Below are 288,358 nucleotides of genomic sequence, written 5' to 3' on the forward strand. Positions count from 1 at the left end.
CGACACTTCTAGAGGGAGGGTGAAATTGAAATCAGTGCTTTTCATGATAGTACCTTTTAGAGCAGAATGTTATATAAACCAAACCTTAGGTAGAGATGTAAACCAATAAAATGCACCAAACCCAGAAGTATTATTATTGAAGCCGGGGGGGAGGGGGTGCTCCCATCTCACTCTCCCCATCTTAGGTTGCTACCTTTAAAAAATTAGAAGCAAGTTATTTAGATGATCAAGCACCCATTCTAACATTCCAAGTCTATACCTTTCTTATTGAGGTATAATGAACATCCGGTGTTTATGTTAGTTTCAGGTGTACAATATAGTGACTCAATGCTTGTATACATTTCTCAGTGCTCAATACAGTAAGCGTACTCTTAATCCCCTTCACCTGTTTCACCCATCCTCCCCCAGCTTCCCCTCCGACAACCCCTTGTTTGTTCTCTATATTTAAGAGTCTGCTGTTTGAGTTTGTCTCTCTTTTTTTTCTTTATTTGTTTTGTTCCTTCAGTTCTACCTGTGAGTGAAATTATTTATTGGTTTTAATACTCACAATGTAGATCTGGGTGAGCTGTATTTCTATTGCCAGATTTTTCTTCATTTTTTTTCCTGATCCAGACCAATCCAGTAAAAGTAAGACCTTTTTTGACCGAGTTAAATTCTGTAAAAAATCAGAACCCATAAGATTATAAGCATCAAGCTTGGAATGGTTTACTATCTTTGCATCTCTGGAACCTAACATCAATGGGCCACAGCAGATGTTCAGTTTTAGTTTTCACATTTTTGACTCATGGCTGAATTGATAATTGATTAATATGTGTGGCAGATTGTTATAATGTGACCTCTAAATTATATCTTCTTGTATCCATTTCCTTGTGTTGTCCCCTTCCATTTTTAATATGAACTGACCTTGTTAGTTGCTTTGACCAATCGAATGTGGTAGACAAGATGTTTCTCAAGGTCTCTAACCAAACTCTTAAGAGGCCCGGATTTTTTTCTCTCTTGTGAAGAACTGCGTTGCCACGTGAAGCAATCTGGGCTATCATGTTGGCAAGCCCACATGGTGAGAGTGGTTATGGAAGATGAATGACCGTGAAGGGAAAGAAGTCTTTGAGAATAAAGACCAAGGAGAGATAGGCCTCAGCTTTGCAGTCATCCTACGTGAAGGGCAAGACATGATTAACGCCATCATGGAGGCTTCCCTCCCTCCTAATAGCAGGTCCATGAATGAGCCCCGCCAACATCATATAAAACATACAGAACAGAGAGAAGGGCAATCCCAGCTGGGACCTGCCCAGTCAACCCACAGGAACATGAGAAACAAAATATGTGTTGCTCTAAGTCATTAAATTTTGGTGTGGTTTTGCACACAGCAATAGATAACAGAAAGAGTATGAGACAAGCAAGAAGGTTCAAAGGCTCTCACAAAGAAAAAGAGAATTTACCTACTTCAAATCTTTGCATTGTTTCATTCCACTGTTTTCTCTAAGAGTTGTATGTTCTTTCATTCCTTCACATATATCATTTTTTTAAGTTTATTTCTTTATTTTGAGAGACAAGGAGAGACAGAGAGAGAGCGAGCGATTTGGGGAGGGACAGGGAGAGAGGGAGAGAGAATCCCAAGCAGGCTCCACACCGTCAGTGCAGAGCCCGATGCAGGACTTGAACCCATGGAACTCGAGATCATGATCTGAGCCGAAATCAAGAGCCAGATGCTTACCCAATGGAGCCACCCAGGTGCCTCTCCTTTGCATATAGCACTCTTACCTATGTTACCTAAACCATTTCAAAGAGCTCTATCACCTTTCATCTAGTCAGGAAACTTGAGTTTTATTTCTATTTTAATTAAAATGTTAATTTTAGGACATCCTTAGTTTTCAGTCAAATCACACATATAAAAATATATTCAAAAAGTAGCCTTATTAAATTGTACGTGAAACCTAGTGAAACGTTAAATTTGAAACAAAGATTATGGAGAAGTCATTATTTGGAATTGCTAACAGATCTGATTCATTAATCACAGGTTTTCTTTAACTTATCTTCATATCTAAAATGTCTTCTTGATTATTAATATCTGTCCCCTTTAGTCCTGTCTTTAGTATTTTCTTTGTCCTGTGTGATGTTTCATTTTCATACGATCACTATCATATACATATTTTCTTCCTTTTGTTTACAATTTTATTCTGTTCTATCTCCCTTTATTTTATTTTTTACAATCCGATAAATTTTCTCTAAATTTCAATAGCAGATCGACTACTTGTTTAAAACTATATGAAAAATTAATGATTAGAAAAAGCATAGGTTAAAATTGGTTATGTTTAAAATGGCAGCAGTTTTCTAAAAATAACATTTGACATCCATTTTTCTTGGAAATGGAAAAGTAAAAGATGAATTTGGATGATTTTAAATTGTAATTTTTGTTTCTTTCCATCCCCTCCTTTCACTGTTTTCAGACTTCATTAAAATTAAAAGATAATTGAATGACACAAGATAATGTATCACAACAGCTTGCATGGGCAATATGTACATGTTTTAATAGAAGAATAGAAACACTTATGATAACATGCGAGTTCTGACTAGAGAAACTATAGTTTGAGATAAAAGATTATTCTTCCCACATGATCTGTGTGTCAGTTTATAATTAATGAATCCAAGCTGTTTTTTCTTTCTTCTTAAATTAGATACACTAATTACAGGTAAAATTCTGGATTCAAACTACTCATTGAATTGGATTGGCCTAAGCCAACACAGCCAATAGAACAGCGTGAATAACACAGGTTCACAGGCTTAGCCTTGGAATATGAAAGATCCAGATTCAAAGCTAAGCTCTATCACTTCCTAGCTTGGTGAGTTAAATAAATAGCAACTACTCAGCCAGAATTTCACAATTTCTAAAATTACGATGTTCAACTTACTGGTTTGGGGATGAATAAATAAAATGATGAGTGTAAATTACAACATACAGAATAATTATGCCGAACTACAGAAGATAGATGGTATCTTATGATTACTATTAATAGATGAAAAGGACAAGATAAATGCAGATATCATACAGAATATAAAATAGAAAGACCACTAATTCCTCCGTTCCATTGCAGAATGTGGAGTTCTGTAGATTGCTGTTATCACAAGATTTCTGCCTATCAGATAAAGAGTAGAGGTCTTCCCCCTGCATGCTGGTCATTTCCCTTTCTGCAACCGTCAACGGTCGTCTGGAAAACAAACCATTCTGGAGTCATTCAAAGGGGATGTCATGTTGGATTTATGCTCACTGCTGTGAATACCATTTGTCATAACATATCTTGAAGTTGCAAGAAATACTGACAATAGAGAGGACACTAAACTATATGTAGGAAAAAAAAAAAAGCAAGATTCTGAGCTGGTTCAGAGTCAGACAAGGAGGATTCAGAACGGGAGCCAGAGAATGAGAATCAAGGAGAAGGAGGAGGAGGAAAGCACGCTTTGTTTTTGTCACTGTAGCTGTTGTCTAGATTTGGAATCAGTCTTTTTTCTGGACACAAGAGAAGTAATAAGGAAACTCAAGGACCAGGATAGGAGTATAGTATCTCCTACTTTTTTTGATTGAAAAGTGGCCCATTGATGTGGTTTGATTTTTGCTGTTATTAATATTTCCTCTAAATGGATTTAAAATTTGTTAAAATAAATGTTTATTTATAAAATAATAATGTCCATAACAAAAGTATAAATAATGCTTAGAAGTACTAAAAAACTGGGGCGCCTGGGTGGCCCAATCTGTTGGGCGTCCAACTTTGGCTCGGGTCATGATCTCACAGTCCGTGAGTTCAAGCTCCGTGTCGGTCTCTGTGCTGACAGCTCAGAGCCTGGAACCTGCTTCGGATTCTGTGTCTCCCTCTCTCTCTGCTACTCCCCTGCTCATGCTCTGTCTCAAAAATGAATAAAAACCTTTAAAAAAATTTTTTTAAGTACTAAAAAACTGAAACAAGCTAGAACAAAAGTATTCTGATAATTTCCTGATAATAACCTTCCTGTGGAGACTCATACGATGTTACAGTTTATTACTGATGATAGTTGGAGTTTGACAATATTCTATCAGTTTTCTATAGCTTCCAGAGTTGTGTAATAACTTGAAGACAGTGAAAGGCATATACATATTTTTAAATATTAAAATTATATTTATTTATGCTCTCATAATTTACCTTTATCTCATCTTCATTATCTTATCCTATCTTACCTTATCCATATACTATAGATTTGTTCTAAACTATACGGCATATATAGATGTTTTTAAAAATAAATATATTATGCTAACAAATGTGTTTATTTTTGTCACTTTAAAATAAAAAATGGATAAGTATGACCGTATAAAGTTGTGTTATACGTGTTCATGATCTCAACTGAAACTAATATATTATATATGCTTCAATAATAAAAATTTGAAGAAAAAGAAAATCCAATTTTTCTGAATACAATATAGATTAATAGCTGGTTTATTCTATAAACATCACCTCCAAAAACAAAAGTTTTGCTGGTAGAGGGAAGAAATAACATCCAAGTGGCACTACCAATTACTACAGTAGTATTTTTAGCAGTCTGGAGGTCAGTACATGTTACTGAAAGAAGGAAAGTCAAAAATCCAAGTATTTGACTGCAAAAGAGGGAGGCAGTCTGACTTATAGTCACATCACATTCAATGTATCAGCCATGACACATTTGATGTACTGTGTAGAAAATAAAATTGATGATATAAAATAAAATAAAATAAAATAAAATAATAAAATAAAAAATAAAATAAAATAAAATAAAATAAAATAAAATAAAATAAAAACACCAACAAACACTACGTGCCATGCACCCTTCTAAGTACTTTGTAAATAACTCATTTGATAACTGTATTGATCTCAGACATATTTTTCCATTCCCTCAGTAGCTCTTTGATCTAACTTCAAACTTGTGTCCTATCCTGCATTATCCATTGTAGTCTCTCCTGGGATTTTAATCATCTATAAAAACCCGTGAGGTTTATTATATGAACAGAACTGTACATAAACAGTTATGGCAGGCCTAGGACCTAAAACATACAAAAAGACAAATTATTTTCAATTAAGAAACCGCTATAGCTTCTTCTGTGTGACAGATTGTTAAATTCTGTTCATACAGTTCTAAGTATGCAGAAAAGGGGGTGAGGGAGGGAAGTTCACATGCATATTATTGAACTCTGACTCTAAAATAGTGCCTGCCTTGTCCCAGAAACAATGACATGAGAGCAGGGACTGTATCTGTTTTGGTCAATTCTGTATCTACAGGTCCCAGAATTATGCCTAAGCCACAGCAGATCTCTTTTAAGTTTATTTTATTTATTTGTTTGTTTGTTTATTATTTATTTTGAGTGAGTGAGAGAGAGAGAACATGCAGAAGGGGTACAGAGAGAGAGAGAGAGAGAGAGAATTCCAAGCAGGCTCCCTCAGCATGGAGCCCGACGCAGGGCTCAAACTCAGGAACCGTGAGATCATGACCTGAGCCAAAGTCTGCCGCTTAACTGACTGAGCCACCCAGGAACCCATCACAGCAGACTTTTTAAAAGTAACTATCTGTTTAATAAACAAGTGTATGAATACAGAAATAGAATCAGGTGATAAGTAAATGTAGAAAAATTGCATGACATTTAACAATCAACTGAGGTCTGAATCAACAGAATCGTCTCAGCATGGAAATTATGGCATCAGTGGAAGAATCTAATGTGAACAAGGGACCCAGAGAATCTGGAAAAATAACGCACAGCTAAATGAGGCGACAATACAAAGGTAGGATATTTAGCATTCAAAACCAATCTCTCATTGATCCCAGTCAGACGATCCTTTTCTTCCCTTCCTCAACCTGCTAAATGTTAAGGTGTCAAAAGTTAGTAGTTTCAAGTGTCTGGTTTTTTTTTTTTTTGTTGTTACACCTGTAAACTCGAATGGGTTATAGAACCCCTTTAATATTCATTTTCATCATCTGCAAAGGCAAAACGCAATGAAATCATTTATTAAAAATGTATTGTAAGAATGGCTTAGTGTATAAACATAAAAATACTTTTCACATCTAATAAGGGCTCAAAACTAGGATATACTTATATAATATATTATAATATATAATATATGTAATATACAATATGTGTGTATATATAATGTATAATGTGTGTATATATATTTATACATATACATATACATATAATGGACAGCGACCATTAATTAGATTAAGTTTGGAGATCAAAGTTTATTGAGAAGGATGTCTGAATTCAGATATGACCCTGGCTCTTTTGGTCAGACTTCATCATCAGCTCAGTGTATTTACGGTGCAGAATATTTCCAACCGCAGACTTGCTGCTGCTTGAAATAACATTTAACGTCTACACTAGCCTCGATATGACCGTACAACCTTGGGGATGGTGAATGGATATTGGGCAGAAGAAATAGCCTGTCTGATAAAAAGAACAAGTAGGTACTACAAAAGATACTGGGAAATGAAACAGTGCAAGCCTGGGTATGGAGATTATTATCACATTAATGTCATTATCGTTTAGTCAATCGTGGCCACAGGAAATGGCACTAAATTCAGAATTATGACAGCATTTACCCCCTAAGAAAGGAGGAAGGAAGAGGAAAGGGCCAAACACAAAGAAAAATAACATGAAGATCAGAAATCATTTATTAGACTGTAAATACTGGGGTTATATTGTACATGAAGTCTTTCTTTTTTTAAAAAAACCTAGAATTTTCTTCTGATAGAATGCTACTGGTCGCATATATTGTAGATGGAAAAGGTACATAAGTAAGGACACAAAAAACCAACACTTAAGCTGCTATGGAGAAATAATATGTTAAATAACACAGTACAAAATAAATAATAAAATTAAATAACAAAATTAGATAACACAGTACAAAAGTTATTTGGGTGGGGGGGCACCTGGGTGGCTCAGTTGGTTAAGCGTCCACCTTCAGCCTAGGTCATGATCTCGCCGTTCCAGAGTTCGAGCCCCATGTTGGGCTCTGTATTGACAACTCAGAGCTTGGAGCCTGTTTCAGATCTGTGTCTCCCTCTCTGTCTCTGTTCCTCCCCTGCTCGTACTCTTTCTCTCTTTCTCTCGCTCTCAAAAATCAATAAACATTTAAAAGAAGTCTAAAATTTGAAAAGAAGTTATTGGGGTGCCTGTTTATATAAAATTTTGTGGAAACAATTGTTTCTCTCTGAGTTCCTCCTGAACCATTATCACGACAAAACAGTGATTGGAACAGAAAGTTTCCAAACCAGACAGCCAATTTACATGAGAGGAAAAGAAAGTCCGTATATGGCAAAAAGAAGTCCAGGAGAAAAGGAAAATCTGTCATGATTTTGCTGAGTGTTTTAAGAAGAAGCAACCCATTCTTAGCAATCAGTAACAAGACATCGCACTTAAATGTCCATTTTAGCAAGGGCATGATCTAAAGGTAAATACTTATTTCATAAATGGTAGTAAAATCTTTTTGAAAATGAGCAAAGGTCATTCTAATCCAGGTTAACACACGACATCACTCTCATGGTATACCGACAACACTAAAATAGCCTAGAGAGAGAGAGAGAGAGAGAGAGAGAGAGAAATCAAGCAGAATAGATCAGGGGTTGTTCTTTTTTATACAGTAGCTTCTCACCATTTCTTTAAAGCATTAGAACTGAAAATTAAGTGATGTGTAAAATACAAATGCAGTCCCTAATTCTGTATCCAAATTCCTTGGAAAGAAATGTATTGTAAGAGCCACGGTTTTGTCTTTCACAATATAATTTGTGCATAAGCACATATAAAGTAGCAATACCAGCGGAATTTGGTGGTTCACAGCAATATTTCCACAGCAAAACATATAAAACAAAAACCATAATCAACTTAGTTCAGGTTTGTGGGGCCAAACTAATAAAAATATTTTGTTTGATAGATATTTGGTTTGTAGCCTTGTAGATAAGTGAGTGGGAACTTGGATCTCTCATGTCAGCATATGCATTAAAGGCTGCTCAGTTTTTTCCTCAAAAACTTTTTTTCTCAAATTCTTTCCCTTCTGGCGCCTGAATGGCTTAGTCGGTTGAGCATCTGACTCTCGATCTCAGCTCAGGTCATGATCTCACAGTGTGTGAGTTTGAGCCCCACATTGGACTCTGCTCTGATGGCCCGCTTAGGATCCTGTCTCTCCTTTTCTCTGCCCCTCCCCTGCTTGTGCGCACATGCTCTCTCTTCTCTCTCTCTCTCTCTCTCTCTCTCTCTCAAAATAACTAAACATAAAAAATAAAATAAAATAAATAAAATAAAATCCTTTCCCTTCTTACCAGACCCTGCCATATGCAGTTCCATATTGATAATTTATCTGAGAGATCCTACCCACATGTTACAGTAAGGAGACTGACATAGATTGGACGAGATACACTTACTGTCTTTAGAGAACATTGTGCTAACAAGTCCTACTGTTATTTGGACGTGAGAAGCCTCTGTCCCCAAATACTGTGATTCTATGCCTAGGTAGATCTGGTGCCATCCAGATCTGGGTCAATCATTTTCCTCTTTGTCCTCCTTGGCCTTTCCTTGCTGTGCTCATATCTCAGGGTGCTGATTCCTGAAGAATGCATGTCACAGTTCCATGGCTAACTCGGTTGCAGTTAGGTTCAGTCAATGGAAGAAACTGGCTTGATGTTGGGAAGGTAGGAAGGGGGGGGGGTGGGAAGAAGCCTGGTGTTTTCTTTCTTTTCTCTCAGGCTTTATCTCTTGCCATGGCTTCACTACATGTGCTATGTGGTTTTAACTTCTGCCAAACAACAATTGTCTCCTCTCCCCGGCTCCCACCAGGCACCGTCCACTGATGGAAGATCGGAAGCCACCAACCATGATGGCTTCCAGTTGTCCTCATGTGCCTCTGGGGAACCCTCCTCTTCTTTTGGTCCCTCCAGCTCTAGGAACAGTACCAGCTTTTTTGTTTTGATCATCTCTGTGTTGTCTTCTTTCTCCTGTTATCTTTTAGGCTCTCCGACTGCTGTGTAAATATTTGCCCTTATTAAATTCCCTCCATTTAACGATCTGGCCTAGGTTTCATTCACCTCCTGGACCATCACCAGTGCACTGCCCAACTTCAAGTAAGATCCAAATGGGTTGCCGCACCTTCGCTTCCTGGACTGTTCCTCGGCTTTCCTTTCCTGCCTCATTCATTGGCTGCTCCAGTCACAGTGCCTTTTCTCTCTCCCTCAACGCATGCAATCTCACATCTCAGAGCCTCTACATTGTTTGTATGGTTCCTCACCCAAATATTTCAGAGATGCGCCCCTTGGTTTCCTTCGGGCCTACTCAAATGTCACCCCTGTAGGGTATGACCGCCTCTCTGACCACGCTTTCTAAATTTGTGCCTACATCATTCCATATGATCTACAATATTTTTGCAGCAGCTAAATTAGCCAAAGTTCCTTCATTGGACCAACAACTGAAATTCAAAATCGAACGCCGCTCACGGTTTTAAGTGCGTTCTTAGAGGTAAATTTTATGTTAAGTGTATTTTTATTGAATGTCTCTACCTCTGTAGACACTTTAGAGACAGGTAGTTCCTTGATTATGTAATACTGACATTTATGAAGATTATAGACAATGTTAGAGCAAATAGTTTGATTTTAATAAGCGGAATAAACAAAATGGGGACATAAAACCATCAGAGGAGTTGATTCTCGAATTGACAGGAACGTGGGAAGATTAGAATCATAAGAGATTATAGATTGTTAATATTTTTAAAAATTGTTTAATGTCTATTTATTCTGGAGAGAGAGACAGGGACAGACAGAGCATGAGCAGGGGAGGGACAGAGAGAGAGAGAGGGAGATACAGAATCTGAAGCAAGATCCAGGCTCCGAGCTGTCAGCACAGAGCCTGACGCAGGCTCAAACTCACAAACATAAAGATCATGACCCGAGCCAAAGTCAGACGCTTAACTGACTGAGCCACCCAGGCGCCCCTAGATTAGTAATATTTTTATAGCTAAAAAAGGCCCATATTTATGTGCTAATCAGTGTCACTCAGGGTTCCAAAATCCTGTTTATACAAGCAAAATAAGTAAAATAATTCGGATGCTGCCTGTGTAAATTTAGGATCAAAGTTGCTCTCAATTTCCTTTAAACTTGATATGTAGTTTTGTTCTTTACCTGCTCCTTTGGCGTCTCCAATAATGTGAGAAATTCTCAGCTAATTGCATCTTGCAGTTATCGTCAGTCACCAGAACATGCTATCTCAGCAATTCAAATTTTCATTTCTGTACAATAACAAAATTACGGAGGGGCGCCTGGGTGGGTCCGTCGGTGAAGCGTCTGACTCTTGATCTTAGCTCAGGTCATGATCTCACGGTTCGTGAGTTCGAGCCCCACATAGGGCTTTGCCCTGACAGCACGAAGCCTGCTTGGGATTTGCTCTCTCCCTCTCTCCCTGCTTCTCCTCCTCCACTTGTTATCTCTCTGTCTCTTTCTCTCTCTCTCTCTCTAAAATAAACAAATTCAAAAAAAAACTTTAATAACAAAATTATGGGATAGAATGCGAATTTAAAATTCCTCTCCTTACAGCTTCCACTAAACTCCGACTGGAAAATCAGCACAGAATAAATGGTGTGTCTGACTTCTCTCTTCGTCTCTAGCGCAGTCTCAGGGAGTTCCCAAAGAAACCCCCATGAAGCCCTGTATTTGCGGCTCCTATGACATGGGCCATTAGCCTCCACCGCGTTGTGGTCCCGTTCTGACTCTTCCCTGCAACTGAAGACACGGCTAGACATCCAAAGGAGTTTTATGGGGTTAATATCAAGGTTGCAGCAGGGATGAATGTATCTTGCCTCATGAAGCGTCTCAAGTCTACTGGCATTTACAGCCTACAGCTGCACCCCTCCAATTTCTGCTTCCCTGATCACCTCGCCTTCCCTCCTGTACTCAAAACCCCCTCTGCCTCCCTCTTCTACAAATACTTGTGATTACATTTCACGCCCACCTCGAAAATCCAACGTAGTCTCTCCATCTCAAGATTCTTACCTGCATCACCTCTGCACGGTCCTTTTGCCGTAGAAGGTGCTATTGATAGTTGGCAGTGATTGGGACCTGGAGATTTGGGGGGCCGTTATTCAGACTACCACCAAACCCAAGATGCCCCCCGGTTGCCTCCTGCCCCTCCCTGGGGTCTTTTAGCTCACAGAAAACACTCAGTTTGTCCCAGTATTGCAGACATGCCCCGTGTCCTCAATGGATCTGAAACATAGGCTACTCTATGTCACATAAGCTACTTCAGTGACATGATGCTAATATCTTTTATTCAAAACCTCACACCCACATCCATTCTCCATGGGTTTTTTTGGGGGGGGGTTGTTTTTGCTTTTGTTTTTGTTTTTTGCTGCAGTCTATGTTCCTAGGAGCTGAACCCTAACAACTACATCACTCAGGCATCCTTGCCCTGGCTTCTGGCCAGTTTCAGTCACTGGAGACATTGGCAGGAGATCTGAAGGTGAGAGGAAACAGTAGACAAATTATTTACTTCTTCAGTTTCCTCCTTGGCTACTCAGGTCCTGGTTAATGGCTGACATCGGTTCTTCTGAACTCCTGGCATCCCTCTGACCCTCAAAAGTGAAGCCCCATGTGATCATTATCTGATGCCTACACAGTATTGCCTAGGATATGCATAGGTAAAGAATCTATGTATTGTATTCATTGAGGAAGCAAAACTGAGTCCTGATAAAGTGCTCTGTGGTAGTTTTCTAGAATATTGGCGGCGAAAAAACATTTTCCATATAATTACTACATAAATAAACAATCTGTCTTCTGATATGGCATATGTGGTGTTTCTTTTCTTCAGAAAGCATACCAGATCTTCTTTAGCGTTTAACCCAGTGGGTATTTTTAGTTTATGCACCATGCATCTGGTCAATACGCTGTAAACACTAAAGCTGTTGATGACACATCTACTCACTGTCCACTCCTGCATATGGAACATTTCCAACCACAGTGTTGCTAGCACTTGACAGGGTATTAACACCTAAACCACGGCTGATGTTTTTGTAATGACTTATGGGTATTTAGCACCTAAACCACAGTTGGTGTTTTTGTAATGACTCTTGGGGATCTTAAGGGAGATTATGGGAAAGAATAATAAAATTTCTGTTGACAAATAAGATTCTGTGTAAAACCTGTGTAACTAGCCAAGAAGCAGTAGATTTAGCTTCAAGGAAGAGAAGGAAATCAAGACTGGGAGTTACAAGTTTCGATGTGGGGATCACTACCACTGTAACTGTCACGTTAGCATCATTTTTTTAAAGTTTTTTTAATGTTTATTTATTTTTCAGAGAGAGAGAGAGAGAGCGAGTGGGGGAGGGACAGAGAGAGAGGGAGACACAGAATCTGAAACAGGCTCCAGGCTCATCAGCACAGAGCCCGACACGGGACTCGAACTCACAAACTGTGAGATCATGACCTGAGCCAAAGCCGGACGCTTAACTGACTGAGCCACCCAGGCGCCCCTCACGTTAGCATCATTCTGAGTGAGACGTGCATCATCACATCTAACAACATTATCCTCAGAATCATGGCATGATTTTTCTCTGAAAGAGACTGGAGGGAGGAATGAAGAGACACCAAAGTGAAATAACATGAGGCTAGAAAAATCTTTGATCTAATGAGAATGAGATGTAACATGAAGATGAGAGAAATCTGTGATGCAAATCCTACATACGACTATGTAAATGTCAGGGTCATGGTCCAAATGTGTATTTCTTGGAAATCTCTTCTCACTTGGGGCTATTTAGGTAACATAGTTTGGAAACAGAAATAGCAAGCGAGAAAATGCATGTAAGAACCCGTCACACTCTCAATTTATATAAAGCCCTATCTTTTATCTTGAACTTTCTAAAAGAAAATAAATTGTGACGGATGAGAAAGTTTTCGGAAAATGAATTCAGGCTTTCATATTAGAGAAACAGGAAGCTAAGCTAGACGGTGATAAAAATAATTTCTGAAATAATAAGTAAACTAGCCATGGTTTGTTTCATATGTTGAAAGAAGCGATTCATTTTTAGCAATCAGTAACAATGGCAGTTTTAGGAAAAACATAATTTAAAACCAAAGACTTGCTTTGCCAATAGTGCTGAGAGGTTATAAACCCATGGTTGTCCTGAATGAAACACAGCCTGAATGGGATGCACAAGAGAAGCAACAATGTCAGAAAATAAAGAAGAATTAAAGCATCACCATTTCAGGCATTGTTCTTAAATGCTTATCATGTGGACCAAGAGGAGGTGAGAAAGATAGACTCAGGCATTTCCTTTGTGTATGTTTGAGGAGGACGTACCAACGTTTAATGGTACAGGATACCTGTGGAAGGTAGATAGCACAGAGATCCATCAAATACTTCAAATAGTAGTCATTCTGAATGACTTTACGATCAAGTGTGCACCGTGGTCAAATCGCAAATGGTCTGGAAAGCTAAAACCTTGACACAGATTATTTTCAAATTTTAGGCCAAAACGGTGTGGCCAGAGTTGGCCAATCAGGCTGCAACAGTAACACTGTTGTCTAGAAAAGTGATGACAGCAACGAGGTACTACTGGTAAGTCCAACTGGAGGTCAGATACCCGAAGTAAGTTAATCTCCCAGGAGTGGGTGGGGCAATGCCCTTTGTGTTGCCGCGTCCTCCAACAGAAAGCAATAGGATCGATTTCGCCCCACGGGTTACCAGTCTGGCATAGCAAGAGTTGTCCCTGCTTCGGAAACAGAGTCCTACACTTCGCACCGGTCTGTGATGTCCCTATGTTGTATCCAGTATGAAGATGGATCGAGGCAGCAATGGCAGCAATCAGCACAGATTTAATCAACAGCTTGATTTTGATCATTCTTATCAGAAAATATGTGCATCTGCATGAGAGACCCAGACAACTAAATCAGTGGCTGTAGATTCTTTCTAGTTTATGGCCCGAAAGGAGGAATGACTTAAGGGTCCCCCAGGGGTATGTTTACAAATCTAGACCATACATATAGGCCACTGGCAACAATCCATCCATGAGTCAATAGAAAACAAAATAAAATTTGTCCAGAGGAATAGTAGCTAGTACAAAGAGAATGACTTTGAATTCTGCCAACTGAGTGTAACGACCATGTCATTGAGTGTAATGACCATGTCAGCTTTCAGTTCTGTGTAGACCACACCGTGCCAATATAGGCACGTCAGTATCAGATTTCAAATAGCTAAGGCATCAGTGAGCGAGATCTAGTGTTTGGGGAACCTCTTGAGTGTGACTCAAGAGACACACTGAGTTCATCGCTTGTCTTCAGGTGATGAAGTTGGGAATAAATTTTCCACCAAAAGGCTGGGTGTAACTTTTTCAATTAAAGAGAAGACACTGGGGCGCCTGGGTGGCTCAGTCAGTTGAGCGTGCGACTTCGTGGGTTGAAGCCCCGCGGGGGGCTCTGTGATGACAGCTGGGAGCCTGGAGCCGGCTTCGGATTCTGTGTCTCTGTCTCTCTCTGCCCCTCCCCCGCTCACGCTCTGCCTTTCTATCTCTCGAAATAAACATTAAAAAAGAAAAGAAGAGAAGAGAAGAGGAGAGAAGAGAAGAGGGAAGAAAAGAAAAGGAAAGAAAAGAACAGAAAAGAAAAGAAAAGAAAAGAAAAGAAAACGAAAGAAGAAAAGGAAAGAAAAGAAAAGAAAAGAAAAGAAGAAAAGAAAGGAAGAAAAGGAAAGAAAGGAAAAGGAAAGAAAAGAAAAGGAAAGAAAAGAACGAGAAGAGAAGAGAAGGAAAGAAAAGAAAAGGAAAGAAAAAGAAAAGAGAAGAGAAGGAAAGAAAAGAAAAGAAAAGGAAAGGAAAGAAGAAAAGGAAAGAAAAGGAAAGAAAAGTAAGAAAAGAAAAGAAGAAAAGGAAAGAAAGGAAAAGGAAAGAAAAGAAAAGGAAAGAGAAGAGAACAGAAGAGAAGGAAAGGAAAGAAAAGAAAAGAAAAGAAAAAAAAAGAAAAGAAAAGAAAAGAAAAAAAAGAAACGAATAAAGAGAAGACACTGCTGGAACCAGGCTATCTGTGTTCTTGAATATAACATTTCCATTTGAGAAGGAAGGCTTGTTGTGCTCTTCTCACACTGCTAGTGTTGAGTCACCCCAAAATAGTACTGTCAAGCCAAGGAGTCACAAGACCCCATGAATCAAATGTCCAATTTCCACGAGAAAAATTTATTTGAAGCAAATTAATAGCTGTTTTTCCAAAGGAATGCAAAGGGTAGCTATGCTAGGGAGACGATCACTCTACATTCACAAAGGACACCTTCAGATGGAGGCTTCCTCCTTTTGCTAAAAGGTTCCGTTCAGCAAAACCATGAAAGTCGTTCTTCTACATTAAGGTCATGAGGCCACGAAGGCAGCATCCTACACCTGGCTGGATTGCTTCCGGCAAGCACTCAAAGCACGTTGAGATGCAGGGTAACCCATCAAGTAGAATGCCCAATACTTTCTCCAACCCAGTAAGATGTCAGGCCTTGTTATTGGAGGGGGAAGCAGAGATGAAGAGACGGCAGCGTTTCTTTGACTTCTAGACAAATTAAGTATTGTGAACCAACCCACGTTGCCCCAAGAAACTTTGCTGAGCCAATTTTTGAATTTTCTGGGGGTTTATCGGTACCCCTTTCACTCCCCCAACGCTGGCAGAGGTATGAGAACACTGTAGCCAGGACTCTTTATGCCCAGTCTTCTGACTTCACACCGCAAGAGCATCATCTATGTGGTGGATGCTTTGGATGTTGATGGGTAAAGACATTCCTTATAGATCTTGATTTATACCTCGCCCCCATACTCACTGATGCATACGCTAGGTGCCAGGGAGTCTGTCCCTCTAGGACATCTCTACAGCGGTCTCTTCCGCTCACAGGGATCCTTCTGGCAGTGATGGGATGGAGAAGTATAAGCGTAAAATACATCAATTCCCACTACGCCTTCACAAGGAGAAGCGACAAAAACAGTATATTGAATTGGCCCCAACGTCCCCACCTCCAAGATCTCGTTAACCTTGCTTTCCCACTGGGAATCCTGCCAAACTCCACCAGCTGCCTCTAGGCTCTAGCCTTTCTAAGATCTGGTGTAATCGCATCTTTGAATATTTAATTTTTTCATACATACAGGAATCCATAATGATTAGTGTTTGCTGCGGTTATGCATAGATATGTGACGTTTTATTTTACTTACATATTTTTAAATTTTTTTCTTTTTACTTAGCTTACTGACTCTGTGCTTGTGCCTTCAACACTGTCACAATGATTTTTCTGCTCCTCCAAAAGCAAAGCCCACTTGATCCTGTCATGAACACTTTTAGCACAGCACATATGGAATCATCCAAGGCCATGCTGACATGTTTCTTTTTGCTGGGTTTTTTTGTTGTTTTTTTTTTTTTTTTTTTTTTTTTGGTCTTGGTTTTGGTTTTTGAGAGAGAGGGAAAGCATGAGCTGGGAGGGGCAGAGAGAGAAGGGGAGAGATAGAGAATCCCGAGAAGGCTCTATGCTCTCAGGCTGTCAGCACAGAGCCCAACATGGGGCTCAAACCCACAAACCATGAGATCATGGCCTGAGCCAAAACCAAGAGTCAGATGCTTAAGCAACTGAGCCACCCAGGTGTCCCGACATGTTTTTTTCATTCTGGACCACCCCATACGAACTTTAGGTCCCACAGCACAAAATCTTCAAAGTCAGCCTTGGCACATGCCACAGGGGAATTTGGTGTTTTCCCAACCTTCTTGGTATAAAGGTAAATGACTCTATTCCCAGGGGTTTGGGACAGCCTAGTTTTGTTAGAGGCTGTATAGTCAGACAACCTCCTACGGTATGTCAAACGCTGGACCATTCTGAATGCCTGTAGGTGCTGTCCCCTTTAATTTGTCTTCTTATTTGCTTTTAGTTTTGGTGTTTGTCTTCCTCTGACAGGTTTATTTCGCTTAGCATTATACTCTCTAGACCCATCCACGTTGCTGCAAATGGCAAGATTTTACTTTCCTACAGCTGAATAATATTCTATTTTATGTATAAACCACATCCTCTTTATATTGCAAATGGCAATGTTTCATTCTTTTCATTCTTTTTATGGCTAAAGAATAGTCCATTATATATATATATATATATATATATATATATATATATGGTCATTATAAGTGAAGGTCACCTGTTCTTTATCCATTCATCTAATGATGGATACTTGGGCTCTTTCCATAGTTTGGTTATTGTTGATCATGCTGCTATAAACATAAGGATGCCTATATCCTCTCATATTAGTGTTTTTGGCTTCCTTGGGTAAATACCCAGTATTATAATTACTGGATCCTAGGGCAATTCTATTTTTAATTTTTTAAGGGATCTCCATACTGTTTTCCACAGTGGCTGCACCAGTGCATTCCCACCAACAGTGCAAGAGGGTTCCTTGTTCTCCACTTCCTCACCAACACCTGTTTCTTCTTGTTTTGGGGGGATTTTTTTATTTATTTGTTATTTTTTTGTTTATTTACTTATTTTTATTTTAGCCATTCTGGCAGGTGTGAGGTGATATCTCATTGTGGTTTTGATCTGCATTTCCCTGATGATGAGTGATGTTTAGGATCTTTTCATGCCTCTGTTGCCCATCTGTCTTCCTTGGAGAAATGTCTGTTCATGTCTCTGCCTGTCTTTTAATCAGATTATTTGTGTTTTGGGTGTTGAGGTTTAGAAGTTCTTTGCATATTTGGGACAAGAACCCTTTATCAGAGATGCCATTTGCATATATCTTCTCCCATTCAGTAGACTGTGTTTTAGGTTTGTTGTTTCTTTTGCTGTGCAGGAGCTTTTTACTTCGATGTAGTCCCAATAGTTTATTTCTGCTTTTTTTCCTTGCCTCGAGAGACATATCTGAAAAGCTGTTGCTACAGCCGATGTCAAAGAAATTACTACCAGTGTCCTCTTTCAGGATTTTTATGGTGTTTTTTGTTTGTTTGTTTGTTTGTTTGTTGTTTGTTTTTAGAAAGAGATAGAGAGAGTGCATGTGAGTAGGGGAGAAGGGCAGAGGGAGAGAGAGAATCTCAAGCAGGCTCCACACTGAGAATGGAGCCCAATGCACGGCTCAATCTCACGACCCTGGGATCATGACCTGAGCAGAAATCAAGAATCAGATGCACAACCGACTCAGCTACCCACGTGCTTCTAGAGTTCTCTGTGTGTAGTATGTCATCTGCAAATAGTGAAAGTTTTACTTCTTTCTTACCAGTTTGGAGACCTTTTACTTCTTTTTGTTGTCTGATTGCTGTGGCTATGACTTCCAGTACCATGTTGAATAAAAGTGGTGAGAGTAAACACCCTTGTCTCATTCCTGACCTTAGGGGAAAAGCCCCCCTTTTTTTTCCTGTTGAGTATGATGTTCACTGTGCATTTTTCATAAAAGGTCTTTATTATATTGAGGTATATTTCCTCTAGACCCACTTTGTTGAGGGATTTACATCATGAATGGATGCTGCTCTTTGTCAAATGCTTTTTCTGCATCTATTGAAATGATCACATGGTTTTCATACTTTATATTATTGATGTGATGTATCACATCGATTGATTTGCAAAGATTGAACCACCTTGCACCCCAGGAAGAAATCTCACTTGATTGTGCTAAATGATTTTTTAAATGTATTGTGGGATACAGTTTTCTAAAATTTTATTGTGGATTTTTTCATCTATGCTCATCAGAGATATTGGCCTGTAGTCTTCTTTTCTTGTGGGGTCCTCATCTGGTTTTGGTATCAGGGTAATGTTGATTTCATAGAACAAATTTAGAACTTTTCTTTCCTCTTCTATTTTTTGGAAAAGTTTGAGAAGAATAGGTAGTAAGTCTTCTTTAAATGTTTGCTATGGGGGCGCCTGGGTGGCGCAGTCGGTTAAGCGTCCGACTTCAGCCAGGTCACGATCTCGCGGTCCGTGAGTTCGAGCCCCGCGTCAGGCTCTGGGCGGATGGCTCAGAGCCTGGAGCCTGTTTCCGATTCTGTGTCTCCCTCTCTCTCTGCCCCTCCCCCGTTCATGCTCTGTCTCTCTCTGTCCCAAAAATAAATAAACGTTGAAAAAAAAAATTTTTTTTTAAAAAAATAAATGTTTGCTAGGATTTACCTGTAAAGTCATTTGTTTCTGGAATTTTGTTTGTTGGCAGTTTTTTTTCATTACTGACTCAGTTTCGTTGCTGGCAATAAGTCTGTTCAAGTTTTCTATTTTTTCCTGTTTCTGTTTTGGTAGGTTTCTAGGAAGTTATCTGTTTCTTTTACGTTGCTCAGTTTGTTGGCATATGATTTTTCATATGTTCTTACAAGCCTTTGTATTTCTGTGATGTTGATTGTTATTTCTCCTCTTTCAAGTCTCATTTTGTTTATTTCAGTTCTCTCTGTCTCTCTCTCTCTCTGACTCTCTGTGTTTGTTTCTGTGTGCTAGGAAAGTCAGCTATGTCTGTTTGCTCTTGAAAGCAGTGGGCAGGGGGCCTGGGTGGCTCCGTCGGTTAAGCGTCCAACTTCGGCTCAGGTCATGATCTCACAGTCCGCGAGTTCAAGCCCCACGTCGGGCTCTGTGCTGACAGCTCAGAGCCTGGAGCCTGCTTCAGATTCTGTGTCTCCCTCTCTCTCTCTGCCCCTCCCCTGCTCACGCTCTGTCTCTCTCTGTCTCAAAATTAAATAAACGTTAAAAAAAACAAAATTTTAAAAGTAGCGGGCAGTACGCACTTTTAACAAGTTGGTGCCACTCCTTTGACAGAAGGAATGTGCCTCCACCTTCAATGCCAAGCTGGCGGGGGCACTCAACAAAGCGCTTAGCAACGCAGTGCAGATCGAGCCCAGTTTTAACAAGGTGCACACATCCTCTGCAGGAGGGAACCAGCCACCCTCAGTGCCAAGACAAGGCCTCGCAAAGCGCGTGGTGGGAGAGGAGGTGTTGGCAAGATCCGAGATCTTCTGAGGGAGGGGATTCACATAACCAACCACACAGCAAACTTGTTTGGCTGGGGCGGGTTTGGGTGCAAGCAAATCAGGTAGAGGGTTCATCGCCCTGCTGGTTCCCCGCAGGTGGCTGTGGGCATACACTGGGGAGCAGGGGAAGGAAATGGCACTTACCAGCTCCTTTGTTCCCGGAGAAGTCTCCCAGCAAAATCTTTCCCTCTGGGACATGCTCTGTGATTGTACATATCTCTCCCTCCCATATCCCCGGGCTTTTATGCTCTTTCTCTGCTGACTGTTACGCTCTCTCTAAGGGTGAAGATTCACTTTCCTGTCCCCTTTTGGGCTCTCCCAGAGCACACTTGCTGGTCTTTAAAGTTCCAGGCTCTAAGTCCCGTCTGTTGTAAGAACTCGTGGAATTCAGCTCTGGTTTTCAGAGCCAAACACTATGGAGAGTGTTTTGCCCGCGCAGACTCCCCAGTGTGCGGATCTGTTTTTCTTCCTTCTCTATGCCCATGAGCTCATTTAGCTTCTCGCCTGGTCCCCATCCTTCCCACCCTCTTTGATGTGGCCTCTTCTCTACATTTAGTTGTGGAGTTTGTTTTGCTGGGCTTCTGCTCCTTTTCTGGGTTATTTACACTGAGGTGAGTGTTATCTAGTCGTATTCATGGGAAGATGTGAGCTTAGGGTCCTCCTACTCTACTGTCTTCCCCAGAAGTTCTGTTGGGTTCTGATAAAAGCAAATGAGTCAGACATTAACAGACAATATTCCACTCTAAGTATAACTGTAAAAGATCATTTTAACAACTCCAATATATTTGTTTATCTACATTAGATTCTCAATTTAAATCCAATCCTTTTAAATCTAGTTTATCATTTAAAAAAAAAATCTTTAAGTCTCTTTCTTTAGAAGCTACAAATGATACATACTTCAGAGTGGTTATCAAAATTCATTGTATATTACAAAATATTGTAATTTGTACAATACAGAACAATTGCAAAAATTGTAATTAAGCAATGGACCTCAGCCTCTTGAAAAATGCAAACTAACGTTAGTGCTGGAGAGTTGACTAGGTAACACCTTGCAATCCAGAAGACATAGTTTTTGTTAAACAAATTCTGGATCCAGAATTATTCTTAGGAGGTGCCTAGGTGGCTCAATCGGTTAAGCGACCGACTTCTCCTCAGGTCATGATCTCATGGTTCATCGGTTCAAGCCTCAGGTCATGATCTCATGGTTCATTGGTTCAAGCCCCACATTGGGCTCTGTGCTGACAGCTCAGAGCCTGAAACCTGCTTTGGATTCTGTGTCTCCCTCTCTCTCTGCCCTTGCCCCACTCACACTCTGTCTCTGTCTCTCAAAAAATTTAAAAAAAAAAAAAATTTTTTTTTAAAGAATTATGCTTAGCTTGTGAAAAATGCTTCATGTCTGTTACTTCTCAGCCTGCTACCTTTAGTGAAAACATATTTTAAAAATAACCAATAGTCACATCAATGATAGCTTTGAGATTTTTGGCAAACTCGTGATTTACATTATAGTGAAGTTGTCAAAGTAACATTATATCAAAAAAATTTTTTTTCTTTAAAAAAATGTTTTTTAATGTTTATTTATTTTTGAGAGAGACAGAGACAGAATGCGAGTGGGTTAGGGGCAGAGAGAGAGGGAGACACAGAATCCGAAGCAGGCTCCAGGCTCCAAGCTGTCAGCACCGAGCTCGATGTGAGGCTCGAACTCACTGAACTGTGAGATCATGACCTGAGCCAAAGTCAGACGCTCAACCGACTGAACCACCCAGCCGCCCTTATTTTTTTCAATTAAAAGCACGATTCTAGCTCTGCTTTGGATTCCATGTACCTGATGTATTTATTGTCTGTTATTGCCATGGAGGTTAACTAATTCTCTGAACCTCTAGTTGGTTGTCAGGAAAAATGATGTTTTAATATGCTGTGGCTTTTGGAAGGGAATTAAATTAGTGAATTTAGTAAGAGATCATATTTAGGAATCTAGTCGATGGGAATTAAGGATCTTCACTGTTTTGAAATGGGCATTTGTTTGCTAAATCTGGCAACTATAACTATGGTCTTAGGATAAGAGTGAACTTAAACTAAATCAGCTTCCCCCAGATCACCAAAAAGAAAACATCCTTTAAAAAAAAAACCAAAAAAAACGTTTATTTATTTTTGAGAGACAGAGAACGAGCAGAGGAGGGGCAGAGAGAGAGGGAGACACAGAATCTGAAGCAGGCTCCAGGCTCTGAGCCGTCAGCACAGAACCCGACAGGGGCTTGAACCAGCAAAGCACGAGATCATGACCTGAGCCGAAGTTGGACTCCCACGTGCCCCAGAAAATTTCCTTCTTGAAATAGTTTCCCTGAAGCCAGGCTTCAGCACTTCTCTGGTCAAAAGGATCAGCAGGCCAAGACTTTCTCTTGTGTGTTTCTTTTTCTTTCTTTCTTTCTTTTTTTTTTTTTTTTTCAGTTTATGAGATATAATTTATATATAACATCATATAAGTTTAAGATTTACAACATAATAATCATAGTAATTTGTTGTATATATATTATGAAGTGACTACAGTAAGTTCAGCCAACATCAATCACTTCACACAGTTACAATTTTTTTGTCTTAGAATGAGAACTTTTAACATCTACTCTCCAGCAACTGACAAATATATAATAGAGCACTGTTAACTATAGTCATAATGGTATGCATTATATCCCCAGAATTTGTCTTATAACTGGAAGTTTATATATTTTGACCACTTTACCCATGATCCTACTCACAGCACCTCACTTTTGGCAACAGCAAACCTGACCTCTGTTTTCACGAATCTGCTTTTTGTGGTGTTGGTTGGTTGGTTTGTTAGATTTCACATATAAGTGAGATCACACAGTATTTGCCTTACACTCTTTGACTCATTTCACTCAGCATAACCCCTCCAGTTCCGTTCATGTTATCTCAGTTGGTGAGATTTTCTTCTTTCAAGTAGCTGAACAGTATTAGATTACAGATATATGCCACATTTTACTTATTGATGGATGTTGTTGTTCTATGTCTTAGTTATTGTAAATAAGGCTGCAATGAACGGGGAGATATCTCTTTAGGACAGTGATTTCATTCCCGTTAGAGAGATACCCAGAAGAAGAATTGCTAGATGATATGGTAGTTCTTTTTAATTTTTTGAAAAGCTTCCATACTGTTTTCCATAATGACTCTACCAATTTACATTACCAACAACAATGCAGAGGAGCTTTGTTTTCTCCACATTCTCAATTCTCCTCAGCATTTCTTATGTCTTATGGTTTTGATTATAGCCATTCTTATAGGTGTGAGGTGATATCTTGTGGTTTTGATTTGCCTTTCCCTAATAATGAATAATGGGGATCACTTTTTCACTTGCCTATTGTCCATTTGAATATTTGGGGGGGGGAAATGTTCATTCAAGTCCTTTGTCCATTATTTAATTGAATTATTTGGGTTTGTTTGCTATTGAGTTCTATGAGTTCCTTACATATTTTGGGTAGTCACCCCTAATGAAGATATGTTTTGTTAATATTTTCTCCCATTCAATAGATTCTTTTTTCATTTGGGGGATTATTTCTTTTGCTGTGCAAAATCTTTATGGTTTGATGTAATCCCACTTATTTCCTTTTGCTTTTATTGATTCTGCTTTGTCGTCCTATCCAATCTTTGCCAAAATCCATGTAAAGTGTATTTTATCAGATATTAAGAGCCATAATTCCTTTAATTCGATTGCATGTATCATACATACATTTTTTCATATTTAATTTTCAACCATTTCATCTTTATCTATTAAATGGGGCTTTTGTAAATACCACATATTTATTTATTTATTTTTAATTTTTCAGTGTTTATTTATTTTTGAGAGGGAGAGAGTGTGTGAGCAGGGGAGGGGCAGAGAGAGAGGGGGACACAGAATCTGAAGCAGGTTCCAGGCTCTGAGCTGTCAGCACAGACAACACGGTCAGCATGGGGCTTAAAGTCTCCAGCAGGGAGATCATGACCTGAGCCAAAGTCCGAAGCTCAACCTACTGAGCCACCCAGGCGCCCCTAGTGTTTTGTTTTGTTTTTTTAAAGCCATGTGATAATCTTTATCTTTTTACTGGAGCATCTAGAACATTCACATTTATTGATGATATATTTTATTTTTATCAGTATCATAATTTTGTGCTTTCTATTTGTCCTATTTATTCCTGGGCTTCCCCCCTTCCCTTCTAGCTTATTTTGTATTTATTCATTTTTCTCAATCCATGTTTTATTCCCTAATTTCTGAAGTTATTTTTTCCATCCTGTCAGCATTTACTCTAGAACTTAATGCATGCATACTCAGATTATCAATGTCTGAAACTGATCATTATCTTTATACTCTTCCAAAACAATGTAAGACCCAAGAACAGTCTATGGTCTCCCAAATTATATGCTTTAGCTATGAAGTTTAGATCTATTTATCACAGATGAGGGCAGGGACCCTGTGGTTACTGTGGTATGAATATATCAGAACATACATTAGCTGAAAATAAAATTTCACGTATGCACACTATGTTTTTTTTTCCAATGACCAAAATAAAATATGTTCAACAGTAACACAAAAATGGAAAACCACATACGTAAACCAAAAATCTATCAAGTTAGTCACTTAAATATTATTATATTACAATCTTAAATTACCAGGTTAAGCACTTATTATTGTATTAGAAACACATGCATAACATTTATTTTCTATAAAATATAATATAGAATCATATTATGAAATATTTTGTGCCTCTTCCCCACTTAACTATATTATGGAATATTGTCCATATCAGTTAGTGCAGAATTCTCTCATTTATATTTAATGACTACAAGCTTTACTGTAAAAATACATTATAATTTATTTAATTATTTAATTTATTGATAGTCAAGTTATTCCTTTTACTTTTTTAAACAAACCTACGTTGGTCACTTGAATAATTAGAGAGCTATGAATAATTATGTTAACAGTAGTTATATTGCGGAAACAGGGTTGTGTATTATTTTGTTTTTTTTAATTTCTTAAACATTTTTTCAATGTTTATTTATTTGTTTTGAGAGAGAGCGAGAGAGAGCCAGCATGAGTGGGGGAGGGGAAGAGAGAGTGGAGAGGGAAAACTCCAGGCAGGCTCCACACTGTTCAGTGCAGAGCCCCATGCTGGTCTCAAACTCACGAACCATGAGATCATGACCTGAGGTCAAAGTCAGACACTTAACCCACTGAGCCAGTCCAGGCGTCCCTCATTTTCATTTTCTAGGGGATATGTTCTAATATCTTTTTCAATTATTTACAATGAGAATGGATACGTATAACCATAAAAAAGGTATTTCTAAAAATCAGTGTCTGTTACAATTGTATTCAAATACAATATATCACTTACTCACATAAATGTTTTAGTCTTTATTGTTTATCCATTGTTTTTGAAAAATAAGGCAGAGAAGAAATTATTATGGTTGATAGAATTTTAAACATTATCTTTGGGAATAAAGAAGTGCTTCACAATACAAATAATAATAAAATAATTTAAAAGAATAAAATTACAAGGAAGTGCTTCATTATGCATAGAAGAATAACAAATTTAATCCATGGGGACTGGATTACACTGCCTTTATTTTCTCAAGTGGAGAAAGTAGTTTACATATTAAGCTTTGAGTAAACATCCTGTTTGATGATGCAATATTAAGAGATCTGTTTTCTGGATTCTGTCTCATTCTAACCCTCTGCTCATCATCTGACCCATGCAATCTAATCTAAACTATGGAACCAGAGACATCGGCACAGTCCAGCCCCTGTCTTGGTGAAGATCATCCTTGGCCACAGGACTTTGATGAAATAAATACAGGTAAAATCAGATATGGCTGTTATTGCTAAGTAATCCCTTTATTTAATGAGAAAGTAATACTATAAACAACAAAGTTCCTAGCCGGAGACTTTCAGATGAAGAGTTGAAAATCTTTCTCTATACGAATCAACTTCAGATTTTCTAATTGGAGATGATTTAAATTTCAGACAATCATCATTTAGTAAGTCAATATTTGCTAGGGGGTGAGAGGTAGAAAAATGTTACTGACTTGGTGGCTGGTGCACTGAAGGAGTACACGCAATATACTGCTAAGAGAATTCATCTCCTTAATGAGAATTAGATGAGTTTTTTTTCATGCTCTTTTCATTAAGATTAAACGCAAGTATAGAAAGGGGCAAGATAGACATTTCAATTAAGTTTTATATTTCTACCGTAGCTTCTGCAACCAGTGTTACTCCTGATGCTACTGCCCATTATATTCTTACTATTACGACTTCTACAATAAGACCTATTAAATGATTATTGTTCTAGACACTATGCTATTGACTTTATATACACTAACTTAATCTCTGCAATATACCTGTGAATGAATACTGCTGTTAGCCTTATTTTATAAAGAAACTAAGGCATAACAAAGGAAAAAGAACTTGTCATAGCTCACAAAGCAGTTACATGATTGAGCCAATTTTAAAACTTTCTACTAAGCATAAAACAGGGCAAATTTTGTTAATAATTTTTGGCATATTTTCAGCTATATGTTTACATACAAACAGTCTTTATGCATTTTTCTTGCATATTTTCTAGGGTTTTGTGACCAAAGTGTAATTTACTCAGATGTCAAAGCTCATAGACCTTCACATGTTGAGAAGAGAAAAACAACTAGGAATTTGAAGACAAATGGTAAAAACCAAACCAAAAAAAAAAAAAAACCATTTAAAATTCTAGATTTTCCTTTTTGCTTGAATATTTTAATGAATCAATCATAAAACAAATCATCCTGGACAAACCTCTGAATCAGAATTCATCTCTCACATCAACACCTTTTAAATGGTCCTAGTGACCAGAAGTGTTACATTAAGACCAAACAATAAAGGACCGATGATGACCACAAAGGCTTAGAATGATGTACCATAGCCATAGAATATATATCTTCCCGATTTTCTTGCAGTGTCCCTTTTATAGTATTTCTATAAACAAAATAGAGCTTGTGAGATATCTCCGTCCAGGCCAATAGCTAACGTAGGAGTTTTATTCTTAACTTCGTTCTACTACAAAGGGAAAGAAGTCATTTTTTAAAAACTTTGGGTAGGGAGGCGCCTGGATTTCTCACTCGGTTAAGTGCCAGACTCTTGATCTCAGCTCATGTCTTGATCTCGGATCCTAAGTTCAAGACTTACATTGGGGCAAAAATAAATTTAAAATATAAAATATAAATAAATATAAAAAATAAAATTGGGGTGGGTGATGAATAAAATCCCTAGTAGGATTTGTGAAGTACTCTTCTGTAGTCTTTAAAAGACTTCTTTAATAGTGCAACTTGTTAGTCCATAACTCGTTCTTACATAAATATAAATACATACATACATACATACATACATACATAAATTCCTTGCTGTACCCAAATCTGCAAAATAATTTGGGGAGTTCCCCTCTCAGGCTGGGAAATAGTTTTCCACAATGCGGTGCTCTTATAAACTTCAATTTCAGTCCAAGTCAAGTGAATTGAATATTCCTGACCAAAATTCTTTCTGGTTCCAGAATCTTGTTTCCATTGATCATCATAGTAGCTTACTTCTCTCTCTTTGGACAGAGACTACATGGTGCCTTGTTGCAATGTTATTTGTCTTCATTTATTTAATTTTTCTGGTATTAGCTGCGGTGATGACAGCTAAGGGTAAGTATGTTTCAGAATCATTTTTATTAATTTGTTTGAAATTACTAGAATATAATTTTTAAAGGCCTTTAAACTGATGGCAAGAATTTCCTGAAGGTATTTTACTATGTTGTATATTTTAATTTATAAGAGTATTTTATCAATTCAGTAATTTATTGAATTATCAATAGCAAAGGCCCAAGTGATCTTATCAAAGATGTCAGTGGATAGCTGGGTATTTTAATAAGAATGGGAAATAATAGCATCATTCTGCTAATGTTTAGATTATTATAGTCTTCATATTGTTATTGACATTAGATTCACCAACTGTGAGATGTAATAAAAAGTGAAAATAGCTATAGAATTTATCTGTCAAGGCAATTAAAAATGAACTGTAAGGGCATCAGGTCAAGTAATTTGAAAGAGAATTTAACATAGGAAAGAAACAATGGTGTGTAGGTATTCATCAAAAAATAAAGCAAAATGATCAGGATATTGGGCTGAGCTTACACATTTTTTGAAGTCAATGTCATTACATTATAATATATATATATATATATAGCTTTTAAATATATATATATTATATATGTATCTTTTAAAAGAGTAAATCTATACAACAGTACTGCTAGCAGACCAGAAATGTGAAAATTTTAATCAAATTAGGAAATAAAATAAATTAGATTTAAGTTAGAGAAAACAACAACTCAAAATGCCTATCAAATACATTTATTCAAAAACCATAATTACATCAAAAGCAATTATAATCTCAAAGTGAATTGTTTCAGAATAGAGCAGAATGTATACTTTTTAATAATAAACATTTAAAAACTTGTCTAAATGTACCATTTGCTGCAAAAACACATGGTGATAAAAAGACTCAAGACAATGTAGAGGAACTGAATAAAATAACTATATTCTAGAACTATATTCTATGTTCTATGGGTAAATAAATTAATCAAAGATGTACCTCCAAATAGATACCTGACTGATAATTTTCTAAGGATGAACTTGAAAATAATCTTAGTAACTAATCTAACTTCTAAACAAAGTGCTTGTAAACTAGCAAAAAAGAAAATTTTCACCCAAATTAGGAAGAGAAGCATAGCACATTCAGGAAGATATTTTAGGACAGTACCCTTTACAAACATAGAAGGAAAATCCTACATACAACAGCTAACATAGTACATTATTATACTAAAAGGATGCTACGCAGTGACCAAATTCTGGTTAAAATCAGGGATGGGTTTGTACATTTATCAAAAGATTTGTCATATTGAGGAGAAAAAGAAATAACTACAAGTAGAAGGGATTATATTTAACTTGGTTTATAAGGATCTTTAGCAAATAACATTTTTCAGAACAAGAAATTAGACTTATTTGCAATAGAATCGGGAAGACAAGCATGACTGATAGAACTACTATTGCTCAACATTTCTCTGGATGTCCTGGCAAAAGAAGACCAATCATGCAGAAACACCTATTTAGGTATAATGTAAATGTTACCAATTAAATACCAAAATTATCTGCAGATGATGTGTTTTCTTGCCCCGATACTACAAGAAAATCTATTGACAAAAATCACAATAAAAGAACACTTCAATGAGGAAACTTGATACAACGTTAACGTAGTGTTACCGTGTATACCAGCAAGAGTTAACATCCACTGTCTTGGTCCTTATTTAAATCTCTTTCTATCATTTCTTCTGAGGTATGTTTTTTAAAATAGCCTACCATGGGGCACCTGGGTGGCTCAGTCCATTAAGCGTCCAACTTCGGCTCAGGTCATGATCTCACAGTTCGTGAGTTCAAGCCCTGCGTCGGGCTCTGTGCTGACAGCTCAGAGCCTGGAGCCTGCTTCACATTCTGTGTCTCCCTCTCTCTCTGCCCCTTCCCTGCTCATGCTGTGTCTCTCTCTGTCTCAAAAATAAATAAATATTAAAAAAAAAAACTTTTTAATAAAATAAATAAATAAATAAAATAGCCTACCACACTATATTTCCAAACAGGCTCTATCTTCCCAGCCTTGGTTCTTACCAACGTCAAGGAAAAAGTCAGATGCTTTAATATTGTTGGCCTTTCTCAGCACTCAATGTTAATTATCTCAACTTAGTGAATTACACACTTGTCTACAATGGCATCACTACCTATCTCACCCAAAACTACCTCTGTCTCCCTCACTCCCTCTCCCTCCTCTCTTTCTACATTACTAGCCCCCAAGCCATCTAACCACATTCACTCATGACTTCTTCTAATTTCCAGAGTAACTTCCTCAAAATGTAAGTTTTATAAACTCATCCTATTTTTACTGTTAGCTTCTTAAAACCTTAAGTGCAATATAATTGAAAAACCCTTAACCTGGTTTATAAAGTCCTTTCTTACTCTATCCGTGGATCTCTACCCCAGCGAGTACCACATACTTTCTCACTCTCTAGGCTCCACAGTTCACTAAATGACTCCTGATTGAAGTTATCATCATACAGATAGGGATAATTTTAAGAATGGGAGCAGATGCTGTTAATAATTATTCTGGGACAACAAACATGAATCAGGACTTCTCTGGGCAAATTGATATGAATTGTAACTTTATCCAAGATCCCTCCGATTACAGAGGATATGCATAAACGATTCCATTTTATCTTAAGCCCCCTTACTGCTACAGGTTGTTTTTTTGGGGGGGAGGGGGGCAGGCGGGGAGGGGGTAATCCAAGAGTAACCAATTATCTCAGAATAATAAATTTTCTTTTATAATTAAGCCAACTTTATTACAGTGTCTTAAATACCACTCATTTGTAGCATCTTTCATAGTCTTACCTGTATATCTGTGTGGTTATTTATTCAACGTCTCTTTCCTACTAGATTGTTAGCTTCAGTAGAACAGAGCTCATGTCTGTATTTTCTCTACATTTTATCCTTTGCTTTTGAGTACTATGTTAACACATTATAGGTACTTAGTGAATATTTCTGATTAAATAAATCCATACACCTAAAAATGTATATGGCTTATATGAAAGAGATTATACCACTTCATTAAAAAGCATAAAGAAAAGCATTAGTAAATGTACCTTTGTAGGAAGACTAATACTGTGAAGATGATAATACTCTCCTAAATTCATCTAAGATTTATGTGATTCCAATGCAAGTATATTTTCATGATAAATAAATTAATTATAATTATATGTAGAAGCAAAAATGTATGAGGTTAACACAATACATACTGAAATATATTGGCAAGAGAAGCATGTATCTAGCCTTGTCAGGTGTCAAACGAGCCTATAAAGCTATAAAGTCTAAGTAACATTATAGTACTAGTAAAAAAAAAAAATAAATATATCAAAATAAGAAAAAACAACCTAATAATAAAATCATATGCATGATAGTATCTATGGTATATATCCATGGAATATAGTAGGCTCTTCAAATGACAGATGTTAAATAACAATAGGTTTGGGTTAATATATGGACAGCGAACACTATCATACCCATTTGATGTATCAAATTATCAAGTTTCTTTAAAAAACTAAGGATGGGGGCGCCTGGGTGGCGCAGTCGGTTAGGCGTCCGACTTCAGCCAGGTCACGATCTCACGGTCCGTGAGTTCGAGCCCCGCGTCAGGCTCTGGGCTGATGGCTCGGGGCCTGGAGCCTGTTTCCGATTCTGTGTCTCCCTCTCTCTCTGCCCCTCCCCCGTTCATGCTCTGTCTCTCTCTGTCCCAAAAATAAATAAAAACGTTGAAAAAAAAATTAAAAAAAAATAAAAATAAAAAATAAAAAACTAAGGATGAATTATATGTATATACATACAAATACACACACATATATAAATTCACATAAGAAGCCAGAAATATAATCATCTGTTAATATGGAAACAATTGTTACTATAAAAGTGAGCAATAACCTGTTAATATGGAAGATGGTAACATAAAGAGTATTTAGACATGAAAATAATTTGAAAACAACCAGAAGGATATATATATAAAGCTATTTACAGCAATTCTCTTTGCTGAAGTAAGTGGCATTGGAGGCACTACGAAAGGGAATCTGCTCTACTTTTTACAGTGTATACACCCTTTTTTTGTCAAATAAATAAATTCACGTGTTATTTGTGTAAAAGAGAAAATAATTTTAAAAAAGCATTATATTCTAGAAATAAAGAAGCTGTATTTGTATATGGTAGACCTAGTAGTAAATATCAAAATAAAGTATAACCTACGATTCTGATGGGTACTCCTGTATGAGACTGTACTGTTACAGCCTATTTTAAAATTATCACTAAGTACAGAAGACTAGTTTATTGCGAGGACCAAGCTGTGCTTTGTATCAATTACACATAGAATTTTGATTACCATACCCTGGAAAAGTCATGAGAACACCAATATAATTTACGTATAGAATACTTGTGAATGAAATAAATAAAATAAATTGGTGAAATCTCCTAGAAATCACAAGCTTTTTCTTCTGTTTTACTATTAGCAAACTTTGTCTTAATAAGAGAGAAGAGAGAAGCAGTTGAACCAGTAAAAGCGTTTTCTTATGTCAAATAGCTAATCTTATCCGTGAATTACCCATCAGAAGGAAGATCTTCCTGGGTATTAAGGCTTTAGTATAAATGAACAAGGCAGGAATAAACATACGACAGAAATAGAGGGGAAGCTTTGCAAACAAACAAGAAGGTGCTTGGCAGAAAATTTAGTTAAGCATGGTTTGCTTATTCAATGATATGTTAAAATTTAGCTTAATCATGTGACTTCTCATTTTAAACAAGATAGAAAAGCTGTAGGTCTGTATTCAACTAACATCAAATCAGTGATTAGCAGCATCCTTCACAGGAGAATATGTTTAAAATATGGAATAATCCAGTTCAGGAAACAAACATGGAAGACGGAAGTTTGAGGGAATGGAAAGCTGATGCTAATGCTTTCTTCTTTACCATTAGTACAACAAAAATACTCAACTTCAATACTCTACGTGGTATGATGACGGAATGACCCAATAATATTTATTACATTGATTCCCATGAGTCCAGCAATACCTTTGGGATTCAGGCTGGAGTGATACGGTCCAGAGAACTTAAAGTCATGGTGATATGAGTCTGCGCTGGACCAAGTCGAAATCCTATGTCCAACACGCTTCATGATTTTGTAACTGAACTGGGATCAAATCTTGGTAAAGCAGGCATGCAGAAAGATTTTCTCTACAATATGTGTGAAGTTTTCAAAATCTCTTAGAAGTAACCATAAGCCATTCAGACTAAAATGAATTTAAGCTAGGAACATTCCATTCACTCATTATTTTTTTTTAAGTTTATTTATTTATTTTGAGGGAGAGAGAGAGAGAAAGGCGGGGAGGGGCAGAGGGAGAGGAGAGAAAATCCCAAGCAGGTTCCACGCTGTCAGGGTGGACAAGGGACTCAATTTCAGAACCTTGAAATCATGACCTGAGCCAAGATCAAGAGTCAGATACTTGAGGCGGAGATAGAGACAGTGTGGAATATTATAATAGCTCAATATAAAAATAATGAAAATCTGAATAGGAAAAAAGATTATTGTACAGTAAAGAAGAGAACAGCTATATATAGAGCAATGGAGAGAGAGAATAGACAGTACTTTGTGATTGACAGGATATGTACCATGTCAAAGGTGTTTGCTTTGAACACGGCTTAGTCATTGCATCCTGACTGTCCAGGTTTGCTAACTGCTTAGAATGGCATCAATCCGACGTCCAAACTTACAATTATCAAAGCACCAGTCGTTAACTCAGAAATATCTGTTAAAAGTAAAAGTTCATACTTAAAAACAAAAAGTTTACTTACCTACTTGAGAGGGAGAGAGCAAGCCTGAGCAGGGGAGGAGCAGAAACAGAGAATTCCAAGCAGGCTCCACGCTATAAGCGAACAGCCAGACGCAAGGCTCCATCTCAGGAACTGCAAGACCGTGACGTGAGCCGACCTCAAGTCAGTTGCTTACCTAACTGAGCCACCCAGGCACCCCTAAAAGTCCATACTTTAGTATCAGTTACTTGCTGATGATAATTTACAATTCATTCCTCAGCTGGCCATAAAAAATGAATAGAGAAGTTGTATTGAAGACATTTTAGGTTTCTCGTGTATTCGCGACCCTTTTTGAAAATGATAATAGTCTTAAAATATATTTTCCTTTGCCAATTTTATGAATTTCAGCTCGTTGTCTGGAAGAGGTTCTGATATCATATGAAAACGAAACTGCACATTGCAAAGTCATATAGCAAAGCAGAGGTATGTATGTATCGGATTGCAATGGGAATCTTGGCATCACATAGAGCTGTTTAAATCTAGATGTACGTGCACAATTAATAAATATCAGATCAAAGTTAGATCGCTATGGCGTACTTATCAGAAAAAAAAATCTCCACTAACTCTTGAAATTAAGGAAGATAATTGAAAACAATAATGCAAAAATTACAATCCATTCAGCGAGCATGGGTGATAATGTTATCTTCGTGCGTGTATTTTTTGCTTGTCAAGGTAACTGGTCTTTCTCTGAATACAACTGGTATTTTACTTCTGCTGAAAATACCATCTTGGCAGCAGGGAAATTGTTCTGGAACATTGAGCGCCAATCTTATCGAGACAAATAGCAAGGGAGAGGCGGAAATGTATGGCATGATATTCATTCCCATGTTTTCTTAAGCAGAAGATAACTATAAATAGACTTTTTAATATCTTTTGTTCTTTCAAGCATGCCAGACTCAACATAGTATAAGCAGAGATCTCAATCAAACTGAAAACATTAAAAAATGGACTGAAGATGATTCTGTGATTTTAAAACTTTAAATATATTTGCATATCAAACTATGTACTGATGTACAAAAATTATTTAGTAAATAAAGGGGTGGAGGGGATCACATAAGACATACAAACTAAAGGGAGTCTGCTCAGAAATAGCTCATATTTATTGATTGCTCCTACTATTCCTGGTAATAGTTGAGTGATTACATATATTAAAGCATATACTGCCCCAATAATCCTATGAGACAGTGCTATCATTGATGTTGTCATATTAATGAGGCCCAGAGAGGATGAGAAAAATTTCCAAGATTATGTAGCAAGTAAGAATTAGAAGCAAGATGTAAGCCATGAAAGTTTTGCTCTGGAGATCATGAGCATTATCATTAGGCGATGCTAACCCCGGAACGGTAAATCATATTGAAGCAAGTTGGAAGACTATCACTTTTGTTGGCAACAGGCAGAGTCGCTCAAACAAGCAGATTTACATTTTTCTCCCCTGTATGTTATCTTTCAGAAAGGAACAAATAAGAAGAAGAACTTTCAAGAATAAAATATCATAACAGCTGCTCATGAGGAGTGACATCTTCAGGCTAATTATTCTTTGGAATGTTGAAGACAAAAGGCCTCGTAGAAGAGATTCTCCCTCTAGTAGACTCTAGCGAACCTAAAGAATACAGGTCTCCTTCATTTTTTATTCTCCTCTAATACGCTGTTGTTGCCTTTACATCATGTCTCCTTTTGCCCTGCCTTCAAGTTGTTACTGCCTTTAATAAAGACTTCAATCGATATCTGTGGTGGTAAATTTGTGGCCTACACGCGGACAGTTTCTTTTTTAATTTTTTTTCCTAATGTTTATTTATTTTTGAGACAGAGAGAGACAGACCATGAACGGGGGAGGGTCAGAGAGAGAGGGAGACACAGACTCTGAAGCGGGCTCCAGGCTCTGAGCTGTCAGCACAGAGCCTGACGCGGGGCTCGAACTCATGGACCGTGAGATCATGACCTGAGCCGAAGTCGGAAGCTTAACTGACTGAGCCACCCAGGCACCCCCACGCTGACAGTTTCTATACGGTGCTCTTGGAAGGCACTCTCAGAATTGCAACACCCTTCCCTCCTGAGGCTGAACTCGACTTTGAGTGATTTTGGACAAGGCACACCTGGAAGCCTTCCCCAAGGGCATGGCTCTCCCCTCCTCCACACACCATGCTTTACACCAAACGTGTATATGCAGATCATCAGCGCATCTTTTAGGAAAAGCATGTAAAACCAAACGTATGTAGATTAATGAGTTTGCTAAGGTAATGTCTCCTAATGGTCTATTGCCTCACAGTTTGCTTTTTGTGAATCACAGTTTACCCACTCTTAGCGTGGAAGAGATCGCGTCTGGGAATGTTCCAGAACTGACAGAGGCCATCAAGTGACATACGGACAAAGCCTAATGAACCTCAGGAGGGTGAACAAAGTGAAAACCGAGTTATGTGTATCATGTGAATTCCTGAAAACCAAAACCAGGGAAAAGAAGTTGAAAGGCAGCCAGAGAAGAACAGAATTTACCTTCAAACGAGCAATTGATCACTAACCTATAAAAAGACAAAGAAAACATGAAAGCCATATATTTACTAAAAGACAATTGTCATACTAAAATTATATTCCCAGAGAAAATATGTTAAATATATAAGAATCATACGAGTGTTGGTGTGCCTGGGTGTCTCAGTTGGTTAAGCGTCTGACTTCAGCTCAGGTCATGATCTCACAGTCCGTGAGTTCAAGCCCCGTGTCAGGCTCTGTGCTGACAGCTCAGAGCCTGAAGCCTGCTTCAGATTCTGTGACTCCTTCTCTCTCTGCCCCTCCCCTGCCATGCTCTCTCTCTCTCTCTCTCAAAAATAAATAAACATTAAAAAAAAAGAATCATATGAGCGCATAATCATTTCATAGGTGAAAAGAAGATAATTAAAGATACATAGAGAAAAAAAGAATTTATTACCCTAGGTCTGCACTAAGGATATAAACTATAATGTTCGTTAGGTGTAAGAAAATTATTCTAAACGGAACCTCAAAGATTCAAGATAAAGGCCAATGAAATAGGTTCATGTGGGTATAGGTCAAAACAGTGATTATATAAAACCATAATATTAAAGTCTATGGTTTAAAATTGTGTAAAATTACAGTACACTGTATGTGTAGCAATTAAACCAAAAGGGGGATAAAAAGAGTTGAAAGGCCCTAAGTTTATTACAATGTCCAGGAAGAGGTAAAGCAACTATTTATATTGGACATTAATAAGCCAAGGACGCATGTTGGGATTTTCAGGATAACCACTAAAACAACAAAATGTTATGTAACTATGAATATAGTGAAAGAATATATCTCAATTAATGGAATAATAATTTAATGGAATAACTTCATTAGAATTATATTCAGTGAAGTCAGTAAAGGAAGAGATTTTTCATATGATTAATATCAGATTCATATCAGATTAATGTTTCTGATACATTTTTAGACAAAGATGCAGGAGTTCAAACAAGAATTTCAGCCTTATTTCTTGGCTCCTTTCAAGGTATCCAAGGGCCCATAGAGTACTGAGGGTGGATATTGGAGAATGAGAATGAATGATGCCAAATGTTAAACTGAAAGCATCTTCAAGGGCCTCTGAGTCACAATTTTCTTATGTTTCCCTTTTGTTGTCAACTAGTCTGGCTCACAGACTGTTTATTTACCTCTGTTCATGGGGCCTTTTCCTGAAAACTATTTAGGTTTCCTTGACTTCTTTATAGTTCTTACTGAATCACTTATCCCAGGGCACTCTGAGATATTTTATATATATATATAAATATATATAAATATATATATATATATATATATATATATATATATATATATGGTTTGGTAACCCATGACATTCTTTTCAATCTCTTTTTCTAGAAAAATAGTCATGTGGTTTTGTGAGGAAACCATATTAAGAAGCTTCATCTTTATGCTATTCAGTCTCAACTGAAGGCTTAAAATAAATTTCAAAGGTCTCTTTTGCCCTGTTGCCTCCCCTTGAGACATATCTGTTTCTGCAAAGTCTAGTTTGTCTCCATGTGGAAGGTAGTACAGTAAAACCTTGGATTGCGAGGAACCTGTGCTGTGAATGTTCTGCAAGACGAGCAAACATTTCTAATCAATTTTACTTGATCAACAAGCAATGTCTTGCAATGCAAGTAGCATGTAATGCCAAATGTCACATGATCACAACTGAGCCAATGGTTCTTGAAATTGGCTTTGCTATACAAGGCTTTGAATCACAAGCATGTTTCTGGAACGAATTAGGCTCGCAAACCAAGGTCTTACTGTAATTGATTCTTCCAACCGTTTCAATAGCTGATATTTCAAGCGTATTTATTACCTCACTTTCTATTTTCAATAAATCCACTGCACCAGGATTCTGTAGTCCCCAGAGATAATCCCCATTATCACTTTATCATCAACTGTCTTATTTAGGCTGAATCTTCCCGCCATTGTTCCCTCATAAGAAGATGCTTCTCACCCCAAAGTGGCTGGACACAATTTGCTCCGCTTTCAAAAGGTTATTATCTTGGGAAAGAGTAGTTTATGTCCAGTAATGGGGACAAACTGTCTAGTGATAGGACAAATATCACAAATGACACATGAAACCAGGCACAAGAAAACCAAGGGTAACACATGGTACCACAGACTTTGGCCAGACCAAAGAAAGATGAGCTTGGGCTGAGCATAACTGAACACACTATTGACTGCATAGCAGGGAAGGACTCCTGATTTCCTCAGGATTCATATGTTTATAGAGGCAATGAGCATGTCAGGGACCATCTACCTGAGCTAAATTCACTAAGTCATCCAGCAAGTTAATAAGTTTGTCTCTCTACAGCCATAAAAATACTTGTAATGTAAGGTAGAGGAAGTGAAGATTTAAAAAGTATTTTGCTGACAGATACAAAACATATACCTCATAAAAAGTGGGAAAGAGTTGGAGTGATGTCAACAAAATAGCAAGCTAGAAAGTTCCAGGCTCTTGTTTTCCCCATAAAAATAAATGAAAAAGAATGGTTACAGACTGGCTAAAATAACTTTGTAGGTGCTCTGGGAAACAGCCAAAGATCCACAGCCACCAACAGAATGTCCAATCAAGGAAAAGCCACATTCAAACCAGTAGGAAATTTTGTCCCCCAGTCTCCCTGACATGGCACAGCCTTGGTCTGGTGGAGATGGCAACCGAGATGTCGAGCTCAAAATTTGAACCCTTGGACTGCACAGTGGTTCAGTCAGTTGAGCATCTGACACTTGATTTCAGCTTAGGTCATAATCCCAGGATCATAGGATCGAGCCCCTCATTGGGCTCCATTTTGTGTGTGGAGTCTGCTTGGGATTCTCTCTCTCTCCCTCTCTGCCTCTTCCCCACTCATGTTCTCTCTCTCTCTCTCTCTCTTTCTTTCTCAAAATAAATAAATAAATATTGAAAAGGCAAAAGAAATAAGAAAGAAAGAAAGAAAGAAAGAAAGAAAGAAAGAAAGAAAGGTGAGAGGAAGGAAGGAAGAAAGAGAGAGGAAGGAAGGAAGGAAGGAAGAAAGGAAGGAAGGAAGAGAGGGAGGGAGGGAGATGGACAAGAGATAGCAAGCATTGGCAAAGATATGGAGGACTTTGTTGGTGCACTGTTGGTGGGAATATAAATTGGTGCAGCCATTGTGGAAAACACTATGGAGTTTACTTTAAAAATTAAACATAAAACTATCAGGTGATCTATCAATTCCACTTCTGAGTATATATGTGAAGGAAATGAAATCACTACCTCAAAGAGATATATACATACAATGTGTGTGTGTGTGTGTGTGTGTGTGTGTGTGTGTGTGTGTATATACACACACACATACATGGTATATACCATACAATGAAATATTGTTCAGCCTTTAAAATTTTGTTAATGTTTACTTATTTGGGGGGGGCGGGGGGAGATGGTCAGATAGAGAGGGAGATACAGAATCCGAAGCAGGCTCCAGACTCTGAGCTGTCAGCACAGAGCCTGACTTGGAGCTCAAATTCATGAACCACGAAATCATGATCTGAGCTGAAGTCAGATGCTTAACTGACTGAGCCACCCAGGCACCCTCACTGTTCAGCCTTTAAAAAAGGAGGAAATCTTGCCATACGCAAAAGCATGGATGAACCTGGAAGACATTGTGCTAAGGGAAGTAAGCCAGACACAAAAGGACAAATACCGCATGATTCCACTGATATAAGGCACATAAGAGTCAAGCTCATAGAAGCAGAGAATAGAATGGTAGTCACCAAGGGCTGCACGGAGGGACAGATGGCGGGTTGCTATTCAACAGGTATGAGGTTTTAGTCACGCAATAAGAATAAGATCCAGAGATCTGCTGCACGACATTGTGCTATAGCTTAAACTTTGTCCAGAGGGTAGATATCATACTAAGTGTTCTTACCACAATAAAAAATATGAAGTAAAATAAAAATTTCCAGAGCAATTAAAAAAAGAATTGTGGAGGGGCGTCTGGGTGGCTCACTCAGTTAAGTGTCTGACTTCCATTCAGGTCATGATCTCGCACTCCGTGAGTTCGAGCCCCACGTCGGGCTCTGTGCTGACAGCTCAGAGCGTGGATCCTGCTTCAGATTGTGTGTCTCCTCTCTCTGCTCCTTCACCTCTCATGCTCTGTCTCTCTCTCTCTCTCAAAAATAAATAGACATTAAAAAAAATAATTTAAAAAAAGGATTGTGGCATTGTGGGTAAGGAATGAGCGGACTTGTAGCTCTCATTCAGCATACGGAATAAAGTATTCTTAATTCTTTCTTTATAATACATGAAAAGTAAAAGTGGCTACACTATATATATATATATATATATATATATATACACTATATATACTACTATATACTATATATATATACTATATACTATATATATACTATATATATATACTATATACTATATATATATACTATATATATATATATACACTACTATATACTATATATATATATATATATATACTATATATACTACACTATATATAATATATATATATGGTAACACAACAATAATGGCATTCTAGTAGAGCTTGTGTTTCAAATAAAAGAAATTTGCCATCTTCAATAAGAAAATATATTTAAATATCATAATTCATTTCATACAATAAAATATACATACACAAAATAAAATCTTAAAATAGTTTGTTGCATCAGTAAAGTAAATGTCATCAGAATTGTTCTCAACACAATAGTGTCCTCTGTGCTGCTAAGAACAAAAGTCTTGCAGCATTTCTTAAAAGGGTGCCATCTACTGTCTCTAAAGATTTTCTTCCTAGCTTCTGATGCTCATTATGCAGGCTTTATGCCAATAATTCCTTGATCTGTGAAAATTTTGTCAAAACTGTCTGTAAAAATTATACAGAAAGAAAGAAGTCTTACATTCCATTCTTGAATGATGCCTAAGCAGTCTGTTGACTAAAATATGCAGGGCACACAATGTACTTAAGTCCTCTGAAGGAAGGACACAATCACCAGCAATGATGAAGGTCAGGTGTATGCACATAAACAAAGACAGGGCACCTGTCTTCTGACCCACAGTGATTATTAGACTCTGTATATTTTAAGAAGCATCCTGAAATGAGAGATGGTATCTTAGACTTACTGATACAGATTAATGAGAGGAAAATATGAACATGAAGCAAAATACATTATAAAAATAAATAAGTACAATAAATTTTAAAGAAGCAAAATACTATGTCAAGTCTCACATGTAAATCAATTATCTAATAAAATTACACACAAATTGTGTTTTTGATGACAAGTGTGAGAAAGAGTAAACTTCGGTTTTTGAATTAATTGAACCATGAAATAGGGCAAAAGGAAGTGGGCACACCCACTTGGATAAAAAGTTTTAAAAAAAATGTGAACATTAGCTAGCTAACTGGCATTTCAATAAGTTGTTCTGATTCCTTAAATGACATTAGAAATATAAAAATCTCAGGAAGATAAGAGCTAAACAAATTTCAAATGCAGTTGCTATCAAGTGCAACAGAAATATGTAGAAAATTATTATGGAAGATATTGACATAAAGAGATGATAATTCTCAACTTAATGAGCTATTGAAGATACATTTCAATCCAAGTCCCTGTTCCAATTCAGAGGCATACATATGTGAAATACAGTTAGATGCAGAAAGAAGAAACAAAGAAAAACTTTCATCAAGATTTTCTCTTTTTTTGTTTAATGTGTATTTATTTTTGAGAGGCAGAGTGCGTGTGGGTGAGGGGCAGAGAGAGAGGGAGACAGAATTTGAAGCAGATTCCAGGATCTGAGCCCAAGAGCAGAGCCCAACATGGGGCTCAAACTCACAAGCTGTTAGATCCTGACCTGAGCCGAAGTTGGACGCTTAACTGACTGAGCCACCCAGGTACCCCATATCAACATTTTCTTTAAAAAAAATTTTGTACATTCTATGAATGATTTGATAAATGACATGCTCTTTCTGTGTTCCATTTGGTGAGTAGTTTTATTACACACACTTGCAGAATAAAAGGAAATATAACTTTTTGATTTGTCTACTGAATAATATTGCACGCCAATATATATTCCTATGCCTATTGATAAATATTTTCGTATGACCCCTTCATACTTGCAAGAAAGCATACACAACAAAGGCCCAATAAATTCCCAAAAGACAGAGAAGGCCTTAGTATTGTAGCCACTGTATGAAATCTAAACATGAAAGAAATAATAGCAGGGGTAACTGGTCTACTGGTCAAGCTGGATGACTGTTTGCATAATAGAGTTGGTTCCATAAGTGAATCCGCTGTATTTAAAGGGCCAAGGACAGCGTATATAGTATACAGATAGATAATTTCCAATTTTTCTTTCCTCTGTCCTTTTCTTTCTGTGTTTTTCTGTACTTTTACACGTTCTGTCATGAGACTATGTTCATATTAACTTCACAAACTGTAATCTTCATTAAATACCACCAAATGTACTTTTTGGATATCTAAAACCTTTAGTGCAAATTCAACTTAGTACATGGCATGAAAGGCTTTTCTCAACAGGCCACAGATTGTTTCTACATTATTTTTGAAGCAGTCAGGGACAAGTTCAAGATGGTGGCATAGGAAGATCCTGAACTCACCTCCTCCCACAGACACACCAAATCTACAGCTACATATGGAACATTTCCCCCTGAAAAAGAACTAAAACTTAGCTGAGGGTCTGGCTTCCAATCAGCCAGAAACTAGGTACTAACTGAGATCCCTCCCCGGGGAACACTGACAGGTCTTAGCACCATCCTCAACAACAGGAACCTATCAAGAATAAATCAGGCTGGGGAAGCCTGGGTGGCTCAATCAGTTAATCGTCGGACTTCGGCTCAGATCATGATGTCACAGTTTGTGAGTTCGAGCCCCACATCGGGCCCTGTGCTGACAGCTCGGAGCCTGGAGCCTCCTTTAGATTCTGTGTCTCCTTCTCTCTCTGCCCCTTCCCAACTTGTGTTCTGTCTCTCTATGTCTCTTAAAAAATAAATAAACATAAAAAAATTTTTTTTTAAAAAAAAGAATAGGGGCGCCGGGGTGGCGCAGTCATTAAGCGTCCGACTTCAGCCAGGTCACGATCTCGCGGTCCGTGAGTTCGAGCCCCGCGTCGGGCTCTGGGCTGATGGCTCGGAACCTGGAGCCTGTTTCCGATTCTGTGTCTCCGTCTCTCTCTGCCCCTCCCCCGTTCATGCTCTGTCTCTCTCTGTCCCAAAAATAAATAAAACGTTGAAAAAAAATTAAAAAAAAAAAAAAAGAATAAATCAGGTTCTTAGAGAATCACAAAGTTTCGAGAGACAATCAAGAGCTAGGGTAAGGTTGAACAATAAGGTTCACTTCCTACTCAAGACCACTCCTTCCAGACTGGGAGAGTCTCGACTGGAGAGTGAAGACTGGGAAAGTTTCACCTAATATATGGAAACAAACACAGGGAATCAAACAAAATGAGGAAATGGGAATATGCCCCAAACAAAAGAACAAGACAAAACTTCGGAAAAGACCTTAGTGGAACAGAGATAAGTAATCTACATGATAAAGAATTCAAGGTTACAGTCATAAAGATGCTCACTGAACTTGGGAAAGAATGGAGAAGTGAGAACTTCTACAAAGAGATAGAAAATATAAGAAAGCACCAAACAGAAGTCACGGAGCTAAAGAATATAATAACTGGGGCGCCTGGGTGGCTCAGTCGATTGGGCATCCGACTTCAGCTCAGGTCATGACCTCGCAGTCTGTGAGTTCGAGCCCCACGTCGGGCTCTGTGCTGACAGCTCAGAGCCTGGAGCCTGCTTTGGATTCTGTGTCCCCCTTGCTCGCTCTCCCTCCCCTGCTCACACTCTGTGTCTCCCTCTCTCTCTTTCTCAAAAATAAATTAACATAAATTAAAAAAATTTAAAAAAAATTTTAAAGACTATAATAACTGAATTGAAAAAAACTGCACTACAGGGTTTCAACAGCAGACTAGATGAAGCAGGTCAGTATGAGGACGCAAGAGGGATGGTTTGAACACTCTAATAACTGCATGTTGTACACACCCCATCTGTATCGTTTCACTGCAGTGCATTCTGATTGATGTGTGTTCATTAGTCTTTCCACTGTACCGAGCTCTTCAAAGAGACAGACGATACGGTTTTATAATTTTACCCCCAGCTAAATTTTAGGTTTACCGGAACAACATAAGCATAAAGCTCATCTATATTGAGTGGGAAAATCCCTTACAGTTTCTTCATTCAGACTAAAGCGACAACTTTGCAGTTACAGCTTTCCTGTCACAGCTTCCTCCTCACACACTCATACACGCACAGAAGGAGAACTAAAAAAGGAGGGGGCCACGTACACTGCGGGCAAAAGAAACAAAGAAGTTAACTTCAAGTCAATTCTAAGGACACCACAAAGTTGGCCCACTCAAGGGCAATATGATGATCAGGTGGAATGTGTTATGTCAAAAAGGATCACAAAATTCTACTATAGACAAAGGGAGAGTTGGTGATTTTTTTAAATAGATATATGCTCCTCAAACACATGGAACACATGGAAAGAAAGGAACTGGGAAATGAGGCACACGATGAAAGCATGTCAACACTCCTGAAACCACTTTGATTATAGCAGAAGTTTCATCATATGCCAAAATTTATATTTTTGGCCCAATGAGAAGGTGGACAGGTATCTGTATAGCAACTGATGATTAAATCATCAATCTCCACATAATACGTGCGTGTTTGTTTACACAGCTAAATTCAACCAGAGCACTACCAAATCCCTGGGATAACTGGGGTGAAAAATTGGATTTTCATGTAATTATGCATCTTGTCTTTCTGTGTGCTGATCAATCTGGAGTGACACAAACCTTTCTTAGATGATGAACGCTTGCCATTTACTAGCCTGGTGAACTTGAGCACACTAATTTTTTACGTTTATTTATTTTGAAAGAGAGAGAGAGAGAAAGAGTGAGCATGAGCAGGTGAGCAGACCAGGGGCAGAGAGAGAGGAAGAGAGAAAGAGAATCCCAGGCAGGCTCCACGCTGTCGGTGCAGAGCCAGACATGGGACTCAAGCTCACAGACTGTGAGATCGTGACCTGAGCCGAAATCCAGAATCGATACTTAATTGACTGAGCCACCCAGGTGCCCCAAACCCACTGATTTTTAATCCTCAGTGTCTTCATCTGTAAAATAGAGCAATGCGATCTAGCTCATTGTGTTACGACAAAGATCCCATGAACTAATGCATGCAAACGCTTACTATGAAGCCAGGCATGCAGTGACCATCAATTAAACATTATCGCTGGAGGTTATATTTGAATTAAATCAATAGTAGATTAACACGTTGTTGGAAGAGCATGGGTTCCTTCAATGCAATTGAGTTTCTTGGTAATCAGTCCTTTTTCATCGTCTTTATTACTGGCTTTGTTTATTTCTGGTTTCTGGGGCTGGAAACCTCATCAACTAATAATGAGTAAATAGGTGTATTGGTTACAAATGCTGGCTTGTCAGTTGTTGAGCCTGATGGGTATTTAGTAACTGAATAATTAATTTCTGGTTTTCAGTCCTGAAGCCCTTCCTTGGCCTTTATTTTTCAAGCATTTGTATGTCTTTTTTGTCTTGTTTTTAGGCTTAGGTTTTAACAGTGACATTGTAGATTACGAAGCTTTATGACACATAAATTTGCCCCTCAGTCCCCTGGTTAGGGGAGTTCAGAACCATTTCACTGATCCTTTAGAAAATTGCCCAAGCTTTTGGCCACCAAGAAGCGACTTATTTGCCACTGTTGTTTGTCTATTTCAGGGTGAGAAACCTGAAACCCACTGACAGTTCACACAGAACAATGGTTTTCTACCGCCCTGATGCAGGGAGCGAAGGTGGCAGTCAAGCTCTTTGAAGCTCTTGCAGGAGCTATTAACACCTTATTTTAGTCCCACATGCTTGCTGTAATGTATTAGTTAATCATAGGTTTATCGAAATAAACATGGAAACGTTGTATTTTGAAATCACGTTCTTCTCAACTCTGGTTTATAAAACCTCTTGCAATGAGAGTTCCTAACAAGATCAATGTTCCGGGCCATAGCGTCTGTATCGGCACATCTCTTTCCCTAGGGAGATGTCTCACTCCACAACATTGTCATAGACAGTGTCAAGCACGGATCAGGAAAATAACAGCACCCAGATCTTACACAGTGGTCCAATATCCTTCATTTTCAGGTGAATAAACCATTCATTTTCCACTAGATAGTGGAGCGGATAATGTCTCGGTTGTTTTGTGAGAGGAGGGAATTGAAAGTGTTTTCTTGTTCATGTCCAAACTCGAGGTTGGGGCATGTGAAGACGGCTCTGTGTAATGTGTTTTAGTTAATGTTTATGGATGATTTTATTAATGTCACCATAAAACATAAAAGCATATACTTATTCTACACTAGTAAAAGGTGGTCAGCACAGTGCTGACAATCGAAGCGCCACTGCAAAGATCATGGTCAACACTTTCGAGAGCATAACAAACTGGAGACTTGAGGAAGGAATTAACATCATCACTTGTCTCCCATTTTCTCATTACTTCCCTTTGACTAGACGTTGCGAGACGGTCACCCTGCCCGACTACAGGCTTCTGACCTCCCCATTTTCTTACAGCATTTATTTTAGAAAATGTGCAATTGTAGGGTCTTTCTCTGCTCCTTTGAGATATAATTCTTCTCCTAGTCTCTTGCTACGTCCTAATTGACTTAGGAGGCATCCCTTTGAAATGTAATCGTCAAAAAGATTGCAGTCTACTGCCCTACGTCCAGTCTCTGAGAGAGTAGGAGCCTAATTTAGTAAAGCCAATGAACAAACCCAGATAACCTAATCACAGTGATCAACCCCCCCCCCCCCCATCCCCAATGTTCTCCGGTACTTTTGCTGTAGCTCACCTCAGCACTTAAAAACTCTTCCACTTTCTATTTCTCTGGGACTGAATTTAATCACTTTCTCCTATTGCAATAGCTTTGAGTAAAGTCTTCCTGGCCCATTTGAGTCTGCTCAGTTAACGTTTGAGGAATCCGTGTTAAGGCTCCCCCACTAATTCTTTGCATCATTCTTGCAACTTTTTCCGTAAGTCCGAATTTTCTTTTTTGATTATATAAAAGTAAAAAAAACCCTCCACCCCGAGCTTACTCATTAGCTAAAAAGACTGGTAAAGAAATGATCAAGTATTTCTCCAGCAATCTGTTTCCTATATCAACCATGACATAAATTAACCTCATAACTGATGAGCCAAAATTACTATTTATAGAAATATTTAAGCCAATAAATGGAGAACGATGAAATTAAGATATCATTTTGTGATGTGTGATGAGTTCATGGACGGAGGAAACGCTCATCAGTTGTTGCTAACATTATAAAAATGAAACACTGGATATTAAATACCTCTGGGTGCAAGTGCGCAACTTTTATAATAAAGTGGTAGGGCTTTTTTCTCCCAAAATAAGTCCAATCTGAGTCTAATCAAGTATTTATCTATCGACATATGAGAAATAGAGAAAACAGAAGAGAACACGTCCTACAACCATACAGAAGTGCCATCAGCCAAGCTAGGATTGGAGAAAACCCAATCCAGTCTCCCCAGCAACAGTAAGGATTGTTAAATTAAGAATAATAAAGTTATAATTATAATAAAGAATAATAAACAAAATTTAGAGACATATCAACCAGTCTCACAAATGAATCCCAATTTAATTTGCTTAAAAATATAAAACACAGGAGAATGTAAAACATAGGAGAATACACTAATATAAAAGCTGACATTAAGAACTTATTGTTGAATAGAGATTATGATATAATAAAAGCATTTGCTTTTAGAGATTCATACTGAAATTTTACAGATGGAATCATATGATATCTGGGACTTTAAACTCATCTGGACTAAAGAATTAATATCTGTTGAACCTGAGTGATGAGAGAACAAGGCAATTTACCAAACTATTGTCTCTGCACAACTTAACCTTTAAATTGTTTTCCACAACAGAAAGTTAAAGAATACAAAAACACGTTCCTCTCCATTGGTCACTGTGTACAGAGAACATGTCTGAAGGACTGATCTACTGAGCAAATCATAGTAAATAATAGGATCATGACGTGAATCTGACCAATACACGTGGTGGGTGGGAAAGACATTCAGAAAGCAGAGGTGAGTGTCCTAAAACATCTTGAAGGGTCACCCTTGATCATTTTCTTCTAAAGCAAATTACAGCGGTGAACCTACGCAAAGAAATTTAGCATTAGGCAGAACAGTTTACGAAAGAGAAGACATAGCAAAAGGGTCCAATTAAAAGTGGGCTCCATTAAAATATATTTAGTGGGGCGCCTGGGTGGCTCAGTTAGTTAGGCGACCGATTTCGGCTCAGGTCATGATCTCACAGTTTGTGAGTTCAAGCCCCGCGTCGGGTTCTGTGCTGACAGCTCAGAGCCTGGAGCCTGCTTCAGATTCTGTTCTCCCCTCTGTCTACCCCTCCCCTGCTCACTCTGTCTCTCAATAATAATAAATAAACGTTATAAATAATAAAAATAAATTTAAATAATAAATAAATAATAAAAAAGACTCTCTGTCTCTCAATAATAATAAATAAACGTTAAAAATTTTTTTTAAATATATTTATTGTGTATTTTCCAAGTGCCACTTTTCATGTAGTAAAACATTTAACACCCACAACTGCTCTATGAAGTAGATACTGTAGTTATCCCCATTTGTCAAATGGCACCCTAAATGCAGGGAGCATGTTTATTTTGCCCAAAGTTTTACAGCCAGCAGGTGTAGGAGCTGGGATTTGAACACAAGCAGCCTGCCTTTGGAACCTATCTACGTAACCTCAACTCTACCGGTCAGTGGCCATCACAGTAGAGGGTGGGTCCAGCTGGCAGATCCTTCGATACTTAAACACTCCTCTCTGACTATGTGATTACTATTCCAGAGCCTTGGATCAGGGTGGCTAATTGCACGTACATACTTTTTTTTCTCAAAATTTTTTTTAATGTTTATTTATTTTTGAGAGAGGAGAGAGAGAGAGAAAGAGCACGAGCAAGGGAGGGGCAGAGAAGGAGACACAGAATCCGAAGCAGGCTCCAGGCTCCAAGCTGTCAGCACAGAGCCCGACGCCGGGGCTCGAACCCACGAACTAGGAGATCATGACCTGAGGCGAAGTCTGACACTCAACTGACTGAGCCACTCAGGTGCCCCGCATGTACATACTTGATGTTAAATCACAGAGCCTCCATGGTCACTTTCCGGGATGGGTAAATGATGCACAAGAAACACCTCCAGCATATTGCATACATGACTGTGATTTCATAATTTTAGAGGAAGCAAATTAATTCACTTAAAACTGACAAAATTAAAATACAAGTTTTACAGAGAAGGAGGGAGGCAAACCACAAGAGACTCTTAGATACAGAGAACAAACTGGGGCTAGATGGAGGGGGGGTGGGGGAGAGGGGAAAGTGGGTGATGGGCATTGAGGAGGGCAGTTGTTGGGATGAGCACTGGGTGTTGTATGGAAGCCAATTCGACAATAAATTATATTCATTAAAAAAATAAAACAGGGGCGCCTGGGTGGCTGAGTCGGTTAGGCGTCCGACTTCGGCTCAGGTCATGATCTCACTGTTTGTGAGTTCAAGCCCCGCATCAGGCTCTGTGCTGACAGCTCAGAGCCTGGAGCCTGCTTCGGATTCTGTGTCTCTCCATCTCTCGGCCCCTCCCCTGCTCCTGCTCTGTGTCTCTCTGTCTCTCGATAATGAATAAAAAAAACGTTTAAAAAATCTATTAAAAATTAAATAAAATAGTCATTAGAAATAAAAATAAATAAATAAAAAGTAAATAAAATAGAAGTTTTATTACAGAAGCTGCATTACAATAATGCTAGAAGGATGGAGAGACAGCGGGTCAGCTGTGAAGGTCAGAATCCATGATCACACTACCAAATAGACCAGAAATGGTGGAGCTGAACTGGTATCACCCCCAGAGAGCGGGTTATACCTTTAGAATCTTTTGCCTCTACAGAGAAAGCCATTTTCCCATTATGTTCATAGTCCCTGGGGTTCTTAGAACTCATACGCCTAGAGATTAGTTATATAGGTGCCTCTGTTTAGTCCCAAGCTTGCCTGCTATATAATAGATGCTCTTTGAATAGTTAGCTGTCCTGTATTCCCCTGCCTATCTTTGGCCATTGGCCCGGTAGGAGTCTACTTTAGGCGCATGATACTGACTACACATCTTTGGATCTTGTTAAATTATGCTAAAATAGTCAGGTGACTAGCTATGGCAGAAACAACAGGAGTAAGGTAACAGGAAAGGCTCTGGCAGAGGCTAGTCTCCCTAGTTAGGCGTTCCAGAAGTCCTGAGCTTCTTAGACAACTCAGCAATACTTAGGTGAGGACCCAAGACTCGCTTTCAAAGTTTTGAAGGCCTACGCAGGTGAATGAACCGGAAAAATCGTAGGCCCAGAGACCACAAATGTGATTTTCAAACTGCTCATTGTTATACTTTTGTCAGATCAGATTCTCGCCACTGTAATGACAGGAAAGGTCACTATAATCACATGTTCAGATTGGAAAATCCCCCTAATTTAGATCCCAGATGGACTGACTGTCTCATCTCACCAAATTTCAATTCATCACTGCATTTGTTAAACTAACATTGTATGCTAGATTATTTCGGTTCTAGGCTAGGATGTTTCCAGTTCTGTGGTATTTGCTCCACAAACATAAATCATTAGGTCAATTAATTGTTCTCTTTTTTTTTTTCATATATACTGCTTATTTAATAGGCATATCTATCAAATTTTAGATTTTTCTTTTTTTAATAGAATCTTTTTAAGTTTATTTATACTTGAGAGAGCATGCACAGTGAGGGAGGGGCAGAGAAAGAGAGGGAGACAGAATCTGAAGCAGGCCCCAGGCTCTGAGCTGTCAGCACAGAGCCCGATGTGGGGCTTGAACCGGTGAACTGTGGAGATCTTGACCGGAGTGGAAGTCGGATGCTTAACTGACTGAGCCACCAGGCACCCCTCAAATTTCTTTCTCATTGAGCTTCAAGAGAAATTCTCTGCTTAGGTTAAATTCAAGAGTGTCAACTCTTTTTTTTTTTTTTTAATTTTTTTTTTTTAATGTTTATTTTTGAGACAGAGAGAGACAGAGCATGAACGGGGGAGGGTCAGAGAAAGAAGGAGACACAGAATCCGAAACAGGCTCCAGGCTCTGAGCTGTCAGAACAGAGCCCGATGCAGGGCTCAAACCCATGAACCGTGAGATAATGACCTGAGCCAAGCACCCCAAGAGTGTCAACTCTTACTATTTACTTCTCAATTCATACATAGAAAATTTTACAAGAGGGAATTCCTTCTAAAGAGATGCTGTTACTTTTTAATAAATATTTACTGCTTGGTTAGTGGCATAATAAGCAACACTTCATACGTAAAAATTAACTAGTCAAGTGGCAAAATGTATGAATGAAAGACAGACGTGATCTCTGTCTTCATGGAGACTATATTCTTCCTAACAAAAGAAATTACAAAATTTAAGTAAAAAGGCAAATTAAAGAAAAAATACAAGTTCCAAATAGTGTCATAAATGAAATAAAAAAAAGGGCTTGGGATTCAGAGCAGCAGGGGAGGGAACAATCACTAATTGGGTGATCAGAGATTGCAGCATTTAAGCTAAGACAAAAGTGTAAGAATGAGCAGGACGTACAGAGAGCTGAGGGGCAATTTAGCAAACCATACCAGCATGTGAAGAGCCCTGAGGCGGGAAATTGCTTAGCATAGTTCCAGAAACAGACACAAGACCAGTGTGGTTCAAGATGAATTAGTGAGAGGCAATTGACGTACCATGCGTGTGGTTAGAGAGATAAGCAGACGGCTACTCTTGTATATATGCAATCTCTTTAGATCTGGACATTACAAACATTACTTAGGTATATATTTTATGGCTTCAGAGGATTTTTTTTTTATTAAAAAAATTTTTTTTACATTTATTTATTTTTTGAGAGACATAGAGAGACAGAGCACAAGTTGGGGAGGAGCAGAGAGAGAAGGAGACACAGACTCAGCAGCAGGCTCCAGGCTCTGAGCCGGCAGCTCAGAGCCCGATGCGGAGCTCGAACTCACAAACTGTGAGATCATGACCTGAGCCGAAGTCGGACGCCCAACCGACTGAGCCACCCAGGCGCCCCTTTATGTTTTAATTTTTATTTTGCTTCCCTTTTTTCTTTCTTTCTTTCTTTTTTTTTTTTTTTTACAAAAACACTGGATATATTTTAATTACTGAGAGCTCTTTGACAGGTTTCTTTTTTTAAAAAATATAATTTATTGTCAAATTGGCTAACATACAGTGTGTAAAGTGTGCTCTTGGTTTCGGGGGTAGATTCCCATGGTTCGTCACTTACATACAACACCCAGTGTTCCCATTCCCCCCCCCCCCCCCACAAACCCTCAGTTTGTTATCGGTATTTAAGAGTCTTTTAGGGTTTGCCTCTCTCTCTCTCTGTTTGTAACTATTTTTTTTACCCTTCCCTTCCCCCCATGGTCTTCTGGTAAGTTTCTTAAGCTCCACATAGGAGTGAAAACATATGTTATCTGTCTTTCTCTTGACTAGGGAAAGAGCCTTTTATTTTATTTTTTTTTTTTTTTCTATTTTAAGGCAATACCAAGATGTGGTTTTGGTCCTCGTATCCTTATACAAAAGCTTAATCTCTAAACAAAGGAGTAGAGCACATTTGGGAAAAAGATGCTGAAAATGCTCATTTCTTTTTCTTTTCCCTTACTTCTCTGTCTCACCCTCTGCTAGCCACCTTAGCCTAAGGGTGTTCTTCATTATTTTTTTTTAATTTTTTTTTTCAATGTTTATTTATTTTTGGGACAGAGAGAGACAGAGCATGAACGGGGGAGGGGCAGAGAGAGAGGGAGACACAGAATCGGAAACAGGCTCCAGGCTCCGAGCCATCAGCCCAGAGCCTGACGCGGGGCTCGAACTCTCGGACCGCGAGATCGTGACCTGGCTGAAGTCGGACGCTTAACCGACTGCGCCACCCAGGCGCCCCTGGTGTTCTTCATTATTAACCTCTAAGCCTGCATAGGTGGAAGAAATGAGAGCAAAACCAGTTTGGGAAACATTTCCGAGAATTTATCGCCGGTACCTGCTTTTTGAATTGCCACAATAGGCCACGAATAAAAACTTCGCTTCTTACAGAGGGAAATATTTTCAGAGGTGCAAAAGTCAGAGAGGAAACAAAGCATTTTAATTTTTATAAATCTTTGGTCTTCCGCTTTTTTTCCCTACCTTTTAAGAGCTTAAACAAAACAAATGAGGGAACAGATTTATGTTACATTGTTTCCTCTTATCTAGACCTCTATTTCTTTCAGCAACTGAGTTCTTAGATATACATCACTGTTAATTTTTTCCAGAAGAAACGTTTCCATGCGTTTGAGATAAGAATGTCAGAATCTTATCTAGATTCTGAAAGAGACACCAGAATTGGAATAGCAATTAAAAATGTGTAGTGCATCTCCCCTTTGGGAAAAGATTTTTTTTTAAAAAAGAAAGTTGACAGTAAATAAACAAGATGATCTCTCATATTTCTTACAAGGCTCATATAAGATTATGTGGTCTTTGGTTACAGATAGGCGACACACTCTTTTATTAGTGACAAATGGGAAAATGATAGCTACAACCTTTGGCGATTGACTGACGGCCCTGAGTTACTAAGTGGATCTGGCCCGCCACCTTGTGGCCACAAGTGTAATAAACATAATTGTTTCAGAAACGTGGCCCCCTTAGCTGTGACAGAGCTGGGCACCGGGATGCCTTGCAGCTTAGTCCCTCAGTCTTCCAGTCAGATGAAAATAGCATCAAAGGCACTGCTGACAGAAGAGGGGTGGCTTATTTCCTTAAAGATTTGCAAGAAGCGTCAGGCTATATACTCCCTACTTGTCTGTAGCAGAAATCGAATTCACGGACTAGGGTAGTCTTAGGGTCTGCAGTGCAGTAAGACTTGATGGAGAAGGAAATGTGGATCTGGCAAGAATTGTCCCATGTCTGCCACATAGAAGGAAAAATTAAGCAAATTCAAGAGAGACGATCCTCTTTCCAGAACTGATACGGATGTGTTGTTCAACAACAGCAGCCAAATGAATTGTTCACAACCCTGGTTACACACAGATCCCTTGAAGGGATGGTAAAAAGTAAAGATGCTTAGGCCCTTCCCCTGTCCTTCCCAGGAGTGACACTGAAGTGGGACCCGGGTATTATTGGTTTTTAAAAACTCCTCATTTATGCGCAGCCAGGAATGAACATACCGTATCCCTTCACCCCATTCGGTAGGATGGATGGTGATTTTACTTCAACGTGGTAACAAAGCCCCAGGTTATTTTGCTCAGTGATGTACAAACGAATCCCCCTACGTGACGGCAGATTACAACACTCCAATAGTATCTAAGTTTTAAAAGATGATTAGGAGGGGTGCCTGGGTGGCTAGGTCGGTTGAGCACCCGACTCTTGATTTTGGCTCAGGTCATGATCTCATGGTTTGGGAGATCGAGCTCCGTGTTGGGATTCTCCCTCTCTGCTCCTCCCCCCCTCTCAACACAAAGATATAAAAAATAATATTAAAAGACTAGGAGAAACCTAAAATAGAAGTTTTAAAAATTCCCTTGGACAGGCTCCAATAAATCTGATCTAAAAAAAAATAAAAAATAAAAAAATAACAAAAAAACAAAAAAACATCCCAAATGAGTCTCCTGGTCTTCATTTTCCTCTTAGGGCCTAGATACATTACTACACTAATTATGAATTCCTCTCATACTCTGTCAAGGATGACACTTTACCTAGAGTTTCTCGAGATTCCAGCTGCATACATAAAACCTGGCTTAAAATGCAGTTTTCGGTATTTGCCTCGCAGAAAGTCACACTGCTAAGTTTGGAGTAATGAGTAGTAATCTCCCAAATTCAACACGTAACCCAGACAAATCTGATGCAGGTAGTTTCACACATCTCAGAGAAGCATTGTTTAGCCATAGTGCAACTTGCTAATTCACGGAGGATTGGGCGTGTGCTTTACCTAAGGGATGGTCTCATATTTGATTTCTGCTACAGTAGTTTCCCAAGTGCGGCCCTTGGACCGGTTGCATCAACATCCTCTGAGAACTTCTTACAGAAATGCAAATTCTAGCCCCTCTCTAGACTTACAGAATCAGAAACTCGTGATGGGGCCCCCAAGAGTATTTTAACGAGCCTTCTAGGTGATTCTGATGCACTCTTAAACTTGAGAACCACTAGTCAAACCATTCCATCCTCCTTGATGACTTTTTGGTGTAGCTTCTCCTTAGAATTTTTTTCTCATCCTCCTAACACATCTTTAGGAAGGAAGCATGCCCTATGCCTATATATCAATAAAAGGGAAAATGCACGGTATTTGAAAATACAAGCTCTGGATGGGAATCCCTCCTCTTGTCAATTACTAGGACTAAAACCATGCATAAATCGTTTTACTCTCTTGAGATGGCCCCATTAGACATTAGAAACTAAGTGGATCCGTCCTGCCACCTTGTGGTCGGAAGTGTAATTAACATCGCTTGAAGCTGTACCTCTGGATCACCCACAGCTGCAGCCGACGCGACTCCTAATTGATAGATGACAAAACAGAGACACAGAAGATTCAGAAAGGTGAGCATGCTTGCCTGTCCCAGACCCATGGGACACAAACCCTTTGACAGTGTTTCCTTATCTGCAAAATGTGGAATGCGGACTCCGTGACTTTGTTGCAAGGGTTAAATAAGGCCCCGGGATTGTAAAAGATTCGTCAAAGGCGAACATTATGTGTGTGTTTATTATCAGCGGAGAAAAATCAATAGCTAAATAAAGAGAGGGTGAAGCCAGAGACTCCATCCAGGTGAGTCGGTTATTTGATGGCTCAGGACTCGGGCGTCGCAGGGGGCCCGGAGTGGAACAGGTGCAGCTCTGCCAGTCAAAGGGGGAGGGTAGAGACCCTGCCCGGACAGGAGCACAGAGACGTTCCTGTCTTTTGCTGGGAAGGGCCTAGAACAACCGATAGTTACAAAGAACGGCCTTCGATTTTCAGATGAGCCTTGCTCACGAGAATCTTGCAGCTATTTTCAGGAGCTTTGCAAAAAAAAAAAAAAAAAAAAAAAAAAAAAAAAAAAAATCTCTGCCTGCTGCTCTCTCTGCTGAATGTCATGCTCTACCAAAGCAGAGGAGTGCTAAGACAGTAGACAGGCCGGCCCTGCCTGCGGGACGTGTGACATCTGTGTCCCCCAGGGCTGCGGTTGAGTGGATTGGATCGGGCGAGACATGCTTGCAGATGTGGCTCAGCAGAAAACGCCAAGCGTCTTCTCTAAGAGGAAATGCAGATCAGCACAAACTTCTGCTTTCGCTACTGCAGACGCTACTTTTTTTTTTTTTCCTTTTTCCTCCTGTTGGGTGTTCCCTGATATACCTCTCTTGCCAAATAACTGCATTTTTAATGTTAGGCTTCAAGCAGAAGACGATGCATAAAAACTGAAGATAGAACCCCGGTTACTATTTCGAATGTTCACGTTTGTTCCAGGGACAGGGTATGAAGAACAAGAGGGATCAGGGTAGCTACTTCTGTATCCTGTAAGGAAACATTGTCTCTCTCTCGATAATCCAACTAGGTCCGCTTCTCTGGGGAACCTTGGCTACTATACAGGGACACATACTCTAGATAAATCTTCAGAAGGTCTTGACGTCGTGGGACCCTTGGTGAGTTTGAGGAACTAAAGCCACGGAAGCTACAGCATAGGCTGCGAGGGGCAGAGTGACATGAGCTGGAGCTGGAGTGGAAAGCAAGGAGGAAGTAAGGAGGAAGTAACTTACCGAGGTACCCTTGGTTCTGGTTGGCTTTGAAGATGTAATTTTGCTTCCAAGGAAGCCTCACCCGCTAGCTGGAGAATTCTGCGATGTGTATTTAATATTGAGGATATGAAAAAAGCCCAATCTGCTTCAGCCTGTATTGCTGAAGTGTGCCACCATTCCAGATACAACAAAAAGTCACTCCGAACCAGGTACTGAGATCCAAAGATGAATTCAACCTAATCCGGGTCTTAAGGAGGGAGAGGAACCATTAAAGAAAAAGTGATGGGATTCGGGGAACGTTAGTTATAGAATTGTGTGATTCTGAGAGGCAGGTATCATTAGTTCTGATTTTCCAATGAGGAAATTGAAATTCACAGAGGTTAAAGTCACTAGCATATTTCTGCAGATTTGCAGGTAGGACAGGAAAATCGAATCTTTATTTTGCATGGCCGTGTTCCCAAGACACCTGTCACTAGGGAAGAGGAAATGGATTCTGGGGGACCACAGCTGTCTCGACCACATCTCTCAAAACTCAACTCTTGGGGCACCTGGGTGGCTCAGTGGGTTAAGCGTCTGATTCCTGGTTTCGGTTCAGGTCATGATCTCGAACCCCTGCGTAGAGCTCAGCGCCAACAATGTAGGGCTACTTTGGATCCTGTCTCCCTCTCCCTTGGCCTTTCTCTCTCTCTCTCTCTCTCTCTCTCTCTCTCTCTCTCAAAATAAATAAACACTATTAAAAAAAAATCAACTCTTAAGATTATATATACTTTTAAAATTCTTTCAAACTTAAGATTCTTTCTAACACTTTACTCTTTAGTTACTTGTGCTAGTCCCTGTGGTAGGTTTAAATATATAGTTGCATTTAAAAAAAAAATTACACAGGGGCACCTGGGTGACAGTCGGTTGAGCGTCCAACTTTGGCTCAGGTCATGATCTCGGGGTCCGTGAGTTCCATCCAGCCCCGTGTGGGGCTCTGTGCTGGCAGCTCAGAGCCTGGAGCCTGTTTCAGATTCTGTGTCTTCCTCTCTCTCTGACCCTCCCCCGTTCATGCTCTGTCTCTCTCTGTCTCAAAAATAAATAAACATTAAAAAGGAATTTTTTTAAATAAAAAAAATTATACAAATATGCACACAAAGTATAAATGACTTTCCAAAACAGGTTGGAAATTATTAACACAGGGAACACTGAAATCACTTCACCTCTGTCTCAAATTCCTTATAAACAAAAGAAAGGATCAAGACAAAGATTCAAAGTACTAATCTCGAGGCGCCTGGGTGGCTCGGTCAGTTAAGCGTCTGATTTCGGCTCAGGTCATGATCTCATGGTCCATGAGTTCGAGCCCCGCGTCGGGCTCTGTGCTGACAGCTCAGAGCCTGGCCAGATTCTGTGTCTCCCTCTCTCTGACCCTCCCCTGTTCATGCTCTGTCTCTCTCTGTCTCAACAATAAATAAATGTTAAAAAAAAATTTTTTTAAAAACAAATTACTAATCTTAATACCTACCCACCACTAAGTCCATGGCTTTTTTAGTCAAGGTGGAGAAAAAGAAAGTGGGGTATTAACTTTATGTTCATGAAAATAACTCAATCTTTATTATGCTACTAATAAAATGGACTCTGGGAATTTAAGAATGTTAATGCTTTTTTATTACTATGTAGTTATTAAACACATTCATTAATTCTTAATTACATCACAATGATACATTTTAAATTTATCTTATAGTATGTCTCCCATATAATTTTACTGAAAATCATGTCATTAATGAGATAAAAGGATTCCTAGTTGCTTGGTTAAGCAATTAATGCCAGAAGTGTCTACATTAAATGGAACAGCTCAGATGGGTATGCTTTAAGAGTTAATAGGTAAATCTTCATTTTCTTGGTATAAGCATCCATATGCTTATGTATTCATTCCTTCATTTAACAATCATTAACTCCTAGTCGGTTGTTGGTTACCAGGTACAAAAGCCAAGTACAAAGGTATGATTCCAGCCCTTGAGGGACTAAAAATACAATCTGGGAAGCAAGATATGTTTAAAACAAAATACACGCAAAACTAATACAATAAAATGTATGGATGTTTTAACAAGAGTACAGCAATAAAGGATACAGTAACTGCACCAAGAATCACAGTGGAGGACACCCGGGTGGCTTAGCCCGTTGAGGGTCTGACTTCGGCTCAGGTCACGATCTCAGAGTTCTTTGAGTTCGAGTCCCGCATCAGGCTCGCTACTGTCTGCCCAGAGCCTGCTTTGGATCGTTTGTGCCCCACGCTCTCTGCCCCTCCCCCACTTGGTGGGTGCTCTCTCTCAAAAATATACAAACCTTTAAAAAAAATAATTATGTTGCCAAATTTTCCAAGAGAATGTTGAAGGTATTACTAGGAGCTGGTTCAGAGAGGAGTATACATTGTGTTTTCTCCAATAGTAATGAAATTTTGAGCCAGGCAGATGGTCACCTAGGATAAAGACTGAATTTTCCAATTCCATTTGCAAGTAGGTGTGACCGGGCTGCTAAGCTACTGGGCTCTAGCCAGTAGAATTTAGTGCATCTTCCTTAATATCTTCAGGGAACCTTCCTTGATAAGCTGACCTGTATGTTACGGCCTCTTCTGGATATTAACTTCCACCCGATTGCAGAGATGTTGCCTCTGACTTTAATGATGAGTAGCACACCCAACTGATAAGGAACAGAGGGTTTAGGAAAGCCTGGGCCTCAGGAGACAGCACCAGTATCCCAAACCTGGACTTTTTTCACACGAGAATGGAAGGAATATCTTGTTTACGCCACTGTTAGTTTAGTTTTAGGATTACTTGTCCTTGTACCTAATCTAATCTTCACATAGGTACTACTCCTGGACAGAGCTCAGGAGGCAGATAGGACAGGAGGAATGAAAGGAGAGAGCCTGAGGTGTAAAATTACCTGGTGTGTTTGTAAAAATGCAAGCAGAAACAATTCAGTTATAGGACAGGGGACCATCACATCACAGACAGAAACTGAAATGCTTTATAGCTTCAGTCTTTAATCTGATCAAACTTCACATGAAATTACTAATAGGCTCTAATCTCCTTTGACCATGGTGAGAACCCGTACATGAGATTTGCAATTAGACCTGAGTTTGAATCTAGCTATATAGCTCCACATTAGCTATTGGATCTTGGAAAAATTAACCTTTCTTCTTCCTGTCGGGCAGTCCAGTTGAATTAAAATATTCACCCTAGAGTTTTCTTTCCAAGATTCAGTGGGAAAACGTGAAGTATGTGGCACTGTGATTCATGCATAATTACTGGCTGCTAAAGGTTTGTTCTCTTTCCCTCCTCCTCTCCTTCAACTCTCCTTCTTGGTCACTTACATTTAAGAAGTGTGGGTGCTGCAGGGACGTTCCATTTGGGGATTATAAAGTTAACTAAAAGAAAACCAAGACAGGGGCGCCTGGGTGGCTCAGTCGGTTGGGCATCCGACTTCGGCTCAGGTCATGATCTCGCAGTCCGTGAGTTCAAGCCCCGCATCGGGCTCTGTGCTCAGAGCCTGCAGCCTGTTTTGGATTCTGTCTCCCTCTCTCTCTGACCCTCCTCCATTCATGCTCTGTCTCTCTCCGTCTCAAAAATAAATAAACGTAAAGAAAAAAAACTAAAAAAAAAAAGAAAAAAAAAAAAGAAAACCAAGACAAAAGACACGTCACATGCCATCCCCCAGAACTAGTTGTGCGGGGCAGTGGGTCGCACTCGGAAGGGAGGAAGCGCTTCTGGTGCACCCCACAGCACTTCCGGCTGCCAGACCCGGGAGCCGAGGGCCTCCTTGGAAGACCGAAGTTTGAAATTCTGCGTTGGGCGGCCCAAAAACTAATGAATGGGAGTTTGTTAACTTGTGTAGACCGTGATGGATTTTTGTCTGGACATTTCATAATTGTGTAGCAAAAAAATAAATAAATCTTCATACACACACACACACACACACACACACACACACACACACACACACGATATTGGTTCCAGCCTGATAAAGCTGAAAAATGGTCTAGCTATTCTGTCCCACGTCTCGATTTTAGTGGCTACCGAGGAGGAGGAGACCAACATTACTGAGGATAAATGGTCAGTATTACCAACAAATAAAACAATGAAAACGTACACTGTTCTCCCAGCTAGCCTGCTATTGTCACTTTCAATGAAACTTACTCCTCATAGGCAATAATGCCACTGAATGGTTTGCCAAGGATTGAGCAGTCACCACAACCTAAGATGCAATTGTTACTCTGAGAGGAAAGGGAATCAGAATTTCATTTGAACAGGAGACAAACTGGCCTGTGTCACAGAGCTAGTGAAGTGACAGCAGGGAGACTGGAGCCCTATTTCCTGCCTCGAGATCCAGTAAGCTCCAAGGGGTTCCCAGAGTTCCCCGAGGGGCCCTTTTCTAATCTGCGCTTTTGGGGATAATTCAGTTCTTAATAGAATTACCTAGTCCTTGAACCGAAACCCTCTGTCCTATCAGAGCCTTTCGCTATTTTTGAGCACAAACTATGTCAGGCACGGTTCTGACCGGTCTGTGTAAATCAGCGAACGACACGAAGTTTCTGCCTTTGTGGAACTTACTCTCTGGTGAGAAGACTCGAGAAGGCGTGAGAAGGTGATCCGTGGTAAGCGGAAAAGACAAGTGTGGTAGGAACGAGTGGGAAAGCAGTGAGCGGGTGCAGGTTGTTGAAACACCGAAGAGGGTGTGCAGGGTGGTTCTGAGATGCAGCAAAGCAACGACTTGGGAGGGCCGTAGCCAAGCCGGCACCTAAAATAGGGCTTCTTGTTACTCTCGGTCTTTAAATACCAAGCAAGAGGCAATCAGCGCGCTTTCTCTGAACGATGTGAGGGAACTTTGAACCTACTCGGAAGTGCAAAAATAAGCAAATGCATTTCATCCCTCCGCCCAAGAGCTCAACATCACTTTATGCAAGTTTTAGGTGCTTACGTACCTCTCTACCAAAATCCTAAAGGTCCAAAACGAACAGCCTTACCATGTCAAAAAGAGAACTGTCAAAACAAACGGTCCAACACATCGCTGGACATACACCAGAACGACTGAGGCCTTTCGTTAGCCACTGTTGAAATATATGCACACCTACACGATGGCATATTGAAAATGTCACCTACTGCTAGCAGGGATCACCTCCTGCTACTTCGAACTATGAAAAGAATCTGCACGTCTATATTTATAAAGTACCCGAGGGCCTGTAGTGTAAGAATAATCATTTTAAAAGGTGGGCAAAAAAAAAAAAAAAAAATGGTCCTGGGACCTAACAGGGTAATTAGGCTGACGGGAACCACAGTCTCTCACAGCTTTTGAGACAGGTACGCCTATGTTTGTGTTTCTGGGGTTTGGGTTTTTTGTTTTGTTTTGTTTTGGAGCATGTATCCAAAGAGCTGAGAAAGTTCCAGAGCGCAGAGTCAGCAGCAAGGGAGCGTGCCACAGGCTACAGGTGACCAAACTGCAGACCTAACACAGTAATCTCCAGGTAAAACAGCAAGGCGGGTGAGGAGGTGGGTAGCACACAAGGGCCAGGCACAGCTGAGTTACTCAGGGTTACACTGAAGTGACAACCCGGGGCTCAGCCACCCGAGGCCAGTTTCAGAAAACAATTTGTGGTTTTATGCAGGAGAAGGGGGAAAAAAAAAAAAGAGGAAGGCTTGGAGCCTGCGCAGAACTGTCAGAGTAATAAATATTCAAAAGAAAACACGAATAGTGTATTAAGTTTCGTAGCGTCGAGGTGCCTGGGTGGCTCAGTCGGTTGAGCGTCGGGTTCCGGCTCAGGTCCTGATCTCGCGGTTCGCGTGTTCGAGCCCCACCCTGGGCTCTCTGCTGTTAGCTCCAAGCCCACTTCAGATCCTCTGTCTCCCTCTCTCTCTGCCCCTCCCCCACTCGCACTCTCTCTCCCGCTCTCAAGAATAAACACTAAAAAAATAATAAATTTTATTGAAAAACAAAAACAAGTTTCGCGAACACTGGATGGAATCAACTGCTCGGCTGGTTTATTTTCCAGAAGTGAAGAATCTGTTCACTACAGCAAAGGGAAAAAAAAACAATTCTGCCCTACGGGGGGAAAAAAAATGCTATGAACCAGTGCAGTCTGCCACTCAGAAGTGGTGTTTTTTGTTTTTTGTTTTTCTAGTTGCTACCCACACAGGGTAAGAGCCGTACTGGGTCATGCTGTACCTGGATGGCACAGGCATTATTTGGTGATGGGGGGAATAAACCTCCATTTTTTTTTCTTTTCTTTCTTTTTTTTTTTTACTTTGTATAAGGAGAATTGACTGTAAATTTTGTCCACTGGGAAACCTGCAACAGTGAAGTAAGAAACCATTAATAAATCAGGACGATGCACGTAAATCAGGGCTATCCTTGAGAAACCCATGGCGCGGCTCACCGGACATGCTAGGATTTGAGATCTTCCAAAACACAGGGCAAAAGCAAAGGACTCCCTCATCTCTGATGCTAATGCCATCCTGGTCTCCAAGGGAAGAATGGGCTTTTTGACACACCATTCAACCTTGGTCTCCAGAAAAAAAGCATCAGGGTAAGTCAATCTTACCTGGGACAGGAGGCCAAGGGAATGAGAAGACATTTCCTGAACTATTTTCAGTTCAAGACCGACAGGACAGCCTGAGGGCCCAGAGCAGCTTTAAAGCTTTGCTGGCAGGGAAACACTGGAGGCACGCTTGAGAGATACTCTTCGGGAAACAGCATCACACCCAATCACGGCACTGCAACGCCTCTGAACCTAGCTACGATTCAACTTTACGGAACTATAAAATCAGAGGGTTGGTCTAAAATGGTATGTAACGGGGGCGCCTGGGTGGCTCAGTCAGTTAAGCGTCTGATTTCAGCTCAGGTCACGATCTCGCGGTTCAGGAGTTCGAGCCCCGCGTCGGTCTCTGTGCTGACAGCTCGGAGCCTGGAGCCTGTTTCGGATTTTGTGTCTCCCTCTCTCTCTGACCCTCGCCTGCTTGCACTCTGTGTCTCTCAAAAATAAAAAAAAAAAAAATGTTTTTTTAATGGTATGTAATGTCCCAAATTTCTTCCACCAGGCATATCCAGGTAAACAGACTGAACTAAAAGGCCACCTCCGGAAGAACCTCCAAACTTAACTACTACTTTAGTTTAGCAATGGCCGAGTCTCCTGCAGTACAGGAACTATTCCCAATGGACTATTCCCAATGCGTATGGGGAACTGGGGTCTGACACGTATTTCCTTGCTTTTAAGCATTCACCATAGGGGCGCCTGGGTGGCTCAGTCGGTTATGCATCCGACTTCGGCTCAGGTCACGATCTCACGGTTTGTGAGTTCAAGCCCCGCGTCGGGCTGTGTGCTGACAGCTCAGAGCCTAGAGCCTGCTTGATTCTGGGTTTCCCCCTCTCTCTCTCTCTGCCCCTCTCCCACTCGGTCGCTGTCTGAAAAATAAATAAACATTAAAAAAAATTTTTTTTTTAAAGTCAACAGAGGTAGACACGACTTGGAGACAGAGAGAGAATGGGTTTGGTTGGGGCTCAGAACAAAACGAGGTACAGAGAGCAAGCCTCTCCATCGGTGTGCCGCAGAATCACGAGGGGCTGATTAACAACACAGACGCCTACGCGGAGCTTCTGAGTCAGCGAAATCTGGGACAAGGCCTAGACATCTGCATTTTTAATAAGCACACCCCGACCGCCTCTCTTCTCACGCAGGCGGCGTGCCGGCATCAGCTTTGGGAGACACGTAAAGCACTAACACCGCAGTGATCTGCAGGGGAGAAAATCATGCACACGGTCACCGATGCAGCCCGCATCGCTGCCCCACCACAACTGCCGTGGAACAGTAACTCACGGTCCCTGGAAAGCTGAGCAAACCTGTCTATGCGTGGCCCTGTGTGAGCACTCATTTTTTTTTTTTTTTTATGTTTTTAACGTTTATTCATTTTGAGAGAGACAGAAAGAGAGAAAGCGAGTGGAGGAGGGGCAGAGAGAGAGCGAAACCCAGAATCTGCAGCAGGCTCCAGGCTCTGAGCTGTCAGCGCAGAGCGTGATGTGGGGCTCGAACCCACGAACCGGGTGATCATGAGCTGAGCGGAAGTCAGAAGCTCAACCGACGGACCCACGCAGGCGCCCCTGGGAGCATTCATTTCCAGCAGCCGCCCTCACTCAGACTTTCCTGCTCACAGACCACACGCCATCTATTCTAATACACACTTGTCTAATAAAAGCAACACTTCTGAACTCGTGGTTGGTTTTCAAGGTATGCAGTTATTTTATTTCCTTGGCCTGACAGCATAAACTTCATTACACAAGAATCTGCAGCTGACAGAACTGATACAGATTTCACCCACAGGAAGGACCCTTTGCATTAGCAGAGATGAACTGAAATGTCATGACTGGGTGCCACTCCTGCTCCCCACCCCCACCCATATAATCCCCGAAGTGAAAATACTCAGAATCAATAGAATCCCCATGAATTACTAAATCATCCCCTCAAACTTTCCTAACTAGCAGCTGCAGTCAACGAAAACCAAAGTAAGGAAGCAGCTGGCCATCACTTAGCGTTTCGGTGTGCATGGGACTAAAGGGACAGCAACAAGGGAGCAAGAATCCTGGCTGAGTGGGAGGTGTGGCCCATCGGTCTCACCTCATACCTGCCCCTTCTATCCTAAAGACAACTCTGTCCCCTAAACGTGGAGCCAAGTTTGGGAGACGCTGAAGGAGTGGTTCTAGCCCGTAACTGGAAATGGTTGTGGCTCATTAATGTCCAAGGTAGGTATGGGATAAGGGGCACCAGAGAGAGAGCAGGTTAGACAGAGATGCCCAACTTCGTCAATTCCAGTTTAATGCTATCGAAACCATATTCATAACCATAACGTCCCTCATGGCTGGCCCCCGTTTTCCAGTGGTGAGAACGTGCCATCTAAATGTCTGCCCCATGTCTATCAGCACCCTGTGGGATAACGACTGGGATGGGGGAGGTGTGGAGACGGGAGATCAGGGTCACAATGTTTTAACTACAATGGGTCTCTTTTGGTCCCTAGGAATGACCTACTACCAGAAGTCCTAAAACATCCGCAGCCCCTTTCTCTACCTATCTTGTGCAAGTGTCAAAAATAGAACCTCTGCCCAAAGAGGAGGGAGAGCAGGAAGTCACTGGTGGTCCCCAATCATCTCTGGCCCCAACTTGCCCGCCTCCTGCCTCTTCTGCGAGGTGACACGAAAGCTTATTCCGAAATGTGAAAATTAAATCATCTCCGTTCTTCTATCCAAGCCAAGCCAACAGCTCTGTCCTGACATGCTTTCCCCCTGGGCCGAGGAAGCAGCGAAAAAATATCAATTGGGCATGTGAAAATACGATGACGGTGTGCGTGGTGTAGTGTTTCCAGAGGTCTTCCCCTTCTGTCTCCTCCACCGTGGGAGCCCTCCCTCTCCTGCCCCAAGTCCCACACACGCCCCTCCCCCTACCCCCGAGTCCGCGTGCTCCCATCTGCCGGCTTCCGCCACTCACTTCCCATAGACACTCTCGTCACTGTAGGCCACGTACAGAAAATAGTCTTCCTCGTGGTTGTCCTGAGGGAAGAGACAAGAGGACTGTTGGAAAACATCACATTCGTTACTTAGGATTCTGAGCCTCACATACCCTGGTAAGGGAGGTACGGGAGGCGTCGTCAGACTCCACGAAAAGAAGAATAAAGAACAAACAAAAGTGACTGGAATTCGGCGTCTGAGTTCACAAAAAGCCTTCAGGGAGAGCATCGACACGTAGAAGTATCGGGATAAGAACACGACCCTTAAGAGAGCTTACTCTAGCCAGGGAAACACAGATACAAAAATATACATACACCAGAATATACGCTAACAGGGAATATATGCTCCGGGATAAAAATGAGATTAAGAGATTGTTGGAGTTTACACAACTCGCTAACCGAGCACAGAAAGGAGGCAGTACCATATGAAATCATTTAGGGAATACAGGTACATAACTGGGTGATACAGCAGGACAAAGTGTTTTTCTACAGGTTTCTCATTAGATTCTGACACTTTACCAATTCAAGCAAACGGAATCACGTAAATTGTTCCCTCCAACCGAGTTTATCTGTTAAGACGAATGAATGATTTAAAGGCTTTGCCTTAGAATTTTGAATTTCACTTGGAATTTGCAATCAGAAGCCACTGCTTGCGGTTTCAATAGAGACGATCCAAGACGACCACACCAGAATCAGGCAAAACTGAGAATTCAACGACAATGAATCTAGTAGGCTGCTCAATCCCTAAAGGACAAGGGACATCGAATCTCCCAGTGCCTTACACCGCTGTGTGTAAGGCGATACAGGTAAGTAACACCTCTTGCCCCACTTCCCGGGTGTGTTATCAGCGGACACTGGAACAAAGGCTAGAAAGCAGCAGACTGCACAGTATTGTTGTGACCGGGACGCTTACCTCATACAGCTGGCCCATGGTGGCGCTGGTGGGAGGGATAGTGTTGTTGACAAAGAAGAATAAGGCGTCCTCAGGCCTCAGGTGGATCCTCTTCCGGATTAAGAAGTAGAACTGGCCAACTAGATAAAGGAAGAAGGAAAGAAGGCAATTAGGGGAAATAAGGGATTACGAGAAGGGTAATTCCCAGGAAAAAAAAAAAAAATTCTGCATCGGTTCCCTTTAAGTACCAGCTTTAGATCAAATCTCAGCAGAACCAAATACTGTCCTACAGTTTTAGAAATAGAAAATGCAACTCGAAGGAGCCTCCATATTCCCCGACAGGTCACAGAGAAGCTTATTCAACCCTTCCCCTCTTTACTCAATTCCAGATGCTTTACTTGATTTCAGACGTAATGTCAGCATCTTCCTTCAAAGCCGGAGGACGACTTTCAGGGAATGCTATGTACATCTAGACTGAAATAGTCTATCATTGTCTAAACGGAATCTGGAACACACTTCCATCCCAGTTGCACCCTGTGACAAACCAGTGCTGGGGGAGAGGTCTACTGGACTCCAGTAATCTCAGTATGATCACTCAGCCCAAAGTTGGGGTAACAAGTGGGGTTCAATGCTGTACCTTCTATTAAACATACCGAAAAAGTTCTAGAAGGCTGGCAAACGCACCTACAAAATGTTCCCAGTGTTTCCTGGATTCACTGGTTCTTCCATTAAGGATCATTAGGGTGAAGAATTAATACATTCTTTGTAATCCCAGGGTCTACAAAACGTATTACCAAAAACCGTAGCTGGAAGAGACCAAGTCTTCAGCTGAGACTCTCTAAAATGTGATCTTCCCTCTGATTTTCCTTTTGGAATAAATGGAATAGCACAAGAACAAAGCTGACTATAAGTGGTTTAAGTGAGAGGCATCTGGTCTTTGCTTTCAATGTCATGCCTTCTGCTGTGTCTAAATCACACAAGACACGTGACGGGACATGTGTAAGGGAACCAGCAACGACTCCTGTTTGAGTTCCCCAACTATCTGGAGAATCCCACCCGCCTTCTTCAACTCTACCCTCTCTCAACCCCACAATCTCAGGCATGCAGGCGGGACCAAAAAGGCCATAGGAAAGGAGCATGTGGAGAGGGAAAAGGCATTACCGGTGAGGTCAGAGGGCACTAGGTACTTCCTCTTGTCCAGATCGGGCACCCTGGCCTTAGGAGCCTTCTCCACAATCACCTGGTGGGGAGGAGAGAATAAAGAACAGAATCTAGTCTTTTTTCTTCCACATCCTACAGTTCTCCTATTTGAAGTGAGTTTGTCTAGACCCATTAAAACGTTCCCATTTCTTATTCCCCCTTACCTCTTACAAAAACCTATGGGGGCGTGGGCTTCCTCAGTGAGGTTATAGTTCATTTTACTACAGTAAGAAGAGAACAGAGGCACGTGATGGAAAGTAAAGAGGACCTTGATTTGAAGTGATTACACGTTACCTGTCAGGCACAGGATCTATACTTCCTGGTATTTATTTACTTATTTATTTATTTTTTTTTCAACATTTACTTATTTTTGGGACAGAGAGAGACAGAGCATGAATGGGGGAGGGGCAGAGAGAGAGGGAGACACAGAATCGGAAACAGGCTCCAGGCTCCGAGCCATCAGCCCAGAGCCCGACGCGGGGCTCGAACTCACGGACCGCGAGATCGTGACCTGGCTGAAGTCGGACGCTTAACCGACTGCGCCACCCAGGCGCCCCTACTTCCTGGTATTTAATAAGAGCAGTGAGAGGACTGCTCATTCTTCAGATGGCCCTGAGTAACTATTAGTTTTATTCTTTCCTATGAATGCCATTTATTCAAGGTATAGGTAATGTGCTTTAAGTGTTATACTCTGTCAAAATTTTCAAGAAGGACTGCCAAAAAACACGTTCGAGGCATGGTTTTATTCTACCAAAGAAGTACTAAATAGTTCTTATAGTAAGATATCCTGTAATAGGAAGTCACTACAATAACCCATTTATCAATGTTGATTGTTAGTATTTTACGGGATTTTTCAACGTCCACATCAAATATTTCTAGAGTACTTCAAATTTTATAAAGATCACATGGTCCTGTAATGAAGAGAAAAAAAATGAAGATATATAAAAATTAAAGACTCTATGCATAAAATTTTAAATAGCAATTTAAATAATATATTTAAGTTTATGTAATTACAAGAATATATTTACAATTTTTTAATGCTTATTTATTTATTTTGAGAGAGAGAGAGAGAGAGAGAGAGCACACACACGCAGGCTCATGAGCAGGTGAGGGGCAGAGAGAGAGGGAGAGAATCCCACGGCAGAACCCAACACGGCCCAATCTCCACGACCTCAAGATCACGACCTGAGCCGCTATCAAGAGTTGGACACCTAACCGACTAAGCCACCCAGGCGCCCCTATTTAGTATTTACATCTGTTGTATGATTTAATTGAAATTACAAATATTTAAAATCTATTGTAGAGCCGTCGCTTTAGATTTTTACTTTAAAAAATACAATCATTCCTGACTAATGATATGGCAAGTACAGAAAAGTTCTAGAAGTAGAAGTAACAGAATCCCTAGGAGCTGTGTGATCAAAGGTCACTCCTCTCAGCCACAGTATTCCAGTGACTTTTAAAGGAAGAGAACTTTCCAACACCCCTTTTACAGTCGTGGTACTGATACAATAAATGAGTAATCCATCAAATATGTGAAGATTTGTTTCTAAATACAAGGACTGACTTAAAGGGAGGGACTTGGTGCCTGAAGCTATTAAATGAAAAGGAACACATTAAAGTAGTGAAAAACACCTGGGTGGCTCAGTCAGTTGAGTCTCTGACTCTTGGTTTTGGCTTGGGTCATGATCTCAAGGCTCATGGGTTCGAGCCCCACATGGGCCTCTGCACTGATGGGGAGGAGCCTACTTGGGATTTTCTCTCTCTCTCTCTCTCTCTCTCTCTCTCTCTCTCTCTCTGTCTGTCCTTCCACTGCTGGTACTCTCTCAAAATTAATAAATAAACTTTTAAAAAAATAGTGAAAAACGGGCATCTGGGTGGCTCGGTCGGTTAAGCTTCCAACTTCCGCTCGGGTCATGATCTCACTGCTCGTGAGTTCAAGCCCTGTGTCCGGTTCTGTGCTGACAGCTTAGAGCTTGGAGCCTGCTTTGGATTCTGTGACTCCCTCTCTCTCTCTGCCCCTCCCCTGCTCATGCTTTCTGTCTCTCAAAAACTGAATAAACGTTAAAAAAAAAAATAGTGAAAAACATCATTCTGTGTTTCTGGAGAAAAAGAATCTGGTAGTACCAGGAAGACCAGAAGGATACAGTTCCACTAAAAAATTTAAAAATAAAAACCAGAGGAAAGAAAAATACATGAATCAGAAATTTAAAAAAAAATTTTTTTTTCAACGTTTTTATTTATTTTTGGGACAGAGAGAGACAGAGCATGAACGGGGGAGGGGCAGAGAGAGAGGGAGACACAGAATTGGAAACAGGCTCCAGGCTCCGAGCCATCAGCCCAGAGCCTGACGCGGGGCTCGAACTCACAGACCGCGAGATCGTGACCTGGCTGAAGTCGGACGCTTAACCGACTGCGCCACCCAGGCGCCCCATGAATCAGAAATTTTAAAGAAAAAGTAGCAAGAGGTTCAGGGAGAGACCGGTGAAGGCCCAACAATGAGGACAGACAGGAGGCAAGACAAGGCTAAGGAAATCAAAGGGAAAGAGAGGGAGCCTAGCACTGTCTCTCCATGGAACCCTGAGACCTGTCAGCTCCCATCAGTAAGAAGTGATGGAAAGCACCAGAGCAGAAAAAGAGGACAATAAAATAGACTGCAAATAAGACATCGGGACAGGAGGCTGGGATCTGGAGAGGAAAAAGAGGGGTAATCGCTAAGGCCAGGGCTTACCAGAAAAGATTCTAGGTTTCCAAGAATCTCAACCCTACTCATGGGCCCTGGGCTAGATGCTTTTCCTCTCTTGGTTGTCAGTTTCTTTTTTTCTTCTTCTGTGCAACCTGCCTGATATTCCACAGGGCCCTTCACAAATTTTTAAAAACCAGACCATCTGTTCCCCAAGATTTCCTACAATGTTGCAGGTTTTCGATACACTGTAGCTATGAAGATAATTTAAGATCTCCAGAAACCCTGCCCTCTCAAGGCATGAGCACATCTATTCTTTTGGATGGTAGCTAAGAAATCAGGCCGGGCCTTATTTGAGTTATGTGAGCAGTCAGGGTACATGATTGCTTTGGTAACACCAACGGTTCCGCAAGAAGGGGCTTTAGAAATCACTTACCCTAACCCTCTTTTCTGTAAACAGCAAGATTAAGGCTTCTGCCCAGAACCAGAATCGAATCTCACAACTCAGAAAGCAGAGCTTGTCTTCCTGCATCACAACCGCAAAGACAGTCACAGCCTGGGCACCTAAGGAGCAGCCGGGAGGCCTATAAACTGGTGAAAACCCAACTGCAGGAGCCATGAGATCTGAGTAATGGTTCTAAGAGCTTACAAATTATCACAGAGGTGAAACATTTCACACCAAACAATGAGCCGGAGAAGAACAGGGGGGATTAGTCGAAATATTCTGGGTGAATGCACGTAAATGATTGAAATGGGAAGTGCTCAGTTTGGAAGAAATACATGGGAATTTTAACTAGCGGTAGGAACAGGGCCATTTCAGAGTCTGTCCCTGTCCCTCTTAGGCAGAGCTACTGGAACAGAGCTTCGTAAGAGAGTTCTGAATAAAACGGTAGTCATTTTGCTCTGCGGGTTACCTTTCTGGCATCACTAGGACTCTGACTGTGAGGGCCACAATGTTTTTTTTCTTGTTTTCCAACACCTAACAGTGCGAGGCACACAGGGCATGCTTGCTTAATTCTGTTGAATAGAACTGTACGAGAAGTTGAGAAACCAGAGATAGAATCTCAGCTTTGCCACACACCAGCCACAGGAAACCTTCGGGAATACTTAATCTCTGGGTGCTTCAGATCTTTCCTCTGTAGAATGCGATCGCAACCGTGTGAGGATTAAGAGAATAAAGTCAGAGCGTGTAACACATTGCCAGGTACAGAGTACATGACCAGTCAATGAGAGTCAGTTGTCATTTGAAAATATTATAAGAGAGTAGGATCGCTATGACCACAAAATTGGGGGAAACTTTTAAAGCAGTCATCCAAGGTCCAGGGAGCATAACAAATAATTTGTGAAGGATCCTTTACTGGGTGGGTGATAGGGCTAGCTTCCCCTTTGAGCCAAAAACTCTTGTGTGCAATTCCTGGGGGAATGGAACAGCCCTAATGTCTTGCTTCCTCGTAAGAAAAGGACCGTAAGGGGTTTTTACTGCTGACATAAGGCCCAAGTTGCTTCCAGAAGCTGTAACGCGACGAAAGTTAGGGAAGGTTTGGAGAAGAGTCCCAAAGAGCACCTGCAGGTCAAGAAGGCATATCAGATTATCACAATCACTTTACCTGTACATAGCATGTAATATTTATCCCGATGTCCCTGCCTGAAATTAAAAAGTACAATGCGCCTCCATCTCCCAAACCCAACGGGGGTTGCTCTATCACACTACAAAGTCTTCTGCCTTGCAATCAGGCTGCGCAGCCCACATTGGAGAAAAACCAGGCAAGTGGCGGGGGAGGGGATGATAGAAAAAACGCCCGGATGCAGAAAGCTACCTCAATGTTTCTTCTTTTCCTCCTCATTGCCTGCGCTAATTTTAGCCACATAAATCAGCTTCCAAAACCGAAAAAAAAAAAAGCCAAACAAACAAAAAAACCAGCCTCAGTCCTTCCGCATTGTGTCCAGGTACAATCTGTTCGAATAAGCACCCGGGGGGGGGGGGGGGGGGTAGGCTGGCTGCCCCCACACATGCCCCTGGAGCCAAGAACTATGAGGCAATCGGGCCGTGGCGCAGAGAACGTGACCTTGTTTTCTGGGCCAGGCCTGTCTTGTGGTGCGCACCCCACCCCCCCGCCGCTTTCTAATTCTTATGGAATAAAAGGAAGAATCCACTGGCTTCCGAACCTTTCCCTCCCAAACCCAATGTTATGAGGGCCAAAGCCAATTTAGGGAGAAGCATCTAAGGCCAGAAATCGAGGGGCGCAGACCTCGCTGCATCAAATGATTTCCAGAACGACTTCCCTGCGATCTCAAAGGGAGATGTGTGGTCCCAACCCGATCCTCCTCTCACAAAAGGGCCGCATTTTGAACACATCCCAATCTGAACATCTCCGAATCCTGCTGAGTCACTCAAACGTAGGCTCCGCTCTAAAGATGCGGTCAGCTCTAAAGATGACGGGCCCCGGGGAGATGGGTTTCAAAAGCTCCGCAACCAGGTCCATTCCACCGGCCCTCCTTGCAGTGAAGGGCGTCCAGGGCTCAGTAACCGTAGGGGCCACCCTTCTTCTGTGCCTGAGGGCTGCCGTCACACTCCCTCGTCCCCACGATCCCCGCTAATCGCCTTCCCCTCCCCCTCCCCGTTCCCATTACACTCACAGGGACCCTGTCCGGATATTTCTTCCGGATCTTTTCTCCTTCCTTTTTCCGATACTCAAAGGGATGGTCCTCCTTATATTGGAACTTCATGATGGACCGCAGTGTTTCCAAGATCCCCGGACGGGGCCTGCCGCCGTCGCTGATGGCTGCGTCCCTCCGGTCGCGCTTCCCTCTGCCCAACTCCGATAGGTATCAGAACTGCCTCAGAAATGTCAGCTCCCGTCGCTGCGCAGCTTGGCAGAGCTTTCGGAAGGGATGTCGGGTCCCCTCGGACGCAGGTAGGGGCCGGCCAGGTAGAGAAATCCCAGCGGCTTTTCCCGAGAGCTGGGAACACAAAAACAACTCGGCAGCGCTTTGGTATTGTGACGTCATGACGTCCCGCCTCCCCGCCCCGCCCCCCGGCGTTCGGACCGCGCGGGGAAGGGGGGGTGGAGGGAGAAACGCGGCAGATTGCCGGGCGTTCTTTTCAAGCCAGACTCTCCTGAGCAGTTGTTTGCAACCATGAAAATCCTGTACTTCGAATTTTATTGGGATTGTGACATTAAGAATGGCTTGAAGGGGGAGAAAATGTTCTAGAGATCCCGTTCTTCCCTCTTTGTCGCTGTTTCTTGGTTTGGTCCAAAAACAAACACAGAGGGCAAAAATCCAGCTTTTTCCACCTGATCGGGGATCTGGAGTCTAGGGAAAGGAAGAACGGGGCTCCTGGGTTCCTTTGGCCACTGCAGAAGTGCGCGATCTTGCATGTTGCCCTTTGCGCCTTCAGCTGCTCCGCGGGCTCCGCGATGGCTAGGCTGGCTCCCTCCGACCGTGACCCCTCCTTCACCACGCTGGCGTCATTCATTTTGTTTGGGTCCTTGCCGCAATTTGCTCCTAGAGCAGCGGCATAAACAGAGCATGACTCAGGAATTTGAGGAGATGTATAAGGTGAAGGGCATGAGATGTAATCAAGGTCCAGAGAAGTGATGTCAGTCATGACTGCTAAGGGGCTTCACTCATGTTCCAATATAGAAATGATTCGCTTTCTCCTATTAACTCAGAAGTTGGGCCTGACTTCTGGAAAAGAAAATACGGAGCAAGTCAGGTGATTAACTCAGTATTTCTCAAACATTTCTTTTTTTACTCGGCAAAAATTCACCAGAGGATACTGCCGCTTGTTAAGCGTCCCTAAGGTGAAAAGAAAGTGCCACCCGAATAGGCAGGTGGAAGACTGGTGGACCAGGTGCCATTGTCGCGCCCCTGTGCCCCTGCCCTTTCCCCACTAAGAATCAAAGGACGGGGGGGGGGGGGGGGGGGGGGGGGGGGGGGGGAGCCTTTCCAACCATCTCTAAGGGCAATGATTCCAGGGACCTGTATGGGGAGGGCAGCGAAAATGGTGAAAGATGCAGAAGAGACAGGAAGGGCTGCTTTGCTGTGACCAAGCCCAGGGAGCTCTGAAATATACAAGGGCAGTCCCTGTCGCCTATCTTTTATTAAGGCCTCAGTGTCTTTGGTTTAAAAAACCCCACAAAATAAAAGAAATTAAGTTTCATTGTTGAAAAAAGGAAAATGAAGAGCATAGTCTTACTTCTTGGTATTAATTATTTTTCTCCATGGCATCCTTCAGTCCTTTGTATAAAGATCCAGGAATTATATTATCACATTACATGTTTATAATTTTCAGTCTTTATTTTGAAAATGAAATTTTTAGCTCATTTTAGCTTTGACCCAATATCGCTAAGATCTCTGAAAGGAAGTACTTTACAACAGTTGAGAAAAGTGATCATGATAGAGATTAATATTTTAAGAGGGTTGTTGCCTGACCACATCATAGCTACTTAAAATGCTGATTTTAACCTTTATTTTAAAAATACCTAAGCATAGTGGCAATTTATATATGAAAAATAATCTGAAGATAAAATCTCAGGTTAATATTTCTACCTCAAGCCTTTTATAAAATCCACAATCTGTCATGTTCCAAAATTTGCTCTCTACCTTTATTCTCAGCATAACATTTAAAATATTATGCAGAGGGTAATTTTGTAAATTAATACATTTAATCAGATAAAATATCCAAAAAAAATTTTTTTCAATGTTTGCTTATTTGTGTGTGTGTGTGTGTGTGTGTGTGTGTGTGTGCGAGAGAGAGAGAGAGAGAGAGAGAGAGAGAGAGGAAATGCAGGTGGGAGAAGGGCAGAGACAGGGAGACAGAGAATCCCAAGCAGACTCCACAATGTCAGTACAGAGCCCAGCATGGGGTTGGAACCCATGTACCACGAGATCATGACCTGAGCTGAAAGCAAGAGTTGGACTCTTAACCAACTGAGCCACCCAGGTGCCCCCAAAATTCATTTTGTTGCCAAAGACAAAATACTATATTAAAAAGCTCACATTTCAGGAATTCTCATGCATTACTTAGGGGAATGGAAATTGGCCTAGCCACGTTGGAAGACAGATTGGTGGTTTCTTAGAAAACTAAACATATTCTTACAATATGATCCAACAATCATCCTCCTTAGTATTTACCCAAAGAATCTTTGAAAGTCTGTCCACATAAAAACCTGCACATGGATGTTTATAGCAGCTTTATTCGTAATTGCCAAAACTTGGAAGCAATCAAGATGTCTTTTGGTAGGCCAATGGATAAACTGTGGTTCATCCAGACAATAGAATATGGTCAGCGCTAAAAGGAAATGAGCTGTCAAGCCATAAAAATACCTTAAATGCATATTAGTAAGTGACAGAAGCCAATCTAAAAGGCTAAACACCATATGATCCCAACTGTATAGGATATGACAAAAAAAAAGGCAAAACTATGGAGACAGTAAAAATTCGGTGGTTGCCAGGGTTTGGGGGTGGGGGGGAATAACTAGGTGGAGGATAGTGAAAATTCTCTGTATGATAGTATAATGATGGATACATACCAGTAAACATTTGTCCACACCAGTAAATTGTATCACACCAAAACCTGAACCCTAACGTAAACTATGGATTCCTGATGATTATGATGTGTCAGTATAAGGTTCCCCAGTTGTCACAAGTGTACCACTCTGGTGGGGAATACTGATAATGGTGGAGGCTATGCATATGTGGAGGGCAGTAGGTATATGGGAAATCTCTGTACCTAAAACTGCCCCCAAAATAATGTCTTAAGAAAAAAAAAGAAAAAGGCTTACGTTTTCTAAAATATACATTTCAGGGGCGCCTGGGTGGCTCAGTCGGTTGAGCGGCTGACTTCGGCTCAGGTCATGATCTCACGGTCCGTGAGTTCGAGCCCCGCGTTGGGCTCTGTGCTGACAGCTCAGAGCCTAGAGCCTGTTTCAGATTCTGTGTCTCCCTCTCTCTGACCCTACCCCGTTCATGATCTGTCTCTCTCTGTCTCAAAAATAAACGTTAAAAAAAAAAATTAAAAAAAAATAAAATAAAATATACATTTCAAAATTTTCTTGTAATCTTCTAATTTTTTGTTATGTTCTCAAGGGTTAGAATGTTTTCAATCTGTTGTGAACATTTTCAAAAATGTAAAAAATTTCAAAAAATAATATGATGAACATGTATACATCCACCACCTGGATTTCTTTCATTTGGAAGTAAATACAGGGGTGTCTGGGTGGCTAGATCTCTCTGCCCCTCCCCAGTTCACGCTCTCCCCCTCGAAATAAATAAATAAACATTAAAAAAGGAAAGTAAATACAAACATCATGACACTTCACTCCCAAATACCCCATATACCCCTGCTGAGAATAACAACATGCTCCTACATAATCATGATACTGCTATTTCACCTAAAAAATTACCCACATTTTCAACATTATCTAATATAGAGTTAATACACGTATTTTCTCAATTCCTTTTAAAGTACCTTTTATAAGATCCCCCCCTAGTCAATCATTAAAATAGGAAAACAGCTGTAATTGACCATATACACAGGTCTGGCTTCTTTTTTATTCAGGATATTTTTATATTATCACATTTGAATTAATATGTAACAACAAACACATGAAAAGATTCTCAACATCACTCATCATCAGGGAAATGCAAATCAAAACCACAGTGACATGGCATCTTACACCTGTCAGAAGGGCTAGCAACCAAAAGACAAGAAATAACAAGTGCTGGTGAGGATGTGGAGAAAAGGGACCCTCGTGCATCACTGGTGGGAATGTCAATTGGTGCAGCCACTGTGGAAAACAGTACTGAGTTTTCTCCAAAAATGAAATACAGCAATACCATATGATCCGATAATTCAACTACTGGCTATCTACCCCAAGAAAATGAAAACAATAGGGGCGCCTGGGTGGCGCAGTCGGTTAAGCATCCGACTTCAGCCAGGTCACGATCTCGCGCTCCGTGAGTTCGAGCCCCGCGTCGGGCTCTGGGCTGATGGCTCGGAGCCTGGAGCCTGTTTCCGATTCTGTGTCTCCCTCTCTCTCTGCCCCTCCCCCGTTCATGCTCTGTCTCTCTCTGTCCCAAAAATAAATAAAAAAACGTTGAAAAAAAAATTTTAAAAAAAGAAAATGAAAACAATAATTCAAAAAGATATATACACCCCACTATTTATTGCAGCATTATTTACAATAGACAAGTAATGGAAACAACTTAAGCGTTGCTTAAGTATACATACATATACACATATACATGCAATGGAATGTTACTCGGTCGTAAGAAAGAATGAGATCTTGCCATTTATGACGACATGGGTAGACCTAGAAAGTATTATGCTAAATGGATTAAGTCAGGCAGAGAAAGACAAATATCGTGTGATTTCACTTATGTATGGAATGTAAAAAATAAAACAAACAAGTAAGAACAGAAACAGAATTATAAATACAGAGAACAAACTAGCAGTTGCCAGAGGGGAAGGATCAGGGGCATGGACAAAACATGTGAAAGGGATTAAGAGGTACAAACTTCCAGTTATAAAATAACTAAGTCACAGGGATGAGAAATATAGCATAGGGAATATGCGCAAAAATACCGTAATAATGCTGTGTGGTGACAGGCGGTGACTATACTTACTGTGATGAGCATAGCGTAGTGGAAAGAATTGTCAAATCACTATGTTGGACACCTGAAACTAATAGAACATTGTATGTCAACTATAATTTAATAAAAAATAATGTGTAAAACCAGAATATCAATGTATTGATCTCCAGTGAGAAATGTATCAATGAGGTTCAGCTACTTACAGCCATTTGCTAAACTCACTTGATAAGCTTGAGATTTAAACAAAGGAGTTAGTTGATTCAAATATGCCAACTATCAGGAGGATGAGACTGACAGTCTCTAGGACCCGGAATCTTCCTTGCCCCGGGACCGTGCATTGGTAGATCTTCCTTCGTAATAGTTTGAATGTGCCCACTCTGCTCTGTCCCAACTGTCACTACCTTAGTTTAGTTTTATGAAAAAACAAAACTCAACCAAGTACATTTAAAGATCTTATTGGCTTTATTCAATGCTCTATGAATTGGGCACCTAACAGACGTAAAGGCACTCTGAAAGGCTGGACAAAATGGAAGACAGAAGGCGGAAGGGGAAGGGGCAAACAAGTTACTAGCCACCAGTGGATTGTTTGTGGCCAAGTCACTTTCCTTGAGGGGACGTGTATGAACCAGACTAAAGCTATCTTGGACAAATCTGCCATGATGATGTTCTGCCATCTGCAGCCTTCTTGAACCTGCCCCCTCCTTCTTCCTTTTTGTTTAACCACACTCTTAAGGACATCCCGGGGGCATAACATCTGCTTTATCTGCTTTGGGGATTCGCAAGGCTTTTCCTCCAGGATGGCCTCCCCGCACACACTCCCCAGCCTCTTGGGTTATAAAACAGGTTCCCTGTCACGGCATCCACTCTCTTGGGCCTGTCTAGTTTGATCTGGCTTCTTGTGGAGTGCTGCCAGGACAGGCCTCTCACTTTCCTGATAGCTGGCCATGGCTTCCACTATGCTGGCCTCTAGGTACTCTGTTAGAACCAACCTGCTTACTCTAACATTACTTACGGTTATGTCCTGAGTGCTTGGATACAAAATAATGACCAAAAAAATGCGCAGTATGTCATAGTCATAGACAAGTGCATTTGTCATAGTCAAAAGAACAAAGGGATTTTTAAACTTAAGTTGGTAGATTAAAAAAAAGATGTATTTGTTTTCCACTAAAACGACTGTGTCATAGATTGAATTGTATCCTCCCAAAAGGTATTGAATTTCTAACCCACGGTATCCGTGAATGTAACTTTGGAAATAGGGTCTTTGTGGACGACCAAATTAAGATGAGGCCATTAGGGTGGGCCTTACTCCAATATGACTGGTGTCCTAAAAAGAGAGAAATTTGAATATAGGGACAGACGTGCATCAAGGAAAAAGTATGTGAAGTCACAGAAATAATGCCACCTGCAAGCCAGAATGCAGGAAACTACCAGAAGGTAGGAGAGAGGCATGCAACATTTTCTCGCACAGCCCTCGAAAGGAACCAACTGCATCAATACCTTGATTTCAGATGTCTGGCCCCCAGAACTGAGGACAATACCTTTCTGTTGCTTAAGCCATCCAGTCTATGGGACTTAGTTATGGCAGTCTGTGATATTGTGATTTATCATGATAAGTATGTGTTTGGTCTTTTAACCAGTTCCTGGCAGAGCTCCTAAAAGCCTTGGAACTTCCTAAGTGATGAAAACAATAAAGGTATATTTTGTCGTGTTAATAAGTGACTTTTGGAATGCCCCAACGTAACCTAAGGATGGGGGCTGGTCACCAGAGGAGACAACCAAGTTGTTAGATTGGAACTTTTTGTTCCACCCTACCCTCGACTTCCAAGGAGGGGAAAGGTGCTGGAAACTGAGTTCAATCACCAGTGGCCAATGACTTCATCAGTCATGCTTATGTAATGAAGATTCCATAAAAACCTAAAACGACGGGGTTCTCAGAGCCTCTGGACTGATAGAGCTTCTGGAGGTTCTGGATGAGTGGTATGTTTGGAAAGGGCACAGAAGCTCTGCATCCCTTCCCATATATATTTTGCCCTATGCATCAATTCTACAAGTAAAATGTTTCTCTGAGCTGTAGGAGCCAGTGGAGCAAATTAACCACCCAAGGAGGTCTTCAGAACGTCTGAACTAGAGAAGCTCAAATGACAATCTGGGTTTTTTTTTTTTTTAAGTTAGTTTGTTTGCTTGTTTATAGACAGGGAGAGAGAGGGAATCCCAAGCAGGATCTGCACTATCAGCACAGAGCCCGATGTGGGGCTAGATCTCAAGAACCGTGAGATCATGACCTGAGGCGAGATCAAGAGTTGGAGGCTTAATCAACAGAGCCACCCAGGGGCACTGGTGACAATCTGGATTTGCAATTGTCATCTGAAGGAGGGGGTGGGAGAGCAATCCTGTAGAACTGAGCTCTTAACCTGTGGGATCCGACATCATCTCCGGGTAGAGAAAAGAAACTTGTATGAAACTTGGGACACGAGAGACTCCATTTTGAGAAAAGCTCCATTCCCCTCTCTAAAACAAATGGCTAATGAACTCTTGAACTGGGCAAAAAGACTCTTGAACTGGGCCAGAAGCAACAATTCTTTTACAAGCAATCTTTCTCAGAAGTCAACAGGACAAGAGGTATCTTGATCATAAGACTTGATTCTAGACTTTCTGAAGAGAAGCTACTTAGCTAATGCATACCAGGAATAATTTCATTTGTTAACACCAGTAGAATAGTCAATCGTTGTGTAACCAAAAGCAGCTCAGCCTATTAGTACAATTTGACTTTTTTTTTTCTTTTTTTACCCAAGTCATATAATTGTTCCCTGTCATCTTTCTCATAAACCCCCCTTGCTTTTGTAACCAGACTAACGTGAGTTTCCTTCTTGGTGAGCCACAGATCCGCCAGATGAGTTGTTGCATAGAGTAAGCTTTATTTGCAGCAAATAAGGAGATCCCAAGAAATAACTTCCAAAGTCATGACTCCCTAAGGAAAGGTGAATGGGTTCCTTTCATTGAAGGTTAGGATGAATATTTAGACGGGGAAGCCTTGTCACCTTTTGTAGAAGGCATAAGTTTGTGCAGGTGCCGTAAGGAAAAAATACTTATACGTACATTGTATGCTATGTACATGAGGCTGAGGCTCCTCTTTGGGTGGAGATTTCATTTTATTTTTTTCATTTTTTATCTTATGTTGTTGTTATTATTATTATTATTATTATTATTAGTGGCAGTGGTAGTAATAGTATAATCAGGTCAAGGTAATTGTCAGTCATTCCAAGGATTACTCCATCATCCATCTGCACAGGGGGGAGTCAGATTTAGCTCGAAAGGTCCAGTGGTCTGGGCTGAGAGAAGTCTTGTTGGGGTAGTTGACATCACCTGAGGGGTGGTTTCCAGTTTCATTCACCTGAGTTAGGCGATAAGCCAGAAAGAGGAGCTCAAGGAAAAATGGAAGACAAAGGTCATTGAAAGTCAGATCTTGGGATGGAGCTGGTGACACTTTCACCCCATGAGTGGGACACTATTTGGGTTTCTATCTGAATCTGTGCTCTCCAAATTGCAATTTTGAGACTCCAAATGAAGGCTTTTGTTCTTGGGGCGCCTGGGTATCTCAGTTGGTTGAGCATCCAACTTCAGCTCAGGTCATGCATGATCTCACGGTTAGTGAGTTCAAGCCCCGGGTCAGGCTCTGTGCTAACAGCTCAGAGCCTGGAGCCTGTTTCAGATTCTGTGTCTCCCTCACTCTCTGCACTCTCCCCCGTCCCCATCTCCATCCCCACCCCGCCTCTCATTCTGTCTCTCTCTCTCTCTCTCTCAAAAATAAACATTAAGAAAGAAAAAAAGCACCTTTGTTCTTTTCCCGTCTTTCCTCTCTTCTCAGATGACAATAATGTCAGAATTGAGTTGAACTGCAGGATGCCCAGTTGGTGTCAGAGAATTGCTTGGTGTGGGGAAAAAAAATCCACGTGTGAAAACAGGTGTCTGAATCCTACAGCCCAAGGAAACAAACACAGACTGTAAAAGAAAAAAAGGAAGTCAAGAAACTCACAAAGTCAAAGAAGAAGAAGAAGAAGAAGAAGAAGAAGAAGAAGAAGAAGAAGGAGACAAAACAGAAAACTGAAAAGAAGTCTGAAAAGAAGAGATGACAAATGACAAATAACTGACAGGGGAGACTTGAGAAAGAGAATCCTGAACTGACAGAAGGGAAAATCTAAAGTGGCCCATTATTCATTATAGAACTTAGAGAGAAAGTTTCAGGCATTTTTGCCCCCAGTGTACCTCCTTTGCCCCCAAACAGCCATGCGATTGTCTCTCCCCATTCCTGTACAGAGAGGAGATTTATCCCTTGTATGGGATAGACAAGGTCTATGAACTGCGGCAGATAGAGGAAGCAGGTTCAGTCAAAGACGACACATTGAGAACAGGGAGATTGAGAATTTACACACAGTCTCTTGAATCCCCAACCTTTTTCCTCCTAAATCTGTGCCCAGAATTCTGGTAGCCCAGCTGGGTTTGCATGCATACAGAATGCAAATGAGCCTTTTAGTGCTCTGTTCTTAAACAGGAGCAGACAGTAAGGAGTCAGGATTTGAAAGAAAGATCTGATATGAAACAAACAATGAACAACTACTTCAAGAAAAAAAAAAAAAGACTACTTAGGGAGATTAGAACCTCAAAAAAGTATCATTAATATCCTCAGAAACAAGAGAAAATATTGCGTCCATGAAACAAAAAGAGTTACAACCAAAGAGTATTCAGGCCCAAATACATATATTTAGACAGAGAGAGAGAGAGCAAGAGAGAGAGAGAGAGAATGAGAAAGGTAAAATTTAGAAGACAGTTGAGATTTTTTTAGAAAGTAAAGTAACAGGACAAAAAGATGAGGAAGGGGGCCAGGATAGGTAAATTAGAGGTCCAACATTCAAAACTAGGAGACTCAGAGAATACAGAAAATGTGGGAGGGAGGTCAGATTTTATTTAAAGCTAGTCATGCCTTTAAAATCCTAAGGGAGGGGTGCCTGGGTGGCTCAATTAGTTGAGTGCCATACTCTTGGTTTCAGCTCAGGTCATGATCCCAGGGTCGTGGGATGGAGCCCCGTGCCATTCTTAAGATTCTCCCTCTCTCCCTCTGCCCCTCTCCCACAGTCACACACACACACACACACACACACACACACACACACACACACACTCTTTCTCTCTCTCTCATAAATAAATGAATACAAGGGCGCCTGGGTGGCGCAGTCGGTTAAGCGTCCGACTTCAGCCAGGTCACGATCTCACGGTCCGTGAGTTCGAGCCCCGCGTCAGGCTCTGGGCTGATGGCTCGGAGCCTGGAGCCTGTTTCCGATTCTGTGTCTCCCTCTCTCTCTGCCCCTCCCCCGTTCATGCTCTGTCTCTGTCTGTCCCATAAATAAATAAAAAAAAAAAAAACGTTAAAAAAAAATTAAAAAAAAAATAAATGAATACATAAATAAATAAGTATTCCTAAGGGAAATTATTTTCTTCCTAGAATTTTATGTCAAACTACTATTTAAGTATGAGGGTAGCACAAGACATCACTTAGACACGGAAGCTCTCCAAAAAGTTACTTCTTATGTATCTGTTTTCGGAAAGCACTCCCCAAAGGAGGAAGTAAACCAAGAAAGGAAAAGACGTGGGATGTAGGAAACTGTATTTAACGTGAGAGAGATAATCTACAAGATAGTAAAAGTGCTTAATGTATAACATACGTGTTTTATATATAGGATGTACGTGTGTATTAACCCTCACAATCCTCACATAATAATATAATGTATATGTACTCAGTTTATCATCATTTTACAGGTGAGGAAATTGAAGCATAGAATGATGAAGTGACTACAACCAGATTGGTCAGGGAGTAAAGAACAGAACCGGAATTTTAACCTATGAAAGCCTGATTTCAGGCACTTAGTCATTAATAGTCTTTTTCCTGCTTCCTGATATATGCATTTAATCAAAATTATGATATAACTATATTTGGAAGATGGGGAAGGGCAACGAGAAATGTTCCAATGTGTTTTGGTAGCCAAGGTGGAGCTGGTGGTGATGAAAAACAGCTACACTTTTCCTCTTCCTTAACGGCAAGTCAGTGCGTGATACACCAAACTGAAAATAAAAGTCAAGAATAGCAACATATGCATAAGTATTTGGAGAAATGTAGGTTTCAAAAGATGAGCTACCAAGTAGGGAATAGAAAAAGTGTGCATGGTAAGGAGGTACTGTTTCTCTTCATGAGCCTTGCAGAGCCGTTTGACTTCTTAATCTGCGTGAAAGTCTACATTTGATTAAAAGGAATAAAGCTTAAATGCTAAAAATAAGAGCAAAAGGGTTTTCAGGTTGGAGTCTGAGGCCCAAAGAAGTTGAGTCCAAAGTCCAGCTCAGTCACTCACTCCCTGCAGAGTATTTCACTTCTCTGCAGTTCAGCCTCCAAAGCTGATCATTAATGGAGAATTAAATATCTACGATTGCTTATCACTTTTTTGACTCCTGAGGGACTTCTGTCCCCATTGAATTGAATTTCCATGAGCCACTTTGGTATTCATTGAGTTGTATTTATGACCCTTTTGGAAGAGGGAGAGGGCAATATTCAACTTGGCCCCCTATGGTGATTAGTATTAACATTGTGGAGTGGGGGAAAGAAGGTTCTAACTTTAGTGCAAGAAGAAAGTACAGGAGAGATCCTATATAAGGCAACTCTGACATATAAACTGGGATTAAAGAAAGGTCTAGACACTTGGAACACTGCTAACATTTGTCAAACAAGGACAGCAATAACCAAAGGGCAACAGAAACAATTAAAAAATAAGTATCGAGAAGCTGAAATATAGAAAAGAGACATTATACTTAAATTGGCTTTCTTTCATAACTTTGTTGACAAGTAAGCTTTTATGAGAGACACGGAAGAAATATTGTCTTCGGAGTAGCTCAGTACAATAATGGTCTCCTTGTGTTCCAGATCTCACCTCTTACTCATGCTCTGGTAACGGCCAAAGCATCTTCCAAGTGACATGACCTCTTTTCTCTCTTCAGAACTTCACAATGGCTTTCATAGAATGCAGGATAAAGATCAATCTGCAAAGATCGCATGCAAAGATGCTAACCTGTCTTTCCAGATTCTTTCCTATTATATCACTCTTGGAATGTTTAGCATTCTCCGTGATTCACATTCTCAGCTTTTCTCAACTCACAGACAAGAAAAAAGAATGCTCTTATACTGTGTACTTGACGTTTAAAATTCTATCATCCTTTAGAGTTCAACTCAAGTGTTACCATGTTCATGATACTCTTTCCAAACTCTTCAAATTATGAGGAATTCGGAGATGGGAAATAGTGCAATTGTAGGTTAACTAAGGTAAAGGTGCCAAGAGGGACACTGGCCAACATTATTCAGAGACAGCATGTAAAATATTTCCCATAATTGAAGTCTCGGTGTATCTTGGGCAATCCATATATCACTGTAATTGTCTTCCCAGTCAGTCTGCCAGCTCAAGGGCAAACTTCCCATCCTGGCCTCCTTATTGCCTTCCAGACAATCTGCTTACCCAAGGAAAAGAAAATAAGACTTGCCATTTTCAGACTTCGCAATTTTTCTCCTCAGCCTCCTAAATTTGTTACATAAATCCCATTTTTGCTTTATTTCCATACCCTCGTATACAAGTTTACCCTTAATGTATAAGCTAATCAGACCCTCTAATAAAGGTCTTATAGACCACACCAAAAGGCCAACTCAGTAAGATTCAATACTGTACTTCATGGTCTAGATGGGGACTGGAAGCAGGTGAAAGGTGGTAGAATTGCCACCTCAAAATATGTCTCTTTGGCTTAAGGATTGTCCGAAGCCGGTTGCTTTTAAGAGACAGCAGACACGGGATAACTCTGAAAACTGAGCAAAAGTTTTGTAAGAGACATTTACATTTATAAGGTAAACGTACAGGTGTACCAGTGTTTTTCCCTTTCCGTATCAGGAAGAGGCAGATGACTAAATCTTGAGAGATTCTCATCAGTGGAGAAGACAGTGACATAAATCTGCTTAACAACCGTACTTTTGTTTAACTGGGCTTTTCCTGGTGACTTCTCATACCCCCCCGCCCCCCAGTCTTCTTTTGTCTTTAGCTGGAGATGACATTTAAGGTGGTGGTTGGGCCATTTCAGGGAGTTACTCAATCTTCCTGGGTCTCTTTCATGTGTACAGGAGGTATACATGTTATTAGGTTTCTACCTTTGCCTTCGTTAATTTCTCTTTTTAATACTGAGGTGTGTCAGCCAAGAACCTAGAAAGGTGAAGGGACAATTGTTTGTCCTCTCCTACACAGTCATCCTGTACTGTTTTATTTGCCTCCAAACCACAGATAAAACTAGTCATCGTTGCCCAGTCAATCTTTCTCCGACCCATCTTCCCCCAAGAAGGAGAGCCTGTATGGTCCTTGTGTCCTTGTGTAAATCAATATACGTCCGCCTTTCAGGTCTCCCTCTTGGATTAAGAGCTTTGCGCTGTCGGAGACAACTCCTCCTCCCACTATGTAGGGACAGACACCTCCTCTCAGATACTGATATCCCACTAGACACTGTCCCTTGTATAAGTTTCAGCTGGGGCAAGTGAAAAGCGATGGAAAAAGTTGGGGAGGGGAGGGGTTGCGGAGTGTAATCACTCCAAGAAACCTAAAGTAAGCCGTAGAGGACGGACAGTTGCAGCTTCATTGCAGGGTGCAGAAGGTTTATAAATCTTGTGTCATTTGGGCTAAAAAGGGGGGTGGGAGAGAATCTCTACTGCTTGAAGTCAGAAGGACGATCTAGAGAAAGACCGAAAGAACCTGGAATTCTGCTGACAAGAAGATAAAACTATAGTCCCTTTCATCACCACCTCCAGTGTTCCTTTTCAGACTCTGACCACCTTTCACTGGGAGTTTTACGATACGTTCCTGGCTGAAATGAAGACCTGACTTGCTTACGTTTCAGCTAAGACCTCAAACTTTCACTGAGATACCTTTCTAAATGTTGATCACATTATGGAACTCTCCTGCTAATAAAACATTAAGTAACCCTCATTGTCTTCAAGTTCAGTATCTGAATTGCTTAGTGTAAGCCTTAACCCTGTGACATTTTTCTTCAAACCTAGGCCCTCCTCATTTGAAAATGTATGATTCATATTCAAGTATTACAAAGAAGGAAAGAAACCAGTAAAAAGTAAGACCAAGAAAGAGGAAGAAGAAGGACGATGGTAAGAAGGGGGAGTTAATTATCTCATTTATACCCATATACAGTAGACCCTTGAACAGTGTGGGGGGTAGGGGAGGGGTTAGCGGTGCTGACCCCCACGCAGTCAAAAATCCATACATAACTTTTCATTTGCCCGAAATGTAATTACTGATAGCCTACTATTGACTGGAAGCCTCATCAGTAACATAAACAGTTGATTAACACATATTTCCCATGCTACATATATATATTATATATATGCTATATATATTATATATATACTTTATTTCTACAATAAAGCACACTAGAGAAAAAAATGTTATTGAGAAAATCATAAGGAAACAAAATACATTCATTGTATTGTATTGTATTGTATTGTATTGTATTGTATTGTATTGAAACAAATCCGTGTATAAGTGGGTCCACACAACTCCAATTGGGGTTTAAGGGTCAACCATATATTATTAACTTTAAACATAGCAAAGAGAATTTTATTTAAGTAAAAAACTGAGTTTATTTGGGTACAGAGGAGGAATTGCTGTTCAGAACAGGAAGCTATGGTGAATCACAGGTAAGTCCAAAGAGACGAAAGGAAGGTCAGCTTTTATTAGATTTTAGGAGGAAACTGGGAATGGTTGTTGGAACAAAAGTTTATTGGGAGGATAAGAGTTTGAGATTGTAGCAGTTTCTCATCTGCAAGCGATGGTTAGTGGGTTTTTGTTTGTTTGTTTGTTTCTTACAGGGGTAGGCAGGGGTCTCCCTTCTTTTTCTAAAAATCAGGAGCTATAATGTCCTATTTGCTAAAATAATTCTTATCTTCCTTTTTCCTGCTGGTTATGTAGGCTACAATGAGGGTACACGCAGGAGAGCTCCCCTTCCAAGACTTCCCGATTCCATTTGGAATTATTTCCACAATATAAATAGACATTTTAACTGGATGCGTTCTGAACTTTTATCTTCCTATTCAGACCCCTCTGTCCCAGATAGGCATATCCAAAAATCCCTGCCATTTACAGTGGATTATCTTACAAATACTGCAAATTATAAAGGCCTCATATGGAATTTCTTTTTCTCTTCTTGTTTTACAAATTAAGACTTTCCTCATTCGATCTCAAGGAAAACTTTTGATTTTTCTCATTGGCACATCTGTGCTTTTTTGCTGCTTTAGTGAAGTAGGCATTGCCTTAGATTAACTTGGGATATATTTTGTCAATAAAATGCCTCTTCCCCATTTTAGAAATCAGTAACTTGAGTTTTCCCCTAAACCTGGTTTTGCCCAATCTTTCCCATCCTAATAAACAGCTACACCTTCCATGGATTGGCTCAGGTCAACGATCCAGGAATTATTTTTCACTCTTTTCCCTTACTACATTTCCCTACTCAATCCGTCAGCAAGTATGGATGATCTTATCTCCAACATGTCTTTCAAATCCCTACGTTTATCTCTATTTCCACCTCCAACATCACCATGTTAGTCCACAGTCATGGGCTGTCCACAGTCACAATCCCTAGCCACAGTCACATCTTGTCTACTCTTCTTCAATACCTCCCATCTAGTCTTCACGCTTTCATACTTGTCCTCCTCCAGTCCATTCTCCTATAGCATCAAGAGTCATTGTCTTAAAATTCAAATTGCATCAAGTGACTCACTGTTTAAAATTTTCAATGGTTTCTCAATGCATGTAAAATACAGTCTAGACTCCTTGCCCCCAAGACTCCTTTTCCCTCTCAGACTCCATTTTCTGCTTACTACAGTTACTCTTTTTTCAGTTCCTCACACGTATCCAACTTTTCACCATCTTTGAAAATGTTCTTCCCTCATTCTGCCTCTTCATGCAGGTTCTCTGCACTATTCGTGCTTGCTACCATTGTATTTTTGACTTTTTCTTAAGCTCTGTGAGCTTAAGTCAAGTCAGAGTCAAGGTCAGATTCAAGCTCCAGTCAAGGGAGGGGAAGGTGGGTGATGGGCATTGAGGAGGTCACCTGTTGGGATGAGCACTGGGTGTTGTATGGAAACCAATTTGACAACAAATTTCACATTAAAAAAATAAAAATAAAGAAATAAAATAAAGAAACTCTAGAAGAAATGGTGGATGACTCAAGTGGTGTTGGAGACCATGACCTTATCATGACCTCTCTCACTAGTGTTGAGTTTTCTGCAGCACTGCTCGGCAGTGTGGGCTTTGGGAAGAAATCCGCTCACTTCCTTGAACCAGTGTTTAAAGTTTGAAGGATAGGTGCGAGAAAAGTAAGAAGGGGTTTAAACAAAACTGAGAATTAGTGATTACACTGATCAACAGGTAGATTGAGTAGAGAAGGAAGTAGAGCCAAGCGGATGTTAATATTCTGACAAAATGGGAGGGTTACAGGAATGGAAGATTCTGCCTGTCTGAGAAGAGGGGAGAGGGGAGAGGGAGAGGGGAGAGGGAGAGGGGAGAGGTAGGGCTGAGAGATCTCTTTAGAATAAGATATTTATAGGCAGGATTTCTGCCAAGATTTTTTTCTACCGGATGACATTTTAATTTCTTCAAGACTGTGGTATCTTGAAGGACGAACAAGCCTAGAATATTTTATGGAATGTGTGATAATGAAGTGATGCCTTTGGCAGCAGCAAAACAAGGCCACCTCGGGGGTCTATTAACAATTCATGCATTTTAACAATTTCCAGAGGCAATGTGATAAATGACTCAGGATAAATTCAGATCTCCAGCAGGTTATACTCAATTAGAACAGTTTTCCCCTTGGGCTGAGTGAACATTCCAAGGGTGTATTTAATGAGGTGCTATCCTAATCATCTCTTCCCTGGTTATGACTTCCCCCCAGTGATGAAGCTAATTGCCAAATAAATGAGTTTTCTCAAACATCCCTTCCCTCTACACAGACTATTTTAAAAGGAATCACATATCATTGGTCGTTAACCTCAATCGACAGATATTTATTGACGAATAAAAGTGACTTCCAGCGTGACTTAGCGGTAACCTAACAAGCTGGGTGGCCAAAGAACAAACGAGAGCACAATTCTCAGAATCATAGTAGCCAGGTGAAAATTAGATGTCAATATCAAGAGCGACAAATCCATGTGCATAATACTTTACAAATCTTGTCATTTGTATCTAGCTTATTTGAGCCTCGCAACAATCCTTGGAGGTGTTATTATCCCCGATTTTACAGATGAGGAAACTCCTTTAAAGATTTTCAATGAAATATCTAAGGTCACTGCCAAGTAGTTTTTCCCCAATACACTTTACTTTCTCAGTTGTCCAGTAACAATACATCATATCCCCAATTGTCCAGTAGTATTTCAGGCGGACAGCTTAGCACGACACGTCAGGATGCCATCCTGGCTGAGTTCAGTTAGTTACTCCAAGAACTGGAGAGGGGTGCAGATCGGCTCAAATAGGAGACGACATTTTCTACCATGGCCACGAGGTGGCAGTGAAGGCCACTCCTAGAGACTAGTGTGGGTCACTATAGATAACCTGGCTTTAAGGGGTCAGCCAGAAAGAGAAAAGCGAAACAATGCCATTCTTTTAGAGAAAAGACTGCGAGTGTCTGTGCAGGCGTGCTCGAGCGCGCGTGTGCGTGCATGTGTTTGCAAGGCAGAAACACTGAGAAATTAATAGAAAGTGTTACTGCACTCCATGAAGTTTCTCATACTGCTAGAGATTAGGACCAGGGTGAAGGAAAGACCTTGATATTTGGCACTTGGATACCGTATGTACTCTGTTCCCTTAGCCCGTGTCTGCAATCCTACCCCTGGATCCTGAATGTCCACTTAGGTATTACGATTACCTGGGTCCACTTAGGTATTAGGTATTATGACGCCAAGAGTGTCACTGGCATTCAGTAGAAAAGTGAATGTTCTCTCAAGAGGAAGAATTCACGGCTTCAGTGCATTCATGTCTATGGCTGTGCCTACACTCTTCTCTTTCTCCTCAAATGTACCACAATCTACTCTTGTGTTACAGCTGGCAGAAAGAAAAACCACCTGCAGTATCCCATAGGCAAAGGAACTCAATAGCTATAGGCATTCAAGGTACTTTTGATGCTTTCTTGGTTCAGGAGTAGTCAGCATTGCTAGAGGTTAGTTGCAAATTCTGGCCACTGGATAAAGAATTAGAGTTCCCAGTTAGAGCGTTCCGTGTTAGAAAATACACGTGGCTGGAAACAAAGAGTGGGAAGCCATCCTTCCCACTGAATAATGTATAGTCGTCATCCTAAATCTTCCAAAAGTTAGGGGGAAAAAATGTCCCATTGTCTCTCTGTGGCTACGCTGGGGATCCCCCCACCCCATTTATAAAATCAGAATTCCCATCAGTTGGAAGAGGGTCCTGCTCGAGGAGACTCGTCCACTGGAGACAGCTGCTTTTCTTCTGGTACTGGGGGAAGGTCAGGTGTTTTTGGCCAACACCTTGCAACGGTGAAGCGACTCATGTGAAGAGCTTCTTCATACCCTGGGAGGGTGTCCAAAGAGGGAGGCAGTTGGCCCAGGGGGCTGTGGGAGTGAGCCACAGCCAGGATTCTTCGAGCTGCAGGGCCAAATACCGACTGCAAGGCTGGTGAGAAAAGAAGGAATAGAGCTAAAGAAAATGCGGCATCCTCAGAAATCAGGGACTTACAACACTCTTAATTTCCCTTCGTTTTTAGCAAGTGTCCCAACTCATTGTCACTCTCGGCCACAGATGTTATGAAAATCCCGCGAGGGCTGTTTAGAAACCAGCTTCACTCTGCTAGGAGCGCCTGTCTTCTCCGGGGTCCTCGGCTCATCTAAATTGTGTTCCCATATCTCACAGCCCTGTCCTTTCCCTTTTATAGACTTTACACCAATGCACTGATAATGCAGACTCCTTAGAAATATTTATTTCCATCTTATTTCTCTCTTCTCTAAAATGACCATAAGAAAAGCAGGAAAGGTGAACAGCAAACATATTTTTTTCCAAAATAAATATCACAATGTTGGGCCACCGGCTCTTATATAAATATAATATAAAGAAGAGAACCGAAGGAGATAAAGGAAAGTGTTTTATGATCCTCAAGGGAATGGTAAGCTACTCCTTAAGTATATCCATAGATACGCTACAGAACAAAGGGTTGAAAGCACGCGTGGCTAATTTCTCCAGAGAGATAAAATAATATAAATTAGTAATAGAAGATACAAGTTCTCACAAAATCCAAGACATTTTTGAAAAAGGGGATACACTCATGGTTTAAAAGTGTTTTATCAAAATAAGTTTATAGACTGGGTAACTCTTCCTATGAAACATTCCCAATGTTTTCTCCAACATTCTACTTCTTCACTCTATCATGAGTCCGACTACTACTGGAGAAGACAGAATCAGCATGAGCCCAGGTCACCACACCGTCAGGCTCCCTGAAATTAAAATGACCCTGAATCCTAGAATCTTCGGTACTCTTCAGGGGTGCCTGAGTGGCTCAGCCGGCTAAGCATCTGACTTTGGCTCAGGTCAGGGTCTCATGGCTGAAGTTATGATCTCGCAGTTTGTGAGTTGGAGCCCTACGTCAGGCTCTGTGCTGACAGTGCGGAGCCTGTTTCGTACTCTCTCTCTCTTTTTCTCTCTCTCTCTCTGCCCCTCCCTGGCTCATGCTCTCTCTGTCTCTCTCTCGAAAAAAAAAAAAATATATATATATATATTTTTTTTTTAATTTCAAACAGTTTCTAAAAAATACGATTCAGTCCTTGTGTCTATATCCGTTGCTCTGTCCTGATGGTTCTTTTAATCCCCGTCCAGTGTTATAATGTCACAGTACTCACAAGTGATAGTGCTCTGGAGAGTGCTGTCATGATCAAAAGCCAGGACTGTCACTTCATAGGGAGGCCGGCCCTCCTCTTCCCCGTTTTGCTGGCGACTCAGACAGCAGCGGAAGCACACAGAAGTCAGGCCACACAGAAGCAGCAGCCCGCCAATGACCACCAGCAACCTGCAAGATGACCACGGGGCAGTGACCGCCCTGGGGTCTGGTGTGTTTCCCAGCCCTGGGAAATAATCAGCCTTCAGTGTCTGCACTCTGACTTTGTTTGAATATTTTATGGAATGACCATAATACTTCTTTATACACATATACTTATTCGTCAGCAAGACTGAATCGGTTCGTTAAAACCAGAAGAGATTTAATGCGGTGTGGAGGGTCTGTTTCTACCGTAGAAAGTATTCTCCTTCCTGTAGAAATTTCTGGAGCTAACGCTGAGAAAATACACAATAACCTTTCGATGTTGGCCGAGGAGAAGGTATTGAAATAGGAAATCCTGGCATATTGTCACATAGTTAACAATGAGGTAAAGAAACTTGACTCCGTGGGATGCAAGGTTAAGTACACTGGGTGTCTCATGAGTTTTTTTTTTTTCCTGCCATCAGTATATTTAAAAACTAAAAAATAAATAGATAAAAAAAAACAAATGCCCTTGAGAAAAAGAAAGTTCCTTTGAGATGTCTTTCTGGGTATTAGAGTTGGAACTTACCATATATACCAGAGATGTACCCAATCTGTGGTCAGGCAACTATGGAGAAAGAATAAAGGTGTTTGGAGGGTTTTGTTTTTTTTTTTCTGTAATAAAAATATAGTCAATGCCTATTGTAGTTCCAGAATCAGAAATATGAGTTACAATGTGATAATGCTACCTTGTTATAATAAAAGCATCACAACATATATACGTGTGTGTGTGTGTGTGTGTGTGTATACTTTTTTTAAGTTTGTGTTTTAATTCCAGTTAGTTAACATACAAGTTATAGTGACTTCAGTATAACCAGCGGAACATATTACAAAATGGGACGCCTTAAGAAGAATTTTATACTACAGATGGCATGGTGTAAATACTTTTGTAAAGCACTATAAGACCGACTAGAGTAGTGATTATGAAAACAGCGTTTATAGAAATGGTAGTCGTGACCACTATAAACTGTTACGAGGACAATTATCAGGGAAGAGCCTGGAATGTGAGTTTACAAAGTTTGAAAATGGATATGAAAGTTGACGTTTGGATACATTAGCGATCAGTAAAATTTCAACAGAAAGAAACTTTTAGTTATAAGACGAAAGCAATGCAGTGAAGTTTGTAATTTACGTGCTGTCAATTGTCGCAAGGGCCACCAGAAAAACTCTCACCATAAAAGAAAAAAACCTGAACTTTCACATCCATGATCAAAACTGATATGCACACCCACTGAAGCCAAACGGGAAGGGATAAAACTGTCAAGCCCAACTTCGCTGTGTCGGAAGTTAATTAAATTAACTGAAGTAATAATGGCAATTATAAATTTTCTCTCTAGGGATGAAAAATATATGGATTGCGGGGGAGAAGGAATTGTGTGGTAAGCTCAGGAGTACAAAGGGGAAAGAGAGGAACTATTTATCTTTGAAGAGGAACAAATTTATTTTTTTGAAGATAAACAAATTTAATTATACTTTCTGATACACTGAGCTATTGAAACCCATTGAAATTCACTTCTACCTCCTCTTTTCAGTTGTACATTTGTAACATATAGTTTGCTTTTTCAATACATAGTGTCTCCTGTAGGTTTTCTCACATTCCCCATTTATTTAAAGCCTCTTCTTGCTCTACAATGTTACAATTCTCACTCTGTTAAAAATGATTCTTCCATGTAATACACACACACACACACACACACCCACCCACCCCTACAGTGGAGTATTACTCGGCAATCAAAAAGAATGAAATCTTGCCATTCACAGCTACGTGGATGGAATTAGAGGGTATAATGCTAAGCGAAAGTAGTCAGTCAGAGAAAGACAGATATCATATAATTTCACTCTTATGAGGACTTTAAGAGACAAAACAGATGAACATAAGGGAAGGGAAGCAAAAATCATATAAAAACAGGGAGGGGGCAAAACATAAGAGACTCTTAAATATGGAGAACAAACAGGGTTACTGGAGGGGTGGTGGGAGGGGGAATGGGCTCAATGGGTAAAGGACATTAAGGAATCTACTCCTGAAATCGTTGTTGCACTCTGTGCTAACTAACTTGGATGCAAATTTAAAAAATAAGTTAAATAAAAATGGAAAAAATAATAATAAAGAACATAACAGCTAAAAACAAAAACGGACTCTTCCTATACTGGTAGGTGTCTAAAACCTCAGACAGTGTGACAAGCAGTCAAGGCCACCACCATTTCCCCCTGGGTTTAACAGACTTAGCTATTGAGAAACCCTTCCCATGGCTAAATATGTGTTTTCCTTCACGCTGAGCAACAGTTTTGTTCCAACTGGCCCTGCTTCTTTTTTTTTTTTTTTTTTTTTTTTAAGTAATTTACCTCCAAATGAAATGAATCTCTTCCCCTTGTGTGTCCTCTGTGTCTATGTAAGACCTAATCGTGATAGTTTTAGATTAAGGGATAATGACCTCAAAGTCATAGCTAAATGACATGTGCATTAAATAGTGATATGCCCGGGGCGCCTGGGTGGTTCAGTCGGTTGAATGTCCGACTTCGGCTCAGGTCATGATCTCACGGTTCATGAGTTCGGGGCCCGCATCAGGCTCTGTGCTGACAGCTCAGAGCCTGGAGCCTGCTTCGGATTCTGTGTCTCCCTCTCTCTCTGCCCCCCTGCCCCACACACGCTCTGTCTCTCTCTGCCTCTCAAAAATAAAGAAAACTAATAAAAAAAAAATTAGAAAAAAAGAATAGTGAAATGCCCTAAAATACGGAAAATGCTTTTCATACCTCAGGTGGTGATGCTACTTTGGAATTACCCAAACTTATCTGCCCAGGACGAGATTTTTGAACCCAGTCTGTCTTGATGAGTCACGAAGAAGCATGGGCGAGAAAACCTTTTGCAAATCTCTGTGACTATATAAATGGAGGTTAATTCCGATGTTTTAAGGAGGAGATTGGCCGTGGGGGGAAAAATGCTGTCAGTGATTTTATTTTAAGTACTTAGGACGACACCCTGGTGCGTGTCTTTATTTTTGGATAACCCTGTCTGTGATTAGTGGGCTGATGGTCGTGTAAGTAAAGATAAAGGGAAGTCACAGATATCTGATGACCCTTTGACCCTGTTTTGGGTACTAATGTTTTTGTCTGTTTCTCCTGCTTCCCAGTCGGGTCTCAGATACTTACTGTTCAGGACTCACACAGTTCTCCTCACATCTTGCCCGAGGAAGCTGTAGGAAGGGAAATAGTCTCAGACAGGGAAATGTCTCATTGCTCTGCTCAGCAGCCTATCGACTGTTCCTCATGACTCTGCGTTGTTAGATTGCATGGTGACAGCCGGGAAAATATGAGGACGAGGTCAGAGGGTCAGGCATATTGAGGATTGTTGGTTTTCATTGCTCCCATGCCCGCTGATTATTAGATTTGAAATGGGAGAACCTGGAGGAACAAATGTCTTGGCTTTGGGGGGGAGGTTATGGTTTTGTTTTGTTTTTTGGAGGGGGTGAGCATTACACCTTAGGCAGCATTTAAATCAATTTGTTTGTCCTAGAAATTTCCTGATCTGTCCCTCAGGATATTGTTATTGTCTTCCTAATTCTCTCCCAGTTACAAATTGCATTCTAGACCACTCCTCTTTTTTATCCCCTTAGTGCATCAATAACACACTATATGAAAAAAGAGGAGGGGACAAAGCAAGGGAACAATTTTATTTATTCAATGGCTACGATACGCGAGTCAGCTAAGAATTTTCACTATGTCTTAACATTTCATTGCAATAATCATGTAGGTGGGTATACTTAACCTTATTTTGAAAGATTAAGTGACGGAGGCAAAGGAATTTAAGTTAACATGACCAACTGTGTGCTCCCACTGAGGTAGCCAGAATTCAGATCGGCCTTTATCCTATACACGCGTTGAATGAATTAATAGAACAAGGGATAAATCTGCTCTAACGGCTCCTCGGTATTGCTAGCAAGTCCCTTCTGCTAACAATAATGAAAGCTTCTACTCCTTTTTTTTACCTTGTATTTCAGTTGACTTTCTCCCCAAATAGAGAAACTTGCATTCAGAGACTGTATCTCTCTTCCTGTAACTTGAATGACTTAATATTTCCAGGAAATCAACAACAAAAACCACAAAGGCCCTCAACAAGGAACAGAGAGAGAGTTGTGCTCATCGCTAGTTTACGGAAGCGAGAGGGGACACACACTATCACGATACATCAGGCAAAAAGGGTTTGTAAAAGGATTAACCAGGTGTCTTCTGCAGACAACATTTGAGACTCTCTCTCTCTCTTTTTTTTTTATTTTAAAATGGTTGGTGACAAAGTGTATTTTCTCAGCCCAGCCCTGGTTCTGTTTCTTTTTCCTGACTAAAGGTAAGAAAAGTTTAACTTGCCAAACAGATAAAATACTTCGTTTGGGTATTATTGCAAGAAGGAGAAGAAGGAGAAGGAGAAGGAAGAGGAGGAGGAAGAGGAGGAGGAGGAAAAGGAGGAGAAGGAGGAGAAGGAGAAGAAGAAGGAGGAGGAGAAGGAGAAGAAGAAAGAAGGGGAAAGAAGAGGAAAGAAAAAGAAGAGAAAAAAAGCAGAGGCAAGAAGGAAAGGGAAAAGCAAGGAAATGAAGAGGAAGCAAAAGGAAAATACAAGAAGAAAGAAATGGATTTGCAGACATTATTTTAACGAGGACATAGAAATCAAAACAGACAGTCCATCCCTTGCTAGCTATGCAAACTTCCCCTTGACAGTTGTCCAGGATCATCAGTCTAATGACCCTTTTCTCAGCTAATGAGTTACTTAGGGCCTTCTGATTTTTAGTGGCGAGAAATAAAAAGTCCAAAGTATTTCGAAAGAGTTTTTCCTCTGTTAACTGATTTCTGATCCGGAGGCACCTAAGCTGTTAGAACTGTACCAGTGCTGATGTGGAAACTCCATTCAGGGAAACTGTGTCATTCTTTTTGAGAATACATTTGGGATTTTGAGGGATGGGTGATACGATGCTAAAAGAAATATCGATAAGTGGCCCTTCCGAATTACCATAGCTACTCTGCATGTATCTCCGGTTACCCTAATTTCTGCCACTACTCTCCCCCGCCCCCCCATTTCACTGATGTCATTAGCCACTCACGGACCGCATAAAACTATAACACTAAGGAAACATTCCAGTCATTCTTTCCCCATGACCCCTTTGGTCCAATATGTGTCTTTCCTCTCATCCATTTCCCCCAAGGGTCTTCTGAGAGTCGATTTATCTGAGAAACAAACAAACAAACAAACAAAGGTTTGCTTTTGTGTTTTCACACTCACCTGGATGAAATACACCAGGGCAGAGGCTGTCACGGCCTGGGCTTGCATCACCATGGGGGGCTGAACCGCTTCTCCAGGATCACGGACTGGGTGTCTGTTGCCTCCTTTCCATGCTCTGTGCTAGGTCTGACTTCCGGACCTAGAGGACTTAAGGAGACAAACTTTTCTCAGCAGTAAATCAGTTTTCTTCTTCTCGCGCGCGCGCTCTTTCTCACTCTCTTTTGTTCTGTCCTCTTATTCCTTTGGGCTTTTATTTTCTATGGTCCTTCTCTCCCCTTTCATCCTGGCTTCTTTCTCTATTTCTACTCTGTTTTTATGTTATCCACATTCGCTTCCCCCTGCCTTCCTTCCTTCCCTATTAGTAATCCTTTCTGTAGGTCTTTAACTTTCTCCCACTGTCCCCAAAAGGAAGACATTCAGGGAAGACACATCAGTCCTCAGAATTACGTATTTCTCTAGGCAGTGGTGAGAAACTTAACTTTAGGAGGCTCAAAGGCAGATTGCTGGTGATCAAACAAGTTCTCGTCTCCATCAGAAAAAGAGTAATATTCTTGGTCCTTCACCAGCACATTTCAGGGCGACTGTTGAATAATTGCCAACCTCCATTCACTCCCCTTCTCCATGTGATTAACCCTCCTCTCCTGCTCTCTGAAACCCTCCCCTTTACTATGTTGATAATCAACTCTCCTGGTTCTGGGTCATTTATTCTTAACCATTGCAGTAGGACTGAGAGGTTGACAAATGGACTGGAAAACTCTCCCATCTTTGAGGAAAGCAGGTTTGGAGATTAGAATGTTTGGGTGGTGACCACGAAATTCCCCTCTACCCTGACTTCAGTTCTCATTGAAACAGATAAGTCAGACAGACACATGCAAAAAATGTTTTAGCTGGGTTCCAAGATCTATAGGTCTTTAGGTTTCTGTCTCTGTCTCTCTCTCTTAAATAAAATCTAAAGTCGGAATAAAAATAAGCACGCATCGGGGCGTCTGGGTGGCTCAGTCGGTTAAGCATCTGACTTTAGCTCAGGTCATGATCTCGCAGTTTGTGAGTTCAAGCCCCGCGTCGGGCTCTGTGCTGCCAGCTCGGAGCCTGGAGCCTGTTTCAGATTGTGTGTCTCCTTCTCTCTCTCTGCCCCTCCACTGCTCACGCTCTATGTCTCTCTCTCTCTCTCAAAAATAAATAAACATTAAAAATTTAAAAATGTGGGCCGCCTGGGTGACGTCGGTTAGGCGTCCGGCTTCGGCTCAGGTCATGATCTCGCAGTCTGTGAGTTTGAGCCCCGCGTCGGGCTCTGGGCTGACAGCTCAGAGCCTGGAGCCTGTTTCCGATTCTGTGTCTCCCTCTCTCTGACCCTCCCCCGTTCATGCTCTGTCTTTCTCTGTCCCAAAAAATAAAATTAAAAAAAAAAAAAAAGTTAAAAAAAAAAAACTTCAATATGCAAAGTATTTCATAAGAAAATTAGACATTAGTTTACACACATATATCTGTCTCGTAAGAATTGAATAAAACCACCTTTTAGATCGTATCTAATTTTACTGAGTGATTGTTGAGGGCAACTGTGGGGTGGGATTGATTCAAAGAGTCCCCACACAGCATTAAATGAGCACAGAGAATATAACTTTTTTTTTCTCTTTCTCTCTTAGCTAAGGAAATCAAATAGTGACAGAAAAGCCTGGTGATTAGATAACATTAAGTTCCCAAACTAAATGATCATTGCGTTATTTTTTAAAAAGTAAGGAGGACGGAGCTAAGATGAAGAGTATTTGGCAAGGTGGGAAGTATTTCATAGGACCGGGAGACCAGAAAATCCCTGGCTCTCTACTAAATTATTATGTCATTTCTCCAAGCCTCAATTTTCCCTTTTACAAAACAGGAGAGGAATGCTCACTTGACTTGCCCTAGATGTTGTTTCATAGAGAAAATACCACCAAAGACATGAAGGATTTTTATTAGAATATTTCTATTTCTATTTAGAGTGCCCTGCACATGATAACATCACTAATTTTTCCCTTCTCTCTCTCTTGTCAGAGATACAACAGAGTATCATGGCTAAGAACCTAGCTAGGTTATCTGGGATTAAATACCTGCTTTCTCATTTAATAGCTGTGTGATCTTGGGCAAGTTATTATATCCCTGTTGGATCAGCTTCATTCTATCTAAAGTGGGGTAATAATAATAATGTTACTTCATAGACTTATAGAGATTCAATAAGGTAATGTGTGTGAAATGCACATAATTGTCCTGATGTAACCAGTATTTTAGAAGTGTTAACTAGGATTCTCTTGATTTCCATTCAGTTTTACCAGTGACCTTCACCTTCAATATGCTGAATAACTGATGTCCTGTCAGTGTTTTATTACCATGGCCATGTTTTAGCTTTCCTGGTATTCCAATTTTGAATATTTCCCCTTGCTGTTCTGGCCATCTCTTCCCCAATCATGCCAGCCAAACCTGAGTGAACAGGTTTGCCCATTACCATGATCTTTGCCCCCACTGCACTTTCCTGCATGTGATTGCCATCACCTTTTTGCCCTCCAGCTTTCTAACAGGTTTGAACAAAACACGATTCTTTTAATGACCTCCTTGTTAATATTCTTTCTTAGAATAACTACTGCCATTTTTTTTCCTCACTCGGTTATTCTTCAGAGAAGTAGAACTTCTTGTTTATCCTAATGAGAGTGATTATGCCTTGTGGCAATTTTAATGCCCAGTTCTGTCCCTGTCAAAACCTCTACATCACGAATGTTGAGAGAGGAGAGAGGATCCGTGTAGGAAGACTAAACAGGGTACAGACTGGAAGGGAAGGTGGCTGAGATGGAGGGGAACGACCTCATTTCAATCCTACACAATCTTGTAGTTCTATTAAGTTTGTGAATCATTAGCTTTTGACCAGGTTGTTAAAGACTTGGAGTGGAACCAATGGAGGGTACATGTACATAGAGGTCTTTCACTTATGCCTCAGGAAATTGTTATACAAAACCTGTAACAAGTGGAGCTAAAAAATTACTTGTTTCTGGCCCCTTTGATTATTCTCCTTTTGACCTTGCCTATGTCAGATGACCAACCATGAATTCCCTTCCTTTCTGTGCCTCAGTGAAATAGAGTCCAGGACTATCTTTACTGTGAGTCACCAAGCATGAGTTATAAAGTGTTGAGCAGTGAGTTGGGCCACACCCGTAGCTTCAAAAATAGATAATAAAGCAGAAGACATCAGTTTCATCTTGCAACGACTCCACCAGGAAGTGCTCTATCTTATGAATCAAGATTGCAATGTAAGCATTGAGTGACAACCTCAGAGGCATTGACACTCAGGATTCGATTTAAGGGAATTTAACAAAATAGAAGGGATTAAGTTTATCAAAGTATTATTAGTTTTATATACCATATAACACATTACCACAAATTTTATGAGCACACATTTTATACACACACACACATATATATATATATATATATATATATATATATATATATAATCTCACAGTGTCTGTGGATCAGAAGTATGAGCACAGATTGGTTGGGTCTTCTACTTAGGGTCTCACAGGCTGAGGTCAAGATGTCTTCTGGGTTGTATTCCCATCAGAAGACTCAACTGGGGAAGGATATGCTTCCAAGCTACCTCAGGCGGGAATTCATTTCTTTGTTTTTTAATGTTTCATGTATTTGTTTTGAAAAGGGGGAAGAGAAAGAATGGGAGGGGCAGAGAGAGAAGGAGAGAGAGAGAATCCCAGGCAGGCTCCTCGCTGCCAGTACAGAGGGCGCTGAGCTCGCTGTGGGGCTCAAACTCACAAACTGAGATCCTGACCTGAGCCAAAATCAAGAGTAGATGCTTAACTGACTGAGCCACCCAGGCACCCCAGGAATTCATTTCTTTGTGGTTATAGGATTTCTGTAAGCTTGCTTCTTTAAATCTGGCCAAGAGGAGGGAGAGAAACTTTAGCAAAATAAACACCATAACTTATGTAATCACAAATACATCATCATATACATTCTATCACTTTGGCACATCCAAACCATGGATACCACCCACACTGAAGGGGAGAAGATTACACAAGGGCATGAACAACATCAGGGGGCAGGAAGTGAGAACTAGTTAAAGTCTGTGAATTTCGTCCAGCTATCTGCCACAAAAGGATTGTAGAAATTATCCCACAGGTTTTGAAACCCTAACGTCCATCAATGGATGAACGGATAAACAAAATGTGGTATATACATACAATGGGATATTATTCAGCCTTAAAGAAAATTCATGGGGTGCCTGGGTTGCTCGGTCGGTAAAGCATCCAACTTCGGCTCAGGTCATGAACTCACAGCTCGTGGGTTCCAGCCCCACGTCGGGCTCTGTGCTGACAGCTCAGAGCCTGGAGCCTGCTTCGGATTCTGTGTCTCCCTCTCTCTCTGGCCCTCCTCTGCTGGTGCTCTGTGTCTCTGTCTCTCAAAAACAAATAAACATTAGAAAAAATAAAAAGAAACTTCTGAGACGTGCTACAGCACAGACAGATCGTGAAGCCCTAATCTAAGTGAAATAAGCCAGACACAAAAGGACAGATATTGTATGTTTCCACTTATATGAGGTACCTGGAGTAGTCAAGTTCATAGAAAGAGAAAATAGAATGGTGGCTTCCAGGAACGGGGAGAAGGAAGAAATGAGGAGTTATGTTAGTCACGGTTCTCTAGAGAAAGAGGACCAATAAGAGGGTGCATATTTATAGAGAAAGATGTATGGTAAGAAACTGACTCATGCAATTATGGAGACCGGCAAGCCCAAATCTGTAATGTGGAGCAGCAGGCTTGAGACCCAAGAGAGCCAAGGTGAAGTTCCAACCCAAAGGCTGGCTGCTGGAGAATATTTTCTTATTTGGAGGAAGATTACTGTCTTTGTTCTATGCAGGCCTTCAACAAATCGAACGAGGCCATGCGCATTATGGAGGGAAATCTTTACCCCACTGACTAAGATGGGAATCTCATCCAAAAACATTCTCAGGGAAGCTCAGAAAAATGTTTGACCAGATATCTTGGTACCCTGTGGCCCAGACAAGTTGACACATATTACTCACCATCACTGGAGTCACTGTTCGAAGATTACAGAATTTGGGGCACCTGGGTGGCTCAGTTGGTCAAGGGTTAAGCGTCTGACATCGGCTCTATGATCTCAGGCTCTGTGCTGACAGCTCGGAGCCTGGAGCCTGCTTCGGATTCTGTGTCTCCCTCTCTCTCTCTCTGCCCTATCCCACTCGCACTCTGTCTCTCTTTCAAAAATAAATAAACATTAAAAAAATGAAAGAAAAAAGTAAAATTACAGAGTTTCGGGGCACCTGGGTGACTCAGTCGGTTAAGTGTCTGACTTCGGCTCAGGTCATGATCTCATATAGTTCGTGAGTTCGAGCCTCGCATCTGTCAGCACACAACCTGCTTGGGATTCTCTCTCCTTCTCTCTCTGTTCCTCCCCTGCTCTCACTCTCTCTCTCTCTCTCTCTCAAAATAAATAAACTTAAACAAAATTTTTTAAAATTAAAAAAAATGAAAATTACAGAGCATTAAGTTGGAGAAGAAGAATAGTGAGCTGAGTTCTTGTCTGGCTTCAGGTAGAAAAGAGACGTTTAGTAAATCTCTTACATTTTCTGGGCATTAGCTCCACTTTCTCAAAATAAAGAACGAAGACATATTTTCCTTAAATGCCTTTGTATTTTTAAAATCCAGCTTATGCTGGTGATGTTTTAGTAGCTAAGAATCTCAAGTATTAACTGCCTACTGTTTGCAGAATATTATAACCTATATGGTATTCCAGGGCGATAGGAAAGAATAAGCTTTTCTTAATAGAAGGGGATCCAACTTTACTCGTAAAGAGCTTGTAATTTGTTGGAGAGAGGGAATAACTTTAATGGAATGGAAAATCAATAGAGTGCTCTATTAGAGTATATAAAATGGGGGGGGGGGTACTGATGATGTAGCAGGATTCTTGCACAGAGAATCGTGACACAGAGGCTTTTTTTCCAGGAAGCAATTTTATTCCTGCGGGCACCCCTCAGTTGGGTTTGCACCCGAAGAACTGAGCCCCGAACACCACGTGGTATAATTTTTAAAATGTATTTTCTACTTCCTTGTCTCCCATAAACGGTAACACACAAATATGTAGTCTGATTAAGTGTTCTTATGTTACAAGATCGTGAAGGATGTTGTCATATATAGCCCGGTTGCCTTGAGGTTTTTGTTTTTGTTTTCTTTCCTTAGGAAGGGGACTCTACCACAGTGATGGCAATCCTACCTATAGATATTAAGTGCAGAGGATTTTTTAAGAAAAAAAAAAAAAAGTATTTGAAGGGAGTACAGGATTTGTAGAGCTCATCACCAGGTCCCAGACTGCTTAGGGAGCATCTTATGAGTATTGACCCCAAGCACAATGGATGATTATTTGGTCCTTGGTTTCGTGGGTGGGGTGTGAAGGTGAATATCTGAAGTCTGAGAAATCTAGCTCAATCTTAGGCCTCCTTCAAAGAATGTTGTTCTTTCTAGTCCTGGGTGTATCTTTGGGTGTTTTAGCTACACGGTCACATATGTCTTTCCAAGACACTTCTTCGTAGGACAATCCATAAAAGGTAACTAGCTCACAAGAAAAATGTGCTATGTCCAGACGCCTGGGTGGCTTAGTTCGTTAAGTGTCCGACTTCCGTTTAGGTCATGATCTCACTATCTGTGTGTTCGAAGCCCGCATCGGGCTCTGGGCTGACAGCTCAGAGCCTGGAGCCTGCCTCAGATTCTGTGTCTCCCTCACTCTCTGCCCCTCCCCCCCTCAAAAATAAATAAACATTAAAAAAGGAAAAATGTGCCATGTCAACAAGCACACATCTGTATCTCATCTTAATCCACTAGAATATTGATGGCATACAAAATAATTGAGTCACTGTGGGGAATGATAAAGTGTCCTCTTCCTTGAGATGTAATTTCAGCATTTATTAATTCATTATCAAAAACACTTTCCTGAGATTCTATTTATGCGAAAGTCGCCATGGTGAATTCAGGCAGCAATCTTGCTTTCTGGCACTTACAGTCAAGGGACGTTGGGTAGCACTTGCGTGATAAAGGTAAGTAGCATTGGTTTGTTACAAGCTGATTTGACCAGGATATATTTGCTACATGCTGAGCTTTTCTGGTGAACTGTATCACAGAGCAAAACTTTAAGTGACAGATGAACTATGTTCAGTTTGGTCTCAGATACCTGGCACAGAAAAAAGGAAAATAAAAAATCCAGGGAGGAGGAGGGAAACGGAATCCTAATTAGGCTGTCAATATCAGTGATTTTTCTTCATAGTTTCCTAGATATTTTATTTATGTATGCATATTTTTTCAATGTTCTTTTATGTATCCCCTCCTTTTATTTTTTTCCCTGGCATAGTTTAAAGCAGATTCCAGATATCCCATCATTCTGCTCATAAATACTTCAGAAAATATCTCTAGTAAATAAGAACTTTTAAAGAAGCATGTAGAGGCGTCTGGGTGGCTCAGTCAGTTGAGCGTCCGACTTCAGCTCAGGTCATGATCTCATGAGTTCAAGCCCCGCGTCAGGCTCGCGACTGTCATCTCAGAGCCCACTTCGATCCTCTGTCCCCCGCTCTCTTTGCCCCTCCCTCATTCATGCTCTCTCTCTCTCAAAAATGAAAAATGTTTTTAAAAGTATGCATAACTTCAGTAAGACATTTCTTCTCTGGTTAGGAGGTTGTAAAGGAAAAATAGGTGAGAATTCTATCAATGAATTCATATAGTCATCCTTACGGCGAGATCAATGAAGAGTCTTGTGACTCCAATTATGTGTAAAATGTATTCTTTTCTGGGTAATTCAGCTATGCTAAATATTACTACTACTAATATTATAACTATAATTTATTGAGTTCTTATGTTTGAAGTACAGTACTTAGCATTTTCAGCCAATATTTCACATGAATCCTTATAGCAACATTATCAACATCATCCAGTGGACATTCCAATGTCCCAATTTATAGACAAAGACATAGATCCAGGGGCTCCTGGTTGGCTGAGTCACTTAAGTGTCTGACTTCGGCTCAGGTCAAGATCTCATGGTTCAAGAGTTCAAGCTTCGCCTCAGGCTCTGTGCTGACAGCTCAGAGCCTGGAGCCAGATTCAGATTCTGTGTCTCCCTCTCTCTCTGCCCTTCCCTGGCTCACGCTCTGCCTGTCTCTCTCTCCTTCGGAAAAAAATAAATAAACATTAAAAAGAAGAAGAAAAAAGACAATTCTCTAAAAAACAAAAAACAAAAACAAAAACAAAAACAAAACCACATAGGTTCAGAATGTTAAGTAATTCTCCAAGATTATAGATCAAGGGCTTAGCAAAGAAAAGATTTGAAACTAGCTCCCTCTGGCTCCAGTGTTCTCACTGGTGCGATGTTATACTGCCACTGTATGAAATAGTGCTTCGAATTAAGTTCTAAAATTATCATGGTTATCATGGCTAGAGATGAATCCTGTGATTACCTCAAAAATTTCTGATCTATTGCTGATTGAAACAGTCAGAATTAAAAGAGACTTATGAAAGTTACAATATAGAGAAAGTCTGCTACAGTGAAATAAACAGGGACACGGGAATTATGGACAGAGGAAACTGGCTCTCCTCTAATGCTCACGGAAAATACAGTTTTCCCTTTCATAAATTACCCAGTGAAACATCCTGAAATACTTAGCAGAATCGCCACTTTCCCCACTTGCAATAGACATAACCCAAGAATTTGCGTCAGCCGACTTCCCAGTGTGAAGCAAAGCCTCTTCTTCCTCCTACCAATGATTGAGTCATTCTTCAATTAGATAGATAGCAGTAGCTATTTAAACACTCCAGCAGGAGCTCACCAATTTTTACTTTATGCAGAAGTCCTTGACTGCTTCACTCTCTCATTCTTGGAGTGAATTTGGAAATGATTTTTGATGACCTTAAGAGTACGGCTATGAAAGACCAACCCGACCAGAAGCCAAATGGAGAGAAAGCTAAAGGTACTAGGGGTGGGTGAACGTACATAGGGACAGAATTCCAGGATTAGCTCAACATGTAAAGGAACTGAATAGAGGATCAGACAGCTTAAACACCAGAGTGTGGAAAAACAGTGTAGAATTAGTAACACTTGCTTAAAAGAAAGAAAAATTAGATGTGAATGAACTAACTTGCTTTGAATGATGATGTAGCAGATACTAATAATTTTTATGGAACATTTATCATAGGCTGTGTTCTCTGATATCCTCTCTACGTGCATTACTTCTCTGAATCTTTACATCTTGAAATTAGGACTATTATAATCCCCCCTTTTACAGAGGACTAATTGGGGATCAGGGGAATTAACAAAACCACTCATTTTCAGGCAGCTAGAATTGTATCACAACCTCCTCTTTATCAAGAATCCAATCCATCAGAAGGTTAAGGAGATGTTGAATTCACCCAGTGTATACAATGATACTTTTTATAACAAGTCTTCTTGAGGCATTGCAAAAACAGGATATCGTTTTATGAATTATCCAAAGCAGATGAAATGGTACTCAGTATAGTTGAGCGCAAATCACGTCTTATTGTGTACCACTGACTTGAAAATTGTAATTTTTTGATATATACGGTAAGTTAAACTCCTTAAATGTAAATTAATTCATAATCCCAATTCCACAGACAGTCTGAGTAAATTGCCTTTTATCTTATACCCATTCCCAGAGAAAGGAATAAAATACAAATAGGGGAAGTTGTATTTGTACAATACAAGTGTTGTCAGGAATTTGGATAAAGACATTCCAGGTCATGTTCCCATAAACAAGATAGAAATTTCCCTCAACAGGGAAAATAAGTTTGAACATGGAATGATTGAACATTTGAGTTGCTGAACTTAACTTGGTATGAAAACAGTGCTGTCATTTACAGGTAAACCTACAAGTCAACAATAGTCATTTGTTCATTCATTCATTCATTCATTCACTCATTCTTCATGTAGTAAATAGGCCTGAATTTTATTACCATTATGAAGCTAAATCTTCTCTCAGAACCTGATTAGATCAATCACCTACTACAAAGAATCCAATTGCTTTCTGATCAGAAAATCACTACCGGGAGCCGAGATTGGGTTAATGGTCTCTACCTACCCAGGAAATGGGACAAAGGGTGACCCGTAGAAAATGGGAGTATGTGCCTTCCCCACACGGATGTGGATCCTGTGATTTCTTCTAAAAATTCAGGAGTTTCATTGCTCAAGAGTGGTAGACATATTTGGTCTTCTATAGTATAGAATGAATACGGACCAAAGGGAAATATTGGTTGAAAGATTTACACAGATATCTACCCCCAAGCTAGGATTAGGCAATTATTTGCAAGAGACACAACTATCTCCTACTTCTCTGCCAATTTGCCATATACACTCTAGGAGCTTAACAACTTTTGAACCAGTGAATGAACTGTATTTCTTCCTGTTACACTTTCTATTGTGTCTGTCTCATCTCTGAAGTCTAACAGAAGTGCTTTTGACATAATGAGAACTCTGTGAATATATTCGACCATTAATTGATTTGGATCATTGCACATTCACACTGGAAATTTGTGATGCAGTGTTCTAAGCTGCATATCAGCTAACAGATTAAAGGCCTATGTTTGGATCTTAACATCTGTGTGATCTTGTACAATTCACTGAAACTTTGGGTTTCCTTGTCTACATATAAAGGATAACATGACCAGTGCCTTATTTGTGTATTGTACAGGGTGAGAAGTCCAGATGCGTTATGTGAGATATTTTCCTGCTGAACCAAAATATCTGGGCTTTTTTTAGTGATGGAACACATAATTAGGCATTCATATACCTGGAAGCTACATGATTTATTTTTATCTATAATAATGATGAACTTTCCTCTTGCAACTACAGGGCCACAGCTGGTGTGAGTATAGGACATGACATTAATATGAGTCAGAGTAGTATTGAAGTTGCATTCCTATTTTTGTTTGGTCAATAACCTCAGTTCCAAGATGTAATTTCAGTAGAATGAAACTTGAAAGCACAAAAACAATTCTTTGAGACAATCTGTTGATTAACTGACTAAAGCTTATTTGCTTGGTATCTGACCTTCTTTTATGGTATGCTACTTATAAAACACACTGTATGTGAAGTGTGTGTGTGTATGTGTGCGTGTACATGCGCACACACAATCTATACTAAAAATATAAAGTTGATCGAACAAAGTTGGACTGAGGGTTTCTTGGAAAGTCATTGTAGGGAGAATAGATGAGTAAGCTTTAGAATCGAATACCTAACATCACATACCTGGTATTGAATCCTGGCTCTTAAACAGCGTCAAATGTGTGACCATGGGTAAATTACTTATATTATCTGTATTTTTCATCTATAAATATGGGTAATGAACTATTGGCAGAGCCCTTGGGAGGACTAGAGGTAAGGAGTGCAAAGTACCAGGTACAGTTTCCAAAGAATTGCTTGACGTCTTGCGTCCATCGTTTATGTCCTTCTGATTCAATCCTCTATCATTCTAGGTCTTTATTTTCTTTCTTCTCGGTGGTGGTGTCCTGCCGCTGTGCTTCTAGGGGTCCTTTGCTTGGGATTACTGGTGACTCTTATCATGCTGATAATGCAAGGTAAGTACTAGCACAGGGAAATGATGGAGGACAAAGTGAGAACTTGCAAACGTGGTTAATTCATTGGTTTCATAACAACTACAAACATCCTTGATTTGGATGCGTTTTAGGCAAACTGTTTTTAGAATGAGCTGGAAGATGAGTAAGTGTATTGTGCTTATCCCTCAAGTTGACTGGGACATGGAATGAAGATTATGAATGGTGGGTTTTTGTTTTGTTTTGTTTTGTTTTTATAACTTCATGGGTAAAGTCTGTTTAAATCCTGGAATGATGAGAAAGAAAATAATTGGAAGCAATTAAGCCACGAGATCCCCTAAGAGACCCACAAGGAAAAGAAATGTCATACAGTTCACACTGAGTTTTAATAGAGGTGATTAAATACCAATTTAAAGTTAAGAATCAGAGGGGCATCTGGGTGGCTCAGTCAGTGACGCATCTGTCTCTTGATTTCGGCTCAGGTCATGATCTCATGATTGGTTTGTGAGTTTGAACTCTGTGTCGGGCTTCATGAGGATGGCACGGAGGCTGCTTGGAATTCATTCTCTCTCTTTCTCTCTCTCTCAAAAATAAATAAATAAAGTTAAAAAATAAATTTAAGAATCAGAAACACCCTCTTAATAAATGAAACACTTAAAATAAATGTAATTCGAATTTATAATATGGCCATTCAGAAAAGAGGATGTTGACAGGAAAAGAAGTGATAAGAAGAATGAGAATGCCCAAGAAGGAATGAAAATGGTACAGATCACCCGCCTCATCTGCCTGTGTATTTAAGTTGTGGATCTGGGTTATTTCATCTATCTAGAATCTAGATCATTACAGCCTTTAAGTGCTATTTGTCTCTCAGTTGTTGGTTAAGATCACAAACTATTTTTTTGATCTGTTAACACTTAAGGCCTTCCCTAATGACTAGAAGAAGTGCCCTTGACTCAGTGGTGGTGACTGGATGAGTCCTCCTGTGAGAAGAATCACTTTACAACAGAGTCAGATCTGGTCTTCAAGCCAAGGGGTCTGTTTTGTACCGAACCATCAAGCTTCCAGAACTGAGACATTTGACCCTTAATATTAGTTGGCCTGCTAGATTTCACAAACTTTATGCTCTCCTCACCCTTCCTAAAATGTGCTGAAGAAAAGGCAAAAAAAAAAAAAAAAAAATCCTAAGAAACAAAAAACATTTGAAACTGTTCTGACATAGCAACTTAAAATCTGTGTCTCCATGGGACGCCTGGGTGGTGCAGTCGGTTAAGCGTCCGACTTCAGCCAGGTCACGATCTCGCGGTCCGTGAGTTCGAGCCCCGCGTTGGGCTCTGGGCTGATGGCTCAGAGCCTGGAGCCTGTTTCTGATTCTGTGTCTCCCTCTCTCTCTGCCCCTCCCCCGTTCATGCTCTGTCTCTCTCTGTCCCAAAAAAATAAATAAACGTTAAAAAAAAAAAAATTTTAAAATCTGTGTCTCCAATAAAAGGGTGTCACAGTTTTTAAATAAAATTGGGAAGTTCAAAAGGGTAGTGAGTTAGCAGAAGAATAAAGAAACAAACAGTAGATCATTAATGACAATTGCTCTTGATAATGAGTCTGGTTAGCATCTATTTCAGACTGTCTGTATTTTATTTATGTCACTGATATACCACTTATGATTGCTTTTAAACTTGTCTGTAACCATCAATAATAAGTAAAATCCTATTTCGTTTTGTTTGATCAAAAGTGCTCGTGACAGTTCCTGATATTTAGACAAAATACTGCAGAAATACCCAATAACTTTTTAATCCATAATTTCTGAGTAAATCTGGGTCATTTTCCAGCTGTTTTTTTTGCTGTCAAAATAGATTATTTGATTGGATTCTTTGGTTTCCTCAAAATCCAGTGGAGGGATTTTTACTGGGGATTGGTAAATGGAGTTCTTATTTCAGCTCTGATTTAGTATCACAGGTGTCTGGTCTCCTAAAGCAACATCAAGCAAACCTTACCCACCAGGAAATTATACTGGAGGGACAGATTTTAGCACAGCAGCAGGCAGAAAAAGCTTCCCAGGAGTCAGAAAAGGAACTCAAGGAGATGATAAAAAACCTTACCCAGAAGCTGGATGAAAAATCGAAGAAACAGATGGAACTTCATCACCAGAACCTGAATCTCCAAGAAGCTCTGAGGAAAGCAGCAAACTTTTCAGGTATGGAGGGTGGAGAGGGATCTCTTCTTTACTTAAAAAAAAATTTGTTTTAAGTATTTATTTTTGGGAAAGCGCAAGCAGGGGAGGGGCAGAGAGAGGGTTAGAGGATCTGAAGTCGACTCTGTGCTGACAGGCTGCAACAGCGAGCCCATTGTGGGGCTCCCGCTCAGGAACCCGGGAGATCATGACCTGAGCCCAAGTCAGGTGCTCAACCGATTGAGCCACCCAGGCGCCCCGAACTCTTCTCAATTTTTAAGATTCTAGTTTTGAGACTTTTCTGGAAGAATGCTCCCACCCCTACCCTTTGCCACAGATTCTTTACTTCTTTCCATTCTAATGTATCTGAATCATTGATTTCTTTTCCTACGGGGTTTCCTTTGTCCCTGGGTAGCTCTACATGAACTTTATGCTATAACACTATTTCTTAAAATACGCTACATCTGTTTAAATTAAATCAGCGGAGGCAGGCTGACCTGAAGTGTTGGGTAGGTACTTTAGATAAGAAAAAAAAAAAAAAAAAATACGAAGAGCCCAGAAATTCAGTTTATCTAAGAAGAATTGATTTAATCTCAGAATCTAGGAGGCAGGTGGAAACAGCATCTATAAGAAGGGGATGATGATGTGAATTCTGCTGTTATTACAGAGTTATCTGTGTCATTTAGTCTTTCTACAGCATGCAATTAAATCAGGCATATGCTTTTCATCATAGGGAGATTTAAGGGATGTGAGACGGAGATCCTTTCAGAGATGCATTGCTTCCTTGAAGGTGTATGAAGGATGCCCTATTCTCAGCATTAGTAACTAACTACCACTAGTAAACAAAGATTTCTCCAGTTTCTTGCTTGTACATGTCAGTGGATCTCAACGATGTAATTTATTTGAAAAAGGATTATGTGATAACAGTTCGCAAATACCCACAGATCGCTTTGGTTTAAGGATGCGAAAAATTGATAGCCAGATAAGTTAAATGATAATAATAACGATACATAGGTTTTATAAAGTTTTGGAGTTAATAAAGCCCTTCAATATTTAGAGGGTTATTTAACTTTCCAAAAAAAGAGAGATTTTTAGATAAATTGATCTTTAGCAAGTGTCAAACATGTTATTTCATCTTTTTATTAAGTAATTTTTTTAAGTTTATTTTTATTTGAGAGAGAGCTAGAGAGCAAGCAGAGGAGGAACAGAGAGAGAGGGAGACAGAATCCCAAGCCCAATGCGGGGCTTGAACCCACGAACCGTGAGATCATGACCTGAGCTGAAGTCGAGTCAGACGTTTAACCAACTGAGCCACCCAGGCGCCCCTCAACTCTTTATTGAAGAGGGAGCTATCGAGGAAACGAAAAGACTACATCATCTCTAAAAAGGTGTAAGGAAGGAGACTAATATATCAAGGACAGGAATGTTTACATAAGCAGACATAGCCACATACCAACCAAATGATTTATTCCCCAGGTGGGGCTGTGAAACCATTTTTTTAATCAGTTGTGTGAGATTAAATCCACATCACGGCCATCCGGAACCATCTCCCAGAGATTCCAGGCATGGACAACCAATCAAAAATAATAAACAATGTGTTTTTCACTGGTGGATAGCCCAGGTAAAACATTCCATTCCTTGACCGCGTCAGATAAAGGCCAATTAGTAGAGATGGCAGATAAAGTACCGCTTTTCACCAAGCAGAAGATTCTCAAAAACATTAATAGTAAAATACTACATGCAAACAACTAACCAGCTTCTCAAGTTTGAGACAAGTTTTGAGTACGAAATTAGCGGTGGCTGTCAACCTTCGGCGTGCAACATTGCCACTCCGGTAGCTCTTAAGAAATGGCCATGTCCACGTTTACCCCAAGATTCTGTACCAAAATGTCTCGAAGGGCACCAAGAAATATTTCTTCAATTGATTCAAACTCAGGAGTTTGAGAGGTGGTGCCATGTAGCGATTCAACACGCGGTTCCTCGAGGGACCTGCCAAGGTTCCCATTCCCATACATTCCCATTTCCTCCGTGTGCCCAACGAAGAACAGGAATGAAACTTATTTGGCCATGTTGTTATGAGGATGAAACGAGTTAACATGTGGAAAGAACTGCCAACATTTTGGGGCCCATAGTGATGTTGCCTTTGTTAAATAAAACAAAAAGTTTTTTTTTAATTAAACGAGGGGTGCTTGGCTGGCTCAGGTGGTGGAGTGTGTGACTCTTGACCTTGGAGCTGTGAGCTGAAGTCCCACCTTGGAGGTAGGATTTACTTTTAAAAAAATTAAAAGAAATACAGGTGGTTCGAACGCCACATATGGCTATGTATTGAACGGCACATGTCTAGAAACAGGAAGCTCAGTAATTTTTTTCACGTTTATTTATTTTGAGGGAGAGAACACGCAGGCACGCCGTGTGCCAAGAGTTGGGGCAGGGGAAGAGAGAGAGGGCAAGAAAGAATCCCGAGCAGGCTCCATGCTGAACATGGAGGGGCTCAATCACACAAAGGTGAGATCATGACTGTGAGATCATGACCTAAGCCGTAATCAGTCGGACGCTTAACTGACTGATGCCACCCAGATGCCCCCAGTAAGCACAGTATTGAAGCCTAAATTCATTATTTGAAAAACCGAAGTTTTTAAATACATAAGCATACTTTTTTTTATAAAGATTTTATTTCTAAGTTATCTCTACGATCAGCGTGGGGTTCAAACTCACAACCTTGAGATCAGGAGTTAGGCCTTCCACCGACTGAGCCAGCGAGGTGCCCCCGGTGTATGTTTTTAATAGCAGAATTGCTATTATGTATCCATTCCCCAAACTTTTACTTCCATTACTCCAAACAGAACTTTAAAAAATAGATCAGAGGGGCGCCTGTGTGGCTCAGTCGGTTGGGAGACCGACTTCGGCTCAGGTCATGATCTCGCAGTCCGTGAGTTCAAGCCCCGCATCGGGCTCTGTGCTGACAGCTCAGAGCCTGGAGCCTGTTTCAGATTCTGTGTCTCCCTCTCTCTCTGCCCCTCCCCTGTTCATGCTCTGTCTCTCTCTGTCTCAGAAATAAATAAATGTAAAAAAAAAAAATTTTTTTTTAAATAGATCAGATTCTCAAGTTACATGTCAGTTCAATTTTTCTTTTCGACAGCCTTGCTTTTAATTTAGTGTACTAAAATCAGAATACTTTAAGAGAAATAAAGACTCTGAGTCTTTTGAGGGATTTGCAGAGTCTGGGTATAATTTTAATTAAGAAGGGATGATAGGTGGTGTGCCTGGATGGCTCAGTTGGTTAAGAATCGGACTCTTGATTTCGGCTCAGATCATGATCTCGTGGTTTGTGAGTTCGAGCCCTGTGTCAGGCTCTGTGCTGACAGTGCGAAACCTGGGTGAGATTCTCTCTCTCTGTCTCTCTCTGCCTCCCCTCCCCCTCTCTCTCTCAAAAGAAATAAGTAAAACTTAAGAGAAGAAGAAGAAGAGGAGGAGGAAATGATATACATGTGACTGTCCTGAGGGAAAACTTAAGAATTGTAGACATATTTTTACTCAGGCATCACTCACTGATTAGATATGCTATCTTCCTAGCTCCTTGTCCCCAAGACTGGCTCTGGCATGAAGCAAACTGTTACCTATACTCCTCTGGCCCATTTAATTGGGAAAAAAGCCAGAACCATTGCTTGTCTTTGGATGCCCACATGCTGAAAATTAACAGCACAGATGATCTGGTGAGTTTTTATGGTTGTATGTTGGGCTGGAGTATTGCCTTATGGGAAACAAACCTGGTTTACACCCTTGGGGGAAGAGCACTTGTTTGAGTAACAGAATACTTATTTTCTGGCCTCATCTGGCCACTAAGTACACACATGACCGGGGATAGAGAGGTTACATAGTATCTTCAGCTTCGTAAACATTCCTTACAGAAAGGATGTCAAAGATCTCTTTTGGTTCTGCAGTTTTGTGACTCTAATCTAAAACGACCACGCTGACTTTATCATCAATTTCGATCACTATCACTCCCCACAGGAATTCATCCAGCGAGCAAGCGCCCATTCCAGTTTCCCGTTCTGGATAGGGTTGTCTCTGAGGAAGCCGAGCAGCTCATGGCTCTGGGAGGATGGCTCTCCTTTGATGCCCCACTTGTAAGTTTCCTGTTCTTTGCTGACCCTGTGAGTGAAGCGGCTTCCACATTCCATATACTGTCTTCTTCTTGCCAGGGAGAAGCTGGGGGAATTTCTGAACCCCTCCTTCCCCACCTCTGTCAGACAGAGACTTGCCCATTTAATCATTCCGACCTTCTCTTGAGTTTTCCTTCCCGCATTTACTACTGATTGGAAGCTTTAAGGCAAGGTTAGGGGCACCTGGGTGGCTGAGCTGGTTACGCATCCGACTCTTGATCTCAGTTCAGGTGGTGAGTTCAAGCCCCGCATTGGGTTCTGTGCTGATAGTGTAAAGCCTGTTTGGCGTTCTCTCTCTCTCTCTCTCTCTGTCTGTCTGTCTCTCTCTCTCTCTGTCTCTCTGTCTCTCTCTCTCTCTCTCTCCCCATTCCCCGCTCATGCTCGCTCTCACTCTCTTTCAAAATAAATTAAAACAAAAAACAAAAAACAAAAAACAAGGTTAAATTTCTGACCACAAGGTGGCAGTAAATCTACTTTTTTTGTTCTTTCTTCCCCATCTGCAGGTTTCGATTCCAGGGATCTCTTTCCCAGAGGTATCCTTCAGGCACTTGTGCCTATGTACAAAGGGGAGCTGTTTTTGCTGACAACTGCATTTTAACTGCATTTACTATATGTCAGAAGAAGGCGAATCTAGTGAGAGCACGGTGAATTTGAAGGCTCTGGAAGCAAAGGAAAAGACTTTTCTTCTGGAATTGAAGCTGTACTTTATCATTTAGGTGCAAAACGAGAGAGCCCTGCGAACTGCCTGTTATTAGCTGACTGCAGAATTCCTTAGCAGAGACTAGGTCTGCAGATGCCTGGCTGGAGATATCCAAAATGTTGATTCTATGTCTCTTTCTCTCGTTTTTCGCCTGGTTTCCCCAATCCCCCTGCCAGCCTTCAAACCTTCTCCCCTTTTTATGTTTTAAAGTTTTACTCCTCTTCAAGTCTTGGCAGCCCTCTGTACTCAGTCCTCTACCTCAGTGCCATCTGCCCCCTCACCCTCCTAAACCGCATAGAAAATGGAAAATGGAGAACTTGACCCCCCTGCAAGCAGAAGGCGAAAAAGGGGAAATCTGCATGGGAACAGAGCTGGTGAAGAAACAGAAAAGAGGAAAAGCCCATAATGGAATCAAGGAACTTGAGTTCTCAACCTTAAAAGCTGCCACTTGTTCGTCTTTTAAGTTGCGATCTGTGTCCACACTCCACCATTTACACACGTGCACACCCAAAACACACACACACACACCCAACACACACACACACACACACACACACACACCCAGAACATCACATTTTGGTGTGATTGAGATGTTCCGGGAGGTAATTATAAATAGAATCATCTTTTCAGTGACCCAAATACAATTCCTTATTGGTCTCTGAATCTGTTCTGACTTCTTCATCCTTTCTCTATCAAAGGACAGCTCAATATAGCTTTACTCCTTCAGGAGAGTATATGTTAGAATCATGGTGCCGGGGGCAAAAATAGTTTTTGTGCTGTTTTTTTTTTTCTCCCTAAAGTACACACCATTTATAGATGACCTCTTCTCAACTCTGTTATGCTGTGCTAATGTGGAAACATACCGGGCCAACCAGTGAAGACACTCCGTTAAGGAGCAAACTGAGCCAGCCGCGGAAACATTGCTGAACAGAAACAGACGGAATTTGAAGTATTCCTTCTATTTTCAGTGTTTCTAGTCCCCGGCTATTTCCCCTCCCGGGTTTTCCTACTTTAAAGGAAGCCTTTCCATTTCGTTGCACACAATGTAGCACCAACTGTATCCAAAAAAGAAAAGCTGGACCATTCCTAGGAAGACAGATATTCATCTGCCTTGTTGTTTGCATCAATTTTTCCCCCTTTTAAAATAGTCAGTGTGATTCCCTTGTATGAGTATACCCCAATTTGTGGATAAATTACCTGTTGATGATCTTTTGAGTTGTTTTCGGTATTTGTCTATCACAAAATAAGGTGCTATAAACATTTGTGTACCAGCCTTGGTATGCACATAGCATTTCTCTTCTCTTGAGTAAGTGCGTAGGAGTTTAATGTCAGAACCATTCAGTAGTGTATGTTCAGCTAGCTGAGAAATTGCCAAACGTTTCGCCCCAAACTTGTACCATTTGGTATTCCCACCAGCAGTGTATGAATGTTCCAATTCCACCTCACCCTTGCTGACGCTTGGCATGGTCAGTCTTGTCACTTTACCCATTCTGATAGGCGCATGGTGGTATATTACTCTGGTTTAATTTGCATTTCCTAAATGAAAAATAATCTTGAGATCTTTTTATTTACTTATTGCGCTTATTTACTCTCTACATATTTTCTTTGATAAAGCGCTGTACCGATCTTCTGAGAAGTTTTGAGTTCTTTGTTTTTATACTGTCACATTTCGAGAGCCCTTTGTACATGCTGGGTAAAAGTCCTTTATCAGATGTCGTTTTGGTGATTTTTTTTTTTTTTTTTGAGTTTATGACTTCTCAGTCTCTGGAAAAGCAGAAAATTTTAATTTTGGATGAAGTCCATTTTCACGTTTCTACTGCTGTCTCTAAGAACTTGTTGCCAAACTCAAGGTCACAAAACTTTCTGTTGTTTTCTTCTAGACATTTTATTGTTTCAGGCTTTACACAGAAACCTGTAATTTATTTTGAGTTACTTTGTGAACCAGGTACTAAAGCACTTTGTCTTTCTGTCTTATTTTTCTTTTTTCATAAGGATGTTCGCTTGTTTTAGCAACATTTGTTGAAAAGACTGTTCTTTTTTCACTACATTGCCTTTGCACTTTTGTCCACAGTTACCCATATGTGCATGGGTCTATTTCTGGCTCTCTGTTATGTTCCCTTGGTCTGCTTGTATATTTTTACAACACCACCATGAATATTGCAGTTTCTTGAAATCTTGTAGTGGTTGTTCAATGTCGTTCTTTTCCAACGTTGTTTTGGCTAATCTATGTCTTTGTATTTTCATGTTAACTTTTGAATCGGCTTGTCAATTTCTAAAAAACCAAGCAAACCCTATTGAAATTTTGAATGTGATTGCATTGAATCTATTAGCTACATTTAGGGGCAATTGAAATTTTAAAAATACTTATGTGTTTGAATCATAAACAAGGTATATCTCTCCATTTCTTTATGTGTTCCTTAATTTCTCGAAGCAATGTTTTGTAACTTCCTCTGTATAGATGTCCCACATATTTTCTTAGACTGTCATCATATACTTCATATTTTTGATGCTACTAGAAATGGTATTGGTGTCATTTGTAATTTTAATTTCCAAATGTCTTTCGCTAGTATATAGAATTATAATAAACTTTTTTATATTAACCTTATATCCTGACCTGAAACATTTATTTTTTCTAGTAGTTTTGTTTGTGGATTCCATCGGAGTTTTACATAGATAATCATGTCGTCTGCAAATGAAAACACTTTTATTTCTACCTTTCTAGATGGTTTTTATTTCTTTCCCTTGCTAGATTTCGTAGACTAGACCTCTAGTACAGCACTGAATGAAAGTGGTGAGAATGAGCGTCCTTATTTTGTTCCTGATTTGGAAGAAATCATACAGTGTTAGTACCATTACGTATGGTGTTAACTGTATATTTTGCACAGATGTTCTTTATTCGTTTGAACACGTTCCCTTTTATTTATTTATTTATTTATTTACCTTTATTTTTGATAGAGGGAGACAGAGCACAAGTGGAGGAGGGGCAGAGAGAGAAGGAGACACAGCATCCGAAGCAGGCTCCAGGCTCCGAGAGGTCAGCACAGAGCCCGACGCGGGGCTCGAACTGGTTTCTTTTTATTTGTAGAATGCTGAGAGATTTTATCAGGAATGGGTATTGATTCACCTACATCTACTTTCTCTACATCTATAAAGATGATCATATATTTCAATTTTTTTTTCTTTTTAGTTTTTTAATATGATGACTTACATTGAATAGGTATAAAAGGTTAAACCAACCTTGGTTTGTTGGGATTTATTATCATTTTAATACGTGGCAGATTAATTCTGCTAAAATTTGGCTTAGGAATTTTGCAACTACGTGTATGAAAGATATTGTTATGTAATTTGCTTTTTGTGTAAAGGCTTTGTCTGGTTTAGTTTTGGAGAATTCCTCCCCTGTGTTAATTTTCTGGAAGGTTTTGTGTGGAATTGGTACTATTTGTTCATTACGTGTTTGGTACAGTTTATCATCACTGAGGTCATCTGGGCATGGGTTTTCTTTTTTTTTTTTTTTATAGTTTTTTAACTATAGATTCAGTTTCTTTTTTTTTTTTTTTTTTTTAACGTTTATTTATTTTTGAGACAGAGAGAGACAGAGCATGAGCAGGGGAGGGTCAGAGGGAGGGAGACACAGAATCCGAAACAGGCTCGAGGCTCTGAGCTGTCAGCACAGAGCCCGACGCGGGGCTCGAACTCACAGACCGCAAGATCATGACCTGAGCCGAAGTCGGCCGCTTAACCGACAGAGCCACCCAGGCGCCCCAGATTCAGTTTCTTTAATGGATGTAATGCCATCCAAATGATTCTTTCTTGAAGGTGGTTTGTTGGTTAGTGTCTTTCAAGGAATTTGTCCATTGTATCTAAATGTTTAATTTTTTGGTCTAACATTTTTCTTTATATTTTCTTCTTATCATTTTATTTTATTTTTTAATGTTTATTTACTTTGAGAGAGGGAGAGAGCCCGCGCACATGTGTGCCCAAGTGGGAAGGGGCAGAAAGAGAGGGGGGAAAGAGAGACTCTCAAGCAGGCTTTGTGCTGTCAGCACGAGTCCGATAGGGGCTTGATCTCACAAACTGTGAGGTCATGACCTGAGCCGAAATAAAGAGTCAAGAATCGGATGCTTAACCAACTGAGCCACCCACGCTATCCTTTTTTAATATCTCTAGAATGTATATTAATGCAATCTCATTCCTGAAATTCTTAATTTTTTGTCCATTTTTTAGAATAAGTTTGGTTTAGAAGAAAAAGTTCATTTTTCTTCTTGCTGAAAATATGTTTTTTTTTCATTGAATTTGGTTGTTTTTTTTTTAAAGTCTATTACTTTTTTGTTTTATATTTTATTAACTTCTACTTCAACTGATTTTTTTTTCCTTTCTTGTGCTTAATTACATTTTCAATTTGTCCTTCTTTTTCTAGTTGAAGATGAAATCTCGCTTCATGGATTTCGGATCTTTTTTTCTTTTTAAATATAGGCGTGTCGTGCTATGCATTTCCCCTTAAGCACTGCTCTATTGGTATGCAACAAATTCTGATCCCCCCCCCCCATTCTCTCAGTTCAAAAGGAAATTGCTTCCTAATTTCCCTTTAATTTCTGTTGTCTGGTACCCTTCTTGGGAGCCTCCTGGATGAAATCTGAAGTTGCCCCCACACCCGTCAGAGGGCAAGGGGAGACCAAAGAAAGAGGCAGGCCATTCTAGGTCAATAGGTGGCAGGTTCGATAAGCAAAGGAAACTTACATACAACCCTTGTCTCGGGTGGCAGCCAGACTGGTTAATTTCCCACCCACCCTCCCAATGTTAAAAATTTATGCAGGGGACTTAACTAGGCTCAACCATGTACGTAGTGTAGGTGTTTTCATCACCACATCACTATCTCAAGGCTATGTCCTTGGAGCAGCTCTTGGAAGCAGGAAAGCCAAGCAGAACCCACATTTGAAGGACTGGGGAAGGAATGAGGAAACTCTAATTGCCAATCCAACTCACAGGGCCAATTGGAGGTCATGTCTTTTTGATGACCTTCCCCAAAACTCCACCCTTCATGACTGGCTCTTACAATCTCATGTGCCCCCCTCTTCCACAATGCGCCCTGAGCAGCCAACAAAGAGTTTCACCAGTATGGAGGCAGCTCCTTTGGTGGCCAGCTGGCTGCATTGGAGGCAGATGCTATAGCAATAATCCAGGCACACGTAAGAGAAAACATAGATTAAGACAATGATTCCAGGGTGCTTGGGTGGCTCAGTCGGTTAGGCACCTGATTCTTGATTTCAGCTCAGGTCATGATCCCGTGGTTTGTGAGATCGAGCCCCTCTTCAGGGTCTGCATCGACAGTGTGGAGCCCGCTTGGGATTCTCTCTTTCTCTCTCTTCCCCTGCCCCACTCGCGCTCACTCCCTATCTCAAAATAAATAAAAACATTTAAAAAATCTTAAAAACAAAACAATGCTTTCAAAAATCAGTGACACATTTTTCTACCAAGAGACTCATGATCCAAACCATTGATTTATTAAGTCCCCTGAGCTGGGGGGAGAGATCACTCAGGTTATTTACTTGTGTTGTTTTGTGACTTAATAAAGATGATACATTAACAGATTTATTAGGTATGGACACATAGCATTCTGTTTGGATAATGGCGTAGGTGCCTCAGTGAGAGGCAGTAATAATGTCTAAGACCATTCTATTTTGGAAGATAGCTCTTCTCATTAGAGTCTTGTTGGGTGAGTTTAGCAAGGGCTTCTATATGTGTTATAACATCCTCTAAAACAATGCGGGAACAAAGACAGCAGCCAAACGTTGAACCAATGGAAAACAGAATGTGCCCACCTGGCCTTGAGGACAGGGAGGTTGGTGGTTTTAGGAACTTGACCTGGTTGTACATATCATGTATGTTCACTGGGGAAGGCAGTGCTGTCAGACCTGAGGAGAAGGACTGGGGACAGGACCCATATCTTCTCTCTTCCGATGGTGCACATTCCATTCCGTGTATAGTGCATTTCAACAGGTCCATCTTGCAGCAAGACAACAGAATTTCAGTGGAGGTTGAATAGTTTCCCCTCACCCAGATGGTGCAAACTAACCCACCCATCTTGGGGGAATGTCCCATTGCAAATTCCAGTAGATCATTTTTTTTTTTTCCCCAGTAACGATCAGGAGCTTTGTGCTCTCAACAGCATGGAACATTGATCCTCAGTGAGAGTCAGGTCTCGGCTGCTTCCCAAGACCTCCAGCAGGGAGGATTTGTGCCTCATCAGGGGTCCTCAGTCTGGCATGTGAGCAACGGGCCCTTGAGGTTGATCATTCAAATGTATCAAAGCCTGGGATAGTACTTTAGTCGATCCAGTCAAGATGGTTTTACCTCTTAATAATTTAATTTGCTGCTTATCCATTTATAGAGGCGATGGGACACCCAATGTCAGTTCTTTTGCCCAGTCTTATACATCATGACCTTTGACTTGTGACCCCTCACCACTGTCTATGGTACTCAGCTTCTCTCAAACCTTAATGGTGGCAGCCTGGTTTGCACAGTGACACGGGAAAGTTTGGGTGAGGTCAGACGCAGGGTCCACGCAAACCATGGCATATTTAGAACCCTCACTCAGAGAAAAGGGGCCAATATAATCAATTTGCCAATCCATTACTGGCTGGGAACTTCAGTGGATGGTCCCAGATTCTTTTGGCAGTTGTCTTGGGCATTGCTTAGAGCACACAGGACATACTATTACAGCATTTAACCAAGTCACTGTACTTCAAGGTCAGTCCAGCGTCCTTGGCGATATGCTATCCCCCCAGGCACTATGGTAGTCCCCGTTTCTACGCACCCAATCAGCTGTCATCTATTGAAAGGTCAGTAGATAGGGCTTGTAACGAAGCTAGAGCTTCACTTTCTGACTGCCAGGGAGGGTTAGGCATTATGAGCTGGAACCTAAGAGACAGTGTGTAGAAGGCAGCGAGGACTGCTTCAGGCTCTTGCAGAAGGACCCAGATGTCTATCTGCATATCCTCTCCTTGCAAGGGCTTATTTATGACCAGCGCCCCTTGGCTTCCCGTTGTCCAAGCCATAGGGGTTAATCCCTCTAGAACAGCTCAACTGTCAGAGCAAAAGGTTAATGCCCAGGACTCATGAGTGATCACTAAGACAGACTGCTTTGAACTTAGCCCACTGGCTGCTATACTGGCTGCTGTGTGAGAGGCTCCAGAGCTGGGACCAAGATCCTAGGGGCCTCTTCCCTTCTGTCGTGTCTCTTCCACAGTGCTCAACCCGTCCTTTCTGGAGTCATGCACACATGAAACTCGAATGGTAGCCCTGCTTGAGAGCTGCCCAAAGCTTTCGTTTGTTCAACTAGAACTTCTGCCTTTCATGCTGCTCTGATCCCCAGTCCCATACGCACTCTTTCTGTACCAGGAAGTATAAGGAATGGTGGCACGGTGTCGGGTGGAGAACAAAAGTCCCCCAGAATCCCATAGAAAGGCTTGTACCCTAAAAAGCACAGCTTTTGGGATAACATGGGTTTCACCCAACCAGGCAACACCCAAAACCTTACAGTAGGGCCTAGGCCTTGGATTTTCTATAGATACATTACCCATCTTCTTCTCCATTACAGATGTTCCAGCAAAGCCAGCAGGGCGCCCTGGGGCAGAGACAAGTCTCCCCATGTTGACATTGCATCATCCACGTAATGGGCCCGTAATACTGATGTGGGGAAGGAGAACAGGGACAGGTCGCAGCTACCATCCCATGACATATGGTGGGGCTATGTCGGTGACCTTGGGGAAGTATTTGAAAGGGTCATCACTGTCCCTCTTACACGTAGGCACATTTACCTTAGTTGTCAGATACCTGTGCTCATCAAAGACTTTTCCGTAAATCTCCTTGAAGATAAAACACTTTTAAGGGATTTTTTTTTTTTTTTTTTTTTTTTGGCCAAAGCATCAGAGTAAAACAATAAGCAATACCTAATAACTATCTGAGAATGACAAAAGACTTAAAAATGGCCGTGGCTCAAGATTTGATGGGAGTATAGCATAGTGAAATTGACAAGGCAATTTGGTTATTTCTATGACATACATTTTACAATTGTGATTGGTAACATTATGCCTGGACATTATCAGATATTAGGAATGTTATGTAGACATATCCTAAAGAAAGTTTAGCATCACTTCTTATTTGACGGTGTTTCTCATGAAATTTAACATAGACAAAAAGTCATATAGTTGTAAAAAAAAAAAAAACAAACAAAAACTTGTCTCTTTTAATAGAGAAGACTCAGTTTCTTAAGTAATAAAAAACCTAGTAAAGACAAAACACAGAATCTTTATTTTCTAGGCAAATTCCAATAAACATAAAGGAAAACCTTTGTTTACAATTTATTATTAAGATCAAGCTAATAATCTAAGGAAACTTTGTCCTCATAATGGAGAGAAAACTAAATTTTCATTTTATTACAGTGTACTTTTGATATCAAAACTCTCCTTTAAAAAAAAAAAACCCTCATATAAATCCTTTCCAATCTTAGCTTGACTGTAAGGAAAATTCTTTTCTCAACATTCCTCTTCCACAAACCTTTGGAACTTTCTATATCCATTCAGGTTTCATTCCAAAACTCCAGCCATGAATCGGGTACCCACTGCCATGGCTAAAGTCTTCACTGATACTTGGGATCTTTTGGAGACCGTAGACTAGATTTGGGGCAAGGTCATGTCTACAGCACGGTGTATTATTTTCTAAATTTTTTAATTTTTTAAATTAATTACTTAATGTATTAATTTATTTAATGTTTATTTCTTTTTTGAGAGAGAGACAAGGTGCGAGCAGGGGACGGGCACAGAGAGAGAGAGAGACGCAGAATCAGAAGCAGGCTTCAGGCTCTGAGCCGTCAGGTCAGAATCCAACGGCTGGGCTTGAATTCACAGACTGAGATCATGACCTGAGCCGAGGATAGACGCTTAACCGACTGAGCCACTCAGGCGCCCCATTGTGTATTATTTATTTATTTATTTATTTTGAGAGAGACAGAGACAGAGAGAGCGTGTGCAAGTCGGGGAGGGGCAGAGAGAGAGAGAGAGGGAGAGAGAGAATCCCAAGCAGGCTGCATGGGCCTGACCCCCATGAGGGGCTCCATCTCAGGACCATGAGATCATGACCTGAGCCGAAATCAAGAGTCAGAGGCTTAAAGGACTGAGCCACCAAGGTGCCCTCCAGGGATTCCACCTCTTAATCAGGCATTGCCACAAATGCCCGGATCTTCATCAGTGGCAGCTTGCACCCTCCTAGCTTTGCACCCAGCACCCTAGGGTCTCCAACGGACTACCCTGCTCTCCCGCCCTGTCTGCCAGCCTTGAAACTAGCAGACTGGTGGACACCCCCACATCCCTCTCTAACCTCAGCTCTTCTCACCTTCTAAGCCGAGCTTCGGCCTCTGGTTGGGCCTGGGGGCCAGTGAGTTGCCCACAGTAGAGGCCAGCCCACCGCGGCAACGATGTGCTTCCCTCCTCCCTCACAGTGTGCCCTGTGCGGCTTCACCAAGTGCATTATGCCAACCTGTGTTTTTGGGGTGTCCCTGGAGTCATGCGGTGGTCCACAAGCATCTAACACATGGGCCACTCCTCCCCACAGAGAGGTTAATAACCAACTCAGGATTTCCCTCAAGGATCCGCTTTTCCTAACTTAAGAGGCTTGTGTGGACCGCCCCTCCCCACATAGAAGTCAATGGCCAAGGTGGGATTTCTCCTGAGGATCCCTCTTTCCCATGGCTAGTTTGTTCAGTCTCTTAGCTGGCTTGCCAGATGTTGGTTCACAAACCTCCCGGCAGTTTCCTGGGTGTAACCAGCCCCATACTCACAGGGGAGGGCAGAGACGGATGAAGGAAAGAGGCAGGCCTTTCCAGATCTGTAGGTGGCAGGTTTAAGAAGCAAAGGGAACTTAGATGCGAAATGTGGCGTGGGTGGCCCAAAGACAGTGAATTCTCACACCCACCTATTTCGAAATGTACGTAGACGCCTTCACCGGGTTCAGTCACCTACGCTATGCAGGTGTTCTCAACACCACATCACTATCTCAAGCCTTTGTCCTTGGAGCAACCGTTGGGAGTGGGAAAGGCAGGAGGAACCCACATTCTGAAAACAGAGGAAGGGGTGAGGAGCCTCCCAGGGGTTAGCTCACAGGCCAATTGGCAGTTCCCTTTTTTTCAGTAACCTTGCCCAACAACTTCTTCCTTGATCTATTTGGTGATGTAGAAGTGTGTTATTCAGTTTGCAACTGAAACTGATTATTTGGGGATTTTGCAGAGATCATTGGGCTATAGGTTTTCAATTTAATTCCACTGTGAGCAGAGAACAGACTTTTTGTGACTTGCTCTTTTGATTTTATTGAGACTTAAATTTTTCACGAATACTTAAGGAGAATGCATATTTTTTTATTTTATTTAAGTAATCTCTACACCCAAAGTGGGGCTTGAACTCATGACCCCAAGAGCATGAGTCACATGCTCCTCTAACTGAGCCAGCCAGGCACCCCCATGGAGAATCGGTATTCTGCTGTTGTTAAATGGAAGGTTCCAAAAATGTACATCAGATGAAAGTGATCGATAAGTTGGTTCAAGCCTACTATATCCTTGATGATTTTGGGGGAGTCTATTAGGCTATCAATTATTGAAAGAGAAATATCTAAAATTCTGATGGTGACTATAGTTTTGTCTGCTTCTCTTATAGTTCTATCAGTTTCTGCTTCATATAATAGAGGCATAAAAATTGTGGATTGTTGGGGCGTCTGGGTGGCTCGGTCAGTTAAGTGTCCGACTTCGGCTCAGGTCATGATCTCACGGTCCGTGAGTTCGAGCCCCGCGTCGGGCTCTGTGCTGACAGCTCAGAGCCTGGAGCCTGTTTCAGATTCTGTGTCCCTCTCTCTCTCTGCCCTTACCCTGTTCATGCTCTGTCTCTCTCTGTCTCAGAAATAAATAAACGTTTAAAAAAAACTTAAAACAAAAATTGTGGATTGTTATTCCCTCTTGAAAAATCAACCCTACATTAGTATGAAATGCACTTTTTTATCTCTGTTAATAATGTTTGCTATGTATCCATTTGTCTGAAATTAATATAACCATATAGTCACTCCTGGTTGTCTCTGAGTAATGTTAACATATATCCTTTTCAATCCTTTCACATTTAGCATATATATTTTTCTACTTAGAATGTGTTTCTTTTATGTAACATTTAGTTGAGTCTTGCTATTTTATATGATTTGACAATTTCGGTCTTTTGGGCATTTAAACCATTTACATTTAATGTGATTTTGATATAATTAGATATAAATATTTTTGATGTTTGTTTTCGATTTGTCTCAAATTACCTTTGTTCCCTTTTTTCTTTTCCTGCCTCCTTTTGTGTTAATTAACTATCTCATTTTATCTTCCCTGTTGGCTTATCAGCTATTTCTCTTGATTTTGTTACTTTTATAGTTCTTGCAGGATTTATAATACACATAACTTATTATAGTCTACCTTGAAGTGATATTATACAACTTCATGTAAAGGAAAAGAAAGTTACTGCTATATACTTTCATTTCTCTTCTCCCAGACATCATGCTAACGTTACCATACATTTTATTTACACATATATATTGTAAACACCAAAATACATAGTCATTTTTTTAAGTTTATTTATTTATTTTGAGAGAGAGAGAGAGAGAGAGTCTTCGTGAGGGGAGGGGCAGAGAGACAGGAAGGAGAGAATCCCAAGCAGGCTCCACACTACCAGCACGAGTCCGATGTGGGGCTTGATCTCACGAACACTGTGAGATCATGACCTGAGCCAAAATCAAGAGTCAGATGCTTGGGGCGCCTGGGTGGCTTGGTCAGTTGAGTGTCTGACTTCGGCTCAGGTCATGATCTCACAGTCCGTGAGTTCGAGCCCCGCATCAGGCTCTGTGCTGACAGCTCAGAGCCTGGAGCCTGTTTCAGATTCTGTGTCTCCCTCTCTCTCTCTGCCCCTCCCCTGTTCATGCTCTGTCTCTCTCTGTCTCAAAAATAAATAAACGTTAAAAAAAAATTTTTTTAAAAAGAGTCAGATGCTTAACCGACAGAGCCACCCAGGCGCCCCACATAGTTATTCTTTTTGCTTAAAGAGTAAATTATCTTTTCAAGTCATTTAAATTCTTAAAAATCTGCATACATACCCATATACTTCCTATTTCTGATGCTCTTTCTTTTTTTCTAGGTTCACATATCATCATGTGATATTTTAATTTGCGCTGAAGGATTTCCTTTATCATTTCCTATGGAGAAGGTCTGCCTGTCAGGAATTCTTTCTGCTTTGTGACCAAGCTTGGCAAAATTTAAGCTACCTAGCTATTATTTCTTCAAATGGTTTTTTTTCTGCTTCACCTTTCCGAAATAAATAAATTTTAAAAAATAAAGTTATTTCCTCTTCATGTTTCATGTTTGATAGTTTCTATTGTCGTATCTTCAAGTCCACTAATCTCTTCTGCTGAGTTTCTGTCATTAGAATCTTTCGGTGTGGTTTTCATCGCACACTTCATAGTTTTCATTTCTAGAAGTGTGCTGTGTTGTCGTTTTAAAGAGTTTATTTTATTTTTTTTATTATATGAAATTTATTGTCAAATTGGTTTCCATACAACACCCAGTGCTCATCCCAAAAGATGCCCTCTTCAATGCCCATCACCCACCTTCCCCTCCCTCCCACCCCCCATCAACCCTCAGTTTCTTCTCAGTTTTTAAGAGTCTTTAAAGAGTTTATTTTTAAGGAACCTCTACACCCAACCCGGGACTTGAACTCACAACCCCAAGATCAAGAATCACAGGCTCTCCTGCCTGAGCCAGCCAGGCACCCCTGGTATTGTTTTTAAAAAAATGTCTTCCATGTCTTTACGCAGCTTTTAAAATATATGAATGTATTAAGAACATATTAACTGCTTTGTGTCTGCATCTTTTCATTCTAACCTCTGAGTTGGTTTTACTTATTTTTCTCCTCGTGACCTCATCTCCCATGAGGGTCACGTATTTCTGACTCCCGGCATGACTGCTAATCTTTGATTGAAAGCCAGACATCGTTAATGTCACCTAAGCCGATGCTACATATTTTTGTGTGCCTGTGAACATTCCTGCATTTTATCGCGAGATGCATTTGAGTTAGATAGAAACAGTGTGATGTTCCTGGTTGTTTTATGATTGTCAGGCCGTACCAAGGAAGTTCTCAGGCTGGCGTTAACTATTCTCCAAAAGGAAGGGAAGATTTTCTGAGTATTCTTCCCAACAGTCTCTGAACTGTGCTCTTTTCCAGGCTTGCTCTTGAAAAGAGGCATTATTGCCTGCCCTGAGTGAACCTTGGGTGTTTTTTCCCTGTCCTTCTTGGATGGCTCTTACCCCACTTCTCCGGTAGTTCCCTCACAGCCTCTGCTCTGTCCCCTGCTGACTGCCCACGGAGGACCCTCTGTGAGCAGATAGCTGGGGTTTCTCCCTGTGCGGTCCTCATCTCTTTTGCACACTTCTCTGAACTCCTGCTGCCTTTGTCTTTCTCAATTCAAGTGTTTTCCGGTCCCCTCCTCAGTTCCCTTTCCCTGTGTGTGGCCTGCAAATTGTAAACAGGACAGGCTGGGGCAATCACAGAGCTCACCTCGTTTGTTTTTTCCATCTCCCAAGGATCAGGGTGGTTGGTGGTTTGATAAACAAGGTTTTGAAAACTGCTGCTTTATGTATTTGCCAGCTTCTTGTTTGTTTCCGGTTCAAAGGTAAATCCATCTCGGTCTTCAGCAAAAGTCCAAGAGAAGGATTTTATAATTATGTACTTAAGTTTTCCTTTCTGTCTGACCTACTGATAGCCCTGAACAAAGATGGGCTGAGCTAAAAGAATCCCTAGGAAAAAAAATTCTCGTCCAAGCCTGGAAGATGAGCTTTTTGCTTCTGGGTTGGTATAGTTTCTATTTCAAAGCTGATGACAGCACTGTCTTTGTTAGCCAAGATGACGGTGCCTATGAGTCACTGTCCAGTCACACTTGTCTATTTCTGTCCCCAGTTCTTACAGACATTGGTGACTTGTCTTCCTAAACCTTAGACTCAGAGGCAATTGACCTAATCTGATCAATCTTGGGGATCTCCCTCTCTCTCTCTTAGTTTAGGTATTGTTTCTTGTTCTTATCCTTGTTATATCCTTAAATTACTTTCAGCAATAAAGTTATTGTTAAACCGCTAGAGCTTTTGGTCTACAGCCTATTTACATATACCCTGAAAGCAAAGGCTGGATTTTACATTCTTGAAGGGTTATTTAACAAAGTATGCGGCAGAGACTGTAAATGATCCACCAAGTCTCAAATATTTACTCTCATTCTTTTTTTTTTTTTAATGTTTATTCATTCTTGAGAGAGAGAGAGAGAGAGAGAGAGAGAGAGAGAGGACACAAGTCGGGGAGGGGCAGAGAGAGGGAGACACAGAATTCCCAAGCAGGCTCCAGGCTCCAAGCTGTCAGCACAGAGCCCGCTTGGGGGGCTCAAACTCACAAGCTGTGAGACCATGACCTGAGCCAAAGTCAGACACTTAAGAGCCACCCAGACACCCCTACTCTCATTCTTTGCAGGAAAAAGTTTGCTGATCCCTGATGTAAATAACTTATGGTTTATGCTATGTTTGTTTCTCATTAAAGATGGGCACAAGGACTCTGAATTTGGACTACCTGAGTTCAAATCCCAGTCTATTATTATACCTGTTGTTTAAGATACATTACTTAAGGGGTGCCTGGGTGGCTCAGTTGGTTAAGCGTCCGACTTAGGCTCAGGTCATGATCTCGCAGTCCGTGGGTTCGAGCCCCGCATCCGGCTCTGTGCTGACAGCTCAGAGCCTGGAGCCTGTTTCAGATTCTGTGTCTCCCTCTCTCTGTGACTCTCCCCCGTTCATGCTCTGTCTCTCTCTGTCTCAAAAATAAACATTAAAAAAAATTTTTTTAAATAAAAAAAAAAAATAAAAAAAAGATACATTACTTAATATCTTATTATTTTGATTTCCTTAATTGAAATTCTTCACTGGGTATCTTATTACCTCAAATTTCTTAATTGAAAGATATGAATAATACTAGTAGCTCATAGATCTTCGTTTCACATCTAATAGGTCACAGAGAATTTAATGGAATAACGTTTATATAATACTTTATATAGTGCCAAGATTTGGCAAGAGTTCAAGAAATGTTAGTTATTCATACTATTTATGTTATCATTTTCTTCCTGTCTTTACAAAGCCCCACAAGAGTTTCTGTGTTTCAGGGGCACCTGGATGGCTCAGTCAGTTAAGCGTCCCACTTCGGCTCAAGTCATGATCTCACGGTTTGTGAGTTCGAGCCCCGCGTTGGGCTCTGTGCTCACAACTCGGAGCCTGAAGCCTGCTTTGGATTCTGTGTCTCCCTCCCTCTCTGCCTCTCCCCCACTTGTGCTCTGTCTCCCTCTCTCTCTCAAAATAAATAAAATGTAAAAAAAAAAAAAAATTAAAAAAAGAGTTTCTGTGTTTCATAGTAGATTCTCAACCCGTTGCAACAAATTGACCAAGTAACTTAAAGACCTTCTTAACCGAGGTTGAATTGTGTTTGCAAACACTGCTTAGAATTTGTTGCTGCTGTCAAAATACTGTGCTGTGGAATGCACCCTGACTTGGCACTTGTTTCCTTAACCACAGCAAAATTATCGTTCAGCATTTCTTCATTTCTACTTTGTAGAGATTTTCTGAGTTAATTAGGGCTCTCTGCAAGGCAGTTGGGTCAGTTTGGGAACAGATGGTATATAAGCGGATATTATTTCAAATATTGGATTACCTTAGAGTATTTCACAGAATTAGGCTGTGCTGGTTTGAAACCATGAGCAGAATATGCACGCTGCCCTGAATTTATCATTCAAGTTTCAAGATTGTCAACCTTAGCAAGTAAAATGAGGAAATTTTAAGTATCCAATCTTCATACCTTAGTGTCTCCAAGGGCACCTTTTTCGCACCTCCGTTTACTCCCAACCTCTGCCTCATTCATGATCACCCCACAGCGTGCACCCCATAGTATTAACCTGTCAAGGATGCCATGGACCAGAAAATGGATGGGCCATTGGTTTTCTGAGAGCAAATTTTAAAAACGAGACAGAAGTGGTTCTAAGCATTTGCGCAGTTGGAAACTCAGAATTCTAGGTAGGACTGTTAGCCATTTGGCTTGTACCTGGACCATACGAAAATCCAAGTGGCTTTGAAAATTATTCAATTAGCCCTTGGTTGGAACACGTTTAAACTTAATGGTCCATGTTATATATCAGTAAACAGTTACATGTCTCAGTTCTAACTTTTTACTCCAGCCAGAGCACAGCTGACAGATAATTTATCATTCTACCATTAGAGAAGAAACAATCCAATAATCGTATTAATTATTTAAGTTCGATAAAGCACACTATAAGACTGACGGCAAAAATATACCTCAATATTGTTCATAAAGGTCAAGCGACCAGCCTTTGCTAAGGTCTTTTCTGAGATGCTCGGATAGCACCAAGTCTTTTACTCGTTTACAATAAATTCCAAACGTTAAAAAAAAAAAAATTAAATGAGCACTTTTTTCTGAATATTATGACCATCATAGTAAGCATGTGTATTACATTTTGGAAATGTATATAGGAAATAATGTAGGGTGCCTAATGTGCGATTTTAAAATAAGTGATTACATACTTCAGTAACTTAGCACCAAAATAATACTATCAGGATATTCTGCTTTCTCCACACTATTCTAATTTACTTTTACAGAGAGATGGGGATTAAATATTTTTCTCACTTACTTTTGTGTGTGTGTGTGATCATTCATTCGTTGAACAACTCTCTCTCGAGTGCCTCCTTTCTTTAATACTAAAGGGGTAAACAGTAGTGAATATACACAGAGCCTGTTCTCATGGTGTTTATAGTCTAGTGTGGAAGAAGAAAGTCAAAAATTAAATTTAAAATAGCTACGTGGGTACAATTTTATTTACTTACTTAATGTGAGCAAGTAATACTCTAGGCATTGGGAATAAGTACTTAAGACAAGATTCCTGTCTTCTGGGAACTTACGGGGGCAGAAATTAAAAGTTAAAAATTAAAGGAACATATGTGATAATACTATGGATGCCTTTAAGGATTTTTATTATGAGCCTTCAGTTTTATAGTCAGAAGTGGATTAAAATGGATTAACTTCCTCTAACTTGTCTTGAAATTCCTAATAAAAGCACCAGATGGCACCATCGCCTCGTTCACTCCTGTCTGATTTTGCCAATGTTCTTGATTAATTTTACACTGAATTCCCTCAGGTCACACAACCCAGCGAATCTGTTTTCTTGTTTTCATTATCCTGGACTTCTCTTATTCACCATCCAAGGATCCCAAGAGAGAGTAAAACCCATCATCATTGTACTGGTGAGGAAACAAACACAGGGAAAATAAAATTAAACAATACATGTAAATAATCACAACAAACAAACACAGAAAAAAAATTAAACAATATATGTAAATAATTATTCAGTCAATCAGTAACGGAATCAGGAGCAGCCAGGCAACACGATGCATCCGTCGCATAGAACATGAACTTTGAATCTAGAAGTCCCGCTGATAACTTAGAGATTGTTTTCGCCCTATGCAATTCAATTGCCCTATCTTGGGCTGTTTCCTCTCGTTAACAAAATGAATGGGATATACCAGGCGAACAGCTTCCCGCTATTTTGTTGGTTCAATTGCTTTTCTTCTAAGTGAAATTATGTATGAAATAACTACATATAAAACAAGCAGATTTAGAGACGCTCTGGTTGTTTCAGTACCAGGGCAGTCTAGAGATTTTCTCGTTTCACCTGTCCTGTATCACATTTTGCTGCATCTTTCTTTCTGTTAAAGATGGTGCTAAATTTAAGGATACAGGAGAGAAAGAAAATACAGCCAACACGCTCATGTTCGGCCAAAACGTAGAGCAACAAAAGTAACGCAATGGAGAAAGAAGAGTCGCTACGGCTGGAAGAAAGAGGGACAGTGCCACAGGTGACCTAAAACAGATACATAAACATACCAAAACCACTTCCCATTTGAAACTGACACCCTCTACCCTTTGCTTGCCTCTGCTCTCCAAAGGAAACTTAAAGACAATTCAGTTGTGATTAGGGACTAGAAATTAGAATTACCAATAGTTTGTTTCTTTCATAAGGTGTATAATTGCCTGTTTTCTCTTTTTTCCCCCCGATTAGGCACTATACCAGACAATGGATACAGAATACCTATAAAGACAGAATTCTTGTCTTTTGGGCGTTTATAAACTGAACCAGACAATAGAACTGGATAATTTTAGGCTATAATATATGTGATATATTATATATCATCTATATCTATCTATCTATGGATATATATATCTATAGATATATATATATATATCATATATATCTATAGATATAGATATATCATATATATCTATATCTATATATCATATATATCACATATATTATTACTTTTAAAGGTTTTTAATTATTTAATACATTAATTAAATTAAATACATTGACCCAATACATTGCTAATGTACAGTGAATCAGAAGCTGGGGTAGGTTCTTGGGACATATCAGTGAACAAGGCAAACAAGATTCTTGACTCCTGGAGTTTGTAAAACCTGTGCACGGGATGAGTCTAATTATAAACAGACGAGTGATATTCAAATAGTGTGAAGTGCTTGGAAGAAAACAAACAAAACTCTATGATGTGATTCAGAATGCTGGGAAAGCACCCTGGTTGTATTCGGCTTCAGATTCAGCAATCAGGGAAGACTGCCCAGAGAGAATGGTGTTTGAACTGAGAACCGATTATCAAGAAAAATCCCGCATTCAAAGTTCTGAAGGCCAAGCAGTTGGCCACAGCGTAAATGCAGAGTCTCTAAGACAGGAACAAATTGGTGTGTTTGGGTGATAAAAGAGGTCAGTGTTCAAGATCGTGAACAGTGAAGGGGAGATGGTTAGGAAATAAAATTAGGAAGACAGTCTAGCGTCTGATTATCTAAATCCTCACGGGGCCAGGAGAGAGAGCCAAGCAGGCAATATGGGGGTAGTGGATCATCTGCAGAGAACTAAAAAAAAAATTATTAAAAGTCAGTCTGAGGGGCGCCTGGGTGGCTCAGTCGGTTAAGCGTCCGACTTCGGCTCAGGTCATGATCTCGCGGTCTGAGAGTTCGAGCCCCGCGTCGGGCTCCGGGCTGACAGCTCAGAGCCTGGAGCCTTCTTCCGATGCTGTGTCTTCTTCTCTCTCTGCCCCTCCCTGCTCACGCTCTGTCTCTCTCTCAAAAGAAAAAAAACTTAAGAAAAAAAAAGTCAGTCTGCTTTTTATTATCACTAGCGACACTAAACAATGCCAATGATCAAATATTCCCTGAAAATATCTTTTGCCGCCCAAAGTTTTGAACAATTTTCGTGATTATTGTTTAGTTTTAAAACTCTGTTTAGCTACTTAGGTACGCAGTCAATTTTTAGTATTCATGGTAGTTGATGAGGGAGCATAATGCAAGCTGAGGGCAAAGTACAAACTATCACTCCCCTGCCCCCTTCCCCTCCCCCCACCCCCATTCAACGTGTGTGATATTCCTCACACACTCCTGACTACCCAAGAACAAAGGAAAGGGGTTTTAAGTGCTTGCCACGGTGATGTGGGAAACTAAGGCAAATGAAAAATTAAATTCCCTTATTGCCTACAGCCCAATGATAAATCCTTCAAACAGGTAAAGTGATCTCCCTCTAGGAGCTCAGCTGCTTTGCTAGGGGCAAAAGGGAATCTTGGCTTAACATTGTCCTCACCCTCCAGGATCTTGTAAGTGTACTTTAAAATATAAAAATTCCTTTGAAACTTCCTGTATCTCAACTCCCCCAAGATACATGCTGGCAATCTTAAGCCATGCTTATGGCCCCCGGTTATGCATCTGAAGAGTCTCATGATTGAGGTGTTACTAAATGGTAACAAAAGGCGGTTTTTAACAACACCTAGCCCCTCAAAGTCCTGGAAATCTGGCTTCCAAAATTCTTTAGAGACTTAACTGTCCCTAAACCCTTTCCAACCTGAGGGTATATAATCAGTTACCTGTCACAACCCCCGTGGAGCTCTTTCTGTCCACGGGTCATATCCCTGTGCTTTAATAAAATCACCTTTTTGCACCAACGACGTCTTCACGATTTTTTTTCTTGGCCGTCAGCTCTGAACCCCACCATCACCCCAAAATCCCATCAGTAGTTATGTTCTATGAAGTCACAGAGAACACTGACTATTGCTTCAAGAGGAAATACAGGGTTAGGCTCCTGGAAGCATCTGGTCACAACATTTTCTTGTCAACAGAAGAATACATAACTTTGTTTTATATATGTTTCTGTTAAAAGACACCTCAGCAAACATATAATGTTGATACATTAACATTGAACTCCCAGTCCGCAACACTGTAACTCATGCTTGAGTAAAGCTTATCTAATACACATAAGGCACATCACAGCCTTCTTGAGCTTAGGGACACCAGACAGAACTTCAGCGCTATGTTTGAGGACATTGCAAACCGTGGAGTAACCAACAAAAAGCGCAAAGAGAAAAAAAAAAGAAAAGAAAAAGCACTAAATGGATTGTAAAAAGGACACTCTTCTACGGCATGAGAGCCAGAACGAAAAGGCAGTGTTGCTTTGTTCAAATTCATTTGGTATCAGACATGTTGGAGGTAGGGGCTTCCCGGGCAGGCTACTCCCACACGGGCCACTTTGGCATAAAGATTATTTTCAGTTAAAAGCAATCAAAACCCAGCAGATGCAGGAAAAACTATGCCTCCCCCACAACTGCCTACATTTACATTGGAAAGAAGATCCTGAAACAGGAAGAGAAGAATTAACAGACTCCTCTTTCCAGAAGGAGCTTATGGGCATAATAAGGCAGCCTTCTTTTTCCAAACATCCCCTTTCACCTTCCTGCCAATGGCCTTCCTCCCCTTTGTACCTTCAGACCCCTCCCCCTCTCCTTAGCTCAAATAAGCTTCATATGCTGCCGCTTTTGTCTTCTGCGTCTCACGTCCGGTAGGCACACCTGTTAAATGTGATTTTCTCCTTTTAGTCTGTCTCATGTCGGTTTGATTCTAAGTCTAGAAGGACCATAGGGCCGAGGAAGTCTTCCTCCTCAACAGGGTGGATCAGATTTTTCACTGCTCTGCTCATGCCGGTGAACCATCATGAAAGAGCCATAATTATTGACTTGGAATTACAATGACATGTTAGGCACATTTGCAATTCTGGAATCCACGAATAATGAGGATCAACTATATCTGTGTATATATATCTATATTTATATCTATATGCACTTCAGATTTGCAGGTTTATACCTTTTCCTTCAGTAAATGTATTCTACATGGAAGTTAATTCACAGGATTCCTCGTTAACACTGACACATGCTGTTGTAGACCAATCTGGAATGGTTTGGAATTGCTCAAGTTCACTCAGAGTACCTCTTGGTTTACATTGCTTGCAGTTACTCATTATGGAATGTTTTTGGGTTTAAACTATAGATTTGAAATCGACATCAATTGCATTGCCCAGTGATTATAAAGTAAAAAAAAAAAAAAAAAAACCCAAAAAACAAAAACCAGAATTTGAACTACTTCTATTGTCCTTCTATGTGACAGTTTGCAATTATTATTTGTACTTATACAATTGTTCAACCTGCAGAGAAATTTGAAAGTTTCTAAAACTGATCCTGAAAAAACAAAGATACAGACAATACTACATTTTCTCGAATAATTGTGAAACAGGATTTTTATAAACCTTTGCCACACACATCTTATGTGTAAGTCTTTTTCCTATTTATATACCTGTTGCTTCGGTGAAAGAAATTTTTAAAAATTCAAATGAACAAAAAAAGATGGTCTTAAGTCAATCTTGAACAAAAATGAGTTGATTATGTCTGGGTATACAGTCCACTTAACACGAACATGCAATAACGATTAATTTTGACAATGTCATTGACAAATTTGGAGAAGATAAGGGAGCCAAAGAGAAATTATAACATTATTTATTACAGTGACATACCTATATATAGGTATAAATTCCTCTCCTTTTCCAAAAAAAAAAAAAAAGGCATTAATATAATGGAAAGGATTTTATCGATTTAATTGAGTAGTTTGTACAATATTTATTTTTATTTTCATAGACCTATTTAAACACATATTTTAATTTAGATTGGCATTATTTTATTTACAACTTCCAATGAAATATATCCACCACCTGCATTTGTTTTCTGACCATTATTATCATTCGTTCCATTTCATGATTATTACTGAAAACTATATTGTTGTATAGAGGAAAGGAAAGTAAACAAAATAAAGCAAAGGAAAAAATAACAGTCTGGGTGTTAAATATGCTGGGTACAGCATTGCTCAAGGACACAAGGATAGCGAGTAAAACTGTTATAAATATCTCACAATTAGAAAATGACACAGAAATGCATTTTTTCCTTGGGGAGACTGGGAAATTTCAAAAAAAAATTTTTTTTTTTCAACGTTTATTTATTTTTGGGACAGAGAGAGACAGAGCACGAACGGGTGAGGGGCAGAGAGAGAGGGAGACACAGAATCGGAAACAGGCTCCAGGCTCTGAGCCATCAGCCCAGAGCCTGACGCGGGGCTCGAACTCCCGGACCGCGAGATCATGACCTGGCTGAAGTTGGACGCTCAACCGACTGCGCCATATATATGCACATTATGTATACTTCTCCCTATTAAAATGGAAGAAAAGAAGGTGACTCAGTCAGTTAAGCGTCCAACTTCGGCTCAGGTCATGATCTCACAGCTTGTGGGTTCGAGCCCCGCGTGAGGCTCTGTGCTGACAGCTCAGAGCCTGGAGCCTGCTTCGAATTCTGTGTCTCATTCTCTCTCGGCCCCTCCCCTGCTCCTGCTCTGTCTCTGTCTCTCAAAATAAACATTAAAAATGGAAGAAAAGAGGGGCAAAGTAGGAGGGGTAGTAGACGTTCCATGTCGAATGTGAACAATGTAGCAAATTGAAACCATGAAGCTGTGGGAGCAATAAGGTAGCAGGAGCCTGAACAGAATCAGAAAAGAGAAGGTGGACTGGGAAAAAGTGGTGAAAGGCACATTTTAACCATGAAGGATTTGCTGATTTTAAAGAGAAGCTTTGGTTTAATTTAAAAAAATTATGCCCTCTAAGAAAGGATCCTATGTCAACTACCTCATTTGTAGTAAGCCTGAAATTAAAACTGGAAAGAGTGCTGGGAATAAAGCAAAGGAGTTTTTGTGGGCCGCCCAAACCAGAGGTGCTTGAACGATGTAAGTGATTTTTCTCCCTTTATTCTCCAAATACAATGTGAAACCAGTTGGGAAGGGGCCTCATGCCTCTTTGTATCCAGGCATGGATACAAAAGAGAATACGGTAAATGTTCAGTAGATGTTTAACTGCTTAATGGATAGAAGGGAGGGGGGGAGAAAGGGGGGGGGGGGTAAGAGGAAGGAGGAGACCCAAGCTAGCATTCAAATTAGAGATGAAATTTTCAAAGTTTTTTTTGGAAATCTGTGAAATGGGGAAGGCACTTGGGAGAGTTGCTATCTCCTGACGATTTATTTATTTATTTTTTTACAACGGTTTTAAATGAATGCTTAGTTTGTTTTAAATAATCTGGTTTTCTATTTAATTCATTTAGTCATGTATTTACCTATTTATCTATTCATATGCATTTCTTTCTATAAGTTTTCCAAAAAGTCACACTGAACACATGCTTGGGGCTTTCCTGTTTCCTTTTGCTGGCCTGACACTCATTCTAGTAAACCCAGCAAAACAGGTATTTGATTAGGAAGGATATTATTTTTCGAGCTTTCTTTTTTTTAAGTTTATTTATTTTTGAGGGACAGAGAATGCATGTGCATGGGTGTGCCCACACGAGTGGGGAAGGGACAGAGAGGACAGAGAGAGAATCCCAAGCAGGCTCTGAGATGTCAAAAGTCAGATGCTTAATAGACTGAGCTACCCAGGTACCTCTATTTTTTGAGCTTCAATTCTGGGAGTGAACACTACTGTTCACAACAGCTAAATAAATATACAGAGAAATGAAAATACAACCAGGCTAATTCAGGTATTCTGAATGCAGTGCCTTAAGCAATTAACTAATTCATTAATCGGACTCTTGATTCAACTAATTGTATTTTTGTTCGTATTTATTTACTTTTTAAAGTTTCTTTCTTTTGAGAGAGAAAGTGAGAGATGGTGTGCATGAGGGGGAATGGGAATGGCAGAGAGAGAGGGAGAGAGAGAATCCCAAGTCGGCTCTGTGCTGTCAGACCACAGCCCGATGCAGGGCTCGAACTCACAAACCGGGGGATCGTGACCTGAGCCGAAATCAAGAGCAGGACGCTCAACCGAATGAGCCACACAGGCGACCCCCTCAACTAACTGTATTTTGAGTTTACAAATTGTGTGTTTCATTTTTAAGGATGGTTTTGTTTTTCGCCTGTTGCTTACTTTAATGTGTAACCAGGTGTGTTTTTCTCTGAATACATAGATTCTTCTCCTGACCCCCTCCTGTTCCTTGAAATACTGAGGGTTTTTTTTTTTCCTTTTTTCTAGTATGTCAATGATTTGTGTAATTACCGTTCAGTTGTTTTAATCCCAGACAAGAAGAGACGACTAAAGTTTCCATTTATGGAAAAATCGCTTTGACAGCTTAGAAAGCCCAACTGTTTTTGTAGGATTGTGATTACATAGAGGAAGGAACTTCTAGAAAATAAAAGTTATTACACAAAGTTCTCCCAATGGGGGGCCTGAGCCCACAGCAGAAAGCTAGTTTTTGTTATTGCCTGGAAGGTGCTCCCCTCATTACTGTTCTGTTTAGTCAGCTGACCTTTCTTCCAGATACTCATTCTGTGAAAAACCCCCTGTTGTCCAAAGGCTGCATGATAAGACCTGGAACACTGATGGACATTGAGATTGGGATCCACACTACTACTTTGCAATGTGTCTACAAAGAGTTTTTCTCTGAGCCTTGGAAAGGAAATCTACTACCTGAAACTATTTCTTCGAGAACCTGAGAGCCATCTCTTTGAAAGGCAGACATTCAGGGAGTTAGGGAGGTAAGTCTCGCTCTCCCAGTCCCTGTGGGAGGATAAGGGTCTAGCTTCAGTGGGGGCACCACCTTGCTTTAACATGTGCCACTGCCACCTGTCATAGAGATAGGAGAAGTTTATCTCTCTTCTAGATAAGCACTAAGAAACAAACCTTCACTCGGATTAACATCCGGATTAACACAGATTAACATCCGGATTAACACAGATTAACGGTCTTTCTGTTAGCACACCTTTAAAAAGTCTTCAGTCTTTTGTTTCGGGGAAGTTGAGTTCCTTCATGCTGGTCCCTTTTTTCTATTGTAACAGTGTTACTGAATGAAATCTGTCCTCACTGCCTCAATGAGCGTCCGGCTTCATTTCTCTTTGCCGTAGTTAGATGTCTCCTTTATTCTGCTTGCCTCAAAGTCTTGTAAGTGGATTGGGTAACTGTCTAGTGTCCAGTAATGATAAGTGTTTTCCCTATCTCATTAATTTGGGTATTTTGCATAATATCTCAGTCCCAGAATTCTCCATAAGCCATTACAGTGGTTTCTTCGTATCCTGGGGGATATATATGTTCCAAGATCCCCAGTGGATGCCTGAAACCAAGGATAGTACTGAACCCTGTATATACCGTTCTTTCCCCCTATACATACATACCTATAATAGAGGCCTTGTGACGCAGGGTTAAGCTACTATTGACCTTCTGATGATGCATCAGGAGAATCATCTGCTTCCTGACCACAGTTGACCGGGGGTGACTGAAACCATGGAAAACAAAACCACAGATAAGGGGGGACTATGTCCTTGGAATATAAGTGTTGAAAAAGATCATGAGTTAGGCAGCAAGAGTAGACTTTGGTTTGACTCTGCTTCAATATTTTTATTAGCTTCTTAAAACTGAGCAAAGGGCTAACATTTCTATATGTCATTTTCTTCATTTGAAAGTAAAAAAAAAAAAAAAAAAGAAAAAAGAAAAGCATCCCATCCGGACTTGTTGGAACATTGAGACTGACAAAACATGGGCGATGGGTAGTGCCTAGTTCATAGTAATTGTTCAATAAATAATTACCACTTCGAATTATCAATCCCTAGCGAATCCTGAAGAGATTATTTTTTTCTCCTCTCTGTTGTTACAACAATTGCTCCTATGGCATCCTTTATATACCTATCTGCAGGTTTCCTCTATTAGGCAGTGAGCTGGTTCTTCTTTTTCTTCTTCTTCTTCTTCTTCTTCTTCTTCTTCTTCTTCTTCTTCTTCTTCATATGAAGGGCACTATGCTTTTTAAATTACATTTAATTAATTAATTAATTAATTTTAGAGAGAGATTGTTCTCGCACATGAGTGGGGGAGGGGTGGATGGAGAGAAAGAGACGTGGAATCCAGGGAGAAAGAATCCCAAGGAGGCTCCACTCTCTCAGCACGGAGCCCCATGTGGGGCTCAATCCCACAGCCCAGGGAGCATGCCCTGAGCCAAAATCGAGAGCAGATGCTCAGCGAGTTGAGCCACTCAGGTGCCCCAGGCAATGAGCTTCTTCACATTAATCCTCTATCCTTGTATCCCCAGCTCCTGCCAGTTGAAAAGTTGCACATTTGATAAATGTTTAGTGAATGAGCAAACACATGAATAAATGAATGCGTGTATGAATTTGCATTTCGTTTTTCTTATATTTGACCTGAAACAAAGATCTATCTATTGTGTTGCGTGGTCATTTTCTTAAGAGTCATCAAGAAACAGAAACTAAAGGTACAAATGGGAACTCAACACAGCATAGTTTTCATTCCCTGCCTTTGACTATCTGATTGGACTATTCAAGCTCAACTTGTTAAAACTCAGTAAGTGCCTATCCCACATGATTTGACTCATACATCCTCTTTTGTCTGCAGGCAGTTGTCTTAAGAAAAGAGGAAGGAGCTCTCAAATGCTGTGTCAATTCAGGGACTCAGTAGAACAATGGAATACCGTTCTGAGGTAGAAAATTTGGATGAAGATGGTTATACTCGTTTAGACTTCAGCTCTCAAGGCGTCACTGGGAGACATGCGGTCTTAGAGAAAGGTATTTTTTCTTTCTGCCTTCAACATTCTTGTTGTCATCAACTAAAACACTTACGTGGGGAAAATTTGAAAGATTTGTGATTTGTAGGAGGAAAACCTTTTAAAAGGTTCTCAGACATCACTGAGGATATTTGAAAGTGTACTAAGCCTTTCCTCATGGCAAATATTAGGTGACTAATTATTAGTATTTAAAATAATTATTATGATGACAGAAAATACCTACAATTTCTCCGTTCTGTAGAAATAGACACTTCGGCACTAAGGAACTGTACATAAGTGTGATAAATGCAAAGATGAAGAAATTTTAGTGGGAGTGTCTTGTTGCTTGATTGGCAGAAAGGCGTAAATTGTAGAATGGAGGTCATGGAAACTTCGAGAAGTATATGTCAACAACATCAGAATATTGAAGATAGGAAAGAGAAGAATAAAAAGATGGAAGATAGACAAGAAAAAAATCCAAATATGTGATTTAGTGGTAAAGGCAAGTTGGAAGTCATAGGGTTTGGAATCATGAATCTGATGTGGTTTTTTGTGACAAGAAATTGATGTGGATTTTTTTTTATCAAAAGTGGGGGGTCTTTGTATACTAGCGTTAGAAAATGCGTGTTAGATGAAAATGTGTGTTAGATGAAAATGTGTGTTAGGTGAAATGTGTGTTGGATGAAAAGATCCTATGAACAGGATATGAGTGTTAAACGTAATATAAAAAGAGTGAAAATGGTGAAAGACATTGAAAAATCTCTCTCTTCACAGAATGAACCATTTAGTGTCCTCTATGGTTCTCCTATTATACAATTCTCTGAAACACTTAGACTGCTTATTCTCAGTCAAAGGCAGAGCTATAGTCTTTGTTGCAGTGCATTAACATAAAATAAGTTTCCTGTTATCAAGAGAAGATTTTTGTCACAAGTTTTGACATGAGCATTTGCACTCCTCTGCTTTCTGGTCATTCACCTTGCTCATTTGCCCTTTACCACTTATGCAATTCTTTTCTTGCTCAACTGGTTTAAGAGGAGTGGCAAACTGGATGATGTAAGAGGTAGGGAGTCAGGTACAAGTTTCTACGTATTTGTTGACAAACAGTGAGTTATGTATAATGACCTAGTAGTCTCTGGACGAGATGCTTTTATGTGCTAGCCCGTTTAGTTCCCACAATGATCCTCTGAGGTATTATTACCCAACTTTTCACAAAGAGAAATGAATAAGCAGAGGGAGTAATTCACCGAAGGTTATTCAATGAATAACTGAAAAGAGAAGGTTGCCCTAAGGGACCCATGCTATTTCCCCACATTAGGCTGTTTTTTATAAAAATGAGTGGGATTTCAGGGGCGTCTGGTGGGGGCTCAGTCAGTTAAGCGTCCAACTTTGGCTCAGGTGAAGATCTCGCCATTGGTGGGTTCGAGCCCCGCGTCCAGCTCTGTGCTGACAGCTCAGAGCCTGGAGCCTGCTTCGGATTCTGTGTCTCCTCCTCTCTCTGACCCTCCCATGCTCATGCTCTGTCTCTCTCTCTCTGTCTCTCTCTCTCAAAAATAAATAAACATTAAAAAAAATTAAAAGAAAATGAGTGGGATTTCAAAAATCCTGATAGTGTCAGGACCTATAGACGTCAATGTGAAACTAAAATTAGGAGTGTACAGATGTCAGGGCATGTGCTGAAATTACAGTTCTGGCATCTGAAGAGGTATGATAAAGGAGAGAGAAAACTCAGATAATCCTAGATGACTAGATTATTTGCGTATAATGGTTCACATCAGAATGTGCCAGATTTTGATGAACTGTAGAACTGAAGTGCTGTGTGATTCACCCTACTTCTTCATTTAATTTCTGTTCCTTCTGGCTTCCTAGGAACTTGTGCTACGTCTCCTTATTGGCGTCCCATTGCCGTGACCTTGGGAATCCTATGCTTGGTAATACTGGTGACAGCTGTGGTCCTGGGTACCACGGGTAAGTATTTGGGGGGGGGGTAGAAATTAACAACAACGACGACAACAACAACAGACATTTGATAAGCATGTATACTGTGCCAGACACACTTTTAAGAGCTTGACATGCATAATCTAACGTAATCTGTATATTACCACGTGCTGTCTCTCTCTCAAAAATAAATAAACATTAAAAAATTTTTAAAAAGAGACTACAACTATTTTTATGAATCTTATGATTTAAGGAAATTGTTTTGTACCCGATCTTTAATCTAAGTTCCCTTGAATAATATCAGGAATTACCTGAGGCACTTACTAAACAGACATTCTGTGATGGGTGAATGAGTTCTTTTAGATTTTTATATCTCACAAATTCTATTGTCAATAACGTATTATTGTGCCTTTGGGGTTTTTTCAAGGAGCTCTCATTTTTAAATAACAGAAAAAGGATAGATTAATTACTATGTCAAATCTGTCATGCTCCAGTTGACTCTATTTCATTTGCCTCTTGCTTTCTCTTCCATACTCTTTCTTTACTTGTTTGATTTTTTTCTCGTTTTTACTACGCCTTCATGGAAGTTATTTTTTTTCTTTCCATCTATTTAATCTATCTATCATCTATTCTATTATCTATCTATCTATCATCTATTTATTTATCTATCATCTATCATCACTATCTATTATCTATTATCTATCTATCTTGACCTCTCAATCAGCAATGTGTTCTCTATTTATCATGAATCAAGAATATATCCCTTTGTGTTCCAACAAAAATATGGGTTTGGGAATCATAATTTCAAATATAGTAGAATGACTTTTTTTTTTTCTGTCACTATAATTGTTGTTGGTATATGAAGCTATTTGGAGACCCAATTCAGAGAGCAACCCATTGAAGAATGACAACTTTCCATCAAGAAATAGAGAGAACTACAGTCAACCCACACAATCATCTTTAGAAGACAGTGTGGCTCCTACCAAGGCTCTCACAACCACAGGCAAGGGCAGAGTTAAAAGATGAGTGGAATCCTTAATCCAGAAAGGTCAATTATTGGTGCTAAGACCTGGAGTAGGGTGGGTATAGAGAGCACTTTTACATGCAGGGATTGTGCATTCAGGGAAAGCACATATCAGTATTATCTCACAATAGTATGCCCCTATCATATATATAATAAAGTGATATAAATATCCCATGCTTTTGGCCAGACATTGCTAAGTTGGATTTTTTTTGAAATCAGTAACTAATTGATCACTTTCTATGTATTTCGATCTATAGATGATGGTATAACTTGATGCAAAGGAAAGAAATGTGTCCTCTCCTCTTTCAGAATTGACATTTAAAAAAATTAAAAAAAATTTTTTTTTAATGTTTATTTATTTTTGAGACAGAGAGAGACAGAGCATGAACGGGGGAGGGTCAGAGAGAGAGGGAGACACAGAATCTGAAACAGGCTCCAGGCTCTGAGCTGTCAGCACAGAGCCTGACGCGGGGCTCGAACTCACGGACCGCGAGATCATGACCTGAGCCAAAGCCGGACGCTTAACCGACTGAGCCACCCCGGCGCCCCCAGAATTGACATTTTAAAGGAATGTCATTAGAATAGGAAATAGGATGTCAGGAAGAAAGGCAGAGAAAAAGGAAAGAAGGGAAAATGTGCTAAGAATGAAGAGGCTAAATTGAGCACATGCCAAAAAGATAGACCTAATAGATATGTTCTTGAAAACTCCGGTTATATTTGTTTTTCTTTAATCATACAATTTCATTAATTTTATTACAGTTTGATATGCACTTTACCCTTATTTCTAATTGCATCATAATTGACTGTGACAATATTTTGACTTCAATTTTCCATTTCTGGACCCATATCTTCTCACTATTTGCATCACGTAGCTAATGATACAAAACAGAGATATTCTATAATATGAATCATTGCTTTTATACTTTTCTGCTTTGGAAAGCTGTATTGTTAATTGGATCTCACACCTCTAAAAGAAGTTAACGTGAAATTACTGTATATCTCAATGATTGATTTAAGTTGATTTGTTTTAAGAATTATCATGAAGAAAGGGGGGTCTGGACTGAATTTGAAAGAATAGAATACAAATCAAAAGGGAAAGGAGGACTGACTGTTTAAAACACTGTTTATAATTATTCAATTTATATTTAAAGTTTAAATGAATGGAGGATTTTATTATGGTCTCTTATATAAAAATTGTATCCCTATTGAGGTGATTGGGTGGCTCAGTTAAGCATCCAACTCTTGATCTCAACTCAGGTCATGATCTCACGGTTTATAAGATAGAACCTCTCATCAGGCCCTGTGCTGACAGTGCGGAGCCTGCTTGGGATTCTCTCTCTCTCGCTCTCTCTCTCTGCCTCTCTGTCTCTGTCTTTCAAAATAAATAAACAAACTTGCAAAACTCATAGCCCTATAGTTTGAACTGAAAATGAAATATATCACTGGCAATTCATTGATTATTAAGTGTCCACGGGATGAATGGTCGCTTGCACTGAAAGAGTAAATTGGTATGATATGAATGTCATTGTATTTACTTTTTATTTCCAGGAGTTTTTTCCAACTCTTGTCCTCCTAACTGGATCATACATGAGAACAACTGTTATCTATTTAGGACATCATTAGCTTCCTGGAATAGCAGTAAAAAACAATGCTCTCAACTGCACTCTAATCTCCTGAAGATAGACAGTGAAAAAGAACTGGTAAGTGTAGACTTCAGTTGTAATTATCTGTGGTCTCTACTGAGCAGAAAAATAAAGGTAGATTCCAGATAATGATAATTTTCCCTAAAAGAAAGTCACTTTTCATATCCTCCATAATTATAATAATAGCATGTATTAAATGGGTAAAATATATAGTATGTTTATTTATTATTTCATACATATATATATATATAGAGAGAGAGAGAGAACAAGCATGGGACAGGGACAGAGGGAGAGAGAAAATCTTTAAAAAAAGTTTTTTTAATGTTTATTTATTTTTGAGAGAGAGTCAGAGCATGAGCAGGGGAGGGGAAGAGAGAGAGGGAGACACAGAATCCGAAGCAGACTCAAGGCTCTAAGCTGCCAGCACAAAGCCCGTTGCGGGGTTCAAACCCACGAACCGTGTGATCATGACCCGAGCTGAAGTCGGACGCTCAAACAACTGAGCCACCCAGGTGCCCCGAGAGAGAAAATCTTAAACAGACTCCATGCTCAGCCCAACACGGGCTCGATCCCACAACCCTGGGATCATGACCGGAGACAAAATCAAGAGTCAGACAGACAACCAACTGAGCCACCCAAGCGCTCCTATGTGCTTTTTAAAATTAATTAATTCTAAAAGTAAATACGTTTCACTTTAAAACAAATCTGTTCAAACACACTCCAAGTTTGCCTGACTGTAATAATCAGACCACTCCTCATTTTTGTGGGTTTGGGTTTCAATTCTTCAAGTTGGTGGAGTAAAATAGAAAATTCCCTCCCTTGTCAGCATTATTATCAAGGAAAAATAGCAGTAATAATAATACACATTTATAAATCATTTACTCCTTGAAATATCCTGGGAAAGGCAAAGAGGTTTAAAAAGTAACCTTGCAAGTTCAATGCTTACATAGTTTGTAAGAAGAAAGTAACAACTCAACAGCTGCTAAAAGCTAAGTATCTCGTATTGGCAATAGATGACATAGGAATTCAGAGACATGCCAGTGTAGGTAAAGTTTTACAGAAAAAGTGGGACTTAAAATGCATCATGAATGAAGGGTAGGACTCAGTTGGGCTATGAGTAGGAATTAATAGTCAGGAAACACTCCATACATCTAAACAATCTAGAACTTCTACCTTTGCTTTCACTTCCTCTCAATTTTTGTGTCTCTGTCCCACATCACCTAACGGTTGTAGTTCACATGAAAATTAATGGAAGTAGATTATGGCAAGGAAGGAGAAGGACACTGGAAGTTGGTCGGGCTCATAGATGTTTCTCTCATTTGTCAACAATTCAAATGTCGTCATTAAAACTCAAATATCTGGGGCGCCTGGGTGGCTCAGTTGGTTGGATGTCCGACTTCGGCTCAGGTCATGATCTCGCGGTCCATGAGTTCGAGCCCCGCGTCGGGCTCTGTGCTGACAGCTCAGAGCCTGGCGCCTGCTTTGGATTCTGTGTCTCCCTCTCTCTGACCCTCCCCCGTTCATGCTCTCTCTCTGTCTCAAAAATAAACGTTAAAAAAAATTAAAAAAAAAAAAAACCTCAAATTACTTATTCATAAAACACACCATGGAACTAAATTATTTTTATAGGTTTTTTTTTAAATCTAACTCTGCAGAGCATTTCTTGACAAAAATCATATCAGTTCATATAGTCAATCTGAGGAGAAGATAGTGGCTTGTCAGCCATGAAAATTGCAGAAGGGTTCTGTCATCTTTGGATTTTGTTGGGCAAGTTGGAAGGAGGCTGTACGATTTTGACGTTACGGATCTGTTCTTCATTGGAAAATTAAACAATAATGACTCTGAAGGAGTGAAATATGCTTCTGGAAACACCCAATGGCATTCAATGGTTGGCACTTTTCTCTAGGTTGATGCCAGCCTGTGCATGCATTCTTTATCAAAGCGATTCAATCTGCTGTCTCTATTTCAACGTCTGTAAGAGTTTTTCCCCATCTATTTTGTCTATCATCTCTGTCTTTTCATTCTCTCTACCACTCTTGGACATGCGTTTGTGTTTATGTTTTCCTACAGGAATTCATAATGAAGCAAGCATCTTCTCAACCCGATAATTCATTTTGGATAGGGCTTTCTCGCCATCAAACTGAAGGACCATGGCTCTGGGAGGACGGCTCGAGATTCTCTTCTGACTTGTAAGTAACTGGAAAGACAAAGCTTCATGCCCTTTCTCAGAAAGCTAAGAGCATGCCAACCAGTTAAGAATCTGATTTGTGGGCCATTGATAAGAAAGAGAGGCAGAAAGAAAAATGATAGCGAGAGACAACCAGTGAATCAGGAAAAAGAAAAAAAAAAAGAAAAGAAGACAGTAGAGGAGGACTTTACAGTCAAAAAGAGTTGAGTGGTCATCTAGTGTTACTAACACAAATGTGCCTCAGCTTTCTTATGAGGAGGGCATTTGCACATGTCGGCAGCTGTCCAGTTAGGGGGAGCTGTCGCTGTTAGTATAAAACTCTGGCTACGAGCATGGGCTTTGGAGTTGGCTCTCAGCTTGAGCCAACGTTTGGTCCGCTCACTGTGTGAAATTAGGTAAGTTGCTTAACCCACCTGAGCCCCTTTCTCCTCATCTATAAATGAGAATGAAAATAGTACCTACCTGGTGGGCTTTTAAGGTAAAGAAAGGAGATGAAAGTAACATCACTTAGCACAGTGTCCCGTGCCTAGTAAACACGTGTGCCACGTGCTGTTATCCTTAATTGTAAAAGCAACGCATTTTACATTTTACAGAGTTCTTTGACACATAGTTTGCATTTGCTTAGTTATAAGTTCTTCCTTGTTGTGTGTGTATCAGCCAGAATTCTTTAGAAAAAGATCTATGTAGATCACCTGTTGGTTCTGAAGAACCCTGACTGATACACGTGACATTGAGGAATAATTTATCCATGGAGATTTACTATTAGGAATTGGCTCATGTGATTAGGGAGACCGACAAGTCCCACAGTCTGCCATCTGCAAGCGGGAGACCCAGGAGAGCCTGTGGTCATAAATTCCGTTCAGGTATGGAAGGCTGCTAACAAGCGGAGCTGATGGTATAAAACCCAGTACTCGGGTAGAGACGAGCTACCCTGAGATGTCTCAGTTCACACGGTGAGGCAAGAAAAGGCAAACTCTTCTTCTGTAGGCTTCTTTGTTCTATTTCAGCCCTCAGTGGATTGGATGATGCCCACCCGTATTGGGGGTCTGCGATCTGTTTTCATGTATCCACGGATTCAAACGCTAATTTCACCCAGAACCACTTCCACAGATATAATTAGAAATAATGTTAATTTGGGTGTGGCCAGTCAAGTTAATGCAAAAAATTAACTATCACAAAGTGCTGAGGTCTTCTTCATTGTAATTGTCAGTTAGTTTCTTTGTCATATCTGAAGAATATGGAATTATATTTTCCTTTTCAGTTTCTATGATTAGTATGTGTGTGTGTGTGTATGTGTGTGTGTGTGTGTGTGTGTGTGAGTGTGTGTATAAGAGAGAGAGAGAGAGCGAGCCTGTTTGTTTTCCCATTATTTTCAGGTGTCTTTTCCAATTCAATTTCTCTTTTCAAAGAAAGAAATTTCGGCTTTGTTGATTCCTCTGTGCCTTTAAAAAAATTTCTTTTTAAAAATTAAAAAAAAATTTTTTTTAATGTTTATTTATTTTTGAGACAGACAGAGACAGAGCATGAACAGGGGAGGGTCAGAGAGAGGGAGACACAGAATCTGAAGCAGGCTCCAGGCTCTGAGCTGTCAGCACAGAGCCCGACACGGGGCTCGAACCCACAAACCACGAGATCATGACCTGAGCCGAAGTCGACCGCTTAACCGACTGAGCCACCCAGGCGCCCCTAAAAAAATTTCTTTTATTAATTTCAGTTCTCATCTTTACCACTTCTTTCCATTCAGTTTCTTTGTGTTGAATTTCTCTTCTGTCTCTAATTTCTCATATGAATGCTTGACTTATGACATTCCTCTTTCTTTTTCTCAAATATGTGCATTTAAGGCTATAATTTAATGTATTTTATTGTCATTTAGTTCAAATACTTTCTAATTTCCATGCCGAGTCCATAGGTCCATAGGTCCGTAGACTTAGAAATGCATTTCTTAATTTATAAATACCTGTGTGTTTCTATAATTATCCCTTTGCTTTGGGTTGCAGCTTAATTCCATTATGGTCAGAGAACATACTCTGTGTGATTGCAATTCTCTGGTTTTTATCTTTTATCTTCTTTCCCTACAGAGAGAAGTATATTAAAGTCTCCCATTGTGATTCTACTTACCATTCTGTAACCATTTTAGTTGATGCGCTGAAGCTGTATTATTAGGCACATTTAAATTTAGAATTTTTATACTGTACAGGTGTATGGTCCATCCTATGAATTTTTTCTTTTCTTTCTCTCCTCTTTTTGAATTGTTTAATATTATTATTACTCCATTTTTCTTTGATTTTTTAAAAATGTTTATTTGTTTTTGAGAGAGCGAGAGAGAGAGAGAGAGAGACCATGAGCAGGGGAGGTCAGTGAGAGGAGGGGGCCAGAGGATCCAAAACAGCTCTGTGCTGACACAAGCAAGCCCGATGTAGGGTTCAGACTCATGCATGGTGAGATCATGACCATGGATCCAAAGTCAGGGCCTAAGTCAGAGGCTCAACCACTAAGCCAGCCAGGCATACCCTACCCCATTTTTTCTTATAATAATTTAGAATTTACTCTGTCACTAATTTTTTAGTAGTTGTTCTAAAGATTACAACAAATATCCTTCACTCATCAAAGTCTGATATTAATTGTTTGGTTTATTTTAAATGTTTGTGTGTGTGTGTGTGAGAGAGAGAGAGAGAGAGAGAGAGAGAGAGAGAGAGATTGAGAGTAAGCAGGGGTGAGGGGCAGAGAGAAAGAGAGAATTCCAAGCAGGTTCCATGCCATCAGCACAGACCCTGACACGGGGCTCTATCCCATGACCCTGAGATCATGACCCGAGCCAAAATCAAGAGTCAGAAGCTCAACCGACTTGAGCCACCCAGGTGCCCCAAATCTTAATTGTTTTTTAATGTTATTCCCTGGCTATATAAAAAATATTAGAATATTACTTTACTCTGTGTACTCTCTCCTCAATTTACATGCTATTATTTTTGTGGAGTTTATTTAATGCTCTCACATCTTTTTCCACATTTTAATATCTCAGCAATTGGCACCTGTCTTACAAATGCTGTCCTTTTATAATCACTGTAGGTCTCAGCTGAAGTTAAAGTCTGTCAAGGATTAGCATTTGTTTCTGCCAGTCAGAGAGAGGCACCACAAACGTGAGATTACTCAAACACTCTACTTGGTTTTTCGTTTTGTTTTGTTTTGTTTTTTTAAACTACACTGGTATTACGGATTCAGATAGAACTATGTAAGTGCCAGTTACTTCTGGGGCAACTTCTTGGGGAATATAATTTTTTCTTCCCATCTTCCACCTGGTGGCGAGACTGAGACATGCACTTCTGACAGTCTTTTCTGTGCAGTATTTTAATTTTCATGGACTTCTGCACCGAATGAGTCCTTTGTTTTCCAGTTTCTGCAGGGTTTTCTATTAAATTCCCATCTTGGATGGATTTATTTCACAGTATTAGGTCAATAAATGGCCTATCAACAATTGATGACCCTCTTGGATTCAATAAAAAAATATAGCCCTAACAAACAGTAGATTTATATAGTCATCTCCTCTAGATTTTTCCACATATTTATGGTTTGTAATGCTTTTTATTTTCTTCTGCCTCTCCTACCAACCATTTTTCTTACCCTGAAGAATACTCCCTGATTCCTTTTAGAGTGGAAATTTGAGAGTTTAATTCTCTGTGTTTGTCTAAACCCGTTTCTATTTCAATTTTTCCAAAAAATATTTTCTTTGAGCATAACATTGAAAATTTGTTGTTTGTTTCTCTTGGCCATTCAAAGATATTGCCATGTTTTTCTTTTTTCTTTTTTTTTTTTTTTTTTTTGGTTTGGTGTTTTGAAAGGTCATCTAGTTGAAGGTTAACGTATGTTTAAAAATTTTTTTTTCTCTTTTTTTTTTTTCAACGTTTATTTTTTTCTTTTTGGGACAGAGAGAGACAGAGCATGAACGGGGGAGGGGCAGAGAGAGAGGGAGACACAGAATCGGAAACAGGCTCCAGGCTCTGAGCCATCAGCCCAGAGCCCGACGCGGGGCTCGAACTCACGGACCGTGAGATCGTGACCTGGCTGAAGTCGGACGCTTAGACGCAGGGCTCGAACTCACGGACCGCGAGATCGTGACCTGGCTGAAGTCGGACGCTTAACCGACTGCGCCACCCAGGCGTCCCGGTTAACGTATGTTTAATATCTGATGTCTTCTCAGCTTTGGAAAATTCTCAGCCATACTTGCTTGAAATGTTGCTTCTTCCCTTTCTCTGGGATTCCAGTTATATACATTATAGACCCATTCTCAATATTCTGTATGTCTTCTCTGCTTCTTCCTGGATCTTTCAGCCTTTTTTTTTTTTCTTTAGATATTTACTTCTCATGTATCTTTGAGTTCACTAGTTTTTTTTCCCCCCATCTATGGCTAATCTGGTGTTAAAAACCTCCATTAATTTTTTAATTTTGTGTCGTGAATTTCTCAGTTCTATGATTTCAGTTTGGCTCTTTCTCAAATCTAGTCTGTCACTATTTATAATTCCTGGCTTTCTTCCACGAGGCCTAAATCAAGGCTGTTTCCTGCTTTAGCCTAGTCATTTCTACAAAAGAATTCTCTCAATCCTCCAGCCTCAGGGCCAAGAAGAGATAGATACACAAGATGAAGAGTACCAGTCTGTAGCTGTTATGGTGAGGCTCAGTGAGGCCCTTCAAGCTTGACTGATAAACGCCGCCCTTTCAGGAGAACTCTTCTATTTCAGCAAAGAGAACAGGGCCATACACCGACTTACCATGATAATTATCATAATTGTCTATCATGGTATTGTAATACAACTCTGTCTTCAGAATGAATTAAAATATATAATGCTGTTTTCCCTGCCTTTAAATGGGCTCGATATCTATGATTCTTCATTAGTGCTAGGTATTTCTCAATAATAGCTCCTCTGATTGGTCTGTTCACTAAATACACCCAAAGATAATTTCACTAGCCTGTTGTTTCATTTGATAAATATATTTCTAGGTGCGAGGTTGAAAGATCAACAAAGAACTTTCTATGGAATACTGAGTGATTTTTCTTATTTGTCAGGAGCTTTATTTCATTTTATGTAACAGTGTTTTTCTTAAAAAATTTTTTGAGTCATTTTTATGCGTTAATAATGAAGCCTATCCTGTTACCATTTGAAAACTAATGCAATCTAAATTCAAATTTCCTTTTGCAATAACATGGACACTTCAGAAACTCTTTTCACAAGATCCTTGCCAATTTCGTTCAGCGTTGTATAGACAGTAGACAGTGTTTCTTATGTTCTTTCTAATCACCTCTTTGTATTTTAACAGGTTTCAGATCAGAAGCACAGAAATTCAAGAAAACTCATCTCACGATTGCGTGTGGATTCACCTATCAATAATTTATGACCAACTTTGTAGTTTGCCTTCATACAGTATTTGTGAGAAGAAGTTGTCAATAAAATGACGAGGCTGTTGATGTAAAGAACAGAGAGAAGTATGTAGCAGCCAGAAGGGCTAAAAACAAAACGGGAAAGAAAGATACTGGAGGTCAGAATAAATGCTAAAAATAATCAAGAGAGCTTAGCCAACTTCAGTCTTAGCTGAGAAACGGTATGGAGAGTCTGTGATGCTGTACTTTCAATTCAACTGTTTTGGCAGACCAGCCTTACGTTCTAGTTAACAGAGCCCTACATGTGGAGTAGGGACAGCTGAACTTCTAGCTCCATTCTACCATTGACTTAGTATTAACCTGGAGTTAGCCACATATCCGTGGTGTTTCAAAAGGCTCTTTATTTCTGGGCCGACCAGACTCATTTTTTTTGTCCTTAAAATGTGCCCCTGGAGTACATGTGGTGTGTTCCCATGATGCTTTCCTCCACTTCTAGCAGTTTACCAGACACAGGTGGAAGGCAAAATGTATTTCTGAACAGCTGAATGAAGAAATGAGAAAGAACGTCTTCACTACAATCAGAGCTATTCCATCATTTTGTTCATCAATATGGTCACGGTTATGATCAAAAGCATCATGAGGGGCACCTGGGTGGATCAGTCGGTTGAGCGACCAGCTGCAGCTCAGGTCATGATCTCACAGTTGGTGGGTTCAAGCTCCATGTCAGGCTTTGTGCTGACAGCTCAGAGCCTAAAGCCTGCTTCGGATCCTGTGTCTCCCTTTCTATCGGCGCCTCTCCTACTAGCGCTATGTCTCTCTCTCTCTCTCTCTCTCAAAAATAAATAAACATTTAAAAAAATCCTTTAAAAATTTTTTCCTGTCCCTGGGGCACATGGGTGGCTCAGTCGGTTAAGCATCGGACTTCCGCTCAGGTCATGATCTCACAGCTCATGAGTTCGAGCACCACATTGGGCTCTGTGCTGACAGCTCAGAGCCTGGAGCCTGCTTTGACTTCTGTGTCTCCTTCTCTTTCTGCTCCTCCCCCACTTGTGCTCTGTCTCCTCTCTCAAAAGTAAATAAAAATGTAACAAAAAAAATTGTTTAAAAAAAGCATGAAAAAGCAGCAGCTCAATCTTATTTATTTATTTTTTCATATAAATAGCTCAGAGAGTACGTCTGCCACATTTCTGACTAATAAGATTTTGTATAATGTGAAGTTGTATGGGAACTGCTCTTACAAGAAAGCTTTCTCCTTTTTAAATACTATCAATCAAAAAGGATCTGGTAATGAATATAGAAAAAAACAATCCCAGGGGCGCCTGGGTGGCGCAGTCGGTTAAGCGTCTGACTTCAGCCAGGTCACGATCTCGCGGTCCGTGAGTTCGAGCCCCGTGTCGGGCTCTGGGCTGGTGGCTCAGAGCCTGGAGCCTGTTTCCGATTCTGTGTCTCCCTCTCTCTCTGCCCCTCGCCCGTTCATGCTCTGTCTCTCTCTGTCCCAAAAATAAATAAACGTTGAAAAAAAAAAAAAAAGAAAAAAACAATCCCATTGCAGTGGTGTTAACATTCTGGAAGGCAAAACGTGTCGTACAATTTTTGATGATTAACATTTGGAAGTTTTTAGCACTTTCTCAATAATGCCTGTAAAAAGGTATTATTGGAACATGTTTCCTCATATGAGGATTTGTCTCTTTTTTTTTTTCTCTTACATTTTCCTGTTGGTGCTATTTTTATTCCCAAAAGGGTCTTCCTTTTATTAGCGGAGAGGGAGTTACAACGTTCCCGTGGTTATTAACAAGTGAACAGAAATCATGCCAAGTTACTGGATTTTTCACTTTAAAATGTGTAATTGTATGCTATGTGAATCACTGTAATCAAAAATGTTAAAGAAACTTCTGGCCTCCAAATGCTGTGTGTAATAAACACTATCGCAATACGCCCTCTCCCCATTGGAAAATGATAATGATTCTGGCACTGGGGAGAATAGTAGAGTCATTTTAGATTGAAGAATAAATTTGGGTTCTCAAGTATTTAAAAATCTAAGAGAAGACGCTAGAGATTTTTGGTGAAATTTCCTCATGCCTTTTATTTTATTTTATTTTTAATTTTTTTTCAATATTTATTTTTGAGACAGAGACAGAGTGTGAACAGGGGAGGGGCAGAGAGAGAGGGAGACACAGAATCCAAAGCAGGCTCCAGGCTCTGAGCCATCAGCACAGAGCCCGACGCGGGGTTCTAACCCACCAACCGCGAGATCATGACCTGAGCCGCCCCTCCTCGTGCCCTTTAATAGGCAAGCTTGTGTATTGTCACACATACCAAAAGAAATGTGGCAAGGGCAAAGTCAATTCAGGTTAAGAGTTAAATTAAGGCAGAAGGTGAGATTTTGAAGATTTTGTATTTTAGTTTTGCTTTTGGCTTGATCCGAGCCTCCTGAGTCCCAAGGACAGAGTGAATGATTTGAGGAAATCATAATCATCAAGAAAAATAATTCTGGGTGCTGAATGTCCAGCTGTACTTACAGCAGACAGGTTAGGCAATGATAAGCTGTGATTTAAAGATAAAAGTGTGACTGTGACACAACTTTGGCATACAGTAAGCTAGCTCTAGGCTTTCCAAAGCATACTATACCTGACTCATCAATACATGGTTATACCACAGTTTACGTGGACACGGATGTTGGAATGAACAGAAAACATGAACCTGTTGCAAGAGACAGAAAAGGGAGGATGGCTGCTAACTGAACTTAGTTCCAAAGGGTAAATTCAAGGTGGGTAATGATCATACTAGAGGAAACACTTTCCTGTTCGACGACCACCATCTTCTCTGGCCTGAGGCACTGCAGTAATTTTCGGAGTAATCTCCCAGTGTCCACCCTTGCCCTTCTAAGGTCTTTTGCCAACATGGCAGAGTGATTCTTCTAAACTGAAAACAAATCATGTCAAGCCTCTGCTAAAATTCACCTCACTTCCCACGTATCTCAGAGTAAAAATAAATATAGGTAAATCAAAACAAAAAAGAAAAGACCTTTTCAATGGTCTGTGAGACAATTACCGTGGGCCGCTTTACTTCTTTGACCTAATCTACTTTTCCCCTCTTCATTTATTCCATCTAGGACACTGGTTTCTCTCTTGTTTCATAATAACTGGCATGCTTCGAGCTTTCTGTTCCCTTAACCTGAATGATTCTTACCCTAGATAATCTGCAGGATGCACTCTTTCACTTCTTTCAAGGCTCTGCACAAATATCACTTTCTTAATGAGGCTGACGTCAACTGCCTAATTTAAAATTACCAACCCTCCGGGAGCCTGGGTGACTCTGTTGGGTTAAGCATCTGACTCTTGATCTCAGCTCAGGTCATGATCTCGTGGTTTGTGAGATCGAGCCCCACATCGGGCTCTGCGCTGACAGGGCAGAGCCTGCTAGGGATTCTCTCTCCCTCTCTCTCTCAAATAAATAAGTATGTAAATAAATAAATAAATAAATAAATAAATAAATAAATAAAATTATCAACCCTCCTTTTTGTATATTCTCAATCTCCCTTACCTTCCAACATATTTTCATAAGTCTTGTCCTAGTCTAATATGCTCTATTATTTGCTTACTGTCTTTCTTGTATATCCTCTGCCTTCCTCCTAGAACATAGGCTCCAAAGGGCAGAGCGTTTTGTTTTACAAAACTAGAATCTGAGACTAGCACCTGAATTAAAGTAGGTGTTCAAAAGATATTTTTGTCATTGTTGAAAAAAAAGTAAATGTTCAAGGACAGGTAGGAGAAATGGTAATGTAGGTTTTGTGGCGAAAAGTATCAAGAATCTACTTGAATCAGTGAATGGAGAAGAGTTTTAATTGATATTTCAGGAAAATCATAATTGTTAACACCTTCTAACTTTATTTTTTTCAGGCCCCAGCTGTTGCAGTTTCTAATATTTGATCTTCCTGCTTCTTTCTACTGTGTGCTTCACTTACCTCTCCTTTCAAGTTTTATTTAAATTAAATTAAATTAAATTAAATTAAATTAAATTATTTAAAAAGTTTATCCATTTATTTATTTTGAGAGAGAGAGAGCATGAGCAAGGAAGGGGCAGAGGGTGGGGGGGGGGAGAGAGAGAGAGAGAGAGAGAGAGAGAGAGAGAGAGAGAGAGAGAGAATCCCAAGTAGGATCTTCACTGTCAGCAGTGTCCACTGTAGGGCTCAATCCCATGAACTGTGAGATCATGAGCTGAGCCAAAATCAAGAGTTGGATGTTTAACCTACTGAGCCACCCACATGCCCCTCACTTCAAACTTTTTTACTGCCTTAGCTCCTGTACCATTTTCTAATACATCAATCCAATGCAAATGACCAAATAATTTTGGCTTTACTACTTTTTACAAGGCATAATGCAAGAGAAAATGTCTTTATGTTCGTTTTATCTAGAATAACTTGATGAACAATACACGGTTGGAGACACATGATAAATCTAGAATGTGTGTTTCCTAATCCTGCCCTCATAGGGCCTGCCCGACCCCACCCAAGCATCTTCTCCACTTCTTTATATTTAGTATGCTTGATTTAGCCAAGATATCAACTAAAATATAGAAAAGTATTGGTAGAATAATATAATTATATTGTGTTGGTTCAGAAAGGATTTTTGGACATTAGCTAAAACAGTCTTCTCAGGTTAGGAAATTTAGGCAAAAATTATTACCCGGCTTCCTGGAGTCACATAAAAAATCACATGTAGTTAGCAATAATTGCAAAAGTCCTGACTTCCAGCTAAATGTGTGATTGTTCATGATCATGGTGTACCAAATATGCTATAAAATGTTAAACTGAGTTCATATACTGTAAGAAAAAAAGATGATTGAATTGGCAACAGAAGAACACTTTTTTTAATGTTTAATTATTTTGGGAGAGAAAGAGAGAGAGAGAGCATGCACATGAACAAGGAAGGAGCAGAGAGGGAGAAAGAGAATCCCAAACAGGTTCTGCACTGACAGAGCCCACATGGGGCTCCATCCCACAAACCATGAGATCATGACCTGAGCCAAAATCAAGAGTTGAATGCTTGACTGACTGAGCCACCTAGTTACCCACCGAAAAACGCTTAAAACAATTCAGTGTGGTAACATACAGTGTTACATTAATTTCAGGTGTACAATACGGTGATTCGTCAATTCTATACATTACTCAGTGCTTATCAGATAAATTTACTGTTAATCCCCTTCACCTATCACCCATCCCCCTACCCCCCTCCTGTCTGGTAACCATTTGTTCTCTGTAGTTAAGAGTCTTATGGTTTGTCTTTTTCTTCCCCCTTTGTTCGTTTGTTGTGTTTCTTAAATTCCACATGTGAGTAAAATCATATGGTATTTGCCTTTCTCTGACTGGCTTATCTCACTTAGCATTATACCTCTAGATCCATCCATGTTGTTGTAAATGGCAAGATTTCATTCTTTTTTTATGCTTGAATAATATTCCATTGTGTGTGTGTGTGTGTGTGTGTGTGTATGTGTATATATGTGTATGTGTATATATATATATTATATATATATATATATATTCTTTTCCATTTATCTAAATTTATTCTAAATTTGACAGCTTCCATAATTTGGCTTTGTAAATAATGCTGCAAAAAACATAGGTGTGTATATGTCCCTTCAATTTAGTGTTTTCATATTCTTTGCGTAAATACCCAGTAGTGTGATTACTGGATCCTAGATTAGTTCTGTTTTTAATTTTTTGAGGAACCTCCAGACTCTCTCACAGTGACTGCACCAATTCATTCCCCAAGAGTGGACAAGGGTTCCTTTTTGTCCACATCCTCAACCACACTTGTTGTTTCTTGAGTTTTTTATTTTAGTTATTCTGACAGGTATGAAGTGTTATCTCAGTGTGGTTTTGATTTGCATTTCCCTAATGATGAATGATGTTGAGCATCTTTTCATGTGTCTCTTGGTCATCTGTATGTTTTCCTTGGAGAAATGTCTCTTCATGTCTTCTGCCCATTTTTTAATTGGTTTTTGGGTGTTGAGTTATATAATTTCTTTCTATATTTTGGATACTAACCCTTTGTTGGATATGTCATTTGCAAATATCTTCTCCCATTCAGTAGGCTGTCTTTTAGTTTTGTTGGTTGTTTCCTTTGCTGGACAGAAGCCTTTTAATTTGATATAGTCCCAGTAGTTTAATTTTGCTTTTGTTTCCTTTGCCTCAAGAGACGTATCTAGAAAAACATTGTTATGGCCAATGTCAGAGAAATTTCTGCCTATGATCTCTTCTAGGATTTTTACTGTTTCAAGTTTCACATTTAGGTCTTTAAACTATTCTGAGATTATTTTTTTTTGTAAAGTTTAAGAAAGTGGTCCAGGTTTGTTCTTTTTCATGTAGCTGTACAGTTTTTCCAAAACCATTTGTTGAAGAAACTGTCTTTTCCCCATTGCTTTTTCTTGCCTCCTTTGTCAAAGATTAATTGACCATATAATTATATGTTATTTTCTGAGCTTTCTATTCTGTTCCACTGATCTATGTGTCTATTTTTGTGTCAGTACCATATTGTTTTGATCTCTATAGCTTTGTAATATATCTTGAAGTCTAAAATTGTGATACCTCTAGTTTTTTCTTCTTTTTCAAGTTTGCATTGGCTAATTGAGTCTTTTGGGCTCCATAAAAATTTTAGGAACGTTTGTTCTAGTTCTATGAAAAAAACTGTTGGCATTTTGATAGGAATTGAATTAAATCTATAAATTTCTTTGGGTAGTATAGACATTTTAATGATATTTGTTCTTCTAATCCATGAGCATGGAATGTCTTTCCATTTGTTATTTTGTGTTTTATTTCTTTCATCAGGGTTTTATAATTTTCAGAGTACAGGTCTTTCACCTCTGGTTAAGTTTATTCCTAGGGATTTTATTATTTTTGGTGAAATTGTAAATGCAATTGTTTTCTTAATTTCTCTTTCTGCTACTTCATTTAGTGTATAGAGATGCAACAGATATTTGTACATTGATTTTGTATCCTGCAATGACTGAATTCATTTATCATTTCTAGTAATTTTTGCTGGAGTCTTTAGGGTCATATATATATATATGTATGTTTTAGGCACTATATATATATGTTTTAGGCACTATACATATATATATATATATATATATATATATATATATAATGTGCAAATAGTAAACGTTTTATTTCTTCCTCACCAATTTGGATGCCTTTTATTTCTTTTTGTTGTGTGATTGCTATGGCTAGGGCTTGCAGTAATATGTTGAATAAAAGTGGTGAGCATGAACATCCTTGTTTTGTTCCTGACCTTAGGGGAAAAATTCCCTTTTTCACCATTGCGTGTGATGTGTGTTGTGGCTTTTTCACATAAGGCCTTTATTAGGTTGAGGTATGTTCCCTCTCAACCTACTTTGTTGAGGGTTTTTATCATGAATGGATGTTGTACTTTATCAAATGTTTTTCTACATCTATCAAAATGCTTGAACTGTGAGATCATGACCTGAGCTGAAGATGGAGGTTTAACCAACTGAGCCACCCACGTGCCCCCATCTTCTTTGATTTCGGATTTTGTTTGCGTCCTCTCTCTAGAGGAGTATCAATTATATTGATCTTTTCAAAGAATCATCTCCTGCTTTCATTGATCTGTTCTATTGTTTTGTTTTGTTTGTAGTTACTATATCATTCATTTCTGCTCTAATCTTTATTGTTTCTTTCTTTCTGCTAGTTTTGGGTTTTGTGTAGTCTCCTTTCTCTAGTTCCTTCAGGTATAAGTTTGTGTTAGCTTGTTTATTTGAGATTTTTCTTGCTTCTTGATGTAGGCCTGTATTGCTCTAAACTTTCCTCTTAGGACCGATTTTGCTGCATCCCAAAGATTTTAGACTGTTTGTGTTTTCATTTCATTTTGCTCCATGTAATTATTTTTTAAATTTTATTGTATTTTTGAGAAAGAGAGAGACACACACACAGAGCATGAGTGAGGGAGTAGCAGGGGGACAGAGAGGGAGACACAGAATCTAAAACAGGCTCTAGGCTCCCAGCTGTCAGCACAGAGCCTGACACAGAGCTTGAACTCATGAACCACGAGATCGTGACCTGAGCCAAAGTAGGCACTTAACCAACTAAGCCACCTAGGCACCCCCTCTGCATGTAATTTTTAATTTCCTTTTTTGCTGTTGACCCCTTCATTGTTTAGTAGTATGTTATTTAACCGCCATGTATATGTGGTTTTTCCATGTTTTTCTTTGATTGATTTCTAGTTTCATTACATTCTGGTCAGAAAAGATACATAGTATGACTTTGATCACTTGGAATTTGCTGAGACTTGTGTTATTGTCTAATATGTGATCTATTCTGGAGAAGGTTCTATGTGCATTTGTCAAGAATGTGTATTCTGTTGTTTTAGGATGGAATGTTCTCATATATCTGTTAAATCCATATGGCCCAGTGTGCCATTCAGAGCCACTGTTTCCTAGTTGATTTTCTGTTTAGATGATCTATTAATGTAAGTGGGGGGGTCTTAAAGTCCCCTACAATTATTGTATTGCTATCGATTAGTTCTGCTTGTTTTATTTATTTATTTATTTATTTAGCATTATTAATATTTATTAACTTGTATTTTTTTTTTTTTGAGAGAGAGAGAGAGAGAGAGAGAGAGAGAGCATGAGTGGGAGAGGAGCAGAAAAAGAGGGAGAGAGAATCTCAAGCAAGTTCCACACCCAGTGTGGAGCCTGACACGGGACTTCATCTCATGATCTGAGTGGAAATCAAGAGTCAGATTCTTAACTGAGTCCCCCAGGAGCCCTGATTATTAACCATTTTATGTCTTTGGGTGCTCCCCTTTTGTATGCAAAACTATTTACAATTGTTATGTCTTCCTGTTGGATTGTCCCTTTAACAATCACATAGTATCCTTCTTTGTTTCTTGTTAAAGCCTCTGTTTTAAAGTCTATTTTGTCTGATATAAATATTGCTACCTTGGCTTTCTTCCATGATACACTACCATGGTAAATATTCCCCCATCCTCTCACTTTCAATCTGCATGTTGTCTTTAGGTCTGAAATGAGTGTCTTGTAGGCAGCATATAGATGGGTTCTTTTTTTTTTTTTTTTTTTTTTTTTTTATTTAATCCATTCTATCACCCTGTGTCTCTTGATTGGAATGTTTGGTTCATTTACATTCAACATAATTCTTTTTTTTTTTTTAATTTTTAAATGCTTATTTATTTTTGATAGAGAGACAGAGTGCGAGTACGGGAGTGGCACAGAGTGAGACATAGAATCCAAAGCAGGCTCCAGGCTCTGAGCTGTCAGCACAGAGCCCGATGCGGGGTTCAAACTCATGAACCAGGAGATGATGACCTAAGCTGAAGTCGGATGCTTAACAAACTGAGCCACCCAGGTGCCCCATTAATTCTTGATACGTATATATTTATCGCCGTTTTGTTACTTGTTTTGTGGTTATTTTTGTAGCTCTCTGATTCTTTATCCTCTTGCTCTCTTCTCACACAGTTTGCTCATTTTCTTTAGTGGTATACTCAGATTCCTTTCTCTTTATTTTTTGCTTATCTATTACTGGTTTTTTATTTGTGCTTATCATTAGGCTTGTATATAACATCTTCTGTATATGGCAGTCTATGTTAAGTTGATGGTCACTTAAGTTTGAACCCATTCATTACTCCTTTCCTTCCCACGTTTTAGGTATATAGTGTCACACTTTATATCTTTATTTTGTGACTCCCTTGACTGCATTTTACAGATATACTTCTTTTTACTGTCTGTGCTTCCTATTTTCTGTTACTTATGGCCTTTCCTTTCTATTCAAAGACTCTGCTTTAACATTTCCTGTAGGGTAGGCTTAGTGATCATGAACTCCTTTAGCCTTTGTTTGTGTGGGAAACTCTTTATCTCTCCTTATATACTGAATAATATCCTTGCCGGATAGAGTATTCTTGGCTGCCGATTTTTTTCTTTCAGCACTTTGAATATATCATGCCACTCCTATCTGATCTGCAAAGTTTCTGATGAAAAATCCTCTGATGGCCTCATAGGCTTCCCCTTTTTCTGCTCCTAAAATTCTTTTTCACTACTCTTTGCCGTTTTAATTACTATGTATGTATATATGTATCTTGGTGTGGACCACCTTGGGTTGGTTTTGATGGGGTCTCTGCCTCCTGCAACAGATCTGTTGCCTCCTGCAACAGATATCAATCTGTTTCCTTCCCCAGATTAGGGAAGTTTTCAGCTCTTATTTTTACAAATAAATTTTCTGTAAAACCTTCTCTCTCTTCTTCTTCTGGGATCCCTACAATGGAAATGTTATTACACTTGATGGAGTTGCTGAGTTCCCTAAGTCTATTCTCATTTTGCGTGTTTTCCTTCCTCTCTCACCTGCTTAGCTCAACCGCTCTGCATTATTCTGTCCTCCAGGTCTCTAATTAGTTCTTCTGCTTCCTCTAGGCTGCTATTTATTCCATCTAGTTTATTTTTAGTTTCATTTATTATGCTCTTCATCTCTGATATGTTATTTTTAAACTCTTTAAGGGGCTCACTGATACCCTCCACATTTTTCTCAAGTCCTATGGGTGAAGTTATGATTATTACTTAAATTCTCTCTAAGGCATATTACTTACATCCATTTTGCTTAGATCTCTTGTTGTAGTTTTGTCCTGTTCTTTCATTTTGGACATATTCCTGTCTCCTCACTTTGTCGAATTCTCTCTGTCTGTTTCTGTGTGTTCGGGAAGCCAGCTACATCTCCTTCTCTTGAACCTGGTGCTTCAGGGGTATCTCCTATGTGTGCTGTGTGGGCTTTGCTGTTGAGTCTTGACTGCTTTTCTTTCAGTCCAGTCATCTGCAGTGGTTTTCTTTCCATGTTTGGGGCAGTGTTTTGTCTCTGTGGTGTTAGTGGACCAGTCTGGGGTCACCTTGGGTTCGAGCTGAGTCTGACCAGGCATTTGCCAGAGATGCAGTAGTAGCAAATTGCAGGGCACTTTCCCTGTAGTGTCCCCTAAGAAGTTTTCTTTGGTGAGTGGGGCCTACAATCTAACCCGCAGTGTGCCCCCAGCCCACTGCTGGGGCAGCCCTCTAACTGGCATGTGTGTTTATCTTCCTCTCATGCCAGGGCAGGAGTCACTTTGGAGTGATGCTGGCCCCTATTGGGGCTGCTTGCACACTGCCGGCCTCGGGGCCCCAATTTGAATGGGCTATGCCCAAGAGTTTTTTGGAACAGGCATGCCACTGCCACAGACATGGGACTGGCCAGGGTAGGATCCACAGTTTTAGTAAGGTGCATGCTGGTCTGCTTGCAAAATGAGACCTGCCACCACCACCACCTTTACAAAGCCAGATCTGCAAAGCATGTATGGGCAGGGCACACAGTTTCAATAAGGTGCCTGCCAGCCCTCTGTGGGACCCACTGCCACCACTCTGACTGCCAAAACTGGCCCGGGACCCTGCAAAACCTGTGGGGCGGAGGACTGGGCGTTGGCAAGGTTTGCACTGGTCTTCTGGGGGGAGGGGACCTGCAGTGCCAAGACTGAGGCAAGCGTAATTGGAAAGGGCAGATCTTCTGAAGCAGCATGGGAAGATGGGGGGGGGGGTGGGGGCTGGTGGTGTGTATTAGCAAGTTAGGTAGTGAATCAGCACGGCATTGGTTCCTGCAGGTGGTTGCTGTTTATGTTGAGGGGCGGGGGAGGGAAATGGCACCTGCCAGTTCCTTTTTTTCTGGAGAAGTCCAATAGGGGAACACTTGTAAAGCTAATACTGTCCCTAACTAGCTATGTGACTTTACAACAACCACTTCCTTCAGCTCACTGGACTTCAATCTCCTTTTTCTGTAAAATGGAAAAGCACAATCAATGAGATGTTCTCAAAATAGTTTCCGTGCTGACATCCCATGTATATGACATTTCATACTACACAATATGCCCTCGCGGAAGAGGGAGGCCCTGTGGTCTGTTCTCTTTTCATAAAGGCACAGAAGTTAACCTTCATCTAAGTGACTCAGTGAGTGTATGGTAGATAAGAAACAGGTGATACGTATCTCTTCGGCCGATTATTACTCTGCAGAGCCTGAAAGAATCTGTGTGTGATTATAAGGTCTTGCCCCCCTCCCTTTTTTTTTGCACTGTACTTACACAGGAATTATAAATAAATGAACAAAAGGGATCCGAGAAGTGCAACCCTTCGAAAATTGTTCAGACGGAGACCGCCCAAATGAAAAACACATGCTATTTCCCCTCTGCCTGAGCAATTTGGCATTCCGCGTACAAGTTCCCAGGAGAGGGGCTGGGCCTCTCCAGGCAGGAACTGGAGCCAGAGGCTTCCCCTGCTACTCGCTGGGATAGGAGAACATCAGGAATGACTTTCAGTGCAGTAGTTCCTGTGGTGCTCGCAGAAGCCACGCGGCTTGGGTGCAATCAAACTGCAGCCCAGCCTCATCCCGGCAGGAATCCAGATGCGGGCCAAGTACAGCAGCACAAGGGACATGCTGGATGACGATGGGGACACCGTCGTGAGTGTGCATTCTCGAGCCTCGTCTCCAAGCCAGCAGCCAGAGGCTGGACGCAAAGGTATTCTGCCTCCCGGAGTGCCAATTGGCAAGACCCTTGGGCGATGCATAGGATGAGCTCTCTCTCTGGGGAATGCGCCACATGAGGGAAAGAGAAAGCGTTTCCATGATTGATAATTACCTGTCACTGTGCACTTTCCACAACCTGCGTGCCTCGTATATGAACGTCTGAAAAACTAAGCTCAGTACGAACAAAGATGTTTATGTTTCTAAGATTCTATCGTGAGCACAGTGGTTTGCAGTTAAGGGTGTATTGTGTTTACCAAGTAGGTATAAGTATACAAAGGTGAGATTGTATGTAGAATTAAAGCAGCATTCCTCCTCTTTCCCGGCTTCCCATGAAGGCCAAATCCAATGCTGTTCTATTTACCATCTGCGATCCGATCTGGGAATTCGCTGGTTTGGGACTCGTGGCTTTAGAAGGAGTTTTCCCAGCAGACACAGCAACCTGGGTATTTTGTCATAATTCTGCATCTTGAAGTTGTGAGGCCTCTGGAGAGTCATGTCAACATCAGGTGTTGGTTTTTATCATCTGTGAGATGAGGTGGGATTAAAGTAAATGCTTTCTAAGGTCCCCTTAGCTTAATTCGGTGATTCGATGATCTAAATAGCGGCCTCAGATACAATAACATCCCATTCCGTTCCCTTTTGTTCTACTTACTACCAGAATATTACTGAGATGGTTGAAGTGAATTATAAAAATATTTAATCTTAGTTACATTTCTACCTTTGTTAAGTTTCTACCGTATGCTTCTATTTCCAATAACTCACTTTCTGACATAGCAATAAAAATATTTTTTTTCAGTCCATAGAATTCATATACAGAGAGAAGGATCTTATATCCTGGGCAACTCAGTCAATGTAAGGCGAAATGTGACTTGAGTTCTAGTGGAAAGACCTCACAGTGTAACACAGAAACAGGTTCTTTTTTTGTTTTGTTTTTTTTGTTGTTGTTGTTGTTTTTAATATTTATTTATAGGAGACAGAGGGACAGAGTGCAAGCAGGGGAGGGGCAGAGAGAGAGAGAGAGGGAGAGAGGGAGAGAGGGAGAGAGATACAGAATCTGAAGCAGACTCCAGGCTCTGAGCTGTCAACACAGAGTCCGATGTGGGGCTCAAACCCACAAAGCGGCAGGATCATGACCTGGGCCAAAGTGGGACGCTTAACTGACGGAGCCACCCGGGTGCCCCAGAGCCAGGTTCCAATATCAGCTGTGCTGCTTACAGACTGGGGTATTGGACAAGTTACTTAAGTATTCTGGGGCCTCAATTCCTTCATTTATAAAATGTTAGCGACAGTAAACACGTATACAGTGAGTGTTGTGTGCCTCAAAATATTTTAAGCACTTGTGTATATGAAACTTCTATTTTATAGAGTGGCTGGGGTTTAAGGTTGAGAAGTTATGTAAAGTCCTTGGCATACCACAGACATACCTGTGTGTTTCTTTTCAGTATGCCATTCCTTGAGAATTCCTAAGTGTTCTGTTTAACATTTTTGTGTTAGTCTGCATCAGAGAGATTCTTTTTTTTTTTTTTTTTTTTTGAGACAGAGAGAGACAGAGCATGAACGGGGAGGGTCAGAGAGAGGGAGGCACAGAATCTGAAACAGGCTTCAGGCTCTGAGCTGTCAGCACAGAGCCCCACGCGGGGCTCGAACTCACGGACGGCGAGATCATGACCTGAGCCGAAGTCAGAAGCTTAACCGACTGAGCCATCCAGGCGCCCCTGCATCAGAGAGATTCTTAATCATTGACGGGATCGTAGTATGTCCTTCTCGTTTGGCCACACTCAGGTTTTCTTCACTTCTATAAATCTGGACACATACTTTTTCACCGTTCCCTTCCACTTCTCCTTTATCAAATAACTTTGAGGTTTTCTTCCTTTCCTCTATTAACTTTCCACTCAGTTTCTGTTCATTGAATGATCACCACCTGAGACTCACTAATGTGACTTTATCTTATTGTTTTCTTTCTACTACACTATCTACTAAGTTGTAAGAAGATACTGGGGACTTCTAGCCTCCTTGATGTGAAGCAAAGCGACAACTTTGGGATGTCAGTTTCTGTAGCCACCGATTATGAGCCACACGATCCGATATGTTTTCCTCCAACAAATCCTGTGAAGAATCAGCTTTCACGGCTGTGGTTTTAAGTGGCTTGTGTATAACTTCAGTTTTCATCTTTAACTAGAGCCAGGAACTCACAAAGATTAGTGATCAGCATCATCAGGAACAGGGTGTACAAATAAGTTCTGCCGAGCTAGGGGGTGGAGAGGTAGGTGGGGCAGGATAAAACACTTAGTGAAACATCTGGCAACCTTTCCCTTAGAAGGGGAAACTGAAACAGTAGGAGTAAAGGTTACAAAGAAGTGTCTTGAAGGCAAACCTCTGAAAATAGTTATCTTGCCCTTCATGTATGATACTTCCTTTTTACCTTGTGCTGATGCAAATATTTAAAGGGATGTCACTGTTGAAGTTTAATTATTTCTTAGGAAAATGATCTGATGTAATTTTACTATTAAAAATAACAGAGCAAAGGAAGGGCATGTGGGTGGCTCAGTTGGTTCAACATCCGACTTCGGCTCAGGTCATGATCTCGCAGCTTGTGAATTCGAACCTGCGTTGGGCTCTGTGCTGACAGCTCAGAGCCTGGAGCCTGCTTTGGATTCTGTGACTCCCTCTCTCTGCCCCTCCCCAGCTCATGCTCTGTTTCTCTTTCTCTCAAAAATAAACAAACATTAAAAAAAGGAGAAGGAGGAGGAGGAGGAGGAGGGGAAAAATACCAGAGCAAAACTCACTCCGGGAATATTTTGGCAATGCAGAAGATTTAAATTCTTATGATTGGAAAATTAATTTTTTTTCTCTAAAATCAATAAAAATAAATTATGTCCACTTGTTTATTTCCTCGATTTTCATTTTTTCAGTATAAAAGCTATGTTCATCTTAAAAAATGCTAAACAATTCAGAAGATAAAAAGTAAAAGTGAAAGACAATGTCCTCATACCTTCTTTCTAAAAACTTATGTTCAAGGTTACATCATGCCAGGCATATTGCAAGGTATGCCAAATACGATATTGCAAAGTAATAGCAAATATAATATGATCCCTGTTTATGAGGAAACTTAACGTTTTGTGTCTTCTTCAATTTCTATCATAAGCTTTCTATAGTTTTCAGTATACAGATCTTTTACCTCTTTGGTTAGGTTTATTCCTAGGTATTTTATGGTCTTTGATGCAATTGTGAAGGATGCAATAATGCTGACTTGAAGGAGAACATGCACCTCAATATTTATAGCAACTCTATCAACCACTATCAACCAATTTGTTGATATTGGCTATCGACCAAAAGCCAAATTATGAAAAGATCCCAAATGTCCATCAACCGTTGAATGGATAAAGAAGCTGTGGTTTATATACATAATGGAATACTACTTGGCAACAAAAAAGAATGAAGTCTTGCCATTTGCAACGACATGGATGGAACTGAAGGGTATTACATTAGGCAAAATAAATCACTCAGAGAAAGACACAGGTATTTCACTCGTATGTGGAATGTGAGAAAGCCAACAGACGAACATAGGGGAAGGGGAGGACAAATAAGATAAAAAGAGAGAGGGAGGCACACCGTAAGACACTCTTTAAACACAGAGAACAAACTGAGGATTGCTGGAGGGGAGACAGGTGGGAGCATGGGCTAAATGGGTGATGGGCATTAAGGAGGGCACTTGTTGGGATGAGCACTGGGTGTCATATATGAGAGATGAATCACTGGGTTCAGTTTCTGAAGCCAAGACTGAGCTGTATGTTAACTAACTTGAGGAAAGAAAGAAAGAAAGAAAGAAAGAAAGAAAGAAAGAAAGAAGAAAGAAAGAAAGAAAGAAAGAAAGAAAGAAAGAAAAAGAAGAAGAAGAAGGAAGGAAGGAAGGAAGGAAGGAAGGAAGGAAGGAAGTTCCACATCATATGAAAACAAAGCTGGGAGGGTTTAAGGGGTTAGGGGCATGATAGGCAGACAGACACATGACAGAAAAGCCACGGAGGGCATAAGTAACTTTGTGTTTTCAGAGATCTGTAAGCACTGCGTTCTGGCTGACGGGTAGAGTTGGAGAGAGGGGAAGCTGACAAGAGCTAGTATGGAACGGTTAAAAGGGCCTATTATGTCATATTGAGGTATTTTCATTCCAATTCAGTACAATAAGCTCACAGAAGGATTTAAACAGGGACTAACGTAATCAGTTTTGTGTTTTTAGAAAACCATCTAGGCTGCAAGGAGGTAGATGCATTGCAGGAGTATGAAACTGCACGAGCTAATACCTAGGTAGTTAGCATTAGCTAAGTGTGAGATTGGAAGAACCTAAACTGAAGTAGTGTGAGAATGAGAAGGGGGAATCAGACGCTGAGGAGATAGAGTTTAAAGAGTTGGTGACTGGTTACAAGTGGAAAGACAAGGGAAGAAAGAGCACAGGCTGATCAGGTTCCACCGATGTTCTGTAGATGGTGTTGCCAACAATTGGGGTAGAAACTCCGGGCAGTTGGAGTTGCCCAGACATTTGGATGTGTTGCAAGTGGGTTGCAAGTAAGGATTTTGAGCTACATATGTATGTGAGAATTGTTGACATCTTGGTTAGAATTAAACTTTCTGAGGATAAGCAAGGTCACTGAGAAGGAGAATGGAAAATGAAAAGACAAAAAAACCCCGAAGGAATAGAGTTCCGAGGAGAGAATCAGGGGCAGGATGGATGAGACGTTCCAATAAAAGCTACTGATAATGAATGGTAAACAGTGGCAGAGGTGGACCAGGAGAGAGAGAGAGACATTAAGGAAGCCAAAAAACAATAACTTCAAGAGAAATGGAAAAGTCAATGGTGAATTTTAAAAATAATAAATAATAGGGGCACCTGGGTGGCTCAGTCGGTTGAGCGACCAACTTTGGCTCAGGTCATGACCTCATGGTTTGTGAGTTCGAGCCCCGCGTGGGGCTCTGTGCTGATGGCTCGGAGCCTGGAGCCTGCTTCAGATTCTGTGTACCCCCCTCTCTCTGCCCCTCCCCCACTCATGCTCTTTCTGTCTCTCTCTCTCTGTCTCAGAAATAAATAAACATGAAAAAATATTTTTAAATAATAAATATTGCAGAAAATGCAAGCAAAAGGAAGGCTAAAAACAATTTATTGTTTTAGCAATAAGAAGAAAAATAGATTATTGGTAATTTTTAATACCAGGACTTTGGAAGGAACCTAGTTAAATAGGAAAATAAACAATTTGTCATTTTCCTTTTTAAATATTTCTTTCTTTTTGAGGAGTTAGCTGTAAAGAGAAAAGATCAAGTGTCAGATCTGAGGTATTATGAGTTTGCGCAAGTGCATTTGAAAATTATTTACTATTATTATTATTATTATTTTTAAGAGTCCAGTGAGGCATTTTATTTGCATAAATGTATTCCATCCCTAGAAGAAGAATCCCAGCATTTTCCCTCCTGTGTGTTTTCATCATGCTTCCTCTGATAGGCTAACGTTCCAACAGAAGACTATAAACCTATCAAAAGAACCTGAAGACATATTAGGGTTTAAGAAAAAAACATAAAAACACTTTAATGATACATTTATGTTCTACTTTACCGCTGCTTACGTTCATTACAATATTCTCAAATTTTTCTAGCTTTTTAGCTTCCCTTCCTCAACTAAAGTGTCACTTACATGCCATGGCATAAATCACATCTCACTGATCCAACAAATCTTTAAGGCATACCTATTTAACATCAAGCAAGATGGTAGGCATGGAAGGCTATTATTATTATTATTTAAGCCAAGTATCGTCGACCCAAACTGTTTCATCGGTTTCAGCTGTGCAACTTAGTGATTTGACAAGTTCACGCTCTGCTCCCCACAAGTGTAGCTGCCATCCATCGCACACGATGCTATTGCAATCGCACTGACTGTGTTTCCCATGCTGTCCCTTCCGTTCCTTGACTTAGTCATTCCATAACTAGACGCCTGTACCTCCCACTCTCTTTCACTCATTTTGTCCACCCTGTCACCTGCCACCCGTCTGGCAACCGTTTGTTTTCCATACATTGATGAGGAGAGCCGATTTTTAGGTGCTTGGGGAAGTGAAAGGAGTAATGGGAATCAATTACAAGAAAATGGCAGGAAACGCTATTGAGGATGTGTAGAAGGCCACAAGAGCAGATAGGGATGAACAAGTTCCTGACTGTGTTTACTCATGTAAATATCCTTGAACGAGGTGACGTTTGCTCTTGGCAGAGCAAGATGGGCACTAGTGGTGAGGAAGACGTGGGCAGGGACAGAAGCAGATAGGTAAGAGCTAGCCTGGGGCAGTGTATTAGTGGGTAAAATTAAGAAAGGCAAGAACTCAGAAGGAAAAGATCAAGTATTACTTTTGGATGGGAATTTAGATCAGGATAAGATCATTGGGGGAATCACCCGCAGAGTCAAACGCAATGACAAGGTAGATTAATGGGCTGAGACGTAGTCTTCAAAGAAAAGGGGCATATGAGGAGGGACCTTTGGCAGATGAAGCTAAAACGTTGGATGGGATCCTGCTACGCAGGGTCTTTTATACCAAGAAGACTTGTTTTTCCTTTAGGAAGAACTTAAACTTGCATTTGGTGGCAGAGTGGGGAAGGTATGATTTAAGGTGGCTATTTCTGAGGTGTTTCACAATAAAGAAATGAAAAGTAGTAAGCGGTAAAACACTAGAGTCTTTCCATAATTCCATACGGAACTGCCATATAAGGACAGATATTGATGTGGGATCTGTTGGGAGGCTAGGAAAATGATTTTAAAATTTCAGCCAAATTTCATTTGCTCCTTCACTTACTAGCTGTGCAAACTTAAGCAAATTAAGCAACTCCTAGATACTGCAGTTTTTAAAAATCCAAAGGAGGGGCGCCTGGGTGGCGCAGTCGGTTAAGCGTCCGACTTCAGCCAGGTCACGATCTCGCGGTCCGGGAGTTCGAGCCCCGCGTCAGGCTCTGGGCTGATGGCTCGGAGTCTGGAGCCTGTTTCTGATACTGTGTCTCCCTCTCTCTCTGCCCCTCCCCCGTTCATGCTCTGTCTCTCTCTGTCCCAAAAATAAATAAAAAACGTTGAAAAAAAATTTTTTTTTAAAAAAATAAAAATCCAAAGGAAGGTTAAAAATAGTGCCCTCTTGGGTAGTTTTTGGATGAGTCAAATGAAATATGACCACATAATACACTCAGTAGTTGTCATTATCAAAAGCTCTGTGTCCTTGGGTAAGGTGACTCGCCCCTCTAGGACTCAGTGACCTGCCTGTAAAATGGGGATCATGAGGAGTATCTACTCACAGGGGGTTGTAAGATACGAGATAATGCATAAGGCATTTATCTTAGTAACTCAAGGAGTGTTAGCAATCTTTATGAGTAGCGATGTTATTTTTGAATTGCGTTTCATAAGTGAAACTTCTTAATTAAGATATAAAATTGACTCACCTAAATTTTACTCAAAAACATATGTGTAATCGACTTTCTAATTGCAGTGAGTTAAAAACTCAATGATATTCTGCAAATAGGTTATACATTTTTAGATGCATATTCTTTTGAAATGATAGGAAGAATAACATCCATTTACTTTTAGAGAGAATGAAAATATTGAATAGGATTTGAAATAAAATCGTAAGATAATGAAAATCTGCGTTTTCATGAAAACTGAAAAATATTCTCAACTCACGGCCCCTCAAATATTCTCCCAGAGGAGATTTATTCTGTGCCCTATGGAAGGAGTAAGGAAACAAAAAGAAGTTGCTAAAAAGACAACATTGGAAATTTGAAAGTCAGACATCTAAGCGGCAATATCTCATGATTAAAAAACGTTAAAAATAATTTCTGAAAGATGATGCACCTTGCCACCGGTCTAATTGGCCTACATTATGTCTGCGAGTCCTGGTAAAGGAGAAATCTACAAAGTGTGCTGTTAAGCATGATAATGGAATCCTGTCTCTGGCCCTAGTTTGCCATGTGGCTTTGTGCCAATTATTTAGATTCTCTGTGTCTTTTCCAGCTTTTAGTATGCTTTCTCTTTCAGAGGCATACTAAAAAACTACATCTGGTAATACAGGTGTCATTTCTTATAGGCCCTGGGAATGGAGCCTTTCTTTCAAGGGAAACTCCCCCTTTCTGACGCCTGATGAAGAAAGAGTAACTAACCGGTCAAGGATGCCAAGTCTCTCCATCTACAACGTTTCTTATAATTACAAAGGAATTTGCCTTCCAAACTTGACCTCAGCCCTGTAGCCTTTTATAATATAGTTATAGTAAAAAGATTCAGGAAAGGGGTGTTTTTTTTTTCTCTATATATCTCATTATTCCTAAGGATGTTTATACCATTCCTTGCCCTGTCCACACCTTTTTCTAAACATGCCTCAGGGGACAGCACAGGGGTTCTCTTCCAAAAAATAGAACCACGATAAAGCCAAGCCAAACTGAAGCACCTCCCAGGCAGTTTTTTTTTTTTTTTTTTTTTTTTTTCTTATTTCAGGGTGGAGGTGGCCCCTAGAGACAGACCTCATTTTATGATCAAGACACTTGGAATAAAACTCAGGGATATTAAACTTAGAAAAATAGAGGGAAATACAACATCAAAAAAAAAGAAAGAAAGAAAGAAAGAAAGAAAGAAAGAAAGAAAGAAAGAAAAAAAAAAAAAAAAAAAAAGAAGTGAAACTTTCAACTCCAAGGGCTTTCCATTACGGAAGCCCGGTTTCCTGGAAAATGAACACACCTCCTGTAGAAACTCCCGAGGGTTGTGTTTTTCTGAGTCTTGAGATAAACAGGAAGAGATTGTGAGTACTGAGAGAGGGAGGCAGGGAGAGAGAGGGAAGGAGGGAGGAAGGGAGAAAAGGAGGGGGAGAGAGAGGAGAGTCAGAGTAGAAAAATTGCCAAATGACCAGGGAAAGATGATTCTTTAGAAGGGAATTTTTATAACTTGGTTCCTTAGCAAAAGATATAGACTCCTGCTTTTGTCTTCTGTCCTAGAGACAATCTTAGGAAAGATGATGTATTTATTTTTTACATGGGTATAATTATTATTAAATAATATTCTAATCTGTTAAGTCCATGCCCTCGCTTTACAGGAAAGGTTTAAGATTCTTCTTTTTTATTCTTTCAGTAGAAGATCAACACCTCTCTTGGGCCCCGATATTATACAGGGAAGAGCAGGTTTCTTAAGGGATCGTTTGGTTGATTTCTTTTTTTTTTTAATTTTTTTTTAACGTTTATTTATTTTTGAGACAGAGAGAGACAGCATGAACGGGGGAGGGTCAGAGAGAGAGAGGGGGAGACACAGAATCGGAAACAGGCTCCAGGCTCCAAGCTGTCAGCACAGAGCCTGACGCGGGGCTTGAACTCACGAACCGCGAGATCATGACCTGAGCCGAAGTTGGGTGCTTAACCAACTGAGCCACCCAGGTGCCCCTAGTTTGGTTGATTTCTATAGTTTTTCTTTCTGTTTACCTTCTTATTATTTATAATTTGGACCAGGGAAATATTAGTCATAAAAAAGGAACAGCATTTAAGAAATAGTTTATGCCTTTCAGAGTGTATTAATATAAATAGGTTTCAGCAGGAGTAGATAGGTATATGACAGATATTTATATATAATCTGCACCTTCCTTCCTTCCTTCCTTCCTTCCTTCCTTCCTTCCTTCCACATTAATTGAGCTGATTTCACCTGATGTTCTAGGTGCTAGAACTGATGTTTTTCTAGTAACTAAATAGACAATAATCTTCTTCAAAAAGGAGCTTACTTTCTATTGGGGTAAGACAGATATAAACCGACAGAAACGAGTAAGATATATAATATATTTGATAGTATTAAGATATATAGAGAAAAATAAAGCCATCATGGTGGTGGGTGCACATATGGGCTAGTACCTCTGGAATCCAGAAATATCCACCTATTTAAGGTTTTTTTGGCCATAAGGAACTTTAAAAAGACTTAGGGTTTGGAGAGGATGTTGAGCATCAGCTATATTCTGGCTTCTGATCTCGTTCTTTTATGTTCTGTTGATTTGAGATACTCTTAAGTCAATGCCTTGACAGTCCAACAATTTCCAGGAAAATTTAGGCCAAATCACATAGGCCAGTTAATCAAAGGAAATGGGGAAGAAAGCACATCTCTCCAATATCTGTTCGTGATTCAGAATCTCACACAAGTCAGTGAATAGAAACCAGTATGGCTAGAAGATGAATTTAGCTGAGTCCACCTTCTGCTGTCAGAAATATGGCTGAAAACGCAATAGATTTTTAAAAATCAACAATGTTTAGGGTGCCTGGGTGGCTCAATCGACTAAGCGTCTGACTCTTGATTTTGGCTTAGGTCATGATCTCCCTGTTGGGGAGTGTAAGCCCCCCCTCAGGCTCTGTGCTGACCTTGCAGAGCCTGCTTGGGATTATCTCTCTCTCTCTGCCCCTCCCCTGCTTACCCTCCGTCTCTCTCAAAATAAATACCTAAACTTAAAAAAGAAATGAGCTCCTGGACCTCTTCCAAGGGTGCATCATTTAAATGGAAAGTTGAGGAGCAGGGAGTAGCCTGCTAATTAATTATGCAGGAGCAGAGGCAGAACTAACACAGGTTAACACAAAGGACAAGTTTGTTTCAAGGTTAAACAGAGGCCACTGTGTGTAGAATCTTTGAATGAGGGGAGAGTAGTTCAGAAAAGAATGAAAGAACTAGGTAGGGCCCGGAAGAACAAGACTCTTGTAGAATTTTATTTTAAGTGCAAAAAAGCTATTGGAAGCTTTTAGGTGGGGAAATAACATAATCCAATTTAATTTTTTTCATTTTTAATTTTTTAGTTTTTAAAATTTTTTATTATTTTTTTCTTAACGTTTATTTATTTTTGGGACAGAGAGAGACAGAGCATGAACGGGCGAGGGGCAGAGAGAGAGGGAGACACAGAATCTGAAGCAGGCTCCAGGCTCCGAGCCATCAGCCCAGAGCCTGACGCGGGGCTCGAACTCCCGGACCGCGAGATCGTGACCTGGCTGAAGTCGGACGCTTAACCGACTGCGCCACCCAGGCGCCCCTCTTTGTTCATTTTAATCACCATGCTAGATGCCACACGTTCGGGGGTGGGGGCAGCGACTTCCTTGTAGGATACCACACAGGTCATTCCGATCCAGAGCTAGCCTCAGCAGGTGACGGGTTCCCTGTCGACTCAGTAGCTCCTCTGCGATTACCACAAAGCACGACTGTGGGGGTGCAGCATTTATTATTTAACTGTTCTAAATTGAGATAGCTTAGATCCATCCTTGAGCCCCTGATGATCACGTTTCTTGACGGTCCATTTTGACGGAGATACAAATGAAGTGAACGAACACAATCCTTACAGGAAAGCGGCTTTCAACAAAGAAATCCCCAAAAGCAAACAGTAAAATGATCACTTCTCATTAGTCATACGCAATTTGCTTTTCAGAAGAAACACGATGCGGAACGGGGAGGGGGGGGGCGATGAGTCGCGAAAGTAACGGCACGCTAATTTCACCTCTCCTCTGCTGGTGTGAACAACAGTTCCTCGCTGAGGCAGTTCCATGTCTTTCATAACTCGGATTTTGGCAAAAAGAAGGTTACACAAACCAACTTACAAAGATACTGGCAATGCTTTGCTCGATGCAGCGCAAAGTAGACCGGGGGCGGGGGCAGGGCGGCGGAACTCAGTGGGGCCGGTGAAGGATTCCCGCTGTGTAAGTGAGGCTTGGCAGTGAGCCTTTTAACAGCATTCCTGAGGATGGAGGGCATGTTATCTAGCCCCTGGTTACTGTTTTCCTGCAGAAGGGGTTCCTTCCCAGAACCAGCTCTTCTCACTTGCCCGCTGGTGGCAGAGATCCCGAGGAACAAAAAGCGAAATCCTGCCTTTTCCTTTGTTCCCTGCAGGGCACCGGCCTCCCTCTTCAGTTTGGCGTCCAGTGGCCCTGACCTTGCTGACTCTGTGTTTGGTGCTGCTGCTTGGCCTGTTGGCCCTGGGGCTTGTGTGTAAGTCTGCGCTCTGACTTGGGGGGAGGATCTTGGTTCTAAGGGTTGTCTGGGATGAGAAATACTTTTATGAATTTTTTTTTTTACTTTAACTCTAACCCTAACCCTAACCCCAACCCCATGGGTACTTCAGTGTACCTTATTCTAAAGCACCCATGTAAATGATGAGTAGTGAAAGAAGCATTAAGATGCAGCAGTCGCTTGCCAGCTAGACTTTTACATTCTGTGTGAGATCGAGCAGGGTTTTGTCCGTTTCCATGCCGATATTTAAAATCAGCAATTTTTAATGCATGCATGGTTTAACCCTCTTTTATCCTACAAAAGAGTAGAGGCAGTGGTTTTTGCTCTTAGTATGTATGACTCAGCAGGCTAATACAGAGGGAAGAGATTTCATTGATGTCTACCCCCTCAATATAAGGAGGACAGACTAGGTCCTTAATGACCACAGTATTTTTCAGAAAGCCCAGGAAGTTATAGAATCATTTTGCAAAATCTTGTGAAAACCAAACAAGGAAACATGCGTGTGGAAAAGTCTTGAAATTTCAAACCAGGAAGGACAAGTTCAAAAACTAAAAAAACGAAGTGGGTGAATTTGCTTCGTGAGATTGAGACCCTATAGTAAACATTTCCTGAGCAGTCGAAGAAGGTGGTTCAAGGCATCGTAAGTTTTTAAAATTAAAAAAATATATATTTCTCTTTCTACCATGGCCTCCAAAGTTTTAATTCATTTTGATATAATTTGTTTCATGACCGCCATGACTTTTAAGGATATGAAGCAACTTTCATGATTCATGAAGGACTTTTCTACTTAGATTTAGAAATCTGAAATCTGGAGTTTAAGCCTAAGGGTTGGTTGAAATTTTCTAGACAAGAGATATTAAGGATGTTGCTTGTTCTCACTGAGCCCAGTGGGAATCCATAAAACTATGGAAATGATAATAGGACTACTTTAATGACTGAATGAGATAACAATATATGCTGATTGTCCATAGTCAACATACTAATCATTAGATGAGTGGATTTGTGGTTTCAGGTTAAGCAGTGCTATAAGCGTATGCACAAAATATTTATTGAGTAGTGAATATGGGTTGAAGATTTTAGTCCTGAAGTTAGAAACCGTTATTATGATTCTACACTGTCAGATCAAAAGACGGAGTTTGAGAAATTAAACTGCTTGAGACAATGCAATGTATTGTGTACTGCAGTTCAAACTTGAATGCACGCGCTAGGAAAGCTCAAAGCATGAGATCTTAAACAGCACAAGGTTTTTTCTTCCCCATATGTAAAAAGGGGAAGTAGAAATGAAGAAACCAGCCGTCCAGTCTGACTTGGTAACTCGGGTTAGTTTTCCAGTTCTACCAGCTTGCCAACACTCAGCAAGACAGCATTTCTAACAAGGAAGAAAGATTGGCGAATCTCTCCCGACAGCTGCAGTCTCTCCAGACAAAGAACAGGAAGCTTGCAGAAATTCTGCAGCGCGTGGCTGAAAAACTGTGTCGTGAGCTGTATAACAAAACTGGAGGTGAGCCCTGTTCACTAAGCTCCCTCCGCCCTCAGGATATCTGTCATGGTAGAGCTGACTTTCCCAACCGTGTACCTGGGAGTCACATAATATTCAGTTTGTTGTCTGGCGAACATAATAAAGAATTTGGGCGCCTCCCATCCCCAGTTACTGGATCATTTAGTTCAGGTACCTCTGTATTGTAATTTTAAAAAGATTCTTCAAATTCAGACATTTAAAAAAAAATTTTTTTTAACGTTTATTTATTTTTGAGACAGAGAGAGACAGAGCATGAACAGGGGAGGGGCAGAGAGAGAGAGGGAGACACAGAATCTGAAACGGGCTCCAGGCTCCGAGCCGTCAGCACAGAGCCCGACGCGGGGCTCGAACTCACGGACCGTGAGATCGTGACCTGAGCCGAAGTCGGACGCTTAACCGACCGAGCCACCCAGGCGCCCCTCAAATTCAGACACTTTAAACAATAAAAACAATTAACGTTGAATAACCAAGATAACAGTGCACGTAAATAAAATACAGAGTTATTTCTTAATTTACCTTGGCACATAAAGAGCTGAGAGCAGTATACATTTCGTAATGAGTTTATCAATCTTTTCTCACTGAGAAGTTAATGAGCTCGTAACTATAGTTCTCCCATTTTAAGAACCACACTGGCATCAGGTTAAAAATGCTGATAAACGGTATGGGGGCACCTGGGTGGCTCAGTCGGTTAAGCGTCCGACTTCGGCTCAGGTCATGATCTCATGGTTTGTGAGTTTGAGCCCCGCGTGGGGCTCTGTGCTGACGGCTCGGAGCCTGGAGCCCGCTTCAGATTCTGTGTCTCCCCTTCTCTCTGCCCCTCCCATGCTCATGCTCTGTCTCTCTGTCTCTCAAAAATAAAGAAACAATAAAAAATTTTTTAAAAATGCTGATAGGCTGAGTCAAATCACAGTCATTTAAATCCACTCTGCCTTGCCTGGGTACCAGAAATCTGCATTGTGGTGATGATGACAATGCCAGTGATAGATGAGCCACGCTTTGATGACCACAAGACCGGAAGCCTCATCTCATTCCCAGGCCTTTTTCTCCTGTCTTTTTTGGGTTTCGTCATGCCTAACTCTATTCCAGTTAGTCTTCTCTTCTGTTCTGCTCATTGTGTGAGCACAGGAAGCAACCCACATTTCGAGTCTACTTTTTCTTTTTCTTTCAGGGACTTTAAATTGGGTTGAAGTCTTCCTCCTCCATACGGGTATCACTTCCCACGCTAACCAGACAGCCAGACTGCGTGGTTAGCCAGTAAATGGCACCCACGTGCACGCTTCTATTTCTCTAGGCGACTCTTTTCCGCATGACTCATGGCCTCACTGGTCACAATTTTCTTTCTTTTGTTTTCCTTTGTTAACTTTCCTGAGGAATAGTTGGCAAATGTAGTTGTATGTATTTGAAGTAGACAACGTTACGGTTCGAGGTACACATACATTATGCAATCATACTCAAAGTCAAGATGATCAATGCATCTAACCACCTCATAGAGTCTTGATTTTTCCTTCTTGTGCTTCCGACAACCCGCTGTATGTTGTCTTCTATGGTGGGCGCTGTGCCTTCGAAAGGTAATCCAAGTTTCTCTGAAACCGGTGGTCTCTGGGATTTACCGCTAGCTGTATAAAAACAAACAGAAAGCTGGATATACAAGTAAACCATGCCTCCCTTAAATATAAAATCTACATGCCATCTGTTAACGATATCCCTTATTGCCATGAAAATGTCCATATAGCTTTGGTTTGATGTTCGTTCTCAGTTTTATTCTGATGCTCTCCATTCCTTTCCCATTATCCATCCATCCATCCACTCTCCCATTCAGTGAAGATTTATTGAGCACTGACTGATGCATGCCATGCAACGTATACACAGATTTCTGCCCTCGTAGACCTCTTGCTCTATTGGGGTGGTGGTAACAAATAGACTTAAAAACATAAAATGAGATGATCAACTTGTCCCAGTGTGCTGGAAACTTTTCCAGCTTTAGTACTGAAAGTCCCACATTTTGGGAAAGCTCAGGTTTCAGGCACACAGGAAAGGGTTGGTCAAACTAAACATAATCTGTAAAAAGGTAATCAATCCTATGGAAAATAAAGTAGATAAGGCATGAGGCATCAGGGATTTAGGGATGGTGGGTTGCTAATTAAAGTAGGGAGACCATGAATTCCTAATTAAGGTGAGGGTATCGGAGCAAAGATTTGAAGAGTTGGGGGAATTAGCCACGTAGATAATATGGGGAAAGCACCAGCCAAGGAGGTTCTGGAAAGAACCGGAACAGGAAGTGCAGGAGCCCTCAAGTGAATACAACTGCCTGTTCAGGGAATGATAAGGAGCCTGTGTGCCTAGGGCAGAGTGAGGGAGCGGAGAACTAATAGTGATTATTTATGGCGTTTGGTGACATGGTAAGGGATTTGGCTTCTATTTTGGGCAAAATAAGGATCCACTGCAGCATCTCTGGCCGAGGAAATATATATCTGACATGAGTTTTAAAGGCTAACTCTGCAAATATGTTGAAAATAGACTGGAGGAAGGAAGAGCGAAAACAGAGAAATGACATCAGAAATGGCCTTTGCAATCATCCAGGAGAGCGATGATGGTTCCTCAAACTAGGATGTTATTAGTGGAGATGAATGAAGGATGGAATAAAATGGGAGGTGAGAGAAATAAAGGAGTCAAGGATACCTCCAGAGATTTTGGACAATGCAATTAGGGGAGACGTGATCAAGTGAGATGGGGCAGGATTCTGTAGTTATGAGGGGGAAGGTTAGAAACCAAAAGAACACTGTTTTGGGCCTGTTGAATTTGAAGTATCATATGGATATCCAAGCAGAGAGCTGAGTAAGTAGTTTGCTATAAAGTCTGGGCCAGAAATATCAACTAACTTATGAAAAATCTCCCAAATTATTTATTTATTTAAAACTTTGTTTTAGGGGCGCCTGGGTGGCGCAGTCGGTTAAGCGTCCGACTTCAGCCAGGTCACGATCTCGCCGTCCGTGAGTTCGAGCCCCGCGTCGGGCTCTGGGCGGATGGCTCAGAGCCTGGAGCCTGTTTCCGATTCTGTGTCTCCCTCTCTCTCTGCCCCTCCCCCCTTCATGCTCTGTCTCTCTCTGTCCCAAAAATAAATAAACGTTGAAAAAAAAACCAATTTTAAAACTTTGTTTTACCTTAAGAAATATTTCACATATGCACACACAAAAAAATGCGAACAATAACATCATATCCATTAGCATATTGACCATTTACATTGTAACATGTTAACATTTTGACACTGGGTTGTTTTTAAAACAGATATATTTTTATGGAATGATTGAGTTCCCGTACCTCCATAAGGATTGTGGTTACAAATATCTGTTCTCAAAAGCCCAAGGCCATGTACCCTCACCAGTACTGAAACCATGGCTTTCAGGGAGTAGTTCCTACACTTACAACCTCTACCCACATAGTCCTTCTCACCCTTGACCTGTGCACTTAGCTTTTCCGACTGTGGGGCCCATCTTAATTTCTGACACATGGAGATTTACCCTTTGAATTCATACTTTGCTTAGTACTTATGCTTTTTTTTTCTTAAATTTTATTGACTTTTTTTAGAATGAGAAAAGAGTCCATATCTTATTGGTATATATTGCATTTAAAAAAAAAAGCCTTTGGGTGCCTGGTTGGCTCAGTCGGTTAAGCATTGGACTCTTGATTTCAGCTCAGGTCATGATCTCATGGTCATGATCTCGTGGTCATGAGCTGAGCCCCTCGTGGGGCTCTGTGCAGGGCATGGGACCCGACTGGAATTGTCTCCCTCCCTCTGCCCCTTTCCTGCTTGAACACGTGCATGTGCACATGCTCTCTCTATATAAAAAAAAAAAAAATTTTTTTTACAATTATTCAAGAGAATTTTGAGGAAGAAAAGTATGGAAGCTTCAGTTGTTTCTTAAATACCATGCATAATTAAAAGCTCTTTATGAAACTGAATATTCTCTGTTACATATGGCAAGAAGCAAGGAAGTTCCAATCATTCATTGCTAAGTTCCAAACTCCATGAAAGCATGTAGTGTCTGTTTTCTTTTTTTTTTTTTTTAGTTTTTTTTTTTTAACGTTTATTTATTTTTGAGAGCGAGAGAGGGAGACGGAGAGAGAGACAGAGAGAGCACAAGCAGGGGAGGGGCAGAGAGAGAGGGAGACAGAATCAGAGGCAGGCTCCAGGCTCTGAACTGTCAGCACGGAGCCCAACACGGGGCTCGAACTCACGGCCCCGGGAGATCATGACCTGAGACGAAGTTGGATGCTTAAGCGACTGAGCCACCCAGATGCCCCTGTTTCAATTTTCACTGGATATTTTCAAATTCCACCATATATTCAGTACCAGTAACAACTCGTGGCACATAGAGGGTGTTCGGTAAACATTTGTAGTTATCATCACCCGGGCAACTAAATAAGAGGAAGGGCATCAATTCTCTCTTGAGTCATCACGTACTATATAACTTCAGGAAAGGAAAGAAGGTAGACCTGGATAGAAAAATAATGTATCAAAATTGGTTTCTTTCCAAGAACACAGATGCAGCCCTTGTCCAGAAAAATGGAAATGGCATGGGGACAAATGCTACCGATTCTGTAGAGACAGCAAGAGTTGGCAAGGCTGTGAATATTTCTGCCTTGCAGAGAACGCCACCATGCTGAAGATAAACACGCAGGAAGTGCTGGTAAGATCCTGAGGCTTAGTCGGTGTGTGAATTGTTCGCAAAAGGAGGTCTTTCAAAGCACCGTATAAGAAGAATCTAAGGAGTCAATGCTCACAGAGTCTCACACTTCCTGCCATCAAGGCCTAAGTCTTACTCCTGTTGTGTCGAGTGATTCCCTGGGTTATGGAAGAAGGCATTTTCTGTTCTCCACAGAAACCCATGCCTTAGAACCACGAGAGGAGGCGCTTCAAAATCTCCACCAGTCAGGAATCAAATTAAGAACTGTTTTCGTGCCTCACCTCTTTGGATGTGGGCAGGAAGGGCACAATATGGAGGCAGTGTCAGAAAGATGAAAATAGTCCTTCCTGTCCTTCCGTTATAAAGGGACAAGGGGTTTCATTAAAAATATTTCATTAATTAAATCATTACTAGAGTTTGCAGATAAATACCTTGCTTTCCAGAAGTTTATAACCTAACATAGACTGGTCAAGGCAAATATGAAAGTGAAATTATAAATGGACATATATTAAGTATATGCGGTTAAAATAAACTCTAAAAATCACGTAATTGTCGCCACCTTAAAAAAATACTTATCATTGCCTTTGGATTTAGTCCCTCAAGCAGTGTGACCATTATGTATTTATCATTGTTTTAGGGGAGGTCTCAGCCCAGAGTAAGTAGTTTATCCACAAAGGATTATTTAATTGAAATAAAAGGCCACCTCACTATGCAAACTCTTAACATCCCTCTGGTTACATCCAAATTCCTACCTACTTTCTGAAATCTGTGATGAATAGAACTCTGCACTGTCTCTTATCCACTAAAATAATATTTGTATCCTTTCTTGACAGCTCAATTTAAGCAGAAAGGGAGGTAACTTTATTTGACTAAGACAATGTGTCCTACCATAAGCCCATCTAATTTTTCTTATTCTCTTTGTTTCCCCCACCTCTCGTACATACTGAGGACTCAGGTGTATAATTGAACTGCGTTATATATAATGGTAGGGAATATCGTGAAAGTTATACAGTGATTTTCTCTCATGCTTCATATCCTTGTATATATTTAAATCATTTCCATGTGATTTATATTCAAAACTTTTAATTTGAGGGATCTACCCTTCAGTTGGAAGTATTTCAACTACACTTCTTTCGATAGGCCTACTCGATGACTATTACTTAGTGATAGTTTCACATACACTGCCAGTAATCTTTTCTTGAACAAACATGTGCCATTAACTAACTGAAGGGTTGAAGACATAAAAAAAATGTGTGTGTCCTTAAGGAACTCATAATATGGTGGAAAAGAAGGACATAAAAATGGATAATTATCACAAATTTATATAATTTCTATGTTATCAAGAGTGAGACTAGATAGAAGGAAGTGAATAACTTAAAAACATTTCAGTATAGGGGCGCCTGGGTGGCTCAGTTGGTTGAGCGTCTGACTTCGGCTCAGGTCATGATCTTGCGGTTTGTGAGTTTGAGCCCCACATCGCGCTCTGTGCTGACAGCTCGGAGCCTGGAGCCTGCTTCAGATTCTGTGTCTCCCTCTCTGTCCCTTCCCATGCTCATGCTCTGTCTCTCTGTTTCTCAATAATAAATGTTAAAAAAATAAAAAAATTTCAATATAGATATTAGGGAAGAAATTATATATATGAGTATATATGTATATATAAATACTATACAAAAATATAAATAGACACACACATATGAAAAATTTCTCTGCCCTTCCTTGTCTGAGACATAAATCATCCTTCCAAATTTTCTCTTACATCTTTTTGCATTAAATTATATTCATTAGTCTTTTCTCCTTCTGGGTCAGTCCCTGTAGAAAGGTTATTTTTCCCATGTTTACACTTGTCCTTCCATATTCTTCCATTTCCCAGAATTACTCCCCATCTCTTTGTAAATCTGCCTCTCATTTTTTTATATAAACCTTAGTATTTGTGACTTGCAAATAATGGGTCATTTATAAATCTTGGTTGATGCGATTCATGGTTTCAGAATATCAGTATATATTCCATAATTATTAAGACAAGATCAATTCTTTAACTTGGCCAAATTGACCTCCCCGCAGACACTTTTTCTCTCAAGGGCACTATCACCTATGTGGGGCAGGACTCATGTGTTGTTCTTGTATTAAAAGTGTTGGCTGGCCCTACACATCTCTGTGTGTATAGGGTGTAACATCTCTAAAGCTAAAGATTTTCTTGTGTGCCTTTCACAGGAGTTTGCCATGCCTCAGAGCTACTCTGAGTTTTTCTACTCTTATTGGACAGGGCTATCCCGCAATGGCAGCAGACAGGCGTGGCTATGGACCGATGGAACCCCGTATTCCTCTGAACTGTAAGCCTTCAGAACATTTTGTGGGAAAAGCATTTAATAGAGAGGGTTTGCTTGCATCACAGAGTCCAACAATTGGGTTCAATCAGCATTAGTCGAACATCTGCTTTGCACTGGGTGCGGAGTTTGTAAGAGGATGGACCAAGACATTCAAAAATAAAACATAGTGCTTGCTTTTCAATGGCTGATAAACCAGTGAAGGAGACCTACAAACTGTTAGTGAAACAGTAGGGGCAGTTCCCCGTCTGAATGCTTTCAGAGTGTTTATCTCAGGGCCTGAAGTCCCTTGGAGTTATCAATACCCGGAGACAATATAAGACCTCAGATTTTTTGGCTTTCTGGGTAGTGTAATAGGGAGCGCATATTTATTTATTTATTTAATTTTATTTATCATTTAATTAAATTAATTTACTTTTTTAATATGAAATTTATTGTCAAATGGGTTTCTATACAACACCCAGGGGAGCACATCTTTAAAAGTACAGTTTCTGAGACTAGATTTGCTGACATTGTGAGAGTAATATTATCAAAAATTACTTTTACTGGGGCGCCTGGGTGGCGCAGTCGGTTAAGCGTCCGACTTCAGCCAGGTCACGATCTCGCGGTCCGTGAGTTCGAGCCCCGCGTCAGGCTCTGGGCTGATGGCTCAGAGCCTGGAGCCTGTTTCCGATTCTGTGTCTCCCTCTCTCTCTGCCCCTCCCCCGTTCATGCTCTGTCTCTCTCTGTCCCAAAAATAAATAAACATTGAAAAAAAAAATTTAAAAAAAAAATTACTTTTACTTATGTGAGCACTTAGATAGGATTGTCATGGTATCTTTTGAAACAGGTAAATGTAATACCTATCCCCAAATATATTACAGCTTAAAGCCACGTTCGGACAGATACCTTTCTTCTCTTTATATTGTACAGGATATCTTCTCCCAGGAGGTAGGACGTAATCAGTGTAATCATTTTTTTTTTTTTTTAATTTTACAGTTCATTAAACTGAGTCGCAGATGATTTCTCAGATGGTGGTAAAATCATATGATAAATTTGATGGATTGTAACATGCATCCTAGTTTTTTTTTTTTTTTTTTTTTAATTTTTTTTAACGTTTATTTATTTTTGAGACAGAGAGAGACAGAGCATGAGCGGGGGAGGGTCAGAGAGAGGGAGACACAGAATCTGAAACAGGCTCCAGGCTCTGAGCTGTCAGCACAGAGCCCGACGTGGGGCTTGAACTCACGGACCGCGAGATCATGACCTGAGCCGAAGTCGGCGGCTTAACCGACTGAGCCACCCAGGCGCCCCCCCTAGTTTTAATTAGAAACAGCTTTTGTTGCTTTAGATGAACGGATGCTTCTAAGAATGAGTATGGAAATTGAGGGGCTGAAAGTAAGAGCTTGGTGACCCCGTTCTTCACAGTAAATTCATTCTGCGTGTCTATTCTACAATTTTGTCAAGCGAAGAATACTCCCTATGTACTCTCTGGGTATTTAACATTTCGCTTTAGAAGTAAACTATGATTCAATTAACCTTTTTTTTTTTTTTTTTTTTCTTTCTTCAAGGTTTGAGATTATAATAGATTTCACCAGCCTAAGAAGCAGGGACTGTGTGACCATCCTCAATGGGAAGGCTTTCTCAAAGGACTGCAAAGAGTTGAGGCGGTGTGCGTGTGAAAGAAGGGCTGCAGCAGTGAAGCTTGAGAGCCTCCATTAGCCTCTCTGAGCCATTACGTGGAGGTGATTGACTCTTCCGCCATAAAGGTGATGTCAAGCTCCCTTCAGGGAAATTGAAGATCAGAACAAAAGTCAATTTCTTTATGGGCACCTGTAATCATTTGGTTTCAGTTCCTTTTTTTCTCCTATTGGAGCCATGTTTGTACAACAAGGCAGCAAAATGATTTGAGCCAAGCAAGGTCGTTGCAAAGGATATTTGAGACATTGGGAAATGGGAAAAAAGGAGGAAAGGCAGTTTCTCTGACAGGTACAAGAAGCACTTGCCTGTTTCCTGCTCCAGATCGCCAGCATTTCTGAGCTTGGGTTCATGCAAATGTTTATGAGTCACAAAGAAGTCCTATCTGCATACCACCCACCAGTCGCAGACTTTCGTAAAGTTGTAATCTACCTTCTTGACCTAGAGATGCTTTCCAGCGTTCTTCCTTCTCATCATCTAATATCATCTGCCTTTTTCCATGTCTTCCTTAATATTTGGAGAAGTGAGAAACTTACTGAAGTAGAGGAAATAAAGGTGTGTAACATTCTTTACTCCAAAGGTCAAGTAGACCATGAGAAATTAGCAGTCATTTTCTATACAACGTTCTTAAATACAGAACTAATTCTTTCTGTTTCTGTTTGCTTCAGTCCATACTTTTCCCTTCCTACTCTCTCAATAAAGCCCCCCACCTGCCATGTCTAGGGCTTGCTTCTCACTGGGGTAACTCTCTTTATTAGAATCTTAACTTCTTTTTTTTTTTTTTCCAACGTTTATTTATTTTTGGGACAGAGAGAGACAGAGCATGAACGGGGGAGGGGCAGAGAGAGAGGGAGACACAGAATCGGAAACAGGCTCCAGGCTCCGAGCCGTCAGCCCAGAGCCGGACGCGGGGCTCGAACTCACGGACCGCGAGATCGTGACCTGGCTGAAGTCGGACGCTTAACCGACTGCGCCACCCAGGCGCCCCTAGAATCTTAACTTCTTATGAACATACCTCCCCATGTTCACTCAAGACTCCAACAATTATCTCCTTTCCTGAGGAATTTCTTCCAAGAAAGAAATATTCTCAGCTCAGTTTTGTATCCCAGTTACTGCCCCGATCCTCCCTTCAGAGAGATTGAAGACCAGAGCAAATGTCAGTCTCTTTATGTGAATCTAATCATGTGAGTCTTTAATCAGTTCCGATTTTCTTCCATTTGATCCATGCTTATGCCTTTCAGGTACTGAAGATTTAATAATAATAAATGTAAATAATGTGAAATGTATGTGATTTGAGAATAGATTTGTGATTTGGGGAAATTTTCAGCGTGGAGATGTTCTTCAAACTATGATAGCAACCTGTGTTTCGGTTGTTTGTGCCTTACAGAGAGTTTGTAGGGACTGTACAAGAGTACTGATTATTTGAGCACTGGAAGAAGATAAGTCTTTGAGAGGCACACTGATTTCAAGAAGGTGATTTTAGCACTTTCCTGAGATGAAATCTTTTGAGGCAAGCTGGTCATCAACACATGGCTAAAGATAAGTCAGGGAAATTTTAATAGGTTGAGTTATCCAGTCAGGTCCTGGAAAGGGGAAGAGAGACTGTGACATTTGCACACATCACTGGTTTGTTGTGTAAGCATTCCTTTCTCAGGAAGCCAATATGCACAATCATAACAGGGGTCATGGTAAATAACACCATCACAACCACTGACTGTTTGTGTATGGAAAAATCAATTTTAAGGGTTTAATGCTAGAAAGGATCGTCTATTATAAATCTTTATTTGTCTGCAGTGGAAACTGGGGTGTTTTAGTTTTATTTTCAGTAAGCATCTATCTCATGGTAAAATGATATTAAATTAGCAATCATGATAAAGAGAATATGTCTGTATTCATTTTCATAAGACTGCATTACTTAGCAACCACTACGTGTTGATTTCTTACTTATGAGTTAATTTTCTTTTCAATTTTCTGTCGATTCGTCAGGAAATGTCTTCAGCGTTGAACAAATTTTGTCTTGATTTATTGTGTTGTGCAAAAATAACTGCACTTGTGGCCATAAAATGAGATGTTTTAGATCCCCTATACTGATTCATTATTGGGCAAATCACTTTACCTCATGAAGTTTATTTCATTACGTATGAAGTGGAAATGTTTGTAATTCTCTCGTGGTGCTGTTGTTAGCTGAACTGGGGTAAATATGAAATTAGTTTTACAATCTAAATTGCAATATGAAATGTAAACGACATTAACAACACGTAAAAAAAGGATTTAGCGTTTTCTTTTAAAGTTTATTTATCTATTTTGACAGGGACACTGTGAGCGGGAGTGATGCAGAGAGAGAGGAAGAGAGAGGATCCCAAGTAGGCTTTGTGCTCTCAGCAGGGCTGGATCCCATGAACCATGAGATCATGACCTGAGCAGAAACCAAGAGTCGGATGCTCAACTAACTGAGCCATCCAGGCACCCCTATTTTTTTTTTACATAAGGGACTACAAAAAAGCATAAGCAACCCTTTTTGGATATCTGTATTCTTTAGTAAATTATCGAGAGGCACTTACATTAGGAAGATGTGGATATTGCCAAATGTTTTTTATGATGAGTGCAGATATTTAATGAATGCGATTAATAAAATAGGCACATAACAAGAAATGTGGTTTAGGACTTTAGTTAAGCAATTAAGTGTTATTTAAGTTTTGTGACCACGGGAAGAAAACGTGGTTAATATGAGAAAGTCAAATTATTTTGTGGACTAAGTTGTAAAACAGGGACATGGGACACATCGTTTTGACCCCTGGCATCCTACATAACTGCAGTCTAGTTCAGGGTTGAATGACAAGTGTCTCTTTAAATGCCATTACTTTTTTTTTTTTTTTTAATGTTTATTTATTTTTGAGACAGAGAGAGGCAGAACATGAACAGGGGAGGGTCAGAAAGAGAGGGAGACACAGAATCCGAAGCAGGCTTCAGGCTCTGAGCTGTCAGCACAGAGCCTGACATGGGGCTCGAACTCACGGACCGTGAGATCATGACCTGAGCCGAAGTCCGACGCTTAACCGACTGAGCCACCCAGGAGCCCCAAATGCCATTACTTTAAAGAGACTAGCCGCCTGGAAAGTGGGTGTTGAAAAGTGTTCTCCCTTCAAATCTGCAACCTAAGGGAAAGTGTCACTTTAGATAGTGAAGAGGGAAAAAATAGCATTTATTTGACATTCTTGCTATTCTTAACCCTATTTCTCTCCATATTTGCCCTCGGTCCCATCATCTGTATCACAAAACTTGCGACACTGATCACAATATGAGCAGATATTTCAAAAGAACAGAAATACAGTAGGGCACAACATTTTCTCCCCATTTTAAAAAATATTTAAGAATAGGAAGTAGGGGCTCTTGGGTGGCTTAGTTGGTTAAGCATCAGACTCTCGATTTCAGCTCAGGTCACTATCTCATGGTTCATGAGATCGAGCCCCGCATCGGGCTTCCCGCTGAGAGTGGAGCCTGTTTGGAATCCTCTTTCTCTCTTTTTCTCAAAAAAAAAAAGAAAAAAAAAAAGAAAAAGAATAGGAAATAATCATGACGTGAACTTGGAAATGTGATTTGCTAAGACATGTTTCCATGGATAATCAGAAAAAGCAGCACCGCGTGAATTAATTTTTGGCTCGTGAAAACTTTTTCTCTTCCAGGCTTTTGTGTGGTTAGTTAATTCTGAAGAAATTTCAGGAAAAGTCAAACGAGGAACATAGCCTTTCCTGGTAGATCTGAGTTCCCTAGGGTACACAATGAGTTATTTCTTTTCCTGAGGATATTGAACCGCTTTTAAAACTTATCAACAGGAAACAGATCATGAGCCCTGTAATAGCAGGAAGAGTGAGAAGTGTAAGGAGAGCTTTTACATTGGAGACAAAAGTGCTTATGAAATAAGGAGAAGACTCTAGTAGATTGCCTTGGGTTTGGCCTTAATATTTGTTATTTATTTATTTATTTATTTATTTTTAATACGAAATTTATTGTCACACTGGTTTCCCCACGACACCCAGTGTTCATCCCAACAGGTGCCCTCCTCAATCAACTACTTTGTAAAGGGATTCTTGTCATTTTCGCAGAATGCAAAAACCATCGTTATTTTATTTACAGTGTACATAACTTTTTTACAACGTTCGTTGTATGAATAACTTTTTAGGATCTGGTAATATTATTATTCTATCAACATTACCATTCTCATGTTTTCCTTTTTATACGCTTAATGTACTTTAACCATAGCTTGTAACAAAGCTTCTTTACATTTCTAGGACAGGGTTTTATGTTTCCTTTCCTCCTTTTTCTTAAAGCTAACTTGGATTTCAATGAGATGGATGAAAGATATCCAATTGAGTATTGGTGAGACCAACATATAAAACTCGTTATCTCTGTGCCAAGGCCCAATCCCTTACCAGTGCCTGGAAAAAGACCTTGATATTCTGGGCCAAAAGCAATCTGCAAGAAAAAAAAAAATTTCCACCCGTACTATCTATGTGCAAAGCAGTATTGCCACTGAGGAAATTTGTAGGGTCCTATGCCAGCTGCACTGTAGATAAGATTCTGGCTTGTAAATTATGCATCACATATTGATGGAATGACATCAGCTGAAGGATGTTTGCCTTTGGCTTCATTGTACTTTTTCTTAACAGAGTTATTAAATGCTTCCTATCCTTTCCGTAAACATAGTTCCATGACAATACTCTGAAGAATCTTGAGACAGTCAAATTGTTATTGTTTCTCGTTTATTCCAGGTAATTATATTCAACCGCCAGCTGTCAGCTGTGAAAACCAAACACAGGACTCAACTTCTACTGTGTTTTCTGTGCTATTTTCCTTTTCCAGGTTCAGCAGAAAATTAGAGAAAAATCCCTGTTATTGAAAAGCCCACCGTTTAAACTCCAGGTCAAGGGTAAATTAAAAAAACAAAATAGGGGCGCCTGCGTGGCTCAGTCCAACTTCGGCTCAGATATGATCTCACAGTTTGTGAGTTCAAGCCCCACGTCGTCTCTGTGATGACAGCTTAGAGCCTGGAGCTTGCTTCCCTCTCCCTGGAGAGGCTTAGAGCCTGGAGCTTGCTTCTTGTCTCCCTCTCTCTCTGTCCCTCCCCCCACCCAAAAAATAAATAAACATTAAAAAAGTCACAACAAAACAAAACAAAACATGAAAACATGCTCTTCCCATCCTTAAAGGACCTTATCCTTCAGAGGTCACCTTTTACAATAGACTTCTAGGTTCATTTAAGTTATTTCCACTAGCCTCAGTGGATTTATTTTGTTTCACTTTATTTAAGCCGGTATCTTTATTGTAAAGAGAGATGAGAATCTAATGTAGCTCAGCTAGTCCTTGTGAAAAATGAAAAATTAAATAAAATTGTATTGGATTTAGCAGGTATTTGATGAGAATTTACTGTGTAGCAAGTTTTACTAAGGATGGTAAACAGAAGTAATGTAGTAATAATTGGCGAATTTTTCTTTCCTGTAGATTACAAGATACTTTCACATCTTGTGTCTTGGCAACAAGCTGATCTATGTACAAGGAGCCTGCAGACCTAGGATTCAGATTGTCTATAGATTTATTTGAAGAGAGTCATTAACTTTAAAACAGATATTTTGTCTAGACAGTTCCTGACATTTATATATAAACTTTAGCTTCTCGATATTCCTGTAACCCGCGCAGGAAAAAGGGTCATGTTTATCTAGACTACATTAATAAAGTTGATGCCTACAGATGACTAGTAATTTACTCCAGATAATAATAATGAGCACTGATATAGTGTCAAACTCTAGGAAAGGCAATAGTTTCAGCAATTAACAGACATTAATAATTTAATTCTCAAATAATATTTTGAAATAAGTCCTATTACTACTTTACAATGAAGAAATTGAGGCACAGAGAGGTGCAGTTACAGTGGAATGTTACTTCTCCAAAAAAGACATCCAGATGGCCAGCAGACATGAAAAGATGCTCAACATCACTCGTCATCATGGAAATGCAAATCAAAACTACCATGAGATGTCATCTTACACCTATCAGAATGGCTTAAATCAAAAGCACAAGAAACAATAAATGTTGGCAAGGATATGGAACAAAAGGAACCTTCTTGCACTGTTGGTGGGAATGCACACTGGTGCAGCCACTTTGGAAAACAGTATGGAGGTTCCTCAAAAAGTTAAAAATAGAACTAGCCTATGATCCAGTAATCATGCTACTAGGTGTTTACCCCCAAAATACAAAACACTAATTCAAAGGGTTACATGCACCCCTATGCTTATAGCAGCATTATTTATAATAGACGAGATATGGAAGCAGCCCAAGTGTCCATCGATTAATGAATGGATAAAGATGTGGTACACACACACACACACACACACACACGCACACACACGCACACACAATGGAATATTATTCAGCCATTAAAAGGAATGAAATCTTGTCATTTGCAATGACATGGATGGAGCTAGAGAGTATAATGCTAAGTGAAATAAGAAAGTCAGAGCAAGACAAATACTATATAATTTCACTTATATATGGAATTTAAGAAACAAAGCAAGTGAGCAAAGGGGGAAAAAAAGAGACAAGCCAAGAAACAGACTCTTAACTACTGACAGGAGACTGATGGTTACCAGAGGGGAAGTGGGGGGGGGGGGGCGTTAAATAGATGATGCGGATTAAGGAATGCACTTATCATGATGAACACAGGGTGACGTATGGAATTGGTGAATCACGACATTGTACCCCGGAAATTAATACTACAGTGTATGTTAACTATACCGGAATTGGAATTTTAAAAATAAAAAAAAAAAAAATGCTGGAGTGTTAACCTCGAGAGTCTCAGCCTGAGTCCTTTGATTTGTGAGTACTAGAGACAGTCAGAGAGAGGAAAGAAGGAAGTTCACAGCTGTCCTTTACTGGAGATGCACTGGTACTGACGGCCTAACTACTCCTTCTGCTTATATAAAGTGCTTGTAATGCAAGTGGCCAGTAGAATTCTGCAATCCTAAAAGGTTATTGTCTTACAGGCAGCAGATAGCTGTCTGTCTTCTTTCTAATATGAAAATCCATATCTCTGTCGTACTCTCCTGCAGATTCAATAGTGGAATGCCTGGAAGCCTAGAAAACATGCAAAGAAGGATCTGGCAGGCAGAGATTTTAAAAGCCTACATTTATTTATTTATATATATAAAAAAATCAGCCAGCTAGAAACGCATCATCCCCCCAGGGGCTTATAGATTTTTGTGTGGAATTTATAGTCACTCTAGATTAGGGGGGGAAACAAAAGCACAAGAACATGTTTTTTCTTCAGTTTGTTCTCAGCGTTTCGGGATTTTGTCCTCAGTAGCTCGAAGTCACTTTTATTCTTGGCAATTTACACAATGTCAAATGAAGGTCTGGAAAGCATTGAAGGAAATTGCCAAGTGTAAATGCAGAGATAGGTTTTGAGTCCCAGGTAGGTAGTTTCATAGCCCACACATCGGCATACTTCACTTGCCCCTTGGAATTTTGTGGCAGGTTTTCCAATGGCCTGATCAGCACACTCTTGCAATAGATCTCTTCAAGTGCAATTTTGTTCAGGTAGAGGATCATAATGCATACTTCTCACAGATAAAATATTTCCAAATGCTGCAGTTAGCGGAAGACAGGGACTTGTCCTTGAGATATCCGCAAAGCTGGTTAGTTGATTGGAGTGTCTTTACTGGTGACCTGGGGAGGCAAAGTCAGTGAATCTGACTTTAGGCATGGGGCTGACTGTGATGGTCTTGTGGGTACCTAACGAGAGGTGGGTAGCTCTTTGTTTTGTTTTAATATGGTATCCTCCTATGGCACCCTCTTTCTTCAGTAACAGAGCTGTTTTCCCTCAATAAAAATATGCTACTATAATAGCAAAAAGCCTCACATTAAAAGAAATAGAGACACAAAAGTTGGCTCTAACTTGGGATTTCTTTCCCGACTCTTAACTCTCAAAATACTAAGGCACAAAATACTAAGGCACCTAATCCTGTTCACCAATCTCCCTAGTTCTATCTAAAAACCTTAATATGGAAATCGCTTAATAATCACCATAATGTCTTTCCCTTAGTACTCTAGCCATTAAATGGTCCACAGGAAATGTCATGATACTGATAAATGTTGTTCATGCAGTGTCTCCAATTTTGATGTGAATGTGCTACGGGTGATGGCAGCAGGACTGAGAAGGACGAAAACTTGGAAGCCACGAAGCTACCCTTCAATGACCTCAGCTTTGGTTCCAATAAAAAGCCTGTGAAGCTATCATTGCTGGTTCTGTCTTCTGGAGAAACTCTGAGGTATAAAATAAAAGGAACGTCTGAATTCCCTCAGGTTTCTAATTTTTCTTGTAACAATTCCCTCAGACACTTACAGGTCAGGGGGAGGAGCGGAGCCATCTTGCCAAAGCCACGATCTGCTGAGACCATCCTGAGACAGTCCCACCCAGTAATCATAGCCACTTTTGATCTTCCTCAGGCTGCCAGTGATAAAGTCCTAGAAGCAACAAGACCTCAACAGTGAACTAGGGGGAAAACAGCAACAAACTATGATGAAATATAAAGTGTGACATTTTGCCTCGATGGAAATTGAGAAAGAATAAGACAGAGATGGTTTTAAAAGAAGGGATACATTTCGTAGATTTGTTTTTACTGTCGTACGATAGATGGGGTCTTAAGGACTATAAGGAAAATAAGCATCTGGCAATAAAATAATCTTAACAGTTTCCGAGTTTGACAGTTAATACATGTCAAAACAAGGTGTGATACTAATCAGGAAGAGTAGAAATATCCTTGACATCATAGACCGCATAGATCATTCTTTCCCAGTATACTTCAATACGAGAAATAATTTAGAAGATTCCAGAGGCAACTTAACTGTAGGGGTGTTCTGTTATAAAAAAACATGACTAGGGGCGCCTGGGTGGCGCAGTCGGTTAAGCGTCCGACTTCAGCCAGGTCGCGATCTCGCGGTCCGTGAGTTCGAGCCCCACGTCAGGCTCTGGTCTGGGCTGATGGCTCAGAGCCTGGAGCCTGTTTCCGATTCTGTGTCTCCCTCTCTCTCTGCCCCTCCCCCGTTCATGCTCTGTCTCTCTCTGTCCCAAAAATAAATAAACGTTTAAAAAAAAAAAATAAAAAAAATAAAAAAAAAAAATAAAAAAACATGACTAGCTTTTGTTACCAAATTTGCACAGAAAAAATAGTGGAAGCCTATAATTGTAGTGAGTTCAAGTTGTCTCGGTTTCCTGCGTGTCCTTAACATATTGTTAAATTGTTCTCTCATTATTCTTGGAAAATTGAACGTTAGCTAATTATTGAGTATAGCAAGCATACATTGTTAATAAGGTCAGAAATGTGTTAACTCTGTATTCTACTTCATACATATTTCCATAAATATGTAAAATGACTTCAGGGAAACACTGCTTGTTAAGATGGTAGTAAACCAGACTAAACGTTTCATTTAGCAAATGCTTATTTTCATAGACCTCTCCATTTCATGACGTCACTTCCCTTTTTATACTTCCGCTTTTCCTTGGTAATTACAGAGTTGTGATTGGTTGTTATACTTCCCTACAGCATTGAAAATGATGACTCTGAACCATACACAATTGTAATATACGTACATCTTGGAGTGGATCAACAAGTCATAAAATAGTATTTCCTTTACCGCCTTGCCTTTTTGATTAACAAAGGACATACAGCTAACATATTCTCGTTGATTTCTGGATAGCTTCCTGCTTTTGTTTTGTTTGTCTAATTAAAGGGAAAACAAACTTTGGCAATTCCCACTCCGTCTCTTTGAAACCTTTGTTACGTACAACAAATATACTACTCTTGTAGAATATTAAGGAGTCCTGTCTTCTTAGAATGAGTCCTTTCTCTTAACGTATCAGGGTATTTTCAGAATGATAGGAAACCACGAGATACTGTTTACCATTTCTTCTTTGCTGTCTATTTGTAGAAGATTAGAGCCCTCCTTCAAACAGTCCTCTTTACTGGTGTGCCAGATTTTCCAGTTTTCAAAGACATGGTAGCAACTTCCACCATTCTGAATCCAGTTGTTTGGACAAGGGCTGCAGTTATGGGCTTTGAATATAAACATACCTTGTTAAATTTATCAGAAAAATATCAGTAGCACATCTCCCCAAAGGAACCCCTTGTCTCACCCCCAATGAAACTGAGCACTTTTAACCAAATGGTTCGTATGAGGCAGTACTTATCGTAGTGAGATTTATATAATTATTTCCAGCTACAATAGGTCTGTAAGAACTTGTTTAAGATAAAATTAACTTTGGGGGGCCTGGGTGGCTCAGCTGGTTAAGCGACCAACTCTTGGTTTCGGCTCAGGTCGTGATCTCACGTTCATGGGTTTGAGCCCCACATCAAGCTTCAAGCTGACAGTGCTGAGCCCGCTTGGGGTTCTCTCTCTCTCTCTCTCTCTCTCTCTCCTTCCCTCTCAAAATAGATAAGTAAACTTTTTTTTTTTTAAACTTAAAATTAGTTTTGGATGTCTTTCCCCAAATTGTTCCTCTTCTATAATAAGTGAGCTGATTGTTCTATTTTTATAAATATTTCCCTTCTTTAGGTTGACATCATTTATGTCTTCATTTGTTTGCTTACTGTTTCATGTCTGTTAACCTCACTGGTGCAATCTAATTGGAAATATACTGGACCATTAGGCAAGCTGAGTAATAAGTTTCAAGTTGATGTTTAAATTCTGAGAGTTAAACATGAACGTGTTTCGTGTGTAAGGGAGAGAACAAACAGTTCATTCTACTTTGAGGAATGATTTTAGAAAAACGTGAGTGAGGAAAATTGAAGAAAAACATAAGTGACCAATAAGCTTATTTCAGAACTTGGATATAACTAACAAGTAAGCCATATTGTTTAATCGGTCTTATGAACCCTGTCTTAAAGAATGTATTCACAAAAAAAGTGTGCTCAAGAGTATAAAAGGGGAACCGAAAAGCAGGAGTTTGACCGTTTCTTGCACAGTTTTATAGAGGGAAAGACACTGGCATTTCCAGAACTCTAGTTTCTAGACAGAGGACTTCTACTGAGGGTCACAAATAGTTCATTATCAGTTTCCATGGATCCAATGTTGAGTTATTTAAAGCTTTTCATTATCCTTCATTTAGAATCTATGCTGATCAGTGTCTTGTCTATTGTTAAAGTTATAGCCTGAGTGGCATTGACAATGGCAGCTGAAAGGTTGGAGGACATGTTAGATTTGTAGGTCTCCAAAATGGATATTGTCATTGTCTCGAGGTTGGTGGCTCAGATGTGGGCCCAACTCATGTTTGCAAAAGCTTGATGTATTTAAAAACACTGTGGGGCACACAGTGATTCTGTAAACATTTATTTGACTACATTTTAGTCAGAAGGAGCTATAGTAAGTAGGTTTTTGATCTCTCTCATTGGTGATTCTTTAAACGGTATTCACTCCAAGGATAATTAATGCCAATTAGGTAACCATAGAATATTTGACAAACTACAAAACAAATAGAAATAGGCTGTTTTAGGTTTAAATGCTTGTAAGAGGGGAGCAGCTTGGCTGGCTCAGTCGGTAGAGTGTGACTCTTGATTTCAGGGTTGTGAGTTCAAGCCTCATGTTAGGTGTGGAGCCTACTTGAAAAGAAATGCTTGTAGGAGATGTAAAAGATAAAACTGAAATAACTTCATAGAATATTTAAAAAGAGCTGAACCCTGCATTGTTATAATTTTTGTGGTAAAGACTCTGATTTCTAAAATGATTTTTCTGCCCAAAGGGATATCTAAATTTGAATCTAAAGCAATGTCTCAACTAAATATATTGAAGAAATTAGAACTATAATTAAAGATGCACTTAACAGGGGCGCCTGGGTGGCTCAGTCGGTTAAGCGTCCGACTTCAGCTCAGGTCATGATCTCACGGACTGTGAGTTCGAGCCCCGCGTCGGGCTCTGGGCTGATGGCTCAGAGCCTGGAGCCTGCTTCCGGTTCTGTGTCTCCCTCTCTCTCTGCCCCTCCCCCGTTCATGCTCTGCCTCTCTCTGTCTCAAAATAAATAAACGTTAAAAAAAATTAAAAAAAAAAAAAGATGCACTTACAAATTGGAGTGATTGGGTAAAACATCGAATGCTGCTTAAAAAAAAAAAATCTGATCTAATCCTACACATTTCCCTTTGAAATTTGACTATATGCTTTTTAAATCTGCATTTCGTGGGACCTCAGTATTTTCCACGTTCTATGGAAATATATAAATAAGATTGAACTGAAGTGTGGATCAAAATTACGTTCCTCCTAATTTAAAGCTCTGACTGTAGTTCTGCAGAGAGTAAAATGTATGTCACTGTTTCTTTTAAGGGATTGGTGCCTGCACTTGTATCTGCACAGTGGAAACTGATTTGATATCAATTACCTGAAACGAAGGAGTTTTGCATCAAGGTTTGACAGTATTTCATCTGAAGGTTATGGTTTTTCTGCCATCGTGTGAAATTCCACATTGTTCTCTCCTGATGGATGAGTTTTTCTTGCTGCTTCATTGCAATAGTGGACACCTGGAACACTTCAAACAATAACAATCATTCTTAATAAAAAATACTAACAAATTATTGCAAAGTAGTTTTTCCATACAGACTAAGTACAGCTGCAAATTACTGATGATCTTTGGGACTTTAATTCGCATTAAGTTTTTGTTTACAATTTACACTGTTCAAGAATCAAAAACTTCAAAGGAGACAGAGCAAAAAGCCACTTTATCACCCAGTCTCCTCATGCACCTGACTTCACTCCCCAAGAGCAGTCAGCTTTACCAATTTCTTTTTTACTCTACCATATATATTTGCTTGAATTTTACAAGCAAATGCATATAAAATGCCCTCTCTTCCCTTTGTATGGACGGTAGCAATCTGTTTCTATGGTTTTTCACCTTTTATTTTACCACTTAAAATATATTTGGGGGGCACCTGAGTGGCTCAGTCAGTTGAGTGTCTGACTATTGGTTTCAGCTCAGGTCATGATCTCCTGGTTCATGAGACTGAGCCTCGCATCAGGCTCTGTGTTGGCAGTAAGGAGCCTGCTTGGGATTCTCTCTCTCTCTCTCTCTCTCTCTCTCTCTCTGCCACTCCTTCAATCATGCTGTCTCTGTCTCAAAATAAATAAGTAAACTTTAAAAAAAGGTAATTATAAAGTATATTTTGGACCTAATTCCATATCAATATATAAATAGCTTTCTATTCCTTTCATTATAACTGTATTGAATTCCATTGTCTGGATATATCATGATTTATGTTAGACATTTTCTATTGACTTTTAGACTGTTTGTAATCTTTTGGCATTCCAGAAATAAATACTGTAATAAAGAACCTTAGTCATACATAATTTCACACATATGCAAGCATATTTTTAAGATAAGTTGCTTGGTCAAAGTTTATGTACATTTAAGTTGTATTACATATCTCCAAATTACCCTCCATATATGCTGTTGCACATGGTATCTCAATATCATTTGACTTTGCATTTCTCTTTTTACATTGGTGTCGAAACATTTTCTCATACATATAAATGTCATTTGTATTTCCTTTTCTATGAAGTGTATAATCATATATAATATATAATTACATACATAATTATAATTTTTCTCATTGAGTTTCTACTCTTTCTTTGACTGTTTTATATGAGGTGCTTATTGTGCTGAGAATTCATTCAAACAGGCCTGGGATCAGCCTGACAGTGTCTGTAAAGTTTCTGCCTGGTACCGACCTCTGGACGAGGTGTGAGACATACTGATTAATAGTGTCGCTTTGCAATCATCAGTCTGAGGATGTTGGGGCCAGATCATACTAGCTTGTCGGCATTCTTTACTGATGCCATATGACCGATGATTTGCCCCTGGTTACGAGGAGGTCCTGAGCAGGGTCTGCTGTTGAAGCCGGTTACCTTACAGAAGTATGCCTATGCAGTCAGCAAAATATAAAAATTCCCAAGCAAGTCTCTATTTGGGGTGCCCTGGTACCAAAATATTCTGTGTATACATTGGTGGTTCCTGACTGAAGAGAAGAACTGTGTTCCGAAAGGTTAGTCACAGAGGGAGGACGAGACACCTGTTCGTACCTGGCCTGTCCGGATCCTTCATTGTAATACATATCCTTACTTTAATGTGGTCGTTAAATTGTACCCTTTTCTTATGGTAAACTGTACATTTGTCAGCCCTGGCATTTTGGGTCGTGTGACTCTTCTTCGGCAAATCAATCTCGTGTAACGGGTTCTGTTAGTGCATTTGTACTTTGGTAAACTGAGCTTTTCCCTGATACGAGCTGCAGTTACACTGTCCCAGTGTGTCTGACTTTGCATGTGGTAGTTTGCCCCACGTACATCAGATGCTTTTTAAAATTTTTGATTTTGTTTAAATCCAAGGTAGTTAACATATACGGTAACAACGGCGTCCGGAGTTGAATCTGGCGATTCATCATCTACCTTTGGTAGTCAGTGCCTATCCCAAGTGCCCTCCTTAATGCCCAGCACCCATTTAGCCCATCCCCCCACCCAACACCCTCTCAGCAATTCTCAGTTTGTCCCCTGTATTTGAGGGTCTCTTGTGGTTTGCCTCCCTCTCTGTTTTTATCGTATTTTTCCCTTCTATTCCCCTATGTTCATGTGTTTTGTTTCTTGAGTCATTTTTAGTAAACAAATTGCCCTTCAGATTATACTTTTATAAGTATAGTTCATTTTTCCATATTTGGTAGCTGGAATTTATTTCGTTGGAATTTATAAGGTATGACTTCAGCGTTTCTCCCCCAGATGGCTACATTGTGTGTGGCCTCATATCCTTTACTGAATGAAACCCCTCCCCATTGTCTTGGTTTTTTTTTTTTTAAGTTTATTTATTTTGAGAGAGAGAGAGAGAGAGTGCCGCATGCATAAGTGGGGGAGGGACTAAGAGAGAGAGAGAGAGAGAGAGAGAGAGGATCCCAAGCAGGCTCTGCACCATCAGTACGGAGTTCCTTGTGGGTCCCCGAACTCACGAACCATGAAATAATGATCTTAGCCGAAGTCAGATGCTTAACCGATTGAGCCTCCCACGTGCCTCTCCTCCCCATCCTCATTTACTTGCCATCTGTAGCTGAAGGGATAGAATAATAGGAATAATATATTTCTATTATTTTAGTTACACTCGATCCGCCTGCTTCTCGGCGGAATGAACCACACAGCCTTCATTATTTTAGATTTATAATTTTATTTCAATATTCGGCAGGGCCTGCCTTTCTCCCATTTTCACATTACTTTTATATTATTTTTTGTTGCCGTTCTTTCCTTCTAAGTCTGACTCGCTTTTTAGGTCGATTCTTTTTAAAAATCATATTATAAAGTACCCATCTATTCCTAGTCTATTAAATAGTTTTCTTCACATGGATATTGCTTTTCTTTGTGCCATTTGGTTTTTATAGAATGTCTTGAAACCCGCGGCTTAATGTTTTTGATCAGTTTGCGAAAACATTCATCCAATAGGTCTTAAAATAATACCACTTTTATCGAACTATCTCTTCTACTTTGGGGTCTATTATTACACATATGCTAATCTTTCTCAATATGGTCTAGGACTCTTACCCTCTTTTCTATATTTTGCTCAAGAGCTAGGGAGATATGCAATGGAAGGTTTATACCTTGTCCATTGGTGGTTCAAGTAACCTACGCTGCTAGTGGCTTGGATTATGTTCCTTCTTAGCAAAAGGCTAGATATAACCAGAGTGGGGAGTAGGACAGTGATGTTATTTATTTTATTCTATCTATAATTTGGCATGTTTAGAGATTGAAAAATAATATTTTTTTAGGAATTTGAAGTATTATTCTAGAAGTTTAAATTTCGATGAACTCTTTCTAGATTAACCATATTCTTTTTTTTTTTTTTTTTTAATTTTTTTTTTCAACGTTTATTTATTTTTGGGACAGAGAGAGACAGAGCATGAACGGGGGAGGGGCAGAGAGAGAGGGAGACACAGAATCGGAAACAGGCTCCAGGCTCTGAGCCATCAGCCCAGAGCCCGACGCGGGGCTCGAACTCACAGACCGCGAGATCGTGACCTGGCTGAAGTCGGACGCTTAACCGACTGCGCCACCCAGGCGCCCCAGATTAACCATATTCTTTAGGTTATTGCTGCTGTGTTTATTACCATCTGAAAAGGTTGTACTGTATAAAACTGTAATAAAACTGGAGAAAGGGAAATGAGACTTCTCTTTTGTTCCTCCCCAAATGGGAAGCAAAATACAGTGTTGGGCTTGTAATCGATTTGCAACAAGTGAGGAATAAAGATTAAACAATATATTTATTTGGGGGAATATAAGACAAATGTTTTTAAAGCCCCCCAAATAAAAGTATCTTGTAATTATACGATGTTGTATGATATACTTAATGGATGAATTAAGAAAATGAAAAAGAAGAGTAAAAACAAATGAAAAAATTTGATGTTTTAGAAAATATTTTGCACTACAGAGCTTTCAAAATAGAAATTAGCATAAATCATTTGGTAGAAAAAAATAGAAAATACAAAATAGTAGGAAGAAAGCAAGAAACTGCTTTTCCTTACATTTAAACCCACCATTCAAATAGTTGTTAGCATTTAGTTTATATCTACTAAAATTTTTTTCCACATATGCATGTAAAACCCCATCTATGTTACATATAATTTTTATAAAACTGTATTTTTCCATAAGTGACTTTTAAGTCTGCTTATTTCATGGGAACTATTGTGTAACCATATCTCCATATTAACAGCAACAGTTCTAGAAGACCTCTTTAAATTACTGCAGTGTATCCTTTTATATCAACGTACATGATTAATTTTACGAGTCATTTTACTGTCAGATAAATATGGATGCATTTTTAATGGTATACAAGAAAAATTTGTAATTAACCCATGCATTACTTTCATATTTAAACAGGATATAAGGGCGCCTGGGTGGCGCAGTCGGTTAAGCGCCCGACTTCAGCCAGGTCACGATCTCGCGGTCCGTGAGTTCGAGCCCCGCGTCGGGCTCTGGGCTGATGGCTCAGAGCCTGGAGCCTGTTTCAGATTCTGTGTCTCCCTCTCTCTCTGCCCCTCCCCCGTTCATGCTCTGTCTCTCTCTGTCCCAAAAATAAATAAACGTTGAAAAAAAAAATTTTAAACAGGGTATAGATTTCATTCATTACTCTTTGTCAGAAACATGCCCCTGTTTCTAATATGTATATTAAATTATATATTATATAATAATTTAAACATTAATATTGGCCTTTTTCTTACAGTGAAAATTTTCACGGAGAGAATATTTAACATTCTTTATTAAGTGGAACATGATTAAGGTGAGATAATTGTTAGACATTAAACATGATTTTTACAACTCAAAATATACTGGCTATAAAATAATCTATAACTAGAAGGACAGCGATAAGTTAAGAAAGTCTGAAGTAAACAAACCACTTCTTGTTTAGCACAACTCTTGTTTCTGTAACTGGCTTTTACTTAATAAAAGCCCTAAGAATGTTTTGAGAGTGTAAAAGATGATCTTGGCCAATGGCCATATTGGTAGCAAAAAACCAAAAGCCACTATACATGAAGAAAAGCCACTAGTAAAGATATTTTACATTTGTATAGTGCTATTTATAAGTTTTAAAAGTAGGTATTTGTAGCTATTAATGCAAAAAAAAGCCAAAGCTTGTATTTGTAAGCATTTTCCAGAAATTACTGAAAGTTTTAAATATTTTATTTTCTAGCTAGCTTTCCTTTATCCTCATGGAAGTATTTTCTTCCCATATTTTTTGTTTTGGGAGTTAAAAAAAATTGTTTCATACAGACTACATCCATGGGATTACGGCATTAAAAAAACAACAAACAGCAATCACTGATGTTGTCACCGTCTATCTTACGTTCCTGACCCTGTTTTTAGTTACTTTTGTATCCTTCCAGTGTCACTCTGTGCATGAATTCTTGTACTGTCGTCAGAATGGAGCTAGACAATATTCCATTCAAAGTGCCCAGGTTTTACAGAAGAAACTGAATTATTCGAGGTTAATTTACTTATCTGTTAGTTCTCTTTCAACTCCTCAATCTATTTCCAGTGTGTCTGTTTGAGAAATATACATTTAAGTGTGAGTTTCCTAAAAAAAATAGACTTGCGTTTGATTTAAATAACGTTTTTATATGATACCCAGAGAGAGTAGACGGTGAGATAAGGAAGGCTTTCGCAGTGCTAACATTTGTTGTGAAATTTCTTTTGAGGTGATAGACAAGGCAACAATTACTTATTGAACTTCTAGTAATTCTTAAAACAATTTTCTAAGAACAATCAGGAAAATAAGTTCATGGCTAACATGAACAAGATCAAGTTTCTTGTACTTTGTGGAAGCAAATCTGAACCCGTCTCTTCTTCATTCTAAAACTCATAATTCTCACCAGCTAATGTCTGCTAGATAGAGAAATGTTTTTCCAGAGCATATGAAAAGGAGGAATTATCTGGACAATAAACTTTATCTCTGTCTTTCTATATATACTTCCTAGTGCTAGCATGAGTGATAATCCAAGTTGTTGGTTGTTTTTTTGTTTGTTTTTTGTAATCTGCAGCTCTGTAATTATTATATTTTATAAAAATTTCACTAGCCAGATACGAAAACATGTCTTAAAATTTGGACTAAAGAAATGTGATTAATTATGGCCCAAATAAAGTGTTCAGATTGCATTAAGCTTACTATCTTGTACTTTGCCTCATATAAAGTGAAAAGCTCTTACTAAAATAATCTGCATAAAGTTAAATTTAAAATACATGCATATTTAGAAAAGAAAGAGCATTATACTGAAATCTTTCAAATTGCATCCTTTGGCATACTAATAAGAGTCACAAATTGAATCATAATATAAGTCATTATTTGCATTATTTTCCCCAAAGAGACAATGGCATTAGAATTGAGTTAAACAATTAACTAATGCAGATGAGCATTAAAAGTTATCAGTAGCATCCCAGTGCTTAGAGAGTTACATAAATGCCCCATAACTTAAATTAGTAAGCCATTATTTTACATCACTTATATGCATTTACAGGTTTCTCATGGATTGGTTTATCTATTTATAAATTATGATATTTATTTATAATGATATATAGAATTGTCTATAAAGCTACATGCAGCATATATGTACATATGTATTTTTATAATGTATAATTATATGTAAAGTATATGTAGTATGTATACAGAGAGATTATTTAGAAGATACCCTTTTGTACTTACACTTGATGCCCAGGAAAACAGAGGTTGTTACTGAGCCCACGCAGAAAATACATGAAATCACCACCAGAAGACACCATGTTCCTGAGCAAGGAATAGGGCCAATGATACTGAGTTAGAGAAAGTAGACGAAAGACATGGGCTAAGAGCAGACCCAGTGAAAGAAAGAATTTGCATTCCTACTAGATAGAGAATCCCTGAAGCCCTGGGGACTGTGGTAACAGGAAAAAAGCACTCTGAACTTTTGGAAATGCAAGTTAGATTTGGAAAAATGTCAAATCCAATAGGTTAAACAACATACTTCTCTTAATGGTATATGATGCCACAATCTTACTACCTAGTTTTCTAGTTTTCTCTTCCAGCAATCTTTTAGAGCAAACCGGGTAGTAAGCCTTCATTTTTGAAAGCAAACATCCTCATCTCTCTCCAGTGCCACTTGAACAAGATTGGTTCAAAGATATTTCTTTTATTAAAAAAAAATTGGGGCGGAGGGGGGCGCCTGGGTGGCTCAGTCGGTTAAGCGTCTGACTTCGGCTCAGGTCATGATCTCACAGTTTGTGAGTTCGAGCCCCACGTTGGGCTCTGTGCTCACAGCTCGGAGCCTGGAGCCTGTTCAGACTCTGTGTCTCCTTCTCTCTCTCTGCCCCTCCCTGGCTTGTGCTCTATCTCTCTCTCTCTCAAATATAAATAAATGTGAAAAAAATTTTTTAATAAAAAAATAATTATTTTTAATGTGTATTTATTTTTGAGAGAGAGAGAGAGACAGAAACGGAGCATGAATCGCGAAGGGGCGGAGAGAGAAGGAGACACAGAATCCCAAGCAGGCTCCAGGGTCTGGGCCATCAGCACAGAGCCTGGCACGGGGCTCAAACTCATGGACCGGGAGATCGTGACCTGAGCTGAAATGAAGAGTCAGACACTTAATTAACTGAGCCACCCAGGCACCCCCACAGATATTTTTTTTTAAATATACAATTTTGGATGAGGGACATTTTGTTTTCCAGGTAATTTTGCATCTATTCAGGAAGGAAAAATGAAGAATGTATGATTTGCTATATTCTTAACACTAGCCAGAAAGAATTAAAAGTTATCTTTGTTTGGATTATGTGGTAGGCTGAATAATGCCACTGCCCCAAATGCCCATGTCCTACTCCCTGGAACCTGTAAATATTACCTTTTGTGGTAAAGGAGACTTTAAATTAAGTGAAGGATCTTGGGATGGGGACTTTATCCTGTTTAATCTGGGCCTTTATAAGTGGGAGGTCGGGAGTCAGGGTGCTATATGACAATGGAAGCGGAAAGACACTTGAAAACATAATGCTACTGGCTTTGAAAATGGAGGAAAAGGCCATGAGCCAAGAAAAGCAAGAAATGCCGCTCTAGAAACTAGAAGACACAATGAGATGTATTCTCCCCCAGAACCCCTTAAAGGAACGCACCCTTGCCAACGCCTTGCCCAATGAAACCAATTTTGGACTTCTGACCTTCAGAACTGTAAGATAACAAATTTGTCTTGTATTAAACCCCTTGGTCCATGTTAATCTATTATCAAAATAATAAGAAGCTAATACAAATGTTAAATAATAATACCAGCACTGATCACTGGAGCAGACCCCTCCAGACTGGTAAGATTTTGCCAGGTTTTCAACCCCTGTTTTCTCTTTATTTCCTAGTATTTGTCAGGTGATTTTCAGGGTATTTTATGCAGGAACCAAACTAATAAAAAATATATATATGATTTCTTTCATGTATCTTCCAAATTTGGGAATTCGTTGTCTTTCCAGCAAGAGAGAGGGAAAAGGGTTACTTTTTTGTCATAGGTTACGTATTTGTCGTAGCCATTGCTCTTTTCGTTTCGCACCTTTACTTACTCTCCCATATCACTTCATTTTTAACGTTAGCGTATCATGCACATTATCAGATGCATACGTGAGTAATCTCATTAGAAAAATCACCTTGGGGGGCGCCTGGGTGGCGCAGTCGGTTAAGCGTCCGACTTCAGCCAGGTCACGATCTCGCGGTCCGTGAGACCGCGTCGGGCTCTGGGCTGATGGCTCGGAGCCTGGAGCCTGTTTCCGATTCTGTGTCTCCCTCTCTCTCTGCCCCTCCCCCATTCATGCTCTGTCTCTCTCTGTCCCAAAAATAAATAAAAAACGTTGAAAAAAAATTAAAAAAAAAAAAAAAAAGAAAAATCACCTTGGGCTCATCGTAGGCCAGGAAACAAAATGTAAACTGCAAAGTCTTGGACTAAATAATCAGAACTGGTTACCTGCACATTTGGTGGAAGACAGATGTTTCTGGTAAGGGCTTGGTGTTGGATTATCCCACTGGAGTGAGTTGTATGTCCCTTCTTCCTGCATGTCTGAGATGCTTCGACAGGTAAGGCAGTCTCCAGGAGAAGGCGAGGCAAAATATCTCCTCTTGTGTCAGGAGCAGGCTGGTGAAAGAATTGAAATTGACTACTTCTCTCACCGGTGGGAAACTACGTTTGGGTTTAAGGAATAGAATCGATGCATCTTCATCTAGAAAGTAGAAGTTTGTGAAGTTGAAGCCAGAGTAGAACTTGTTAAAGAAGGAAATGAGAAAGAACCTGAACTTGAAAAGGCCGATGGTAGAATAGATTATTGCTCTGGTTTCGAAAGCACAGCAGATGTTGAAGGTGACAGCACTGAGTTATTGTCAAGATGAAAAGAATAGAAGTCCAAACAGCACCCTTGTATTTGGTGTAGGAAGCATTTGGATGACCTAGGGAGCAAAGAGCCAGGGTTCGCTCACCTGGGACAAACCAGGATGTAAGGAGCTGTGGATCACTGTGTATCCTTAACACAAAAAAGCTAGGGAGGGATTTCATCTCTAAAATTAATTTACCTGCTGTAGTAGTTAGGGTAATATAGTGACAAGTGAGTTTCAGAAAGCACACTAAAGATTATTTCTTGCTCACATAACAATTTAGCTTGAGTAACCCTGGTTAGTGGGTCAATTTCTTCCAAGGGGGACCCAGGCTCCTTCTATCTCGTGAGACACCGGAGTCCCTTGGAAAGGGAAAGAGAAGATGGCGAATCCACATCTGCTCGAAAAGCCATAACCTACATGTAGCACATCCACATCCACTAATGTAATGCTTGTGTTTGGATCTAAAAGGCTGGGCCCGATAAATGTGATTTTTGCCTGGCCAGGGAAATTTTTGTGACAATGTTACTCTAAATGGGAAGCATGAGTTATTTAGTGGATAGGTGGCCATTTCTGTCACATCCTGTGACTATAGCATTGGCATTAAGAATCTTGAGACTTTAATCACCATTCACATATTGGCCATTTGTCCTTATGGCCAAAGGTCATGTCTTAGTAATGCATAGTTTGCAAATCTCAACAATCTGCAAAATCGCAATGCTCCCTTTTGTTTCAGTGTCTCCCTGCATCAATCATTGGTCTCTGTAACAGAAGAAAACAAATGGCATATTCAGAGAGTAATCTAAGGGCATTGAATAAGGGCACTGTTGGGGGAAGGATTAATGGACCCAAAAAAGGTGGTGAGATATGCATTGGGATACTGTTATCACTCCTAGGCCTGAGGAGTTAAGGGGAGGGTGTTTGAACTCTATGACTTGTTTGATAGGGGTCATGGCCTAAGATACTGAACTTACAGCCTTTCCTTTGCCAAACCATGTCATGGTAGGGAAGACCCAGGGACTGAATACCTTGACCACTGTCTCATTTCAACCTTTGATCACTGCTAGGACCTCCCAACAGCTAAATTAACTGGAAGCCAGGGGCAAGTTTCCCCAAATAATGCTGGTTATTTGAGTTCTGCCTCCCAAGACACAGGGTGGGGCCGAGAGGATCTCAAGAGGTAAAGGGAGACTATCCAGCAAATTCTCTGAATACTTCTAATGGTTTTCATGTGACTTGAGATTCTGATCTGAAAAGCAACGTCACTTAACTCTGTAGCCTTTTTGATGTAGTGATTTCTATCTTGAAGAGAAGAAGAGGAAGAAGCCATAAGCATGCCAAACATGCATTAAGACTAATGTCAGGAGCACAGGAACAGGAAGTTCAATGAGTTGTCATTAATTTCCAGGTGCGCTCACATTTTATCAGGACTAAATATCAAGCTTAGAAAGATCTAGTTTTCTGTAACACAGTATACGCTCTGACAAATTTCTTTAGGGGAAACATTGGGCTCTCCCAATAAAGAATTAATAGGTCACTTGTATCGCTTTTGATGTTTTTAATCATACCACCTTTTGCTGATTAGTCATGACTTTCCAAGTAGTGTTTCAAAAGGCTTTTATGTGAATTATTTTGATTCTCAGAACAGCTCTATGAAACAGGCACTGTCATTAGCACAGTGTAACTTCGTTGTAAATTGAAGCGCAGAGAAATCAAACTATTTACCAAAGTTCATTTGGGTAGTAAGTGGAAGTCAGTATTTGAAATTAGGTGCTCCGATCACAGAGCCTGTGCTATTAAAATCTGTGCTATTCTGATTTCATGTATAAGATTATTTTGATTTGAGGACCAGAAAAAAGAATCTTTGTAGGCACAGTTTGATTGGTTTACATTTTTTAATTGCATTTTTTCCGGGACCTAAGATATCATATTCTTCTTTGAAATTTACTTGTGCCATAGTGATGTATAAATATGTTGTTTTTGTTTTTTTCCATTTGCGGGTGATAAAACACTAAAGTCCAGAGATATGGTTGATTTCTGGATGATTTTCTCAAATATTAGTTCCTATTCCATTTCTCTAAATCAACAAATAAAACAGTAACATAATGATACTCTGCCCCCAAGACCATAATTTCAAGACACTTGAAGTAGAAGCGAAACCTGAGGTATTTGTGTTATTTTTCCTGTCTCTCCAAAATCTGCTTGTTTATCGATAGTCTAAGACAAGATAAAGATCCAAGGGTCTTTGGGTAGTAGAGCACGAAGGTATAAAATAATACCTATTTGTTGAGTATTTATTACATGTTTGGTACTCTGCTCAATGTTGTATATATCATATCAGATGATCCCATTACCTGTGAGTAAAGTAATAATATTAAAACCATTTCACACATGAGGAAACTGAGAATAACTTACCAAAAGCCACACAGGGAGGAAGTTCTAATGTAGTTTTTCTCACAATGTATTAAAACCTACTTGTAGCAGAATCGAGCCGGAGTGCTTCTTAAAAGCACAGGACTCAGCGTCTTCTCAGCCTTCCAACTGAGAACCTTGAGTATTTGTGTTTGCACATCTGCATGGTTTACCAAACCTCTCAGTTGAGATGTTTGAGAATCCCATTCACAAATTTTATTACCACCGATGTGAGAAGAAAGAGTGGCTTCAAGGAAGCTGTGGGAAAGAAATGCAATGTTTGCCTGTTATCCCGTGAAAGGGTGCCTCCCCACGTATCTATAAATACTTCAGGAGTTATTCGGCAAAAACCAAGCATAGAACTGTCAGGAAGAGATAAAACATTTTTACTTGCCGTTTTGTCTACTTGCCTATGGGCCTTGTTAAGGAAGCATTTTCTTATTTTTAAACCCCATCAGGCTTCTTGCCCAGAAACTTTTATTTTCCTTGCACAGAAAATTACAGAGGTTGAGTCTGACCAAAGCAGACTCAGAATCCAAATTGTAATTCTGTGACGTTTTACAGATTGTGGTGCTTTTCACGCGATGACAAGTGACTGTTTTTTTGCTTCCCGTGAGCCACAAGGAGCCGTGTTTAATGCTGGGCGTATAGGAAAGTCATGGTGTTTGCCTTCATGGAGTTATCGATATAGTTAGTACCCTGACCTTTTCTTAGGTTGTGCGAGCGTGAGATAATGGGTGCTATTCTATTTGAAGTATCAGAAAATGAACGTTAAAGGGGCCACACTACTATTTGGTCCATGGTTGTACTTTAGTTAAGTCATCATCTACATTGTTCTACGGAGTCCAAGTTCAGTTTTCTTTCCACTACCTTATGTTGTCTTTCAAACGTAGATATTTTGCACAGCTTCGGTTGATGAAAGCCTAGCCGTTCTCATTCCAATTTAAAGTGTTTTTTTGTTTGCGTCTGAAGATGCAGTGAATCATACTGTGTTGACATAATTATGAGGAGAAGACAAGAAGAAAGAAAACCCATGGAAACAGAACAACTGAGAACAAATGATCAACTCACAGACTGACTTCCGGATGTATAAAGAAGGGATTAAGTTATCCCTTAGTATGAAGGGATAGATAAAGGAGGAATGAAGCGGGGTTGGTAGAAAAGATAATGTAAAGATGACTCCAAGGGGGATGAAGGGAAAAAATAAACAATTTTATGTCCAGGAAGTCGTTCATCCAGATCTGTCACTGTACAATCAAGCACCTGTCTGTGACATCCTTCCCATCTCTTTGCATTACAGGAGTGTGTCCACCTTTGTCATGCCTGCCTTCCTCTCACACATTAAGTAATGTTTGTCATTACAGAAGGTGGGGTAAATTTTCCCATTATAAAAATAGGCACAATTCATATTGTCTCCTCCATTTCCAGAAAGCTCAAACCTGTGAATGGAAAAGGGAGAATGAGTTCCCGTGAAAAACGATGTCAACAATCAACGATCAAACCCTGCGTGCAAGTATTTTGTGGCACAAAGTGGAAAAAAAAGGAAACACACATTCAGATCATTGAGAAATTTTCACTCTGCTCGGGAGTATAAAGTATGCACAGCTGAGGAGCTCCGTAGCGATTTCAAACAGCATCAATTAAGTAGTAAGTGAGCAGTAGGCACCATTAGAGTCCAGAGAAAGAGACGGATATGGATGGGATCTAAAACTATGGAGAAGGCTTTATCTTTTCATCTTTTCATAGAAGAGCACGCTTTAGCTCTGTCTTGAAGGGAGGATAGGATTTAGATAAACAGAGAGGAGTTAGAAGAACCCCGTAGGACAAGTAGCTGCACAAAATGGGAAGGAGCTCAAGGAAAAGTAAGTTGATCAGACATTTTTTAAAATGAGGATTTGTGTTACAAGCTAGCAGATATCAGGCTAAGCACATTCTACCGTGATTGCCTTACCTTGTCTTTATTCCCTGCCACACTGCTCGTGACAAGAGAACAAAGAATGTATACATCTAATTGGTTTGCCAAACCTCTGTAAGATACCTACCATGGGCCAAAGCTGTTTTATGTGCCGATGATAGAGTCAACAAGGACACGGTCCTTTCTATCAGGGAACTTACATTAAATATAAGAGGATATTGGTAAGAAGCCAACAAATAAAACATTTCAGAGAGTGGTAAGAGTTAACGAAGAAATGAAACGATGTGATAACGGACTCGAGTGGATGTGGGGCTAATTTAGTTTCAGTAATTGAAGTTGACCTCATTGAGGAAGTGAGGCTTAAACAGACATGTGAGTCACAAGGGGGAGCCCACCACGGAGTTCCGGAGGTGGAACACTCCAGAAGAAAACAGTAAATCCAAAAGCCCTGAGATAACAAAACAAGTTGAGCTTGTTGAAAGAACAGAGGGTTCACCCGTTTGCCTAGAGTATTGGGAATGAGGCAGAAAATGACAGGAGCTAAAGCTCAAGACCTATGAAGAAATTTGCTTATACCTGCAGTATCCTTTGTTCATCCCCATAGTAAATACTTAGGATCTGTTGAATCAATTGATTGCAAATTTTAGTAACAATCAGATTGTACAAGTTTTAGTTATATGGTTTACATTTTAACCGGAAAGACAGAGTTTTGACATACAAAATGAGCAAAAATCTTGAGGTTGGAAACTGGAAAGCCATGTTAACTATTAATGCAATTGGCTCCTTTGCCTGGCTCGTCTGTAGAAGGATGGAGCCTTATGATATGAACATTGGAACCACCTTGTAAACGATGTGCCTGATTCTTGGAGAACCCTGGCGTGAAAGAGTAGGTAAAATGATGCTGAAAAGTCCAAAGAATCCTCAAAGTAATCACTTCCAACCACAAAACAACACGAATGATAATTTTGTTCGAAAAATATGTGAAGAGAATCAGATCACGTTAAATACATTCACACGTGCACACACACACATGCAAATATCACAACGGTAAATTTGAGGGTAGAAATGAATGGGGAAAAATATTGGAAGTAGAGGTTGGTTGTGACACAGATAAAGAGCAGAGGCATGGGACAGTAAGGAAGGTAGAACTGTCTTATTAGCCGTGGTCACTTATTAGGACTCAGGTGTCAGTGACTCAGCTACTGCTTATGTAGCACACAGAAGGGTACAGAGCCACCTCCCAACTTTCTTTTTTCATTTTTTTAATGTTTATTTATTTTTGAGAGAGAGAGAGAGAGCACAAGTGGGGCAGGGGAAGAGAGAGACAGAGTCACGGAATCCGAAGCAGGCTCCAGGCTCTGAGCTGTCAGCACAGAGCCCGATGCGGGGCTCGAACTTGCAGACCGCGAGATCGTGACCTGAGCCCAAGTCCGACGCTCAAGCGATTGAGCCACCCAGGCGCCCCAAGCCACCTCCCAACTTTTAAGTAACTTGCCATCAAGAGAGTAAAGGTTCTCAGGAATAAAATTTGCTAGTTGTATTCCAAAAGTCCAGTGACTTACACATCTTTGGAGGGCACCGAACCATCTTCCCACCTCCAGACCTCATTAGTGTTCTTGCGGGACAGTCCAACCCAACGAATGAATCCAGTCCTAGACTTCATGTATTCCTATTGCAAACACAAATAAATAGAACGGTCAGCACGCTTTCACAGGTCTTGTAATGACGTAAAGACAAAGCTTCTCGATAAGACCCTGAACAACAACAATAAATTAGATTACACGTCAATATGAATATTAATTATATTTGGTGTTTAGAATTGTGCCAAGTTCGCTTGTTCCAGAATGAAAAATTGCTTGTAGAATACAGGGAAAAAATGTTCACAAAAAGCAGATATTCTAACCTCCTCTGTGTTTATCTTTCACTGACAGAAGACTAGAGTCTATTATTACCACTTCAAATAGAGTACCAAATATGGCTCTTAAATAAGATAATGGCAAACAACTGGAGAAGAAACATAAAAAAGAAATATATTGCTGGCGAAACTATTATTCCCTAGGTTTAACCTCTACTTGGCTTTGGTTTCATCGCTTAGCTTACTTTTGTAGTAGCCTACAAAATTTACATATGGAAGTATTAATTTGTTTCAGTTGATTGAGTAAAAGGGAGTTATATGAGGTCTTTCTCAAAGGGATTACAAACAGCATCTGCTTTATCTAATTTGCCTTTTTCTTTTTTTTTTTTAATATTTATTTATTTATTTTGAGAGAGTGCACAAGCAGGGGAGGGGCAGAGAGAGGGAGACAGAGAATCTGAAGCAGGCTTCGAGCTGTCAGTGCAGAACCTAACACGGGGCTCGAACCCATGAACTGAGCCGAAACCAGATGTTTAACCAACTGATCCATCCAGGCGCCCTCTAATTAACCTTTCTCTGCCTAGGAATGAACACTACCCACTATACGTTATGGGTCATTGCCTATTGCCCCAATCAGAATATAAGCTCCCCAAGGTTAGGACTTCTGGAAGTTTTGTTAACTGCGTAGGTTCAGATTCTGGACTAGTTTCAGTGCATATTTGTGGAATTGATGGATCAATCAATCAATCAATCTATGGGTATTAAAAGGAGTCAAATGTTCGTATACGTTCATACCTCTCAGAAAAAAACAGGTGAGAATGCATTCTTGACAAATAAAAAGTACTTGAGCTTCTTGACAGATGTGAGACACAGACTGGCATTCCATAAGAGACAGTGTCTGAAAGTCATCTGTAACCACTTATTTTTTAAAGCTTCAGCCATAACTCACCTTTCTGTTAACCCCCTCTTCTTTTCGTTAAAATACACCCACATTGTATACTTCACTGTACAAAGTATAGTCCACCTGCCGTTCAACTATTCTTTGTTTCTCAAAAATGACATTGCTTCCTCTTTCATTCGTAAGTCTCCAATCTGGCATCAGCTTAGGGTAGCAAGATTCAAGACATGTTTCCATGTCTCCCATTAATCTCTGGCTGTCGAAGTCGAGGTTTTCGGGCACTCTCTTCTTTTGCCAGATTGGAAAGAAAATTAATGTATTTATCCGAATGCCGTCTCTGAGTTTCAGTCCACAACATGAGTTAGTAGATGAAGCAGCACACACAAAGGAGCATGCGTGTCAGTGGAATGTTCTCCTCATGTCTGGTCCACTTCTGTGGACTCCGGCGCAGGAAAGGAGAAGTCAGTTTTACTGATCAACTATGGCAGTTTTGTAGACTATGACTAGCTTGAGCACTTGCATTTGGTTTGATCTCTGCACACAACCCAAATCCTGATCTTGTATTCGAACTTAAACTTGCGTTCATGTTTAATATACAGAATATGATAGTTACCATAATAGAAGGTGTAGGATGAATACCATAAATACTTTATGCCTTTAAAAAAACGTTTCAGGGGCGCCTGGGTGACTCAGCCAGTGAAGCGCCTGACTGTTGGTTTTAACTCAGGTCATGATCATGTGTTCGAGCCCCGCATCAGACTCTGCACTGACAGAGCGGAGCCTGCTTGTGATGCTCTCTCTCCATCTCTCACTGCCTCTCCCCTGCTAGCTCTCTCTCTTTCAATCTCTCTATCTCTCTCAAAATATTTTTAAAAAATTAAAAAATGTTTTAATAAACGTATTACTTAAAAAAATTAAAAAAAAACCCCTATTATTTGGTGGAAGGGAGACTCTAAGGCATGGTTCTGGTTTGCTTCCAGGATTCACGAAGAAGAGAAAAGCTACACTAAATAATAAAGAGAGAGTGCATGAGTGGACGTGAACATAGTTCGCTTGAAAATAGAGCCTTTGGGGCGTCTGGGTGGCTCAATCGGTTGAGCGTCCAACTTCGGCTCAGGTCATGATCTCGCAGTCTGTGAGTTCGAGCCCCGCGTCGGGCTCTGTGCTGACAGCTCAGAGCCTGGAGCCTGCTTCGGATTCTGTGTCTCCTTCTCTCTGCCCCTCCCCCACTCATGCCCTGTCTCTCTCTGTCAAAAATAAATAACCATTAAAAAAAAAAATAGAGCCTTTGTTAGAAGCTGTCAAAGAGGAAAATGTGGAAGAGGCAACGCGTTTTGCAGAAAAATTTCAACTGAAATCCTGTGTGTTTCGCAAATGAGATTGTTCCCCACCCTACCGAAGAGCCTGTGGAAAGGTGGAGTTTGTATCATGGTTTGTTCAAGTTCAACTGTTCAACAACTTAGCAGGACCCGGGGAGCCATGTAGTACTGAGACGACATTGTTATTTATATTTTACAGTGATTTGAGCTGCTGAGTTTCTTTATACTTTCAGATTCTTTTGTGAGTTAGTCAATGGAGTTAAGAAAGCTGAGAAAGCTTAAATGACTTGTCTCAGGAGTAAGACCAGAATTCGAAGTCTCATTAGTTCATTTTCACACTTTTTACTCTCAGCTGTGGTCATTTCCACTGGGCTTGATAAAGTTCTCAGATTAGTACAAACTGTAAGACTCGAGAAACGTGTGTGTGTGTGTGTGTGTGTGTGTGTGTGCACGTTGTGTGCATAAAATCAAATGCTTCACTTACAATTTTGCTCCGCATGACTCCAAAATATTTGACAGAAGAATCTCCTTACCAGAACTTTCTGGCTGGTGATCTTCAGCAAAGCAGCGTTCACGTTAACACAGTACTGCTTACTCTCTTCCCACGTCAAGTTGTGCCTGAAAAATCCATAGCAACTATCGCCGTAGTATCTCCAGTTTCGGTCACATGGGCTGCATTTATGGCCTTAAGGAGAAACCCAGCATAGGAATCTTTACTTTCTACTTTTCCTTTTTCCCTATATTCAATGTTTCTTGCAGATCTCCAGATTCTCTACGGATAACATCACAGAAATACTCCGGGGGGCGGGGCGGGGGGAGAGGAAGAGGTTAGAAAACCATACTTACTGGCGCCGCTCTTTTGTTCGGATTGTTTTATTAAATACTGGCAGAACTGCTGTGCCAACCGGTGCAGAGTGCCTGAGAAATTTTTGTTCTCCACTTGTAGGTAGTTTCGCTCTGTGGCAGCTGGAGGTAAACATGGGGTAATAATTTGTCATCAGGATAATAACGGTGGTGCAGAGACCTTTCAATGAACTCTACTTTCAGTAGAATTGTCAAACTGAGTGGTTACTGGATACACATGAATAAGCGAAGACTGCAAAGGGTCTGGGGACAAGGGGGGAAGGGGACCCAGAACAAATTAAGAACTGCGCAAAACTGACACCTGGTGGTCATCCAAAAGAAGTTGAGTTATATGAAGGAGACCATCGCAAAGTAAGAAAATGCCCTGATCAAATGAGGTGCAGGTTTTGAGATTTCCTTGAATGCAGGTTGCTAAGCAGATTTCAAAGGTGGATGGCACGTTACTTTGTTTTTCACGTCATACCAAAATCTCTTTTGATTTAAAAAATACATTATTGATTTCTGGTTGTGCTCAAAATATTGTGATATTCGGGTGAATAAAAGATGGCACAGGAGGGGCGCCTGAGGGGCTCCATGGGTTGAGCTTCAGGCTTTGGCTCCAGTCATGATCTCATGGTCTGTGAGTTCGAGCCCCTTGCGTGGGACTCTGCTGTCAGTAGAGAGCCTGCTTCAGATCCTCTGTCCCCCTCTCTCTCTGCTCCTCCCCCACGCATTGTCTCTCTTTCTCAAAAATAAATAAAACATTTCAAAATATTTTTAACACTACTACTCACATTTTCCAAAAAAAAAAAAAAAAAGATGACAAATGAAAGATTCTACAATATCTTATGAAAAATAAACAGGTACACAAACCAGCAACAGCTACATCATGGGCTTTTAGATTTATAAAAAGAAGGGCTTTTAGACTTCTAAAAAGAAAAAAAATGATAATTTTTTTTTTTGGTGTGGGACACAAATTGTTTCTGACTGAAAATAAACACATTCATTAAAAACAATGGGAAGGAGGGCTTTTAGGAAGAGGGACTGGAGGGAGCAAACTCTCAGGCGGGGAAACTGAGAAAGCCCCATGTTGGTCGGGGCGTGGGATATGCGAGACAGGGAGAAAAAAACTTGAAAAGATCGTGGGGATCTAAACCGAGCGGGATCTCCAAGACCAGTTTAAAATTCTTGAAAAGGATTGTAATTAATAAATCAGCAAAGTGATCGTAAACAGAAGGAAAAAGTCGGAGGTCTCCTTCATTGAGAATTTCTTGGCAGCCAGGTAGAAGATCATTGCAACAGTAACAAGTAGACCCACAGTGACAATTTGGTTCAGGGGCATCCACCCGGACCCTCAGGTGTTGCTTTCGCCCGGTCAACTCTTTCCCAATGAGTCAATACTTACACATCATCCACAAAGCCACCAGCCCAATAACTAACCCCACGCACAAGGTCAGCAGAATCAAAGCCATCACACGCCACAAAGGTGAGGAAGCAGAGTCAACTGTGGGCACACAATAAAGATGTTAGGGGGCGGGCTATGTGGCAGTGTCACCTCTGCCCTTGTTCTCTCAAGGTTATCTGAGTGATATAAACAGATTCATTGCCAAATGTTGCTAGTGTTCTTTTGGTGATCATCAATAGCGAGCATAACCCACTCCCTATGCCACGCACCCATCTTTTTCCAATGGATTTCGATTCTGAGTCAAAAACGACGATTAAGGGTTTTGTTTCTTGGTCTTCGTTGTGTTTTGTACCCACCCCCCTAAATGATGGCTTTTATAAGCCACAGCTGGAGAATCATACCCATTGGCTGACATCTTCGAAAATGAAGGTTAGAAAACATTCTTTCCCCTTATCCGCTTGATTTTGATTCCTCCCAGCAAGAAACTGTGTAAACCTTAGGGTAACATTCCCTGCTTTTATCCTCTATCGCTGATATTCTAAATAAGTCTGTCTGAGCCTATGTAGGTATTAGTCAAATTCTGAAGAGAAGGAAGGTCATCAGGAAAATGAAACTATACGTGCTACCCCTAGCAGAGAAGGGAAACTCCGACTGACCGATTTCAACAATTAATTTCCAAGTTGCTGGCTCCGGGCACTCTTACCTGAGGTGAGAGCCGGTTTTCGACCTTTAATATTTAAAGTGACATATCCGTCTTCATCCTGCATGGCTTCCCTTGGACTACGAGTGAGCTTAGGGTCCAATGACTTTGCAAACTTGTAATGTCCACTCTTAACGATTTCAGTGTTGGCGAGTCGATGATCCTCCTCTCTCTGGTAAGGAGGAGCCATAGGAGTTGGGGGACATGGTTGTTTTGTTTTGGTTGGGTTTGGGTTTGGGTTTTTTTTTTTTTTTTTTTTGGATATTTTTTCTTCCAGGAAGCCCTTTCCTAGCTGTTCAGAGATACAAGGACCTTGAACGTAAAAACATACAAATAATAACTTGCCGTGAAGGAGGAGATATGGCATTTGCTTCCTGTTTTCTTTATCTTCAGCCCTGAATGAAGGAACATCTCCTTACGTGTATCCTTTCAAAGAACAAAAGTTCATGCCTCATCTTCGCCTTAGTGGAGCCTAAATCATGTTGTTGAAATGAACCGTTTTCTGATGAAAATTTCCTGGGCAAAACACGAGCAGATACATAGTCTCTTCCACGGTGAGGAGAAAGTCTAACATAATTTGATCTAATATGAGCTCTATGAGACGTTTCAGGGTCTTGTGTTAGAGGGCAGCATTTCTAACTATAGCCTACACTTCATCCAAATGTGTGCATCTTCCACAAATTATATTTTTCAAAACTTTGAGGACTCTGCAGGAAGCAGGCTTCATACTGCTTGGGTTTAGGCATCAGAGAAAACCCACCAAATAAAGTGAAATAAAGCCGAGTCGGGGATGTAGGCACTGCCTTTCAAAGGTTTTCACTTTAAAATGAATTTCCAGCAAGGGGCAAATCATCATGAAGCGAAATTGTGTAATTACAGGTATGGTGGTGCTTCGATGAAGAGCTGTTTGTGGAAGGGACAGGTTCCTAGTGCCCTGCACATCGGAGTGTGATATGTGTTTCCACGCATTTAACTGTATAAAATGGGTTTTCAGGTTGTTATTGTGGCTCACACTGAAAGGAGTTGTAAGAACAGCCAGAGAGAGCTAGTTGCTGTGCTAATGTAAGAATATTAGTGAGGACGCTATTTTGTCATTAGGGTAGCTTTTTTTTTTATTTTGGGACAGAGAGAGACAGAGCATGAACAGGGGAGGGGCAGAAAGAGAGGGAGACACAGAATCGGAAACAGGCTCCAGGCTCCGAGCCATCAGCCCAGAGCCTGACGCGGGGTTCGAACTCACGGACCGCGAGATCGTGACCTGGCTGAAGTCGGACGCTTAACCGACTGCGCCACCCAGGCGCCCCTAGGGTAGCTTTTATATAGTTTTATAGCAGACATATATAAGTATATATATAAATAATAATAATATAAATATACTATACAAACATACATATAATATAAATAATACTTATATATAAATATAATATAAATAATACTTATATCTAAATATAATATAAATAATTATATACAAATATAATATAAATAATAATTATTTATATATATAATAATAATATATGTACAGTTAAAACTTCATGGCCAGAAAAACTTCCCTTCTTCTAAGTAACTTCTAGGCATTAATCTTATAAATAATCTTATTTTTATTTTTTCTCTAGTTAGCTGAGTGTCAGACTTTACTTTTCAATACAGTAATTACATAAGATCTCATGGCAGGTATTTTGTTTACTAATTTTCCCTTGGGGACATCTTGTACCTATTTCTTTTTCCCTTTCTGTTATCTCCTTCCCTCTGAATTCTTTGTCAAATTCACTTAAAATAATCTTTCATTTTAAAATTTCTTTCCTTACACACCTCACCTAATTTTAAAAGTGAGGTAAAGAATAAACAAAACAACATGGGAGGCATTGCCCAGGAATTACTCAGACCCTCCTCTTCTTCGGCTGCCTTTATTCACACACCATTCCTGAGGCTTTCCCTCCACCTTCACTCCTCTGTTCTGTGTTGTTTCTGTCACTGCCTTACATCAGCTTTCTCCCCCCCTCCCCACAAAATATACAGAGACGCTGAAAAATAATTGTGACATAGTGACAGAGAGAAAAGAACGGAGGAGAGTGAGTTCAAATGACACTTTTTTTGCAAATCTTTGCTCTGGTCTTAGCAGCCCAATAAGTAACTTCTGAAAATTTACAGTTAAATGAAATCAAATACGTAAATGTAAGGTTCGTAGGCATTCAAAAGCCTTTGTAATTATTGTAAACGTTTTCTTGGTCAATTAGCAGAAATTTTCAGGAAGTATGAAACATTACAATCAGCTTGTTTTTTTGTGGTTTCTACGTTCTCTAGGTCTTGGGTAATTGGTTGAGATATAAAAATATCGCGTTTAGTCTTCTTGGAAATTGCCAAGAATATGTTGGGCTTACTTCCTGATTCACGAATGCTTAAAACTGTACATTTAACACCAGAAATAGGAAAGCTGAAATGTAAGCCTCAGGTGACATTCCTTTCCTATAGCTCAGCCTCTGGACTTTCTTTGGTTTTTGTTTTCCTTTTAATGATTGTAATACAACTTTTTTTCTTTTCTTTTCTTTTCTTTTCTTTTCTTTTCTTTTCTTTTCTTTTCTTTTCTTTTCTTTTCTTTTCTTTTTTTTTTATCGTTGATAACACTAGCCAAAAGCTGAGGGTCTTAGGTCCAGATCTATGTTGCATAAAAATATATTTGCCTTTATTTGTATCACTCTAAAGTGGCTTGGAGGGTGTAAACATGCTGGGTAAGTACAGTTTCTCAGGGTCAAAGGAGCCCTTGATAACATTAGTCTTAATTCTATTTTCTTCCTCTACATAGCCTATAAATACAAGCTGAGTTACTCAGCAAATTAAACAGAGAACTGCAAGAAAAAGAGATAGAGATAACACACTTTTCTTTTTCCTTTTCCAAAATCCAAAGACTTTGCAAGATTGCGCGTGCGCGCTCTCATTTTTGAGTAAACTTTATCCCCAACGTGAGGCTCTAACTCAGGACCCTGAGATTAAAAGTTGCATGCTCTACCCACTGATGCAGCCAGGTGCCCCTTTGCTCATCACCCTACAGGACTTGTCATTGGCACGTTATTTCTGTTTTTATATTTTATTGTCCCTCTTTTCTTGTCTTGGTAGAGTAAAACTAAAAAAGTCCTCTACTGCGAATGTTGTGATAAATTTGAATTACGAATAAATTTTTTTATTTGTTTACTATTTTGGAGATTAAGAGGCACTTTTCCATAGGTTACCTTTTTTTATTTTAAAGCAAATTTCTAAACTGTCTTGGACACTGAAATTGTCAGTGAATATCCACGGGGAAAGTCATTGTCCTAGTCTTTGTGGAGCAGTCTTAGGTTTTAGCTATCTAACCTTTGTTCATTAGTGTGTAGAACAACTTTCCTAACTCCAATATACACCAGCCCACATTCCTTTCCCTCTTTCTTGTTTCACTTTTTTTTCCATTACACTTATCATTCTCTGACCACCCCCCACCCCCCCACACTCACACACACAGGGAGGCATTTTTGTCATGTATCCCCCAAAGAATGTATTCCTTGGCTCTAAAATAGTGACTGACATAGAGTTACCATCCAATAGATATTTGGTAAGTGAATTAAAGGGTATTTTCATCCTGATATTGCACGTGTAGAAAGAGAAAGTTAAGGAACGTGGGGACTTTTTTGTGTTCACACTTCTTGTAAAAAGCAGTATCGTTTCCTGGTTCCCAAGTATCTTTTCCTGGTTCCCAAGTTCTTTCCCAAGTTATAAAGTCTTCCACATTTAAGTATTGTCCAGACTCCATTTCAGTTTATAGCTGAAGAATGAGTAAAAGACACTAGAATCACAATGACAAGGTATAGATTCGATAGGAAATCAGTCGAATTCATCACATTGTGGATAAAATTGTTTAATATATAATGAGGGCTAGTGGATATGTATGAGAGGAAGACCAAAGGAAAATCACGTTGACTATTATGAATGCAATAATGATGTCTTTAAACTGAAAACAAATAAAGGAAGGGAAAATTTTGCAGCTGGTGGTATCTTTTTTACAGACTTCTTAAGGCACGTCACCTTTTCACTAACCCCTAGTACATTTATTGGTGATATCCTGTTCCCTTTAAGTCTTCCGCATGAAGATTGTTGGTTCACCTCTGACTTACTAGCTTTCTACAAATACACCAAATACTGTTTATCTTTGGAAAAGGCTAGGATTTCCTGTCATGAAAAAAAAAACATTATTAATATTTTCTTTCGTTTTCAGCAAGCTTAAATATGTGGACTGAAAAGTGCAGTGCTTTATTAAAAATTAATGAACTACACAATGCATAGCTATCAGACAACAGCCGTGGCAAAGCCTTTTGTTAGACAGTAGAGAAAATAAAGGGAAACGTGTCAAATATCAACCGTCACACTGAGAAGTTTATCACGCACATGCCCACAAAGTATCTGTAAAGGTAAATAAGAATCAAATGGAATCCGTAAGCCTCTTGAGTTAAGATTTGAAGCAAAGGCAAAGAGAAAGGAAAGGAATACTTTTGTCGGGCAGGGCAAACATCTAGAAGCTATGGAAGTATGAGTGAGTATGGCGTGATCCAAGAAAGCAAAGTGATCAAGCATATTCGAACTGAGGGTTCGTGTCACAATATATTGGGATATAAGGTATCCTTTTTTTTTTTTTTTAATTTTTTTTTCAACGTTTATTTATTTTTGGGACAGAGAGAGACAGAGCATGAACGGGGGAGGGGCAGAGAGAGAGGGAGACACAGAATTGGAAACAGGCTCCAGGCTCTGAGCCATCAGCCCAGAGCCTGACGCGGGGCTCGAACTCACGGACCGCGAGATCGTGACCTGGCTGAAGTCAGACGCTTAACCGACTGCGCCACCCAGGCGCCCCAAGGTATCCTATTAAAATCACTACTAAACGTATCTTGAAGGGGTAACTAATAAATTATTTAAATATATATTTATTGATCTCTGTATGTGTATAGTATTCTATTTTCCGGGATAACGTGGTGAGCAAAACATACAACAGTTGTGCTCTTATGGATCTTATAATCTAGTGGAGGGCGATGAACACAAATAGCAAAGAGGCAAAAGAAAGAAAAAAGCAAGATAATTTCAGATCGTAGGTGCAATGTAAAAAATAGTGTAATAGATCTTTAGGGGCGGAGCTTGGGACAGGCCCTTGTGTTCATTTCACTGGACAAGTAAATGCTGCTCTGAGAGTTAAGGCAATCAATCTGTCAGCATAGCCCTTTATTGGAAGCAGGATATTTGATTATCCGGATTGGTTGAATATACATTTCAAAATAAATTCTATCATGTATTTATCCTCCAGCTCCTCCTTGTGGCCATTTTCTTTTTCTCTCTGCTTTTATCTTTAGGTCTTTGATGCCTGCGGATTTAATCTTGACTTTTCTCCTTCCCTTTTTGTAAATAGTGTTGAATGAATTTCCATTTTGCCCATTCTCTAAATACTATCCAATTAAGACCCCTCTTTAAAAGTGTTCTCTGAAATGGGCACATAATATGTGGGAATGGAATGATCATTGAAGAGTGGAGTTAGAGTATCTGATTGTGTAAACTCTATTTCTTTTAATGTATCCCAAATCAACAATACTTCCATATTTAATACGTGCCTCCCCTTATTTCCCACAATGAACAGTACAGTCTGGGGGATTTAATTCATGTGACAGCAACACGAGAAGTCAAAGTTGATTCTGAGTTTTGGGCTAAGTGAAGTTTTCATTTACTGACATGGAGAAGCATACAGTGCCACAGCTGGGAAAGCGCTGTTTATTTTTTTGAGGTGTTAAGTTTGAAACTCCTATAGCATATCTAAATAAATATTCCAAGTTGTCAGTCATATGTACGGACCTGGTGATCAAACCCTGGCCTGAAGACATAGGTTTGGAGATCACCTATGTATGGCTGTCAATATCCCCGGATGAGCACGAACAGGACAGAGGGCCAGGAACTGAACTTTGGGCCACAGCAGTATTTTGAAGTCAGATAAGGAGGAACCAGCAAATCTGAGGGAGTATTAGGTAGTGAAGTAGAAAGAAAAACAAGATAATGGTGTCCTGTAGAACAGAGTATTTTGAATTTTTTTTTAACGTTTATTTATTTTTGGGACAGAGAGAGACAGAGCATGAACAGGGGAGGGGCAGAGAGAGAGGGAGACACAGAATCGGAAGCAGGCTCCAGGCTCTGAGCCATCAGCCCAGAGCCCCACACGGGGCTCGAACTCATGGACGGCGAGATCGTGACCTGAGCTGAAGTCGGACGCTTAACCGACTGAGCCACCCGGGCGCCCCTAGAACAGAGTATTTTGGAGAAGAATTTTAAGTTAAAGGGAACAACCAATTATATCAAACACTGCTGATAGGCCGAGCAAAATGAAACTGGGGAAAGAGTCACTAGATGGGTTGATGTGGAGGTTGATGGTGATTTAGGAATGCTTTTGCAGATAAAGTGAGGGGAAAAGCCTGATTAAAGTGGATTCGGGAAAAGTAGGAAGAGATAGAAGGCATACAGAGCTTTTTGAACTCCTTTGTTGTTAAAAGAATTCGAGAAAGGGGGTTATTGTGTGTATATTTGTGTGTGGAAGGGTGAATGAAACCTTTTTTGCTTATTTTTAAAATGGGGGATAGTATATCCTACGTGTAAATTAAGGTGAGTGAACCAGGAGAGATGAAACAAGTTAAAAAATCTTTGAATACTAAGATGGAATGGATTCAAGTATGTATAGATGGAGATTGACCATGGATAAGAGTTTGTACAATTTGTACAAATGGTTGTACAAATGGATAGTGGTTGAAAATGATACTGTTTGACATACAGATACGACTTTCTTTCCTTCCTTCCTTCCTTCCTTCCTTCCTTCCTTCCTTCCTTCCTTCCTTCCTTCCTCTCTCTCTCTCTTTCTTCTGTCTTTCTTCTTTCTTTCTTTCTTTCTTTCTTTCTTTCTTTCTTTCTTTCTTTCTTCTTTCAGTATATTTGGTCAGTGGAACAGAGGAAATGTACTTGTGATGTTTATATTTTCTCAGGATAAAAGGAAGTAGGTCATCAATTGAGTTTGAAGAAAGAGAGAAGACATTTGAGAACTGCGAAATGAGGAACTGGGAATAATCTTCTAGGAAATTCACAGAATAGATTGGTTAGCAACCACGCTGAGAAGTTATAATTTAAAAATATAAAATGAACCCAGTTGATACAGTCACAGTCAGCTTTGTATGCAAGGGCGAGAGTAGGTAGAGTTGAATTTGACCAGGCTGCATCTTCCAGATGTGTGTGATCAACGAAGGAGTAAGCAATGAATTTGTAGTTGTACGTAAGGAAATGATTATTATAAGTGACCCTCACAAATGGCCCAAGTCAGAAAATGGGAAAAGAGACATGAGCGATTCATGACAAAAAAGCAGTGGTATGGTCACCAAACTTGATATCCTTGTGGGCATCAAAGCACTGAAGGCTATAGAATCGCCACAGAGAGAGGGCTGGAAAGATCAGAGGTGGAGGTTAGAGAAGAGAATTTCTACAACAGAAGAATTAGAGGAGGTGCTTATCTTGGCAATGAAATTGTCAAGAGCAGCCGAGTGCTGCCCAGTAGGATTTTCTGTCGTAGTGGAAGTGTTGTGTATTTGCTGATGTGTAAGGAGTATGACTGAGGAAACGAGTTTTCATTAAAAAATTTTTTCTTCGGGGCGCCTGGGTGGGGCAGTCGGTGGAGCGTCCGACTTCAGCTCAGGTCACGATCTCGCGGTCCGGGAGTTCGAGCCCCGCGTCGGGCTCTGGGCTGATGGCTCGGAGCCTGGAGCCTGTTTCCGATCCTGTGTCTCCCTCTCTCTCTGCCCCTCCCCCGTTCATGCTCTGTCTCTCTCTGTCCCAAAAATAAATAAAAAACGTTGAAAAAAAATTTAAAAAAAAAAATTTTTTTTTCTTCATGTTTATTTTTCAGAGAGTGAGAAGGAGAGCAGGAGAAGGGCAGAGAGAGAGAGGGAGTAAGGTAATCCACAGCAGGCTCCGCACTGTCAGTGCAAAGCCTGATGTGGGGCTCGAACCCACAAACCATGAGATCATGAGCCGAGCCGAAGTCAGATGCTCGACTGACTGAGCCACCGAGCTGCCCCCCTGAGTTTTTGCTTTCATTAATTTAAGTTTAAATAGTCACGTGAGACTAGTAAATACAATATTGGAGAGCATAGTTTTCAAGTATGATCACAGTGGGGGGATGCCAGGTGGTGTAGTCGATTACCGAGGTTATTCCGGGAACTGAGAGTCCAGTATATTGGAATTATCATCTACATAGACATTGGAATCAGTGCTAATCATGACAAGAGTCGAGATTTAAGAGATTCAAGACTATTGAAAAAATGGGAAGGAAATGAGGAGAAATTTGGCATATGACTATAGTAAGGTGTGGTGTATAATAGCGTAATCTGTCAAAATGAGCTAGAGAGATGCTGGAAGTTTTGAGGGAGATAAGTATAAACAGTGGTTTCTAAACTAATACAATTATAAAGTAATAATAAATAATAAAGCCTTTTAGCATCATAATAGCAGAAAATGTGTAAGACGTGTAACCAATCCTTTTTCTTTTTTTTTTTTTTAAGTTTATTTATTTATTTTGAGAAAGAGAAAGAGAATGGAGGTGGGGGGAGGGGGAGGTGCAGAGAGAGAGAGAGGGAAAGAGAGAATCCTAAGCAGGGTTTATACTGTCACCAGGGAGCCTGACAGGGGGCTGGATCTCAAGAACTGTGAGATCATGACAGAGCCAAAACCGAATCAGATGCTTAACCAATGGAGCCACCCAGGCACACCGATCATTTTTCTCATAGAAATTATTAGCCACCAAGTGGGATTCCGCATCACGGTTTTAAAACCCAAGTATAATTTCATATAATACTGTAAGAGGTTAAATGCTTTCTTAGGGAACTTGAGGGTATGAAAGAATCAGGGCAATGAAAATGAATACTCAGCCTTTGCAGAATGTGGTGAAAGAGAAAGACCAAAGGAGAGAGAGAAAAACATCCTGAGTTTTCGTTTTTGTAATCACCTGTTTAATTTAACTTTTCTTCGTATCGATGGCCTCTGCCTTTGCCTGTTACATAGAATAGTAAACAGAAACGTAAATTTGTTATTTACTTCCACATTTTTGACAGGGGAGTTTAACTGATTATGACTCAGAACCTCGAGATAATTATTTTTTTGATTGAGCATTGCATCATTTTGAAAAAACAACAACAAACCAAAGAACAGGAACAAGAAATACATGTGCATTCGTGTGTTTAGAGATCAGACATAAAAGTTTTTGAAGAATCATTATCTTCACATTGTCTTTCTGCAACCTATCGGATATTCATTCACACCCATGAAATACGGGCAGTTTATTCTGGAGAACTTTGACGAAGATAATCTTCACACAGAGGTGGACCTTGAAGGTTCTGGATCAAGTCCTTCAGCCATTTGAAAACAAAAACCTACACCAAAACACTCCCCACCAGTACTGTTATGTAATCTTTTCCTTCTTACCCCAAAGGAAACTTTAGAAAAGATTTCTTAGTTCCTTGCTCATATATAGACCCCGAAAAAACTTTTTTTTTGGGTCCTGTGTGAGTTCCCTCTTGCTGCTTTAGCAAATTCTACAAATAAAGCAGCTTAAACAACGCAACTTTAAGGTCTCTCAGTTCGGTGGGTTATTAATCTGACATGGATCTCACGGGGGTAAATCAAGGCTGTCAGCGGGGCTGTGTTCCTTTCTGAGTGCTCTGTGGGAGCACCCGTTTCCTTTCCTTTGCCTCTTCCTTGGTTCCTGGCCCTCCTCCCCCACCTTCAGCTAGCAATGTTGTCTCTCTCTGCCCGAATCTAGGAAAGGTTCTCCACTTTGAAGGGCTCGTGAGCTTAAATTGGGCCCGGCAGATAACGCAGGATAACTTCCTCATCTCAAACTCTGTCACCTTGGTCACATCTGCGATCCCTGTTGCCATGCTAACTACTCTATTCAGAGGTTCTGGGGAGGGGAAGGTGCACGTCTTTGGGGGAGGGCTGTCATTCTGCCTTCCACAGGTTCTCCACAACAATTATTTTTTCAAATATAAATTAGTGAATTTTTATAAGAAGCGATGATGGGATTAGAAGTAAATGCCGTGCCTGGAGTCTGATGCCGATGAACTAAATGACCAACCGTAGGTGAGAGGTGCTGTTTTTTTTCTCATGTTCTTCCAGATAATAGCCAGAACACTTGCTATATCAATTGTCTGCTTTGGGGCCCCTGGGTGGCTCGGTTGGTTAAGCGTCTGATTCTTGACTTTGGCTCAGGTCATGATCTCACAGTTGGTGAGATGGAACCCCATGTTGGTCTCTGGGCTGACAGCACGGAGTCTGCTTGGCATTCTCTCTCTCTCCGCCCCTCCCCCACTCTCAATCTCAAAATAAATAAATAAATTTAAAAAAATCGTCCACTTTCTTGCTCATAGGATGTTGTTGAAACAAAGCATCACAGTGAAATCTTTGTGCAGTGGGTTGACTTCAGTTTTACTGGAAACACCTTTTCAGGGCATTTTGAGTCCTAAGAAAGAGAACATAGAGCTTGGTTATTTTATCAAGTTATTTTTAAGATGAGATGTATATAACTTGTAGCTCAAAGAGGCTTCAAGGCGTAAAGATTCTCTAGAGATTCCCCATTTGCAGTGGTCCCCGTGACTACCCAGCACTGTTTGTTCTTCCGGTTGCCCCAAACTCCAGTCTTCGAAATTTTCAGACCTGAAAGATGGCGTCTATTCTCTAGGAGTTTTAGCTGCCCCACAACAACGACTGTTGGCTGCCCGCAGGTTAAAAACCGACTGAATAAACAAATTAAAAACAAAACCAAAAGCACCACACCATGAGCCAGCCCTTTTGTCCCCAGAATCTGCCTGCTTTCTTTCACTATCCCGGAACTTCTGGTAGTTGCTTTTTAAATCTCGTCCTGCGTATTAGTTGTTATCTCCAGAGGGATTATTCTGTTTGGAGTTTAGCCATGCCAGAGGGACCTGCCATGGGTACGCAGTTTTAACAGCTATCAATTTCTTCTTTATGTTCCATTGCTGGTATTGCCACTCTCCCCTTTCCACAATCTGTCTTTCTCTGTCACACACACACACACACACATATTTCTTAAAACAGCAGCTAAATGTGGTTGGTCTTTACCTACACAGCTTTTTCTGTCTTGCACGGGTCTATCTGATATGAGTGAGTATAAACCAGATCCAATGTCTTCATACAGGCTTAGCTGGTCTTTGACACATGTAAACACGACAGTCGGACCCTTTACTGAAACATTCAGATCCTCTACCTGAGGATCATGGGAATTCCCCCAGGAAACCGCCATCCGGGCTCTGCTTCCAAGTACCCCTATTGCTTCACAAGAAGCAGTGCAGAAAGAACAGAGGGATTGAGATCTTTTTTATTCTGGTTTCTAAAGAGAAAGGTACTTGACTTCTCTTTCTACACACACACACACACACACACACACACCAAACAAAAACGAAAACAAAAAACAAAAAACTGATTGTCATTCTGTCCTTACAGAGGGGCGGTGGGGTGTGTCTTGGGTCAGTAGAGTGTGTTTATAAAAGCGCCCAGCCTTGAGAAGAACACCCTGTTCCTGAGCCTGAAGACATTGCAACATTAATTGAGTAATTTACAGTAGCGCTTTCTTCTACAATGTCTGAAGAAGTGACTTACGCGACACTCACATTTCAGGATTCTGTTGGAGCAAGAAATAACCGGGACAGAAATAACCTAAGGAAAAGAGGTAGGCGTTCAGAGACAGCAAGATGTTGACCTTGGGGGATGCACAGGTGTTAAATGCTTTGAGGTTGATGCTAAGGAGAGGTGTGCTGCAGAATCTCCGAAACGGAGACAAAGTTGTGGGATGAGTTAAGTGGAATGGATGTTCCCAATTTGGGGGAGAAAACATGTACCTTCCAAGATCTCTTTAAACGTGTGGTATCACTATATTTCTTGAGGCTCTGTGCCATAGTGAAACATATTGGATACGAGAGAAATCGAATCTGGGGATTAATGGATTTCTTTTTAAAAGTGAAGTCGTGATATTGATACCTTGTGAGACGATGCCAGGCAAATATTCTTTTAGAAGTCAGATGGGAGGCTTCTAAAATAGAGAAAGTGGGGGAAATTTCTCTTTTCAAAAGTACAAATAACTGAAGAGAGGAATGGGAAGATGAGTGAGTCAGAAACAGACAGGAGATCATTTCTGTTTTAGAAGTTTAAAAGAACTGTTTTTAGAAGGTGGAAATTCCCAGTATAATTGGTACAATTGAATCAATAATAACAGTATCTGTATAGTATTTTATATGCATTATATCATATTTTTCTCAAAATATAATTGTGAAGTAAATGGAATAATATTAGCAAAGCTGAGGCTGAAAAAAACTAAATGGTTTAGCCAAGTTCCTACAACTAGTATGTGGAGTCCAAACTCAGTTCTAGTCTTCAGCTCATTCCCTTATCCCTTGTTGGAAGAAATATAAATCTCTGTGGTCAGGAATCCAGGTTAGTATATCAGACTATATTCTTAATTTTTAATAATCTGTTGACAGTTCAGGTTGTTGCCCAAATCATCTGATATATAGGAACTACTTTCTCCTCTTTGGCTTTATTTTTAAGTGTGTGTGTGAGTGTGTGTGTGTGTGTGTGTGTGTGTGTGTGCACGAGTGCGTGTGCATGGTATTAGGGCGATATGCAAAGAGGATGGGAATTGGTTTGTCATGGGGTCTAATAAAACTGGTTATACATTTTCGTTTATTTGTTTGTTTAAGTTATAGCTGTAATCCTTGAGATAAAAGGAGTTGTGGTTGTGCTGTATGTGACAGTGCACCTGGAAATTTGCATTAATCTGTCTGAAAATGTTGGGCTAGATGCCGTTAGATTCTGAATAAAGAAATATCATAGATTAGACTACATGTTAATTTTGCCTTTCATTCAGTATTCATTCATTACCTACCAGATGCTAAATAGAATGTAATTGATAAAAATAAAATCCATAATAATCCTAGCCTTGGGGAGGTTTTGTGACCTCAAAAACTTGAAGTCTCCCCTATTGTCCAGATCATCCAGAGAAGCATTTTTCACCACATCTCATACATGCATTTGGTAACCTTTTTTTTTTTTAATGTTTATTTATTTTTGAGACAGAGAGAGACAGAGCATGAACAGGGGAGGGGCAGAGAGAGAGGGAGACACAGAATCGGAAGCAGGCTCGAGGCTCTAAGCTGTCAGCACAGAGCGCGACGCGGGGCTCGAACTCACGGACCGTGAGATCATGACCTCAGCCGAAGTCAGACGCTTAACCGACTGAGCCACCCAGGCGCCCCTGCATTTGGTAATCTTAAAGAAGGGTGTTCAATGATATAAAACACAAACCTAAAAATTAGGAGACACTCTTAAAGGGAAAGAGAATGGTGGGAAGAGAAGTGGGGGAGCACTGATGGTAGAGATCTTACTGCACATCATTTTAGGTATTTTTGAGAAAGTAAAGAGAGAAATAAGAGGGAGATTTTAGGAAGCTGGGGAAGCTTCCTAAGTGGGAGAAATAAAAACTCATGTGCAACTACAATTTCTCTGTTGGCTTTCTTCAGGGTGTCCAGCTCCTTCCCCCATCTGGCGCCAGGCTGCCCTGAGTCTGTTAACTCTTTGTCTGATGCTGCTGATTGGGCTGGTGACCTTGGGGATTATGCGTAAGTATATTTTCATCGAACCCAAGAAAGGTGATTAGGAAACACATTTGTAAACTATGCAGACTCAGGTTTGACAATATTATATGATCACATCTCTTTCATTCTTCCAAGTCTCTAAGCTCAACAACCAAGGGACAGACTTTATGATTATGAGGATTTGGGAAATGGATTTTATCCATTTCCTCTTAATAAACTAGACTGGATTATGAACACGGCTTTTGTTTTTCTCTTTATTCGTTGGAATGGGGAGCTTCTTTTCTGCATAGATGTACATCCACCTATTATCCCAGTGGTGACCAACAGGGAGCCAACGGAGGGGGACTCAAGGAAAAGCGTGCCGTTTCATTCACCCCAAAGACTTAGTACAAGACTGGCTTAATCTGCTCACTCAAGACCTTTCTAGTGTAGAAACAGCCTGCCTGCTAGAAATGAAAAAGAGATAAAAACAAAGAGGAGAAGTTACCTGGGGGACCTTACCCTGTATATAGAAAGTTGAACCACCTCTGCATAACAATGGAAGTTCCAGTCCCAATCACAATAGCCCCCCAAAAAAGAGTATTCCCTTGGTTCTGACCCATCCTTGAACCGTCAGGGTCGGACAGGATAGGGAGTTGTGGACTAACATTAAGTGGAAGAACATCCCGAGAATACACACTTTGTAGGGTGTCGTTAAGTATATGATGGACAAAGCAGTATTCCCTTTCAGGGGACTTGCAGGCAAGAAAGTTTGTTTTCTGGAGGATGCTAGCACCTTCCATGCTACTTTCTTTCATTTTTACATGTGGAAGATTTCATGGGTAATTAGAATTTAGACATACTGGTTTGAACATTTAACTAGGAGCTAATGATGTGGCTTTAGCCTTTTTTCTTTTTAGCCTTCTTTCTTTTAGAAAGAAACATGATGTTCTAGCAGCAGTAACAACTATTCAGTAGCCAGTCATTAGGGATTAGCAGTTGATCTTCTACAATGATGTATATTTTAAAAATGAAGATGCACTGATGCATATTCATTGGTTCACTATAGACGGGTGAAGGTTTTTTTTTTTCCTGAAGGGCAGTGACTCTTAAATTTATTGTGACGATGAATCACCTGAGGTGCTAATTAAAGAGGCCGATTTTTTATGGATCCAGGGCCAGAAATAGTCTAGTGTGGCATTAAAATCTGCATTAAAAATGTTTATTTATTTTAAGGGAGAGAGTAGGGGAGGGGCAGAGATAGAGGGAGAGAGAGAATCCCAAGCAGCCTCCCAGGCTCCACACTCTTACTGCAGAGCCCTGCACAGGGCCCAATCTCGGGAACCGTGAGATCATGATCTGAGCTGAAATCCAGAGTTGGACACTCAGCTGAATGAGCTATCCAGGTGCTTCTAAAATCTGCATTTAAAAAAAAAAAACAAATATATGGATGATTCTGATAAAAGTGGTCGGCACACCATACCTATTGCCTTAAAGGATTCTGTTCCCATGAAAACACCAATTACATGAACCAACTCCAAATAGGAAAAAAAAAACACACTAGACTAATGGCAAAATGGCATTGCCTTAGATGAAATATCAAAGATTTATACTCATTAATTCATTCATTTAATACAAGTATAATCAGATGCAAAATCTCAATACAATTATAAAGGATGAGCTCCAAACAATTTGGAATAGCAAGGCAATCGTGTGCGCTTCGTCCATGATGCTTCAATTATTGGGAGCCACTAATACATACGACATGATATAGGAAATATGGCTGTGTTAAAAGAATTACCCCTGGCTGAGAATAAGAGGATATGTGAACATGTATCCTATTATGTCTTGGAGTTTTGCAGACATCTCATGAAATTAACTCAGATTCAGAGAGATTAAGTCAACTGCAAAAAACCATCCACCAACAGCAAGATAACTTCTCCCAGCAGCTGAGCGACTACAGGAATTTTCCCACTGAGGAGGAGCATCTCAAATCCCAGATCTCCAGTCTATTGAAGCGGCAGGAACAGATGGCCATCAAGCTCTGCCAAGAGCTGATCATTCGCACTTCAGGTAATCAGGACCTACCGTCAGGTCAAATCTGTTGCCCCAGTGGGCACTGATCACATGAGCCACCTTGCAGTATGAGAAAGTTATGTTATCCAAAGACTCCTAATGATGTCGCCCTACATTTCCAGGGGACAAGGGAAGATAGGAATTTATTTAACATTTCTGAAAACACAGAGGTGAATTTGGGGAGCATCTTGCAATGATCCCAACCTGGATTCTTCAGCCTCTTAATGTGTGAACCATTTTTAGGTGATGCTGATGTTATAAGAAGTTAAAAGTGTAGGGGCGCCTGGGTGGCGCAGTCGGTTAAGCGTCCGACTTCAGCCAGGTCACAATCTCGCGGTCCGTGAGTCCGAGCCCCGCGTCAGGCTCTGGGCTGATGGCTCAGAGCCTGGAGCCTGTTTCCGATTCTGTGTCTCCCTCTCTCTCTGCCCCTCCCCCATTCATGCTCTGTCTCTCTCTGTCCCAAAAATAAATAAACGTTGAAAAAAAAAATTAAAAAAAAAAAAAAAGAGGTTAAAAGTGTAGCTGGTAACTCTGAGGCCAGAAGACTGAGCCCTGGAAGGAGAATTTCGATCACTGTTGCCCCAGCCCATAATTGGGGGTGATTTCATTTTCACAGGCTCCTAAAGCGGTATGTTTTCAGAATGCTGGGTCTCAGACCCTATCATCAAGTTCAATTACTTAGTTCCCAAATCCTTTCCCAGTCACGCCAGGATTACTTAATTTGTGCTAATGGGTGTCATTTCTTTTTCAGACCACAAATGCAATCCTTGCCCTAAAATGTGGCAATGGTACCAAAACAGCTGCTATTATTTTGCAACAAATGAGGAAAATACCTGGATTAACAGCAGAAATAACTGTCTGGACCAGAATTCCACCTTGGTGAAGATAGATAGCTTGGAGGAAAAGGTCTGGCTGAATTTCTTTCCCTGGTTATAGACATTATTCATATGATGGAAAGTAAATACATGGAATTTCTGACTCACACAGTGGGAATTCGGGCATTTTGAATGAGAATGAATATCTTAACCTCTGCAAACCAGAATGTGGCTCTCCCATGATATTTTCCCCGTTGTCTCTCTCAGGATTTTCTGAAGTCACAGCCATTACCCAAGTTTTCTTTCTTCTGGTTGGGCTTATCATGGGATCCATCTGGAAAGAGCTGGCTATGGGAGGATGGCTCCATTCCGTCTCCATCCTTGTAAGTTTCAACTGTCGGGGTGATGGGGGGCGGGGGGAAAGCAAGCGAAGAATACTAAGAAATGGAACACTAGGAAAATCAATGTTAACTGTAAGAATTATAAATCTAGATACAAAAATAAAAGAGTACAATGTACGAAGAAAAGAGAGCTTCAGGAAGAACTATTGAGAGCAAGACTACCTAATTTCATGTATGTGACAAACTCATGGCAAAACATGGAAGCTTTTCTATTAGTTGAAATTTCTTCTTTTTAATTTAAAAAACAAATAATACGCTTTGTTTGAAGCAGTTTATAAATATTAGCCCTATGATAAAAGCACTGTTATAGTCCTATTTAAGGGATGAAACAATTGCCATAGAGAGATTAAATAACTTGCCTGAGGTCACTGAGCTCCTAAGTGGCAAAATCAGGACCGAGTGCTTTTGTGATCATGACCTTGGGCTCTCTGCTACCCTGGCTGCCCAACACTTACAGTCCAGAGGGTGGTGTTTATCATGGACATACATTAACACATTTATTTAAATTCCAATTGTCAACCACTTTCTAACAGCAAGTATGTCTAAACTGGCAAATCAGTTTAATAATTAGTTTTTTTGATGGAATTTACCAATTAGATTATATGGCAAATGTTTTCATGACTTAAAATGAGCTGAATCCTCACCTTCAAGGTTTTGAGGAAATATTTAGTGTACCTGTAGAATACATGATACTTTGAAAATTACAGTTTTTGCAACTATTTAAAGTTGTGAAAAAATAGATGTCAAAAATATGTCAAGGAACACAGTCTTACAAAATTCTCTTAGTGATTACAAATCAAATATTTTGAGGAATACAGCTCATCACAACTATATCAAGACGATACAGTTGTATTTGTACTTTTTTTAAAAAATTTTTTTAACGTTTGTTTATTTTTGAGACAGAGAGAGACAGAGCATGAATGGGGGAGGGTCAGAGAGAGGGAGACACAGAATCTGAAACAGGCTCCAGGCTCTAAGCTGTCAGCACAGAGCCCGACGCGGGGCTTGAACTCACGGACCACGAGATCATGACCTGAGCCGAAGTCAGCTGCTTAACCCACTGAGCCACCCAGGCGCCCCACTGAGCCACCCAGGCGCCCCTGTACTTTTAATATAATACGTGGTATTTGTACATTACGTGAAATGTAAGGTCATTTGGCACATTTCTGGGTGTGGTGGGTTTTTTCTCCACCTCCCTTCCCATCAAGTTATTCACCCATTCACCTCACTCCCGTTTCACTCCTTAATGCATGTTGTCCAAATTTCCTTTTTTAAAAAAATTTTTAATGTTTATTTATTTTTGAGAGACAGAGAGAGACAGAGAATGGGCATGGGAGGGACAGAGGGAGAGGCAGACACAGAATCCGAAACAGGCTCCAGGCTCTAAGCGGTCAGCACAGAGACCGATGCGGGGCTCGAACCCACGAACCGTGAGATCACGACCTGAGCTGAAGTCAACCAATGCTCAGCCGACTGAGCCACCCAGGCGTCCCGTCCAGGTTTCCTTAAACTGAGTTATAATCACTCATTTTCCACCAAGGGTACTGTGCTTCAGCGGTGGCTCCCCACATTCCCTGAATAACAAACAATGACAGGTCTGCACTTTTGTCCCCAGATATATGTCATCTTTGTCCATTTCCCACCATTTTGTCAGGGTGGGACACACCATGACAATTTTGCGCTCGCGAATGACCACTACCAGTCATATTAAATCAACTAGTCTGGGTCACCCAAATACTCACGGCGAAGAGCATGTGCAAAGTAATAAAAACACAAAGATGAGAGTCACTTCTTTGCAAATGGAGCCATATTGGTCATGAGATGATTACACACTAATCCAGAGTGTTGCTGCTAGACTGAGGGTTTATAGAACATGCCACCGTACCCTGGGAAGTGCCATTGTTTCCATTTTGGGCTTTACGAAGATGAGTCCCTTCTCCCAAAGGACTTTTCATTATCCCAGGCCCCTCTGCTCACTCCCGGTTAAAATATGGAGGAGATGGTCCCTGCAGCAAGGTGGAGAGTCTGACGTCACTGATGCCCTGAGACTGTGGCTGTTATCACGCAAGGTGCTGGGACTGAGCTTCTGAATCACACAGCCGTTTCCTCCTGAGTGAGGCTAATCTCAGCAAGCGCAGAAGCCAAGAGGAAGATTTAGTAAGCCCGGCCCTGAAGCCAGAAAAGAACACTGCAGTTTATGCAGATCATGCAAGTAAAAAGGCACACAGGAGGTTGAGACCGGCTGAGCATGATTTGTAATGACGTTATTCAAGGGTTACCACCAATTCCTTACGGAGGAACTAGGGACAGGTATCAGAACCACATCTATGTAGTCACTTATGTTCTCCCTTAACCCTTATCGTGTTCTTTCTTCCTCCTCCACACGTGTGTGTATACATATATACATAACACAAAATTATATATACACAAAATTATATTTGTGCATAACAAAATGCAATAAATGTCCACCCAGAACGTGATTTCACTTGTCTGTTTTCCTTCATAAAGTTCCAAAGTAAAGAAATCCTAGTACTTCTAATATCATATGTGCTGGGTAGTTTCTACCATGTTAATGGAGAGGTTACAAATTCTCAACCCAGAACTTAAGTATCCTGCTTAAATAATTCTACCTGGGATTATGATTAACTTGAAATGAAAAACTCAGATATGCCAGCTTGAAGAACTTTGATACGTTGTGGGGGCGCCCGGGTGGCTCAGTCGGTTGAGCGTCTGACTTCGGCTCAGGTCATGATCTCACGGTTTGTGAGTTCGAGCCCCGCATCGGGCTCTGTGCTGACAGCTCAGAGTCTGGAGCCTGCTTCGGATTCTGTGTCTCCCTCTGTCTCTGCTCCTCCCCCACTCACACTCTGTCTTTCTCTCTCTAAAAAAATAAATAAACATTAACAAAAATTAAATAAAAAAAAAAAACTTTGAGATGTTGTGGAACCAGAAGTCTCTCAAAGTTCAGATAGATGGTTTTCGGTAACTGAGAACACTGAATTGTGATCAAATTTCAAATATGAAATTTGTCTTTAATTTTAAATGGATGACTTTCCAGATTCAGCCCTAGAGAATACACCCAGATCAATGGATCGAAAGGATGTGCCTATTTTCAGAAAGGAAAGATTTATCTTTCCCGCTGCAGCGCTGAAATTTTTTGGATTTGTGAGAAGACAGCTACATTAGTGAAGATCGAAGATCTGGATTAATACGCATCTTCCGAACTCACCAAGATGTAAGGGACTTGTGATTACGTTCATGTGAAGAAAGAGAAGGCTACCCGACCACAGCCAAAAACATGAAAAGATGACTGTGTACGTAAACTATCAGGCAAATAAACTTCACGGAACATCCTCTGCTTCATCGTCTGATGGCTTCTGATCTGATGTTCTGGTGACTGCTGGGGACCTCGGGAGAATAGCCACTGTATGGCCCTGTTATTCTATCTCAGCATCATTTCACTGAATTTCCTCCCTCAAATAAAAGGCTCTTTTCCTGTTCTGTCATCACACATGCACAAGTGCACAGGGGTGACGTTTGAATATTTAGCAGCCAGCAGCCCTGGAACAACATTCAGGAGGCCCCGTTGTGACAGAGATCTGGGGGATTCTGGGATAGGGGTGCTGGCGGCTAGGGCAGCAGCATTATACCAACTGATTTGAAAATATTTTAGTATCTTGGCAAATTGTTTGCTCGTACCCTTTGTACGAGCTTTGTCATATAGGTGGAGTAGCACATCATTTAGTATTTATACTATCATTTTTTTAGATCAGTAATGTTGAGGTTATTGCTTGGGTAATCTGGGTATTAGAATTGTGTGAAGATAGTAGAACCATTGTGTTCTATTTTTCAGAACTTTCCTGCGGCATAGCTGGTCAGCGTCCCTGCACGGTAGTCGCCGAACATCGTAAATCTAGCTTGAACGTTTTTCTGGGACAAAATTGCTTATTCGGTGAAGGAGATGGTTTTTACTTGCTCCTCATATAATTGTGCAGCTGCGTAGAGGCTCGGTAGAATGGTAAACTAACCCACAATACTCATCTGGCCAAACCAGAGATCTAGAATTCACTGGAAAAACTGACATGATCAGAGTTCTGAGCTAGGTGCATTTCAGACTACTTTGATAATCCTTTGAAAGAACATCACACTACATCCAGTAGCCTTTTAATCTCTAAAGATTTAAAATTGAGAGCTGATTGAAATTTTACATAGGCACTAACAGAAACTCTAGAACAAAGGAATCAAAGTCTAATGTGAAAATGTAGTGAAAATTATGAGCAAAATATACGTAAGCACAAATTTGGAAACATAATTATTTCATCATAGTTCAAGTGAGCAGGCTTTACTAATTATCATACAGGACTGAAACACAAGTCTAACACAGATTAAAAAAAGCAACTTTACTCTTTTATTTCTTTAGTAGCTTTCAGTCACTGTCATTTGCACAAAGACAAAATTATTCCTCAAAGGTCAACGCCTCTGCACCTGACTCCCACACATTTGAGTTTTTCTTTATTCCCCTGGGAAAGATCATTTCTTCTTTTATTCCTCTATTTCTAACCATCGAAAGATCTACTATTAGTGTTAAAATATCTTTGTTGGTTATTTTGTTCCTATCAGGAGGTTACAAGTTTCTTCCCTGGTGTCTTGTACCTTTTAACTCTTATCTCCTGTGCACTCTGACTTTCACCCTCACTGAAAGAGGACGTTTCTGTTTCTGACCTCACAGTGGCTCTGGAATTTCACCAGATCGTATTGCTCATAGACGTCTCCCCGCTTCCCTGCCATCATGATGTCGTCCCTGGCAGCCTTTGCAGTGGACGAGTAAACCCAAAGGTCTTCTGGAAGATCCTCCAACCCCTTATGTCGGAATAATTTATTCCTTGCTGCTTTCTGATACCTTGGCTTATGTTATGAGACATGCCATATGCCAGGAGTCAATCTCTCTCTCTCCCCACTATTGAAAATTTCTGGGAGATATCACACAACACACACACACACACACACACACACACACACACACACTGTCAAAAGTCCTGGGGAAAGGCCATGGTTTGTATTTATTTTGGATAACTGTCCTTCCCTCATTGAAGAGTTATGTAGTTTCCAAAGCTGTCTTCGTGTAAGATTTATACAGGTAGTCCCCTTAAAAGGACAGATTCCTGGGCTGCACCTCAGGTCTAAAGACTCAGAATGACTGGAGGGCAGGACTGCGGAATCTGCAAGTTTCACAAACGCCACTGGAGATACTTATTAACTCGGCCTGGATATTCGCCAATGTTTGAATAAATGGCCTCAATACTAGCTTCCCTGAGCAAGCATATTCAAAGGCAAAGGTGGCGGAACCATCCTCAAAGCGAAAACTCTTTCTTTTCTGTCTTTAAAAACATTTTGCTTATTTATTTATTTTTAATTTCATTTTGCCAGATTTACTGTGATATAATTGACATATAACATTGTATAAGTTTCAGGTGGATAAGACAACGATTTGATATATGTATTGTGAAATGATTTCCACAAGAAGTTGGAACATTATTTTTAATGTGTATTTACTTTTGAGAGAGAGAGAGAGGGCGTGCGATCCAGGGAGAGGCAGAGAGAGAGAGACCGACAGAGGATCTAAGGCAGATAGCAGAGAACCCAATGTGGGACTCAAACTCACGAACCATAAGCCAAAGGTGGACACTTAACCAACTGAGCCACCCAGGCCCCCCACAGTAGGTTCAGCTAACACATTCATCACCTCAGTGGATGGCTCTTTCTGCAGTGTTAGCAAAATTAGTTTGGTTCGTGCAGGGCGAATTGGGTCAGGACAGGTCAAAATTGGGACAGAAGTAAGTACAAACCTCAGCTATTTCATTTTTGCGAGCTTGTCCCACAACTCTTTAATGAGAAGACTGGTTGGGGTGGTCAGGATAGACAGGTAAATATGCCATTTGCTTTATCTGGCTTGGTGGGCATACTCAGTTTAGCTGTGCGCTGAAATTATACTGAGAAGCTTTGAAGAAACACTGATGCCTGAGATTATTCCACCTCTTAGGACTCTGATATAGTTGATCGGGGGTGTGATTAGGTTATAGAAAAAAGAATTTAAGCTACTCTTAGGATTCTAATTTTCAGCTAGGGTTGAAAACCACTGGACTGAGATCATTCTAGCGACCATTTTGTTGGCGTAGGGCTACCATATTGGTAAAATAGCCAGACGTCCATTATATATGAAGAGAGAAGGTGAGCTAGTCCCATTGGTGAGGAGTCCATGGCCTTGGGACAGTGGGCATGGTGACTGTGATCGGAAGCTAGGGTTGTTGGTATATTCGAAGCTGTATACTGATTACCCTAAGTGAATCATGCTTGTTATGTTTGCTTATGTGTGGAGAAAGATGAAAGGGCACATTATTAACACTCTTTTCCTCAGGGCAGGTATGATAGTAGTAAAACTGGACAGGAAGAGGATAGAATTAACTTTTTTTTTTTTAATTTTTTTTCAACGTTTATTTATTTTTGGGACAGAGAGAGACAGAACATGAATGGGGGAGGGGCAGAGAGAGAGGGAGACACAGAATCGGGAAACAGGCTCCAGGCTCTGAGCCATCAGCCCAGAGCCCGATGTGGGGCTCGAACTCACGGACCGCGAGATCGTGACCTGGCTGAAGTCGGATGCTTAACCAACTGCGCCACCCAGGCGCCCCTAGAATTAACTTTTAAAACTGAGAATTCATTGTGAAGCAGAGGACTGAAGAGGTGGTCAAATTTAACAAGACAATCCTGAAGCAAATGGAATTCTGTTCCTCAGGTATGTTAGTCTTGCCAAACAAGTAACTTGAAGGGCTGACATGTTTTTTCCCCCTCTCCTTCAAGGTATATAATATTATCAAGATAATAAAGTGCATCTCTCCTCAGTTTTCTCTAAATATATCTTAGCATGCTTTTCCAATAATCAACAAAGACTAGGATTAAAAGTAGAGCATACTGGGCTTGAAACGTACTGGTTCACCCATTAAGCCATTTTTTTTTAAGTTTATTTATTTTTGAAAGAGAGAGAGTGTGTGCACGTGCACCTGAGTGGGGGAGGGGCGGAGAGAGAGGGAGAGAGAGAATCTCAAGCAGGCTCTGCACCGTCAGCACAGAGCCTGTCACAGGGCTCGAGCCCACAGACCTGAACCGGAATCAAAGTTTCAGATGCTTAACTGACTGTGCAACCCAGGCACCCCCAGTAAGCCATTTTCAGTGGTCTCGCAGATCATTTCTAATGTTGTTCCGTATGAATAATCTACGTTCCTCTTTCCGTTTTCGTAGTCATGGGGTCTAACGGCCTTGAAGCAACACCTCTACCTCGATGCCAATTATGTAGCTCCCCAGCGATTCTGGAAAATATTTGACATGAACGGATATTTTTGGCTATCTTGAGGACCAGAAAAATGTGATGTTTCTGTAGGCGATTTTCGTCCATTCTCTGCCTAGAGTATGGAGGTAGAGAAACTTCTCTTCACGTTCAGGTTCACAGTTAGAGGTGAGAGTGCTGTGTGTCCTCTCAGTTGCTCAGCCAGCTGTAAGACAGGGCGAGAGGTATAATACTAGAAATAGCGAATGCGTGCTATATGTGGAAATACTGAAGGAGGGGTAATGTCGCTTTGGGTCTATTTACCCAAAAGCTGCTCTGTGTTTTCTTCATGTTCTAATTGCCTTCTTTGGGTTAGGATGCATGTTCTGCTTGTATACTCAATTGTAATTTTATTTATGGACAGAAGTCAAATCTGTGTAAATAATAAAATACGCTGTAGCTGATCTTCGTGCTTCCCCGATGTGTTTAGACTGACAAAAATTTCTTAAAATTCCTAAAAGAATCGTGTAGGTGCCTCTGAAACCAATTGTGATGACGACGATAATAATTAATTATAACAACGATAAAAAATATTCAAATCCTCTGAGGAAAAGGCCATCTGTGAAATCAGGGGACCCATTCTGAGAGAGGACGGGAGGATTAAGTTTAACGTCCTGGTTTGGGCACAGGGTTGGTTGGTAGAATAGTCCATGGCACAGGTGGACGTAATCTTGCAGTCTCTCTGCCCGGCCCCTGGGACCTGGAAAGTGTCCCTGAATAGCACTGTGAGCTGACAAGGTAAATCTCCGTTTTAAGGGCCAAAATAAGTAGTTTCTGGGAGGCCAAACATCTGTTTTTAAAAAGGCACACCTGGCGGCTCAATTAAGCGCCCGACTCTTGGTTGCAGCTCAGGTCATGATCTCGCAGTTTTTGTGGGTTCGAGCCCCATGTCAGGCTCTGTGCTGACAGTGTGGAGGCTGCTTGGGATTTTCTCTCTCTCCCTCTCCCTGCCCCTCCCCTGCTTGTGCTCTCTTTCGCTGTCTTAAAATAAATAAACTTTAAAAAACACACATATATATATATATATGTTTTTATATATATGTTATATATATTTTAAATATATATATTTTAAATATAAAAACATATATATTTTTAAAAATATTTTTATATATTTTTATATATTTTTTATATATTTTAAATATTTTTTATATATTTGAAATATAAAAACATATATGTTTTCATATTTTTAATATATATATATTTTAAATATTTTTTATATATTTGAAATATAAAAACATATACATATATATATATATATTTATTATTATTATTTTTTTTTTAGGTGGAGAAATTCAAGTCATGAAAGACCAGAAGAGGCTTCTAGGCTGCACCACCAGGAGGCAGCAGACTATCAGTGAGAGGGACAGGTACGCACCAGCTAAGGAATTTGAAATTTTTGTTGTCTGACATTCCGGATGTTTCTTCTACTTTTAAGGGATTCTCATAATCGGAGAGAGGAAGGGGTTGTGGGATTTTCTTTCAGCATAAACCAAGATTATAACAAAAACAGCCATCTCCGGACTATTAAACTAACAGCCAAGGGGGAAACTTACAGACACTATGCGCTGTTTTTAATCCGAGCCCTCAAACTCACAGTACTGGGCAAAGGCAAATTGGCATGATAGAAAGAGCATTTGAATTCTTATTGGATTCGTTTGGTAATGATGACAAGTTATGAATTTCTGGTCTATCTCCTTGATTCTCAAGTCTTTTATAATTGTTTTCATTACAGGAGTTATATTCCTTAAGTGCTTTGCTCCATCATTCAATCAAGTAATTCATAGCAGAATAATCAAAATAATCTACCCTCACAAAATCAGATAATTCTCCATAAATACAAAACATGTGGGTACTTAGAGGAGGCCAATAATTCCTTTGAAGACATAAGCACATATCTTTGACTCAATTCTTCCATGATATTTTGTGATTTTAATTCAGAGAATAGAACTTAAAAATATTTCAATTCATGAACACAATTTAAAAACTTGGTTGATAACTTGCAGATGTCATAGTGTTTTATTTTGTTCATTTCTAAGTAATAACTGTAGCAACAACCGCAGCCTGTGAGATAAAAGATTTTTTTTAGAAATAAGAGAAATTTTTAAAAATTCTTTTTATTGAAGGAAGAATTGTGATAGACAAATTTTAATATCTGTGCCTTAGAATTTTGGCTGTTTAAATATGGATATTACCTCAGCCTTAAAAAAAAACCCTAAAATTTACATATAAATGTGGTTTACTGCATTATTAATTCATCTTTTAGTTTAGTGTGTGTTTGAATAGAGATTCAACCTAACAGACAAGTATTGATTTTATTCTACGGATCCAGATCTGAACTTTATCTCTTGGCAAAAAGTGGTTGGTCCAAGTTGTGGACATGTGACCCAAGCGAGATAAATCTGAGTTCATTGATGGGTATTGAGGAGGGCACCTTTTGGGATGAGCACTGGGTGTTGTATGGAAAGCAATTTGACAATAAATTTCATATATCGAAAAAAAACCTCTGAGTTCATGAGTTGATAAATGGAAGTTGAGAAATAGATTTTTTATTTATTTATTTTTAAACATTTTTATTTGTTTTTGAGACAGAGAGAGACAGAGCATGAACGGGGGAAGGTCACAGAGAGAGGGAGACACAGAATCTGAAACAGGCTCCAGGCTCTGAGCTGTCAGCACAGAGCCCGACGCGGGGCTCGAACTCACGGACTGTGAGATCATGACCTGAGCCGAAGTCGGACACTCAACCGACCAAGCCACCCAGGCGCCCCTAGATTTTTTTTTTAAGTTGGGGTTTTTAGTTGGGTTTGCTACTTGTTGCCGTAACAATCCTCCCTGGAGAAGGTTAACTACAGTAAGCGAGCAGAACTCAGATTCAAACAGAAGCAGAGAATAGCACAGTGCAATTTCATCTGCGGAGACCTGAAATCGGTAGCTTTCTTCAGTTTTCTGTACCACCCTAATCACCTTCTCCTCTGTGAGATAACAGATGCCTTCATTTGTCTAGGCTATTTAAATGGACTCAACTTTCTATTAACCATAACTAAAGAGACCTGACCAATAAACACTTTTTTTTTAGTGTTTCTTTTTGAGAGACAGCGAGAGAGAGAGAGTGCCTGTGCAAGTGGGGGAGAGTCAGGTAGAGGGGGACAAGAGGATCTAAAATGGGCTCTGTGCTGACAGCAGAAAGTCTGATTCAGGGCTCGAACTCAAGAACTGTGAGATCATGACCTGAGCCAAAGTCGGATGCTTAACCGACTGAGAAACCCAGGTGCCCCCTAATACACATAACAAATAATAACATACAAATAACAAATAATAACAAAACTCTAATAACAAAACTCTTTCCCAAATTCTATGGGAGCAACATTTAGTCCAAATCTACCTCATCCTTCAAAGGTATGTAGGGATTATTACCAATATCAAGTATTTTACTACATTCTATAGCCTTTTGGTTATATTACACAGTTATATTACAGTGTTAACATATACGTAGCTTTCTGTCTTCTATTCCCGTTTAGATGCCAGTGGGGTTGTAATTCATTTGGCAGAAATCCAGCACACTGTGAATCTTACATCTGTGCTCTAACTTTAGAAATTCTGACGGCAAGTAAAGTATGAATATAGCTTTTCTTCTGGTTTTCTGTGCCAGAAGAGAAAGCAGGCCTTAGGAGACAATTACACATCAGAATAGCCAAGACGTTACATGCTTAATCATGAGATGAACGAGAAAGATCACAGAAAATGTCTTCTGAGGTATGTGTAGATGTCTCGATTGTAGGTATTCTAACAGCCCCAACCTCGCCTCCAAAAATGTTCCCAGGAAAGCACACTTCACATGCTGCATTTTCCCAGAATTTGAAATCGAATGGACCAGAACTTTAGAAACTCAGTCTCAGGCACTTTGTAAGAAGAGAGGTAAACTAGTGTCGTACCAATGATTATCATCGTGGCCAAAATAATCTTAGTGTTCCCCTTATTTTCATAAAATATAATCTGTACACAGAACCTTCTACTTATTCAGAGGACTAAATAGCAAATCTATTTTACGACAACAAACCATAGTGGTTGAGAGAACAGACGTCAGTTCAAATCACAGCTCAGCAGCTTACTAGCCCTGTGATCTTGGGGAAGTTACTTAACATCTATTTGCTAATTTGTTTTCATACTCAAAATAGACATGATAGTAGTTTTTTTTTTTCTTTTACAAGCTTGTTGTTAAGATTAATTAAGTTAATATTAAGCTTTGAGAAAATCGTCCAGCAAACACCAGGCACTATTTGTACTATGACTGTTGTCGGACATTCCGGACAAAATAGAAGTTTGCTGAATGAATGAAGTTGGGTTTCCTAATCAATGTAAACTCTGGCATTTTTTCACTATTTGTCTAAAACAGCTGTCAAAAGATTTCTTAAAACTGTCTCTTTATTTGAGAGAGAGAGAGCGAGCTGCAGAGGGGTAGAGAGAAGGAGAGAGAAAATCCCAAGCAGGCACCTCTCTGTCAGCGCGGAGCCGGGCTCGGGGCTCTGTCTCGTGGGGCTCGGGGCTCATGAGATCATGACCTGAGCCGAGATCAAGAGACAGAGGCTTAACTGACTGAGCCACCCAGGCGCTCCAAAAATATTTTAAACATTGCGGATTTTCACCCAGCAGCACGGAATAGGATATCCTGTTCTTAATGTTTATTTATTTATTTTGAGAGACAGAGAACGAGAAAGCATGAGTGGCGGGGAGAGAGAGAGACAGAGAGAGAGCACGAGAGAGAGAGAGAGAGAGAGAGAGAGAGAGAAAGTCCCAAGCAGGCTCCACGCTCAGTGTGGAGCCCGAAGGGGGACTTGATCTCATGACCTTGAGTTCACTACCTGAGCCGTTATGACCAGATGCTTACCGGACAGTCACCCAGGCACCCTGAAATAGAGTGTTCTTGAAATGCAGTTGTATGTTTTTATGAAGTAAAATTGTATCACAGTGTGGCCTGTAGATAAATGCTTCAAAAATGCACGATAGATCTTTATAAGGTTTATACTTGAAAGCATCAAGAGTATACATTTGTACTACTTTGACAAAACAGTTTCATGAACAGTGTATTTTCTACCCAGTCTACCAATCTAGAAGAATTCTACCTTTTAGGAGGTATTTTAAATTCTAATTGTGTGTGTGTGTGTGTGTGTGTGTGTGTGTGTGTGTGTATACACATATACATATATATACACATATATGTATATATGTATATGTACACATATATACACATGTATATGTATACATATATATGTGTATATATGTATATGCATACATATATATATACATATACATATATACATATACATATATACACATATATGTGTATATATGTATATGTATATATGTATATGTATATATGTATATACACACACACATATATATATATAATATTCATACACGAACATACACAATTAGAATATATATATATATATATATATATGGCACATATATATGACACAATTGACTCAGAAAATACCATTCACACATGCACACCCACAAATAGTTGAAAATAGATTTTGTGTAATTTGCTTCCCCCCCCCTCCGCCCTGCCCAGTTCTGTGTATAAGTTTTTTTGTCCCCTAAAGAAGAATGTTCTGTGAGGCTGGAAGTTCCCAAGAAGCCTATGTCCCTTTAAAATATTTGTTTTAGAAGGGCCTGATTTCTCTCTCTAGCTCTCTCTCTTTGTGCTTCCTCTCCTCCACCTCCTTTTCTTTCGCCAGGGACCCTGGGGAGGGCAAGGAGCGGGAGAGGCATGATCTTGGGAGAACAAGGCATCTGCCTTATTCCAAGCCCTGTCCTACATGCACAGCTGTGCATGCACCACTGAAGGCAGAGCTGGAGGAAGTCAGACTGCCTGCCGGAGTAGAGGTTGGGGGTTGGCTGCGGTATTCTCCAGTAAGGAACTCCCGAAAGCCCTGCTTGCTAAAGAATCGCAAGAGCCTATCAGGCAGCAAGTTCAGATAGGGACAAACTATTGCCACTTTGCAGCTGCCAGCTGAGAATGATTTTCAGGGGGTAGGTCCCCTCCACCCCAGAGGCTATGCAGGTGGCTGTGATTGGGCTCTACCTCCATAGGTCTAGAGGGGCCCTTGCTTCCCAAGGCCTACTGAAGGGGTGCCATTTCTCCCCTATGCCTACTCTGCCGTGCAGTTCAGTGTGGCCAGGGACCTGGAATAAGACAATGGTCAGGAGAGACTGGGTCACAGAAGGCTCTTGGGGGATGAGGTGCATACCTACTCCAAGCCCCAATCTACCCAATGGAGAATGTTCCCCCTGAAGACAGAGTTCCACTTTACCCAACTCTTTTGCCCAAGAAGGGCCAGGTGGAGTGGCTGGTTTAATCACCTGTCAACCTAAAATGGTCAGAAAGGCAATAATTAAGCAAAAGTGTTTATCTGGGATCATAAGCTGCAATTCAGGGTACACGAGTTTGGGTAGCAACCCACATAGTGTCTACTAGGGGGTGAAAGTCAAAGATGTTTATATTTTTTTTAATGTTTATTTATTTTTGAGACAGAGGGAGATAGAGCATGAGTGGGGGAGAGGCAGAGACAGAGGGAGACACAGAATCCGAAACAGGCTCCAGGCTCTGAGCTGTCAGCACAGAGCCCGATGTGGGGCTCGAACCCAGGAACTGTGAGATCATTGACCTGAGCTGAAGTTGGATGCTCAACTGACTGAGCCACCCAGGCACCCCAAAAGCCAAAGATGTTTAAATACAAAACAAGAATGCTTATATACATTGCTCAAATAATTCTTTTTTTTTTTTTTTTTTTTGAGAGAGAGAGAGAGAAAGAGAGAGGGGCACCTGGGAGGCTCAGTCAGTTAAATGTGTGACTTCGGCTCAGGTCATGATCTCGCAGTTGGTAAATTTGAACCCCATGTCAGGCTCTGTGCTGACAGCTTGGAGTCTTGTGCCTACTTCGAATTCTGTGTCTCCCTCTGTCTCTGCCCCTCCCCTGCTCATGCTCTCTCCTTCTCAAAAATACATAAACATTAAAAAAGTTATTAAAAAGAGAGAGAGAGAGAGAGAGAGAGCATGCCCAAGAGTGTGAGTGGGGGCGAGGCAGAGGGAGAGCAAGAGATAGTATCTTAAGCAGGTTCCATGCCCAGTTCAGAGCCCAACATGGGGCTTGATCTCACAACTGTGACTTCATGAACTGAGCCAAAATCAAGAGTCGGTCGCTTCACTGACTGAGCCGTCCAGGCGCCGCTGTTCACAAAGAATTTTGGTCACAAAGAATTTTGATGGACTCTGGCAGCAGAAAACTAATCTTGACTAAAAGGTGGCTAGGGCTTTCGCCAAGCAAAAGTTGTAGCAAGTGGCAGATTGTTGTGCAGAGTCCTTGGAATATTTGCGGTTTGGCCCAGTTCGGAAGTTCGTGGTTCCACTTGAGGAGAACAGGGAGGACGTGCATGAAGCCCACATCCTTAATGGCCTCCCAGGTCAGTTTCAAAACCCCTTGACATAAGTGACTCCATTTCATTTCATCTTACACACACACACACACACACACACACGCACAGAGAGAGAGAGAGAGAGAGGGAGAGATAGAGAGAGATCTGGGAGCCCTAGTTGCTGGAGAATCCCAGAAACTCCATCAGGCAGCAAATTGGGACTGTCACCAATTTGTAGTCGCTGCCTGGAGCGATATCCAGGTGGAGTGAGTGGGAGGGGCCTCAAGCACGCCGGAAGCTATCTAGTTGTTTGGGGGTGGGCCTTAGCGCCACAGTCTAAGAGGTCTAGGCTGCCCCAGGGCTACTAAAGGGGTGCCTAATGCACATGCAATTGCAGCACAGTTCGGCTTAGCCTGTAACAGGGCAAGGGTCAGGAGAAGCCTGGTCACAAGAGGCTTGGGAAGAAGGCATCTACTTAATTCCAAGCCCTACGCTACAAAAAGTGTGCCTATTCCCCAGGAAGGCAGTGCTGGAGAATGCTGGACTGCCTGGCTGGGGTCCTGGCTGGGGTTTCCTTTATATTAAATTTCCAATTCTGATGAATGTATCTACTCATTTCTAGCTGCTGGCATGAGTTCTTGGGCGTGCACTGAAGAGTTGACTGAGGTTGGGGGCAAAATTTGTCTCCTGGGTAAACTTCCGATTGTCGGAAATCTGCTTTTCAAAACACAAGGTACATCTCCCGTCTTCAGTCTTCTCGGGCCAGGTGTATTAGCAGCCAGCAATAATACACTTTAAAAATAAATCGCGGGGCGCCTGGGTGGCGCAGTCGGTTAAGCGTCCGACTTCAGCCAGGTCACGATCTCGCGGTCCGTGAGTTCGAGCCCCACGTCGGGCTCTGGGCTGATGGCTCAGAGCCTGGAGCCTGTTTCCGATTCTGTGTCTCCCTCTCTCTCTGCCCCTCCCCCGTTCATGCTCTGTCTCTCTCTGTCCCAAAAATAAAAAGAAACGTTGAAAAAAAAAATTTAAAAAAAAAAAAAATAAATAAATCGCAACACTTTATTTCTTAGGGAAGTTTTAGCTGTAGAGGTCGATCCTGCCCTAAATGGTGTCTCACACTTCCCTGGGACCCACGGAGCACTCGAGCCAGTGAGAAGCACTGGGCAGAATTAGCAGAGAAGGGCAGTCACACACTGCAAGGTGGAGGACATTGCAGAGGTGACAGGAAATGAACAGGGGAGCAAGAAATGGCCATGAAGGCCTCCTGAACAAACCCTCAGACCTATGAAAACTCGGAAGTATCCAAAAGCTACAAAAATATCGTCATGTATGTTTTCATTATATCCTGATTCAGCCAGAGGAAGGGTTAGCATTTAGATCCTTTTTAGGGAATAGGATCAATGTTCACCAGCTGAAAAGTGAGCCTTCAAAAATGTATCCCTCACCAGAGCTACTAGTACATTTATAATATAGCACCGCGATAGTTTGTGATTCAATCACTAATTTCATTATATACTTGTATTTTTATTTTTTTATTTATTTATTTTTTTAATTTTTTTTTAACATTTATTTATTTTTGAGACAGAGAGAGACAGAGCATGAACGGGGGAGGGTAGAGAGAGAGGGAGACACAGAATTTGAAACAGGCTCCAGGCTCTGAGCGGTCAGCACAGAGCCCGATGCGGGGCTCGAACTCACAGACCATGAGATCATGACCTGAGCCGAAGTCGGACGCTTAACCGACTGAGCCACCCAGGTGCCCCATATACTTGTATTTTTAAAAAAAGAAAAAAAAAAAAAAGAAGATAGTCTCAGAACTCATGGATATTTCATTTTAAACCCCTTTGGCACTTAGCAGACATAACACATAACCAAAACATATTGCTTTTGAGATAAGGAACCAAAGAAAGAGAAACAAAACAGCAAGTAATGTTTAGTTTCAGCTTCACGTCAGTTCTGGTTAATCTTTGACAGGTGCTTAAACCACAAGACCTGTGAACTTAAAATATTTTAGGAAAAAATCTTTCCTTAATAATTTAACTGATGGGGGCGCCTGGGTGGCTCAGTCAGTTGAGCATCTGACTTCGGCTCAGGTCATGAGCTCACGGTCCGTGAGTTCGAGCCCCACGTCGGGCTCTGTGCTGACAGCTCAGAGCCTGGAGCCTGTTTCAGATTGTGTCTCCCTCTCTCTCTGACCCTCCCCCATTCATGCTCTGTCTCTCTCTGTCTCAAAAATAAATAAACAAAAAAAATAATTTAACTGATGAAGAGACATCAGCAGGATGGCAGAATAGGAGGTTCTTTGTCCCTTAACAGCAACACCAATTTGATGACCATCCGCACATAAAAACGTCTTCATGAGTGCTGTAGATTCCGGGGTGAGAGATTATAGGAAGGAGCATGGAAATAAGAAAAGATGCATTGATGGGAGTAAGGAGGACAGCCTCACTTTGTACACATCAGCCTTCCCTGTGCCCAGGAAGTGCAGTATAAGAGAGACCCCCTCCACCTGGTAAAATACCGGTAATCACCTCTAAAGAAATAGAGACATCCAAACTGCCTGGCGAAGAATTTAGAAGGGATGGGAAATGTTTTTAAACATCGTGCATTTGGTGAAGGAACTACCTAACGGAGAAACTGCTTTTTGAGAAATGTTTGATTGGTGGAAGCTACTCAATTCCCTGATGTTGTTCAGATGAACTGTCATTCTCCTTGAGGAGCCTTCCTTTAATCCTCTTCCCAGAAATTTGTCGATTACATTTGGGGTTTCCTACCCTGGACCAGTTCTCGTGGATTTTCCATTCCTGGGCCTGTGCTCCCGGAAACTTAGATTCTCTGTATCCATTTTTCTATCTCTTCAATGTACTGTGTAGTGACCTGTGACCTCAGTTCCCTCATGGATTAAAGAAGAGCTGTTAATTTTTAATTTATTTGGCTTTTTTTCTTGTTGTGTGGATGGCAGTGATCATTTCTAAGCTCCATATTTGCCAGACCAACACCCAGAAGTCCATTGCTAATTGTGTAATCTCAGGCATAATCATTTCTGCAGTTAGAACAGGCTCATTTATTGAATGGATGGACACTGAATAACCAAAAGAGTGATGGGGCGCCTGGGTGGCTCAGTCGGTTGAACGGCTGACTTCGGCTCAGGTCACAATTTCGCGGTCCGTGAGTTCGAGCCCCGAGTGGGGCTCTGTGCTGACGGCTCGGAGCCTGGAGCCTGTTTCAGATTCTGTGTCTCCCTCTCTCTGACCCTCCCCCGTTCATGCTCTGTCTCTCTCTGTCTCAAAAATAAATAAACGTTAAAAAAAATTTTTTTTAGGGGCGCCTGGGTGGCGCAGTCGGTTAAGCGTCCGACTTCAGCCAGGTCACGATCTCGCGGTCCGTGAGTTCGAGCCCCGCATCAGGCTCTGGGCTGATGGCTCAGAGCCTGGAGCCTGTTTCCGATTCTGTGTCTCCCTCTCTCTCTGCCCCTCCCCCGTTCATGCTCTGTCTCTCTCTGTCCCAAAAATACACTTGATCTTAGCCAAAAGGCCGAGAAGCGATCTCTCTGTCCCAAAAATAAATAAACATTGAAAAAACAATTTTTTTTAAATAAAAAAAATAAATAAATAAATCTTTTTTAAAAATAAAAAATAAAAAAAAGTGAGTATAGTAAGAATTAAGTAAAGTGGAAACAGCTAGAGTCATGACGTGACAGAATGTTTTTATTCCCCTAAAAACAGCATTCAATGGATCAACAAAACAATCACTTTAGTTCGTTTGTTTGTTTTTTTTAATAAGTAGGATTCGTTAGGAAATAGACTCTGAAATTCTGAGATTTCTGGGTAGAAGCTTTAATGCTAAGTGCTTTTGAGAATGAGAACACTGAGGGTAAGGGGAACCATGCTGGGTAAAGGAAGAAATTGTGCATCCACACAATGTAGTTGCAACAGAGGTCCCAGCTGATCCCATGGGGGAATTCTGGGACTTGGCTGGTCCTTCCAAGTTGCACTTCTTGAAATAAAAGGGCTGGGTCTGCATACCCCCCCCCCCTCCCCCAGCTTAACCAGTCATTTGATTTGGGCTGTCCTGAGACGGTGACTTTCTCTGGCAGAGAGCAATTCCCAGTAAGAGACTCACTTGAGAGAATTCATTTGCCAACACTCCCAGGAGCTTGGGAAGTAAATACCTCTGTCCTGAAGGGGGTATTCGGGCAACACACTAGAACATCTACTGCAACCTACTCTTGCACTGTTTGGATCTGCTTGGCTAGTATAAAAGTGTTCCATGACTAGCTCCTCCAGCATTCTAGTCCGTCTCTTTTCTTGGTGAAACTTACTAGTGAGACAAACTCTTCACCCTGTCATTGCAACTAACATTTACTACCTTCTTACCTCACTACCCATTCTAGACGCCGCTCACCCTTGACCGTGCTCTCAACTAGTCTAGGTGTTTTACCTAGTGGGGTGACCATGATACTCATTGCTAAGGTATCTAAGACTCTGGCTGCCAAGTTCTTCTCAGATCACTTCTACTGAACTTACCTATTAACTGTCAAAGTTTAGCAGGGAACTTGCAAGAGATATCCTAGTGGGTCACCTTGATGACAAACATATGCTTCACCTTCCCTCTTATGCAACAACAGCCCTACATTCTCCTGGTAATCAGACTTAATTAACTTTGTCAGGATTGTGACTCATTGCTTTTCCTGCTGGGCTCTTGGCATAAAAACCCCAGACTAGCAGCCATAGTTTATGCTTTAATGAGATTCTGATAGTTTGCCTGATGAAAATGCTCCCGCTGTGGAAACCAGTGCTTTCAGACCTGCATATCTTAAAGTTGAGATTATGCAAACACAAATTCCCCAAACCGATGGTAGCAGTGGTAAACAGGGTCAATCTTATTTCCACCATTGGTTCCCAGATCTGTGGATTCTACCTACTGAGACATAGAAACATGTGATAATTGTTGATTGAGAGTGTTTTCTGTTAATCCAATATTCTTCATGTGACTCATGAGTCTTTAAAGACTCTAAAACTTTTGAGAAAGGAGGTGACCTTCTAAGTAAATAACCTACATTAACAATTGTAACAGCAATAATGATATTTTCCATACTGAGTTGTGATAGCTAATTTTATGTGTTAACTTGAGGACCATGGGGGCACCCAGACATTTAGTTAAACATTATTCTGGGTGTGTCTGTGAGGGTGTTTCTGGATAAGGTTAATAATTCAATTGGTAGCCTGAGTAAAATAGATCGCCTGCCCTAATGTGAGTGGACCTCATCCAATCAGTTGAAGACTAGAATTTTTTTTTTTTGTAAAGACTGAGTAAAAGGGAACTTCTCCTGCTTGATTGCCGAGCTGGAACAGCAACCATTTTCTACCTTTGGACCGAAACTTACAACATTGGCTGTCCTGGGTCTCTAGCTTGCCAACTGCATATCTTGACACTTTTTTAGCCTCCATAGTCATATGAATCATTTTCTTGTACCTATATCCTATTGGTTCTGTTCTTCTAGAGAACCCTGAATAATATAGGTCTTGGTACTAAAACTGGTTAAGAGAAACAGAATGTTGAGGAGAAAGTTTCTGAATTAGTTCTGGAGTTTCTGAAATTGGCTCTTGATTTGATTAGATTTAAAGACACTAATGACTATTTCCAGTTGTAAAGGGGGCATTGATAGTCCACGGTGTGATGTGGCAATGGATATACAAAAACATCACCACTGGATACTCATCATCAACCACTTAAAAAAAAAAAAAAGAGGAAGCTGGGTGACTATGAGACTTTCATGTTTTGTTTTGTTTTGTTTTGTTTTGTTTCTAATCAAACTAACAAATGTAACAAAACTGGTTGGTTGTTTGTACTGGACAAAGTGGAGAAAGAATAGGATGAGCTCAGGGATTTGAACTTCCAACTCAACTGGTGCATAAATGATCTCAAAACTTAATGTATGCCGTGAAGGACACCCTTATATTCTCCAGACACAGGGTCGAGATTGTTGAAAATCCAACCTAGAATCTCATCCTATGATTATTGAATTACTACAGAGATTGAAGTCCCAGCTTCAAAGAGTATCTACTGTTAAAGAGAGAGCGTTGAGTGAGGATGAATGGAGTCCTGAAAGTTGGAATGGGGACATGTGGGAATATCCTGGTGAAGCTGGGGATATTGAGCCTCTAAATTCTGATGGATCTTATTTACCACTGGAAGAGATCTCCCCATCCCCAGAGGGAGCAACCTTTCACCCGCAGTGGGAGTAGCCTCTCTATCCCCTTCTGAGAGGATTAACCCTACGATGCTGAGGAAACTGTACAGACTCCCTGAGACAGCTGCTCAGCAAGACAATTCTGAATATCCTCAGGACCTCCCTTTCACTCTTCCTTACTTCTAAACTTATAACAGGACTCAAGTCCCAGAAGGTGCCTAACGGTACAAAGTATGATCCATGAGAAGGTGAACTCTACTTCAAAAGAACAACTGGAGTTTTCTAATTTATGCAGATGAAAATCTGGGAAGCATGTGTGGGAATGAATACTAAGACTGTGGGATTTTCCCATTAGATGAAAGGAACATGAAGTTGGATTGGGTCAAATTTATTAATATGAGGTCACTAAGCAGAGATTCTGCATTTAATATTGCAGTTTGGAGAGTTAGAAAAGACTCTAACAATTTGTTTAGTTGGTTGACTAAAATATGGACCAAAAGGTGGCCTGTCGTGAGAACATTGGAAATACTAGAGCTGTTTTAGTTTAATGTAGGGAAAGCTGAAGGAGGTTGGAATGTTAGAGTGGATTTGTTATTTAAAACCTACTCACCCACACTGGGAGGGTCTGGAAGACATACATACCCTTCACCATGAGATATAAATTTGTGAGGGGAGTCCCTAGCATCCTTGAAGAACGCTGAGATCGCTCTTCTCTGTAAACTAGACTTACTGTAGGAATTGCAGTCACTGAATTGGGAATAAAAGCAAGGAGGCTAATTGGATCCAAAGTGGCAGTGGCCGAATGGCAACATTCAACTGCAAAGGAAAGCTGAGTGTGGTTACCATGATGGACAGCACAGCCAAAGCAGCCATCAGAATACTCTGACTCACATAGACCTGTGGCCTTGCACAATTAACTAAGGTGTTCCTAGAAGCGAAACAGATGGGAAGACTACTAAGTCGTCACTCGATCAGTATAAGCAGAAAAGTTCTAGGTCAAGTGAACCAAAGTCTACCTGGATCATTAAAATATAGAGTCATGGTTCTTCAATCGATTTCCAGACTTAGGCCAGTTTACAGACCCAGAATGAAGAGGAGGACCGGTCCCCATGAGGAAGGGTTTCGGTATATTGCCTAAAATTTATACTGTTAATCTTTTCCCCAACCTTCCTCAATGAGACCTACAGCCTTTTACTAGGGTAACTGTGCACTGCGCAAAAGGAAATAATCAGAACTTTCAAAGACTGTCTGTTGGACATTGGCTCGGAACTAATTCCAGGAGACCCAAGACCTCACTGTAACCCACCAGTCAGAGTAGGGGCTTATGCAGATCAGATGATCAATGGAGTTTTAGCTCAGATCCCACTCACAGGGGACTGGGTGGGTCTCCAAACCCATCCTGTGGTTATTTTCTTTTTCTGGAATGTACAATTGGAATAGATATACTCAGCAGCTGGCAAACTCCCCACATAGATAGGTTCCCGGACTTGTGGAATGAGGGCTATTATGGTGGAAGCTACTAGAACTGCCTGCACCTAGGAAATAGTAAACCAAAAGTAATACGACATTCCTGGAAGAATTGCACAGATTAGTACTACCCACCATGAGGGACTTAAAAAATGCAGGGGTGGTAATGCCCATCTCATTTTTCCTATTTGGCTCGTGAAGAAGATAGATGGATCTTAGAGAATGACCAGAGGGTTTTGTAACCGTCTGGGGATGATTATTCCAATTGCAGTTGCTGTACCCGATGTGGTTTCATTGCTTCAGCGAATTCAATACACCCCTGGTGTTTGGAATGCAGCTACTGACCTGGCAAATGCCATTTTCGCTCTTCCTGTCAATAAGACCAATCACAAGCAGTCTGATTTCAGTTGGCAAAGCCAGTAATACACTTTCACTGTTCTACCTCAGGGGCATATCAACTCTCAAGGTCCATGTCATAATTTAATGTGCAGAAACAATGATTACCTTTCCTTTCCACAGATATCACACCGATCCATTACATTAATCACATTACATCATTAAGTATAAACATTTCTAATCTGTAAAAAAGAAAAGAAAGTAAAGAAAAGAAAAGAAAAGAAATTGTTCTTTCCAATCTCTTATATTAAAACTTTGTAGTTTTAATACCCCAAAGAAAATTATTTTGTTCACTTACTGTATTTGAAAGCAATACAAATTCATTTCCAAAAAATTCTGTACGTATTCCCTTTTAATCTAGCCTTAAGTATTTGTTCTCCTCTCTACTTATTCTAAACTATATACAGACAAAATTAAGATAGTTGTTATGAGAAAACGACTGAGTCATCAAAGGCGTCCTCTGTGCTAATCCCCCCAAATTTCATACTAGCTTGAGTAAGTGTCTTAACCATCCTTTGAGAAACCACAAGTATTTCTAAAGGATTCTGCTAGACTGAGTGAGGCAAACATATACCAGACATTTCCTGGACTGAACTTAAATGCATGTTCTATGTTTCTCTTTCTTAAGAGTTCAAGTATTAGCAACCAAAATTGTATCTAGGTATTTGTTTATAATGAGCAAGCAGCTTGCCTGAAGTGGAGAGAGGGAAGATAGATATGTAAAATTAAAATATATAAAAATCTTCTTTATTTAGAAACCAAAAGTGAAATATAGCATTTTTTTTTCTTTCTGTTGCTGTTGCAAAGGTCATCACTCTGTTTCTTCTCTTAAGCAGTAACAATGTGACTTAAGTTTATTTTGATTGGCTACAGGATTTCGAGATGTTCCAATAACATTAAATCACCTTTGCTAGGTATGGAAGGATGATTAGGAATTAATCAGGAAAATATCAATATAATATTAAATATAATATGTTGCAAGGAGCAACACAGACAAAGGCTTGGAGGTAAGATATCTATTTGGTGGGTTTTAGAAAAACAAGCATGATAGGAAGTTACATTATGAAGCCGTGTGGTACATAATAGCATTGGGGATTTGTTTCTTTCCCATATGATTGAGGGCTTTATATGCAAGATATGCAGAATATTCTGGGAGAGGAGACAAAGGGATGGAAGACATAAACACTAATGTTTTTAAGTTTATTTTTTTTTAGTAATCTCTACACCTAACATAGGGTTCAAACTCACAACACCAAGACCTAGACTCACATGTTCTTCCAACTGCGCCAGTCAGATGCCTCAACATCAAAACTATTTTACATGAGAAGTGTACATGGGAAAATAGGGAATAACTGAAAAAATTAAGGAGGTGTGAGTTATCTCAGACGAATGGTTTGCTATGCAAATAGTATAAAGACATTAAAGAGTAAGAGGGTCATGTGTCCAGATCGTGGACGTTTATATAACTTAATATGCTTAGGCATAGTTCTATGTATTGATGTCATGGTATATAATTAAAGTCCTTATAAAACATAATAAAAAGCTCATTGACTAGGGATTTGAAATTTTCTCATGTTCTATAGAAAGATTAATCTAATAAATAGGAGTTAGGATGGCAGAGATATGGAAAACCGCACTATTGGTGGTAAGAGGATTAGGACCTAGAATGAGCTAACGTGGAGAATAGAATAGAATAGAGTTAGAATAGAATAAAGTTCCTAAAATAGAAATTATTTGGTTTTACTAGAGGAGGGGGTATTGAGGTAGGAAGCACAATGCTTCTCATATTTCTACACTGATATATAGGAGTTGGTATAACACATTTATCTTTATTTTGTCTGGTTTTGTTTTTTTTTTTTTTGATTAATCAGAGAAAACTGTTCAATTGGGTAGATAAAAAGCTTGCTCTAGAGGTTAGGAGTGAGGTCTACTTGAGATAATGATGTGGCCTTCATCCACATTTAAATAAATGTTAATATATTTGTCATATGAAGAAAAGGGCATATGTAAAAAGACGAAGGTCTAAAATAGAACTTCAAAGAAAAACATTGGAGACAGAGAGAGAGAGAGAAACAAAGAGAAAGAGAGAGAGAGAGAGTCCAAAGAGATAGAAAAGTAGTCAAGAAGCAATATGACCACAATGGGGGAGGTTAAAGATGAGAGCATTTTCAAGAGGCATTAGATATCTATACTGTAAAATGCTCCAGGACTATAAATTGCCTAGTTAATTGGCAGTTTATGATCAATGGTGACCTTAAGTGTGACTGAAGTCCCTTTACTGTTACTTTTAAGAATTTTACAATTTTTAGTTAGCTTTTAGTATTTTTCAGATTTTTATGCTAACATAGCCTGTCATTACTAAAAACTGAAAGTGTCTTTAGAGACCTTCAGTTTGTTAATGCACATTTTTCATGAATATTATTTTTAATTATTTTATTATTTTTAAACTGTGGTTTAAAATAAATATGTATTTTGGTCTTCCATCTACAGTTTCTGGCTTACAGCTCCTAAACTCCTTGGAATTTCCTAAGTGATAAATACAATGGGAACATCTTTTATTATAACATTTGGTCTCTGGTCCTCAATTCCTGAAATCAAGCCACTTCAGAGCCCTAAAGATAAAAGGGGTATTTTGGTATTTGTAACAAGTTCCTTTCAACCAGGAAGGCTTGAGAGAGTTTATGTTAATGAGTTGTCTTGAGGAAATCCCCAGGCCTGGGGGGGAGGGGGTGGTTGCCAGGGAAACCAACCACGAAATGAGGGTTGGAACTTTCAGCCCTATCCCTGGACTTCCGCAGAGGAGATTGAATCTACCAATGGCCAATGATTTAATTAAGCCTGCCACTGCAGTGAAGTCTCTGTAAAAACCCAAAAGGAAGGAGTTTGAGAGCTTCCAGGTTGGTAAATCAGAAAGTTTCTACCTGCCATTATGCCTGGCCCCAACCCCAAATGCCACAGGAACAGAAGCTCATTTGGTCGGGACCTGGCCGTGTGCATGTCTCCATCTGGCTGTTGATTTGTATTCTTTAATATTCTTTGTAATAAACCAGTAATCTAGCAAATAAACTGATTTCCTGAGTTCTGTGAACCCCTCCAACAAGTTTATTGGAAGCCAATAAGGGGATTGAGGCACCCTTTGATTTATAGCAAATCAATCAGAACCACAGGTAACAGTCCAGGCTTGCAATTAGCATCTGGAGTAGAGGCAGTCTTGTGGGACTGAGCCCCTAACCTGTGGGATCTGATGATACTTCAGGGCAGTGTCAGAATTGAGTTAAAAAAAAAAAAAAGAAAAGAAAAGAAACAAAAGAAAAGAATTGAGTTGAACTGTAGGACACCCAGCTGGTGTCCAATTGCTTGGTGATATGGGGAAAAAAATTCCACCACATTGTAATTGGTGAGCAAAATCGTAATAAGTATGTTATATTTTTGTGGTTATTATTATTACTATTGTGAAGGACACTTCAGTAGTCCTGAAGATAAGAAAAGTGTTTTGTTCCATCACAGGTCTTGTAGTAGAATCATTTCTATGAATATATTTTCTAATAAATTGTCCTAGCATGACTAGAATAAAGCACGTGTGATAATATCTTAGTCTTCTATGATTCTGAAGGGTTGCATTTGCAAATGCAGCAGAATCAAATTTTCACTGGAACAAAAGTCAAATGTGTATGTGTGAAAATACATCTTTCATTTACCTATAATTTAACCTACCTTTCAAGTCCTTATTCCCCTAAAATACCCAGAAAATTCAACTATGCCAATTTGCCAGACAAATCAGATTATATCTGGCCTGTTGTCAGTATCTTACCTCTCATTGGCATATATTCAGTAAATTCACAATTCTCTCATTTTTTCCTTATGACATATTTCACCAGGCAGGTATAGTCAAATACTATATTTTAATATCACTTAAAACAATTCTTATCTTGGTGTTTATGCTGCAAAATTGGTATATATTTAAGATTATTTACTTTAGTTTGGTGCTTTTTTTTCTTTAGGAATTGTTTTTTATTTATTTATTTTTTGTTTATTTTTATTTATTTTGAGAGAGACAGAGAGAGCAAGTGGGAGAGGGGCAAAGAGACAGAGAGAGACAGAATCCCAAACAGGCTCCTGCTGTCAGTGCAGAGCCTGATGTGGGGCTCGAACTCACGAACTGTGAAATCATGACCTGGGCTGAAATCAAGAATCAGATGCTTAACCGCCTGAGCCACGCAGGCACACAGGAATTGCCTTTTTATTGCTTATATAAAATATCTGTAGGTCTAAAAAAACCAAAACTATCATGCAAATCTAGCTTTTATTATTTCTCCTATCCCCTTCCTTCATTAGTTGTGGTTTACCCTAATTTTTTTTTTTTATTAAAAAGCAATTTTTTGGAGCACCCGGGTGGTTCAGTCAGTTAAGCGGCCGACTTCGGCTCAGGTCATGATCTCGCGGTCTGTGAGTTGGAGCCCCGCGTTGGGCTCTGTGCTGACAGCTCAGAGCCTGGAGCCTGTTTCGGATTCTGTGTCTCCCTCTCTCTGACCCTCCCCCGTTCATGCTCTGTCTCTCTCTGTCTCAAAAATAAATAAACGTTAAAAAAATTTCAAAAAACAATTTTTTAATGTTTATTCATTTTTTCAATTTAATTTTTTATTTTTTTTAATTTACATCCAAATTAGCATATAGTGCAACAATGATTTCAGGAGTAGATTCCTTAGTGCCCCTTACCCATTTAGCCCATCCCCCTTCCCACAACCCTCCCGTAACCTTCAGTTTGTTCTTCATATATTCATTTTTGAGAGACAGAGACAGAGCGTGAGTGGGAGAGGGGTAGAGAGAGAGAGAGAGAGAAGGAGACAGAATCTGAAGCAGGTTCTAGGCTCCCAGCTATCAACACAGAGCCTAATGCGGGGCTTGAACCCACAGATCTTGAGATGGTGACCCGAGCTAAAGTTGAACATTCAACCGACTGAGCCACCCAGGTGCCCCTATAATTTTTTTCTTCTAAAAATTGTAAGAAAATTACCCATAAGTATGTGTGTATGCAAGTATGTATTTAAATTGTAGCCCTCCCCACAATTTCCTAAGCAAAAGGCTATCTACTATAAATATTGTTCTCTTCCTTGCTGTTTTCATTTAACAATATCTCTTGAAGACGATCTATGACAATATAAGAAATGGGCTCTTATATATCATTTCTAAGTGGCATATTACCTTACATTATGAACGTACAGAGTTTATTCGATCAGTCACCTATGGGTGCACATTTGGGTTGCTGATACTTTTCTTATGGCAAAGAACCAACAATGCTGTTAGGAATAGCCTTATGCGTATCTTTTTGTTTGTCACTCTACTTCGAGTATAAGATTTTTGGTTCGTCACTCTATTTTGGGTATAGATTCTTAAAAGTAGAATTTCAGGGTCAAAGAGTAAATGCATATGTCATTTTGCAAAAGGCTCCTCACTGGGGATCTCATCATCTTTCAGTTCTACAAGTCATGTATGAGTTGCCTGTTCCTCCATAATCTCACCAGTAGAGTATTTGTAACACTCAGAAGATTTGTTACACACAACTTTCTTATTAAGTGTGCCATTAACTTTTTTCATATGTAAAACTTAATTGTAATGCATCAGTAAGGATATTTTCACCAAAAGAGTAAGAAAGAAGATAAGGGCTAGACCATAAATTCCTGAAGTATCAGCTTTATTATCTTGAGAAAGCTCTCATAGATTTCTCATCGATGGAAATATGTAGCGGTCTGGGGAAAAAGGTTGATTACATGATTATAAAACATAGCACACCTCAGATGTTCACTTTTATTTATTCATTGAACTTATTTTTAAATATCAGAAATAACGCATGTTTACTGCAGAAAATGGTAGGAAATACATGTGATGTTAATGAAACTAGTCCACTCAGCCAGAATCAACATGGGACTACATCCAAAAAGAATTCAATTTTCTTACACATAAAAATTGAAAAAGTAATATTAATTCTAATGGATGTTTTCCAGAATTTTTATTTTGATTACATTTAATTTATTGATAAATATGAGAGGAGTAATACGTTTAGACACTAAAATTTCTATCTAAGAATAAATTACCTTACTCCTTTTGTTCATCTTGCCATCTTTTGCTACAATTTTAAATCTTCATCATTTCATATCCCCTATTAAATTTTTCATCTGAGTTTTATATGTTTGTTATGTTGGGCGATACCTTTTCTCTCATTGGAATGATTTGCTTTTCTAACAGTTTTTCATTTGTGTATAATAAGGTATATGTCTTGGATATTTGTCATGAGATTGGCCAACATAACTTTCAGTCATTTTTTTTAATGTCACTTTTTCTACAAATCCACAATTAATATTTTGTCATTTATAATCAATTGTCACTAATCTTTTAACTTTTCTCCTCTTCACTTGCTAGAATACTGGGGCAATGTTAAATAAGAATGGTGATAAGCACATTTTAGTGAGTACAAAATATATAGAATTATCATTTTGTTTCATTTTTGACAACAATTTTATTCTTTTATTTTTTTATTAAATTTTTTTATTATGAAATTTATTCTCAAATTGTTTTCCATACAACACCCAGTGCTCATCCCAACAGGTGCCCTCCTCAATACCCATCACCCACCCAGCCCTCCCTCCCACCCCCCATAAACCCTCAGTTTGTTCTCAGTTTTTAGGAGTCTTATGTTTTGGCTCCCTCCCTCTCTAACCATTTTTTTTCTTCCCCTCCCCCATGGTCTTCTGTTAAGTTTCTCAGGATCCACATAAGAGTGAAAACATATGGTATCTGTCTTTTCTCTGTATGACTTATTTCACTTAGCATAACACTCTCCAGTCCCATCCACGTTGCTACAAAAGGCCATATTCATTCATTCTATCTCATTGCCAAGTAGTGTTCCATTGTGTATATAAACCACAACTTCTTTATCCATTCATCAGTTGATGGACATTTAGGCTCTTTCCATAATTTGGCTATTGTTGAAAGTGCTGCTATAAACATTGGGGTACAAATGCTCCTATGCATCAGCACTCCTGTACCCCTTGGGTAAATTCCTAGCAGTGTTATTGCTGGGTCATAGTGTAGATCTATTTTTAATTTTTTGAGGAACCTCCACACTGTTTCCAGAGCGGCTGCACCAGTTTGCTTCCGCTATCTTCATGTCACATCCACGAATCCAAGCATAAATGAAATACAACATCTGAAAAACAAATGAGGAAAGTCTATTAAAGATGTGATATTGACACACATATGCATAATAGGTATGCACTGATATACTATAGATTAGTATATATATCAGAATTTACAATCATTTGCATTACATATTGAAATGACTAACAGAAGTTATATACTGAGTGAGATGATTGCTTATAATATGAGAGAAGGAAGAGACTGCAATCTGAAATGGAACGGAATTTGGATCTGGAATAATCTGAAGACAGAAGGAAAATCATAGTTATAGATGAAGAAAAATGATGAAGGGATTATTAAAAACACTCAGAGAAAAGTATGTTTGGATTGCTGCAACAAGACCCTGGTGTATTGTATTGTATTGTATTGTATTGTATTGTATTGTATTGTATTGTATTTATTATTATTTTTGTTGCAGAAACCCTATCACCTCACTGTTTCCAATGATCTTTCTATAAGACTCTGTTTTAAGTGGTCCAATATTTTTCTGTAGCTTTCAGATTAAAATTCAAACTCTCCCCATTATCTATGGGAACACTCATGACATTCTAATTTTATCCATTAGTTCATTTAGCTCCCTGTCAGCCATTCACTTTGAATACCTTGACTTTTCCAAGCACCCCCTGCTATCCCTCACTGATTTTATTGCAATATGCCTCCTCTCCCGGCATTGAATATTATACACCCATCCAGTCTGGACTGTTTTCTCCAACTATATTGTTTCTTACACTATATTTATGCTTACAGGCACTTATTACACTGAATTATAATTTTTTGTTTACTTGTCTTCTTCTTATATCATGGGTTACTCAAGACAAGTGATAGTTATAAAGGTTACGCATAAAACTTTATATTCTCAAAGGTGTGTTGACACAGAGTCAAGTGATTTCCTTTATTCCTTTTTTTTTTCTTTTCATGAAAGAAGGTAAAAAAGGAAACAGTGAAGAAGAGAGGGAAGAAAAATTCATCGGAGGTTATAGAATTTTCAGGAGAAGAAAGGATATGGGTCCTCTCAGAGTTTCCACTGTGATTACTTGTATCACCCTTTATATCCAGCCTCATTTGAAAAGGAAAGTTCATACACTCCATCTTTGTCTTCCACACTTAAAATATCCTGACAGATTTCTCACTTTCACAGAGATCTAATGGAAACACTATTCTCTTAAATAACAGTAGAGTCAACCCACCCCAACTGCCTTATTTCTTCTTAGCAAGGATCATAAGATATATAAGAGCCCCAACACATGAAATATAATTTTATGAAAAAGAAAGAATGGAAAAGAAAGGAAAGGAAAGGAAAGGAAAGGAAAGGAAAGGAAAGGAAAGGAAAGGAAAGGAAAAACGACCTCCTTTCTCCCAAAAAAGAATTTAGGAAAGAGGAGAGTGGTATTTTAAAATACTCCTCTAATTAATATACTTAGAGGACTCCAAAAGATATTATCTATGTAAGGTACAAACAGGATGCTACAAAAACTAGAACTCTCAAGAATCATATAAGGGTTTATCAGATTAAAAATATGATTGTTGAAATAATAATCAGTAGAAAGATTTTAAAAAAGAATCTAAAACCTAAAAAAGACAGAAAATACAGAGAAAAGATGCTAATCTGCAAATCTTAATATTTGAAAAAGAGAAGTCATGGAAAGAACAGGAAATAGAGTGGAGGAAAAATAAACCTAGAAGTCACAGAGTATATTTTTCCTAAATTTGAAAGACAAACTTTCAGATTGAGAGGGCCAGAGAGTGCACAGCAAATAAATGATTAAAAAGCACTCATACCCAGAATATCCTAAAGTTTCAGCTCCCCAAATGAATAAAATATCTTTAAAAGCTAAAATCAGGTCATTTTTACGGCATGAAATTACACTGGGAACAGACTTCTCATCAACAACATTGTCTGCTAAAAACAGTGAGGCAACTCTTGTCACACTCTCTAAGAAACTAATCTTTAACCTTTGAATTTATACCTAGCCAAAATAAAGACCTTTTCAGACATGCATGAAGACAGAACATTTATCTTCCATACACCCAGCTAAATTCCATTAGAGCTAAACTCCATTAAAATATGAGTGTAAAATGTGAGTGTAAAAAAAGGAAGATGGAATTGCAAAAACAAACAAACGGAATCTAACCCAAGAAAGAGTGAGGAAGAAGGAGAAGGATTAGTTTGACAAAAATAATAATTAAACACATAAAGAAACTAAGTCATAAAAGACAAAGAAATGCTTTTTTAATAGAAGAATGTGTAAATGATTACAGTATTTTCATGTTTCTTTATTTCAGATATATTCCAAGATTCTGAACCCAGTAAAGATTCGAGGGGAAAATGGAGAACCCGGTTACTGAGGAGACTATATGAAACCATTTCACTCACAATTTTCCTCCTCCTTTAAGTCGTCACAGTATTTTGCAGTGAAGTTGTTCAGCTGGTGTAATGTGTCTTCTGTCATATTTTTGAAACTGATATGCTCATTTGAGATATTATTACATATATTCATGTATAGTGTTACATTTTTCTTCCATTGTTGTATTATGCTTTGTTGAATGTAATCCACTGTTCTGTTGCCAAAGATGAGTTCTTGGTAATCTATAATTTATATCAGGAGATTAATAACTTTAACATAGTCAAAATTTTCTAATAAATTATATTAACATCACAATAACAATTTAAAGTTTAATGGAATACTCCTATTAAAATGATACCTATATATGTGTAAAATACTTACCATATGTACTTTTAAGATTAAAACTCATTTGAGATAAAAAATGTTTTATGTTACTCAATGGAGAACTAGTTCCTTGTTTAAGGAAATGCCTGAATAAGCTTAAAAAGAAAAAAAAAATAAAGATTTCTGTGAAACAGAGATTTCATAATAAGAGATGATGCAATTCTGTAGTTAGTTTATAGAAATGGACATCACACTTTTGAAATGAGGAGGCGCCATAATATATTGGTGAGTCTCTGTTGTAGTTTGAGTTTCTTGGACAGATATAACCATAATTTAAGGGTGGAGAATTGGTAAACAGCAGTCTCAGGATTAAAAAAAAAAAGTTCAGAACCCAGGGATCATGTCTCTAAGAACATCAGAAGAGCCAGAAAACTTTATAACTTCTTCATTTTGTAGACTGTTTTGGCATATTTTGGCTTTTCTATGTAGACCAATGTTAGTTTACCTGGGAACCCTGCAACTTAATAGAATCTTTAATTTTTAATTTGAGTTTTATGAGGATTAAATTAGATAAAATCACAAAGAATGGATGCTCAAGAAATGTTAGCTATTATGATAATCATTCTCTCATTTCCTCAAGATGACTTTGTGCTCACTCTTGTAGGAGGGAAAAGCATCTCCTACTAGCATCCAGGCTTGGGAAGAGATGCTCCCCACATATGGAGTGCTTAAAAGAACCTTTTAGGAGCGCCTGGGTGGCTCAGTTGGTTGAGCCTCTGACTTTGGCTCAGGTCATGATCTCACAGCTCGAGAGTTCCAGCCCTGCGTCGGGCTCTGGGCTGATGGCTCAGAGCCTGGAGCCTGTTTCAGATTCTGTGTCTCCCTCCCTCTGACCCTCCCCCATTCATGCTCTGTCTCTCTCTGTCTCAAAAATAAATAAACATTAAAAAAAATTTTAAAAAAAAAGAAATTTTATTATAGAAAATTAATGCATCTGATGTCTCCAAATAAATTTGTAACAATAGACACACAGGAGACACAGACAGTAGTTGCTATATCATAGCCTTGTTCCTCCCAAAGGATAAAACGTCACTCAAAAATGGGGCGAGGGGGCTGAAAGGGAGAGAGGTGGTTAGAGGAAGTAGGTACCAGCCTTTTGATTAGAAGTCATACAAAGTAGGGAGCCTCGGTGGCTCAGCCGGTTAAGCATATGACTCTTGATCTCGGCTCAGGTCGCAATCTCATGGCTCATGAGTTTAAGCCCCACATCAGGCACTGCGCTGACAGTGCAAATCCTGCTTGGGATTCTTTCTCTCTCTCTCTCTCTCTCTCTCTCTCTCTCTGTGTGTGCCCCTCCCCCACTCACACACACACTCTCTCTCTCAAAATAAATAACTTAAAAAAAAAAGCACACCAGGTATCTTTTTGAATTGGCAAAAATATTGTATATGTTGATTTTGATGGTTACACAGGTTTATGTTTGTTAAATATAATGAACTATACACTTAAAGTGGGTGGGTGTATTATTTTGTATTTTAATTATACTTCAATAATGTTGAATTGAAAAGACAATTTTTAATTTTTTTTTTTTCAACGTTTATTTATTTTTGGGACAGAGAGAGACAGAGCATGAACGGGGGAGGGGCAGAGAGAGAGGGAGACACAGAATCGGAAACAGGCTCCAGGCTCTGAGCCATCAGCCCAGAGCCCGACGCGGGGCTCGAACTCACGGACCGCGAGATCGTGACCTGGCTGAGGTCGGACGCTTAACCGACTGCGCCACCCAGGCGCCCCGAAAAGACAATTTTTAAAACCTCAGAGAAGTAAGATATGATTTTGTACCTACGCCCAAGAATAGGATGTGATACAAGAAGACTTTAGAAAACAACAAATGTTTATTGAAAATGAATGATGCCAGGAACACATTTTTGAATAGGAAAATTAAAAGGTAACTTTAAAAATCATCTATGGGGGCGCCTGGGTGGCGCAGTCGGTTAAGCGTCCGACTTCAGCCAGGTCACGATCTCGCGGTCCGTGAGTTCGAGCCCCGCGTCGGGCTCTGGGCTGATGGCTCGGAGCCTGGAGCCTGTTTCCGATTCTGTGTCTCCCTCTCTCTCTGCCCCTCCCCCGTTCATGCTCTGTCTCTCTCTGTCCCAAAAATAAATAAATGTTGAAAAAAAAAATCATCCATGAAACAGGACAGAAGGATAAAATGAGGCAAAACGGGAGGAAATAATATTATAAAATAGGAGAAATCCGGAAACAGATGAAAATGCTGGGGGTGGATGGAGAAAATAATAAAAAAGAGATGATTTCCCGTAAATAAGAGATATGAGTTTTATCACCTCTTGCTTATCCTCCTTAGTTCCTTTCTCAGATGCTTCCCATCTTGTATCTTTAAAAATAATCTTGAATTTTTATGCCCTACTGTCTCCCACAAACAATGCCCAAATTAACTTTCTCCTTGACACAGTGGCTGCCTTTATTCCCTGAGGGTTTACCTGCCTCAGCTCTGCTCTCTGCCAGCCCAGCTCCGCTCTCAAGTCCCTCTGCTTTATTTTCAGTTTCACCATCTATCGCCATTGCTGGCAATTCATGGTTATCTTTTCAGGAAAAAAAAAAAGGGGGGGGGGAAGGGAGGTCAATTCTCTAGTCTTCTTTTTTTACTCTCTAACTCTCCAGACATTCCCAGGGTCCTTGGTCTGATTCTGATTCTGATGACAGATATGTGTATTTTTTAATTTAAACATTAAAATATTTTAAATTAAAGAAAATAATCAGTGAAATTAATTAATTAATTAATTAATTAATTAAAAATAATTTTTAAAGGGCAATATTGGTTTCAGGAGTAGAATTCAGTGATTTCATCACTTACATGCAACACCCAGTGCTCATCCCAGCAAGTGCCCTCCTTAATGCCCATCACCCATCTCCCCCATCTCTCCACCCGCTCGCCTCCATTAACCCTCAGTTTGTTCTCTATCAAGAATCTCTTGAGGTTTGTTTCCCTCTATCCTTCTCCCCCGCTTCTGTTATTCTGTTTTGTTTCTTAAATTCCACATACGAGTGAAATCATACGGATGAGGCAGGTGCGGTATATGTACACAATGGAATATAACTCAGCCATCAAAAATGAAACCTTGCCATTTGTAATGATGTGGATGGAGCTAGAGTGCGTTATGCTAAGTGAAAGAAATCAATCAGATAATAGATATTGTATACAAATATCTTTTATAAAAATAAAATGAAAATTACATACACAGCTGCATACAAAGGGAAAAAATTATTTTATAACAAAACGCATTAGAGAATATACGACAGAACATAAATTGCATCTCCAGCTTTATAAGCAGCTCAAGCCAGTTGCCTATTATATTTATTGGATGGCAAGGATGTTATACTTCTCCTCAGTACTTACAGTGGGTTTGTCAACATCATAGACACAGAGAAGAGGACTGTATTTGGGGCCCCTGGTCCTTAAAACATTATCCGCAAACCTGATGCCTCAAATTATATAACCAGAGATTTGTTCACAGATGTGACTTTTTCTTCCTCATTTGAATATAACATACTTCGGGGTAAATTCAAAAATTAACACTTCCACATACACATAGAAAGTATAATTTTATATTAAGATCAAAAAGTCTTAAAAACAAATACAAAAGAATAAAAACAATGTAAATAACAAATTATTAATAATAAAAAGCAACCCCAGGGAAAGCATAAGAAACCACGTATCCTATAGCAATAAAAAAATTTCAGTACCTATGATCAAACGATCTTTCTACTGTTCCATTGTCACCTAACTTTCTAGGAATTGAGTTGCTGGAGGAAACAGACTGGAATTAAGCAGCCTGGAATGATACCATGCAGAGATGAGGAATCTTCAGCCTTGTTCCTTCTCCACAAGAAGCAAATGTTTATCACATCATCACTGACTAGGATCCCCGGGGTCCTATAAATCTCATAGTATGTGTCTATTTTATGTCTTCTAGCAGTTAAATAAAAATCCTGGATAGTTACGTTCATGCTAATACTGATTTTCCTTCCCATAAGAGTCTGTATGTGAGATCATCCTAAAATGCCTAAAAAACAAGACATGCTCTTTTGGTGACAGCAGAGACCTGGATTTCCAGAGGCCTAGACCACCATCCTTTTTTTTTCCCCCCACACACTGTGTACAAAACTAAGCTCTGACATTGTAACTTCACTATGGGCTGGCACTCCGTAACGGGACTCCCTGGAGTCTGGCGGCCTTGAGTTGAAGGCAAGAACTCACCAGTGTAGGTAAATAGTTCTCCAGTGTGTCTGATCCTGCATAGAGGCTCTTACCAGTTCTCTTGAGACTGTAGCTCTCTTGGAATTTCTTCTTCTTGGAAGGATCTGGAAAGTGGAGACTAGCATTAGTCACTTCTTCAGGCACTACTGAACAAATAAAGCACAATCACCGTGTGCGGTGCATCTCACACGGAACTTCACAGAAGCGACTCTTACGGTGTGATCTACGCATGCAGAGGCCAAGTTCAGCGATCTACCTTCGTAATAAACACCAAGCAAAAATACAGTGTCAGAAAACAGACTGTGTCACTGAGAATTTCAGAATTGCTTTGTTCTCACCTGCACGCACATCTCTTTCTTTTCTTCACTTCCTCTAGTAAAACACACAGTTGAAGCAATGGTCTGGAGAGAAAAATGTGGGTTTTAAATATAAACATTCTTTTTTTTTTTTTTTTTTAATGTTTATTTGTATTTTTGACACAGAGAGAGACAGAGCATGAGCGAGGGAGGGGCAGAGAGCAAGAAGGAGACACAGAATCCGAAGCAGGGTCCAGGCTCTGAGCTGTCAGCACAGAGCCCGACCTGGGGCTGGAACTCACGGACTGCGAGATCCTGACCTGAGCCGAAGTCAGACGCTCAACCGACTGGGCCACCCAGGCGCCCCTCTTTTCCTCACCAAAACTTTGTCTCCTGCCTTTTTCCTTCCTATTTTTGTAGATTGGAAAGGGCTCTTGGAAGTTAAGAGCAGAACAGTGACGGAGTAAGACAAAATCAAAAAAGTGGTACTAAGAGCAGAAAAAGCTACATTTGAGCTACGCTAAATATTGTCCCCCACGTCCCCGCCCTGCACACAGAACAGCCGTTGAAAATAAGGGAGATATATTTTAGAAGCGACAGTTCTTTCTTCAGACTGTACCCATCGGGTTAGGACCTGAATTCTAATAACTTGAGTTTGGGGAGGAAGGTAGGGTATATAGGTATATTAATCTAGTTTATAGATTGGGGAGTCATGCCTTGGTCACAGTCCAGCAGAGATTAGTCAGTGGCCAGCATACTCTGTATCCTGAATATCTAGCGTAGCAGCAAACCATAACAGATGTTGTCCGTGCCTTTAGTGGAAAAGTTATTAACTCGTTATTAACTCGTTCAGAAAACTGCCCTTGCTCAGTAAAGGGCAGCAGTTACATACTGGCATTAATAAGAACACCTTTATTGAGTCGTAAGAAAGATCAGGACATTGCGCAGTAGGCTGACATAACCACCTCCCACAGAGTTTCTGTTTGTTTGTTTGTTTGTTTGTTTGTTTGTTTGTTTGTTGTTTTTTAACTATGTAAGAAGTACATTTAGGAAAGAGAGTGTTGGGCAAATTGGTACTAGGAAAAAGACACTGCCTTATACCACAGAGTTTGAAACATATTTTTTAATGTTTATTTATTTATTGAGAGATGGGGGGTGGGGAAGGGGCAGAGAGAGAGAGAGAGAGAGAGAAAGAGAGAGAGAGAGAGAGCGAATCTCAAGCAGGCTCTGAGCTGCCAGCACAGAGCCCGTTGTGGGGCTCGAAATCACGAAACCATGAGGTCATGGCCTGAGCTGAGATCAAGAGTCAGAGGCTTGGTATCCGGACTGGAGGTTGAGGGTGGGGGCGGGGATGGGGCAGGAAATCTGTGGGTAACAGGAGCTTTAGTGCTTTCTCTAAGATGAAGCAAATCAGGGGAGTCTCCAGGCCTCATTTATCAAAGACTAAACGCATCGACCTAAAGCTTTTGACCAATTTGTCCAAACTTTGACGATTCTCTTTCCAAGAACGAATGTATTTGATCCTTCTTCTGAAGTCTTAAAACATACATACATTCGCTTTGAACCAGTGATCTCACTGTCTGGACCCCGACACAGAGATGAGCAAAGATCCATGCACTTGGCACGTTGATCACACTGTTATTTGTGCGTGAGAAATGATAAAAGAGTTAAATACTAAGCCAAGGGAAAAATTGAAATTCTTGATTATTCAGGTAATGAAATCAGACGCCCAGTGGATGTTTTGTGCCTCTCAACAGAAGACGTTGCACAGTGTCTGGATAAAAATGGGATAAAATAAAAATCCTACAAAGGTAGAAATTAAGGACTATTTCACACGGTGTTGAGAAGGAGAAGATATTTTTTTTTTTTTTGGAGGAAAACCACATTCCAATGTGTAAACTTTGATAACGTTAGAAAGCTCCAAGACTCCCGCCGAGATGCTAAGAATTCTCAACGGCTTTAATTTGCTCTGGAGCAAACAGATGTTTCTCCCATCCTCACAAATGTGTTTGTATTCGTAAGGAATTACCTGAGGAAAAAAATCATCCACTCTTCCAATCGTCTTGCTGAAACCTTAAGTGGTAATATATCCCCTACATCTTCGAGGCTCAGATCTCTTCTCACAGGTACAGACTCTCATCCCCGCCCCAACCTGGGCACATTGTACTTGGTCTCCGGAAATAGAAATGCAATGCAGTTGATTTCATAGGTAGGTTCTGCCTCTTTCACTCTGAAAAATAAAATAAGTATTTTTACCTGGGAGTTCAGAAATGTTAACTTACTTATGTATTCACTTCTTTAAAAATTTTTTTTTTTCAACGTTTATTTATTTTTGGGACAGAGAGAGACAGAGCATGAACGGGGGAGGGGCAGAGAGAGAGGGACACACAGAATCGGAAACAGGCTCCAGGCTCTGAGCCATCAGCCCAGAGCCTGACGCGGGGCTTGAACTCACGGACCGCGAGATCGTGACCTGGCTGAAGTCGGACGCTTAACCGACTGCGCCACCCAGGCGCCCTGTATTCACTTCTTTATTCAGCTAATTGAGTATTTACTGTGTGCTATGCATTATTGCAGAGCGAATGATGGACACATTTTCGTCCTTAATGTGGCTTACATTCTACAACTCATTTTTTGTAGTATGCTTTTATGTTGATGTTTTTACATATTTATTCATGGATGAGTAGTGTGACGTAAAGTAGTGACAGTGCTCAGGACAGGAATAAAGCTGGGGGAAAGGGTGGCAGAGGAAGGAGAGAAGGTTTGTGTTAAACAGGGAAGCCCTCCCTGCGGAGGTCTCATTTGGCACAGAGGACAGAGAGTAAGAACAGCAAAAACATTACTCTCCAAAATATGCTAATTGAATACTATAGTATTTACTGTTTTAGGTATTTAAATCATGAGTGGGAATAATTTTTTAAAGTAACTTGTCTGCTCTTTCAGCTTCCAAGTTTTCAGTATTTTTTCTAATGTTTGTATATTTTTTTTTAATTTTTTTTTCAACGTTTTTATTTATTTTTGGGACAGAGAGAGACAGAGCATGAACGGGGGAGGGGCAGAGAGAGAGGGAGACACAGAATCGGAAACAGGCTCCAGGCTCTGAGCCATCAGCCCAGAGCCTGACGCGGGGCTGGAACTCACGGACTGCGAGATCCTGACCTGAGCCGAAGTCAGACGCTCAACCGACTGGGCCACCCAGGCGCCCCTCTTTTCCTCACCAAAACTTTGTCTCCTGCCTTTTTCCTTCCTATTTTTGTAGATTGGAAAGGGCTCTTGGAAGTTAAGAGCAGAACAGTGACGGAGTAAGACAAAATCAAAAAAGTGGTACTAAGAGCAGAAAAAGCTACATTTGAGCTACGCTAAATATTGTCCCCCACGTCCCCGCCCTGCACACAGAACAGCCGTTGAAAATAAGGGAGATATATTTTAGAAGCGACAGTTCTTTCTTCAGACTGTACCCATCGGGTTAGGACCTGAATTCTAATAACTTGAGTTTGGGGAGGAAGGTAGGGTATATAGGTATATTAATCTAGTTTATAGATTGGGGAGTCATGCCTTGGTCACAGTCCAGCAGAGATTAGTCAGTGGCCAGCATACTCTGTATCCTGAATATCTAGCGTAGCAGCAAACCATAACAGATGTTGTCCGTGCCTTTAGTGGAAAAGTTATTAACTCGTTATTAACTCGTTCAGAAAACTGCCCTTGCTCAGTAAAGGGCAGCAGTTACATACTGGCATTAATAAGAACACCTTTATTGAGTCGTAAGAAAGATCAGGACATTGCGCAGTAGGCTGACATAACCACCTCCCACAGAGTTTCTGTTTGTTTGTTTGTTTGTTTGTTTGTTTGTTTGTTTGTTGTTTTTTAACTATGTAAGAAGTACATTTAGGAAAGAGAGTGTTGGGCAAATTGGTACTAGGAAAAAGACACTGCCTTATACCACAGAGTTTGAAACATATTTTTTAATGTTTATTTATTTATTGAGAGATGGGGGGTGGGGAAGGGGCAGAGAGAGAGAGAGAGAGAGAGAAAGAGAGAGAGAGAGAGAGCGAATCTCAAGCAGGCTCTGAGCTGCCAGCACAGAGCCCGTTGTGGGGCTCGAAATCACGAAACCATGAGGTCATGGCCTGAGCTGAGATCAAGAGTCAGAGGCTTGGTATCCGGACTGGAGGTTGAGGGTGGGGGCGGGGATGGGGCAGGAAATCTGTGGGTAACAGGAGCTTTAGTGCTTTCTCTAAGATGAAGCAAATCAGGGGAGTCTCCAGGCCTCATTTATCAAAGACTAAACGCATCGACCTAAAGCTTTTGACCAATTTGTCCAAACTTTGACGATTCTCTTTCCAAGAACGAATGTATTTGATCCTTCTTCTGAAGTCTTAAAACATACATACATTCGCTTTGAACCAGTGATCTCACTGTCTGGACCCCGACACAGAGATGAGCAAAGATCCATGCACTTGGCACGTTGATCACACTGTTATTTGTGCGTGAGAAATGATAAAAGAGTTAAATACTAAGCCAAGGGAAAAATTGAAATTCTTGATTATTCAGGTAATGAAATCAGACGCCCAGTGGATGTTTTGTGCCTCTCAACAGAAGACGTTGCACAGTGTCTGGATAAAAATGGGATAAAATAAAAATCCTACAAAGGTAGAAATTAAGGACTATTTCACACGGTGTTGAGAAGGAGAAGATATTTTTTTTTTTTTTGGAGGAAAACCACATTCCAATGTGTAAACTTTGATAACGTTAGAAAGCTCCAAGACTCCCGCCGAGATGCTAAGAATTCTCAACGGCTTTAATTTGCTCTGGAGCAAACAGATGTTTCTCCCATCCTCACAAATGTGTTTGTATTCGTAAGGAATTACCTGAGGAAAAAAATCATCCACTCTTCCAATCGTCTTGCTGAAACCTTAAGTGGTAATATATCCCCTACATCTTCGAGGCTCAGATCTCTTCTCACAGGTACAGACTCTCATCCCCGCCCCAACCTGGGCACATTGTACTTGGTCTCCGGAAATAGAAATGCAATGCAGTTGATTTCATAGGTAGGTTCTGCCTCTTTCACTCTGAAAAATAAAATAAGTATTTTTACCTGGGAGTTCAGAAATGTTAACTTACTTATGTATTCACTTCTTTAAAAATTTTTTTTTTTCAACGTTTATTTATTTTTGGGACAGAGAGAGACAGAGCATGAACGGGGGAGGGGCAGAGAGAGAGGGACACACAGAATCGGAAACAGGCTCCAGGCTCTGAGCCATCAGCCCAGAGCCTGACGCGGGGCTTGAACTCACGGACCGCGAGATCGTGACCTGGCTGAAGTCGGACGCTTAACCGACTGCGCCACCCAGGCGCCCTGTATTCACTTCTTTATTCAGCTAATTGAGTATTTACTGTGTGCTATGCATTATTGCAGAGCGAATGATGGACACATTTTCGTCCTTAATGTGGCTTACATTCTACAACTCATTTTTTGTAGTATGCTTTTATGTTGATGTTTTTACATATTTATTCATGGATGAGTAGTGTGACGTAAAGTAGTGACAGTGCTCAGGACAGGAATAAAGCTGGGGGAAAGGGTGGCAGAGGAAGGAGAGAAGGTTTGTGTTAAACAGGGAAGCCCTCCCTGCGGAGGTCTCATTTGGCACAGAGGACAGAGAGTAAGAACAGCAAAAACATTACTCTCCAAAATATGCTAATTGAATACTATAGTATTTACTGTTTTAGGTATTTAAATCATGAGTGGGAATAATTTTTTAAAGTAACTTGTCTGCTCTTTCAGCTTCCAAGTTTTCAGTATTTTTTCTAATGTTTGTATATTTTTTTTTAATTTTTTTTTCAACGTTTTTATTTATTTTTGGGACAGAGAGAGACAGAGCATGAACGGGGGAGGGGCAGAGAGAGAGGGAGACACAGAATCGGAAACAGGCTCCAGGCTCCGAGCCATCAGCCCAGAGCCTGACGCGGGGCTCGAACTCATGGACCGCGAGATCGTGACCTGGCTGAAGTCGGACGCTTAACCGACTGCGCCACCCAGGCGCCCCATCTAATGTTTGTTTATTTTTGAGAGAGAGAGAGATTGCGAGCAGGTGAAGGACAGAGAGAGAGAGAGAGAGAGAGAGAGAATCCCAAGCAGGCACAAAGCTTGACATGGGGCTGGATCCCACAAACAATGAGATCATGAGCTGAGCCAAAATCAAGAGTAGGGCGCTCGACTGACTGAGCCACCCGGGCACCCCTAGATTTCACTATTTTTACATTTCCTCTTTCTTTGTAGTTTCATCATAATATGTTCCCTCTTTTCAATTTCTGGGCCAAACTCAAACCCTTGCCAAATCTGACCAAGGCAGGAAATATGTCTATACTGTGTCGTCATCTGCTCTAAATAGGAATTAATTCAGTTCTCCATCTCTGGACCCACTGGTCTAGTCCCAGGACCTTGATACACATTGACTTCTTGGGTGTGTTTCACTACCAATAATGCTCTGTCCTGAAACCCCGAATCAGAGCCCCTTCGTCACCACTTATACCCAAAGTGCCCAATTCATAAACAAACCCCAGAGGAAAAAAATGACAACAGCTGAGCAAAAGAAGTCAGAAAACGGAACACTGACATATGTAGGATCTGGCTAACGGTAGACAATACTCAGGGGAGTAATGACAAAATGTCCCGGGATGAACATCATAACAGCTCTTGTATAATGCTAGGCTGGAGACTAGGAAGGAGGGCTCTGAGAGAAAGGGATGTACCGCAGAAAATACAACATGGCAGAGAATCTAAAAATCTGGAGGATATAATATACATATTTTTTTTTTTGCAAGTTGGAATGTTAGGTAAGAAGAAAGGCACTTGTAAAGGGAGGTTTTGTGTGTCTTTAACTTCTCTTTCTGGGACTTTGTTGTCAATGTGTAGGGATGCAGGGTATTAACTTTGTATCCTACCACTTTACTGAATTCATTTATTATTTCTTGTAGTTTTTTGGTGGATCTTTAGGATTTTCCATGTATAGTATCAGGTTGAGTACCAATAATGATAGTTTAACTTTTTTACCAATATGGATGCCTCTTAATTCTTTTTCTTGGCTGATTGGTGATGCTAGGATGTCAGTACTATGTGGAATAAAGGTGTTGAGAGTATACATCTTTGTCTGTTACTGGCCTTAGAGAGAAAGCTCTCAGTTTTTCGCCTTTGGGGATGATATTAGCTGTGGGTTTTTCATATATGGCCTTTATTATGTTGAGGTACATTCCTTTTTTTTTTTTTTCAATATATGAAGTTTATTGTCAAACTGATTTCCATACAACACCCAGTGCTCATCCCAAAAGGTGCCCTCCTCAATACCCATCACCCACCTTCCCCTCCCTCCCACCCCCCATCAACCCTCAGTTTGTTCTCAGTTTTTAAGAGTCTCTTATGCTTTGGCTCTCTTCCACTCTAACTTCTTTTTTTTTTTTTTTAATCTAGTTTGCTGGGAGTTTTTTTTTTTTATCAAGAATAGATGTTGAATCCTGTCAAATGTTTTTCCCACATTCATTGAGATGATCATATGATTTTTATCCTTTGTTTTATTGATGCGGTGTATGATATTGATTGATTTGTGAGTATTGATCCATCCCTGCCTCCTGGGAATAAATCTCACCTGATGAAGGTGAGTGATCTTCTTAAGGTACTGTTGTAAGTGGTTTGCTAATATTTTGTTGAAGATTTTTGCATCTATGTTTCCCAGGGATATTGGCCTATGGTGTTTTGTTGTCATTGTCGTTGTTTCTTTGTTTTTCAGTGTCTGTCTGGTTTTGGTATCAGAATAATGCTGGCCTTGTAGAATATATTTGGAAGCTTTCCCTCTGCTTCTATTTTTGGAATACCTTAGGGAAAATAGGTATTAATTCTTCTTTAAATGTCTGGTAGAATTCACCTGTGGATCCATCTGGCCCTGGACTTTTATTTTTTGGTAGTTTTTTGATTACCAATTCCATTTCGTTATTTATAATCAGTCTGTTCGGATTTTCTATTTCTTTCTAGTTCAGTTTTAGAAGATTGTATGTTTTTTTTTTTTAGGAGAGTATCCATTTCTTCCAGGTTGTTCACTTTGTTGGCATATAATTTTTCATAGTATTTCTTTTTTTTTTAATTTTTTTTATGTTTATTTATTTTTGAGAGAGAGAGAGAGACGGAGCACAAGCAGAGGAGAGACAGAGAGAGAGGGAGACACAGAATCCGAAGCAGGCTCCAGGCTCCGAGCCGTCAGCACAGAGCCCGACGCAGACCTCAAACCCACAAAGCACGGGATCATGACCTGGGCCGAAGTCAGACGCTCAAATGACTGAGCCACCCAGGCGCCCCCATAGTATTTCTTATCATCCTTTGTATTTCTGTAGTGTCAGTTGTTACTACCCTTTTGTTTCTGATTTTATTTATTTGGGTTCTTTCTCTTTTCTTCTTGATGACTCTGATTAAGGGTTTGTGAATTTTGTTTACTGTGGGAAATAAATTTAAGAATTCTCTACGCTGACACCAAAGGGTTAACAAGGCTTAGGGTGTAAAACCGCTGCAGGGGGAAAGCTCCCAAAGTTAGCTAGTGAGACGAGTAACTTGTTATCCTTAAAGCTGCATGCTCCATCCACCTTAAACTTGAGACATAACGGCCAATTAGTTGTACCGCCTACAGGAAAACGCTTTCCAACTGGTGTCAGTATATCATTTTATTCTTTTTGGTGCAACTGTAAGTTGCTTTGATCACAACTTCGTACTCCACTTGCCCCCCAAACCCTTTGCTTCTTACACACACAAGTTAATGGTTACTATCTGATTGTTTTCTTCTGCACGTTCACCGCGTATGTAAACTCTCAAGATTCTAATAAATATGGAGAAAGGACACTTGTTCAGGGCTCTTGTCTCCTCCCTCCCCCCCCGCCTCAGACATTAGCCTCTCTCATTTTCACTTCTGTGTCTGCTCTCTTGCTGGACAAGAGAGAACTCCAGACTCAAAGTCTGTGACAGTTTGTCTTTACAAAGAATCAGCTCATGGTTTCAATGATTTATTTTTTAGTCTGTATTTATT

The 288,358-nt window shown here is 40.2% G+C and overlaps 9 protein-coding genes across 18 annotated transcripts; 5 read left to right on the forward strand and 4 right to left on the reverse strand.

Moving 5' to 3' along the window:
• The first annotated feature begins 25,647 nt into the window (after positions 1 to 25,647).
• Positions 25,648 to 35,178, forward strand: LOC147579333 (uncharacterized). Of its 2 annotated transcripts, none has more exons than XM_086714095.1 (5): positions 25,648 to 25,796; positions 26,562 to 26,657; positions 27,568 to 27,651; positions 33,805 to 33,879; positions 34,907 to 35,178. In XM_086714095.1, exons 1-4 carry the CDS (start codon positions 25,712 to 25,714, stop codon positions 33,867 to 33,869), a joined length of 330 nt encoding a protein of 109 aa, XP_086570221.1. In that variant the 5' UTR covers positions 25,648 to 25,711; the 3' UTR covers positions 33,870 to 33,879; positions 34,907 to 35,178. The 2 variants fall into 2 exon arrangements, with proteins under 2 accessions (XP_086570221.1, XP_086570222.1); XM_086714096.1 differs by lacking the exon at positions 34,907 to 35,178 and adding an exon at positions 34,129 to 34,900.
• A 29,852-nt stretch (positions 35,179 to 65,030) lies between these two features.
• Positions 65,031 to 74,076, reverse strand: GABARAPL1 (GABA type A receptor associated protein like 1). Its single transcript, XM_025930230.2, has 4 exons — positions 73,722 to 74,076; positions 68,366 to 68,444; positions 67,226 to 67,344; positions 65,031 to 66,355 (listed from the first exon to the last, which is right to left on the reverse strand). The coding sequence occupies exons 1-4, from the start codon at positions 73,809 to 73,811 to the stop codon at positions 66,290 to 66,292; spliced, it is 354 nt and encodes a 117-aa protein (XP_025786015.1). The 5' UTR covers positions 73,812 to 74,076; the 3' UTR covers positions 65,031 to 66,289.
• A 16,718-nt stretch (positions 74,077 to 90,794) lies between these two features.
• On the reverse strand, positions 90,795 to 112,868 carry TMEM52B (transmembrane protein 52B). Of its 3 annotated transcripts, none has more exons than XM_086714099.1 (6): positions 112,791 to 112,868; positions 99,103 to 99,249; positions 96,984 to 97,027; positions 94,366 to 94,404; positions 93,661 to 93,827; positions 90,795 to 92,443 (listed from the first exon to the last, which is right to left on the reverse strand). In XM_086714099.1, the coding sequence occupies exons 2-6, from the start codon at positions 99,154 to 99,156 to the stop codon at positions 92,202 to 92,204; spliced, it is 546 nt and encodes a 181-aa protein (XP_086570225.1). In that variant the 5' UTR covers positions 99,157 to 99,249; positions 112,791 to 112,868; the 3' UTR covers positions 90,795 to 92,201. The 3 variants fall into 3 exon arrangements, with proteins under 3 accessions (XP_086570225.1, XP_025785925.1, XP_086570224.1); XM_025930140.2 differs by lacking the exon at positions 112,791 to 112,868 and adding an exon at positions 99,582 to 99,735; XM_086714098.1 differs by lacking the exon at positions 112,791 to 112,868 and adding an exon at positions 99,550 to 99,730.
• Positions 107,905 to 120,329, forward strand: OLR1 (oxidized low density lipoprotein receptor 1). 2 transcript variants are annotated; one of them, XM_025930541.2, is made up of 6 exons: positions 107,906 to 108,101; positions 110,620 to 110,721; positions 112,640 to 112,885; positions 116,435 to 116,574; positions 116,873 to 116,988; positions 117,528 to 120,329. In XM_025930541.2, the coding sequence occupies exons 1-6, from the start codon at positions 108,026 to 108,028 to the stop codon at positions 117,670 to 117,672; spliced, it is 825 nt and encodes a 274-aa protein (XP_025786326.1). In that variant the 5' UTR covers positions 107,906 to 108,025; the 3' UTR covers positions 117,673 to 120,329. The 2 variants fall into 2 exon arrangements, with proteins under 2 accessions (XP_086570223.1, XP_025786326.1); XM_086714097.1 differs by lacking the exon at positions 110,620 to 110,721 and having other exon boundaries at positions 107,905 to 108,101.
• Positions 120,330 to 144,659: 24,330 nt separating this feature from the next.
• Positions 144,660 to 157,824, forward strand: CLEC7A (C-type lectin domain containing 7A). 4 transcript variants are annotated; one of them, XM_025930758.2, is made up of 6 exons: positions 144,666 to 144,855; positions 146,700 to 146,798; positions 147,634 to 147,771; positions 149,341 to 149,492; positions 151,506 to 151,624; positions 156,934 to 157,824. In XM_025930758.2, exons 1-6 carry the CDS (start codon positions 144,753 to 144,755, stop codon positions 157,067 to 157,069), a joined length of 747 nt encoding a protein of 248 aa, XP_025786543.1. In that variant the 5' UTR covers positions 144,666 to 144,752; the 3' UTR covers positions 157,070 to 157,824. The 4 variants fall into 4 exon arrangements, with proteins under 4 accessions (XP_025786547.1, XP_025786545.1, XP_025786544.1 ...); XM_025930760.2 differs by lacking the exon at positions 151,506 to 151,624 and having other exon boundaries at positions 144,661 to 144,855; XM_025930759.2 differs by lacking the exon at positions 147,634 to 147,771 and having other exon boundaries at positions 144,663 to 144,855.
• An 11,380-nt stretch (positions 157,825 to 169,204) lies between these two features.
• On the forward strand, positions 169,205 to 200,116 carry CLEC1A (C-type lectin domain family 1 member A). 3 transcript variants are annotated; one of them, XR_015253812.1, is made up of 8 exons: positions 169,206 to 169,545; positions 181,444 to 181,542; positions 182,888 to 183,064; positions 187,619 to 187,770; positions 189,979 to 190,097; positions 191,642 to 191,839; positions 196,629 to 196,804; positions 196,843 to 198,606. XR_015253812.1 is itself a non-coding variant. In XM_086714112.1 (7 exons), the coding sequence occupies exons 1-6, from the start codon at positions 169,431 to 169,433 to the stop codon at positions 191,790 to 191,792; spliced, it is 813 nt and encodes a 270-aa protein (XP_086570238.1). In that variant the 5' UTR covers positions 169,205 to 169,430; the 3' UTR covers positions 191,793 to 191,839; positions 199,926 to 200,116. The 3 variants fall into 3 exon arrangements, 1 of the variants encoding a protein (XP_086570238.1); XR_015253811.1 differs by having other exon boundaries at positions 169,207 to 169,545; positions 191,642 to 192,323; XM_086714112.1 differs by lacking the exons at positions 196,629 to 196,804; positions 196,843 to 198,606 and adding an exon at positions 199,926 to 200,116 and having other exon boundaries at positions 169,205 to 169,545.
• CLEC9A (C-type lectin domain containing 9A) lies at positions 198,930 to 219,686 on the reverse strand. Its single transcript, XM_025930585.2, has 7 exons — positions 219,580 to 219,686; positions 213,290 to 213,457; positions 211,024 to 211,104; positions 204,187 to 204,333; positions 201,723 to 201,874; positions 200,164 to 200,285; positions 198,930 to 199,487 (listed from the first exon to the last, which is right to left on the reverse strand). Exons 2-7 carry the CDS (start codon positions 213,378 to 213,380, stop codon positions 199,367 to 199,369), a joined length of 714 nt encoding a protein of 237 aa, XP_025786370.1. The 5' UTR covers positions 213,381 to 213,457; positions 219,580 to 219,686; the 3' UTR covers positions 198,930 to 199,366.
• CLEC1B (C-type lectin domain family 1 member B) lies at positions 215,663 to 225,324 on the reverse strand. Its single transcript, XM_025930835.2, has 6 exons — positions 225,041 to 225,324; positions 224,338 to 224,436; positions 222,936 to 223,055; positions 222,623 to 222,774; positions 219,580 to 219,686; positions 215,663 to 217,541 (listed from the first exon to the last, which is right to left on the reverse strand). Exons 1-6 carry the CDS (start codon positions 225,225 to 225,227, stop codon positions 217,397 to 217,399), a joined length of 810 nt encoding a protein of 269 aa, XP_025786620.1. The 5' UTR covers positions 225,228 to 225,324; the 3' UTR covers positions 215,663 to 217,396.
• Positions 225,325 to 236,607: 11,283 nt separating this feature from the next.
• CLEC12B (C-type lectin domain family 12 member B) lies at positions 236,608 to 245,511 on the forward strand. The gene is made up of 6 exons (XM_025930591.2): positions 236,608 to 236,813; positions 238,660 to 238,758; positions 240,568 to 240,786; positions 241,541 to 241,695; positions 241,872 to 241,987; positions 245,064 to 245,511. Exons 1-6 carry the CDS (start codon positions 236,723 to 236,725, stop codon positions 245,212 to 245,214), a joined length of 831 nt encoding a protein of 276 aa, XP_025786376.1. The 5' UTR covers positions 236,608 to 236,722; the 3' UTR covers positions 245,215 to 245,511.
• The last annotated feature ends 42,847 nt before the right edge of the window (positions 245,512 to 288,358 follow it).

Source organism: Puma concolor, chromosome B4, assembly GCF_028749965.1.
Source record: "Puma concolor isolate L17-30 chromosome B4, mPumCon1.1.hap2, whole genome shotgun sequence".
Lineage (NCBI taxonomy): Eukaryota > Metazoa > Chordata > Mammalia > Carnivora > Felidae > Puma > Puma concolor.

Coding starts and splice junctions, on each gene's coding strand:
- CLEC12B (XM_025930591.2), top strand. CDS start 236,723: ATGTCTGAAGAAGTGACTTACGCGACACTCACATTTCAGGATTCTGTT. Junction 236,814..238,659: donor AAATAACCTAAGGAAAAGAG/GTAGGCGTTCAG, acceptor GGCTTTCTTCAG/GGTGTCCAGCTCCTTCCCCC. Junction 238,759..240,567: donor GGTGACCTTGGGGATTATGC/GTAAGTATATTT, acceptor TATGTCTTGGAG/TTTTGCAGACATCTCATGAA.
- CLEC1A (XM_086714112.1), top strand. CDS start 169,431: ATGCGGGCCAAGTACAGCAGCACAAGGGACATGCTGGATGACGATGGG. Junction 183,065..187,618: donor GCTGTATAACAAAACTGGAG/GTGAGCCCTGTT, acceptor TTTCTTTCCAAG/AACACAGATGCAGCCCTTGT. Junction 190,098..191,641: donor ACCCCGTATTCCTCTGAACT/GTAAGCCTTCAG, acceptor TCTTTCTTCAAG/GTTTGAGATTATAATAGATT.
- TMEM52B (XM_086714099.1), bottom strand. CDS start 99,156: ATGGTGATGCAAGCCCAGGCCGTGACAGCCTCTGCCCTGGTGTATTTC. Junction 94,405..96,983: donor AACTGTGTGAGTCCTGAACA/GTAAGTATCTGA, acceptor CTTTCTCCATAG/TTGCCTGACCACAGATTGGG. Junction 93,828..94,365: donor GTACATCTCTGGTATATATG/GTAAGTTCCAAC, acceptor GTCATCTTGCAG/GTTGCTGGTGGTCATTGGCG.
- LOC147579333 (XM_086714095.1), top strand. CDS start 25,712: ATGGAACCAGAGACATCGGCACAGTCCAGCCCCTGTCTTGGTGAAGAT. Junction 25,797..26,561: donor CTTTGATGAAATAAATACAG/GTAAAATCAGAT, acceptor CATATTTTCTAG/GGTTTTGTGACCAAAGTGTA. Junction 27,652..33,804: donor TGCGGTGATGACAGCTAAGG/GTAAGTATGTTT, acceptor TATGAATTTCAG/CTCGTTGTCTGGAAGAGGTT.
- GABARAPL1 (XM_025930230.2), bottom strand. CDS start 73,811: ATGAAGTTCCAATATAAGGAGGACCATCCCTTTGAGTATCGGAAAAAG. Junction 68,445..73,721: donor AATATCCGGACAGGGTCCCT/GTGAGTGTAATG, acceptor CCTCCCCACCAG/GTGATTGTGGAGAAGGCTCC. Junction 66,356..67,225: donor CCATGGGCCAGCTGTATGAG/GTAAGCGTCCCG, acceptor CTCTTCCCTCAG/GACAACCACGAGGAAGACTA.
- CLEC7A (XM_025930758.2), top strand. CDS start 144,753: ATGGAATACCGTTCTGAGGTAGAAAATTTGGATGAAGATGGTTATACT. Junction 144,856..146,699: donor ACATGCGGTCTTAGAGAAAG/GTATTTTTTCTT, acceptor CTGGCTTCCTAG/GAACTTGTGCTACGTCTCCT. Junction 151,625..156,933: donor TCGAGATTCTCTTCTGACTT/GTAAGTAACTGG, acceptor GTATTTTAACAG/GTTTCAGATCAGAAGCACAG.
- OLR1 (XM_025930541.2), top strand. CDS start 108,026: ATGATTTTTGATGACCTTAAGAGTACGGCTATGAAAGACCAACCCGAC. Junction 110,722..112,639: donor TATCATGCTGATAATGCAAG/GTAAGTACTAGC, acceptor GCTCTGATTTAG/TATCACAGGTGTCTGGTCTC. Junction 116,989..117,527: donor TCTCCTTTGATGCCCCACTT/GTAAGTTTCCTG, acceptor CCCCATCTGCAG/GTTTCGATTCCAGGGATCTC.
- CLEC1B (XM_025930835.2), bottom strand. CDS start 225,227: ATGGCTCCTCCTTACCAGAGAGAGGAGGATCATCGACTCGCCAACACT. Junction 224,437..225,040: donor AAAACCGGCTCTCACCTCAG/GTAAGAGTGCCC, acceptor GTGTGCCCACAG/TTGACTCTGCTTCCTCACCT. Junction 223,056..224,337: donor GGTGGCTTTGTGGATGATGT/GTAAGTATTGAC, acceptor GTTTACCTCCAG/CTGCCACAGAGCGAAACTAC.
- CLEC9A (XM_025930585.2), bottom strand. CDS start 213,380: ATGCAGGAAGAAGGGACATACAACTCACTCCAGTGGGATAATCCAACA. Junction 204,334..211,023: donor TGTTTTCCTGGGCATCAAGT/GTAAGTACAAAA, acceptor TATTGTTTGAAG/TGTTCCAGGTGTCCACTATT. Junction 201,875..204,186: donor GCAAAACTCCTTCGTTTCAG/GTAATTGATATC, acceptor TTATATTCAAAG/CCCATAACTGCAGCCCTTGT.